The 288,358-nt window shown below is 40.3% G+C and overlaps 9 protein-coding genes, 2 long non-coding RNA genes and 1 other non-coding gene across 24 annotated transcripts; 4 read left to right on the forward strand and 8 right to left on the reverse strand.

Moving 5' to 3' along the window:
* The first annotated feature begins 205 nt into the window (after positions 1-205).
* Positions 206-49,804, forward strand: LYN (LYN proto-oncogene, Src family tyrosine kinase). Of its 6 annotated transcripts, none has more exons than XM_018910196.3 (13): positions 206-343; positions 21,304-21,431; positions 22,624-22,672; positions 22,765-22,870; positions 23,324-23,422; positions 23,528-23,631; positions 25,098-25,247; positions 26,506-26,658; positions 32,504-32,686; positions 34,152-34,228; positions 41,053-41,206; positions 42,576-42,707; positions 48,167-49,804. In XM_018910196.3, the coding sequence occupies exons 2-13, from the start codon at positions 21,309-21,311 to the stop codon at positions 48,367-48,369; spliced, it is 1,533 nt and encodes a 510-aa protein (XP_018765741.1). In that variant the 5' UTR covers positions 206-343; positions 21,304-21,308; the 3' UTR covers positions 48,370-49,804. The 6 variants fall into 6 exon arrangements, with proteins under 6 accessions (XP_018765741.1, XP_018765752.1, XP_018765733.1 ...); XM_018910207.3 differs by having other exon boundaries at positions 21,304-21,368; XM_018910188.3 differs by lacking the exon at positions 206-343 and adding an exon at positions 448-533.
* Positions 49,805-51,082: 1,278 nt separating this feature from the next.
* On the reverse strand, positions 51,083-74,575 carry LOC103816196 (kinesin-like protein KIF20A). The gene is made up of 20 exons (XM_030234919.2): positions 74,088-74,575; positions 72,880-72,954; positions 69,725-69,844; positions 68,735-68,873; positions 68,461-68,645; positions 68,275-68,374; positions 68,117-68,124; positions 65,183-65,279; positions 64,496-64,693; positions 64,303-64,414; positions 62,832-62,903; positions 61,243-61,389; positions 60,472-60,637; positions 58,930-59,100; positions 58,131-58,270; positions 56,509-56,674; positions 54,796-54,913; positions 54,646-54,713; positions 53,269-53,388; positions 51,083-52,080 (listed from the first exon to the last, which is right to left on the reverse strand). The coding sequence occupies exons 1-20, from the start codon at positions 74,217-74,219 to the stop codon at positions 51,835-51,837; spliced, it is 2,580 nt and encodes an 859-aa protein (XP_030090779.2). The 5' UTR covers positions 74,220-74,575; the 3' UTR covers positions 51,083-51,834.
* A 235-nt stretch (positions 74,576-74,810) lies between these two features.
* LOC127059221 (uncharacterized) lies at positions 74,811-76,963 on the forward strand. The gene is made up of 2 exons (XR_007776838.1): positions 74,811-75,317; positions 76,759-76,963. It is a non-coding gene; the product is annotated as an uncharacterized LOC127059221 (long non-coding RNA).
* Positions 76,797-79,793, reverse strand: RPS20 (ribosomal protein S20). Its single transcript, XM_030239111.2, has 4 exons — positions 79,626-79,793; positions 78,256-78,355; positions 77,435-77,508; positions 76,797-77,020 (listed from the first exon to the last, which is right to left on the reverse strand). Exons 1-4 carry the CDS (start codon positions 79,626-79,628, stop codon positions 76,838-76,840), a joined length of 360 nt encoding a protein of 119 aa, XP_030094971.2. The 5' UTR covers positions 79,629-79,793; the 3' UTR covers positions 76,797-76,837.
* On the reverse strand, positions 77,587-77,650 carry LOC115484774 (small nucleolar RNA U54). The gene has a single exon (XR_003945476.1). It is a non-coding gene; the product is annotated as a small nucleolar RNA U54 (small nucleolar RNA).
* Positions 79,794-95,832: 16,039 nt separating the features above from the next.
* Positions 95,833-97,502, reverse strand: MOS (MOS proto-oncogene, serine/threonine kinase). Its single transcript, XM_009085412.4, has one exon. The coding sequence runs from the start codon at positions 97,412-97,414 to the stop codon at positions 96,365-96,367; it is 1,050 nt and encodes a 349-aa protein (XP_009083660.2). The 5' UTR covers positions 97,415-97,502; the 3' UTR covers positions 95,833-96,364.
* An 8,692-nt stretch (positions 97,503-106,194) lies between these two features.
* On the reverse strand, positions 106,195-158,273 carry PLAG1 (PLAG1 zinc finger). Of its 4 annotated transcripts, XM_050970322.1 has the most exons (5): positions 158,073-158,273; positions 130,670-130,733; positions 116,887-116,986; positions 112,743-113,101; positions 106,195-112,147 (listed from the first exon to the last, which is right to left on the reverse strand). In XM_050970322.1, the coding sequence occupies exons 4-5, from the start codon at positions 112,982-112,984 to the stop codon at positions 110,884-110,886; spliced, it is 1,506 nt and encodes a 501-aa protein (XP_050826279.1). In that variant the 5' UTR covers positions 112,985-113,101; positions 116,887-116,986; positions 130,670-130,733; positions 158,073-158,273; the 3' UTR covers positions 106,195-110,883. The 4 variants fall into 4 exon arrangements, with proteins under 4 accessions (XP_050826279.1, XP_050826277.1, XP_050826278.1 ...); XM_050970320.1 differs by lacking the exon at positions 130,670-130,733; XM_050970321.1 differs by lacking the exons at positions 130,670-130,733; positions 158,073-158,273 and adding an exon at positions 119,936-120,601.
* Positions 158,274-158,448: 175 nt separating this feature from the next.
* On the forward strand, positions 158,449-163,777 carry CHCHD7 (coiled-coil-helix-coiled-coil-helix domain containing 7). The gene is made up of 4 exons (XM_050970324.1): positions 158,449-158,622; positions 161,213-161,290; positions 161,858-161,956; positions 162,709-163,777. Exons 2-4 carry the CDS (start codon positions 161,237-161,239, stop codon positions 162,808-162,810), a joined length of 255 nt encoding a protein of 84 aa, XP_050826281.1. The 5' UTR covers positions 158,449-158,622; positions 161,213-161,236; the 3' UTR covers positions 162,811-163,777.
* A 19,784-nt stretch (positions 163,778-183,561) lies between these two features.
* On the reverse strand, positions 183,562-195,455 carry SDR16C5 (short chain dehydrogenase/reductase family 16C member 5). 2 transcript variants are annotated; one of them, XM_009085456.4, is made up of 7 exons: positions 195,313-195,455; positions 191,537-191,880; positions 188,848-188,979; positions 187,741-187,840; positions 186,801-186,945; positions 186,110-186,235; positions 183,562-185,568 (listed from the first exon to the last, which is right to left on the reverse strand). In XM_009085456.4, the coding sequence occupies exons 2-7, from the start codon at positions 191,855-191,857 to the stop codon at positions 185,475-185,477; spliced, it is 918 nt and encodes a 305-aa protein (XP_009083704.2). In that variant the 5' UTR covers positions 191,858-191,880; positions 195,313-195,455; the 3' UTR covers positions 183,562-185,474. The 2 variants fall into 2 exon arrangements, with proteins under 2 accessions (XP_009083704.2, XP_018765820.2); XM_018910275.3 differs by having other exon boundaries at positions 195,228-195,413.
* A 170-nt stretch (positions 195,456-195,625) lies between these two features.
* On the forward strand, positions 195,626-204,719 carry LOC127059225 (uncharacterized). Of its 2 annotated transcripts, none has more exons than XR_007776846.1 (3): positions 195,626-196,183; positions 197,661-197,850; positions 198,259-204,719. It is a non-coding gene; the product is annotated as an uncharacterized LOC127059225 (long non-coding RNA). The 2 variants fall into 2 exon arrangements; XR_007776845.1 differs by having other exon boundaries at positions 195,626-195,873.
* Positions 204,720-236,201: 31,482 nt separating this feature from the next.
* Positions 236,202-247,711, reverse strand: LOC103812400 (epidermal retinol dehydrogenase 2-like). Of its 3 annotated transcripts, none has more exons than XM_030238959.2 (7): positions 247,624-247,711; positions 246,563-246,965; positions 243,169-243,300; positions 241,625-241,724; positions 239,798-239,942; positions 238,747-238,869; positions 236,202-238,236 (listed from the first exon to the last, which is right to left on the reverse strand). In XM_030238959.2, exons 2-7 carry the CDS (start codon positions 246,887-246,889, stop codon positions 238,143-238,145), a joined length of 921 nt encoding a protein of 306 aa, XP_030094819.1. In that variant the 5' UTR covers positions 246,890-246,965; positions 247,624-247,711; the 3' UTR covers positions 236,202-238,142. The 3 variants fall into 3 exon arrangements, with proteins under 3 accessions (XP_030094819.1, XP_030094826.1, XP_030094830.1); XM_030238966.2 differs by having other exon boundaries at positions 247,599-247,680; XM_030238970.2 differs by having other exon boundaries at positions 246,563-247,022; positions 247,624-247,669.
* A 13,624-nt stretch (positions 247,712-261,335) lies between these two features.
* On the reverse strand, positions 261,336-266,138 carry PENK (proenkephalin). Its single transcript, XM_030239219.2, has 3 exons — positions 265,947-266,138; positions 265,310-265,451; positions 261,336-262,382 (listed from the first exon to the last, which is right to left on the reverse strand). The coding sequence occupies exons 2-3, from the start codon at positions 265,445-265,447 to the stop codon at positions 261,717-261,719; spliced, it is 804 nt and encodes a 267-aa protein (XP_030095079.1). The 5' UTR covers positions 265,448-265,451; positions 265,947-266,138; the 3' UTR covers positions 261,336-261,716.
* Positions 266,139-288,358: the final 22,220 nt, after the last annotated feature.

Genomic DNA, 288,358 nt, shown 5'->3' on the forward strand with positions numbered 1-288,358 from the left:
AAAGGCTCATGATGGCTCGCTGCCCTCTGAGCCAGCTCGGCGGGGCTGACCCCCGACACTCCGCTGCAGCCCCTCGTCCCCGGCAGAGCCTCCAGCCGGAGGAGCCGCCGTGCCGTGCCGGGCCGGGCCGGGCCGTGCCGTGCCGCCCCCCGCTCCGCCGCTGGCCCCGCTGGCCACCCCATGCAAATGCTGCCCGGCAGCAGGAAGTAACCGGGCTGCGAACCTCCCGCGGGCCGCGCCCCGCCCGCGCAGCGAGAGCCGCGCTCCGGCCCCGCCGCCGGGACACCGTGCGCACCCTGCGCTCCGCTCCGCTCGCTGCCGCTCCGCCTGCGCCCCCGGCAGAGTAAGTGCCTTCCCCCCGAGCGGCGGGGCCGGCCGTCCCGGCTCGCCCCGCTTCCCCCGCGGGGTGCGGCGGGGGCTGCCCTGCCGCGCTGCTCCGCTCTCCCGCCCCGCCCCGGCGCGGCGGGACCGGGCGCTTCCCGGGCGGCTCTCCCTCCCCCACGAGGAGGTGCCGCTGCCGCCCGACCTGCCCGGTAGGACTGGATGGGGTCTTAAGGGGAATAACGGCGTTTGGGATAAAATGATCATTCTCAAAAGCATGATTTATCTCGTGCCCCTTTGCCTGGTTTCTGCTGAGATGCGGAGGGCTCGGGTGCCTTCTGGCTGTTTCGTGCCGGGGAGCGTGTGAAATTAGCTGGTTTAAGTCCGCAGTCGGAGTTTCGAGCCAAAACGATAGCCTTGACTGAGGTGAGGTGATGTGATCCCTGGGTATCCCTTCTTACACTGCTTTTTTCTAGGAGCGTGTTTTCTAGTGCGTTCTGCAAGTTAAAGCTTCTTCCTCTAGAGTGTATGTTCAAATGTGCTCGGAATTAAAAGGAAGATGAGAAAATGGTATTGTGATGTTTGATGCGCGGTGTTTCTTGCAGACTGCTATTATAGGTACTGCATTCCTGAAGAACGGTCTTTAAGGGTTTTCTCCTTAAAATTGTAGTTTAGGAGCTGATGCTGTACCTTCAGTAAAGAAGTTAAGAGTATCTGTTGAAATTGCATCTTTCAAGGGTTTGCAGTGAATGGGTTGGCACTAACTCCTCTTGCTGCCTTGCTCCCCTTTCCTCTGTTGGCACTAAAGACCAAAGGGATTAACACGTAAAGCTTGTTTAGCCAGGTTATATTCCCGCGGATATACATAGGGAGCACAAAGCTGGTTTCATCTGAAACCCCTGGTCAATATCCCATCTCCTGCCTTTCATTCCCACCTTTAAAGAAAGAGAAACACTGTGACCAATCTTAATGTATTTTAGGACATTGTAGTACAAATTGAAAATTAATATTTTTAAGCTTGATCCTATCAAGTACATGTATGACTTTTGCAATTTAGGAATAGTAATGTTAATTGCAAGTATCTGTGAAGTACAAGTGCCGTGTAGATAAGTCTGCACTCAACACAGTATCACTATAGAGTTAAAACAAAAAGCAGAAGATATGTGTTGAGAAATTGCAAAGCTATGTTGGGAAAACATAGCTCAGTTTTACCAAAAGGAGAGTCAAATTGTGTTTGTGTTGTGTGGATTGCTTCCAACCCAACAATGAGGACAGAATAGGTGTTATCTTTTTAATATGTACTATCAACAGCACTGAAAGTATGGATGAGGAAAAAAATCAAATAGTTTGCTCTGAAAAAGTAGCAACAGGCTAAAAATCAGTTAGATACTGTTAATAGGATGTTCTGAAACCTTGGAGAAGGATTGAAGTTATTGAACTGTGAGATCAGAAGATGTCTCATTTTATGCATCTCCCTTGAGATTTAAGCTTTTTTTCTTTCTCTGCTTCAACTTTGTGAGCTACAGACTGGTTAGGAAAGAATTCTTTACTTAATAACATAAAAATCTCTTGATTGTGTGCTGTTGACATAGATTTTTTAAACCATGATGACATAGAACGATCATTGTACAGTAGCTGGCTGACTTAAAGTTATTCTGCTTTTCTCTATTTTTTAGTAAATAAGAAGCTTTTCCTACAGAAATATGTAGAAGACATGGTAAGGTTTAGACCCTTTTTAAGCCCCTTGAGCAGTGGCGTTGTGCAATGACTCTTTCTGACAAAGCAATCAGTTGTGAAACTTTACAACACAAAGTCCTGTTGTCTTTAAGTTGTTTAATACTATGGGGTTTAATGTTACCCTTTTAAGAGAATTTCCATAAATGTGAAACTATTCCTTGCAGGTATTTATGAATAGATAAGTACTTATGAATGTATAAGTAACTATTTCACAGTACTTTCCCCCCCTCAGTTTATCTGTGTAATTGAAGTCACCTCTCTTCCTATGGCCTTTTTGACTCCTGCAAGCTGAATGGCATCACAGAACAGCAAGTGTTGAGGGGAGCAATTCCTGTGACAGGCAATGAAAACAAGTCCAAGGTCTCCTGCCTCAGCTTAGTTCTGTTCTTCAGTGGGGTGTCTCACCAAATGAGATGCTACTCCTGACCCTTCTTGTGGGGCATGTCAGGTAGCAACACTGACCTCTCTGTAGTTAGTTGGGAAAGATTAAGTGCTGCTGTATTTAATCTCTTATGTTATTCCATTGCTGTCACAGAAAGGAGATGTTTGCCTACTTCTACTCTGCGTGTTATTTTGAATATTAATAGGAATCTTTGAGATTTTGGGATGAAAACATGTTAATCAGGAGACAATTTTTGTTTTTGTCAAAGGGCTAGGTCATCTGGGAAAGGGATGAGATCTTTTCTCCTTTCCATATGTGCATATCCTGAGTAACTGAGTGACATTTTTTTTATTCTGTCCAGGGAATTGTAAAGCCATTTTTACTCCTAGGGTTCAGGGAGCCCTTTTCAAACTGCGTGAACATCAAAGACAAGTACATGGGGACTAACTAACTAACTAACTAAACTAAACTAAACTAAACTAACTAATTAATGGGGTGAGTGTTAGGTATAACCTCAGATTCCTAGCAATCTGCTGTGGTAGCATGGCTGTACACAGAGGTGGATGTCTGCTGCCACAGAGATCTCAGAAGGGTATGAGCCATCATGTGCTGATACAAGGGATGGGAGGAGAATCCGTGGGCTGGGGATCCTGAGGGTTGTGTGAGCTTTATATGCAGGGAATGATACTTCCTTTTGAAGCTATGGAGCCAAGTGTGTAAATAATTACACCAAACCATGTGACTCTGTTAAGCAGCATTTGTTATAATATTGCCTCTGTAGGATTTCTGTCTCTAAGCAAAAAGGCTTCATTCTATAGAAAAACCAGTTGCCCAGCTGAGAATTAGGATTTTTGTCCTGTTGCTCATTTTCCTACTCCCTATTTCTCCCATTTATTTCTCTCCCCTCTTTAATGGGAGTGTAGGAATTCTAGAGATGGTGTAATAAGAAAGGCTTCCAGACTTGCTAAGCCATACCACAGGAAACTGTAGATAAAAATGTAAAATTTCATTTGTATGAAAACAGTCTTTAATGACGCATGCAGGGTGAAGGAGTCTGCCACCCTGTAAACAGCAATGGTGCCTTCTCCAAGAAATCAGCCTGTGCTAATAAAAGACAGATGCAATGTAACTGTCCTCAGTGTGACTGTTCCTAGTTTAAACTTCATTGTCCTTCAGGGAAGGATGGAAAGGTCTGTGCTTTCATATTTATTTTTGCCTGATTCAGATACATTTCCTGTTGACATTGTCATTAAATGCTGTAATTTCCGAGACTGAATTATTCATGTTTGAGTTCAGCATCTTTCCTGAAAAATGTGGGTTCATGGAACAAAATGTGAAGGCAGAACTCATCATGTGCTGGAAGCTTTTCCTCCAAATATTTATGGGATACTTGTATTTGGTTTGTGCCCTAAAGAGCTACTCATAGAGGTAAATGGATTGGTTACTTTTGTCAGGCAAATGTCAGAAGAGAAATGGTATTTCGACAGTAACACTTTGCTGGGGAGAAAAGAAAGCAGGACGCTGGGAAAAGGTGGAGGGAATAATGGGTAGATCTCATTTCTCTGGTGGGTTAAAAGGGTGAACTAGTTCTGTCCAGGCCAGCCTTTGGTCTCCCTTAGGTCAGCATTGCCTATCTTTTCCAAGCTGCTGGCATCTTAAGTATCTACAATTGGTTCCTGTGTTTGCGCAGCACACTTGACTTACGTCTTCAGTTCAAAGGACTCCAATGATAAACAGTCTGAACAAAGTGTCCTTCTTCCTCTATGGTCTCTGCTGCATGTGGCAAAGGGCTTCTTCTTCCTGTGGTTGACATATTGCAGAATTTCTTACTTTAATTTGCAAAGGCCAGCTGTGATAGGAAATAGTGCAATCTTAAAGTGGAACACGTGATAGTTCACCAAAGGTATTGAAGTATGGGATGCAGCTACCCCTCTGCAATGGCACTTTTTGCAGTTTTCTCTGTTTTGGAGGGGTGCTTTAAGTATGGAAATGATAAAATTTTGAAGGGAAAGAACTCCCTCTGGGATGTGCTTTTTACTTCTCCTTTGTTGGTTTAAAAAAAGCTGTTTCAGGAAGTTCATCCAAAAAAAGCATAATCTGTTAAGTGGGCTTTCTGATGTGGTATCTACAGTCTATTGCTTTTTTTCATGTTTCCTTCGTTATTTTGTACAGATAGGTGTATACAAACCTGTTTAATTTTTTTTTTTTTAATGAAATCTTACTCAGGTTTTACCTTAGGTTTAAACTGAAGCAATGTGCTATCACAGGAATTAGTACAAAAGTATATTTGTCTGCTAAGGTTTTGTCTTTTGGTGTACGACTGTATTAGGGGCTTAGAACAAAATTAATACCGAAAGTTAAAGGCCATGTTTGAGTGAATTGCTATGTAGTAGTAACACATTTATAAATCAGTAGGTCTGACCTGTGACTAAATTCTACTTTATTCAGACAAAATAATATTTCCTGGTAGTATCAACTGAGTAGGGAAAGATCTGAACAATAGCACTTCTATTGCATATATTGAAATTGCCTGCTAGAGTGTCCCTTGCCAGAATAATGAAGTTTACATTCATTAAATCTAGTGGACATAAATTGTTTTCTCCAGGGCAGCCCCAGCCTTACCATGTGTTTTGATGTAAGTACTAAATGCCCTGGGGAGCTGTGATTCAGGTGTGAGTGGACAAGGATGGCAGAACCAGGGTTAAGTGATCGCCAGAGCTGGTGTCAGTGTCACTGAGGAAGTGAAAGTTTTTGGTAAACAAACAGGAAGGGGATGGGCAGGAGAAAGAGGAAATCCTATATTGGATGTTCTGTGTTTGACTTGTTCAAAATGCATTGCAAGAGCCATTTGAATGTGCCATTGTGATGTACCAGAATGTGCAAATGGGATCCAAAGTGCATTTTTGTAACTCCAGGCTTGCCATTGCAAAAGATATGCTGAGCTGTGCAAAGGCTGGAGGGAAGCATTGCAGCCCATGAGGGGTGTTGGAAAACCTGCCTTTTAAGCAACTCTTCTGCTGGATTGCTAGTGTGGCGATTTGTCCTCCTTTCTCTGTCCAGCTGTACTTGCTCTGGCTTCAAGAGAGATTGCAGCAGCTGTCATGGCACCAGTGGAGAAGCACCAAGTTATACTGAGGTGAATTCTAAGCCCATTTCTCTTGGGATGTAGATGGCAGGCGGTAGACTGCAGGGCTTCCACTGTGCCTGACCAGGAAAGCTTGCCTCTTCTCAAAATCTCCTGCTAACTTTTCTTGAGGGCAGTTCCCTCCCTCTGCCATAGCACTTACCAGTGTTTCAAAAAAAGTCCTTGGCCCACACTGCTTGAAATGTCTTCATTAGTAATGATGTGCTGTTTGTTTGAGGCTTTTGCTCCCCAATTTCCTGGAAAAATCCATGCTTCAGTCTTTGCCCTGCTGTAGGAGTACTCCCTACCACAGTTTCCTTTTTTTCTTCTCTCATCATTCTTTCTTTTTGCCAACATCATTCTGCTGTTTCCTTCTCTCCAGTCTTCAGGACTGTCAGTGTTATAAACTCTTTATTTCATCTCTTGATTTAGAGATCTGCAGCAAATTTTCTTTTCCCTTTCTGGAAGAGTAAGCCTTATCACCTTTCATAATCCAATTATCATTTGTAAACTACTTATCAGGGAATACTCACCCAGAAATATGTATCCCCAGCCTCTGGAATAGATATGAGTCCAGTGGAATACCAGCCTGGCAGGACTGGCTGTGCCTTGTTTAAGGGCAACTTCATACTTCTGTAGGTGTTCAGCAAGGACTCTTCTGTGTGGAGTACAGTTTATGTGTAGATGTAAGCGATCTCTAGAGACAGCTAACTGCTGTTGGACACATCTGATTTAGAACTGTGACCTCAGACTGACTTAAAACGGGTTTCAGTCTTGAAAATGGTCAGTGTGGATTGTCCCCTGCCACTTTGTCTGCCCTTCTTGTGATGCTGCTTTGACCTTCTCTGGTCAAGTTTCTTTTCTGTTGCATGCAGGTTTTTGTGTGCTGTGTAGTGTTGCATGGAAAAAGTTTTTGAGCCAGCATTGACCCTCCTTGTAAACACTTCTGGTTCAGGGAAGCAGAGCATGGATTTATCAGCATGTGTGCTGGCCTGCAGAGAAGAAATCAAGTCTTGGTATTGTGGGGATGTGGTGCTGAGACAACAGCTCCTGCTCCAGGATTGATGTTCTGTGCTCATTAGTGTTGGTGTGCCCCATGCACTGACCACACAGAAAGTGGAACTTGACAACTTTAGCTTTGAGGAGGCAGTGCAAGTTTAGAAGAACTTAGTTCAATGGAGCTGGCACCAGCAGAAAAGAGTTTTGGTAGAGTGAGAAGCGTGCTTCAGGTAAAATACTTCTGCTTTAATGGTGCATTTAAGCAAGGCTACAAGTGTCAAAAATGCATCTGAGTAGCTTATTGAGATCATATGTATTGGACTAGATTTGGATGAGGGAAAGGTCCTTTTCCCTACTCCTGCAATTAAAGCAGGTGGCTTGTATGGTATGACACAGGAAAGTAATTTCTACTTGGAGCACAGAATACGTAGGTTTGTTACATGTTCTGTATCTTGTCATGCTGATTGAGGGTGTATGCTTTCCTAGGGACTACAATTGTCTCTACCCAATTAGTTATTATCCTTTGCATTCTTATTTGACTTTTTTTTTTCTCTTTTTGTCTTTTTGGTTCTGCAGTCTTCTGCTTAATTTGTTTCTCAGTATCAACCCCAATTCTGATTTCTTAAGGATTTTGGCCTCCTCTCCCACACCTTTTCTCATATGGTTTGTGTTGTCCTGAGGACTTCCCATGGGTAGCCACACAATGAAGAAGTCTTACCAGTCGTTAAAGCATCTTCTTTGCACAGCACTTAGTACTGTGGAATTAAAATGCAAGCTGTGGACTCATTACTGTTCTCCTGAAACAAACTTGGATAACCATTGTGAACGCTGATTTGGTTTTATTTCTTGCTTTGAAAGTTAGCTGCGTGGGCTGGGAGTGCTGGTGTCACATTCAAACACTGGGGCTTGTGCACAATCTAGGGCAGTTTTTCAAAGTATAGCATAATCACATGTCCTGCCTGTGAGCTGTATACTTTTGAATTATGTGGAGTTACAAAGGTGATAAGCTTTACTGAGCAGCCAATAATAGTGCTATGAAATTCTTGCAATCTGCAGTATGAATGTGAAAACAATCATTGTCATGGTCCTCCAGTTGACCACGAGTCTAAATCTGCTGGAATTATTGTGAGTGCTGGCCTATTTTTTTAAGGTCTGTGTGCTGCCCTTTGTGCAGAAGGTCCTGGTATGAGTCTCCTAAAGTCTGTCCAGCTCCTGCAAGCTGTGTGCTGTCACTTGCAGGATCAGAGCCTGGTTCAGTGAAACTTGCTGTGGTTGTAACTGCAAGGTCTTCATCTGCTATCAACTGACCATTAAGGAGCACTAGAAACAACAGAAAATACTAAATGCTGCACAAGCCAGTAGTGACATTTTGTGAATAGAAAAATGTTGGTTGTTTTTAGAGTGAGAAAACAAAAAATTTCAAGGCAAAGTGAAAATAGTAGCAGAGGTGGAATTATTAGTTTTTGAAAATGAAATAAATTAGCATATTGAGCAAATTCAACATGCATCTTGTCCCCAGGTCAGATCTTCTGTTTAGTACAGGATAATTTCTCTCTAATAGAAAAGAACTTTAATCAAGTTAATATAATTGCATAGCTGCTGTCCTGGTGATACAGGAAACTGCTCATTCATGCCCTTGAGAAAGATCATCTGCAAAGACATACTTGTTTTTAAAATTGGAGCACTCCAGTTCTTCCTTAGAACCTTTGAAGCAGGAACAGTCAAGTGAACTGTCTTACCAGGTATTTACAATCTTTCCTTCAAAGAGACCTTTCCAAATTCTCACTCTCACTCCTTTATGAAAATAGAAAGCACATAAAATATTTCTAATTTTGGTTAACTTTAGAGAAACTTCTCATTCATGCACATGTGTTTAATAAATATGAAAAATGTGCTTAGAAACTTGGGTGTGAATTCTTACTAATGTTCATTCAATGACATATGTCCTTCAGTGGGGCATTTGCTTTACACTCTTACTGCCACCCCAGCTGGAGCATGTAGTTTCACTAGACTTCAGTTAGAGTGTGCTTCCCTCTTTACATGACAAACTTTCAGACCCAAATTGGTGAAATTTTGCAGCCCCTCGGGATATGTTTGTTAGACTTAAGAGAAGTGTACTTGTATCTATTAAAAAAACTCTCTGATTTCAAGGATTAATCTAAAAACCTCCCAAAATTGCTAGTCATAGAGCTCTTTTAATTCTACTTACCATGTCTGCAGCAAATTGTTAGTTTAGATGATGCCCTTTGGTGCTGTACCACATGTGACAAATGGCAACACTTGCTTGAAACAGTTTACTAGGCTGGGCCAGAAGCCATTGCTGGTTTAGATTCATGCCCTTGAAGGAATATAATAACACAGAGTTTAAAGTGAGGTAAAATAATTGAGTTATAAATAAGCTCCTGTGAAGTGCCAGAACCTGGAGGATGTCCTTACACCCTTGAAGCTCAGGGAGATTCTGCTACTTGACATCAGTGAGACCAAGACAAGGTGGTTCCTCCTGTGGATACTTTAGCAGTTAGTACTGAATGCTGGGCTAGTATCCCTGCAAAGATTAAACAGCAAAAAAATTCATTTCTGCCATGTAATTTAGTGGCACAAGATTTGATGCTGATTTTTTTTTTTTTTTGAGAACTCTTGCAGTTTCCTCTTGCAACTTGAGCAAACTTGTCCAATGTTTGCAAACTTTCAGGAGGAGCTGTACTTTGAGTGTTAGCTCCTGTCAGCATGAATGATTTAACCCCAAATTTTTATCTGAGCATGGAATTCATTCTTGAATCCATATTACATACCCCAGTACAATGTCCTCTGTTTCAGGAGAGTTCTGTGTTTATCTAGTGCTGTACAGCTAATGAAACACAATACAATCTCCAGGAAGAGTAATTTTTGGTTTTTTTTTACAATTTAAATGTATGATGGTGTTTGAAGGTAGTGAAAAAAATTCTGTTTCTTTTTTGTGAAATTCAGTGCTTTAGACACTCTCAAGACATAATATGATGCTATTATAACAAGAATGCTATGTTTTAGTTGCAAGCTTAGTCATGAGTACATATCAGCATTCAAACATGGAGTTGACAACAGATAAAAAACCCTTCTGACCAGCGAAGCAGAATGGCAAATTCAGCATGTGGCAAAGTAATATGAGTTGCACAATGGCAAGGCTGTTACAGTCAGGACCCATTGACACAGAAGTCATTCTGCCCTGATTTAGCCATAATTGTCATAATCCATGCTGACAGTGGATTGTAGAATGCATGAAGCCAGGTAAGGTTGATAAAAATTGATTTATACCCTGGGAATACAGTTACCCGAATCTGAAAGAACAAAAGCTAATATGCACTCCGGTTCCCCATTTCTCTTTTATTAAACCCACTGAAAATAGAAGATAAACCCAAAGGAGAAGTGGCATGCTTCCTATGAGACCACCCTCAAAACCTTCATCAGGGCTTGCTGGCTGTGAATTTGCTGTCCTCCAGCAAGTTTATATTGATGTGATGGGGGACTTGGACAGGCTGGATTGATGGCTTGAGGTCAGTTGCTTGAGGTTCAACAAGACCAGGTAGTGGGTGCTGCCCTCGGGTCACAGCAAACCCGCAGCAGAGTGGCTGGAAAGTGGCTTGGCAGAACAGGACCTGGGGGTGCTGGTCAGCAGCCAGCTGAGCATGAGACAGCCAGGTGGCCAAGAAGGCCACTGGCATCCTGACCTGGATCAGCAATAGTGTGGCCAGCAGGAGCAGGGCAGGGATTGTCCCCTGTACTCAGCACTGGTGAGGCCACGCCTCAAATCCTATGTCCAGTTTTGGGTCCCTCTTTACAAGAAGGACACTGAGGTTCTGGAATGAGTCCAGAGAAGGGTAGTGGAGCTGGAGAAGGGTCTGGAGCACAAAGTCCTGTGAGGAGTGGCTGAGCTGGGGCTGTTTAGCCTGGAGAAAAAGAGTCTCAGAGGAGACCCTATGGTGGTTATGTGCAGGTAGGCTTTGATCTCTTCTTCCAAGCAGCAAGCAGCAGGAGGGAGGAAATTGCTTCAAGTTGTGCCAGGGGAGATTTAGATTGGATATTAGGAAAAATTTCTTAACTGACAGTGTGGCTGAGTGTTAGAACAGGCTGCCCAGGGCAGTGGTAGGATCTCCACCCCTGAAAGCATTCAAAATACCTCTCTCAATGTGGCAGGTGGGGACATAGTTTGGATGTGATGATCTGAGAGGTCTTTTCCTACCTTAACAATTCTGTGATTTTGTGTTGTAGTGATTTCATGATGATCATGATCTTTACATTCTATTTACAATACAGCAATGGGTTTGAATTACAAGCACACTTCAAAGCAAGAGATCACATCTGCAAAATAGTCTTTATTGCCAGCAATATATTATCTACTTGAAGGTCACCTTCATAAATAACTATCCTCTCCCCTTAGTCATGGTAACTATTACTAATTTGCTTCAACAAGAGTCCCATCCATCCATTTGTCCAGGCATGTGGAGGTTGAGCATTAGGCTGCCTTACTTGAAGGAGACAGAAGTTTCAAGTACCAGCTGCTACCTGCAAATATGCCTTCCTTTGCACCTTCTGGAGAAGGCAGAGTAACAAATTCCAGCTGAAGAGCTCATTAGGGTGCAGCCTGGTGATGATTCCCCAAACTCATAGCAAGTCAGCAAGTTGCTCACTTTGTCCCTTGTTGTCTTCTGAGGCTCAGAAAACAGGGAGAAGCTCTCATTTCTCTTCCATGTGTCACATTGCAAATGCAGGCATGGGGCACTGCACAGTAATACACAGATGATTTGTGTGGCTGTGCCTTTGCTTTCCAATACATCAAAATCACCACCTGAGTAAAGCCACTGTGGGAATGAACCAGGCCTTTGGGACTCACAGAGAAGCTCTGGTTGAACATCTCTCAACTGCACCTTGTTTTGGGAGGCAAAGTGTTTGTCTGTGAAGGAGAAGGGGATAAATAGCTGGGTAAAGAAGAATAGTTGGGAATAAAGAGTAGTTCCCAGATGTGTGTTCTCCAGAGAAACTGTGAAATTTGTCCTATCCTTCCATCATGTCACTTGTTATGAGGATGACGACCTTGGAGCTACTCTTGGACCTCACCCCACCAACTTTTTTTTTTATGGGTAGTTTCTCATTTTCCTATACCACAGTTATTGCTCTAATCATCAAAAAGGAGAGGAGAAGGATCCTTATCCTGGTGGCAGGTATAGAAATACATAGCAACATAGATACATAAAGTGCAGGGCAAAGGTAGACTACTGAAAGTTTAGCACACTGCCATTATTGGCCAAAACCATCAATTTAAAGCTGAAAAAAACAGTATGTGAGTCATAGATACACTCAACTTGGAAAGTAGATGTCGACCTTGGGGTTTGCTAGCTGGATTGGGAAACTTCCTAATAGCTAGGAAGAATGTTGATCCTTTTCAGTGTAGTGGTTTGGCCAAATTTTCATTTGGAAATGGAGATTTGGTTAAATGAAGCTGCTGTTTGTCATTACTGAGAGTTTTTACCAGTCAAGAAAATGACATTTTTACTTATAGCTTGCATTACACTTTAAAGCCTTTAAAGTATTTTGGGAACCTTTGCTTTAAGTTGGTTAATGTGTTGGCACAGCTTTTCTGTTCCATGTCATATGATCCTTTTGAAGAATTTGATAGAAGTACTTATTCTGTTATGTCAAATTAAGATGTTATTCGACCTTTACCCCTATCTTCAAAAGATATAGTACAGTGGAAAAAAGTTGAGGAAATGGAAGATGTGGTTGCCTGAGGGCTGGCAAAGTGAATTAATTCATTGTTGATATTGATTCAAAATTCTGGAGGATGCAGTTGAGGCAAATGATTGTAATAAAATGAAGCAAGTATTACAAGGTCAGAAAACAGATGTTATTTTAATGTAAGACTTGGTTTAAAATTAGTGCCAAAAATACTGACTGAATGAATCTGGAACATTTTCAGAATATGTAAAGTCTGTTATGCAATGTTAGCAAAATTACAATCTTCTTGGATTAACTTTCTTATGTTTTGGTAACTTTTTTTCCTTCAAGTGAATAAACTTGATCAGTAGTTTTTACAAATTCTGCTTTGTTTCAATGTGATGTTTTGTTTCAGTATTTTATTTTTGTCCTTCTGAAAGCATTATAACATCCTTATACCACCACACTGACATTATTTTCAGTATTTCTTGCTGATTTTTATTTACTTTAATGTGTTGGTTTTCTGTTTTTTAACAACTGCCAAAATTCCTTCATGAAACCAAGATTTTAACTAATCTAGACAAAATTGTACTGAATTTACAGAAAAATAGGAGGTATTTTTTTTCTTGGCCAAAGCTTCCCACCCCTGTTAGAGCTACTTTTCATGTCATCAGCTATGATGATATTTATTTTATGTGTAATTTATGAGTTCCAGCCAAGACTGTGCATTTTAGCCCAGCACTGAATAAAGTTACCCTCTCCCTGGACACTTAAAGGCAAGACAGGCAGAGGTTGGAAAATGCCATTTAATATAGAAAAGTGTTTGCTTTGATAGAATTAGTTGTACCAAAGCACTCCTTCCTATTGGAAGTTTGGGATGTGATCACTTAAGTCACTTTTTTGCCATTTAGTACAGCAATGTGTTAGGTCATGTTGGTTAATGCATCACTAAAAGGCTTCAAAAGAAGCCTTTTAGTAAGAAAAAAAAACTAAAATGGGGAGTATAGGGGAAAAAAGATTGATTTGATGTGATATGATGTGATATGATATTGCTGCTCAGAACAGGTCTGCCTTTTCCAGAAATACATCAATAAATACAGCATCAATATGGTAACTCCAGATATTTTATCTCACCAAAAGTTCTCAGTTCTTATGTCAGCTCTTGGGGGATTTTTGCTGTATGACTCCTCCTGTCTTGTGAAGATAGACTTAGAGGTAGGGTTGTTCAGCCTGGAGAAGAGAAGGCTCCAGGGAGCAGCTTTCCCCCCCTGCAGGGGGGACTACAAGAGAGCTGGAGAGGGACTTTTTATAAGGCCATGGAGTGACTGGACATGGGGGAATGGCTTCAAACTGACAGAGAGCAGGTTTGGATTAGATATTAGGAAGGAATTCTGTACTGTGAGGGCAGTGAGGCCCTGGCACAGGTATCCCAGAGAAGTTGTGGCTGCCCCATCCCTGGAAAAGTTCAAAGCCAGGTTGGATTGAGTAACTTGATCTAGTAGAGGGTGTCCTTGCTCTGAGCAGGGGGCTTGGAACTAGATGATCTAGCAGGTCCCTTCCAACCCAAACCATTTTACTGATTCTAATCCACAGTCCACTTCTAGTCTAGTTGTATGGCAGCGCAACTTTTGGCCCTGTTGTAACTTGAATTTCCATTTTAAGGATGTGGACTTGAGGTATGAATATTGTAAAGTCCTTACCCCTCATTTCAATATGAAGGCAAATGTGGGGAAGAAAAACAGGACACCAAACAAAAGAGGAATGGGTGGTGAGAATTTTATTGAGAACAGTAGTTAGCTTGGTAGAGGATTCAGGGAAGGTGTCTGCCAACCCAGACTGGTTTAGTTGGACTGAGATATTTGTGCATTTATGTTGGAAATCAGGTCTTGGATAAGGAGAGACAGAAATACTGGTACAGGGCTCAAAACTGAGCATTGCAGAGGAAGTAGAAATGTGATGATAGATGTATGAGTGTAATAGGAGTGCAGATGTTTGGGAGCATGAAGGGTGATGCTTTCTATAACTGATGTAGGAAAGCATAAAAATTATCTGAGATAGCATGGGCAGAGTAGAATTTGTCTTGGTCTCAATTGCTAAGGAAGGAATTGTGAAAGAAGCAGATCAAGGGGAAGTGCAGCAGACAGGAACCACTACCAGTCTCTTAGCAGGACCACTTTCTGTTTCCTGGTGTTACATTAGCATTACATTGAGACTTTTAAAAAGTACTTTCATTTGCAATGAAAAAATATGAGGTCCCTTGTGATATTAAGATGCATTAGAAACACACAGGTGGCTGAGAATATCATGCACAATGAATAGCCTGGGAAAATAATGGGGAGAAATTGAATATCAGGGTGTAAAATAATGCCACAGGAGATAGGAAAGTCTGCTGTGACAATAGTTTGTCATTATGAAAAGTGATACAAACCCTGATGTCTTATTGGATGGCCATATAATTATGAAAGGCCAGTGTGATGGAAGTGTGAAAATCATAAATTAATTTCTGGGATTTTTTGAGTGATGCATTTCAGTAGATGGAAGAAATAGTAATAATATTTGCTTCAAGGCATTGCTGAAAATCATCTTGAAACATCTGGGCAGCTCCAACCTCCTGTACTTAAGAGGGATGGGTTCAAAGTGAAACAGGTGTGGAGAAGGGTTGCTAGGATAACGAGTAGAAGTGGAAAAAACTGAGAGGGTTTGGTCTTTAAAGTCTGGAAGACAGGCTAAAGAAGATGTGACTTCTTCCTAATCTCCCAAGAGGATGAAGGGCTAAATGCCCTTATTGTCTCCAAAACATTTTTAAGACTGGGACTTACGTGACGGCTTCTAAGCCAAGCAAAGTGAGGTTCTGAAAAATTTCAGCAAAAATATTTTGTTCTTGCCCACCATCACCCATTAATCTCTCTGGAAATGGAGCCTGGAAAACTTGCTTCTGAGCTTGTGCCATGTGATTGTGCTGCCTAGAACACATCTGCCTTTCCCAGAGAGCATTTTGTAGTCCTTTGCTCTAATCATGGTTGATAAATGAGATAGCAATGTTGTCTTGCTGTGACAGACATATACCCTTGGAAAACTTGAGGGATTGACTTAAGTGAGATCAGGTATGAGGAAATTTTAAAGTAACGTGCTTGTTGCATACTTTTTCACCACAGTAATGTTGGTGACACAGAGGATTAACTTATTTCTCTTCTTGACCTGTTTATATAGATATTTATGTCAAAATATTATTTTAACTTTGTCTCACCTTTTCCACAAAGAAGACTGAAGCAGGTAAAAGAATTCCCCTATTATTTTTTCTTTTTTTTTTTTAAATGCTGGCAGCTGGACTATGGCTTCTCACAACTGAGGAGCAGTGGGAGTCCACAGAGGGCAAGTCAGTCACAGCCAAGCACTGAGTAGATTCAGGTTATCCATGCTCCTTTCCATGAGCATTGCAGGGAGCACACGGTGATTTGTGCCCATCTGTGAATGCCCGTGCTTATCATAAAAGGGATGAATTCCATTTGGGGACACAGAGATGGGGTGATCCAGACCTACAGAAATAAGCTAAATTTGACAAAATATTAAAATACATGCAACAAGGATTGACTGAGACAAACAGAACCATTTTAGCAGAAAGGCAATGGAGGAAGAAGCTGCTCAAGTTCCCCTAGTTAGCTGCCAGTGCGAAAACAAGATGTAGGAAGTGAAACAAGCTCAAAATGAAAGCTGACCCCATATTTCTGCATTTGCATGAGTCTAATTTGATGAAAGTTATCAGACAGTCACGACTTACAGTAAAATTGCAATGTGTATCCATAGATAATATTATATATTATTAAGTTAATATATAGCTATAGATAGGTATGGTGAATTGCAGGTATAAGAATAAGGCTGAACAAGCTTAAATCTAACAACTACTGAGACCAGCAAGGGACAGAAAACAACTTCTCTTCAGTTGCTCTCCAGTTGATGTTTTCATATTGCACCCAACCACAGATAATTTATTTTTGTCACTCTTATTCTCACTGTGGTCTAGTGGCAAATCTTCACTGGCACAAATATGTGTAGACCAGTACTGATGAGCCATTACTGAGCTTTACCAACTCCAGTTAAACTCCTGCTCTGTATTCCTTGGCAGTTGCTTTGCCATGTCATGATGGGTCAGAAATGAACTCAAGTTTCCCAGAAATAGTCCTCCTCATAATCCCAATAACAGAGATAAAGGAGATCCTTGCAACACTTGGGTAGCACAGATGATGTGGATGCAGATCAACATAAAGTGAAAGTAAGCACTGAAGATAAGGGTAAATGAAGTTCTTACATTTAAGATTTTTTAAATTTTTTTTTCATAGAAGTATAAATTTGAGCAGTTGATTGAAGTGACATAGAATGTTGGATGAGCTTCTGAGATGGCAGGTGTTTCTGTCTTTGAGCAGAGCAGGCTGATCCTTCCTCCCCAGCAGTTTTAATTTAAGCTGATCACTCTGAGTTTTGAGACACTTCTGCCTTGACCTTGAGGGAAATGCACAGGAGTTCAGGAAATCTGATGAAGGCATCTTCATCTTGTGAAGTAGCAGCAACCAACTGGCATTCAAGGCCAGAATGAAGCATCTAAAACAGAAGAGGGCAATGGTATTGTTTCCAAATTTTGGAAGAGTTATTAAAAATTAAACTATTTATTTCTCTGCTCTCCAAGCCCCCTTTAAAGCTCCAGGTGTGAAACCAGTGGGGATTTTATATATAGATGTAAACAGTTGCTTCCTGTTCTTTGATTCAGAAGTTTAAATATAAAGCAATGTTCCAGACTCAGAGTAAGTTGAGGGTTTTAATTTTTTTTACTTATTCTTAAGCATGAAAAATTTGTGGTTTAAATGAAGAGTTTACTCTTCGTGCTCAGTTGAATTCAAATTTATTTTATTTATGTACCTGTCAAAATGCATTTGTATATATCTGTTAAAACCCTAAGCCACATAGGTGTTTTGATAAGTGATTACTGATCTTTTCAACAACAGATATTTATTGGATAAAATACATACTTTGATAAAATAGAGCTTGTATGCTCATTGTTGTAGTTCTAATTATTTTAAAAGTTAATTTATTATTGGAAAAGCTGAAGTATAATCTATGAAGATTTGAGAACCATTTCCATGAAGACATGACTTTGATCAAGAAAAGACCAGATATGTCAAGTGGGTTTTTAGGAAATAACTTCTAATATTCACCGTATATGTTGTATGTAACAAAATCACAAGGGAGAGAATGTTTATGAACACAAAATGAAAAATGAGATCACCTTTGTAGATGATACAAAGGGTAAGCACTGGGATGAAATGAAGCCCCAAATGCTGCTGATAGGAGATGGACAGGTGATGGTCACATGAAACTTGTCTGCTTGCAGTAGGAAATGTTGTGTCTTTAAACACATTACTTTGCTGGAAGTGTAGAAAAGGGTGGATAAAGGAATTCTATTTTGGGGACAGACAGCAGATATTAACCTTGGAAGAATGCTGCATTAGTTTCTGACTTCCACTCCTCCCAAACCATTTTGGAATGAAGACCCAAGTGCTGTAGACCCAAGATGAGATAGGGGATTCAGAGAGAAAATTCAAGGCAAATGTAGACATCAAAAATTCAAGGCAAATGTAGGCATCAAAATCAGTGTCTTGGAAAAACCTGCTGCAGAGGCTCAGTGTGATAGCTCTTCTGGATACTCCTGCAGCTTTGTGGAGGGTGCCTGAACCTAGATTCTTGTCACCTTGCTGCAGCTGTTAACCTAAGTACTTGTGTTTACCTTTTAGCCATAAACTACAGTATGCTCTTTGTTAAAAGAGAAGCTGTTACTTTTTTGGATATCTATTTACAAAAATTCGCAGCTATGTAAAATAGAATTTCTTTTAATTCTGTGTTAGTCTTTCATGTCTGGAGGTGTGTGTGAACAGGACAATAAATGCAAAGCATGAATAGGAAGTAGTGTCTCCTGTGTTGCAGAACTGTTGGAATGGAAAACATCTGTGTAGGGATGTATAAATTATTTTTATCTCTGATAAAGAATAATGGAGTTTAGTTTGTAATGATGCTGGGCTCTCTCTATTGTTCTCTGCTTACTGTATTCTCTTTTTTTTTTTATCTGCACATAACACTTCCTTGTGACACTGCAACAGAGCACCAGGCAAATAAACATTTACAGCAAGCAAAATGTTTTATTTATTTATATACTCCTCCCTGCACTGCTGTTTTAGTTAGGTCAGGATGCCACTCCTGAAGCAGTTCCACATGTTCAGCTGTAATCTGTGTTCTGGAGCAGAACTGAAGTGCAAGAATGGGGCTGCTTTGGGGGAATGCAGTGTGGGGCTCACCTTTAGGTAAGCCCTTGTTGTCAGCTGGCTCCTCCTACATGTTCAGTCCTTGGGGCTAAACTGGAGTGAAAGGGGCAATAACCCCTTGAACCAGCTGTGGGCTTCAGCACCCACTGTTGGGACTTTTTGCTCGTGTAGAACCAGCTGAGTCCTGTGGGGTCTGTGGACTTTCACCTCTGTGAGGAAAAGAACCCAGAAAAACAGTGCTTCATGATGGCTCAGGATCTTCTCTTTGTTTGAAGCCATCACAAGGGTCATCTCACAAACTGATTTGTGTGATTTCACATGACATCAAGTAAACTTCTGTGCGATTTCAAAGCACCTCTACATAGTTATTACTGACCAGTTCTTACTGTGTGAACAAATGCCAACCTTGAGCTTCACACAGCCTCACAGCAGATTTAACTGACAGCTGTTCATGTGCTTTCAGCTGCAGAAAAAAATCTGAGTAAAAAATGCTTTTCTCTGAGTTTGCACTGACACTGGGCATGCTGCAGTCTGTAAAGATGTGCTCAGCTTTCTTACAGGAATAGGGAAAGGGAGTTTTGGCTGACAACTTAGATCAAATTACTTCATGCCCTCCACTTCAGCTGTTTGTCCTGTACAAGCAGAACTATTCAAGAGCAGAAAGGTTAGCACTTAAGTGGATAAATACCTGATTTTGCAGATACAGCAGGTAATTAAACACTGGCCTTCCTGATGTCTAGGGTGAGTTTGCAAACACCAGTCTGCCTGTGGGTGTACAGAAATTTCCTATGAACCATGAACGACAGAACAAGAGTCATCTACATACCTCAATTATAAATAAATAAAGTAAATTTTAAAATCCTTCTCAGTATTGCAAAACAACTAGTATGCAACCCACATGTAGCTGAGCATTACAAAAATGAAAGCATTAAAATTAAGCATTAAAGATGTTTGCTTCTAAGGGAAGCTCCTGCATGCAGATGTCCTCCAGTACTTTCACATAAGTGTGGGAACACTGAAATATTGACAGTCAAGAAGAGGAAACTTTTATTCTCTGCCTGGTCAGTGCCTGTTGATTTTCAGTAGGATTCCTTTTATTTTTAGTTCCAGGGAAGACGAGAAGGGGAGCAATGGGTTTTAATGCTGCTTGAAGCCAGGATCGCAGATCACTGCTGAGTCTTATGGACATCCAAGATGTGGTGGCAATAGGTGACAGATAATTTGCAGAAATGGTAGGAGAGGAAGTATCCCTCTGTCCAGTTTAGAAGAAAACCCTCTGACTGTGGATAGGACAGTGCATGTGTCATTATGTAGTGCTTCCTCAATGGCAGGATGGGACATTAAATGAAGGTGATGTGGGAAGTTGAGACTTGCCATGTGGGACTTCTTGTTGCCTTGGTTTATTTTTGTAATCAGTTAGGATTGTGATTGTCATAGGTATTGTTACAAAAGTAGGAGTCTTAACATGAACCCAGTCCAGTCTGGTTAATTTTTGTAGCTGAAAGGCTCTGTCCTATTGGTACAGTTGTGTCTGCCAATGGACACTTCTACTACTTTACCTGTTCACTGCCATGAACCTTTTCTATCCCAGAAATGAAGATAAAAGTGGGATGAGAGTCTTATAATCTGCTTTAGCTTCTCCAGCTGTGTTTGTTTACTTGAGCCTATATTTGCACCGAGCTCTTGTTTTAGGTTTAGCATTGTTCTTGAAAGAACTGGCTTTAAACATTAATTAGGGCAGGGGGGAGTGAGACTGTGTGCCTGCAAGGGAAAATGTGACTGTGAACCTAGCATTAGAGCACTGACCTGAAAGGAGGGAGAGAGGAAGGAAGGAGAGGGTTGAAAAGCATTCATAGTGGATTCTTTGAAGAGTAAGTATAATTACCCTCCTTGGAGGGAGGATTGTAGGGATGATATTGTGTATATATTTGCTGGAGTACTATGTAATTGTATCACGGGATTAGCAGTCAGGTTCCAGTCATGCAGATGCTAACAGCTGTATCTCATCTGATTTAGCATGGATGCACATCCTGAGAGAAGAATTAGCCTTCTAAATTATACTGAAGAAGAAATCCTTGTGTGGTGGCTTGCCATTGCTGGCACACACATCGACTATTTTAGGCTGCTCCTGTGTGAGCCAGGAGATGCATTGCTGAAGGTCACAGTAGCAGCATGTCTGCCGTGGAGCTGGGACTGCACAAGTCATCAGCCTCATGTGAGGCAGGGATTTGAATCAAACAGAGCTCCCTGCTAGGCTGGCATCTGCAAAATGAAGTGGGGAGATACAGGCGGTGCTACTTCCAGCTGCAGTTCTCAGAATTTGGACAGGAATTTTTTTCCTATATGTTCCAGAAGAGTCTTTTCTTTAAAATATACAGATAAAAGTTATCCCTGCAATAATTGCATTTTTATTATATCTATTCCAAAGCTCAGAGAGGTATCAGAAAGATACAAGGGATTTGGGCAGGGAAAAGTAGATTGGGGATAAAATATAAGGTATATAAAATATCTGAAGAAATGGTAAATAACTGTTTACTTTTTCTGTGGATTGAGACAATGTAATTTCTTTCCTTTGCAACAGAAAAGAGCTGTCAGTGTGTGGGCCTAACCTTCAGTTGTTTTTCCCATGAACTGTTTCGTATGAGAAGGAAGAACATTTTTACTCTGTAGCTCAGATGATTTCACGGGAAAGGGCTTGGTTTATGGCACAAGGATTTTGTTTAACACCTTTTTTATTTCAACAGGAAATATGGGGTGTATAAAATCAAAAAGGAAAGACAATCTGCACGAAGATTTGAAGAATCAACCAGTACGTAAAACTGAACGAACTATTTATGTGAGGGATCCAACGTCCAATAAACAGCAAAGGCCAGTAAGTAGATAGTCTCAGGAGAGAATTCCTGTAGCAAGAACAAAGCATGACTGGCGTAACTTAAATTTCAATCCAAAGCATATGCATGGAAAAATTCAAATTGTGTGCAGTTCACTCTCAATGAATAAGTACCTAGAGGAATAAAAATTAAAACATGGTGATTTGCTACTTTATGGTTGTCATAGTTTTCTGCATTTAAAAAGTAACTTAGCAATGCTTGAGTAGCTATAACCATGCCTGCAAAAGAATGCTAGATGACATCAGAAAACCTAAAGTAGTTTAGATTCCATTTTTTAAAGCTTTGGTGTTGGGTTTTTAATAGCAATGGGATCCAGGTGTTGGTTATTCCATTTAAAGGCTGAAGTAATTGTGGGTGATTTTTTACCAGCTCTAGTCAGCTTTACTCACTGAAGGCCACTGCTCAGCCTTGCCTGAGGTGTGTGGGTAAGGATGGGAGGGTGCAGTGGTGCAGGGAGCAGCCCTGTGCTGCGGGAGGAACAGGCTAACCTGTCCCGTATGTACTGCCTGGCATTGGAAAGAAGAGTACTACTAGGATGGGGAATTCTGCTGGGTACCTAGTGGGTTTGCTAATTTGCAGCCTGACTGGTACCTTTTTTTTCCTCACCTTCTCTACTGTGCTGAGGAAACTGTGTCCTGACTGCCCTGTTAATGGACCTGCTCTCTGCAGGTGTGAATGGCCCCCTGCTCTCCTCTCTCCCCAGCTGACACAGTGAACTCAGTGTGCTCTCAGTCGATCAGCACACATCACAAACTACCCTTTTTTTAAATCGCTCTGTTTTTTTTTCCTTGCACTGTCTTAGTGGCATAACCATGCTTGTAGTTCTTTAGCATGACAGCTACACGGTAATAACTGTCCTGCTTAAGTGCCCTACCTAAAGCCTCTTCAGCAGAAGTCCCAAAGCTGTGAACTTCTTCCCCACAGCTTGTGCCACACCCTCACAAGGCCTGAGCTGCTCAAGTTAAAATCTAGGGGGACTTACTATATTTTTGTATTGTCATATAAATAATACATGTTTTTATATATAATACATATTTTGAAGAATGGTGAGAAAAAAAAATCTGAGCATTTCCTTTTAAAACATACGAGATTGCAGTAACCCGTTATGTAATTGTAATTTAAGATCATCACAAAGATCTAAAACTGCTTAATTAAAGACATATTTTATTGTAGGCAAATCCAGAAGCACAGCTCTTACCAGGACAGAGGTTTGTCAGTCCAGGTATGTTTCTGTAGAAATCCCACAGCTGTGTGCTGTGCCCATATCAGCCTGCAAAGTGATGTGAATGTGCCTTTCTCTTTCTGCTTTTGTAGATGCAGAGGAGCAGGGAGTCATTGTGGTAGCTTTGTATGCCTATGAAGGCATTCATGAAGAGGACTTGTCCTTCAAAAAAGGAGAAAAACTGAAAGTTATTGAAGAGTAAGTGTGGCAATATTGGTTGTATTGCAGATTTTCTTTGGGCTCATCTAATACCCTTTATAGTGCTTTGATATCCTACTTGTACCACGGGTGTATGAATGATAAGTGAGCTCTCTTACATGTGATAGTACAAATGCTTTATGGAGTTATTCCAGATTGCATAGGATTTTGACAAACCACTGCAGTAGAAGTTGTTCCTGCCCATGACAGGGATGATCTTTTAGGTCCCTTTTAACCCAAGCCATTTTTGAGTCTACAGTTCTCTGGCTTGGCAGCTGGCCTCAGTGACAGTGACCAGACATGGATCTGGTGGAGCCAGTGGCTTCTCAGGGCACTTGGCCTCAGAGGAAAGGTTGTGCTTCTGTCTCCAGCCTGGGCAAAGCTCTCAGCAGACTAGAACCTAACAATTTATCATTTTCCTTTCCTGTGGATACTACTGTTTCTGTTTTTCAGATCTGGAGAATGGTGGAGAGCAAAATCTCTCACCACAAGAAAAGAAGGTTTCATTCCCAGCAACTATGTAGCAAAAGTAAACACCCTGGAAACAGAAGAGTAAGTTCTCCCAGTCTCCAAATTCTGACAAACTTCTTCACCTCGGTGGTGTATCCTTCTTGGGTGGGGAAAGAGGTGGGTCTAACTCCTTGAAATGCTTTCCAGATGGTTCTTCAAAGACATAACCCGAAAAGATGCTGAAAGACAGCTCCTGGCTCCTGGAAATGGTCCTGGAGCTTTCCTTATCAGAGAAAGTGAAACATTAAAAGGTAGGTTTTGGGTGGGTGCTTTGGAATTGATATAGAGAGAAAAACATGCAGTCAGTCTACACAAAAATTGGCATTGTGTGTGGAGTAGTTTCAATGCATCCTATTCTGTGAATTTTCTGCAGTTCTGTAGGAGTGAGAAGAATGAGAAAATTACCAGAAAAAGAGAGAAGAGAGCTGCAGGCTAACACCCAAGCTGAGATAAAAGGAAAAACAAAAAAGCATGTGTGATTACACTGACAAGAAGCAGGAATGAATGAAGTGGCATCTTTTCTTTTCTTAATGTTTGTGACTCCTTTGTTGAAAGGCGTATTACTGTAATAGTAGCTGCTGCATTCTGTAGTCTTCCATTATTGGGTCTGCATCCAGTGCTGCAAGTTTAAAGTTGTATTTAGTGCATCATGAGGGTTTTCACTTCTACAGTGTAGTGGGATTCTTTTCAGAAAGCTTTTTGGTAAAATTTTGTGCTGTAAACAGACTGCTTTGTGCTGAAAATCTTAGTGAAGCCTCCAGGCTGTTCAGCTTTGAGAAGCCCCAGCCTGTGGACTCTGACTGTAAGTCTGGATGGATATTCCAGCTGGATGCTGTAACACTGCATCCTGCAGAAGAAGACACATGAAGCCTTTCAGCAGGTCATGCCTCTCCACAGGGTAGCTTTTCTAGCTCTAATACTGCAGATTCTTGACTCGGTATCATCTGTAATGGGCCTGTGTCATTGTGCTCTCAGCTGAAGACTCCCGAGTGAAGTTCTCAAAGGAAGTTTCCTAAATTCTACATAGGGTACCGAGAGTATGGGAAAGTACTCCCCAGAATCACTGGATATGTGTGTGAGGAGAGATAAGGGGGAGAGATCCTTTTATATCCTTTGAAAATGGGCAAGAATTGTACAAGTATAAGAAACAAAGAGTGCTGTAGCTAAAGGTAGATGCTCTCCTGCCCCAATTTAAATCCCAGATGATGTTAGGCTCCCTAGGGCTGCCTAGGGATTAACAGATCTAGCAGATCAACAGATCTGCTCTCCCTGCTCTGTGCCTGAAGCCATCTCCAAACTATCCTTTTGCTGGTTGGCCCATGACAACCAGCATGTTCCTTTTTCAAAATGCTGATCTCCAGGTTTCAGCTTCTGCCTGAGCAGGGTGACAGCTGCAGTCCTGCTCTCCCAGCCACTTCTACTCGAGCTGGGGGACTTTCTGCAAACCTGGGCACTGACTGTGGAGCTGCCTGCAATATGGAACCAGTGAGTTTGTTGAATAAGATTGAAAAAGAAAGTGTGACCGTAAGCATTTTGGTGACCAGTTCAGGGCTGGTTTTTGCTAACTTCCTCCTGTGGATTGCAAAATGCTTTTTGAGGAAATAAGGGAGCTAAAAGAAAAGCAGACAAATTGGTGATTTTCTTAGGCTCAACTGTGCATGTGTGGACTCTGTAGATTTTTGCTATCTGTTAATGAGGGTTCCTTCTTTATCCACAGGCAGCTATTCTCTCTCCATACGAGACTATGATCCAGAGCATGGTGATGTTATTAAGCACTACAAAATCAGGAGTTTAGACAATGGAGGATTTTATATCTCTCCAAGAATAACTTTTCCTAACATCAATGATATGATCAAACATTATCAAAGTAAGTTAAATCATTTAGTGAAGTATTTATTGGAATGCAGCCATTATTTTCTGTGAAGGAAATAAATTGTTTCTTCTTTTGTTTCAAAGCTTTTCTTATTTCTTTTTTTTCCCCTAAATAAGTTGGGGATACATGTTATTAAAGATAAAGTAAAACTGATTGGAACCCAAGTATTGTTGTTACCATAACTAGATCTAGTGCTGGTTGCTCAGTGGCATACCATTGGGAAATGAAGACTAGCTTTATAACACAATTCATCAAACTTAGGGTGATGTGAAGCTATAGTAAGAATTGCCTACATTGTAAATGAAATTTTATTTGAGAGTAAATTTTTACTCATAATTAGCAGAAATGCATATAGACTTGTGAATGTTGTCTTGTACCTAGTGTTGAGTGTGAAATTAGTTTTATTTTTCCTGTAAATGTGGTTTTTTTAATTATCGGTTTTTAAATAAAGAAATATTCTATATACTTCAAAGAAATAAAATTGCACCCACATAGAATGTATAAATTTATTTAAAAAAAGAAAAGGTGGCTAGAGGAAGGGACAAGTCTATCTATGTTTTAGCTGCAAAACTGACTTCTCATTCTACATAACCTCCTGCTGCATAGCTCCAAAATACAGATTTTTTAATCTTGTACCTTGAAATAAAGACAGGACAATAAAATGTAGGACATAAAATCACATAGTAATTTTTCAAAGCCATTCTGAGTACTTGGCCATGAAATTTTTCTGATTAGTTGGATATGTGTGCTAGCTGTTCAGCACAGCTGGAAAACCTGAGAATTATTCAACATTCATATAAAAGTTATAGCTGGTCAGTGTCTTGAGAAAAAATAATGTTGACCTACTTATGCTTGCATGCACATCTGTCTGAAAATGTGTTGCAAGTAAATTTAATGACAAACTCAAAATACAGATCCCAAACCTGACTCCATTGTACATCTTAATCAACATAGTATCAGGAATAAGATCTGATATTGTATTTACTTGGTGAAAATTGTACTAAGACCCCTTAATAATCTGACAGTAACCAGATGCATGTGATACTTTTTTATTAAATTTGCCTCTGAATGCAGAATTTCAGATCAGAGGCACTTAAACTCTGTGAAAGCACCAGAAAGGCTACATTTTCATCACAGCATCTGGTTATTTTGAACATTATTGTGGGCTGGCTGGTGCAATTAAGCAATGTTTGTCTCAAGTCATGTGGCACAGGAGTGTAATTTTGTACTTTGTTTTTCATTTGAAAACCAGGGCAATCAGATGGCTTATGCAGAAAGTTGGAAAAAGCATGTATTAGTCCCAAACCTCAAAAACCATGGGATAAAGATGCATGGGAAATTCCACGGGAATCGATTAAATTAGTGAAGAAACTTGGAGCTGGTCAGTTTGGAGAAGTCTGGATGGGTAAGTTTATTCTTTTGGAATGAGTATTTAACTCTGAAGGAAGTGTCATTTCAGAGTCATTCAGAAAACACAGTGGACATGAACCTGATCCTGTATGCTTGTAAAACAGCAAAATCAGGCTCAGAATATACCTTCTTGTGAGGAGGGAGGGCTTGTAAAAGAGGATAGATACCTGACAAGGAAGTGGAACAAATCCTTTCAGTGTCTTTTAAAGGGAAAAAATAGTGAATAAGCACTGTAATTTAGAAGGTCAAGGACAATAGAGTTTTTTGTTATGTTTTGAGGCAGAAATACAAGATTATAGTAAGATGTGGCTCCTGAATCTCAAAACCCATGAGCCTCACAGAACTTTGTTTCAAATCAGAAAGTGTTAAGGAACATGAAATAGAAAGAAACAATGTCTTTTAGTGAACTGTGGGTAGAGGTATCATGGTCCATTTGTGAAGAAGGTGCCTCCTGCAATGTGGTGCATGGTACTGCCATACTGGGAGAAGAAGGGAACAGACTTAACCCAAGAGTGTTGTCTGCCAGGGTGCTGCTCAGAAAGTAGGTGATTTATGCAGTAAGAAGACTAGAGGTTGAACAGCCCATACCTTGACTCATCAGGCAATAATAAAACTGTCATAAGACTTACAGGTTGTAAACATTAATATGTGCCCAGCAGAAAATGATAGCATTAATTATTATAGCCTGAATAACCTGCTTTGCTGGCTTACAAGCAGTATTTCCTCAGCCTTAGTGACTTCCTTGGCAAGGGGCTATGCCTAATGTCACATTCTGTGAAAATGGTTTAATCATCTTGCTTTTGAAATGCTGCCTTTTCTGACATCAGATTATTCTTTTGGCTTCCTCATTGCACGTTCTGTGTACTGTTCATTGCTTACACACTTTTTGCCAGTTAGCATCTTATTTGGGGTAAACTGTATCTTTCTCCCAAAGTCTTCATTAAGATGTTTTTTTCAGGCCAAGTCATTCTTAGCCTTTCCCCAAAACTGTTTTTTGGGACGTTATGTTTAAGTAGGAATAAATTTGTTATAGTTATAATAAAAGATCAGATTATGGTGATGATGATCATTATTAATTTCAAGACCTAAGGTTCTGTGGGCAGAGCATTTCTGAGAAACTTAAAAGTGTGTCCCAAAGCTGGCTAGAAGAGCTGTGAAGGGGTCTCTGGTAATCCATGGGAGTCTGACAGGAATGTCACTGCTTTGAAGAAATGCTCTCATTTAGAAAAGCAAAGCACAGACTGGTGCTGTGTGAGTGGAAGATTAAACACACTCAACTACAGTGTCAGTCAGAGAGCTCTGACTGAGTCTTAGGTGCAATGTTTTGGTATAAATCACGTAAAAAGTGCAAGCAGCACATCTCTGATGTAACATAGCCAAATTCAGTCTTTTATCTGCCTTCACAAGAGGAAGCTTGAGGAACCTTCTAACTATGATATACATGAATGACAGTTTAGATACTAGTCAGGACAAGTGCCAACCATTGTGCAGTTATTTCTGCCTAATAAACCAGGGCAACAAATGTTTAACTTGCACTGAAACACTGTGGAAGACTTGGTGGTAGGAGCTAATCACCTGCTTGAAAATGCAGATCATTTTGGGAAGTGACTACTTCTGCACATAGACACAGAAAATAATAAAACTTTAAAAGGGTGTTTCTGCTTCAAGATGCTTCCTCTTGTTTTTGTCATTATTTTAACATCTAAACTGGGCCTGAGCCCTATGTCTGAATTGCTGCACTGTGAGAAAAACTAATGTACTGTGAAAGCAATCGCTGCATTTCCTCTTCTTTGCTTTCTTTCTGAAGTGAAAGAAGATGATTTGCATGGCACAGATCCTCTCAAATCAGGAGCATGGTTAATCTTAGAACCAAGGAAGTTCCAGATGGAAAAGCATCTCAGGTCAGCTGTGTGGTGCAGGGTGTCAGCAAACACTGTGTATTGTAATGGTCACCCAGGGAGTTATGTAGAGGTACTGAGCAATAAGCTGCTTGCTGTGCTCTCCTTATTTGAGAGCTGGTTCTTACACTGCCTCCTCACAGAGAACAAAATTATTTTTCAGCCATTGTATGAATCAGAAATATAGTTCCATGGTTTTGTTAGTAAATAAATTTCTTCTTGATAAAGGATACTTAGAATTGTGCTTTCAGAGGGAACAGTGTCCCACTCAGAGGAATTGTGCTTTTGAGTAAAGAAAGAGGTAGAGCTACTGGGCAAAATCCCACAAAGAGCCACAAAGATGATGGGGGGACTGGAGCACCTCTCTTTTGAGGGAAGGCATAGGGGGATCTTTCAGTGTATGTAAATCACTGAAGGAGGTATGCAAAGTGGAGGGAGCCAGGCTCTTCTCAGTGGTGCCCAGTGACAGGGCCAGGGGCAAGGAGCACACACTGAAACTCAGGAGGTTCCTTCCAAGCACTCACTGTCTCAGTGGCCAGGCACAGGCACAGGCTGCACAGAGAGGTTGGGGTGTCTCCATTCTTGGAGACACCTGGACACAATTCCTGGACAGCCAGCTCGAGCCACCCTGGGGGTGTGGCAGACAGATGCTTTTCACAGGTCCCCTCTGTGTTTCTGAGGGATATGGGAGTATAGAGGTAATGCTGATTCTGCAATGTGAAGATATGCAATTATAGCTTTTATGGTCTTTTCTTTTTAGTATCTCTATAACTACTTTCTGAGCATCCATCAGAAAGTAGTTATAGAGGACATCTTTCTCTTGAACAGTTTGGAGGAAATTGACTTATGTTATGGAAAGAGTAAGAAAATCCTAGGAACAAAAAGCAAGCCTCCATATGCCCCCAGCACTTGGCTGTGTTCTTGTATGACCTGTGCAGAAAATCTGTTTTATGGAACGGGCAGGTGAATTTCCTCCAGCTCTGAAGAGTTACTATTACACAGAGAAAAGTTGCTATCAGTTTTCCATTTTTTTTTCTATCAATACAAGTGCAATTTTATGCATTTTATAGAGATTTTCTGGGTTTAGGCTACCAAGTTAGTGTTTATATGTGCATTTTGGTCATCAGTTGTGCAGCCTGAGCTTTCTGCCTTCACATTTAATGGGCTGTGTTGAGATGAGTGAGAGATGGAGCTGCTGCTGCTGCACTATTCTATTCAGCTGAGTGATGGCTGTAGGAGGTGAAGGAGTGAAGTGCTGTCGTGCAGTTGGATGCAGAGAAGCTGCTGTTCCTCAGACTCTTTCCCAGTACCCCCCTGACAGTAACTGCTCCAGCCATTATCTGCCTTCTAGCAGTGTCACATCTCCATAGCTCCAGCAAGTTGTTCCCAGTGTACCCTGCAGGGAATTACTGGAAAAGCAGAGGAAGGAGAAAGCTGCATATTAGAGGCTTGTTCACAAAGCTCTGCACCTTCAGTCCTGTTCAGAAATGGAAGGCTCAACCTCACTTGTCAATTACAAGTTGATATCACACCTTGGCTTGATTAAGCCCATGCAAGAATCTGGGAACAGCCTGGCTATGCATGACACTACCCTGTCTAAATAATAGTAATCAACTGCAAAATAAATACCTGAAACACTTAATTTTTTTGAGAATTCAATTCTAACAGCTAGAGAAGAACATGGCTCGTTGTGTGAGACATCATCACACGATCCTCAGACTTTCATGCTATTGCTTGCTCCACATTTGATTTTTAACAGTAGCTAAGACTGCCAAGAGACTGACTTCTGCCATGGTATGAAAGCTTTTTAGACTACAGAGTTCAGTGCATCTGGGCAGCTGCTTTAGTGATGTGAAAAACCAGAGCAGGGTCTATGTTTTATGCATTTTTGTTCCTAGTGAGAACTGATATGATGTGAATCATGATGCTCTGTGGTATTAATAATCCATGAAGAGAATTCTCAAGCAGGTCTAAGAGGAAAGTTAACAAGGCAAATGCAGTGATTATAGTGTAGTTTATTAATGAGTCACATCTTGCTTGCATCTCAGGTGTGAAACATTCTCTTATTCAATAAGCTCTGAATGAGAGTATAAGTAATGTGTGCTTTGGAAGTGTGTTTTCTTCTGCAGTTGTTATAAGTATCAGAGTGTGCTCACAGAGCTCATGGCCATCTTGTTTTGGTGTCCCATCACTCCCAATCCATGATGAAATAAATGAACAAGAGAGAAATCCAAGATCAGGTATTTCTAGTGCTCTCACCAGCTATTTCTTATGTACAATCCCACCAGAGGGTGAAGGTAGACTTCTTTACAGAAGAAAACCTCAGTATCACAGGGATGTGTAGTAAAGCAAACTACCTTTTTTAAAACAAAAGACCTGAGCTTGATGGATATCTTTAGTGAATGTAAAATACTGTTGCATAGTTAATGTTAAGTGAGTTGGTCATAATTACTTCACTGAAACAGTTGTATTAATTAGTGTGTTCAGTAGAGAATTCAACAAATTGAGAGTGAAGCTCATGCTCTGTTTTAGGGCATGGAATGGAATAGTAGAAATGATATAAATAGTCTTTCTGCTTCTTAGAGAGAAATATATTTATTTTCTGTTTTTCTGATAGTTGTAAATTATATACCTGGGCTTTAACAGTGGATTTGACCTGTAACTGTAATTTCTTACTATTAGGTAACTTAGAGAAATGTCTTTGGTATGTTTTGACCTGACCATGTTTGGAAAAATAGATTTAATAATCATGCAGGTGAATATTTTGTGATTGTGGCATAGTGGATTTTCTCAGGTGATGATCCTTCTTCAAAAAAGATACAGTGCTCAGAGCAATCACTTAAGATCTGGAAGCTAGGTCCTTGCTTTGCCACTGATTTCTTTTGTTGGATAATAAAGAGCATAAGGAAATGTTGGGTTCCAGTTTAGAGGTGTATCCATCATGGCAATGATCTGGATTGTTGCTGAATAAGGAAATGAGGCTGTTTTGTTGAGTCATGAAGGTTTTCCCTCTTCTGAGAAATATTTCTACAATGTTGCAATGGGTATGGTGAGGGATAAAAGTTGCATTTATATCCCTATTTCTCTCTCTTCTATTTCTTCATTTTTCAAATTATATGACTTTGCAAGATGAGCTTTAGGGTAAAGATAAACTTTAGGATCAGTGCTTGCTACTCTGTATTTTTAATGCTACTTTGACATTTGTTTATTGTTGTAATCTGAAAATAATTCACTGCTTTTCTCTTTACTGATGGTTGCTTTTTATATAACTAGAATGTTACGTTCTAAGGTTTGCTAAACTGAGAAATGAGCCACAGCCACAGTCTCCTCCACTCCTGGCACGGGCTGTGTGATAAGAAGTTATCACATTTTAAATCTTGTGCTGAGCAGTGCAGGATTGCAGTCCTGGCATTGTGTCCTTGTTGGTCACGAGAACCATTTAGCTGCCCTTTCCTGTAATGCTCCATTTTGAGCACTGAGGGTTACAGGAAGGATTGTGAGCTTGAGACTGGCATGTATGAAATAAGTGCAATCATGGGATTTAAGATACTTCAGAAATTTCCAGCCAGCCCTTGGACTCTGTTGTTTTGAGGCAATTTAAGTGGACATTCATTGAAATGTGCCTTGACCAAGTGTTTCAGAGGCTGCTTGTGAATGGAAACTTGGTATGAAATAAGATCATTTGGTGGCTTTATTTTTTTTCAGATAACTGATTTCTAAAAATAGGGAATGGATCATTTTTCTCTGCAGTGCTGTAAAAGTTGCAAAATAAAAAGGAATTCTAGCATAAATATTTGTGCTACATCTGGCACTTGTTTTCAGGCTCTTAGCTATTCCTGGAATCCAGCCTCACCTGCTTTACAAATTCCTGCTGGTCGGGACACCGGGACACCGTGGGCTGCAGAGTGACTTCAGTGCACTGATGGTGTTCCCTCCTTGTAGGTTATTATCACAACAGTACCAAAGTGGCTGTGAAGACCCTGAAGCCTGGAACAATGTCTGTGCAAGCCTTCCTGGAGGAAGCCAACCTCATGAAAACACTTCAGCACGATAAGCTCGTTAGGCTTTATGCTGTAGTGACCAAAGAAGAGCCTATTTATATAATAACAGAGTTCATGGCAAAAGGTGAGAAAAACATGGGATCTGCATGCTGATTTGGGCTGAGCTAGAGGACCAAGGTAGACCTTGGTGTTGGATTTGTGCTGAACACAGAGCTGATAACACAGAGATGTTTTTGTTATCACTGAGCAGGGCTTGCACAGAGCCAGGGCCTTTCCTGCTTTTTGTGCTGCCACACTGGGGAGGGGGCTGGGGCTGCATAGGAGGGTGGGAGGAGACACAGCCAGGACAGGTGACCCCAGCTGACCAAAGGGATATCCCAGACCTTATGGCATCATGTTCAGTACAGAAAGTGGAGGAAGAAGGAGGAAAGAGGGACAGTGTTTGTTTTCCAGAGTAACCATTCCATGTGTGGGGCCCTGCTCTCCTGGAAATGGCTGAATACCTGCCTGCCCTTGGGAAGCACTGAATCAATTCCTTGTTTGGCTTTGCTGGTGTGCACAGCTTTTGCTTTTCTTCTTCCTATTAATCTGTCTTTATCTCAGCCCATGAGTTCTCTACCTTTTACCCTTCTGATTCTCTCCCTGGTCCCACTGGTGGGAAGTGAGGGAGTGGCTGCCTGGGGCCTGGGTTAAACCACGACAATCTGCAAGCAGTAGTTTAGTGAGCTCTTCTGCTTCTCCTAAACTAGTTCCCCTTCTCTGTAAAGAAAGGAATGATAGAGTTATTTTTGAGTGTTCAAATATAAAGGGAAGGAGCACCTATCCTTAAGATGGGCTGAGGCTTTAATTTTATGACTCATGACTGCATTTGTGAGATAAACCATTTCTACAGTTTTCTTAAATGCAGCATTTTCTATTGTTTCTGAATCTGAGGATAACCCCCAGAATAGCTCTGGTTCCTTTGCACTCCATACCTAACTTTTGTTTCTGAATCATAGCAAGGCAATTAAAACAAACCTTAGGAACTGCCCTGTGTGGGACTTGAGTGGATAAAGGTGTGTGTAGTAAGGTGAGTGAGGAATGGTCCTGCAGGGGTGGCTGCACTATGAGGAAAGGACTCTATAGAGCATTACTACACAAAATATGCAAAGTTTCCTTCTCAGATTATCTTGGATAGTAGTTTTTCTTGTTCTGTTATGTTTTCAAGCAGTTTTGCTGGTAATTTAATGAACAAATGTTGAGGCACTTAGTCTGTATGACTTGGAAAGGATTGATGTATGAGATTCTCCTAGACAGCTTTGCTGATGGTCCAGAGTAGGATGCTGATCAAACTCAGCCCCATTGAACTGAGGTATGGTCTCGTGGGAGTTTTCTACAGCCAGGGAAATAGCAAAACTTGAATGTCTGACATGCTGGTTTGGGTGTTCCTGCCATTAAATCATGCAAAGAGACTGTCTTGCTATAGTCAACCTGAAAAAACATCAAAATACTTCACTGCATCAGTTTTGTTTTCCAGAAAATTGGGGAACCAATGTGACATTTATTTTTGTAATAAGATGCACTGATCTAATCTTTCTCTGTTTTAACAGGAAGTTTGCTGGATTTTCTGAAGAGTGATGAAGGAAGTAAATTGTTGCTTCCAAAGCTAATTGACTTCTCTGCTCAGGTAAAACTTAAAAAAATGTGCTCAAAGGTTTTTTTTTGAGGTTACTTCTCTTAGAGTCTGAAGCTCATACTAGGCCATTTTATCCTAAGGATTTTTGCATTACAAAAGTGCAGTTTACTGGGCAATTTTGAGTAAATACAGTTAATTGAAAGGAGGAAGCAGACAGAAGAGTTTTCAAAGGGAATATGTGGTTAAGCTTAACTCTTAGATGCTGCTGGTGACCTGTTCAGATGGCAGCAGTACCCAGCTGCCTTCCTTGGTGAAAAGGCTGCTTTCAATTTGAGCAGCTACAAATTGAAAATGTAAGGACAAGTTTGTGAGTTTTGCTCAGCAAATCCTTTCAGAATTATTGAATATGTCATTTTTTACTTCTTAAGTTAGGTTAACTGGCCAAAGTCCTCTTAACCTCAGTGTGCTTTTCTTGGTTTCAAATTCTTAGGTAAATTATTGTGAAATAATAATTCTGCTTTTGCAGGTTGTACTTCATGTTAGTAGTAGGTAAAGATGGCATTTCTAGTAGGTTATTGTTAACCAACCTTTTTTGGGGTTTTTTTCAATATGCATTAGAGTTTACAGATTGCTGTACCCCAATATGTTAACTTGTTATAACTCATGAGGAAAGATGGGAAAACAGTAATAGGTATAATAAAGCATTAGGAATTTATACCAAAAATTCACAATATTATATGAATTTTTAATGTAATTATTGCTATACAAATAATTATAGGATTAGATATTAGGAAGTATTTCATTATTAAAAAAGTCGTCAAACACAGGAAGAGGCTTCCTAGAGAGGTGATCAATGCCCCAAATCAGTCATATTTTAAAAGTCATTTTGTCAATGTCCTTAATATATGCTTTAATTTCTGGTTAAAGTGGCCTGAAGTGGTAAAGCAGTTGGACTAGATGATCACTGAAGGTCCTTTCCAACTGGAACTATTGTATTCTATAGTATATTATATATCACCTATTGTTATGTATATGTTCAATATATCAAATATAGGTTTTTGTTTCGCATAGACTCAATGGAAGAGCTATTTTTCCTATAGTTATTGGTTTAGTGTGGCTATAGGCTCTTTAAATTTTCTGAACTCTTCGGGAAATTTGTCCTTGAGAATTTATTTTTAGCGGGATAAAAGCTTTGTAGATGTGGAAAACCTGCAGGATCCCAGGTCATGGTCTGAAGAAATGAGTGACAGTGGGCAGAAAAAAGGTAGCTTTGAAAATAATGTGTAAAATTCAAGAGAGAAAAGAATATCTGGGAGTGCTGATGTGAAAGCAGACCTGAGATGTGGAGAGAAAAGCTCATGTGGTTTCACAGCAGACCTTATAACTGGAGTTAGGGACGTTGTGTTCATTTTAAATTAATGCTGTGTTTTCAGAAATGTAAGGCTTGGAAAGGGTAATGAGCTAAAGAGCAGCTCTGTGTACACTGGGTGATTTACTTGGGTAAATCACTTCAAGATAACAAGGGTCAGAGATTGTCATTCTCAGAGCTTTGAAGGTCACTTCCACTTGTCACCCTGAGCTGACAGCAACCCCTCACAGCCAGTTCCTGCACTGGGCCCCAGAGGCCAGGACCTTGTGCTGCTCAGGTGACATGAGAAGTCCCTCTTGTCATATGGGATGTAGACCATCAAGAGAAATTCCTGAGACTGGCTTGCAGTCATCCCAAAGGGATGTTCAGGAATGTCAGAGATACTGGAATTTTTCTTGTGGAAAGAATTTGTAGGGTTTTTGAGCACATTTGTAAAGAGCCCTTAATGCCCCTGTGTGATAACAGGAGTGTGAGGAACAGACTTGCAGGCTGCATGTGTGTGGTTCCAGGCCAGAGGTTTCCTTCTCACCAACACAGACGTTCCACCAAGGTTTCTCTCTCTGTGTCAGTATGAATTAATTGATAGGTCTTTAGGGCAAAAGATGGACAAAAATCTTTTCAGACCTCTGCTAAGGTAACCTGTGGATCACACTTTTCCTGAGTGTAGGCTGTGTGTAAAGGGGAACACAGGATGTGTGTAGTTTTTTGGCGTGACTCTGGTTTGTACCCATGGAACACTAATTTATCTTTACAGAAGTGATGTTAACCTCTCTGCAGAGCAAAGGGGAAAGAAATTTGGAGAGGCATGTTTCAGGAGAGTTTAAAATTAACATGGAGGGAAGCTTGTGGTGAAGAGGTGAAGGTTCTTGTTCTTAGATAAGATCAGGCTTTTTTTTTCCCTTGGTGGACACACACTTGAGCTCTTCATTACTCTCTGATCATACCATTCTGGCAAAGCACTTTGCTTTATCCAGGCTCCTCAGGAACACTGAAAATGAAGGAAATGGTAGCTAAGCATTAGGTATTTTTTTTCCCTCATCCATCTGTGATTTTACAAGACACAGGAGGGACTGGGAATGGTAGAAGGGGAGAGGAGGATGTGGTCTCTGTGACCATTAGCTGGGTAAAGAAGGCAGTTGTACAGGAAACCCCAGCTGAAGCTGATTTTCCAAGTCAAGAGCACTGTGGGATGTTTTTTGCATTGCATTTGCTGCTGTTTAGTGCTCCTGAGCTCATTACACCTTGGCCTTGAAGAGTCTTGAAAACAATGTGTTTGCAAGAGGTGAAACATTCTGACTTTGCAAAATCAGGGCTGCTCCTCTAGGTGAAACAAACAACATTTTGAAAGTAGGCATTTTTTCAAGCAGCTGATGAAATACACTGCTGCTCTGCTGTACTGACTTAGCTGTCTAGTTAGGTGAACTCACCTGCTGATGGACATTTTGGAGAGAGAGCTGTTACTGGGCTACACTTACATCTAGTGCCTACCCCAACTTACAGCTGTGGGTTCTGGACTTGGGTGGTTTACTTTCTGTACTAATGGTCATGATTAATGAAATCAGGTTTGTGGAAAAGATGGCAAGAAAATGCTTGCTGGGAAGGTGGTCCAGCTCAGTTTCTAAAGCAGCCTGCTCTCTGACAGAGCTGAAGGTATCTCTTGTGTTTTAATCAGTGCATATGGATAGGGGCTGGGGGAATTTAGCTATGCCCTGGCAAAGACAATTTTATCCATTGGAGATGAATGTTAGAGGTCTCTGAAATGAAAATGTTTTAAGGGAAACTGAGTTTTGCAAGCATATCTTCAAGCACATTCCATCTACCTTAGTACAGAGTAGAGCTGTGGCATTTCCTGTAGGAGTCAGCACCAGCCTGGCTCCTTCAGTTCCTAAAGCGACTGGAAGTCTCAGTTTTACTAGCTGGTTTCTGTCTTGCCTCAGAGGCAATTTACCAGAAGAGCCTCCAGTTCTTTGTTTCACATTTCCTGAATTCACAGTTGTTCCTGCTTGATGAGATCTGCTGAAAACACATGACACAAATTCAGCAAACCTTTTGTATGTGCAAACTCTTCCTGCTTCTTATGCAAATCCATTACCTTCTGTGTGGGATGCACATGTGTGGTGGCTGTCCTTAGGAAAACTGTGCCTGTTTTTACTAAACAAACTCATCACTTTTGAAAGGGTCAAAGCTTTGTCCTAAAAACAGTCATTTCTTCTTACTCATGCAGTGCTGATAGTTTCATTAATTCTTCTGTGATCTACAGCTTGACTGGCAACTTCTTTCTGTCTTCCAAGGCTACAGTGCCATTGAAATAATGGTAAACTTAGAATAAAATTAATAGAGATTTTTAATGCAGTGTTACCCTCTCTACCCTCGTTTTTAAAGTCATAGTAGAAAGTCATCCCTAGATTACAATTAATTTTAAGTCTTATTTGGCATTGTAATGTTTCCAGTGTGTATTCCTTTTCATGCTTCTTTGAATTTTAATGATACACTCTAATGTCCCAGTGCATAATTATATACATTACTTTTATAATAATTTCTTTTCCCTGTGAATTTCCCTATGCTTTAACTACATAGCTGCTTGACTGGGACAAGAGGAATATGATTTTGCAGCCTTTCCTGACTTCACCTTTAGGATAAGCACTGCTACAAACTGAAAATTGTTGTTACACTGATGTATCATTTGAAGATATGCAAGAGTTTTCAATGGCCAGATACAAAGGGTCTGCACCCTCTTCACAGATGCAGAGTCCCAGGAAGATGAACTGTCTTTTTGAAAACTCTGTGATCAAGAAGTATTTTTTATTTAATTTTATTATGCATCTGGACATTATTGAAAGGTACAGCTTTTGAAAGGTTGATCCCAGACCAAAGACAGCCCTGTCCAGATCAATAACACCTCCACAGTCTCCTGGAGGACTTTTCTTTCATTCTTACCCTGGGTGCACAGTTCCTAATATGTAGAGATTTGTTTGGGGTTTTTTTGAAAGGATTTTATTTGGGTATTTATAGAAGTGTGTGTCAGTACTTCATTAAAGGTGACTGGGAACAACTTCCTTCTTGGCAGTAACACTTGAGCAGTGTAGGCAGAATTTTCTTTTAAAGGCCACAAAAGATATTCCTGAAGCCCAAATTAGCTTTCCCATTCTGCTCCCAAATAGATGTTACATGTAGCTGAGCAGTCTTGACAGGTACTAATGATCATTAAAAGAGAGGGGAGAAGGCTTTAATTTTCTTTTGTTCATATGAATTTCTCTAGCATTAACATTTCATTTGGCAATGAAAACCCAACAATAATCATTAGAAGTTATCACGTGGGTTCTGGCAACCATCTCAATCAAAAAATCTCTTTTTTTTTTTTTTTTTTTTTTTTTTTTTTTTTCCTTCCTTCCTTTCCTATAGGCAAAGGTTTAACATGACCAGATGTGCAAATTCAGTTGTTTGGTCACTGTGTTTCCCCTCCTTCACTGATTCAAAATTCCTTGCTGTTAATTTTTTCCTACTTTGGAATTTTCTGCATTTTTCAGTGAGTCTAGCACAAATGAGAGGAAATAAAATTGTCTTTCCAATGGCTTTTCTTTGTTGGACTTGGAAACTAAATATCACGATCACAAATGTTTCTTTTGTGAAGTGATTCTTCATTCCCTATCCAGCAGTTCACCCAAATGTTGTATCTCTGCAGGGAAGAAGGAGGGAAGCTGATTGCTCTGTGGAGTTTGATGTATTTTTGGTGGCATTACCAGACCTGTCTACATTTTGGGTGTATCTGCCATGCTGGCCAGTCCAAACTCAGCATCGGTCTCACAGCAAAACCTTCCTGTTCATCTCTGCTTCCTCCCCAAACCCATGGAATGGCTTGGGGAGCAGACAGGCAGAGCAGACTCTAAATTAAATACTGCTCTTCTGTCATGTCTGTAAGCCCCTAATAAGAATCTCTGTGGCAATTACTCTCTAGCAGCTGCTTCCTTCATTAGTAAATGTTTGACTTGCTTCTAGAAAATGTGAAATGCAGGTGTGGCTCATTCTCTTCATCAGCGTTTTCTTCTTGGTTTAGTGTGAGAACCCCCCTGCCCTGTACGAGGGCAGTGTCACACTTCTCTGAAGAATGTCTCTGGCTGTAACAAGAGGTTTGCAGTGGAGGAAGTGGGAGGGCAAGTGGCTCTATTTTTCCATTGCTTAAACCGAAAAAGGGGAACAAAGACTGTGCAGTTTTGTGTTGTAAGTGGTGGCAGCGAGTGCCTTGGCAGCACCCCTTGGGGACTTTTTAAAAACGAATAAGCAGAAGTGATGTTCTTGTCCTCTTCAAGTTTGGTCAGCTGCTCTGCCTGCTTTACTGCCCAGCTGAAAGGAGCGCCTCTGCTGCTGGGGAGGGATCCCTGCCTTGTCTGCTCCCCAGGGGGAGAGCAGAGAGCCTGGGGTGCAGGTGCCAGGGACAGGCACTGCTGAAGGACCCTCACTGCTTTACTGCTGCTCCTCTGCAGATCTGAGGGTGTGGGGGCTCCCCAAATCATGTGGCCAAGAGGGGTCTGTGCCACCTCCCACCTGTGCACAGGTGGAACCTTGACTGGCAATGTCCCAGATAGAAGGATAAAAGAAGGATAAAAACTCACAAGAAGGATAAAAACTGATGGCTCCCAAACTGATGGTTTCCTTTTTTCTCTTAGCTCTGCTTAAACTTTTGGACAGGATACAGTCTACACATCAGTTTAACTACTCTGAGTTCAGAAACTATTATCTCATTTTTTTTTTCCCTGAAAACAAAAATGTTCTTCCTCAGGGGAAAAAAAAAAAGCCTGGAAAAAAAATCACCCCCTCTGCATATTTTTGAGGTTATTAATCCTCTTCAATTTGGTTTGGAAATCAATTTGGGCTGCTGAAATGCAGATTGTATTTACTTACGATACTATCTGAGAGCTGGCTGTTGCCAAAAATTCCTTATGTATGAACAGGTAAGTGTTGCAGAAGAAAATAAAGGTGTTTCCCCTATCTTAGTAATTGCTTCCTAATTTTCCAGGCTTTTACTGGATAGATAGAAAGTTGTTAGGTCTTTTAACCTTCTCTGCGCTGTTGCTTTATTCGTACCTGCTTCATCAGAGCACCTGTATCCTAAGTCATTAATTCCTTCTATTTTTCTTAGTATTTGGAAAATAAACTGGTTAATAATGTAGGAAAAAGGATATTTTAATAGAAATCTTAGGAACATTTTATTCAAGATTCTGTTTCAGGAAATGTCTTCCATACGTCTCTAATCCTGCCAGCTGTTATTCACCCAAATAATTCTTTCAGAGCTGCTACTGTAAGCAAGAGTTTTGCAGGACTGGATCTGTGCATAGGTTTTCCATGGCAATCCCCCCTTTCCTGGCTTCTATCTAAAAAATTCTCCAAAGACACCAATAATGAATAAATAGATGTGGCTTTGCTGATACCTTTGAAGAAAGAAGGATCAGACCAGCTAATGGAGCTCTATAGTATTGAAGTATGAAAATGGTTGTTCTTTTGCTTACAGATTGCAGAAGGGATGGCATACATAGAAAGAAAGAATTATATCCATCGAGATTTGAGAGCAGCAAATGTTCTGGTTTCAGACCTACTGATGTGCAAAATTGCTGATTTTGGACTAGCAAGAGTGATTGAAGACAATGAATACACAGCGAGGGAAGGTATGTATTTTTATTTTTGTGTTTAAAGCCTCTGCCTCTGGGAGGCAGTGAGGCTGTATCTAACAGAAATATAGTCACCAAGGATAGGGAGTGCTGTAACAGCTTCCTAGGGGCAGCATTCTCATGCCAACAGCTTCTAAAATGACTAAAGGAAACAAATAACCTTTCTGTGCTGCCCAAGCTTTTTGACTAATTTATTTTAAATAAATATGAAAGACAAGGACAACCTACAGTATTTAACTGCACACAATTTTTTCCTAAATTGAACAAAGTAATTGCATAGTCTCAGCTTCCATCTCACAGAATTAAAGGCCAAGAAACTGGGATCTTATATTCTCTTAACATCCTTAAGTGCCTTATGGACCTCCTTTCAAAGGAAGAAACCCTAGCAGGTGTGGTTGCTGGTAACAAGGAAAGGTTTAGCAGAACTGGTTCCCTTTGGAAGCTGTTTGTGGAGCTGCAGCATTAACTTGCATGTTCAGCAGCAATGCAGGGACTCTGGAAGGCTGGGTCGTGTCCCTGTTCAGCACATGGATGGGAGGTGACAGGGTCAGGACTGGCCAGAGGGAAAACCTGCTGTGAAAGGTGCATGTCTGGGTTTGGCCATGAGTGTTTCACTAATGTTGTCAAGGATCCTTTCAAGAAGTGCATTGTTGGTTGGAGTGAAGTTTTTATTTTTGCTTCCATGCTTAAGGGTAGCTTTTCAGAGCAGTTTGTTGGCTGGCTTTGCCCTCCTCCTTTCAAAGGCACTGCCTCAGGTTTTCACAGTCTGGATGGGTGCTCTGGTAGCATAGGTGAGAGGGGAAGAGCTAAAATAGGAAGAAAGAGAGCAACACACTAGAGCTGAGATTAAAGGAAGATGAGCTATTCAGCAGACACTGAGCTGTAGTAATTCAATAGATCAGCAGGAAGGGTCTGGTTAAGCAGTTTTCAGAGGTACAGACCCATATCTGTGGGTTTTAGCTAGCTCTGGACTTTGTATATTGATTAAATTAACTTCTCAGCTTATAAATTTTTATGTCAAGTTTCTTTGATGTGTTTTCTGCTATCAGAAAAGTTTCCTAGCTCACCTGGTATTTTGTGCCAGAATGTTAGAGCAGGCTAAAATGGGCTTAGAGAGACTCTGCTTGTATTACTCCTCACTGTCAAATGAATTAATGTAGTATTCCCAACAAAGGCTGCCTGAATGGTTTTATTTAATTGTCAGGAGTTTGCTTTTATAAGACAGTTTCTGGAATCTGTTAGTTAGATAACAAAGACAGTAATTTAAGTTATGACTTTTTAAGGTATATCTTACTACTGCTTTTGCATCTATGGCTGAATGTGAAATGGATTAAAGTGACTATTTGAGACTGAACTTTTTTTTTAGGTGCAAAATTCCCTATTAAATGGACAGCACCAGAGGCAATTAACTATGGATCTTTCACTATAAAATCTGATGTGTGGTCTTTTGGGATTCTCCTGTATGAAATTGTTACATATGGAAAGATTCCTTATCCAGGTATGGGCCTGTGGTTTTACTCTGTATTTATACTTTGGTGCTAAAAGGCAAAGAAAATATTCAGGGAAAGAGCTGGCATCTGACAGTAGTGACACTGATGATTGGAAAAATGTCTTACAGGTAATCTTACTGCTTTGAGAACTTAGTCACTGTCTGTGTAATGCACATGCCTCTCCAGGGTAAATTTTAGCAAACAGAGTACTGGGACCATGGATATATAGTAATTCTTATAAGTTCTAAAGGTGTTACAACTGCAGCAGATGCAGATCCTGTGTTTATGCCATCCCTGTTTTGTGGACAGAAGCACAGTCCCATGGTGAGGATGCAGTTCTGCAAGTTCTAACAGTGCTCTGTAAGCTGCTGGGGACTTTATTAACACAACATGTGGAGATACTAAGAAAGTGTGTTTTCACAAGAATTAGGCTGTAGTGATTTGTCAGTGCTAGCCTAGTCTAAACAAATATGGAAGCAAACCCTAAAGCAGTGTTGATGTGCCACCAGGAATGTTTACTGTTTGTTGCTCCCTACAAGTCCACAGAGGTGTGCACATCAGCTGCACTGGGTAGCTGTGAGATGGCCATGTGCTTCATGCTTCATTTTTCATTGTTAAAAAATATATTAATGTTTCCAGCATGCAGAGACATCTTGTATGAAGGGGTTTTTTATGTACATAAAATTGTTACATGTCAGGCAAAGAAGATTGATTAATTCTGGGCAAGAGCATGCATTTGTTTAAGCTTACTGAGGTTATGGGAAATTGCCCTAAATTCCCTTCTCTGCTGGGCAAATGGAGAAAGTACAGCTATGTTCACCTGCACTGCACATCTCATGGGCAGAGTAACTTCTGAGAAGAACCTTGGGATCCTGACAGGAAAGGGAGACCAGATATTTCATCCAAGCAAAGCTTTCCCCGTGCTTCAGTGCTTGCTGTTTAAACAGTGAAAACATTTTCAACTTCATAAGCAGCTGGAATTCTGCATCCTGAACTGCCAGAGATGGTCAAGGGGCAGACCCAAGTCCCTGAAGTGACAGTAGGCTGGACACTCTGGACACAAGGAGATGGGAAATCCCACAAGACTTGGGCAGTGGGAAGGGGGTGGTGGTAGCCAACTTGACACTGCTATGGAAGAGCACAGTGACTTTGACTTTCCATACAGAGGGAGAGCCAAACCAGACATTCTCATGGCACAGTTCTAGGCCAGGAAAAGACTGAAGCTCAAGACTAGCCCCTTCAAACCTCAAGAGGTGATAGGGCTGCTTGCACAGCCATGTGCTCTGGTCACTTTGTAGGTGAGGGCTGTGAAATACTTGACCGCACAGCAGGTCCTCCCAAAGCTCTTCTTAGACTGTTACCCCGTTCAGAGGGGTCTCAGGATGAGGGAAGAGACGACAAAGTTGACTCCATGCATCAGAAGGCTTGATTTATTATTATATGATATATAAGATATAAAAACTATACTAAAAGAATAAAGAGAAGGATTTCACTACAAGGCTATGCTAAGAATAGAAAAGAATCTGTGTCCTCCCAGCCCGAGACGGCCGGACAGGTGATCTGTGATAGGCTCTTAATTGGAAACAGTTTGACGGGGCCAATCACAGACATCCCCCCATTGCATTCCACAGCAGCAGATAAGAATTGTTTACAGTTTGTTCCTGAGGCCTCTCAGCTCTCAGGAGAAGAAAAATCCTAAGTAAAGGATTTTTCATAAAACATGTCGGTGACATTAGACAGTGCTCATGGAAGCACTGTTTAGGGAGGATGGATGAAGGATCAAGGAAGGATCAGAAGGGAGATGTGTGCAGCCAAGTAATGCATGGCTTCTCCCACAGTCAAGATACCTTTTTTTCCCCATTAGCACTTGCCTGTGTGTAAAGACAGCTCCTGCACTGAGCTGGGCTCACAAGGTTATTTCTGAAGAATTTCTGCTTAGGAAATGGTCCTTCTCTGAGCAAACCTACAAGGTCACCTGGAAACCGGCACTACAAAAATGCAAAACCCAATCCATTATTTAATTCTGCAGCTAAATCTGCTCTCTCTATATCTTCATAAGCCATTTCATGGTTTTATTCTAAGAATAAAATCAATCTGTACAGCAGACGTGGTACTGCTGCACTGCTGTGGGAAAATCTCTCTTCTAGGGGAAGTCTGGGCAATATCTTTTTTAAATGTGGGAGCATTTTTGTGAGCACCATAAATACTCCATGCACTGTGGATTCATTTGTCAATCAGCAGTTACATATGGAAGGCTCTTGACTGCATATTAGAAGATTGCAGGTATTTTGTTTTAGTATTTGCAAGTATTGCTTGCATGAAAATAGATGAGAGATATACATCTATTTAAAATAGAAGTATAAATTGAAATAGCCTGTTAGACTGGGAGTTGATTCTGAGCACCAGAATCACAGCAAAGTATGTGGGTGACCAATCTACTTTACACAAAGAGATGTGACAGATTTGGGCAAATTACCCCAGCATGGCAATAGTAACCTGGTGATAACTTGTAACCAGTAGCAACTGGACAGAAACAGGAAACTGATTTTTCACTTCTAGTGGGAATGCTTTAAAATATCATTTTCAATTATTAACCAGCTCTAGCAACCAGAGTATTCAGCACAGAGCTGCATAGGAAACAGCTGGAATTGAAATTGGCAAGTAGCTAATACCTGTGCTCACCTTGGTAGGAAGCATTTCTAGCCAAGAAATTTGGAGCTTTTGTGATCTTTGTTCTTAAATTCCAGCAGCTGTTTCTCCTCCTGAAAAACTCAAAGCCATTAGTGGAACTAGAGTTTCAGGAACCACCTCCGAAATATAAAACAAGGATCTGATTCTCTGGGCACAAAAGTTGAATTGGTAGTTCAAACCTGATTTCTGGGTGATTACATAGTATGTCAGTACTGGCAGCATCCATAGCTGCATTCCAGTTATGCCTGCTACTCTTCACAAGGTGTGACCCTTTCTCTACAGTGGGGTTCTTCCTCCATACCACTCTGTTCACATCATTTCCCAGGCCCTAACATAAAGAAATATGTCTTTGTGAAACCTAACAGGTACCACAGCATAAATTAACAGACATGTACCAAAACTTTAGCATTCAAGAGGGTCTAAGTGTGACAAATACGTACGTGGGATATATTTCTGTCACTGATTAGGATGTAGATATGGTAAGACAGGTGATTCTTTAGCTACTAAAAGAAAAAAAATTGAAGCATTTTTAAAAAGGTAAAGTTAAACAAGTAGCTATTTTGAGAATACTGTTTGGACTGTGGATAGCCCTTTTTGTTTTAAATAAAACCCCAAACACATGGGAGTATGTACGTGACATATTTACTATAAAAATGTTTTCATTTTTTGCTTCTGAACTCAAATGGATATTAAACAGATAGTTTTCCTGCAGGGTAGCTAAAACACAGGATTTGTCCTTAGTATTCCCAATGTAACAATGACTCCTGCAGACAGCAGATCTAAGCACAATCCTATGAAGTACTTAAACCCAAAAAATCATCCCCATTCTGCACAAAAGACCAGTAGCAGCAGTCTTCATATAGCAGCACGATTAACTAAGATTTTGTAGGGTAGGAATAACTGTTTAACTGCATATATTATATGCAATCCCATTTCTTGAGGTTCAGGCAGTCCAATCACTGTTCTCTATAAAATACTTTATTGAGATTCTTCCTGTATTTAATTTGTCTCTATATAGCAGTAATTCCTTATTCTGTGACAACATGCCCTTCCCCTACTTTGAAATACTTCTTTTCTTCATATGGGCAGTGTTAGTTCAGGAAAACTTCCCTTCTCCTTCCAAAGAGGAACTGAAAATACAAAAGATGTGCCCAAAGTAAGCACTTTGATCCAGACTTAGATTACATGGCTGAGGGTATTTTTGGAAAAGCTTAAAGCCAACAAGCTTGAGCTGAGGTCAACTATATGAACTATGGTCATCTTGAATAATCCAAGTAGTTATACTGGATAAAGTTGTCATTTGGTTGTAATTCAAATGTGTCCTTACCTGCCAGGTGGCTCAAGCCACAGCCACAGCAGTCAGATAATAGATGCAAAGCTCTGCAGAGTCTGGAGCAGCAGAGCTGCACCAGGGATTCAGGGGAGCACCACATCTGCATCTCCACTCTTGGCCCTGCTCAGAGCAGGAGCCATCCTCCCTCCTGTCAGCCGAGCAGAGCTGCTCTCCCTGCACCTCAGGGGAGCTGGTGTGTGCAGGACACTCCTGCATGGACCTGAGCAGAGGCTGAATGGCCTGAGAGAACCTGGAGGAGCTGCAGTCTAGGGCAGAACTGCACCACATGGAGCATTTAGCCTGAGGAGTGGCTGAGGTCTGGGACACCCTTGTCACAAGGAAAGCCTTCTCTGGTGAGCATCAATCTCTAGGCTGAAGCACAGCTGCTTCCTGCATGCCCAGCATCAGAACAAACAGCAGCCACTGAGTACAGAAAAGAGTCAGTGCCAGAGAAAGCAGTGCAGCCACTGGGATGATTAGATTTGCAGAGGAAGGGACAAGCCCAAAGGCAGGTTTCTGGGTAGGAAGTGTTGAGCCTAAAATAGCAAAAGCTGTGCCCTAGCATAGCTGACCTTCTGAGAGAAGGTGTTGAAATTGTTCTGAGAACCAGTTTCTCATGGGTTTGATAAAGGGGGTAGGGGTGACAGGAAACTTAAATAAGGGGGAGAAGGATGGACTCTAGGGCAGGACCCTCTCATGTGACATTAGCTGGCATCTGAGATGCAGGATGCACTGCTGGTACTTACAGTTCTTACCCTCTGGAAGAAAACCATAGCAGGGAAAAAAGCAAGGCTCAGCATAGCTGGCAAGATGGCTTTGCATGACAGGAGTAGGGACAAGAGGGGAAATTGCCTGTTACAATTACTCATTTCATGATGACTGTCCAGTATCTTGCAATCAGCAGCATCTCCACAAAAGCAGATGTAGAAGAAATCCTGAAGGTTTGGGCAGGCTGACTGCAGTGTGGTCAAACAGGGGGCTGTGCTCCATCTCAGGATGGATGGGTTTCCAGCAAGCACAGAAGTAGCTCTGCAGCTAGAGATGAAGGCTGGTGCCAGGGCAGGCTTATGCCGGGAAACACACCAGCACAGGAAGCAGAATCAATGGGGACAGGATTGGTCAGACGAACGGAACAGAGATGGTTCTGGAGACAATAACTGTGATTTTTCCCACAGTCTTGTTAGACATAGCACTAAAGAGGTTGTGATGCTCAGCTGCAGAAATGAAAATGTTCCCACCAGGATTTTCAGAGCAAGCCCCTCATTGCTGGTGCACACCTCAACCTCGTTTATTGAACTCATGCTAGGAACCACCTTTAATAAAAGCAGCAAAGGTATTATACTAGTGCATCAAGATCTTTAGAGTGAAGTAAAAAAGAGGAAAAATAATTTCTGTAGGAATGGAGATAATTTAATGAAATCTTTCTTTGTTTTTTTAATGAAGGTATGAGCAATTCTGATGTGATGGTTGCTCTTCAGCGTGGGTACCGAATGCCACGCATGGAAACCTGCCCAGCTGAGCTTTATGATATCATGAAGACATGCTGGAAAGACAAAGCAGAAGAGAGGCCAACCTTTGATTACCTACAGAGTGTGCTTGATGATTTCTACACAGCCACAGAAGGGCAGTATCAACAGCAGCCATAGAACAAAGAACACTTTTTCTATTGCCACAGATCATTGGCACGGACTGTCTTTAGAACAGACTCCTCAAACCAGTTACTTCATGCATTCAGATGTCTTAACTGAGTGTGGAAGCTGAAATGCTGAAGAATAATTCTGCAGAGAAATAATGTTTTTATTTAGTTAAAACAGTTCCTCTAAAGCTTCAAGTTCTCCTTAAAGGCTCTGTGTTTTGCATCTGTAGAAACACCCCAAAGCCAACAGGCTTTTTGGCGTGGGGAGGGAGAAGGAAGGAAAGCAATCATGTCCTGGTACAGTTTGACAAGACCTTCTTAGGATATGTTACTAGGAGACCTTGATAAAAGGGTTGAGAGGATGCATGAACAGCTGTTTTCAAAACAAAAAGTCACAAAGGAGAACTTACAGATTTAAGACATGGTGACATTCTTAAATCATCTTTTTTGAAATACAGCATATTGCAGAACTTATTTTTATATCCTTGTTATTTCACAGTAGTTTCAGGCGTACTGTCACCTCTTGTAAGACTTTCTAAACAGTGTCAAGGTCTCTTTTGAGGAAGAGTTATGTATGTAATTCTTTACACTGGAAAAAGTTCTGATTTTCTGCTGTAAAACCCTAAATTTAAAATAATTTTCAAAGCATTATTAAAGCATCAGATGCAGAAGTGCAAGATGAACACACATGACTGCAGACATGGCAGCACACCTCACTCTGTGTTCAAGCTTCAGCTTCCCACAAGGCCAAAGTCATCATCTGAAGTCCATGGAAAAGCACAGGATTTTGAAGGAAGTTAAAACCTTCATTGCAGTCACTGAAAATGTTACCAGCAAAAACATTTTAATCTTCATTTTTAATCCTCTGTGGTTATTAAAGAATATTCCTTACATTTTTGCTGCTTTAATCAACTAACCTCAAATCTGTTCAAAAGCTAAAACTAGCTCTAGCACTATCAAAAACAATTTGTGGAGACATGCAGTAAGATACCAAGTTATATTGCAGTGACACTGTCATTCATTGCTTAGTATTACAAATCTAATTCTTAAAGTGAAGGCAAGTTGCTGTGCTCTTTACACTGAATTGTTCCATCCAATTCCTTACCCAAACAATGAGCTAGTGCTCTTGCAGTGTAACCACAGCACAGCATAGATTACTTCTTTTTCTAAGTGACACTGCTTCTTACAAGTGAAACCCAGTACACATCTTTGCCCATCCTTCAGCCCAGTTATTTAGGCAAATGGTACTTTGCAGAAGCTTAAAACTTTTCTGAGAAAGCTTCAGTGTGCCTGCAGTTGAAGCTCAGCAGCAGAAGTATTCATGGCTTTTCTTTTCCAGGGGCTTCCTTCAGTCAAACTGTGCAGTTTAAACAGACTATCAGTTAAATATGTAAATAGTTTCTATTGTATGGTGATTTTTAATTTTAATAAACACTTAATCTGAACTAGTAGTATGGTAGTAATTTGAGATAAATGAAATGGCTGATGTTCTATTCCATGGGAGCTTCATGTGGAACAGGGGAATATCTCCGATTATCACCACTACCAGGATTAATGGACTCAGCTTTCCTTACATCTTTGAGAAACTGAAAAGGACCAAACCCACCATTTTTTGCATCCTTCTTGTGGTTTCTTATTGTACTGGAGAGAAGAGAAGAACCAACCCCCAGCTATCTTGAAAACAGCTTCTCCAAAGCATTTAACATAATAGCTACACCGTGCTTTATCAACTTTTGGGAAAACATTAACAGTTCAGCACTGGCCAGTAGATCACTACAGGCTTCATTTTATTTTAAGACTAAAAAAAAAAAAAAAAAAGAGAAAAAAAAAAGCTCTAGATAAAGTAATTTTGTCTTTCAAACCATTTCCTGTAGCCAACCAAAGAGCTCTGGGAAGTGAGAGGGAACATGGAAAGAACAGTTGGCTCAGGGAGTAGGAGGTTATAGTTAGTGTTACATAAAGTTGCTAGACAGGCTGCCAAGGAGTAGCACTAGGTAGTTTGAAATGGTATTATGGACATTCTCCAGTATTAGCCTGTCCTGATGATTTTTTCAACTTCTGTTTTAATTGCTTTTCCTAAACCAATTTGTACATAACAGCTTTCTTATTCAAGAGATCAGCATTCAGCGTCTCATGTAACTGCACCAAAATATTTTTTAATAGCTGGAATAGTTTATGTGGGAGTAGATAAATATTTTAGAAATCCTACCTCACAGGGATTACAGGCCTTCAGAACTACTAAAACCAGATAACCCTGCATTTAACAGAAACAGTTCAAAACATGAGAAAAGCAATGCCTGAAGTACAACCTCTACAGCCTTGTTAAATAGATGTCAGAGTGATTACTGATCACAGACCAGCCCAAACCTCTCAGAGACCTGGCAAGAGGAGTCACAGCAGAGCAGGGCTGTCCTCCTGTCACACGGGAAGGCTGCACCACCTACTGTCTCCCCAGGGAGGGTGAGGTTCTTGCTTTGAGCTTGGTCCCCCTTCCACTGTGAGAAACTCCCTTACAGGGACTGATCAATCCAATTCACTTAGAGATTCCACAGCAAACCTCCAGCAGTTACAGGTATTGTTCTTCCACAGTGGTTAAAAATCCCCTCACCTTCACTGACTGCAAAGGGCTTTAGGAAAACTTCTTCAAATTTTATCATGCTCCAGTCTTCCATCCTTAAGCTGCTAGATAAAAGCTAAGTAATATAATCAAGGATATGATTTTTTCAACTCAAGATCATCCTATATCAATCACTGTCATTATTTGGACTCTAATTTCATGATCTTTTCTTATCTTGGTTTTGCTCATTTCTAAAGTGAGGAGTCAGAGCTGAATTTAGCAATGAAAAATTTTATTAAATATGTTTCAAAGTTTAATACATATTCCTAGTGGAAATTCAAATTTTATTTAAATTTCTTTACAAAGCCAAGTTAGCTTAAAAAATAGCAAGGAGCCAGATCAGATTTCATTTCATCGCCTTCTTTAGCAGTTTGCTTCATTTGGTCCCAAGAAGGGAGTCTCAAGGTCAAAACCAGAATATTAACTGAAGAACCATGCTATTTTAACTACTTAGGATTAAGTTTACAAGCCATCTGACTTCTAGGAATCAAAAATGACATAAAATAACTTAAAAACAGAAGGAACAGCAGATGAGGGACATCCCACTTTGTACAAACAACACATTTATCACTACAGAAGACCATGATAGCAGTTACTTCACAATTAAAATTATATTTAGTTCTCAAATCACATCCCTATATCAACAGTAAAAGCAGATGGCTAGACTTAAACTTTTATAGCTCTAAATTCAACCCTGATTCAATTAAAAGAGTTCTGTATTAATTTTTCTCCGTCAACGTGACAGTGAAGAGGCATCTAAGAGTGAGAAAGAGTTACCAACAGTTTAATAAAGAAGCCTAGTGATTGCACACTTTGATTTATCAAATATTATTCTTTTGCTTTATGAGGCAACATTACTTATTTTCTTGAATAGGGTAAAGTCTCTTCGTACTTCCCCCAGCCTTTACCAAGAGATGTACTAGCAGGGGATGCTACTGTGGATTTCAGGTTAGCCAGCAAACCTCTTCTGTGTTTCTGCTGTTTTGACTCCTCTGCAAAGAAATTCTTTTTCTGTTCTTCAAGCTCTTTCTGCAGGGAAGACACTGTTTCTTCAAGCTCAAGAACACGTTTAGCCCAGTTCTGAAGACTATTCATTTCTTGATCCTATGAGGATAAGGCTGTGTTAAGTATGTGAACACTCCATGGTCTCTCATGCAGTTAATTTTCTGGTTCACATTATTTTATTAAACCCATAAACACCCTTGTTTTTACAGTGTCATGTGGCCATTCAGTACCCATTTCCTCAAATTACATCAAAGTAATGAAAAAGCCAGCAAACTCCAGGGCCATACAATCTAGTTAGAGACCAAGTCTGACTAAGAGGGTGATGCTAAAATGCTTTGCCACACTATATAAAGAATTTATGCTGTTCTAGGAACCAGATAAAGGTGGATTTCCTGCCTTGAAATTTATGGAAGCAAAACTGGACAAATCAAAACTCTCATAGCATAAGTCTGCTAACCAGGACTGAGTAAATGCTCTGAGTGGGCAGAATACAGAGTGTTAAATACACTCTTTAATCTCTGTGGTTAACAAAACCACCTTCCTATTAATAAGGGATAGGAAGATCACTTCCAATTAAAAAGTTCAAGTCAAATAATTTTCAGTATCAGATTTAAACTAAAAAGTATAAAATCTAATGTTCAAAGAAAGACATCACTAAGCAGTTATTATTCCTGCAGATTACAAGTGAGGCATAAATTCAAAGTGCCAAGAGTGCAAAAGTTTTTTTTTTTTTGTTTAGGAATCTAGTTGATATCTGAGGTCAGATGCAATAAACTTTAGGAAGTCCCAGCTTTTGAAGGAAAGATATCTATTTCTGTATTAAACAGTGTATCTGCCCATATCTCTCATCCAGTTTGGCCACTTCTGGCAGGACCATCAGTATAGCTTTGAATCCATAGATCCTTAGGCCTTGTTGCAGTAGCATTTGTGCACTGGCACCTTGCTTGCCTCAGCAACATGCCCCATGATGAGTTCTAAGTAGTATTTTCTTTGCTTGACAAGAATTCATGACATCTTTAAATTAGCAGGCTTTGTCAGCAGAGTTACCCCATTGACAGAGTCTATCACTTAAGATGAAAAATGAGTTTTGTCTTACAAGATTCAGAGTCAAGTAGTGAAACACAAGGGCTCTGAGCTCATAATTCAGGAAGTTAGGCACAGAAAAAATGCTAACATGAAAACAAATTGCTAATTTAACAGTGGTTTTACATGTAAAAATATGCTGAAGCAGCCAGAACAACTATAGATACAAGCCATGTTAAATTCAGTTTTAAATCATTGACCAACCTTGAGCATGATTGTATGCTTCAGTTGACTATTTTCTTCTGCCATTTTTCTGTAGCCTTCATTAGCTTCTAGCAGGGATTCATTTAGTTTCTGTATTTTAAACTTCAGAGATTTTATAAGCTGAAAATAAAGCCCATACACATGTAAGTTCAGAACAGCATGTTTTACATGGATTTTGTTTATGACTAGAACAGTGCAAACCACAAGATCAAAACAAGAAAGTCTGCTTCTCTCAACCTCCTCTGTCCCAGCTCATCCTTTCAGGTGATAAAATGCAGCTGGAGCATTCTAAGGCTGTTGTGTTGAAGCTACTGTGAGTCACACATGCACTGATCTTTGAGGCAAAGCAGCAGAAAGGCACTGATGGAATGAACTGGTTTCAATCCATTCTCACTTCTGTTATCACCAGGAATCAATCTCATCATTCTAAAACTTTATAGCCACACAAAACAATCAGTAACTGTATCCTCATAACAAGCATAAAAGCCAAACTTTCACCAAAACTTGAATGTGACATGGGAAAATGATGTAGAGCTCTCAAAAACAGTGGAAAACAGATCCTACAGCCATTGCACGAGACATTAAACTTGGTAAGGAAAAAGTTATTTTTTGGAGTATTCTTTCTTAATAGAAAGGGATTTAAGTTCACTTTCCATTTACATGGCTTATTAGAACCAGCTGGAACTATTTGTCTAATCCCTACTCATTTTTGATATTAGAGAAAGAAGCAAGACTTATGTCTTCCCTTCTCCCCACATCCTCTTTAAACATGGGAAACAAACTGTATCTTTACAAGAAGATCACTCAAGGAATAGAATAAAAATGCATACTTGAAAATTATTGTTTTCCATAATTCCCACCTCTATATGGTACTCAGAGCACGGAGATCTTTTTTGAAGAACAGAGATATTCACCTTTACTGAATTTTAGGGTGATAGTGGAGTTGAGTACTTCCAGAAAGGACTGCTTTAGGGCACTGTTTTGATTTTAGCTCTAAAACCTAAACTATTACCAGGTTCTGTAACTGTTCCCCAATGCAGCATTTCAGGAAGGAAAGCTCTGAGGTCATGGCAGCAATATTTACCATAAATTCCAGCACAAAGCTAAACATACTTCCTTACTTCCAACTCACACCACATTCACCACAACTTGTTACAGTAGCGAATGGTTTTACAGACCAGAATAAAGCCAGAAGAGTCTCTGGCAGAAGTCATCCACAATTGAGCAAGGGCTTTTTTTTTTGGTTTTTTTTTTTTTTTGATAAGCTCAATGCCCATTTGCAGGAATCTTCATGCATTTGTCTACAGTGCACATCTTTAAGCATTGAACCATGAGTTTACAATCCTTATCCCCAGAAAAATACTAAGCAGGAGCTACCTCTTCCTTCTCTTCACATTGTTTCTGCAGTCCTTCATTGGCTCTCTTCAACGTGCTGTCCATAAGCTCTATAGGCAAAAGAAGAGTTTGTCTGTTTATACACATCCCCAGGAGTAAACTGAGCTTTGAACACCCAGATTAAATTCCTACCTCGTTCCATGTTATTGTCAGAAGTTGGAATATCTGAGCTTGGACCTCCCAGAGCCAACAGCCTCCCTGACTGTTCATCAAGTTGCCTTTCCAATTGCAGTATTTTCCTCTCTCTATCCTGAAAAAGATAAGGGCGTACGGTAGAATTTGTCTGCATTTCTGCTTGATCTGATACATTAGTGCACATCCTTCAATTACACCACACACACACATGTAATTTTAAATTATTTCACAGGTTATGGTTAGGAAATCACAGTAAGGGATAACACTCAGGTCACAAAAACATCTAGAAGGAAGTTTCTTTATGAAGAAGTCAACTCTTCCAGTCTGAGGATTTCCAAACTGTATTAAAAGAAGCCATATGGCAGAAAGGAAACTTTAGCATGTCTGTGCTAAACATTGTTGCAAGTCAGCTTGCTAACTAAGGAAAAAAATACTTCACAGAGCTACATTTTAATCTCAATTAATATACCATGCTGGCATGGTATTTCAGAGTGAGGAATCAAACAAGTGGCATCATCAAGAAAAGTTATTAATCTAATTCTGGTTCTCTGAAGCTGCCCACTCAGATTCATGCTGTTTTCTCTTTTATCAGCTAACCCTTCTACATCTCAGGGATTTCAGTAGTTTCTTATCTGACTTGCTACCAGGAGCATCTTGCTCTTTGAACCTTCCCTTGTGCAGCCTCCTGGCCAGTATAAGAACACTATTAAAACTCTTTTTGTCCACTCTAATATAGTGTACAGCTAGGATTTAACTGAACATAGAAACAGAGTCTAAGGGAGGAAAAGAGACAAATTTGAAGGAGATGGCAAAACACAGGCCATTACATAATATGGTGTTGCTTGTCAGCACCTGAATGGAGAGCTGTAAAAGCAGAAATATTTATATACCACAATCTACAAGAGAAACCCACTTCTCATGTCTTGAAATGAACCTGTCTATAGAGTGTGATAGCTTATCAGTTTCAGAACAGGAGAGGGCAGTGAGAAAGCTCCTCTAGTGGACACCACACAGCTGTTCTATTCTTCCACTAAAAACAGGACCCACAGGGTTGATCTGCTGCCTGGATGCACTCAATCATCCATGCAGAGGTTAGAAAAGTGAGTTGCTCATAGCTAACCTGGCTGCATTGCAAAAGGAGTAGCAACTTACTAATGCCAACTTTGAGCAATTCTATGGTTAAGTACATTCAGGAAATTCAGTTCTCTCCTGCATGAAGTTGGATTTTTCACGAGTTTCTTATCCCACAATCCTCCCACCACCTCTAGACCAGTTATAATTAAAATAGCTATCCTGTAACAAATTCCCCATCACCCTTTCAGAGTAGCATTGTAATCTACATCCTATGGTACCAAAGATCTCTAGAAAGCCAGACTCCTTTATACATCATTCCCCTGGATGTTCCAGTCATTGCACCACAAAGATAAAGATTACTTGGATTTAACTGAACTGTGCCCTCAAAAATCAAGAGGTTTAGGTGTGCACTACAGGTGGTGCCAGAGAAAAGACATCTGTATGCTTATGGTGAGCACTGAACACAGAACAGCAAGGCTGAACTGCTGGTTATTTTCCTTGTTTAGTGTTATATCCAGAATCCCAGAGTGATCCTTGTTTAGTGTTACATCCAGAATCCCAGAGTGATTCTGTTAAAGAAAAGCGAAATTTACAGTTGAGAAGCTAGAGCATACTTTAATGGCAGTCAAGTCATACCTCAACTTTCTCTTGTTCAGCTAGAAATTCCTCTATGGGAACATAATGCTCTTCAATTTGTTCCATTGCACACATATATGCATGTTTCTTAATGGCCTCTTTATACATTTCAAATTTGCTCTCAAGTTTTTCTTCATAGCTGTCTTTCATATCTTCCAAGCGGTTGCTGGAGAGAACATGTTAGTTATGTATGATGTGCTTGCATTCCAGCTAGTATTCAACTGAGAGTACTCAAGTTATTTCTCTAGTCAGAAATAGTGAAACAAAAAGACAAAAAAGCACTTTTTTCCTTTCAATGATCCTACAGACCTGCACCAAAGTGTAACTTCTACTTGGCATATACCAAAGAAATGTTATAGAAGAACACACACTTAATGCCTGTCAGAAAAAAATTATAGAAATTAACAAAATACACCAAAATACAGCAACAGAAGTGACCACACACATTTAGAGGTTATATTTAAAACATGCATCCTGGGGCCATCTTTCACTTTGGGTTTTGTTGGTTTTTCTTTTTTTCCATTTGAGACAAATGCCAAATTCATTTTCATAGAATCATAAAATGGCCTGGGTTGGGAGGGACCTTAAAGATCATCTAATTCTCACATCCCTATCATAGGGAGGGACACTTTTCACTAGACCTTTTCAACATGTCTTTCAAACACTTCCAGGAACGAGGCATCCACAACTTCTCTAGGCAACTTGTTCCAGTGTCTCATCACACTCACAGTAAAGAATTTTTTCATAACAACCAAGCTCAACCAGCTCTCACAGTTTGAATCCACTCCCTTTTGTCACTACATACTCTTGTGAGAAGTCCCTCCCCATCTATTATTTCAATACTTTCCACATTACTGTCAAAATTTAAAAACATGCCCCATCAATGATGCAGAAAATCACCTCAACAGAGAAAAAGCATCAATGCTAATTTGTGTGTTTGGCCAAAGGCAACCAAACAATTTTAAAGCTAGTGCAGGGGCTAAACCCTGCATAGTGTGCTCAGCTGGCAACTTGGTATTGATTTTTTAAACAATTAAAACAGCAGGAAGCTGATTTAAAGAAGAGTTAAGAGGAAGTGAACTCAACTTGAGGAATCTGGACTTGAAAAAAAAAAATTCCTAAATTAACATCAGTGCAGGGTTCATAATTCATAAGGCAATTCATAAAGGCACATGAATTCATAAGATAGTAAATTAACAGTGGCTCATAAGTCATGCAGAGGAGCTCAAAAAAGCCATGATTCAAACTACCTTAAGCACATGCATGCATATTTACATGACAGAGTGTATGTTTTGGAAAAATCACCTCAGTGGGGTACCTCTATCAATCTTCCACATCTGCTAAGTAGTAATAACAAGCCAGGACAGGCTCCAGTAATTACACATTCAGCAGAGGAAAGCTGAACAGAAAACAGCATTACTTTTTCACTGAAAATGGGAAGAGGCTGATCTGAACAAGTTTAATGTTCTTTCTTCCCTTTCCTTCGGAGGTTTTGAAATTATCCAGCCCTGCCTCCTCTAAATATCATAACTAGAAATGCCCTGAATTTGCACCTGTATGTCATACATCCACATGTATGCATTTACACACGTGGAAGCCTTTCAGTCTGCAATGTGACTTGCCTCCAGGCTTCCTCTGTTTCCAGCAGCTGTCGAAACATTGCCTCTGCCATCTCTTTACGGATCTTCACCTCCAGAAGGAGCTTACTTCGCCTCTCTGCAGCCACCTTCTCCTTTAAGTCCTCTGCAGCTTTCAAGAGATCCTAAATTTAAAATATTTCAGTTCAAAAACCAAGACTGAAATACATATTGACATGCATCGCAAACAAAATATTCAGGCAGGCAGACAACCACAGAGGGTACTTTTTACAAGCTTATGTTTTTTGGAGGTCTGCATCAAAGTTTAAATATTCTCAAATACAAATTTCTACTGCAAATACATCTTGTGTCCATCTTGATGGTGTCCACCATCAAAAAGTTCACTTCTGTTCTGGCATTTAAAAATTAGTTTGTACAGCATAACAACATAAAGCCTACATGATTTTTACAGTTTATTGCTATTAGATTGTATATCTCTGTTTTTTAAATGCTCCATTTTAACTTGTTACTGCTGTTTCCAAAAAAAAAAAAAAGGCACAAAAACCTAAATTAAGTTATTTTAAAGATATGTACTGCTTTCTGAGTCTTCTTGTTGGGCAATCAGTTGAATTCCAAATTTAGCACTTGACCTAACTAGAAAGCCACAGGGCATCCTTCCACAGCTACACTGAACTAGGCCACTCTAGGTCTAGTCAGTCTGACACTGAACAGAAACTTAAACTTCCCATTTGATGCAGCTTTCAGCACATCTCTTATGCTAAAACAATATTAGAACTAGCAGAATTGCTCTCTTGGGTGCAGTTCTAAGTAGACATGTATTTACCTCATGACTCAAAATGGTGATGTCAACTTCCTCTTCTGCAGAGGTTTCAGCACGGTCAGCAAAGTCATCTACAGATGTGTTAGCATCAAAGTGCATCATAGGTTTGCCATCACCCCCAGCTAGCTTTGGTGGCAAATAACCAAAATTTTTGGGCAAGATTGTCTGGACAACCTGAAAGATCCAGAGATGATTTACCAATGCTGTAAATATTGAAGGTGTCAGGATACCAGAAAGAACTGGCCTGAATGCATTGTTGTATTTACACAATATTTAATGATTACGTGAATGTCAACACAAGCTTACATGCCTTTTAGCAGAAAAAAAGAAGACTCCATCAATGTACCATAATTCTTACATGAACATAAGACTTAAGTACTCCAAAAAGAGTGGAAATGGAAATGGAAATATCTGCTAGCAAACATGGCATACTTGTCTAGACAGCTGGTTTCTCTTCCCCTAAAATATAAGGGGTTTGGGGTAGTTTCCTGCAAAGTTAATGAAAAGCAGAAAATCCCTGCAACATTTGCTCCTTCCTGAAATTCAAAAATTCATGCTATTTACATAAAGATTTTAAGTAGCTATGTCATAGGACAGCATATCAGAGAAGTTTGTCTCCAAAGAACACACTTATAACAAAACTCACACCTGAAGAGAATAGAAAAATCTTCCTCTCTGAGATCATACTAGACATGCTATTACAGATTTTTAACAACATGACAGAAATAATCTGTGGCTCCAGACTAAAAAAAATTACTGTATTTCTCCCATGAAACACAGCATAGCCCACCATCCCACTCCCTGCAAGAAGCAGCTGCAGGGACTTGAATGAGGTTAAGGACAAACATCAACCCCAAGTCCTGAATTTAGGGGGAGATTGAGACAGGGAGCAGAGGCCTCCATAATCCAGGAGGAAATGGCCATCGACCTGCTACAGCATGTAGACCCACACAAGTCTATGGGGCTGGATGAGATCCACCCAAGGGTACTGAAGGAGATTGAGGAAAAGCTTGCCAAGACACTTCTTTATTGTTAATTACTTGCATTTAGCCAAATGTGAGCAATGCAGTTGCAAAATATCTCATTTAGACTACAAGAGAAGATGATACTCTTTACCACCACCAACTGTCCAAGAAGTTGTGAACAACTCATCCTGTGCAACAGATGCTTAACTGCACCCACATTAAGTGATTCATCACAAGTTTGAATTGAAATCCTGCATTTGCTCAGATATAAGGTATAAATCAGTCATATCTGAAAGTGCCCTGTGCTTTACACAGAACACCAGTGGTGTAGAACTGAACAGTCAGTCAGCTGCAGTTGTTTTAACTTCTTAGCACAAATATGTTTGAAGATGGGGAAGACTACTAGAAGCCTTTTAGAGAGAGGCCAGATGGAGAAGAACTATTATGATGAATCAAGAATCCCAAATCATACTAAAATCCATACCATCTGATAATTTTGCAAATCACTACTAACAAAAAAAAAAAAAAAAAAACCACCAAAAAAAAAGCAGAATAGCAGAGAAAGTAGATTTACTCTTACCTGTCTGGCTAGAGCTGAAAATTTCATTACATGCAGTGTTTCATCATATGTGGAAGTATGCTGATTGATGTTTACAATCATACAGGCTTTGCCTTTCCCACAAAAAAATGGCTGAAACAGACGAGTCAACTTACTCTCTCTGAATGGAATATAGCTTGGCTTCATCCTCAGGGAGGGAAAAAATCAAATTGTGAAACAAAATAAAAATTGTAAACCTGTGGGCTATTGTAGCCTACCCTAATTCTGTTTCTCTCTTGCAGGACAGACATCCAGTAGGATGCTCATATTTAAGCCTAAGTTATTTTACATCAAAGAGCAAGGTCTTTGCTGGATTTCATGGGCTCCCTGACAAACTGAACTATGTAAAAGTAAAAGTGGCATGGTGTCTGCATCACAGTTCCCTGGTGTTCCAAAGCAGATAGTGGAACAAGCCAAAAGCTAAGTGCAGGTGCTCTATCAGCTGCCTGCTGAATATACCTGTGTAATTTGCAGGTGGAAGTGAAGAAGACAAAACTGAAGCTTTGTACACAAAGTGTATTGTTCATATATATACACTAAAAAAATGTTGGCAGCTTACTGCAAATTACTTTTTGCTCTCCACAAACATCAGTTATGGAGAACTCTGCAGGTATTACAGTGACATCTATAATAAAGAAGACTTAAAAGATTTTGTAGATTGCCAATTTTCTCTGTGCAAACTGCTTGCAGAAATATAAAGGGAAACTTAGTGTTTCCACCTAAAACTTGGCATGTAAATAACTTGTCACTTACTTTGGGTTTTGATTTTGCTTCAGTGCTGCAATGCACTTTCCAAGGATGTGAAGAGAATTATTAATATTTCCTGCTTCTTTTAGTCTGTCTCCAAAGACATGTGTTTTATTACACCTCTCTGAACCAGCCAAGTCACAGAAGGACAACCTGCACAAAAGAGTTATCCAGAACACACACATTAGAGTTCTTTGCTTGGCTGTAGAATTATTTGCTGCTACACTCAGGCCACTGAAATGTCCCTCATGGCACAATAGGGTACAATCAGAAAATCATCCTGGATAATCAAGGAATTCAATAAACTTTAGTATATATTAGGAAAGCTGTTGAAACACAGGAAGTTCTGGAAGTTGGATAATTTATGTGACCATACCACTACTCACTTATACAAAAATTTATTTAAATAATTTGTAAGACTATAAACTTTCATACAGCTAAAGTAAGTCCTACACAAACTATTAAGGCACCTATTTCAAATGTATGAAAGCCTTATGTTGTTTATCCTTTCCAGCACAAGATGAAAAGCTTTTTTCTTCCTTAAGCAACATACAAACTCTGTCATTCACCTAACAGCTGCTCTAAGTTTTGCCAGGGGGATACACCATGATAGAAAGCAGCAAAAAAATAAAAAATACAGATGAAGTCATTTTCCCAAGTTATCTTTTCTTAAGGATATTTATCTCTGTAACATCTGACATTTAAAGGTGTTATCTCACAGTGAGGTATATTTATTACCATCCCTGCTCAGCAGAGACAAGAGAGGAAGCAGTAGGAGCTAGGATTGAACTAAAACATTCTGTTACAGGCTGTCTTCATTTTTCTCTATCAAGCTAAATAATTCAGAAGAAAAAAAAGACACATCCATCCCAAAAAATGCTATCCAAATGCCTTCAAGCCAGAAGATAAGGCTGCTTCCTCTAAACCAGAAAAGAGCAGGGACTTGAGTGTAAGGACTTAACACTGCTCTCACAGGGTGCACAGAAATTAGCATTTTACATTAATGGAGAACAGTCTTTAAGCAAATCATTTGATGGTCCCCTCTTAGTGTACATTGGACCACAGAAGGGTCTGAGATCATGTCACCAGAATTCTTCTGGGATGATAGATTTTAATTTACACTCCAGGAGCACACCAAATGTGTTGTCACAAACATTTGACCCATGAAGTCTAGTCTGGTCCCAGAGCAGAAAGATAGATTGGCACAGCTTGCACCCTGGGCCTCCAGCACCAGCTGCTGCCCCCCAGCTGGAGAGATCACCCTCTCTCAGCCAGACACTGCAATTCTGCTTACCAGGACATACAATCTGGTGCTGCATAGTCTTACTCTGCCACCACCTCCCCATTATGTGAGACAAGACACATTTTCCTCAATTTGCACACTACTGACAGAGCTGCTCCAGCAAAATCTCAGAGTAAGAGATAGGAAAACACTTCTGTTCTTGTCCCTGTTGAGCTTCCAGTCAGTTTATGTGCTCAGTGGAGTTCTGAGAATTTGTTTATTATTAGAAAGTTCAGGCGTTTGGCATGCTTACACCTTAATAATTTTTCCAAAATATTTACATTCCTGGTAATCACATGAAGCATTCACTTACTCTGATACTCCAAGAACACGTGGCTGATGCTCATCAGTTAGCTTGAGTAGCCTGATGGAAAATATACTGTGACTGAAATGGAAAGAAGCTCTTTTTAATAGTCAGTTATGAAAATTAGGCAGTCACTGAAGCAAAGTAAAATTGGTATGCTACAGAAAGCTCAGTGGTAAAGAGAGGACAAGAATTAATTCACTAGTTATCTTGGTATACTAGTTACTTTTGCAAGGGATTCATTCAGCAGCAAAAAAGCTGTATTTTATGACTTTCTATTTCTTTCCTCCACATGAAGCCTACATACTGTCTTGGAGAAAAACACCAAGCCAGTTCACTAAAGTCTATTGGTCAAAAGAAGAATAGTCATGTAGCCACTTCATATAGAAAACCTTTGGCAGTATCTGAACTCAGCAAATCTGAAGGATTAACTTAGAAACAAATGGGGAGAAGGGAATAAGTTCAAGTTTTAGAGTCCTGTAATTTTGCCTACTTCAATATGCATAGTTACTTGTTTGGATTTAAAACAGTTCTGTTTTAAAGAAAGGTTGAATTTGTAACACTTGAAAATCCTGTAACCCTGGTTTGGACAGCAATCTACACAGGCAGCAGGCATGCTGTCTGAAACCAAAGAGAAAAGTCACAAAACTAGAAGTGCCCAGTTTCTCTGATTCATCAGGAAGCACAGCACACAAATGTCTTTAGCATATTCCTGAAGCAGTGGGCATTCTAGGCAAAAAACTCTGTAAGAAGAACATGAAATTTAACAGCAGCTGTCTTTAGCTAATACTGAACAAAATAACTCTTGCTTTTTACAGAAAAAAGCAGGCTTAGTAACACTATGATGGTATTAACTAAAAATAAAACTACTCTTAAAGGACAAATTATTAAGAGGTCATTAAAATCAAGAAAAGAGGCACTTTCAATAGAAATGATACAACTGTCTCTATTTCTTCTCACTCCATCAAAATCCAGATTCTCCCTGATCTCTGTCCAGAGCTGGATAAGAAGGTAGGGGTTCAATTCTTGAGATACCAAGTAAGCTCAGCTTGAACACATCAATCTAAAAGTATCCAGAAAATCTAGCAGCACTGGGAGATACAGCGTGACCTGATCCTTCCTATATTCCCCAGTGGCAGGCTCCAGGTTTCCAAGAGCTATAGTGCCAGTGATGAAAAATTAACCAGCTTTTCCTGCACCATCCTCACACTGCCAAGATGCATAGCCCTGTTGGCACTCCAAAATAAACATGATTTAATCTTTTTGGTTGTCCAAAACATGAATAGCAACCCAAGTGCAGCTACTACTAGTCACAGGGTCTCTCCTGGTTTTCTTTCAGAGAGAATCTCATAACAAAACTAGAATAATCAAGTGATGTATTAAACTATAACTGAAAAGTGGTTTATTCCACACAGATTCTCAAGTGCCCTCCCTTCCCCTCAAAAAGGGACAGAGTGTGCTTATAATTAGAGGAACAAACCTTCTACTTGATTGCTCATTCATTCTAGTACAGGCAAAGCTTCGGTTCTTGTTTCCTATTTTTAGTAGTCTGCAGCCTTCTTCAGTGCTCTGAACATTAATCCACTTCAAATCTGCAAAAAGAGATCTTTTACAAACATTTCTGATCAGAGGAATTCTGTGCAACTGCCCAGGTGATAAAACAGTGTAATTACCTTTAATGTAACAATTTCCTCCTTGATCCTCACAGATTCTTAAAACTCTGCGCCTTTGAGGTTTTGATGTAGATAAAACACTTAATAGGTCATACACATATTCATTATAAATTTCACAAAAGGAAATCCACACAGATGCTTGTGTTCTTTGCTGCACATTAGTCTTATGAATGTCAGGTGGAACAAAGTTCTTCTCTGCTAACCCAAAACAGAGGAAGAGTTCAAAGATCAACTCATTGAGAGATTTTAAATCAGTATATAGAATGTTCTAAAAGGACCTACAGAACCTGCTAAAGGAGAAGGCTTTACATCTGTGGTGTACAATTAGATATACATGGATAACTTCAGTTTTATCCAAAAATGTTTGAATTTCTCAGCAGTCATCTGTTACAAAATTATGCCCAAATTCTCAGATGATGGCCTCACTTTATCACAGACTTCCAGCAGTTTATACATTATATTTGCAAAACTAAGTCTCCCTCTTCCCCCCAAAAGGACAATCAAAATACTTTTATATAGTTGCCCTTTCTCCAGAGGAAGAAAAAAATTTGGTAAAAACCTATATATATATATATTTACTTTGCAGTATAGTATAGGGATTTTTTTTTTATTCACTGGTAGTAACCCAGTAAAATTTCTTAATTTATATTTTTTTTTTCCCCCACACACGACAGTTTTCCACTTTACCTAGGGAGTTAGAAGGGTGATGGTCTGAAGTGCAGTGAAAAGAATCCAACTTCACATCACAGAAATTTGTTATAGCATTTGAGATGCTCTCTGTCTCCTTGAGAAAATAAGAGACTATTAAATCCACATAAACAGATGATGAGAAAAGCAGAAGTTAAAAATTACAGCAATTCCAGTACTCAAGATTTTAATACTGAAAGTAGTATTAAGTGCTAGGCCACCCTTACTCTGGCTGAAAATGAAATGTATTTAATAACACTGAACTATAATCAATACATGCTCTTTCCATCACATGAATTATTGCTTGCTGCCACTCCCAGCAGCCAGTCTTGGTGGCCAGTTGCTGCTAACACTGGAGACTTAACTTCAGACTCCTAGGAGAAAAAGGATCCTCTCAGACTGCAACAGCTCAGAGTGCCTATATGAGCTATTGTGCAAATCTGAACAGTGCTTCAGTCATCCAAAACAACTGGAGAGGTTTCCTCCAGGAGGAACTGCCAAAGTGGTTGGACTTAAGTCATGACAAACCAACACTCTATGTTGCTTTAATTCAGACTGAACTAAAAGGCCATGAAAGACAGACAAGAGCACAGTTTCTTTAAATACACACATTTGCTGAATTTCTTTACACCAACAGAACTGTTTTAAATCTGCCAAGATTCACCAAAGCACAGCCTTTAAGTTACCTCTGGAAAAACTATTGTAACAAAGCAGCAACTCCCACTAGAGCCCAGCATCTCTACACACCACCCCTCTCTCCATATTTTATAGGCCCCTATAAATCAGGACATGCACCCTGATTTCTCTTTCCTAAAGGAGGGTCATCATGATGCCATTGTTTCCCACTTGGTGCACTCAAACCAGAATTCTTACAAACAGAGAGGTACAAAGCCACACTTTGAGGTCTTCCAATTCAAAGATAAATAGCATAGAACAGAATTACAATAAAATCATACAAGTGACCATTTTGCAGAAGCTGCACTGTCTATATGATTGTTTCCTGAGTATTAGAAGCCTGACCACAGCAAGGCTCCTCTTCATTGTGAAGTGCCAAGCAGGATATGGGACTGACACACATGGTATCTCATCTATGCATGTCAAAAATGCAGTGGAATTTAGAAATCCCAGTACCACATTGCTTGTGCACATGATAAGTTTTTGTAAAGGTATTGTGAGAAAAGTTAGTGAATTAACTGCTGCCACACTGCTTTTCAAGTGAAATACAGAAAAGTGCTTGAAGATGCTAAAAACAAGTGAGAACAGGAACTGACATTGTTTGCCAACAACAGAAGCTGACATTTAATGGAAAATACAATAAAAGGTGTTTATTTAATGGAAAATACAATAACAGGTGGGAATAGGAATGCATGTAAAGCATCTTTTAGTCCAGTAAAGAACAGTATTTAATCCTATGAAAATAACCAGGAAAAGGAAGGAAGGGAGGGTATGAACCATGCTTAAGCAAGAGTATGCAGCAGTACTGCATACAGAACATAAACAGTGGGACATTAAGTGTTGCAGTAACTCAGAGCACTTAAAATTGGGAGAATGAAAGGAACAGCAAGCTCTTTCTCTGAGATCTGTAAGCTGAGCCTGGGAAATGAGCCTACAGAAATCCATGTCAACCAAAGCCAAGCCCACCAAATCGAATCTGCTCTCAGATTACAGCTGAGGGAGCATCCAAACAGTGATGCTATTTATTCACAAGCTATCAAGAAGCACAGCTTCAGAACTGGGGATCATGGAGCTATCTCTATGGAAGCATTTTACCACACAAACAAGGTTCTGTCGTGCAATAGTTTCCTGATTCATCTTTACCTGTCCTCCTGATGGTGCAGTGCTGCTCTCTTTGCACTGCAGTGCATCAGCATCTAGATCACCTACTGCAACATTCAGTTACTAAGCTACAAGTCAGTCAGACTGTGATTTAACAGAAGGAAATATTTTATAGAGTTATCTTCATCTTCAAAATAAGATATTGACCTTTTGTTCCAGACCCTGAGCTCCTGCTTGTTCTTCTTTTCAAGGCTGTAGCTTCTATAAAATTTTTGAAGGTATTTACTTACTATCCTCCTAACCATCTCAACTTTTCTTTAAGATGCCCTCCTCCTCTAATGTGCATACACATACTCAGAGACACTTTCAGAATAAATATGTAATCTTTCAAATCTTTCAGATTTTTCATCTAAGATGTTTTCTCCAGAGTTAACCAGACTCACACTAAATAAAGTTTTGGGTTGCAGGATTTAAATTAGGCAACAAAACTTAGCGTGGAACTTAACATATGAATTTGAATCATAGAAGGATAAATTTTCAGGGTTAACTGGAGCAATTAACAAGGTTAGTGTTAAAGGCCACAAAAAAAGAAAACCCAATCATTACTTCTGCACATCCCAGAACTGATTTAGAGTTGCTTTGAATGATAACCAGCTGAACCTACTGCATTCTGGGATTAGATGCACAGGATCACAGTTCAGGGGAAAATGTTCTGAGCAAAAGGAATCTGACAGCAAACTGCAACTAGACTTAGAAGTATAAAATAGTCCCACATACATGGATGCCCATTTTCCGGTGAGACAGTTTCTCACCATAGAAACAGAAATTACTAGATAATAAGAACAGGGGGATTGCCACAGTAAAGGTTTCTCTATTCTACCTATAGTCTTCAGAGACCAGCCTTGGTCACATACTATTCCCTAATGCAGACAGGAATCCTTTTGGGACATTCATTTTGTGGCCTCTCCCTTCACTTCCTGCGTCAGAAAGCTTCTTTATGAAGTTACATAAATCACAGTTTATAAACTTTATAATCTGCCTTAAGACTATCTTCCACCAAAAGGGACTCCCCCTGCCTTCTTCACTCCCTCTGCTAAGACAGTGCCATCATCTCTCCTGAGCTAGTACAAGCTTTGAATGACTGCACCAAGAGCCAGCCTGAGAACCTGATGTGCAAGAAGAGCCACTTCACAAGAACCAGGTTTTAGTTAGGTCATGTGGCTCTTCTGTCACCACAGTGTCAGAACTGCTCCTCTAAAGAGGAGACTTCTCACTAGAAATTGAGATTTGGCTTTGTGATGGTTTCTGGTTTGAACTGTGTGCTGCAGAAGGTTCTTCCAGTTTACCCTGAGCTCCACAAACAGCCAATTGTCTTATTATTCCAAAAATCACCAAGTATGCATACTGTAGATTTTTCTAGATATAAAGAATCAATAGTGGAATAAAGACTTCTAAAATTTCCTGTCTTACAGAACAGCTTTAAGAAGGATTTGGTCACTGACCTCTTTCAGTGATGAAAGAATAGCAGTTTTTAAGGCTTCTTCTTGCTTAACTTGTTCATCTTCTAATTTCTTAACATCATTGCTCAAATATGGTTTGAAGTTCATCTTCAGGTAATGTCTTCCTCTTATGTGGTTAAAAATCACACCAAGTGAGCGAGGTAAAATACCAAGATCTTTTGAAGTCCCTTAAAAATATTTAAAAATTAAGTGTAAACATCCATGTAAGCTTGCCATTGGATTTGACTCGGGTTTTATACATGAAAATATTTTATACCTTGGATAGTGAATGTCTTGCCTGCATTTGTAACTCCATAAGTAAATACCAGTCCATTCACTCCATTAATAAATGCTCTTATTATATCTTTCATTGAGCCTTCAAAAAATTCACTCTGAGTAGTTTCAGGTCCAAAGACCTAGGATAAGGGGAAAAAAGGAGTGACAAATGGCACAAAGAAGTTTAATAAACCAAAATATTAAGTACTGATTAGGCATACCTTATTTTCCAGAACAAGCTGGGTAGGAGACACCAGTTAAATTTCCTGTCTTGCCTGAACCCTTCTGATTCAATATTTTCTGCTGGGTTCTCACAGGATGCCTGCTTAATTCTGAGAGGCACTCAGGCTTGCACTAATTTTTTAATATTTTCCTGCTTCTAAAATAAACTGCTCAGAATTCTATTGAGCACATAGCTCTGCTGGTGATGTAAAACTCCCTCCTCACTCTTCACCAGTTACCCACAATTGATGAGAAAATCAGCATTACAATGCTCTAAATAACTCAATCTCTGGAGCTGTGTATCTTTTGGTACTGTAAGAACAGAACTTCTTGCAGTAGGCAAAGCTAAAAAATTTGCTTTCAGTATAGAAGGTTTAAGCAGTTAAGCTGCTATTCTTTCAAAAGGAAGTTACTGACTAAATGCTTACATCAATTCCTACAAACATAAGGTTTCCAAGATAAAAGCATCTGCAGGAACAGCTGCACCACAGTAAGTTTGTGCCTACAAGATGTTTCTGTAGCATCTAATCAAAGAACACCACAGACCTGCCAAAGAGCTTCCTTGTCTCATCTAATAGGCACCTCCATTGTAATACAGATTTCCTGACAGCTTATCAGCAATTAATAAGCAGGTTTATTTTTTAAAAAAAGGCAAGTACCACATGTAATTAAAAGAAAAAAAATCATGTTGCATGACATAATACAAAATTCAGCTTTCATTATAGTGAAAAAAAAAACAAAACAAAAAATTTGAAAGAATTTGGCCTACCTGAGAAAAGGTGAAGCTGTGCACAGCATGACCAATCCCTCTTTCACTGTTTTTCATTGCAGAAGACTCTTTGGGTGCATTAAGAATTACTGTCTGGGCATCTTCAATAGTTACACAACCCTTAAAAAAACAAGACAAGGTAAACCACAGCACAAAGTTATTCAGGAAGAACGCTAATTGAACAAAACAAAAAATGAACACCCCCTCCAACAACTCCCCAAAAGCCAAGTGTCTTCACCCATTTCCCAGAGCTACAAGAACTTCCACAAGTTACCCATATCATCTCGAGGCATGTCACTACAGAGAGATTCACTTCACATGAAAGCCAGAGTACAGACAAAGTCAAGGCAATCCTGTGGGGTTTTCTAAGAGGTAAAAACTTTTACTAGCATTCCCTCCAGCAACTTTTCCTTGGGAACACTTTCTAAACCCTTGTATTTTGTGATTTGTCAATACAAAAACAAAATTACCTTGAAATCTACTATTTTTCCATCAGTCATTTTCAGTGTGAAACAGACTAAGAGCAGAATTAACAAAGTTAAATAAGTTCTCCTTTGATTGATAAATAGTGTTACCAGCAATGAAAGAAACTGAATTAGTTTCAAGTAATTTGATTGCTATTCTCTATTAAGTAAAGGTGAAATACAACTACCAAACACTTCCTAGATAGATAAATGTAGGATGCAGTGTTAAAGAAAAAATTATTTTATACCAGATAGGCTACCAAAGATGCAAAGTGAACTCCCATTATAGCTTGACAGTGTCTTGATGCATCATCTGACAGGATTGATTGTTACTTAATCTGACATTTATGTTCAGAGACTGGCCAGAACTCCTAAGCTCAACAATCCATGTGTGGTATGTACATAGGAAGAATTGCTGTTCCTAGGAACCTCAATTAAATAAGTCTGATTATTAACTGATATAGAAGCTCTGTGCCTGTAATTAACTGGTACAGACCTCATAGCAGCCTACAGCTTGCTCACAGGGAAACAAAAATGGGCAGGCACTGATCTCTTCTCTCTGGTGACCAGTGAGAAGACATGAAGGAATGGCCTGAAGTTGTGCCAGGGGAGGTTTAGGCTGGAAATCAGGAGGAGATTCTTCACCCAGAGGATGGCTCCACACTGAACAGGCTCCCCAGGGAAGTGGTCACAGCCCCAAGCCTGACAGAGTTCAAGAAGCATTTGGACAGCACTCAGGCACATGGTGTGACTCTTGGGGCTCTCCTGTGCCAGAAGGGCAAGAAGTTGGACTTTAAAGATCCTTGCAGGTCTCCTCAAACTCAACTTATTCTGTGGTTCTGAGAAGCTCCAAGAAACTGCTTTCTGAATTCAGACCAATCACCTACCTGCTCTCTGTGCCAGGCTCTGAACCTATACAGTCTTTAACATTTCTCCCACATCAGCAGGGACAGGAGTGCTGGTCAGATGTACTAAACCCTAGAGAGCTACAGAATAATCCAGGATCTGCAGCATGTGCCATCAGCTGCCACCAACCTCACAGAAGGCTGGGAGTAGAGGCCCAAAGCAGTCAGATCTGCAGAGATGGAAACCAGCTGGTAACAATTCACTCCACTTGCCTCCCCCAGCTAACCCTGCAGGTAAGTTGGCAGAAGCTGCACCATTTCTGGCCTTGATCACATCATTTAAATCCAAAAACCACAACTTCCTACTTTCCCACAAGTGACTCTGGAGAATTGCTGACAGGAATGCAGAATTTCACCCAGAGCTCTTAAGCTTTACTTCCATAAATCACATGAATCATTATCTCTTTAAGCATCTACTGATCAGTTAACCTCTTGATTGTCTTTGTTTAAAGCATCAATCTGTAAGAAATAGGTCTTGGGTTCTAGTTTTTCCTTTTGTGCCACATATTTAGAACACAGGTGCTTTCCTGAAAATTATGCATGGTAAGGAGGAATAAAAGACCTAAAAATTAAATTGATCTGTTTGATTTAATGTTTAGGAAGTGAGGCTTACTTGACTGTTTTGTGTGGGTTTCTTCCATTTGTTACCAAACATTTTCTTCTTGGATTCAGGTGATAGTAAAGAAAGTAGAAAACACTAAAAATGTTGAAGATCATTAATTCATTCTGTTTTTGGAGGATGAGAAAAAAGCCTTAACCTCATGCAAAACACATTGTACAGCTAACAGGTTGGAAGTTCAACTATTTCAGCCCGAACTACATGAAAACAAAAAAATTTGGACAAATTTCAATGTTCACATTTTCCTCCCTGCTTTTAAGAAATGTCTCACTCCAAAGAGGAATGTACTAAACAACTCCTGAAACAATTTCATTTTGCAAATCAATTTACCCTTGGAGCTAGCTAAGACTGTGGAATTTACCAAATTGGAAGCACTGTGGAAGTGCACACTATTCAAGCAGAGCTAAGAAAAGGCAAAGGGAAGTTGGGGGCAAGAGGGGGGAAGAATTTTCCCAGTGAAAACAATACAAAGGTTCTAACTCTGGTGATTAAAAGCATTTTAAAAAAACAATTTGCAAGAAGCAAATAATAACTAACATAACATCCTTCTTAGAGCTCTTCAAGCTGACCTCTCCTCAGTCAGACAGCCTGCAAAGACAAGGGCTAAGAGATATGACATAGAGACCTTGTCCTCCAAAGACAGCTAAAGGAATTCTTTGCATCAGTGATCACAATGAGGGGAAGGGGAGCACTTCTACATGTTTGTTTACAGGTATGTGTGTATAAAACACTGAAGCATCTGAATCTGACAGTGTAGAGGTTACAGAAGACTTTTGAGAGGCTGAGCAAGAAGTCACCAGGATGAGGTAGGAGATTATTCAAGCATTTCAAAGAGCCTTAAGGATCTGACGCTCAAATTATGGCTAGAATTGCATAATCTCTTCCATGGAACTCCTTGGTATCTTGAGCACTACAGAGAGTTGACACCAATTTTTAAATAACATACCCAGTGAAACTTTGAAGAGCTACAGGTGTGCATGCCTCTATCATACAAATTATTAAATGTCAAGGGGATGGGGGAAAAAAAAAATCTTGAAATCTACCCAGATGTCCAATAATTCCACATAAGGGCAGTACATGGCTTGTGCAAGAGACAGTTCTGCCTTACAACACTCTGTGTTGTTCAGGGGAGAAAAAACCCAATTATTTCTTAGTTCTACAACAAACCTGGGATTCATGGCTTTCAAGCTCTGCTACAGAAAAGGGCCTCACTCTCAAGAAGACTTTCAAAGGCTCATACACCTATTCATTAAAAAGAAGACACAAAACGCAGTTATAATTGCCACTTTTTAAACAGAATAGCCCCAAATCATATCAGCATGCATTTGATACAGTGTTCCCTATTTTATATTAATGTCTTATGTTTTCCTTTCATGTCAAACTCAGACTCTAAGCTTTTATTTGCCTCTTTTCCTTCTACTGTCCTCAAGTAACCCTTTTTTTTTTTGGGCTCCCCCACTCCCCTCCCTTTAGCATTCTTTCACGACAAAACCAGTATTTTGATTTTACAAGAGCACACCATCAGAGGCACGAACTGCAGTGCTTCCACCTTCTGGTCTCCCGCTGTACTGAATTCAAGCTGCGTTATTCTAACAGCTGCTACCTAGCACTTTGATTTCGTCTGGAGCATTAGCCCGACAGACACATTCCTAGCCTCAAGAGACTTCTTCCTTACCACCAGCCAGGCACCACACCCTCACCTTCCTCACAGTCACAAGCAGGAAACTGCTCGCAGTTGCTCAGGTGGCCTTTTCCATTCCCCAAGAGTCTCCCACCCAGGTAAAGCAATAGTAGCAGGGAGCATTTTAGAGGAATCCCAGCACTCCTCCCTTTCTCAAGGAGTTTCGGTCTTCACTCTGGCAACATTTCATTCAGCAGGTGGATTTACTAGAGTTCTCCACAGTCCTGTCATGACCAGTACTAATCAGACAAAGTGAAGTCACCTAGGAAACAGATGCCTCTAAAATCACATAGCTGGGTATATTATCTTCTGCTCGAGCACAGCAGAGCATTATAGATTTTTATTTCCAAGAACTTAATGAGCTTTCTCACCAAGGATCCCTATATTTTTGAAAGCTTATTAAAGAGAACAGTAGTCTTATTACGTTTAAATTGCAATTACTGAAGCCCTTTACTTTTTTCCCTCAAGTTTAGCACATCAGATCACACGGCATTGACCACGTATCTGCATTTGGTGCAGGTTATGACCCGTGTGTAAGCAACGAGAAATAAGCAGAAGAATCAAACACATCTCAGGGACAGAGGAGTACAGCAGTTCTTACCAAAGAAACATTTATTAAAGCTTTAGAAAGCCCAAAATCCACCAAAAACCAACCCAGCATCACCAGAATACACCTCGTAAAACCAATGCACACCTGCTGTTCCTCTGTGTTAGGCAATACTGTTGACTCCAAGGGTGAAGGTTTACCCTCTACACTCAGAAAAGAAACCGATTCCAACACATCACACACTTCCGTGGGAACATAGTTTTTCCCCTCATCAGCCATCGTTCTCTGCAAAGGAGCTTAAAAGGTGGAAGGAGAATTAAAAAAAAAAAACCAAACAAAAAAAAACCCATCATTTTCTGAGAGAACGGACAAAAATATATACGGAGCATAACAAAGATGGGGCCAGCTCGTATATAAACGAGCGCTTCCGAAGAAAACAGGGCAATCTAGAGAACTTTGGGGAGTACGACCCTTAAAAAAACAAAACACCTGGCAGGGGAAAGCGCTAACAGCCTCAGCTGGGCACTGCTCTCATCCACCTGCAGCCCCCTCCCCGGCAGGCTCAACACCCGCAGGCACCGAGCTAAGGGCCACCCCCGCTCCCGCTCCCCTTCCCCGGAGCGCCGCTACCTCGGCGCGCGCGGGAACCCGGGAGCCGGGCCCGCGTCCGGGTGGGGGGGAATTTTGGGAGGAGGGACGGGCGCTGATTGGCCGAGCGCGGGGGAAGGCGGGCGCTGATTGGCCGGGCGCGGAGGAGCGGAGAAGGCGCGGGAGAGCTCCTTCGGGCCGGCAGGGGGCGCCGCCGCACAGCGCACGGCGCTGGAGCCGCCGGCTCGGCAGGGAAGGAGGGAATTGGGGGAGCGGGATGGAGCGGAGCGGGGCGGAACAGCGTGTGCTCAGTACGCAGGGTTTGCTTATCGGCTTTGTACGGCGTTAAAGAAGAGGTTTGAACCGACAGCCGGGCGGCCAGACGAGAGGGGTGTTCTGCCTGGCCGAGGGGGAGGAGGAGGAGGAGGGGGAGACTGGAGGATGGGTGGGGGAGACGCGGGTACCTAAATGTTTCCATCCGAGCGAGTTATATAAAGTTAGCGTGGGTGTTACGTAACCGTCCCGGCGCTGCCGCGGTGTAGAAGTAGAAAACGAAGCAGAAAATAAATAAAATCGTGAAACGTGCGGGTCACGCGAAAGCTAGGAGGGTGCAGGTCGGGGACGACGGGCCGCGGGTAAGGCGGGATGAGCCTGGGGAAACTCCGCGTCCAGCGCCTTCCACGAGCGAGTCTCCCGGTAGCAAATGTAAAGCCCTCCTGTGTGAGCCGGCCTGTTCACACAGTAGGCTGGCAGCAGTATTTCTGCACGGCGCGGGACCCAGACACAAAGGTAAAGTTGCATCTGTGTTTATGGGTAAGTTGGAGACAAGTGAAGAGGTGACAAAGGAGATTGGTCCTTGAAGTGCCACAGCTGAAAGAAGATCGGTGCGACTTCAGGTCGTTTAGGTGTGTTTAAGAGGCACCTGGCAAGTCAGAGACACAGCCAGATGATAGCGGGTACAAAACTGTTCCACAGTTTTGACCAACAGAAAAAAACAGAGGCAGAAATGGTGCCGAACCTTGCCGGCCGTGCCTAGATCCCTCCAAGTGCTGTCAGTCACAGGGCTACTCTGTTAACCAGAAGGAAGACTACTTGCCTACAAGTAATTTATGTCAGTGAGTGCAAAGCATCTCTCCATGTGCTATCTGTGTGCCAATTATTCCTGTGACGAGTAACCCATATAATACAAGTAATTTTGAAACTACAGCTAGAAGTATTTGTCAGGCAGCTTTTATTTGTGGCGTATTACCGGAAAAAGACTTAAGGGAAGACACAGGTGTTTTGTGTTGGGGGTATTTTCCCCTCTGCTCACAGTTGTTTCTCAAGGAAGTAGGCTTTACACAATCTGTCCCCATTAAGTTGCTCACCTCCCTTCTAGCAAAGCTCTCAATACTACCAAGGGTCAGAATCCTCGTAAGGCTTAAATATAAGGAAATGGAAGGCCTCTAGTATCTCAAGTACAAAAGCTCAAGTTTTGGTCAGTTTTAGGTCTTAGCAAACGTAAACAGGACCTCAACCTGCTTGCAGAAAACCACTACTGCTCGTTTTAATTAGAATTCAAGTTCTCTCCTATGCTTGAAGCAGAAGCAGCAACCCGTTCCTTAACGCATTAAACAAAACTGTTTTCTACAGCTCTGGGCTTTGTTTTGTTAAGGATTTATTGAAGTTCCTCTGAGAGACTTAAAAGCAGCAATAAAAATCGCTATTTTGCTGCTTTACATATGAAGCTTACTCTTAGCATTATCTATGGAAATCTAAACCTGAAAGGACAACTAGGTAGTTCCTAGCTCAGCTTTGTGACTCTACATGTACATCAGAAGAATAAACATAATTTAATGTGTTCACCACAAACTAGGAAGTTTTATAAATACCACCCCTTCATCGCTTCCAGCATCTTTGATTGTGACACATGGGAAGAAAAATCCAAATAAGCTAAGCACAGCAAGAACCAAGAACTGAAAACTTAGTAATTTTACCTAAATATCAATTTTAATGCAAGTTCTGTGTATAAACTAATATTTCAGCCAAAATCAAACCCTAAATTATTGAAAATATATTTTTCTTAAAGTGCTGCATAACTATATAGCTGTTAGCCTCCAATGAAACCAGGACACCCAAGTTAAATTTTCCTGGCATTTACAGCTGGCATTTTCTTCCTTAAATATACAGTCCTCTCACACAGCATTCTGACTGTGGTTTCTGTTGTCCTCCTTTACAAAAACCATCACAGATCTATCTCTTGGCAAACGAAAGAAAAGAAACAAGCAGTGAAAATTTGTAAATCAACTTTATTCATCGACGACCATGGTTTAGGCATCGGCAATAGTAACTTCAACTTCTACGCCTGGTTCGATGCTGATGGAAGTGATCTGCTTCACGATCTCCGAAGGGCTGTGCAGGTCAATGAGCCGCTTATGGATACGCATTTGGAAGCGATCCCAGGTCTTGGAACCCTCACCACAAGGCGTCTTCCTGGTAGTGATGCGCAGGGTCTGAAAAGTCAAACACAGGGTACTGAGCTGATGCACTGAGAGGAGTAATCTACAATCATAAGGGGAAAGGTGATCGCCTACAAATACTGTATGGTATCTATGCCATTAGAAAGTTATAATAGGTCTACTGATGTTAACACTCCTTCCTTACATATTTAATTTCATTTAAAAAATGAGTTCGTTACCAAAATAAAGTGAACAGAAAAGCCTCTTCCAGATTCAACATGTTTTGCACTTAACAGTTACCCTAGGTGTCAAAGCAACTTGTGAAATCATCTTCTTACACTGGCTTACCCTCAGTTTAGTAGCACTGCTTTTTACCTCACCTTTTGCTCTTTTAAAAAAAATACATTTTTAAGCAACACATTGCAAAAAGAAAACCAACTTTTAAGACAGGAAAACAGTGTCAAGTACCTTGGTGGGCATGCGAACAGGTCCCTTCACCTTCAGGTTTTTTTCCTTAGCACCTCTGATCAAGTCAGCACAGACTGAAAAAAGACATGCAACAGCTCAGGTTTGCAACTATTTTACTTGCTTGAATTTTTGAGCAAGCATTTTAAACAAGAGGTTGGCTCAGAATAGCGTATGAGTGATCACTGCCATTCATTTTAAGCATTATCCTCATAGCCAACCACGTACAACTGGAAGTGTTGTGACATTATGAGCAAAGTCATGGTGCAACAATAGGCAAAAGCTTAAACCATAAAGTTTAAACCATATTTAAGCTGTTATCAGCCTGAAGATTTTGCAAATAGTAACTTTTTTTACATTTTTATTATATGATTAAACACTGGCAAAACTAGTTCCTAAACAAGATTAATTTTTTTTTTTAAAGAATGTTGCACTAAACTCTTCATAATACAAATGACAAAATATGGAGAAACCAGTGCCTTTCAGTTCTTACACATTCAAAGCGTGATAACTGCTTCAAAATTCTCCATAAGAACTAAAGGGAAGAAGCTGCACTCGCTTACATTAGTCACTATGACCTAAGTTTTCCACATAATGAAAATCCCCAAAACACTAACTTTCATTAAAAATTAAATCAAAATTTACTTTCTGTGGTGTATGAAGCACTTTGGGTTGGCTTTGCAAGCCAAGGCACGTACAAAAAGGCAAACAGTAACATCTTTAATTACAACTGGTTTCAATACATTGCATTTTGCAATGCCTTGCATGGCACCTATTATTCATTACTTGACAAGCTACCCAAGTAAGCAGAGAAGCACACTCACCCTTCTCCAGTGATTTTACATTGCGACTTGTCAAAGTGATTCTAATGCGATGAATCGCCACCTCTTGTTCCACAGGTGCTTTGCCAGTATCCTTAAACGCCTAAAATGTTGAAGTTACAAGTATCAGACACTGCAGTGAACACCGACTAACACTCTCCACTGCATCTTAGAAACAGATCTCTTAAGTGTAAAAAACAATTTAGCTATGGGACTATTTAACACTATTGACTAGAAGAGCTATCTGAAGGGCATGGCAGAAATAATGGGAGAAGAATGAAAGGGCAAAGTCCTAACTCTAAGGAAAAGCAATTTTTTTCTGTCTAACTACACCCCAGGGTGGGAAGCTGCAAGCACACCCTTCCCTGGCTTGCCTATAAACAGCTGGCACCAACATTCCTTTTCCTCAAAAAAAAAAAAAAAAAAAAAATCAGTCTTTATGTATCTTAACTTCACCACAAATGAAGCAGCAAAGACTTGATCAACAAACCTGCAACAACTCACACCACGAGAACAAAAAGGGACACCTGCCTAGAAAGACTAATTCGGCCACTCAGCAAACTGATTTGAGGTGCTTAAGCAATTAAACACTTGCAAATAATAGGGTATTAATGTGAGTTAAGTGAGCTGATGAAATAGAAGCAAAAATATATACCAAAGAAGGTCTTAAGAGAAGAGAAATGAAATATATATTTACATTTGCCTCTATAAAAATATAAACAAGGGGGTTGCCCAGAGGATGGAGCCAGGCTCTTCTCGGTGGCGCCAACCAGTAAGACAAGAGACAACGGGCAGAAACTGATGCACAGAAGTTCCACCTGAACACGAAGGACTTTTTTACTGTGCAAGTGACTTAGCACAGGAACAGACTGCCCAGAGAGGCTGTGTATGGCGTATCCCTCACTGGAGATAGTCAAGAGCCGTCTGGACTCAATCCTGTGCCATGTGCTCTAGGACGACCCACTGCGGTCCCTTCCAACGTAACCTATTCTGCGGCTCTGTGAAACGCGGGACGTCCGCACTGACGATGAGGTGCTACCAGCCACATTAAGTGACCGCGTTCCCTAACAAGGACCGCCCGTGAGGGCAGACACACGAGGCCCGATCAGCGCCGCTTACGCCGGGCTGCGGCCGCCTCCCCTCCCCGAAAGGAACGGCGCTGCCGGGCCCCTAGGCCGCCCTGCCTGCCCGCCGGCTCGGGGTGAGCTCCGGGAGCCGCCCCGGCAGCCGAGGACCCTCCGCGCACGGCCGGGAAGCGTAGCGCTCTCCCGGGACAGAGGGCCTGCACCGCCCGGGCCGGCGCGGCGCCCATGCGGCAAGGCCGGCGCGGCGGCCCCGCTCCCTCTCCCGTCCCTGGCGCTCCCCCGCCTCACCATGGCGGCAGCGGAGCCTTCCTGACCGACTTATTCCCGGGCTCGGGCGGCGCGGGGCCCAGCGAACAGCGGTGAGCCAGGAGGCGGCGGCGGAGGCGCGGGAGAGGCAGGCGCGGCGGCGGCGGGCGCTTATATAGCGGAGCGGCGCCGCCTCCATCCGGGCGCCGCGGGACCTTTCACCCGCCCGCCGGGCGCGGAAGCCGCTGTGGCTCCGCTTCCTGCGGGGATGGTGGCCCTGCAGTCCCGGATCATGGCGAGCGCAGCGGGACCTGGGGCCGGCATCTCCTCTGCCCCCTCCTCGGGCTTGGCCCTTCCCGCTCGGGTCCCGCGGGCATCTCGGGCTCCTGTTTGCCTTTTCCGGGAGATTTCGGCGTTCTGCTGGCGGGAGGGCCGGGATTTGGCACACAGGCGGGGCTTCATCGCTTCCAGTGATAGGGAGCCCGTTCCCGTCTGAGCCTTTGGGTCATTTTATCTTCTCTCATTCCTGAAAGCGACAGGACGAGAGGACATGGTCTTAAGCTGTGCCAGGAGAGGTTTATTTCGGACGTTAGTAGGGATTTATTTATTCACAGAAGGGGTGATTAGATATTGGAATGGGCTGCCTAGGGAGATGGTGGACACTGTTCCTGGAGGTGTTCAAGGAACGACTGGATGTGCCATGGCCTAGTTGGATGTGGTGGTGTTCGGTCACAGGTTGGACTCGATGGCCCCAGAGGTCTGTTCCAGCCCAGTGTGAATCCGTCAAGTGGAGGTGCGAGAGCAGAATTGAATGTTTTAAGTAAAAGTGCTCGTTTTATTCATGCTTAGATTTAAGAACTTAAATTAATTTTATTTATGGAAGTTCCATTATCTGTTCAGGTTGGGCATTGGAGGGATATTTCTTACTGAGCATTGTCTTTGATTTGGCCTGGATGACGGTAATTGTTAGTCCCAAACCAAGCGTTTTGCTGAAAATATGTTGCTTTCAAGTTACCTCACTGGAGACCCTGAGAAACATGTATAAAAATGATGGCCTATAGTAGGGTCACTATGAGTGTCTTTTAAAATCAATAATTAAATTCCATTTTGGAGTTCTGTTCAGAAATCATAGACATGTATAATGTTTGCATAACTACTGCACCTCTGGAAGCTTATTTATTACTACATTTTTCAAGAAAGTTTGCTTGGTATTTTAAGATGAGCTTACTTTCAGCTGTCACACTCTGCTTTAACGTTTTTGGGGTTTTTTTTCCTGTCAGTTGCCTTAGATGTCTTCATTTGGTCCTTAAACCTCATGTGATGCAGTTAACTTTTATATGCCAACTATTCCATTGTTTAGGCTTGTTTGCCTAAATTTGGATTATTTGTACTCCTTGAAATCTCTGATTTACTAATACTTTCTTTGAAAGTACTAGAGGCTGTATTCTGATAAAGTAGCTCCAAAAAATGTGGATAAAGAAGTTGTCATCCTGTTGCTGTTTCCTGAAATGCAGCAATGTCTTTTGCCAATAGAGATCAGTATGTGAAAAATCTATTTTGATGATCCTCACCTTTCTCTGGTCTCTTGCTCCCTGCAATGAAAACATAATTTTGTTCTAGTGGTTTGTTTTGGAAACTTTTAAAAATTACATATATACTATTTTTGAACTCATACCCATGTTTATTCTGTTACCAGCTACTTCCTGAGGAAGTTTTCCATCTATAAGTGTTTTAAATTCATCACTCTTAAGTACATGACCTCACGCTGATCATGCTGAAGCACTTAGTTTGTCAGTGATCCAGATGGTTCCCAATCAGCAGCCTTGCTGCCCTATTTACTTAGAACTTTTATGAATGTTCTTAGTAAACTTTATTTCCAGATAAAATACTGAGTGATTTCCTGCCAAGAACTAATTCCTGTGGGATTCAATTAGAAAGATGTCTGACTGAGACAGACCTGTAGCCTTGGTTTTGATTTGCTTGCTATGAAGTGTAGGTGCACAACTGTGCCAGTTTCTCTGTGTCCTACTGAAAAAGTCAATGTGCAAATGTGTTATATCAACACTGTTCCTATTGTCTACCAAACAAGTGCTGTAATTGCATGAGAAAAAAAAAAGTTACTCTGAAAATATGTTTTACACACATTTAAGCTGTGTCATTTAAGTAGAATTTGATCATTTATTTCTTATTCCTCTATTAAGAAGTTGGTTTGGGTTTATTTTTTTTTCCCTGGGATTAAGGCAAGGTTGACTGTAAGTGCCTGAATTTGTTCCTTTCGTACTTATTTTCCTAGTATTGGCATTACCTCAGCTTTCTTTGAGATTTTTCCTTTTTTTCTGAGCTTCCCCAGATTTCTCAGAGCTTATGGAAAATCCACATTTAACAGCATACAAGTCTCCTTTGCCAGCTCTTAAAATTCTTGGATGCAGGCTATCTGGAGCTGCTGATTTAAAAACCGCCTCACTTCTGTGCCTATGTTTAAAGCTTACCATGGCTATTGTTGGAATCTTCTGATATATGTTGTTTTTCTCCACAAATGTGCAACAGAAATTTATCTAAGCTTTCTGTTTTCTCTGAAATATGCTATATATTGAAAAATGCTCCTTCTTGCCATTCATGTGAGTAAAAAGCCATTATAAATACTTTTTGTTTATCTTGTATTTTGTCATTTGTAGCTTCTAATTCATTTTTTGTATTCTGCCTGGTTTTCCTTTGATTATATACTGCTTTTTGTGTAGGTTTTACTCCCCAGACAATGCTAACTTTAGGTAAGAGATTGTGATTCTGTGACTTAAATTAATACCAAACAGCCTGTGCTTTTTAAGTGAAGCTTCCAGGAACGTTCCCCTCATGTCAAGTAATTAAGAGGATAAACGATTATGAAGCAAGACATGCTTTGGACATGATTTAGTAGTCTGTAGCAAAAAGAACTTGATACTCTGATAAATCACTAAATTAGGTATCAGTCCATGTGCATTCATGATACTTTCTGACTTTTGGGTTGGGGCTTACAAATTACTGGGGATTTTTTTTCTCTCTTCCTTTGACTAGTTTGTCCTTCAGAAGAGTAAATCCTGGGATGAGTCTTGTCTATGTGACAGAAGGAGCATGTGCTTTAGTCGGTCAGGTCTTTTGTAGTAACTTAGTGACATGCAGATTTTTGTTGTCTTTTGGTGAATGTTGAACCTTTTTTGATGCACTTTTGATTGGGTCAAAGGACAGACATACTCCCCAGGCTTTGCAGCTTGGGTTGTGAACACCATCCATTTTTTGGAGTAGATTTATTCTGCTTGTTTCATCCTGGTGGCCTGTGGATGGTTTTGGCAGAGCTCACAGTAGCTTCCTGTAATCTGCTGTGTCACTTTTCATAGTGGTTATTTCATGTGGGCAGCTCCCTGGAAGCTGTCTTGGTTATGCCAGCCTAATACCTCTAGTATTTGCTTTCAGTGGTGATGAACATATTACTATTTACTTGTAAATCACTTCCTTCTCCAAGGTCATTGGCATCTGAACATACTTTTAAGGGTTTTGTTTGAGCTTCTGGTCTTCAATACCTGTGAAGCAGGATCACTGGAAGCAGGCTTCCATGAAGGTCATCAATATATGGTTGAGTCTCTAAACCACTCAGGAGAAATCCAAAATCCAATGAAATCTATTTTCAACCCTTTTAAGAAGGGTTACAGCATCTGTTTGGTCTTAATTGTAGTTACCTGCTGATCCTCTTGTGTTAAGTTTCTCAGTTGTAGCATGTTGCAGAACTTTCATCCAAGTTCTTTGCTCAGCAATTAGCTTTTCCTACAAGTGCCTGAGCTACTGGAACTTCAGGAAAAAAAAATCTAAAAAATACCTAAACTAAAAAATATCCTCCTTTAAAAGATTGATTTGTGTAGATGGGTAGCTGCTAACAGGTATTGCTCTCTGCAGGTAGCAGACAGAATACACAGCTGGAGTTCTCATATTGCACCTAGCCTGTCCATTTTACATTTTCTAAATTTTCATGCCAGTTCCAGCATAAAGCCCAGCATATAAAAATGCAACCGCCCCCCAAAATACTAGGCTGTCTTTACCTTAAAAAGTCCTCATGTAAGCGTGGAAAACATGAACTAGGTCTGTGATTCAGAAAAAGAGCAACTGTGCCTTGATGGAGTCCTTTACAAACATTGCCACAAATATTGATTGTTAGGAGATGTTTTCAAGTGGGCAACTTGAACTTCATCAAGCTCTTTCTAAATGTGTGCTTTTTGCCTGGCAGATAGTACACTTGGCTTCTAATATCATTTATGTGATTAGAACAAAACTTCTCCCTTGTCAGCCTGTTTTGACTTGTTTTTCTGACACAGGTCTCCGTGACAAAAAATACAAAGCTGCTGATATGCTACAGCATTTCTAGTGACGTTGAATCTGTGATACATCATTACAATATGTCTTCAAACACTTGGGGCTGAAACTGCATTGTCCATCTGGGAGGCTTTCAGGAGGATATTTGAATTCATAATGTTCAAGTTCAATCTTAATTTTTTTTCAAATTGGTGAATTACTTGTTCTCTGCTTTCTTAGAAGAATGTTTTCTCCACTCCTTGCTCTGTCGATGTGATGCTTCTGTCAAATTCATAATAATGAAAAAAATACCTTTGGCAGAAAATGACTCTGTAACTCACATAGCCTTGATAGCAACTAATGTGGTTGATTATCAACCTATAATTTGCTGGTAATCAATGAACTATATATTGTGGGTCAGTATCAGCACTACAACAGAAATCAGAATACAAGAGGCTTACAAACTGTTGGTAAGCACCTACGAGTTTCATACCCTCACATACATGACTTCATACCCTTACTTACATGACACTTAGATAGTCACACATTCTTACATGCACTTCCACTCTCTGGCAAGAAGTGTGCATTGACATACACAGTCCCACTTTTGGAAGCTGTGCAGCCATTCCACAAACCAGCAGGGGTGTGGGTCCCTAATATTCCTTCATCCTGTCACTCCCTCCTGTCTGTACCAGCAGTGGGGTGGCAGATACTTACCATGTCTGATGAGGAGGGCCTTTGAAATATTAGCACCTGTTGCAAGTTTTCTTCTAATAATCACCAATTCTCATGCTGCTTTTCAAGCTTCCCCCCCACACACCCTTAAAAGGCTCTTGTTAATCCAATTCCCTGATTACCGTTTAATCTGGGTGGTCATTGTTTTAAGCAAGCTTTGTTAGTGTTAATTTCCTCTTAGTGTTATCAAGTTTTGGGCAGGCATCGTCTCATTCTGTTCACACACACTATTTATACTTGCATTCCTACCCTATCACCTGTTATCCAGGCCAGGTTACCAAGAGTGGGGGCATGCAATTCCTGTACAAAAAATCCCCAGCATCAGCCCAGTGAAAGCAGAACTAGTGGGCATACAAACAGAACTGTGGGATTTTTGCATCCAGTTTTCATTTTGGAAATCACCTCAGACGACTTCATGGGGGTAAAAGTTAATCGAGTACAAAAAATAATAAACTACACAAATCTCTCCAGTCTGGATTTGGCCACTTGAGGCAGCACCACGTGGCACTGTTTGTTGTGGTCTTTTCACTTTGTGAAAATAGTTCAAGAAGTCTGCATTAATTTGTAGAAGACATTGAAGACTTGCACCTGCTCAATACCTACGTGACTCATTGAACAGAACAAGCTGTTTTAACACCAGAATTGGAATTAGCTTCCAGGACACAGGTTTTTTTGCTGTTCTTGCCTCATTGGCTTCTCTATGGATACTTTGTACTGAGAGCCTTTAGGAACTAGTGGCACATACTGGTGCATGCAAACTCTCACAAGACCTTGCTGTGAAAGACTTTGGAGTTGTCTTTCCTCTTTGTCTGCCTCCTGCAAAGACTTTGTGGGAAGCTGCCAGCGTCAGGGTATTAGCGTGGTTGGATGTCTGTCCTGGGAGGAAAAAATGGTGTTTCATTTTACAGCAATTCTGTTTACTAGTATATGTAGCCCATATACATGTTTGTCCATGTGTTTTAGAGCCCAGATAGGAAGTTGCTGATCGTGGCTTTTTTTCGTCCAAAGACCAGTTTAATCTAATGTAATTCTTTGGCGAGACAGAGTAGTAGGGAATTGTTTCACGGGGCTTGTGCTGCTTCTCTGTCATGGAACAGGGATAATTTAAGGAATGGTTCTGGCCTCACACTGCCTTATGACTAGAAGAAAAATTTCTCTTGCTATGGAATGCATCACTCCCCATGTTTGCAGTTTTTTGTTTGTGAGAAGTTTTTCCTCATCTCTTTAAGGACTGATGTCCTTTTGTGATATTCTTGATCCAATGAGTTTACAGATGGTGAATGTTTGCAAGCACAAAATTCAGCAAATGCCTGCCACAGATGATGAAGAGACTTAAAGCAAGGGGTGATTTCCACCTTCATGTTACAGGACTATTAGAGCCGGATATTAGTTGCAACTTGCAATTTTATCTAGATTACATCCAGGTGTCGGCCTTCTCTGGGACTTGAGGTGCCCGCCCCAACCCTGGCATCTGGAAAGAAAGATTAAAGCTCATTCAGCAATGCTTCTCCTGTTGTGACCTGACCCTCTGTGAACTAGCCAAGCTAAATTACTCAAAACCTGACAGAAACAGAAATAGTAACATAGAACTTAGGACCTGGAACTAAAGGAGATACTGTGGTGTTAGAGATGTGCTTTAGAAACCGGAGTTAGTAGCCACCGAGGAAATCATCATGCTGTGATTGCTCAGAACAGCTGGTCAGATCCACAACAGAACATGAAAGTGATCCAAGAGGCATCAAATATGAAGAAGTTTTGGTTTCAAAGGGTTTACTAACTTCTCCACAAAGCTAACGTGGCAAAGTGGCAGCTGCAGTTTACTGCATGGGAGTTACGAGGTTGCAGTAGCAGGGCTGGAGCAACAACCATAGAGTTTGTTATATCATTCATAGAAAGCCCAGAAGTTTTGTTTTAGAGAGCATCTTAGTAGGAGATTACAGCAAGTCTATTAAACTTATCTTTCACCTAAATGCATGCCTGAAGTTCCTACTTCATGAAAATGGGGCTTGTGCATGGCCTTTTATACCAGTCTACAAAATGTGGAATATAGTTTGCTCTATTTTTCCCCTAGGAAATGATATAAAACTGAAAAGTATTTTTTCCCCTGCAGCAATCACTTAAATAATAGCAACTATAGGTAAACTAATGTGCACTAATGTGAAATGATTGCATATCCAACATTCCTGCCTCTGTGCACAGTGAAATCCCCAGCAACAGGTCTTCCAGATCAAGGGAAGCAGTATTTCCTACAGGGTAAAAACTGAGGAGGAGATAATATTAACATTTATTAGGGTTGTGGTCAAGCATCCAATTTTTAGGCAAATAAAATTAAGTATTGTGGTAAACACAGAAGGTGTGTTTGAGTATGGTATTATATCCCCTGAAAAAAATTAATAAATTTTGATACTTGTCATTTTTTCAGCATTATGACCTCAGGTTTTTAGTTTATGTATGAAACACACATGTTTAAAAATACTATTTCAATAGTTATGACTGTTGGAAGCTGTTTCTGAGAGCGTCCAGCAGTCACTCCATCCTACCAATAGCCCCTTACCACACTGCCACAGGTGTATTTCCTTTTTGAGTATCCCTTACCTGTTCAGAGAAATAACTGATTGTCATACACTCTTCTGAAATGTTCCTGGTGTGAGGGAGAGCCAATCCCTTTGTTCTGGCAGGAACAAATGCTTATGCTAATACCTAGGAATTATTTCTCATTTTTCCTTGGAGAAAAAAAGGCAAAAGCAGCAGCACACCTTTGATACAGAAAATGGTGGTTTTTACTCTTAAAAATCTTCCATATATAAAAGAAATTTCTTTTCTAATGAAAAATCTACCATTACTTGTGTACTAGCATACATTGCTAAGTCATTGGTGCTACTTATATAGAGCACTAACTAATCATAATGAGTAATAGTGTAATCATAAAGAAAAGGAAAATTTAAAGCCCTCTCAGGCAGCCTCAGGACTGCAGACGAATTAAAATTAAACAAGTTTTCAAGATCAGTTGGGGTTTTTTTAATGGCTTGCAGAGCAATTAAAATTAAACAAGTTTTCAAGATCAGTTGGGGTTTTTGAGGGCTGGGAGCGAGAGGAAGTTTACGCTTCATTCAACAAACCAAGAGACTACTTGGACCTGGTGGAAAGAGGTGACCACTCTGAACTGAATCAGTGGCCTTGTCTGATGTTAAGCACTAGTTCAAGACTTTAATTAAGTCATGCAGGACCCTGACAGTTCAGTGGGCAGGTGTCTCCAGCATACAACACAGAAAGTCACACACCAGTATAAACTCACTTTTCAGTGGGAGCTTCACTGATAGAAATGGTTTTAGCAAATAGGTACAAATAGCAATAGATAGTAGCAAATAGGAATTTTGGGGTGTCTCCTCTCTCCCTGTCTCTGGCTTATCTATCTGCCTCCTCCAGCCCCCTCCCTTATCTCCCTGAGCAAATGGCTCTTTTGCTGTGATCAGTCAGGTAGTGCTGATTCTTTATGATCCTGACACTTTTTCAAATGCTGTTTGCAATTCAATATTTTAAACAACCAGTGCAATCATGAAAACGTTTTAAAAATGTACTACTAACTACATTTGTTTCCTCTGAAAGTCAGCTGTTGGCAGGAATGATTTATTACACTTTAGGAATATCTAATTTTCCCCTTTCAATCAGAAAACATTTAATAGAAATCATTTCACTCCCAAAAGCTGTACAAGGATTGACAACTTTATGGGAGGTCTGGAGTTCTGTAACCTTCTCAGCAAAGAGAAATCAGTGTGACATTCATCTGTTGGCATGTTAGAGCAGTGATACATTCCTTCAAAGGTTCTGCACATAGCTTTTGTGTTATCTGTAAACCATTTTATTGGAACTGTTAATTAAGAGAAAAACAAGGATGTAGAAAAGGTGTATGGTATCTCTCTAAATTAACTGTCCTATGTAATATATACTATTAACTGCTATTAAAAAAGAAATACAGCCTCCCCAGCCTATCAAATCCCTTATTTACATTCAGCTTTTTTACAGTCTCTGTTCAGGTGCAACTTTGTATACTTGTCTCTGGTAGAAGCTTCATTTGTGCCATATCTGAACCAAAACCCTTTCACCATTTTTAAGTGGTTGAGAAAAATACGTGGCTTGAAAATAAAACTGGTTTTCCTTCTGCCCTTGTGGAGGGAGTGACTTGAAAAGAACTGGACATTTACATTTCCAATTTGCAGCCTACTTTGCTCTTTGTAGCCTGGCACATGTGCAGTAGAATATTTATTAAGTTATGAATTGCCCTATTATCCCAGGTGCCCTGCAAAGGCAAATGCAATCACCTCCCTGCTCTGCTGAACACTTGGGCTATTGAACTTCAGGCTGGGTCAACAGCAGAACTCAGCCTCGTGCTCAGAGAAGTCCAGGGGTGGGTGGCGGTGCCTCTACTGTCAAATTGTCCCATGGCATCCCTAGCTACTGGCAGACTGGGATTGATGCCAGTAAACTTTTTTTGTTCCATTAGCCTTCTTTAACTGGTTTTAAGGCTTTTCTTTGACAGGCAGACAAATATTTGGCAGCTGGGTTAAGTGAAGCATAGAAAGAGCCTCTTTGAGCACTGCATGAAGGTATTTGCAGCAGATAAATAGCTAGAACAAAGTAAAACTAGAATATTCCACACACAGTTAATTTTAAAAATAACCATTTTCTATCCTATTTTCATCTTAGTTGTAGCTGATGAAATTATGTACACAGATACTAACACTGCAAAAAATTGATACACTAGTCAAATACTAAGTATCTACTTAAGTCCCATTGAATTTACAAATGTTTGTAGTATATTGTGTGAAACAGTTTTTGTTTGGTTTTTTTGCTGTGGTATATCATACCACAGAGTACAGAAGCAACCCATATTTCTACAGACTTGTGTTTTCATGCTTTTCATCCTACCTTCTGAATTGACTATGTGTCCCCTTCCAAGTTACGCAGTATTTTTATTGTTTGAAAATAGTGATGTTATCACTTTCTTTCTGGATTGAGATAAAGCATAATACAAAAACTAACAAAAAAGAAAACAAACAAACAAACAAACAAAAACAACCAAAAAAAAACCCAACAAAAACCACCAAAGTAGAAGGAGGAGCAAACAGAACAAGCCAAATAAAGAGCATAGCATCAAGCATTGTATCTTATGCTAACTTCTTTTAAAACCTGTCATGAAATGTCTCTTGATATTTCTACTTGGAATCCAAAGACACTTAGCCTTCAATAATAGCTATAGTAATTGAATATTAATATGGAATGATAGGCTTCCATGCCTTTTCTTTTCCTTATTTCTCACTTTTCCTAGAAACTGTTTATTATAATTGCATTGTTCCCATGCTTCTAGCCATCTTTTCTTGTCTTTCTTGTAATCACTTGACTACTAAAATAAGTGTTGCACTTCACAGAACTCAGCATAACATAGAAATTGCTTTTCATTGTAAAGCATGAAAAAAAATTAATTTTGACCTAAAACCTTTCCAACACTAATTAGTATTGGCTCTTATCTGGAGATGCAGTTTGAATTACGTAAAATCACATAAAATCATTTATACATTAAGTGCATCCTGTCAAGCTGAGCCCATTTGAGGAAGGAGACGTGTCAGAGGAGATTGGGTGGTGAATGGCATTTTTTATAAATAAAAGAAAAAAAAGGCCAGAATCAGACCTTTTAACTCATGCTTTCCCTTAGTGGACAATACTGTCTGTAGAATCAAGAAAGCACAAAATACAACACTAATATGGATAATAAGTCCAGGGCTACTGCTGTTGGTTAGTACCCATGAGAATGCAAGCACTTTCCAATATCTTCTTTATATGTAGTTTCCAAAATTAGGAAATGCAACCAGGTTTGGTAGTTAGGTACTGGGAGATTAATGAGAAAGAGCTGAGGCTTCCATGCAGGCTGTGGTTACCCCAGACTGCTATGAGGCAGGAGCTAACACACCCAGTTTTGAATAGCTAGCTCTAAGTGCTGCAGAGCTGAAAGTTTGAAAGACACGTTGTGCTGCTTAGGGACAGAGAATATAAAACAAAACAAAAAGCAGCTCACCTTGAGAAGCTGGCTACTGTGACATGGCATCCCAGGGTCCCAGAAACAGCACTTGGCACACTAAAAACAAAACCCAAAACAAACAAATAAACAAACTAAACTAAACACCAGAATAGTTGAGTTTCCAAGGAAAATAATTATATCAAGCTTTGAAACTCGGTTAATAGTAAGACAGATCTGACCTGATCTTAAGATCTGATCTGATCTTAATAGAAATAGCTGACCTTTACATTTACCAGCTGGGAGAAATGTGGCTTTGTTCCTTCCCCAGAACACAGTCAAGATGAGCGGTGATTCTTATTTGAGGAGGAGATTCTATTTGATGTCCTTAGCATCAGATAGCCCGTGCCTTGAATAGAGCACACCTGGCTGTCAAAGACATTTCAATACCACCAATTCCCAGACTTACCCTTGCATTATCTGAATCTGTGCAATACTTCAATAAATCTTCTGTTTAGGCTGATCAAGCTACTGGCAATCAGTTCTAGAAACAAAGAGGATAAATAAACTAAGTACAAGGAGCCCTTAAGGTTTATAACTTAGAGTCATGTCTTGCTATCCATCTGGAGCTGTATTGCATACATATGCAAGGGCAAGGAGAGAGAAAGGACAAAACCAGTTTATAGAAAGGGAAAAATCTGGATGAACAGAATCCCCTTAGAGTTGTGACACAGTTGTCTGAAACTACTCTGCTAGCATCATGTGCCTTCTACTGACAGTTTTTTGGGGGTATACAAGTGTGACAAAGTTAATAGCAAAGTGCAGCGACACTCATTAGCTCATTCCAGCTTTAGAAGCAGGCAAGAATAGTTTAAAAACCTGAAGCTGGATCCAGATGAAGAAAACAAAAAGGAAAAAAGGTCTGGTGGATTACATATAAAAATAGAGGGGAAAAATCTTCAAGGAACTAACATAAACTCCATAATTTTTTGTTTTCAGAATATCAAGGACAAGAAATCTGCCAAGACTCACTGGCAGATCTATTTATGTCAGGTTTTTAAAGAAAAACAAAACAAACCCAAAAAGCCCCCAAAACAAGATCAAGATTACCCCCACCTAAACATTTTAACCTGTTTCCCCCTCAAGACAACAAAGCCATTGTAAAGAAGCAGAGTGATCCTTGCATGTACATTTTCCTGAAGGAAACACAAAATAGGCTCAAGCTAGAAGGAATTTTGTAGAACTCAGATGTCTGAAATTCAAATATCTATGAATGGTATTATAATTGGAGAACTTCTGTGGTTAGAAGTGACCTCTGGAGACTGTCTAGCCCAACCCCCTCCAAAACAGGGCCAACTAGAGCAGCTTGTTGAGTACCATGTCAAGCTGAGGATGAAGACTCCTTAAGCCTTCTGAACAACCTGCTCCAGTGTTTGACCATTTTCACAGTGAAAATGTTTTCTCTTGCATTTATATGGGGTTTCCTGCCCTTCTCTTTGTGTCCATTACATCTAGTCCTGCCACTGAGCAGCCCTGAGAAGACACTGGCTCCATCTTTATTGGATGATAAATACTGCCTCCTATCAGTATGTCTACAAACTGGCAAGATCCCCCCGAGCCTTCTTTTCTGAGACTGAACGTTCCCATCTCTCATTTCTCCTCACATGCAGAGGTTCCAATCCTGTGATCAAATAATGCCCCTTTGCTGCGCTCCTGGTCCAGCACAGCCGTCACTTTCTTGTTCTGGCAGAGCCCTGACACATTGCCCCGCATGTGTCTCACCGGGGCTGAGTGAGCAGCAGGGAATTTCTCCTCTAGCCGTGCTGGAAGAGCTGGCAGCAGCCTTTGGAGCGCACCCCAGGTGCTGTTGGCCGCCTTTGCCGCAAGGGTGCATTGCTCGCTCATGTTCTACTCGGTGTCTGCCGCAGCTCCAGCTCCTTCCTGCAAAACTCCTGCCCAGCCCCTGGCCCCGGGAGCGTCCCGGTGCACGGGCCAGACGCTGCAGCTCCCGGCACTGGTTGCCATCGGCAGATTTCTCCAGCTTGGTAATGTCTCTGAACACCAGCACAAGCACCCAAGGTATTGCCTGCTCCGTCCGATTCTGTCTCACCTTCAAACTTGCAGAGGGTGCTCCATCCCATCATCCAAGCCCCCAGTGCAGATGTTAGCCAGCCCAGTGCCGATCTGTGGGATACACCACTAATGACTGGTCTCCCACTGGACTTCATGTCACTGACCAGAAGCCTTTGATCCCAGTAGCTCAGCTAATTTTCAGTTTTCACAATTTTGTCAGCACTTCATCAGCTTCTCTGTGAGGATGTAAGAGCAAACAATGCTAAAAACCTCCCTAAGGTCAAGATGAGTAACCACCACTGCCCTCCAGCAGCCAGTAATCTTATGGCAAAAGGCTACTAAGTTGGTCAAGCATGATTTCCTCTTCATAAATCCCTGATGACTACTCCAAATCACTTTTTGCCCTTCATATGTTTGGAAATAATTTCCAGAGTTATTTGTTCCATCAATTTTCCAGGGATTTAGATGAGGCTGACTAGCTCTAAGTTTTCCAGATCCTCCTTCTTGGCCATCTTGCAGACAGGAGTTACATTTGTTTTCTTTCAGACCTCAGAGTTCTCTCCTGAGCACCATGACCTTCCAAAGACAGCCTAGTGTTGCCTAGCAATGACATTGGTAAGCTCCCTCAGCATTTGTGAATGCATCCCATCAGGGCCAATGAACTTCTGTACACCTTGTTTGTTTCAGTGTTCCCTAACCTGATCTTTCTTTATCAATAGTAAATCTTCTTTGCTTCAGACCCCATACTGGTCTCTCAACTCTTACATATTTATTTATGCTTGAGTTTAATCAGGAGCTCCTTGTTTATCCTTGGAGGCATCCTGTCACCTTTACCTGATTACCTGCTCGTGGGGATGGACCAGTCTTGAGCTTGGAGAAGGCAATCCTTGAAAATCAACCAGGTGTTGTTGGCCTTCTCTCCAGGTTCATATCTCGGGGAAGTCTTTAAAAAAATCAATTTCCTAATTCCATGAGTGACATCTCTACAAGATTAGCAGAATCTATGTTAAAGGAAATAACAGATACATAGAGAGGATTTGTTTAGAAGGAGCCAATATTGCTTTCATTGGAAGAATTGCCCATCACAGTTGTGTTGGATTGTATTGAAATTCTTTAGGAGCAGTGACAGCATGATGATAAGGCACTGATTGATATGGTCCCTTAGGGTTTCCAAAGGTATTTGAAAAATCCGTCACTACAAACTTTTGAAAGGTACTAAGCAGCCACATTTAGGAGAGAAAACCCGGGGCTGGATAAGTCAAAAGACAGGCACAGGGGGTAAAACTGTCAGTTCTCCCAGCAGGAGAAAGTACCCACTGGTGATTCAGGGGATCTTCTGCTGCCCAGCACATCCACAAATGAAGTGCAAGATGGAGATCCAGAGTATAAACAAATTTGCTGATGGTGGAGTTATTTAATTGCAAGGGCCATCTACAAATTGGCAGAAAGAAACTCAAGGTATATTAGTGTAAAGTGAGGCAAACAGGCAAACTTACCATCTCACATAGAACCAAGGATTCTGAGCTGTTAGGCTAGAGAGATTTCTTGGTAAGTATTAACTCAGAGCTCATTAGCAATCAAAAAACAAAACAAACCTTTGAGGTTAATAAGAGACCATCATTATGGCAACAGAGTATGGTGTGCCTACATCTTGAGTGCTGTGCACAGTTCTCTCTCACACTATCAAAAGAGAACCCCATAAAATTGACAGAAACATCTGCAGAGCTGATTGTACTTCAAGAGTAGACCTTGGCCATTCAGTATCCTTCTGTCAAGTACAACAGAGAATTTGAAGGGTGCTTGATTTTTCACAGAGGCTCAAGTAGCACTTGTTGATGCTAAAGTATCATTAAGTAAAAAAATCACAGGTTTCTAGCAGTATAAGCAGCAAGCTTCCTGGACTGGTAAAATAAATCCAACACAAGCATTTAGGAACTACTAGAAAAATTAATTCAATCTTTTATTCCTTTTAAAGTTGCAGAAACATTTTTATTGCTTGATGTTAAGGTAAGGCATGTCAGTGGCTTTATCTAAAAATTTAGCTTGCATGCCCTCAGCTAATCATTTCAAAAGGTAACTGACTTATTATCATAACTTCTGTAAAACAACTTCTTTATTAAATAAGTTATACAATACACACACACACAAAGTTCTGGTTCTATAGCATAATTATTTTGACAGAGAAACACAGGAAACTTTTCCCAGAATTTACTTCAGGGTTTTTTATTCCAGCCAGCATTTTCTATTTCCACTTAAGGGAGACAGAAGACCAAGAAATAGTTAAGCTTAGATATCCTTTATAAACCATTAATTTCAATTACCAACCCAAATACCATAAAGACCTACAGAATCATCTCAAATTCACATAGTTGCTCATTTCCAGGATTTCACGGGGCTAAGAACAGATGTGTGTCAGAAATCAGGAAACTGGCTCAATTCCTTTGGGATTTTTTTTTTTTCCAGAATGGAAGAAAGGGGGAGGGAGGGTAAAGAAGAAAAACAATTTGACTGAAACATCACTCTTTTTCCTGTCTTAAAAAGAAGCAGAGGCTTTGAGCAGGATGGCATATCAGCTACAGCAGGCAGCTCCAGATAAGGGTGCAGATGTACAATTATCAGTTCTGATAAGTCAGGGATCAGAGCTTTTTGTCTTCAGCGTTGCCTACAGCACTTCCTTTCCCAGACACACTACAACCAGATTAGGAAAGATAGCAGATAAGACATAAGCAGTGCACAGGATAGTTCAATAGTGTATGCTTGAAGCACCAGCAGAGGAACATTATTACTGAAAAACTTCCTTTTCAGTACTTCCAGTATCTTGTCCAATAGTGAGCCATGCATTATGAAGCACAATAATCCTCACTTGACCATTCTTTCCCCTCCCTTTTTTTTTTAACTCTTTTCTGCACAAAATCTTATAATGCTTCAAAATTTACAGTGTTCCAACTAGCAAGTTGCTACTGACACACCTGGTAGCAGGGAAGTCTTATAAAAAGGACAGGTTGTTAGTGTAAACTTCTTACTCTTAGTAGCCTTAGACTGACAAAAAGGTTCTTTATTTCAAGGAGCAAGTAGTTCACATTTTCCATATCAGAAGCAGCATAGTTAGTGAAATTAAGTACATCTAAGAACAAGTTAAATAGACCACTGACACTCTGTATTTATTTTTCTGCATTTGCAATACATACTCATTCCTTGGTAAGTGAACAGGAAAAGCTCAAATGCACTATCCTAGCTGGTGTCAAGAACTACTCATATTTGACATTTTAAAAATACCAAAAGGTACTGTGTATAAAGAACCTTCCAAAAAGCAGACCCTTGTTTTTACTTCACTTACTTACAACCAACAATTTTTCTGCACATCACATTTCCTAGTGAGCAAGGCAGAACACAACACATCAACCAGAAAAAATCATGTCTGCCAACATCATCTTCGCCGCTATCCCCTTCCAGGGTAAAACCCCGCAGTGTCATTAAATCTCTTTATTTTTAATTTTCCTATATCAAATCAGTTTGGGGTATTTTTTTCCAGTGTAAAAAACAGCAACAAAACCTTTAGATCACAGAGTGGCTGAATTAATTAAATTCAGAGGAAGGAGAGAGAAAGAAAAGTTGGCAAAAGGAATATAAAGAATCCTGAGTTTTCCTAGAGGCTCTGCTTGAGGGCCCTGAGGCTGGGGAGCAGCTGGTCTGCATGCAGACGCTCCTCTGCATTGGCCTTCCAGCAGCAGCTGATGATGCTGTGCAGAGCCTGGCCCACGGGTGACTCGTGGAACTCCTCGGCAGCCAGTGAAGGGCGCAAGTTGTAGGCGACCACGGCATAGAGCACGTGCTGCCGCTCGCCCAGGTACGGCTGCTCCCGCGTCACCATCTGCCAGAGGGTGATGGCAAACGAGTAGATGTCTGCTTTGGCAGTGACCCTCTCCCCCTTGAGGAGCTCAGGGGCACGGTGTGTGTACGTGCCCCCTTGCTGGCAAACGCGGGCGCTCTGGGACGAGCCCTTCTCCAGTTTCTGGGAGCACCCAAAGTCTCCAATCTTGCACACTCCCTGCTCAGTGATGAAAACGTTTGCAGGCTTCAGGTCCAAGTGCACAATGTCCTGTGAGTGCAGAAAGGCTAAGCCTGTTATGATGTCACAAGAATAGCACACAGTCTCTTCCATGCTCAGGGCCTTCCTTCTACATCCTTCTTCATCATCCTCTCCCTGTCTCCATGCATGCCCAGTGCCATAAATTACATGGTGCAGAGTGATGTTACCCACATACTCCATGATGATGGTGCCCAGGCTGTTCTCGCTGGCTGGGGCACAGGTGCTGGCAGCCACCACGCGTACCACATTGTCGTGTTGGAGCTGGGCCACGTTCAGCTCAGCCCAGAAGCTCTGCCGCGATGCCAGCCGGTTTTTGCTGCTCTTCTTCACCTGCTTCACAGCCACCGTTGCACCGTGGTAGGTGGCTTTGTAGACAGAGCCAAAGCCTCCAGATCCTAAGGGCTGCAGGAGGCAGAGCTGCTCCCAGTCAATGGAGCACCAGGACAGGCGTGAGGGCAAGCGGCGAGCCCTGGCTGAGGAAGCTTCCCCCAAAAAGCATTTGCTGTCTTTGCCAGGGATAACTAAAGGGCTGCTGCAGGGGCGCAAGTTTGCAGAGGGGGAATACTCAAAAGAAAGAAAACAATTAAGAGGAATAGGTGATGGCATAATATGGAGGCAAAAACAACAGGCAGCTATCAAGACAGAAGACAAGAAAGCTTCCCTGACAGAAACATCTCTAAACCCCCTTCCAAAGTCTTTTATCCTCCCTTCACCATTTTCCCTCCCTCCCCCAAATGAACTGCATCTGTCCCACTGTCAGAACTAAATCAGGTTCACCTGGAAACATTCTACTCCAGCCCTGAAGCAACTCTCTAGAAAAGTCAAGGCAAACGGATTAAAAGCTAAAAAATTATTTACTCAAAAGTATTTCACATCATTTCTAATCTCAGAAGAAAAATAAATATGTTCTGCCTATTGAATGCCTCTAGCAAAATGCCCCAGGAGTAAATAAAGCAGTGACCGGTGATTGAATTTCACTGTGGCTCCAGGCAGGAATGATCAGCATCAGGTGCATTAAACAGCTCAAAGTCTTTGTCAGTGGAAGCAGATGAAGAGGTGAGTGCTAACGTTTGATGATGCTATGGCAGGCATAAATATACAATTGTGTGTGTAGGACCTTGCCACTGAAACATAACTGGGACAAGGGGACTGGTTTGGGTGCTCAGCTTTGCCCATGCAGTACTGCAACCTAAATAGCAGCATAAAGAAAAATTATTGTTGTGCATCATCCTTTGGATACAGTAACTAAAATTACACATAAGTATTTGGTCTTCCTATCACACCCCATGCAGTACTACAGGTGTGTATTATTTTTCTTGATCCTTCTTAGAAAAATTATTGCTGAATTTACAGAGCTGTTCTGGCAGAAATCAAAGAAACAGTATTTTGTGTTAGTGGTCCATGTAGTTTTTAAGGAGCTTTTTTAAATTTTGTCCTTCACACATATTTGCAGTGCTCTTGCTAACTGCTATAGTGTTTGGCACCAACTGTACTACCTAGACAGCAGAGCACCCTTATGGGACCTATACAGTTAAGGATTTTTGAATATTCCTGTATCTTTCTGTACATGTTGACAAATATCTTGGAAAACTTGGAAGCCATTTCCTGCCTCCTCAATTTTCAGAACTTTCCTCTGGATGTCAGATTTTTCAGTAGATATTCTGCCATGGGATTTCAGACTGACAGTGCCTCTTTCTCCAGGGTTTACCTCTGGGCAGCACCAACTCTGCAGGGAGTCCTGGTGTTTTCTTTTTATTTTTGTTGGGTTTTTTTTTTGTTTGTTTGTTTTTAAATCTGGATGTGTATAATGTAGACCACTGCTGAGAGGGGGTTTCAAGGGTACCCAGACCATGTGCAAGCAGAACTAGAGTGTTCTCCTCCTTGAAATGAGTTCAGTTTTTCACCCTAACACATGAAGCTGATGTCCCAAAAAAATCTCCTGATCTTCCCTGAACTCTAGATCAGCTGGACTATGGGGTCTCAAAAACATCTCTCCTCAGTGAATCATGATTGTACTGAGATTCAGGACAATCAGGAGAAATTTGCCACAGCATGATTCACAGGGAAACAAACTTGGACCACAGATGAGTGGGAATGGAGAATCTAGGTTATCATCTGGCAGTATGAAACAGGCTGGGAAGATCTAGATAAACAGGTGCTAACAGGACTTGCTAACAAGTGAGAGCACAAAGACTAAGGGATGCCAAGAGGCCTTGCAAGGGCCGTGGGTGGGACAGTTCCTGCAGATGGGGCTGCCTGACAACACAAGGCTCCTCTTTCCTGGCCCCTCCCAGAAGGGACTGTGGCAGTGCAAGAGGCCCCAGGACCCGTCAGGTGGCCCGTTGGCCAGCATGAGCCAGTCAAGTAATATCTACTGCTACCCCTGCTTCGGGGCATTTTTCTGGCTCATCATCAGTTAGACAGGCATGTTTTGGGGGTGGGGGAGGACCAGGGGATCTTCAGTGTGGTATTAAATACACAGTGAAATAAGTCATGGACACCATAGGTATTAACTTTCCTTTCTTGAGCAGCACTGCCATGTTAAGCCTGTATGTAGCAGTTTGCAATTCCAATCTTTGCAGAGAAGCTCTTCTAGGCAGCTGAGTTGTGGTGGAAATGAAAAGCTGCAGAGAGTGGATGAAGCTACATAGGAGAGGGAAGATTTTTATGCCTGTTTTCTGAGTGCTAGTAGGGCTCCAATTCTTCAGAGGGCTTCTATGCCATACAGCACATAAAAGCACCAGAATGACATTCCTGCTCTGAATTCTCCAAGCCTGTTTTCACCATGTTATGGTGGCAGTGAAGTTCAAAGGGAAAGCTGAGTGTGAAGAGGCACAGGTAGAAGGATGTGTGGATGAAAAGACTGAGCATAGACCTGTTAAGCTGACAACTACAGCAGCCTTTCTGATGATTGAGAATGGTATAAAACAGCAATAAAATCTATATTCATAAAATAGACAGGATTGGGGCTGTTTCCAAATTTCTTTGATTGAAGTCTCATTCAGAAGGCTGTATCAGACCTTCCATATTATTAATTCCAAATTCCATGTCCACACTGTCAGCTGTCCTTTTGCTGCCATTCAGGTAATTTTCTTCTTACCCTGTTCTGTCAGAAATCTTTCTGTTTTGCTCTGCCATTATAGACATTGTTGTATTGTTCTTGGGGAATACACTGAATTTTTGAGATTCTTTGGGATGTAAAGTGTCTCAATGTAACCTACTGTCCTGCCTCAATCTTATGGCTGAGGACTGAAGGAAGGGAACATCCAGAGTCTTTCAGTGTAAATATGATTAAATATGATTAATGCAAGCAGACTTTTATTCTTAATGAACACCATTTTCCTGTAATCCATTGATGATTTGCCCAGGGACTTCCCAGGAGCCACAATTGCTGTAGGATGTCCATGTTAAGCTTCATGGCCCCATTTAGCTCTGGCTTTACTGTAAGCTCCCAGTGAGGCTGGGGAGCCACCTGCAGAGGGGAGCAGGGCTGCTGGGGACACGTTGGCCCTTCCCTCCCAGCCACCCTTCCCCAGGGCAATGCTCAGCAGCCTCCAACCACACTGTTCCCATTGCACTGCCTTTTCCATGGGGGAAAAGGAAGCTGTAGGAGCCAGGAGTCGTCAGTACAGAGTGCAACAGGGGCTTTTACAAGTGACAGGAGGGAAGCACAATCTGTGTCCCATGGGCTTCAATATGTCACAGCTACAATAAACTGCAGCATCAATGGGTTTGTTCCAAGCTTGTGTGTTGCATTTCTGCAAGTAAAACGTACCTGTGTACCCAGTGCTGCACCAGCTGCACCAGCTAGTCTGTACTTCTGGATGAGAAGGAATACAGAATCTCCCTTGGTTCACCATTCATATTTCACTTGCATATGAGGAACATAGAAACCCTTTGTTTGCCATTGTTCTCAGTTACTGCTGCTGTTTGGTCACTGCACAGGAGGAATCAGCCCCAATACCAAGGGCCTTAAAGGGCTGGCGTGGATGTAACCTAGCACAACACAAGGCATGTACCAAACAGCAGTTTTGTTTTTGTCAAGGTGCATCACTCTTGTGCTTAATAGCCAGTTTTGCCTAAAAGAGGAGAAGGACAGGACTGGGGATCAGAACTGACTTAGAGAGTTTAGGAGTGTATAGTTATATACATCTCCTCAATGATTTATTTATTTGTACATTTGGTGGTTGTACTATGTAACAATCCCTTGAAGGCTTGGCTATCCAGAGGCTGCTACAAACTGCCTTACAATACAGAGGTAGCATTGTGTTTCTAATAGGTTACTTTGTAACCTTGCTAAAGGAGCCAAGTGTAGCTCTTCAGTACTTAAATTACAGTCCTGCTCAAAGCAAGACAGTTCCATAGCCTGTGGCTGAGTGACTTCTGAGAGATTTTCTTCTCTGTTTGAAACCAAGAGTTTTCTTTTTTCTTCTTCTACTGTTAGTCCCTCTGATCTCAGTTTAGGATTTGATGATGAACCTACATTCTCCTTATGCACAGAGTTTCATAGTCCAAGTGTTTCTTCCGGCCACACCTCATAGACCTCAAATGATATTCAGAGCTGCCTGAAAGGAATTCTGATATGATCAATTGCACAGGTGTAAGTGATAGCATTGTCTGGAGCCAGTCCCTACAGAGGCTTGCTCTGAAGATAGGCCACTGATTAACAACTTGTTTTTTTTCTTTTTTTTCTTTTTTTTCTTTTTTTTCTTTTTTTTTTTTCCCCCTACAAGAAAAAGCCAGAAAATAATCCAGTTCATGTTTCAGAGTTTGGCTGTTTTGGTGAGACAAATGACACCTTGGAACTGCAAATACAAGCAAGTTTTCATTAAAGCAGTGAAAGGTAAACCCAAATGCAAGGGAAAAGTACATCTGCAAGAATTGTGATGCTGTTTTACTGCTGAGACATAATAATAATAAACATTTTAAAAGGTTAAACCCTAGTTTATAAATAATAAGATCAAGTTTCAAACACACATTGCCAAACAGCTGTTTGATGCTTTTTTCACTTCACACTAAGGTTACTCCCTGTGTTCAAGAGCATGATGCAAAGGCTCTTCTTACCTGAACACACTTAGGTTTTAACTGGAGCCATTGGAAAGGCAGGTGAGGTTTCACAGCTAATTTACAGGGGGCTCAGTGACCAAAGTGGACCAGGGATAACAATCTGAGACCTGCTGCTGTAGATTAATACTACAATTTCGAACGAGCACCTTGTGACAAACTAAAGGAATCCAAACTTAGGGATAAAGACAATGAAGTGTAAACTGCAGGCTCTCACCCACAGCAGTATTTTCTGTCCAGGCAAAGACCAATACCCATCCCGGCAGGTTGTCTGCTGTCACATTCACATGGCAGGGACCTTGTGCAGTATTTTCAGCCAAATTGTCCAAGACTTGTTTTGACCCTGGAGCAAAGCTGACTTTGCTGGATACAGGGAGATGCCAAATATAGTGGTGGTATTTAACACTTGTAGCTTAAGGACTAGGAAACAGCTTCAATGCTTAATGAGTAAAATTAATCATGTACAGCAAAGGACCCAGGGGGGTAATGTTAGTGCTAATATGAGCACTGGGAACCTGCTGCTTTGCCAGGTACATGGATTTAAGGCTGATGCCTAGACTGATGCCTAAAGGGGTGAGTCTCTCCCAGCAGCTTGCACAATCCCATTAACACAGATCACACCCAGCTCTGGGATGTGTATTAAATATACTGCCACAGCAAATGTGGTGGCTTCCTGCAAACACCACCTCTTTGGAGGGTTGTAGTGGGGAAGAGGGCAAGAGAATCAGCTATATTTGGTGGCTCTGAAGTGGTGGCCTGGGTATTCTGGTGGGGCACAGCAAATTCTCAGAGGTTGCCTTAAGTCAAAAGGTTTTAAGCCCAACATTAAAATGGGTCACACAATTCAAATACATTATTGCAAGGCTTTCAGTGAGTAAGCAGGAGCTTCTTGTAAAAACACTGCTGAATTCAGCCCAAGCGAACAGAGCATATAAACTATAGGGCAACCCTGCAAGATTTCACTGGTCTAAGGAGTCAAACACTGACAAAATAAAAGGAGACAATTTTCAGGTGAGACTTCAGAAAGTTTGGGACTTTAGTCTGTGTTTATTTGTCATGAATGCTTGATATTTGATAGTCTTACGTTACAGCTCAGCTGTTGCCCACTTATGGTATGCCCCTAAACCATAACCAAAGCCTGTATTTTATTTTTATTTTCAGTATAAGTACTTGTGAAGGAACTTTAAGGATTTACTCATGACCATGTGTGTGTAACAATTTAACACAAATGCCAATAAGACAGAGTTGAGCCTAATTTCAGAGGCACAGCCTATAGAGCTTTTCTGCTGAAGTTGTATCTAGGACTACACAAGGACAGCTGACAAACACCTTCCTCACTGGAGTCTGTGCACCCTTTAGATAAACTGCTGTCCCTCATAGATTAATCAAGTACTTGGTAGAAGCTCTGCCAGCTTGCCTGGGAAACCACACACTGTGTTAACATGGGGATACCTTAATAAACAATATGATTCACTTTGGATTTGTAAAACACAAGCACTTTAGACTTAAACATTTTGGAGGAAACCAAAATGAAAAACACCTGAAACTAATTTAGCAACTTTTCCAGCTTGGATTACTTTGCCATGCATACATGCATGCACACATACATGTGCACACAAAACATTCACCAGAGTTTAAACAATGTACTGATTTTTAGGAACTGTGACTCTTCAGGTTTTCTGCACTACTTAACACACATCAGAGATGTGACACATGAAAGTGACACTAAACCATTCTTTGTACGTGGCAGTTCAGTGCAACAGTGAGAATCAGACCCACGGGTAAAATATCAAGGGATCAATTCAAATGATTTCCAGCTCAGCCACAGCAGGCATTAACATAGTCTTCTTTTCAGCGAGCTCAGCTGGCAGCTGATGTTCCTTCAGTCCCCTCTCAGGCAAACTAGCTTTGTAGCTGGTGATCTTGTGATACAAACACCCCCAAATGAGAAAAGGCTGAGTGATGACAATGACAATGAAGAACAGAATTGTTCATTATATTTTTTTACAAATACTTATTTCTCTGAAAATGTTCATTACTCGAGGACATGCAGACCAATAAATAAATAAATAAATAAATGTATAGAAAGATAAAAATACCAGGCAAAATGTTACATCTTTATTAGGAGTAGAGAAAGTTCATACTGAATTACCTGGGGTATAGCACATGAGCAGGAACTTGGAACTTTCACACTACTGCTGGGTCTGTCATTTTCAACACCATTATCTCCGGTGTTGTTCAAAACAGAAATACAGTGTTGCTGTTTATTTCCTAAAGGCACCAGCTTACACTGATAAGCACCAGTTAATCTGCCAAAATGCTTCTTGAACTATTAAGTACAGACTAAATTTTGTAACAGAGTTTATCTTGCTGTCCCGCTTGCTGCCTGTGTGTGATCGCCAATCCTTGCTGTGCCAACTACAGCAGCTGCCACTTTGGAAAACTTAATTTCTATCCAATTTTATAGAATGTTTTGATTTGCAAAGCAGGGAAGCCAACAGCATGTAGCTGCTCAGTTCTTGCTCATCCAGCAGTAGCTCTGCATCAGTTCTGGATTTCTCTATCAAACACCAGTTTTCACCCTAGGACATGCTTGTATGTGGAAAGGAAAAAAAGGTGTAAAGAATGAGGGAAAGTGAAGGGGAAAACCAAATGAACCTTCCTCTTCCATTCCTGGAGGACAGCGAGACCAGCCACAGAAGATGGTCTGTGAAGATACTACAGAACCATTTTTCTGTACTTTCTTATGCAATTTTTGGAAAGAAGTGGTTACAGGAGAGACAGAAGGGAAGAGGTCTGTGGCTCTGAATTTAACAAGGAAATTCTGGAGGGACTGCATCAAGAGATGTCTGTATAACACACAGATGCCATCTGTGCAATCCCATTCCAATTATTGCAGAGGCTGATGGAATTTCTAGAGGCTATCTGCTTGGAAGGAGGGCACATTAAATCAGTAACAGTGGGTGAGACCAGCTAGGACAGCAACACAGTGAATGGGGTGGTTTTCTCTCGAGGGTGTGTGTGGGGGGTATGGGTCAGTGGGTGGTTATAAATCATTTTGCAGAGTATTTCATATCATAGAGCATGTGTTGAGCTTTTGACTCTCAAAATAACAAGGCCAACCCTCTCAAACAAGTTAGAAACATGTAGCACAGAAGTGATATGTCAGCTCAGAGGAGTGGGGTAGGGACCACAAGAAAGGAAAGATGTCTGCATGTGGAGAAGGTGAAAGCTACCAACTCTCTCTAACAATCATTTCTCTCCAACTGGGTTACAGCAAGGAACCTAAAAAGCCAAGATTAAGAAAAGAGAGGAATTCAAAAGCAGGGAAACCCAGACAGTGCTAAAAGTGTTAACAAAATGTGTTCCAAAAAGTAATGAAATGTGAAATGCTACTCTTTTACTTTCCTGGCAAACAGTCTATGCTAGGGAACACCTGAGTGGAATGAGCAGAGGTAACCTTCTGCAGTTGTGTGCAGGCTGCTTGTCTGGCTGCAAGGCACCTCTTCCCCAGGTATTAGACTGGCTTCTTCAGAAGTCAGTGCCAGGACAGACAGACATCTATGGGATCAAAGCAACTGAGTTTCTCCTGGAAATACTGCAGAGAGACATCCCACATACTGTGTCTAGCACACGGCACACCCTCAAAGTTTGTCCTGCAAACTACAACAAATGATGTATGAGACTTGCATTGATCTGAAATGATGGGGAATCACCTATGTGTCCCAAAGGAATGGTCCCACTATGGACACCCCATACTTACCTTCCAGTGTCTCACAGTAAGTGGAATTTGATGGCAAACTCAGTTGCTTCCTTCAGTTCAGATCTGTTCTGTCACAGACACAGTAGCATCATCACATTTGTTCCTTGGTGAAATCATGAAACACAGATATTTATGCCTTAAGATTTTCTGAAAAACTAACATTTTACCAGCCATAAATTATAAAGACAGTTTTGCCTTTGCAAACTACTCCCAGCAAAATTGGATGGATTCTGTAATTACATCTTGCAATCCCAAACATGCAGATCAAGATTATCTATTGAAATGCCAGGCATAAGTTATTCATTAACTAAAACCATTCTGTAATTTTATTGATATATTTTGTGGAGTTCACATATTTTTGTACAGCAAACATAACACTGTAGGCCACAAGAAGCTGCAGCACTATTGTTTAATAGCAGCAAGGTATATTTTATAATCAGGGTATGTGGACAATAAATAGTCTGTTTCTTTGGATGTGAATGTTTAAAATGAAGTTCTGCTGCAGCTTCATAACGTGATTGCTATTTTACAGAGCTTATACACAAAAATATATATGCAATCTTTTTGTCTATATTTTATACAAATACAACAGTAGTTTGTGAATACATTTTAAAGTACATATACATGATAAGCAACTCAATTTCCCATATCACAGGATAGCAAATTTTAAATGCAAGAAACATATACAAATTCAGTCTGGAATGCAGGGTTTTCTGTGTTCTTTTTTTTTCTCTATTTTCTTTTCTGACTCAAAATTTTTATCATTAAAAACATTTTAGCATACAAGTCCAAACAATTTTTCCACTAGCTAAAAATATAATTTCAACAATCCGAGTCAGGTTTGGGTGTGACATCATTCACCAATATACTCTTCCCAGTTTTTGTCTAAGGCTTTAAGTAACATATAGTATGTTCTTCACTCCACACCATATAAAAAGCCCACATTTAACATTTACTAGCAGTCACCTATTTTTGTGAACAAGAGCTGGGCTTGTCAGCGTTTAAATTTGCATGTCCAAAATTTTACTTTTGCAAGTGCATATGAATACATTGTGGTGTTGCACAAAAGTTCATTAATGACAAATTAAGTCACAGTATAAAAATATATCATACAACTATAGGTCTAGTATAGTCCTTTTTTTTCTATGGGTAAAAATACATCTGAATGAGACAGGGAGGTTTGTAGCACCATGAGAGGAGTTGTATCCCAAGTTACATTAGCAGCATGATCCAATATAACAATATTGCAGGAGTGTTTCTGAGGAGATAAACATTCACTCTGGTTCAACTGTACCACTGAAGCTTATACTGAAAAGTGTTTACATATGATTAGCAATAGTTCTGTGTCACTTCCAGGGCTAGATAACTGTTATCAAAAGACACTGCCTTCCAACAAAAGTAAGACACCCTTATTGCATAAAAGCTTTGGGACTACCCAAACACATTTTGAACTACTGTGGCATTACTTGTAAGTTGAGCATGATGCTAAGTAAGCTGTGGTTTAAACTGTACACTGGGGGGAAGCAGGACGGGCAGCTAAGCCTATAATGGTTTACTGCATACCAGATAAGTACATATATTTCAGAGGCTTATCTACAGACTGAGAAGAATACAGGAGAAGCTGCTAAACCAGTGTATGAGACAGACATAACAAAGGATGCAGGATCCCCATAGCATTTACGGATGCAGGATCAGGCCCAAAGTTAACTTCAGACAGCAGCATAGCGATGATAGGATGTGATAAAAAAAATCTGTATCAAATACTGCATGTTAAATATTTTTGACAAAGTTTACCATCAAGAACTCCAGAAGACAGTTTGCAAACGGTGAGGACAAACTCCTAATTGTTTTTGACTGGTATTCAAAATGGCAGTAGAAGACAGTGTAGTTTGAAACATGTAAACCTAGTAAAAACCATTGTAAAACCCTTAAGAAAGACACACTGGTTCTGTGCAATATAGCAAATTGATAAGAAAACACTGTAAAAATGTACCTGTTTAAAATTACAATGTCTACCATTTTGTACACAAAGCATTATACCAAAGGCCTACATATATGTAATCTAATGGCACTTGAAACAAATTATAATAAAAGGTTTTATAATAAAAAGCATAACCTGTAAGAAATTTTCTTAAAAGGTTTAGGTTTTCTTTTTGAAAGTGCTATATCTTGTAATATGTGTAACATAGAGGTTGACCAAGCTTTATTTTAAAAAATATTGGCCTATAATACAAGTTTAGCTCACTAGGCAAATGATCCTGAAAATATGTACTCTTAACATTCATTATTAGCTTAATAAAGCAATCAGCTCTGGCTCATGTTTCAGTCAGTATATGGTTTTTAAAAACCGCTACTGCCAAATTAACAATAAATCACTCTATTCCACAATTTACTACTAAATAAAGCACAAGCAACAAGTACACAAAAATATATATATTTAAAAAAAAAAAAAAAAAAAAACAACAACAAAACAACCTTACTAGAAATTTAGAAGTTGCACAAAGAGTGGTGCATGATCAGCCAGCCCTCCCCCCTCCCACCGAGAATCCATGGGAAATAAAAAAAACGGGGTTTAAAACCTGGTGGTTTAGTAGTGGCCAATAGTGACTCTGCCTAAGTGATGCTCAAAAGCACTCTGGTGGTGCTGGTATTGCTTAAAGGGTCAGTCTGCTTCCATGTTACCCTACATCCTAGTTCAGCTGCAAACACTCTGGGTGCAGCCACCCACTGAAACCCTGACTGAATGAGGTTCAATATCTTGTCGGAGGTCTCTATTTCTCAAGTGAAATGTATATCTAACTCCAAGTGAAATGTCAATCCCTTTTCAGGAAGCTAAGGCACAAACAAGGTAGTAAGGGTTCTGGCTACGCACTGAGAAACGGGTGTTGGCAAAGTGTGTGTGGGTTTTGGTTTTCACAAAATCTTTCAGCAGCTGGGGCCAATAACAAGTGGCTCCAGACTGGAAATTTGTGTGCCACAGGCTGCCCAGGGAGGGCAGCGCTGCCCGGCCACACTGCTGGGCCAGCTGCAGGATACCAAGCACCTGCAGCTTTCCTCTGTGGCAAGGAGAGTTGCAGATGCTCGGCTCCACACGGGACATAACCCACTGGAGGAATTAAGTCCATTTATCTTCATCTCAGATTAAAAGGATTAAGAATAAATCCAAGTTTTTCTTAGATGCCTTACGGTCGTTTATGTAAACTAGAGCTACATTCGGTTGCATTCAGCTTGTGCTCTGTTCATCTGTGTTTTTATTTCCTTTAGAAAGGTGAATGGAAAAAAAGCAATATTGAACAAATCATTCAACTAAAGAAGTAAGCAAGCGAGCAATCTGTTTCACAGAAACCAGAGGAAGCAGTCGTGAAGCAGAGCTAAACGCCCACTGAGATAACGTGCTCCTAAAACCAAAATCTAGGAGTAGTTTGCAGAATTTCAAAGGGTATTTTCCTTATTAATACATCCTTATTTTAATGCCTTTGGAACACAAACACATTTATAAAAATGTTATTTTTCAGTAATAAAATTTAAATACACATATGTATAAAATAGTAAAACTACACCTGCATATTGCTCCTAGCATTAAAAAAACCAGTAGGAGCTACTGATAAAACATCCGGAGCATGAGCTCCTTAAATGGGAGCAACTTTTGTTTCTGTGAAGTATATTTAGTTTAACCACTTAAAACCTTGTATGAATTCTCCTTATTCATAATTTGAGAGATACTAATGTACTTGATTTCCATTTTTTAATTCCTTGTACAAAAATGACAAGGAAAATAATGTTATTGTTGAATTACAGCAAATCTCGTTTGCTTTTATGCATCACAGGGTTGGTTGTTTTTTTAGGTTTTTTTTTTTCCTCTTTTGGTTATTAGGGGATGGGGAATAGAATATATATTGCATTAGGTAAAAGTGGTGTAAGCAATATGCTTTTACTTCACTCCTAAGAGTCCTGTCTTTAAATCTTGGCAATGGGCAAAAAGTCCCTAACCAAGTACCCAGGTGTAGAAAGTGTGATTAACATCTAACTTGTTGCTTAGGAGGACATAACACACCATGTAACACAACTGAAAAGATCACTCCAATAAAAACAAAACAAAACAAACTGGTGGTTGCAAATTTACATTCACTTTCTGACTGCACACTGGTTTTGAACTGAAAATAGGTACACACTTTCTGGCTGGACTTGATCCACCCTTTGGTGGTGGCAGCGGGGAGAAGACTGATGCCTACAAAGGTGAACACACTACTGGAAGGTTCCTATGCAGTACTCTTTCTATGCTACTAAAGAGAAAAAAACAGCAAGTTAAGAATTAAAACAAAAACTGCGACAAAATATTCTGCATTACTACGTTACAACACTTTTATATTTCAAGATCAGTCATTAATTTTGCCTGTTTCCCTATACCAGAGTCACAAAAGCACAACAGTTTCAAATTCAACTTGAAACATCTGTCATTTAGGCAAGCAGAGATTCTCTGTCGAAATTCTGTTCAGCCCTAATTTTAGAGAATTACACTAATTTTTTTTTCTTCTGTTATCCATAACAGGCCACCAAAATTTAAGCCAGAAAATGGCAAAATTCTTAACAATTTTTATAATGACTTCAATACAAGTCAAAATGCTATATATATGTACATGTGTATATATGGACTTCTATATATACACACACAAGTTTTCAGGAAAATCTGAATTCTATATTAATTTTAAAAATTTAGATTTGTCATTATAGAACAGGTCAGATGTGTCACCATTTGGGAAGAAGATTTGTTTGGAAACAGACTGGAGAATTTTTTTCCCAAATCTCAGGAATCCTTGTGATACATATTTTAAATGGATTATTTGCAAATAATAGAATATATTAAAAGGTAAAAGTGGCAGTTCTACCACTGACATCAATAAAACAGAATAGCTGGTATGGTTGAAAAAGTTTTAAAAACGGGATGAGTGTTGTGAGTTTGCTTGGGATGACTTTCTACTGAACATTTTAAATGTGTAAATTGGCAGTGAAAATGAAAACAATACAATGAGACTGTTTAAAAAAAACCAACAAACCAAAGTAAACACAGCTGAGAATAAACACTTTCAAAACATTTTAAAAAAGTTAATTTAAATTTCTTACTGGCTTCATGAGATTGGTACTGTACAAAAGCAGAGAATTTATAATGTCTTATAGTAGGCACTAAGTTAAAAATGGTCACCTAAGGCATTTCTACAAATAGACAGTTAACAAGCCAGCTTTGTACATCCTATTGGAAAGCTTGATGAAATCGTGGTAGGGTGGTGGTTGTGCTTAGACTGCTTGTGAAAGCTGCTGACAATGAGTGCAGAGACCCAAGACCTATACTATTGCTAGGATCTTGTGGATCCTGGGTTTGTGGTGGGAGTTGAGTCATAGAAGAATGTGCCTCCTCTTGCGTATAACTCATCCCGAGGTTTCCTACTGAAACAGAAGGATTATAGGGAGGGCCATTTACAGGTATGAAGTTGAACAGCTGAGAAAAGTCCAATGATGGGGCATTTAGAGGTTCACTAATAGGAACGGAGCCCTTAGAAAGGGAAACTTCCCCAGACCCATCATCTAGTGGCCCTACTTGTGGATCCAGCCCTAGTTTCGATGAAGATGCTTGAGAATCCTGGGATGAAGAAGGCATACCACTTTGCAACTCCATTAGGTAACTTTCAATTTCCCCTTTCAATGGCTGTTCTTTTTCAGGCATAGAAATTGAGTATGAGGTAGTACCGAGTGGGTATTTCAACGATAGCTGGTGAGAAGGGTGGACAGACTCCATATCTATTGGACAAGGCATTCCCAATGGTAACGACGTGGCAACCATTTGGTGTGCAGATGCAGAACTCTGCATGGACTGAATCTGAGTGTTGTAGAGATTTAATTGCAAAGTGTTTGTAAATGGCTTTGATGTCAGTTCACTGGAAGGTAAAGACATCACTGGAAGCAGCTCATCCTTAATAGGCACAGAAACATTGCAGGTAAAGGGATCTAGAAGGTCCATTGGCTCTGTTTTGACCTTCAGAAGTTCTTGGTTGTGACTTTTCTTCATGTGGCGCGTGAGGTGATCCTTCCGCCCAAATCTCTGTGCACAGTACTGACAGAGGAAGTCCTTTCTTCCAGTGTGCACTACCATGTGTCTGCGGACATCCTTTCGGGTGTAGAACCGACGGTCACAGTGTTCACACTGGTGCTTTTTCTCCTTCACTCCACCCGATGACTTGCCTGCATGAGTTTTTAGGTGCTCCAGCAGCACTCCTGTGCTTTCAAAAGTCTGCAAACATACCTTACAGGTGAGGTCACCACTTGTTGCAGCATGCAAAGCCAGGTGACGTTTGAACCCAAGCTTGGTATTGTAGTTCTTTCCACATTCTTCACACTTAAAGGCCTCTTTGTTGGGATTGTGTGTATGTAGGTGATTCTTTAGGTGATCTTTTCGGTGAAACATTTTCTCACAATAATTACACTTGTGGGTTTTCTCAGGAGAATGAGTAGCCATATGCCTTTAAACACAGATATATTCTGTAAGTAATTATTTTGATCAAAAAACACACGTGCTCATTTTTTAATGGCAGCTAAATACTACACTAAGGGCTGCTTTGCAACAGAACCTTTTAACTGAAAGCATGACACTACAAAGACAGTTTGACAAATTTAAATATAGCAAAACGCGAGCCATTTCTCTTAAATTGACACTTTAGTTTTGGTGGGTCTTAGCTACGGTAACAGGGGTATATGGGCAAGTATGAAAGTACTTGTGTAAAAGTCCATAGCCAAAGAACTTTCAGTCCATACTCTTTTTCTTGTGGCAATTCCTTATACAAATGAAAATTCTACGCTCATTAAAAACGAAACAAAACAAAACAAAAACAAACAAACAGAAAACAAAAGCAGAAAACAAATTAAGAAACAAAATCAAAGACATTAGCTTGCAAACTTAGGTAATTTAGAATTCTAGAAACAATCCAATAGCTACTTTAATTAACACATCCTCTCTGCAATCAGCTGAAGGCGTACAGAAATATATACTTTTACACGGCTTAACACGGCCAACATAAAATAGATAATATAATCTGAAAGATAAATAGAGTTTAATACCTTAGTAATTTGTACTTAGAAACAAAGGCCTTGGTGCAGTCTTGTTGTGTGCACTTGTAGGGCCTCTCTCCTGTGTGAGAGTATGAGTGAACCTTTAATTTCTCAACACTGTTAAAGGCCTTGTCACACAGTTGGCAAGGAAAGTTTTTTCTTGGTTTGGTTTCACCACGCTTACGTTTCCCTGAAGGGACTTTCTGGGTATCTCTTACTTCTGACAAATCACCAGGAATGACAGTGGCCATCGCAGCCTAAACCAGGCCTTCTTGTTGGACACTTGGGAATTGCCCAACTCCACTAAATGATTTAGCTTTAGATGGCTTCTCAAGTTTCATGTGGTCGTAAAAGAAAGCAAAAGGGGACTGGAAAAAAAAAATAAGAAACAACTAGTTTGTAACTAAACTTAGATTTTGAAGTTTACTTGCTATGTGATGCTTCTGAATAAAACTTAAAAGTAAAGTTAGGTTCAGCTGGTCTAACGTAATACCTACAGGTTTCTTTATACTATTTGCTGCAACTCTTAAAATGCATTGCTCAGGATGAACAGATCCACATATGCCCTGAAATCACACCTCACAACTTTCCCCCAAGCACTGATGGAGAACAGCAGAGTTTCTGTCAGATTAGGGGATGCATCAGGCAAAGAGCCTACCTACCCAGGCACCTTTTGGCAGCTTCCGATTTCAAAGGAATTACAGCCGCGCCTGTGGTGTTTGCACAGACATCCCCATCCCCCCACTCCCCCCCCCCCCCCCAAAACTATCAGAGCCTGTAAGCCTCAAAATGTTTGAAAACCTGCACAAAACATAGCAGTACCCATGCAAACACTATGGAGGGCAAAGCTCATGTTCCCTTTTGGATATACTTCCCTCCCCGTGATTACTGCACATCTATGCATCTACTCTGGGAAAATGCAGGCACTGCCAATGATGCCTAACACCAGGTGAAATTCTCCTGTAAACTCACCCTCTGCTAACAGAGACTTGATCTATGAATGGCAGAAGTCCCACAGATTAGGGTTAGATTAGACAGATCAGGGTTGTATCAGCCCAGTGCTGGAGACCCCCACCCTTCTCATGCTATCCTGTGAGACATGAAGGCTGTAAGCATTCAGACTCAGGCTAGCTCAGGATGGAGGCTCCAAGTCCTTCCCCTGTGGCACAGCAAAATGTCAACTAAACCAGAGGCTTTCATTGTCAGGAAGTGTGTGACGTGATCCTTGTGTCTGACTGGTGGATGAGACGTCTGAAATTTGTCATCTGGTATCATATAGTGGCAACTGGGCACCTGCCACCACAGGGCACTCAACAGCCCTCCTTTGTCAGGGCTTGCTGACAGCTTTGCTTCATCCTTGGAGCACAACTGCTACTATAGATACCAAAATCCTGTGCTACCCAGAGTGGGAAGGGTGGAGCGTGAGGTCTGCAGCAGCAGGGACAAGGAGAACAGCAGGACAGCACTCAATGCAAGCATTTTTGAGGGCTGGAAAGCCCCAAAATTTAGCCTTTCTCCCTTGAAAGTGCCACCACCCACCCCCAGCCCCGGTGTCATGGCCTGTCCCCTCCGGTCTCTGCCGGGGCAGCTGCGCAGGAGGCGGCCGGGCCGGGCCGGGCCGGGCGGCACCGGGGCTGGGCAGCGGCCGGGCCAGGGCTCGGCGGCCGGGCAGCGCCACAGCCCTGGCAGCAGGGCCGGGGAGGCCGCAGCTGCTGGGACAGGTGGAGCTGGGCAGCTGGAGCCCGGCAGGCACCACCAGGCTGCAGCTGCTCCAGCCCAACGCCACCTCCCTGGAAAACAAACCGGGCTCTTCCCTGCTGGCAGTGAGGGAGGCCGGGCAGCTGGGAGGGAGCCCCGGCCTTAGCTGTCCTCTCACCCCTGCTGGGGCTCAGCAGAGATGGAGGCAACCAACTGCTCCAGAGAGGAGTGGAGAGCAGTGCCCAGGTGTGCCAGGGGAAAACTACACGGTCCTTGCAAGTGCCCCAGCATGGTGGTGGAAGAAAGCGAGACGGAAGGAAAGCCTGTGTTTTCCTCAATGCATGGCAGGACAGGAGAAGCAGGGAGAGGAAGGGGAAGTGCCTCTTTAATGTCTGCATTTTAGGAAATCCTCAGACTTGAGACCTCCATTTGATATGTGTATACAGAATATGTCTTTGTCTAAGGCTTTTCCTCCCCATTTTCCCTTGCCTTTAGAGGAGGAGAAAAGTACTGGTACACCAAGATGGAAATCCACTTCCTTTCAACCCTGAAGTCCTTGAATGACAGGTTAAATTATGCTACCTCCTCTAAACTAGCAGTTTTGCAGGACCACCTTATTCCCTTAAATTTCATAAGGAAACACTAACGTCTTTTAAAGATATCTAGTGAGAGAAAAGGCATTTCTTTAAGGACTCTCTTGATTTCAGATTTGTCTCAAACTCATTCCCACTCGTGGGATGAAGCCTGGGGACATCAGTTCCATGAGTGGGAAAATGCACAGGTCTTCAAAGTATCAGCTTAATCTTATTTTCTGTCTCATAATCAACAATCTAGTTCACTAAGTCTAATTCATAAGAAACAGTTGTTTGGAGACCTAAGAGCAATAATTTTCTTCAGTATAAGTAAATAAAGACCAATTCCAAAGACTTCAATGAAGCCACCAATGTAATCAAAAGGAGAGTCTGATTCACATCAAAGCTGTGACTATCTGTGGATTTAAAGGTAGTTTTTTAATATAGGCTTTAATCAGAATCTGGTAATAAAATTAATTTTGTTCTTCTGTTAATGAACACACTGGTCTTCAGTGCATACTGGCCTGAATGTAGAACGAAATTTTGTTTTAGTCTAATTTCTCCTCACAAATGAAGTTCATGGGGGAGAAGAAAAATCCAACACTTCAGGGTAGTTTTATACCACACAAGCACCTGCATGAGACCCACCACACAGAGCTGAGAGCACAGCAATCACAGCCCTCACTGCATGGCCAGGGCACACTTACAGCCCCAATGGGGTACAAGGGATCCAGCCCCTCTGGCCCCCCTGCCAAATCCATACCTAGCCTGAGACATGGAAGGCAGGATTAGCAGAAAGGGCAAGGGACCACCCTCCACAGTCTGCTGCATGACAGTGGCCCTACTTCAGCTCAGCAGTGAGGGGAGTCTGTGCCCAGACAGTGACAAGAGAAGTGGGGATAGAAGGAATCATACAGGGAAGGAGAATGAGCCACCACAGGGAGGGAGAGTGGACAGAACCAGGATGGGGGTGTGGGGCTAGGGAGGCTCAGGGAGTGCTGTATAGGAGTTGGGAATATCTAAGGACATGAGGATAGGGGTAAGCTGGAAACACTGGGGTGGGTAGGAAGGAACTGAACATGCATCAAGCTGGGGAGATGCAGGATATGAGGCCATGCAGAAGGCTGAATCTGACGTGATGTCAATAGCAGCCTTTGTTATGAAACAGCATATTAAGCTTAACAAACTAACATCTGACAACTTCTCACTCCTTTTCTCAATGCAAAGATCACACCTCAGGCTGGAGACCATCCTATATTCAGGCCAATATAAGATCACTGTTGTCTTCTCCAAAATTTCAGGTTACCTAGCTGCTGTACTAGTCAGAATATTCACAGGGACAAAAAATTTGGGTTTTGTTCCTCAACAATCAAAACTAATTAAGCTGACTTTGAACTGTGTTTAAGTGTCCTTAAAAATGCATCACTAGAACAAATATAGTGTGGATCCAATCTTTGACAATGACAGAGTTTTATTAAAAAACACGTATGCACTATTATCTCAGTATCACTTCTCAATAGGTGAGGCAATTAAGAATGTCAGTATTGATCTCTGAATAGCAAATAACCACTTTTTTTCCTTTTTTTGGGTGTGGATATATAGACTGAGCAATGGAGATAAAACTTTAAAAAACCACTGATCCTCAAATATTAAATTTTCCAAAGACCAGCTGAAAGAATTTTATGAGTAATATTGCCTGCTTGAGTCTCAACATATTATCATTTAAAATCCACATTCTTACTGGTGCTTTCACAACTGCAGGATGAATGATTATATGCAGTATCAAATATAACAAACACATTACACAAAAGCTTATATATAATACTATTTTTAAAGAAGCATATACTTAAAGAGAATTAAAGCAGCCTCTGTTCAATGCACACCTGATGTTTGCCCACTAAAGTCCTCAGATTTTGGTCTTAACCAGTTCCGCTGACTCTTCTTGGAGGAAACCAGAATCCAGTACTTCCCATTTTTACTGGTCTGAAAAACAAAAGGAACAATGGACTAGACTCCAGCGAAACCAGCGCATTCGTAAAGGCTGTGATGCGGCAAGACCAGGGATTGGAAAGAATTGGAAAGGAAAAGTTAAAAGGGACAGATCCAACCCATGCACAGAACATTATATACTGTTAATTATAAACTGTAGGAATCATTCTTGCATTATCAGTAGCAATTATGCACTTCAATTTGCAGTATACTTACATAATTTCAACTAATGCTATGCTGGACAGTGACACATAAAGAGATAAAATTAGACAAAAGCAAAGGAGTTTTCATATAGTTAAAAAAAATGAAAATCCACAGACCACAAATAATTTAGATGTAACAGCAAAACATGTGAAATGCTGGGCCCAGACTTGAGTTTCTTACTCAGAAAGGACTGAATAAGAGAAGATTCTGGATTAGGCCCAACTTTACTAGAACCTAATGCCTTCATTCTGCTTAATTATACAGGAAATAGCAGCTTAAAAGGTGACCTGCAAAGGAAAATAAAATTATTTTTAAAAAAATAATAAAAGCTCTTAATGATGAACATGCTACAGGTAAATCTCAAAGGAGGGCAAGTCTAGGTATGCCTGAGCAAACTGAGAGGGCCTTTTTGGAATTTCCCTTGTATCTCCCTTTCCCTTGCCATCATCCTTTTGTAAATTTGCAGCAGGTCTTCCTTGTCTTGCTAGAAGGCCTCCTGGATGACACAGATATACACAGAAAACGTGTTCAGTGCCTCATGTAATGGGAAGGTTTATCCTGTCCAATTCTTCCAGATGTGTAAGGGCAAAGCCCTATACATACCCCACAGCAGGCTGAAGCTGTTTGGCAGGAGCCCTGTAGTAATGTAAAGTTTCCCCCACACACAAAACATTTTCCCTTCTGGCTTCCCTTTCATTCCAGAAATCATTTTTCCTTTTGATGCTGAGTTCAGTTCTACACAGCACCAGCATCCTCTGTTGGTCAGTGTGAACGTGAGCAAACAGGTGTCCCTAAACACCTACTGATATCAGAAGTGCTTCAGAACAACCGACTGAAGCTCTCTGATGGCTGAGGAACATTTATGTGGGGCTTTGTACACAGAGGCAGGAGGCAGAAACAGCTCCAGTACTCAAAGAAAAAGTCCTCTTTTCAACTAATGAGCACAACCCTCACCTCCACTTTTTGGGGTTCCCAAATCATCTTGTTTAAGGGAGAAAATTATGATGACTCCTTACTTCCTCTCCCAGCAAGATCCTTATAAATCCATTTCCCTGCAATGCTCATCTCAACATCTTCCACTATCACAAAGGAAGAGTTTCATTCCCCCAGATGTTTCTACTGAGGTACTACTATTGTTAGGTAGACAATATTAAAGACAGACACGTAGATGTAATAGACTAAGTCCTTATGGACTTAGCTCCTTCACTATTCACAATAACAGACTATTTCCTGTTTGGAAAAAAGACCCCAACAAATCCTGTTAAAATATTATCAAGTTCTCTCAGTGGCATTTAACATTCTCTCTTAAATGTTTATAGTCCTCAATGCTCAGAACACATCTAAAGTCACTCTAGCAAAAAGCAGATGACCTCAGGGACAGGCCACTAGAGACATGGAAGGACTATGGAATCAGGGGAAAATGAAGCAACTGGAACAAGTAAATAAACAAGATAAATATGTGATGTAGCTAAAATGCTGAGGAGAATGAAGGAGGACAGTCAGGTACTCTCATTCATTCATTACCTTATGAATACAGCAAAATCACAATGCAGTGGATCCAGGTGAGGGCAATGCTACACCTACAATTAGTGGGATCTCAATTTCTACAGGGCCTTTATTATGTAAAGAGCTCAACAATGTACACACAAAAGGGGCTACATTTGTATGAATAATGAAAACATTTACTTCGTTTGACAGGATTAAGTGAAAAGATAAAATAATTCCTATTCTTTGCAACAATAAGCATGCTATTGGTTAAAAGACTTTTCCTTATGCACAGAAGACAAAAGCTGTCCATGATAATGCCGATTTCTAGACCACCTTTCTCAGAAGCTTTTGGTGTTAGAAAATGTCTGAAGCATAATACTGGACAAAGATGTATCCTTCTCCTTGTAACTGCTTATAATCATAGTGTTACCAAGCTTTTCACCTAGAGGAGGTATGAAGAATTTTTAATGAATAACCAAGTTCAAAGTATTCTCTACATGAAGCAGAGAAGCATCACACTGCAAAATGCATTGTCACATGCATATGCCCAAGGCCCACTTGGGTATAACAAAACACAACTTCTCTAATCCATCAGAATTCTTACAATTCTTACAATTTACTAGATCTTCCATAATTTGTGAAGCACTAATTTTGCTAAGTCTCCAAACACCCTGATAATTCCAGGTTAGATAATGTTTCAATTTCAACTAAAAAAAAAGTGCCCCAAAACCCTTAGGTGGATGATAAATAATATAAAATATAAAATAATCTATTCCTTTTTATTATTAAAGAGAGTAACACTTTTTTCCCCAAATTCACAGTTCCTATTCAAAAATCTGATAAAATAGTTACATTTGAAAATATTTTAAAACATTTGATATCCCATCTAAAAGAATAATGAAGACAATATAGAAATATAACCAATAATCCTCCTCCTAACTTGCATTTCATACCTAAGAGGGTTCAAGCACAGTAAAGGAAAACAACAGTTTCATGGTTATTTTCATTCAAAACAAAAGAGCAGTAATGAGAACACAGTACTGAGAACACAGTATTTGTCATTTCGCCTTTTATATAAAACAGCAAATCTAGCTTCAATTCCTGAAATCAATCAGTTTTAAACCAAAGGAAGGGTCCTAGAAATATCAGAATCGTAATAATGGCAGAACTCAGTAAGGAGTTAACAGCATTAGAGTTATGGTGGCTTTCAAATATTTCTTTAAGGAAACAAAATGGAAAGCGGTTACTTACCCTACGGAAACTGTGATTCTTTAAGAAGTGCTGTCCGCACAGATCCCAGGTGAGCACGTACTCACACGGACAGGACCAAGTCCTCTGAAGTCAGTTATGTCCATCCAGGCTGTGCCTGTGAACCACCCCAGCTCTGCACAAGGCAAAGGACTCCCCAGCAGTGCCACGCTCTGCCACCACTGCCCCACCTAGCACGGCCAGCAGCAGTGGCAGCTCCCACCTCTGCCCTTCACTCACACCGTGGCACAAACCCAATCACCTGCACCACTGCCAGCAACGCACTGCTCTGGCAACCTCCCTCTCCCCTGCTGCTCTCCAACCACTGCTCCCACCTCAGGGGTTTGGGTGCTGATGTGACTTGAGCTGGCAAGGTTTGCTGTGGTTCATGATGGGGAGCAGGGGCATGGGAGAGCAATACATGGGCAAGAGTTAATGTCCTAGCTGGAATTATGGTGTGAGGTTTGGAAAGCTACAATACCAACTGGCATCCTAGTTGAGGAAGAAAAGAGGATGAACAAATGCAACCCAGGAATCAAGGAGGTGCTGCTGCTTAGGGTGGTAATGGAGCAAACTAATCTCAGGATGCCCCAGTCCAACCTCTCTCAGGTCTGCCAACAGTAAAGACCCATTCAGAGTAAAGGACAATAGATGACTTTTGGTGCCTCTATTCAGAGTAAAGGACAATAGATGACTTTTTGGTGCCCATGTACCAGAAGAGCCACCATTACCATAGCATAAGTAATGATTTTTCCTCTTTTCTGTGCCAGATGACTAATAATCTAAAAAGCACTGACAAGCAGTCACCTGACTAAAAAGTACTGACAAATGAAATCTGATCTGTTGGAGCAATCAGGGACAGCTGGGGGAGCTGAGTTGGTGAAATCATCAGCAGGAGACAGCTGATCTCATCATTGTGGCTCAGAGGAGCCAAAATGACTATCAGACAGCACCTCCCACCTGTGGCTTTCAGAGGAACAGGCTTCCCAAAGAAGCTGTGGGTGCCTCATCCTTGGAAATGTTCAAGGGGACAGGCTGGATGGAGCTTTGAGCAGTTTGGTCTACTGGAAGATGTAGATGATGCCCCATGGCATAAGGGCTGGAACTAGATGATCTTTAAAGTCCCTTCCTACCCAAATTGTTCTATGACTCCAGCTACAAACCCCACACCCTTCAGATGGAGCTCTTAAAATGGCACAAATATTGCCAGAGCTCCTGAAGATGAAGGAATCTAACCCCACATTAAGGTGACAAAAGAAGGAGCACCATGTAGCCTTCTCTGGCTTTCCCTGTGCTGTGAGCTTACACACAAGCCTCTCACCAGGCAGTTCCATTTTGTGGAGGAGCAGATTTAATCCTCCTGCTGATTTAGCTGCTGGAAGGGGCTGAGGCCAAAGTGGCAAAGTGCCTGCACTGCTCCAGGACAGCATGCTGGGACCTGCTGCCCTGCAAGGCTCAGACACCCTTCCTGGATCAACAAGGATCAACGTGCCTACTGCACACTTGTACAGGCCTCAGAGAGAGAGCAGGAGGTCTGAGTGGCTCTGTAGAAAAACTCAATTTTTTGCAGCAGACGCTTCAACTCAGAGTAGCTGCTGGCAGCAGAAGATGCAACTTCCCACCTGTGGCTTTCAGAGGCCCCTCTTAGAGAGAAATAACTTTCCATAAGGGAGGATGGAGAAGCTGATCCCACCAAAGGAAACAGTCAAGCAGGTAAGAAAAATCCAGGCAAAGATGTTGAAGTATTGATGCTTCAACCTATTTAGGGGTGCCTTTCTCCACCCTGAATTAAAATCCAGTCTTCTGACTGATTCAGGGGTCTACATCCCTGCTTGTGCTTGGCAGGCCATTTGATCTGCATTTATTTGAACAGCATGTCACTTTTTAAAAGAGACAGCTGAGGGAGCCTGCTCACCACCTTTGCTCATACTTAGAAAGAGAATCCTGGCTTTGGTAGGAAGATGCTGATCCTCCCCCATCTGTTCTTGGCTGAATAGTGGTGGAAAGGGAAAGGGACAACGAAGGTCTCTCTGTGGTTCTACATCTGGAAACTCAAGCTGAGGCACTGATGCTGGAGGGCAGAAAGGAAGAATGGGCATTGCTTGGGTGAGACAACAGAAAGTGAATTTGGCCATGAAGTCTTAATAGGCCAGGAGAGGCTCGCACCTGCATTTTCACAAAGTGAAATTTAATTTTCTGTCTGTTTTTTGTGTAATTTGGAAGAGATTTGAACAGCAAGCAACATGTGCAGACACCTGGCACAATTATTCAAAAATAAGGCACTGCCAAATGGCAGGAGGGACTAATCTTGGCCCCCAGAGCCCTGTCACTGTGGCCTTTTGTATGGCAGGCCGTGAGAGTGGAGAGCTGGCAGGTACCCTACCTGAGAGCATCTGGAAATCAGCCATGCTTTTACAGCTCCTCTTCTCTCCTAAGCTGACAGACAGATGTGAAAAGACAAAGGGGTCTAACACTGAGGCCCCAGTGGGACAAGATGGCATTGAGAGGTGGGTGATGCCACCTGGCCATCTGCATTTTCAGACAACAGTTACTGCAAAGAACCATTCAAAGATGCAGGCACTGGCCCTGTGGTACAGCGGGGCTTCATGTAAAGGCAGCACGACACATTTGCAAACTAATCACAAAAGAACTGATAAAAAACTGATAAAAACCCTCACTGCTGTGTGGGTTTTTAAAAATATATACAAGGCTGTATTTATTTTATCTTGAATTTCAGGACCTGCTTATAGCACACAGCTCAATTCAGGGAAATCCTGCTCCAAGGATTCAAGCTCTAGCCTACAGTGCAGAGGGGTGGCTGAGGGAGCATGGTAGGAGAGCGGTGAGATCATGCACAGGCTGCAGGAAGACACAACCAAATCCTCAAATCCAGGCATGCAGCAGGAGAACTGCTTGCAAAAGCTGCTGCAGGAAAATGGAATGATGTGGGCAAAACAGTGAAAATATCTCTCCAGCAATCTTAGATATAAACATAAGAACGACTTAAGAGATAATAACACCTAAGAGTTCAGCCCTCAGGGAAACAGCCTAACATCTAGAACACAATGAAATAACATAACCACTGAAACTAAAACCAGGCAACCATTGTAGTCTGCTGTTAGTGACAGCACATTACTAATATCTACTGTGCGCAGAATGATGATTATGCTGCAAAGGATATAATAGAGAAGACAGAAAAATACAAGATTCATCAATACTAGATTTTATTTAAGGCTTTGCTGGTTTGGATTTTTTAAAACATCCAGAGAACAGAAAAACCTACAGAAACTGCAGGCAGTTGAGCAGGAAAAAAAATCCTAATCCCTTCAAACCAGTCTGAAATTTGGGTAGCAATGGAAACAAATGCACTAAAATTATTAAACATATTTCTTTTCTTGTGGGTAGTCAATACTTGGATTTCAGTAGCAGACATCTGTTAAATATACATATCTTTTATTAATTAATAAAGCAAGCACTTGGAGGAAAAAACCCACTAGATTCCTGTGGGACAGCAACCATCATGCAAAAATAGGTATTTATATAGATATGACTATTAAGCTTAATGGTTTTTTTCATTGTCATAATTCTATGTAATTCTGAGAGCTGTATTACACTAATGAAATTTGGACAATTAGCTTTTTAATTTTAGAAAGTAACTCATTCTTATAATATGCTACACTAGGAAGAAGATTACATGACTTTTTTTTCAAAATATAAAATAAAAAATTCTATCATGCTTGCCTTTTTTTCCACCTTAGGTTTCTGGAAAAGTAGAACATGAACTTACTAATGTTTATTTTAGCATGACCTAATAGTCTGTAATTTAAAGAAAAAAAAAATCCCAATGCCATCCAGCATCTCTTTGTGGGCTTTCCATGTTTCAGATTACTTAGGTCCACTTTAAATCTTGAGAGCTCAGTTTTGGTTACTAAATGTTCCAAAGGATTCCTGGTTATATACTAAATTAAAGGAAACAAGAGCTGCCTAGAGCTAACCCATCTGATGACTGTGGTTTTATGGACTTTTTAAGAATCTCTGTGGCACAGCATAGATGTTTTTCTAAAAACTTCAGAAAGACTGTGATACAAACAGCACTGTTAGTGTAATTACTGTTAGAATTTTTAAAACCTGCAGAAGTGTTTTTGTGTGTTTTGGAATCACACCACCACCAGCACCACCAGTACTAGCACCAGCGCCATCCCCCCTCCTCCTCATGAATAATCTGCACCCATTTTTAAAGTGATGATGCTTTTGTGAAAACAAACCAGTTTGGTGACTGTTCAATCTGAATACAGGCCTATACTATTTTTATTATAAAATGCAAAGGAAATCCTGTAGATGCACATGCAAGCATGAACATACAACCTAAAGGTGCATGAAATGATACACTAATACGGTCAGGAACTAATTTGATATTTTTAAGGAAAAGTGTTCTCCTTTGCCACAAGACACCTTCAAATGAGCGTGGGTATGAGGGCAAGAGTAGTGCTACATCTAAGCCAGTATTCTATCTTAGTAATAGCCAAAACTACAGGACAGGTCACAGATGTGTGATATTTCTCTGATTCTCTTCAGACCACCCACTCCTTTGATGTTAGGGACTTTCTGAACCATATGTGGTTTCTGTTTAGCAACTTTGAGCACATCACCCTTTCAAGCAATAGTCCCTGATTCTCCTGGAAACCATATAATTTTTAATAATATCTACAACATATGTTCAACAAGTCATCCCACAGGTCTCTCCACCACTGATTTCATGGAGAATCTCTTATTTTTGAAGGATCTGAATGTGCCTTCCCTCCTAACTGTGCATGCTTTTGTTTTGAAAGGCAGTGGTTAGTATTCATCTTCCTTCCTCTGCATATGTCCACAACATTGCCCTCAATTAATTACTTCCCCAGACCAAAGTTCCAATTAACAGAAAAGTTCTTTAATGGAAGCCACCTATGTAGCTCATCATCTTTACTGACCTTCTCTAAGCTTCTTCTAGTTCTAATATACCTTCAAAGGCTCCAGAAATACACACAACACTTGGGAGCAACTCGAACATACACTATTATAATGACACTCTCAAAATTTATTCTGTACATTTTTATTCTAAAATTTGGATTGTGTTTTAGTGACCAATGAGTTCATGATCTCACAGGATCACCAATCACAATTCCCAAATTTTACTCCTCAGTGGTAATACTCAGCTCAAACTCTTAACCCAATATATAAAAGGGATTGTTCTGCCCAGTTATCCTTCTTAGTTATCATCATAATTTATCTACACTGAATCTTATCACCCATTTTGTTACATAGTCCTCAGCACTTTAATGTCCTTCCATTGTTCTCCACAGCTAGCTCTCTTCTTCACAACAAAGTTGCTCACCCAACTGCTCAACCCCTTTCTGATCCCATTCATGAACTCGCTCCACAGATCTCTGTGGAAATTAACTGGGACCCTCCTTTAACTGAGAACTGGCCTCCTACTTTCAGCCTTTGACAGTACCTCTTAAACTGTTATTTACTTGTGCAAAGACCTTCGCTCTTATATCATCTTAGTTTCCTTGAAAAGTCTTTTTGATAAAGTTCACTTTGATTTTTGAACCAGAACATCTTTACTTCTTGCTGATCCTCCCAAGAACTCTAATTACCCAAGACAGGACTTCCTCACAAATGCTTCTTTGACTCTTCTCAAATTATCATTCCTATGGAGCTGGCCACCAATGCTATGCTTTATTACACCATCTACCAACCAAATACAGATTTCAGATTTGCCTGGTACAGGCCTGCCTGGCCAAGACTACCCCTGAAACCACGATTTTCCATATTTGCATTTCAGAAGATTTTTCTGAACCTGAATCCTCAAGCATGTACCATTTAAACAATGTAATTAAGATGCAGAGCGCAAATAGATTGGATAGGCGTTAAAACTTTTGCTTTTTGAGTCACCTAACAAATCATAACTAAAGATGTTTTTAACAGTTTCAGCTATCATTCAAGTTAAAGGGTTGCTGTTGCCCTAGTCCAGCTAGTTAACACAACAAGAGGGGCAAGTTGGTGGTTGAAAAAAAATCTCAATAGGTCATAGAAGCTGCAAGGACTGTGCTAGGACAAGGCTTTCCACAGGAGCTGATTTCTCTCATGATGCTACACTAGAGAAGATCAATTCTGGAACAAAACCACAACTCATGCAGGACAGATATAAAGTGACTGAGAGACAGGGTAGTCTTCCCACTACATAACAACACATCCTGGGTATAGGTGGCAACCATGCAGTAGTGCAAAGCCTGTAGCAGAAGCCCTGTCCTGCCTAGCGTCACACTGCGGAAACAACATTGCCTGGGGGCAAAACCTGTGACAGGGTTTAGCACTGCTTTTTTGTAACCTTGGATTTCTTTTAACCATATTATTTATAGGAGCTATTCCAACTGAAATGCTGATGATCCTGGTTGCCCTGTTTCCGCTGCCTCGTATCCCAGCCCCCAAAGAAAGGCAACAAGTAAGAAAGAGTGACCCATTTCCAAGCAGTCACTTCCAATACAACCTACAGTCAAGGAACTGCTGTTCTATCTGAAAAGAAAATACTTCACAGATGATTGTAGCTTTAGAGTAAATAGGAAGTGTTACACCTAGCCATTACTGCTTTTGCCACTACTGCTTCAACTGTGATGATGGTATCAATGACCTTATGAGCGAAAACACAAAAGCCTTAGGGAAGGCTAGCTGAAAATGCAGAATACTGCATTTTGGTATTACCTGCAAAGGTAATACCAAAGCCAATGCCTCTTCAAAGCTGCAACCAGTGAGCCTTTCTGAAGCTGCCCAGCACAGACGCTGAATGTATTTCTGACTCTGATCATGTACCAGCTTCGTGCAATGCTGTTAGTACACCCCTAAATAGCTTACTCTGACTAGAGTGACTACTCAGAGCCCCCGCAAGCCCTGCTGCTACCAGAGTGACCTTGTGAACAAGGTAAGTACATAGCTCCGCATTTGTTCCCATTTCCCATTTTGGCATGTTGAGCATTCTGCTCCAGAGCACTGTGATGCCATGCAAAGCAATTTGGGATGCACATCTCAATGCATAAGAATTCTGAGATTTGATGCCAAATTAGTGAACAACTAAAAGCAGTTATGCATAATTTAGAGCTACACAACTGAACACTGCAGTGGGAGATAAAGCAGGCAGTTAGTATCCAGAATAGGCACCTGGATTACAATACTTGGATTCAGGTGACCAGAAGCAATGACTGGATCAGTTTCAGGCAGCAAAGCCAGAATCTGCTAGAAGTCCACACAGATTTTGTCCTGGAGCTACAGCAACAGAAAACCATTTTGGGAGCTCCTGTCAGCCTGATGAAATGTCATAACAACATGGTCACCAAACAACTTTACCATTAAATCAAAAGATAATCATCATGTTATTGGCAGGACAAGCAAGCCAGGAAGGCTGACAGTACCACAAGATTTCTCCATGTCATGTCAAGGGACAGGGTTCCCTGTCACAGAAGCAGGTTGTGAAATGCATATGTGTTCCTCTACTCTCTCCCAGCTCCACCTCCAAACACACTGGCTTAAGACTTTCTCAGTCTTGCTGGACACAATTTATCACAGTAAGCATTCACCAACGCTGGCTGATCTATGACAAAAGAACTGGATTTCCTGAAATTTAAATTTTATTCTCCACAGTCTAAGACACCAGGCCACTTACAAGCTCTCTTTTTTTAAAGCAACTTAGTAGACTCTGCTTCCGTGATTTCAAGCCTACATTAAGTGATGTGAGAAAAACACATGCAAGACTTTGCCTTGAACAGCTGCAAACTGCTAGTAGGGCAGGCTTCCAGAAAGGTGGAAGGAAGATGGTGACAAAAAAGATGGAATAAAAATAGTCTTATGACTGTATGGTATGCATCAATATTTCATGCACGTTATGGGAAAAAATCCTGGAGGGCAGATGGAAACATGAAATAGAGATGCTTTTGTGAATCCCGGAGAATGTCTTCCTCTAAAGTGCTCTCCAACAAGACGCTTGAGCTCCTTTCACGCTGTGGGAAAGTAGCTCTAGGCTAGCAAAAAAATTTGCAATCTAAAAGGTATGTTTAGTTTAATTTTATTTTTAAAAAGTTGTGAAGAGATGAATGTTACAATAATTGTGTGTTCAATTAATTTTTCAAACAGGTGTTTAGACAAATAGATTTATTTACTGATTTAGCTGATGGTGAATTTTTTTCAGTGAAAAATAATGACCTTAAAAACAAAGCAAGTCTTGCACAGAGTGCTCCTCTAGATGGTATACACAAGAATCAGAGTAGTCAAGAAACATTTCAGCTCAATTGATGTAGTGGTCTCAATCTGAAATACCTTCTATATTTTGCAGGGTGTTGGAGATCAAATGCTTGTGTTTCATGATAAAATGCAGTGTTTTATTTAGGTTTAGCACCTTTGCACTGCCTGTTTCTTGTCCCCTTCCAGAAATGCATAATCCATCACAATCTTCTGGGGGTTTTCCAGGAAACCCTCCTTTCACCATTCTGCCTTTGCTGAGCTGACAATTTCAAGGTTCAGATCCACCTTTTGTTAATCTTCTGAAATATGATGGCTATCTTTTAGCTACTGATTCCCTCTTCATATGGGCTGCAGCTTTTTTATGTGCTAAGAGAAATCAGAAAAAATAAAGATGTTACTAGTCACCCCACTCAATACAAAGTCTATTTTAATACTGCTAACTAGCTTCTTCCTTCATGACCACATAGATTCTTTTCTTCCAGTCTCTCTTTTCACCGTGTGCCCTTCAGAACTGCAAGATGCTTTCCAAATTACTTCCACATACTACATATGCTGTTGTAGGTTTTTCTGAGACATACGTAATGGGGTAAGTTGGTTGCTATTGTTTCAAAACTTGAAATAGTCAGACACTGTTGGACAGGGAATTTGAGTATAAAGGGTTCTGCTTTTGGGGTTTTTTTTGTTTGTTTTTTTGTTTGCTTTTTAAAGAAAAAACTAATACGTATTACATATTTAACTGCACACATGGGAAACTCACTGTCGTTATACTGAAGGACAAATTCCTGAGAGACATAAGGACCTCATTTATAAAGACAACACGCAAACTGCAAAAATGCACTGCAAGGTAACCTATCAACAAGCTTCATCCAGGAGTGTTAGAGGGGATAAAAACAGACCCCAAACCAAACAACCCAACACCTCCTTTACCTGCACTTTTTGTGTCAAGCCCCCCCTTACACACTATTTTCACTCCTTTTATGGCTCCTGAAAATTACTGTAAAATACACTGTGAAGGTAAGAAATTTCTGTTGCAGCATTTAGATCTACACAAGGTCATTCTACTAAACAGAAAATTCAGAATAGCAACAGAGTTCAAAATTCTTTGTGTACTTCACCCTGAGTGAAGACTGGGCACAGAAATGAAACTCCGCAACAGCACAGCTTTGTATTTGAGACTGCTCTAGGATGAATAAACACTCTGAGCATGACTAAGGTCTGGAGCAGGGGGGCAGCATAACCAAAGCTGGGGAAGGCTGTGATTAGCAAGGAGGAAATGACAGATCAAATCAGTAGAGAAAGGAGGCAGAAAAGTGTGAATCATGTTGGGACTTGGCACAGCAAAGAAATACATCGTTAAAGCTTTGAAGTAAGACTGATGAGAAGATGACATTTCACTGAGGGGAACAGGAGTGAAGAAAAAAGCATGCAAAAGTATCAAAAAGTGTGATAGAGAGCTCTTGCAATTGCGGAGTCAGGTACTGGACAAACTACAAAACATGAGTCAGCAGCACAGATGTGACAGTCACTGTCTGGGAGGAAGGCAAACCAACACTTGCTAAGCTGAAGGATGTCACACGGGCAGGGGTGCAGGCAACAGCAGGAGGAAGCAGTCCCATACAAGACTATCCATTCTCTATGTCTGTGCACACCCCCTGAACACATCACTCCCTCCAGCCTTCAAACTATCTCCCCTTGCACCCAACCTGAGGAGCAGAGCTCCAGGGAGCATGGAGATGAGTATGCCATGGCTTCAGCTCAGCTGGGACAGGCAGCTCCTTGCTGTGTCTAACTGGGCTGGGCTGCTTTCTGCCTTCCCTACAGCCTCAGGGCCCCAAGGCACAGAGCAGGCAGTGAGCTCCATGGTGAAATCAACACCAAGAGCAGGGTCAGCACTCTCCTTCTGGAGATCTCCAGGCTTTCCAAATAGGGCAAGGTAGGTACAGGACAGAGTTGCAAAGATTTGGACAGTGAGGATGACTGATCTGGGCAGCTAAGATAATTTGATGCTATTCCTCATGAAATGGGTCTTTTACACAGAAGGTACAGAGCACAGAGAACAAGAGGAAGGAGAAGACATGAGAGGTATCAGGGAGCTGGTACAGCAAAGTTTCTGAGAAGTCCTTTCATACAGCTGGACTGGTAAAAAGGCATAGCTAGCTGAGCAAAGACCAGGGAGAGGGGTAGGGGACAGTAAAGGTTGATACTGGGGATGACAGAGTAAGAGAAATGAAAGGATGGAGGGACAGTAGCTGGAGTGTAGTTTAGACATGGTCAGTAAGTAACAGCACATCTGTGTGGATGAGGAGCTCACAGAAAATAAAACAGGAGTCTGACACAAGTTTGAGAATGGCTAAGTTAAATTGCAAGGGAAAGGCTGCTACCTGAGTGATGGAGCGATGCTCCAGAAAAAGCAGTTTAAACCCTCCTGTGAAGTTATTTTGCAATTGGGCATGCAATACTTACTGGATCAGTTTCCTCCTCCAGCCTCCACAGGATCCTGAAGCTGTTTCTTGGGTATTGTTCACAGCTGAGGAGACACAGTGCATTGCAGCAGACACAGGCCAGGAGGACAGTATGGTATGGGTGGGGCTACTGACTTATTTTTTGCTGGTTTGTTTTTGGTTTTTTTTTAATTCATTTACCTCAGGCCTCTCTTGTGGCACTGTGTACCATCTGAGAGAAAAAAAAAAATTCACTCCTGGATTTGGTGGCAATGTCACTTGCAAAACCGCAGCCCCGAGCACGTATGAGGGCACTGATCAAGAATCCTGCTGAGTTTCTTTGTCTTCTGCTATATCCTTTGTGGTGTCTTGTGCTGATTCATTCCCAAGACCAGGTCCAGGTGTGTTTTTTCTCTTTCATTTATGTGTGTACCTGTACCTGTCCATCCCATAACGATTTATATCCGAGTAGGCTCAGCCATATATGAACTGGAGGCCCACAGAGCCTCAGCAGACCCTTTGAAACTAATATATTATTATAACCAACTTTCTTACAACCTCCACCACAAAAAGCAGCACTCTTGCCTACCTGCCAACATGTATGAAGCATCTACCTATACTAAGAATGATCCTGGACTAAAGCACGACATGGGTAATGAGCCAGGTGGGAAGAAATAAGAACTCCGGTACATTATAAACAATCAATCCAAAGAAGCCTTGAGTGGAACCCAGCTCACCACAAGCATTTACTACAGTAAATACTCCTTTGTGATGCAACATTGAGAATTCAGTTCAGCACAGACACATGATGCTGTAAGAGGAACTGCACTGTATTCAAGGTAACATCCTACTGTGGACTAAGCCATAGTGAATTGGATTTGTTAATTATTTCTCAGTAATCATTAGCCTAGAAATTCTTTCTCACTTCATCCATTTTGAAGTTCACAAAGGGACAATCCTACCTATTGACTGCTTGAGTGAATTCTATGTTTCCGTACTTACAAAAGGAAAATAGAAGTAAAGAATGGAAAATGCAGTGAATTTTACATGCACTTTCTGTTTGTTAGAGAAAAATATTTTTCAGCATATAGGAAGAATATCATATTGTAAAAAAAACCCAAAAAAACCCCCCACACAACAAAAACCCTACAATGGGTTATTCCTCATCCTCTACCTTTAAGAGGTTACTCTAACAGATAACACACACAGATTTGTAATTACTGTATTCAAGTATCTTCTATAAGCCACTAAGACACTGAAGGAATGGGTCAGATGGATATGTACATTTTAGATCTGCTAAGTCCTGGTCCCATCTCTCTCACATACCCTTCTTCAACTTTGAGAAAAGCAGCTAAGGCATATCAGCTAAGACAAGAAGCTAAGGCATATCAGCTTACACATTTTTATCAACATCCAGTCCTTGCTTAAAGAAAGAAACAAAACTACTTAACAAATTCCAGCCTACCCCTTTGTCAAGTTTTCCCTCCTCTCACAACAAGACCCATCCATTCCTCGTTTCTAAAGTGCAGCCCCAACCACTGTGCTCTTTCAGAGCCTCCACTGCCCATAAGCAGCTGCAGAGCCACACTCCTCCTTCCAAGGCTTCCCTGCTCTGGTGGCAAAACCCAAGGAATCACTTCATCTCCTTGCTGCCAAAGCAGGTAGGTCACTGTGCATTGCATACTGAGTCTTGGAGATTGCTATCAGATGCATAGGCTGCTCTTTATTTACAAAGGCTTGGATATTAAGAAGACACCACTACAAAGAGGAGGAGTATTTATTTATAGATATCATTAGCCATTTACAAGAAAATGAAATAAATAAGTCACATAGGAATAGCTGAAGCACTGAGCAGCTAACTGGATGTTTCAGCTATCTAAAATTCAGTATTGCATCAAATGTTGTAAGACAGCGACAGATCACAAATGCCAAGTTAGTCATTTTCAGTAACAGTTCTCATGGAATTTTTTCCTTCTAAATAATCAAAACAATTGGTCATTGGTCCTTATAAGGAAAACTGCCATACCAAACAGAATTTCATAAAATACAGCTGTTTTAACTTCACAGTTCCCTCCAGCACATCCGCGGCACCTGAATTTTGAGGTTGCATTTTTATGCTTGTGTCTTTGTTGTTTTGGTTTTTTCTTTTCTTTTTTTTCTTAACAAGATAACAAGATAAAACTATTAAAATTATTGGCAGTGGAGTAACTTATTCAGATTCAAAATAACAGGTTTCATCTGTTCTTATGACAGAGGGACTCAATAAAGCCACAACATAGCAAATTTTAAACAAATAAACAGCCACAACTTGTTTTTTAACAGCAAAGTATTAGCCTGTGAGATTAATTGCCAGAAGGTAGCTTACAGTCAAGACAGACAAGATTTACATAGATAACTGGGATCATCCAAAATTATAATATGATTTCAAGAGGGCTTCAGGAAAAATTAATAGCAACCCTCTTTTTCCAGGACAAAACACAAATCAGCAGAGAGTTAAATAAGAGAGGATCTTCTCCTCTGTATCTTACACTTATACCACCCCTTGAGGCATCTGATAGCATCTAATATCAAGACAAAATACAGGACTAAACAGAATAGTAGTCAGAATTCCTGTGTTGTACCAGATCTAGAGAGGATAACACCTTTGTGGACTTCAAACAGCAGCTTCCCGTCTCCCCAGAGCATCTTTTAAAACATGCAGTTGAGCTTGCCTCGAGTATAGCAAAGTATAAGTTTTAAGACCTCGGGCACTGGGAGACCCGCCAAGTCACAACAAATATGTATACATAATCTAATCTACTTAAATTCGGAGTGGAAACTCAGTGCCCTTCAGGTATCTCGCCCAAGGCTACGAATAGTATGCTTGTCAGACAGGATGAGGTTTCCCTGTGTAAGTAATAACTGAGTGCTTCTGGCATCTAACCACGCCTCCCAGCTTCATCCAAACCCCAAGATCAGGGAGGGAGGAGTCATCATCATGAAGGGAGAGGAGGTTTGGAAACAGGGGCAAAATGAGATTAAGGAGGAGGAAACCAAAACAAATTACAGTGGATTAGGAACAACAAGGCTGTCTTAATAAAATAGTTATAAGAAAGCCCTCTTTTTCCGTCAGCTGTCCCTTTATGTGGCAGATAACAAGGAGGTAAAAAAAAAATCCCCAAAACAGTGATTCCCATGAAGAGAGGGGAGCCTAAAAAGTGAAATGAAGCCAAGCAGAGGCAGAGCAGCAGAGTTCATTAATTGCAAGGCAATGCTGCAGACAGGATTTTTCACATCATTGGTAAGGTCACCTTTTCTTAGGAAAAAGTGGCTAGAAATAAAGCCAATGAAATCCTTTGGAGCCTGTAAAGGCTTCTACTGCTAAAAATAAAAATAACAAAACAAAAAGCAAAACAGTTCAGGATACAGACAAATGTAAACACACAGGGGCAAATGTTGACATCAAAAGCAGTAACCGTTCTGAAATGATGGAATACAAGTATTTTTCTTTAAAAGCAGGTGACTATTGAGTATGAAATTTCATACTGCACTTGTTTCTGTGACCTATGAACCCTCTGTTAATAAAAGCTAAACAACTAGATAAATTTTAATAAGAGATCTTTGCATTTGGGCTCTAGAATAAAGATTTCACTGGCAGCCTTACTTCCTACCACTAACCAATCTCTTAAAATATAGTATCTACTAATCCTTTAAAACACTTGGTTTAATAGCACATGCTAATAACATCTTTATCTGAAGCAGATCTAGCATGTTCTACGCTACTTATTTTAGCAGGTTTTTTTTTCCTTTACTTCTGGCAGATAATATTATAATCACAAATTTCAAACTGCAAATGTCCTACTTACTGAAATCTGAGTATCAGAGGGAGGAAAGAGAGATGTGGAGACTCATGCTCATTCCATCAGTGTTTGTAACTGCCCACATGAGCAGTCTTTAAGAACAAAAGCAATACCTGTGACACGAAGCATGGATTCATGACCAGCTGACGCTGGGTAATAGTCTGACAGTGGGGCAGCCACCCAAGCCTTCTATCAGTAAGAACACATGAAAAAGTAACTCCCAGAAACTTGGCTGTAAAAATTACATTTCTTTCCTGCCTCCTATCACCTCACAGAAATGTGTCAGAGAAAAGGAAGGTGTGCAACCCCTTACGCAGGAAGAGCTGGAAGCTCATCTTACTAAGCCACACTTGCTACATACCATCAACCACACACAGTACACTTATTTATGACCTGTAGCTTCCATCCCTCTCCCCAAACTCACCCAGTCCTGCCACCCTGCACAAGCTGCCACCATGACTAGTGCTGGGGGGAAACATCTGCTAAAGAAAAGGGTACAAAACGGTCAAAAAGAGCTAGGGTTATGCAAATGAATGGCTAAGAAAAAAGACTCACTACCAAAACAGGTACAATGAATGGCCTGATGATTTCAACATGTTTCTTTCTAAAACCATTTGCTTCCTTACCAAAGCAGGGGTGTGCTTTTGGAGGAGCCTTTCCCAAATGAAAACACAAGAATGTTTTAAACACTAACATTTTAATTTCTCACTGCTGCCCTACTTGTCACCACAACTTTGAGGTTTGTACCCAAAAGGCTGTACTTGCCAAGATGAGGGCTGATATTTCCCTTGAATTATACAGAAACCAGCACTCTGAGGCATCAACTTTTCAAAACAAAACAAAACTCAACACAAAACAAAACAAACCCCTGAAAAAAATCACTCAGAATAGATATAGCTACAGTAAAGGTAATTGCTGTTAGTTAACCTCAAGGCCTGATCCGTCATCAGATCTGATAGCTGCCTTGGCAAGCAACTTCAGCAGTTACCTTCTCATCTCTGGATCTAATCCCAAAAGCAAAGCAGCCATCTCCAGAATTAGATAGCTCCACCTAAGCAAGCACCTTGTTTACCGGGTCAAGCATAGGCAGAGGCAACCATGCCCAGCCAAGATGCCAAGCTGGCCAGACACAAGCCACCTCCTTGCTGGAAGCCAGATCGTGCAGCAAAAGCAGCTGAGCTTTTCAGCTTTTCATCCATGTGCAGCTCAGAGGCAGGGGTAACAGCTCTGGCACAGCATCTTGGCTAATGCTCTGGGATCAGAGATGGACACATCTGTCCAGCTGTCACGCTGAAGACAGCACACGTCAGCACTCTGTTAGTCTGCCCAGAACTTAGTTATTTTCAGCATGCCTCCACACTGAAGTTCAGTACTTCTTCCTCCTTCCCTTTCCCCTTCCTTTCCTTTTTCCTTTCCTTTCCTTTCCACACTCTGTGCCAGGTCAGAGACCTAAAACATTCAAGTTAACCAAAGAGAGCTAAAACAGTCAAATTTCTCTACAGAAAGAATTCCAACCATTTCCATGCAGTCTAAGTCTTTGGAGTGGTTTTGTGCTAGCATAAGAAGAGGCAGAGAAGAGCCACCACATGAACAGGGATGAGCAGTTTGGGATTCCCACATCTCTAGCTCCAAGAGCATGCACAGATTTCCTGTGGTCTTTTGGTACTAACTGTGTTCAGCAGCCATTCAGAGACAGGAACAGCAGCAATTGCAGCACCCTGCTGAACACGGGGATTTGGCACCAGCTCTATCCTGCAGACCCAACATCCAAGAGGAACCAAGCTGATGGAACAGACTGAGCACAGCTGACTAATGGAGCATCATGGCACTGTGAGATGCTCTCAGCAGGGGTGACGAAAGGTGCTAAATGACCAAGCTCATATTATTATTGGCAGTGCATAGATCTCCTTGAATGAACTTGGTGCGATCTAAGTCTGCCTAACATCTACAATTACAACAGGGAGAGCACTGGGCAACTGTTTGAACTCACTACTCCTACTAGAGTGAAAATAATGTAGAAGTTTACAGCCCTCTGCACCATAGATGGCTGTCAACCACAGAGACCAACACAGGGCCTTCTGAAAGGTGAATAAAAAAAAAAAAAAGCATCTACCACACTTGTATAATTTTCCCTTTCATATTGAAATACTATCTTCTGATTTAACAGGAGGCAAGGCTGTGATGAGATAGAACAGTCTCACAGCAGCATCAAATCCAAGTACACACTTTTTGCCTCATTTCAATATTGAGAAAGGTGGAGAAAAGTTATCTGGATATACAACTAATGATGATAACATGGCCTCTTGCTTGGAGCACATTTTCAATGAAACAATGAAAACATGAAGGTAAAGAAAAAAAGTCAAACAAAATTTCACATGATTTTTAAAACCATGAACCATGTCTAACACCCACCTTTTTTTTCAACATTACAAACAGTCTTTATACAAAGGAAGCACAACACTTGTAGTCTCACTCCATAAGGAATATTTTATACTACCAACTGAGCAGTAATTTGCTGAGCTGAGAACAGAGGACTTAATTCAAGAATAGTATGACAGGAAAAGCAGCCGATCAAGAGGAGATGACAACAGATTTCTTTCAGAAAAAGGTGGAAGGATGTTAGCTAGGGACTTCTGCCAATATTGGTCTTTAATCTTTTTTGTTTCAACACTTCCATTTAGGATTTTTTTATGCCTTTAAGTGAGCACTACAAAAACCATACAGAAAATATGAAACTAGGAGGTAGCACAAGTACAGTGCAGACTGAAACAACATACAAGAAAAATTGTAAGAAATCTTAAGGACAGAAACAGGATGAAAAGGAACAACAAACAACAGAGTAATGCTCTCAGAGACAGTGGTTTCTGCTGAGAAGTGATGAACTGTTAGTTGGAAGCAGCAAAGAAGGAAAAAATTTGAGTATAACCCTCCTATAAGCAGCTAGTAAAAGTCACTATAGAAAGCTGTTTCAGAAGAAATAAAATATAATGATTCAAAAAAAGCAGCTGTATTTTCAGTGCAGGAAGGGATATAAAGACACCACCATAGTGGACTACCAAGATCTTGCTGGGAACACCATGTATAAATCTGGTAATACATATTAAAAAAATGTATCTGGTATAGCACAAAAAAAAATATGACCAAGGGGTAAAAAAAAAGACTAAAGTTCTTAATAAGTAAACCAAAGAGACAGTCAGTAGGGCTGGAACAAAGAAGTGGAAGTGTAAGCTTATCAAAATAAGTTTAGGCTGGAAATTAAAATGCTTTCTAGACAACACAACACTGGCTTTAAGTTTACATGGAAAAAACGTCACTAGTTTGCAAGTGGCTCTATACAGGTTCACAGAGACAGACGTGGTTTCTGTGACAGCGAGGCATCTGGCTCAGCCAGGGTGATTTGTTCCAGTTCTGGGTGATTTGTTCCGGTTCGGGGTCTCTGAATACTCATCACAACACAACGATGGTCCTTGCAGGCCAGAGCAGAAGTCCATCAGCCCAGCAGACTGGCTCCAGGAAAAGCCAACATCACATCATGAGGAAGAGAAATGCACAGTATTTTGGGGAAGTATCACCACCTGTGATTTAGGGACTTAGATATCTAGACAGATTTAATACCCCCCTCTTCCACTATTTTGGCAACCCTCTCTCATGCCCATGTAATCTTTTGTACCAACAACATCCCATGGCACGAGTGCCACAGCTTTCACATTTTATTAACAACAGCTTTCTATTAGCTTGTTCTGAGACCATTTCCCACTATTTCTTTTTCCTCTTAGCTAATGATTTTGCTCACCATTTACCCCATCAATATCACTCTATCTTTTTGTCTGTGATACGAAATCTCTGTTTTCAGTACTCTCCCTTTTGTAGCCTCTTACAGAGCTGAAAAGTCTAAACCAACTTAGGCTTTCTGTGCATGAAAACTTTCACTACCTTTTTCATTCATCACCTTACCCTGTATCTCTGCCATGGTACATACTATATTGTAGCTCTTCTACTGTATTGAGGAGATGCACCACAGATTGCTGCCTGTCTGATTTCTTTCCTGACAATTAATTCCCAATATGCAGTGAAGTGCTATACTGACATCTACACCAGGCAAGAAAGCATAAACATCAATGAACAACTGGGGTGTGGGTAGGAGGACACAAGAATAAACATATCAGTGAAGAAGTAACATAGTTTAGAAAAGGATGTCAAGCTCCAAGAAGCAAGTGGAGTTTCTGGAGAAATCAATACACATACAGAAAAGGGAGATGCAAATGAATAGCATGCAAGTACACCTGAACTGAAGTGGCTGGAGAGACAGAAAGCTGAACAGACTGACAGCTCTTCCAACGAAAGAGCTGGAGATGTGAAATTAAACAAAAGGACACAGGTTTGAGAAGGCAATGTACCTGCCTTTTAAACATATCTGCAGTTTAACTCCTTGCAACAGCATGTTTAGACACTTTGTAAAAGCTCAAGAGGTAACACAAAAATGTTATGGAAAAAGTCCAGTAAAGGTTTGTAAATATAAACTCATTTTGTTTAGCTCAGGAAGTCTTTGACAAGTGGACTACTGAAGATCAGGAGAATACTCTTGGAATATCATCCCTATTCCTCTTAACTTTTCATGACAAAGCTACTTTGGTTCTGCCAGTGCCAGAAACAGAGCACCAGATTTTAATATTCACACAAGTATAATTATTATTATATTATTATTATTATTAATAATAATAATAAATAAAATGCAAGCATAGAATTTGATCAGCATTTATCAGGTTAAATAAAAGTTCTGTCATCTCAGGCCTTGATCAGGCTGCAAAACCCTCCTGTAACAGTTCTTTAGTCACCCTCGATTTCAAAGCAGGACAATTCCTCTGTTAATTTGCACAAGAACCAACACTGCTGTCAGTAAGTACCTGTCACTAAGTACCGATGTGAACTCAAATCCAGTATATTTGACTATTTGCAGAATGAGTGGGATCACATTTCACTACGCTGCCAAACACTTGCCATTATATGATAAACGCCTCTATTTAAGCCAACCTACAACTTTGCCAAACTGCCATTGTTTGGGCTGAAATTTTACAAATTAGTGTCTGCTTCCCTGTTTTGTTTCTTCAGTTTTTATTCATTTCTAAAACATGCAGGTTAATAGAAAAAAAAGTTTTGTTTGTGTCAAAAAATTCTGGCACATATTTCCTACTTTTCCTTTTCCTTTGAACACCTTTCTTTGAGATGGAGATTTGAAATTAGACAGGGACAGTGGTATAGCTGTCATTACTGTGAACTCTACCCAAATTCAGCTAGTTTTCTAATTACTTATTCCACAATCCTATTAGTAACTCAGAAATCAATGTTTTGAGTCAGGTAATTGAACGCTGTCCTAGAGGTCTCAGATTCTACTAGAGATCTCTGTGTCATTTAAACTAAATGCTACAGAGAAGGTCATTAATTTTCCCAGTCCTTGGCATGTGTCTACAAGGAGTGATTTGCAGAAATACTTAGTGCCTGAAGCTGAAGTGAAAGGCAGTGAAAGCTGCATTCTCAACAGATTATGAAGACAATGGTTTTGAAAAACTCTGCCTAGCAATCTCAGAACAGGTTCTTCCAAAAATTCCACAGAAATTTGATTCTTAAATAAACAACTAAAAAAAAAAAAGAAAACCTCACAGGACTTCATTTACTTTACATTTCATTTACTTCATTCTCACTGCATTTTATCCTATGCATGCACTGCAGGCTCTCCTCCTTTGGAATCAAGGTGCTTTACAGTGTAAGCATCATAATGCAAGTTGGGCAAGAGGTGTCTCTCCATCACAAGAGTCAGCAACTACGTACAAGCAGCTCGGCATTTCACCGGGGCAGGCACTGTGGCTGTAAGGCAGGTTTTCTCAAAGTATCCAGAGCCTGAAGCAAAACATCCAACGTGCTAGAGAGCATACCAGAACTCTGTATAAATATGTTCCATTGTTAAGATCCATGTGTAAGTTTCCAGCCAGAAAACTGGCTTGTGAACTCCCATCTGTGGGATAATACTGCTCTGAGAACCAGCATCCCACTGGGTATTTGCCTTCAATGATCCACGGCCTGAAAAACAGGATAGCATAGGAGTGCCCACGGTGATGACTGAGAGGAACATAATTTGGCTTTGTGAGCCTCTGTTGTGCCATATTGTTAAATTAACAGACAAAATTAAACAGTGTGCACACATGTAACTCCAAGTACTCTGCTTTTTTCCCTTTCCTTTCCACATGTCTCAGTTCTTCTCTTTCAAGCAACACTGTTAGCTTGTCAGGAGAAGGACAGATGCCTGCTGTGTGTTTTCTTTTTCAGCCTCTAGTACACTGAATCCTAAAAATGGATGCTATTTTTTTTTTTTTTAAGACATTAACAAAGCAACACAACTCCTAAAGCCTCCTTTAGTTCTATTTATTCTTCTCCGGTCACCGGTGCTTGGAAACAAACATTCTTCCTGTCCACTGCTCTCCTGTGAAAGACCACAGTATCTATAGTTACTGGAGAAGAGTGTTTCAGTTATCTAGGCTTCAAACCTTCCCATGCTTTGCTTTTCAGCTTGCCCCAGAGGGCTTACTCTCTTCAACATCAGAACCAAGATTTCTCTCTTTCCAAAGGTACCTACTAAAATTCTCTCTCCTCACCAGAAAGCTTGTCAACTCTTTAGAGAATCAAATACCACGATCACATCTGAAACTGAAGAGCTGAAGAGTCTCTTCTGATCAACTCACAGCTTCCAGACTACTTGCCAGCCCCCGCCCCCCCCCCCACTCCCCAGTGCAAGAAAGAAAGAAGTGAGACAGCAACTCTAGCCCTAAGAAATGCTGTCAGAGAGCACAGGTTGAGGTTTAAAAAAAAAAAAAAGAATTACCAACTTCCCCAAAACCTTTTTTTCTTCATATTTGTAGGCTTTCCTGCTGAAGAAAAGCATATTGGGCAGGTGGCACACACTACCACAAGTTGACATTGCGAAACTCTCACCGGAAGGATACAAATAGCATCAGAAACAGCATCTCAACTTCCTTCAAAATATCCATGATTTTTTAACAGCCCCAAGAAGCAAACACCAGGATAATTCATGATCCTAAGAATGGAATGGCAAGATTGAGCAGGGGGAAGAGGACTGTATCAAGAAAGAATCTTTCCTACTCCTTTCTTAAAGCACAACTGCTTATAAGAGGCAATCTCATACAAATACAAGATATTTTTGTTTGATCTTGTTCAGCTGTTTCTCCTTGGACATTTGAATACCACATTTATTAAAAATAATACTGTATTTTTGGTTAGAGGTGGATTAAGAATTTTCCTTTTTAGAATCTATGAGAAGATACTTCCCTCTTTAGTTCAGTGGAGCAGCACAAACTTGTGGCTAAGAAATTTTGGGTGTAATTCTGAAAGGTACAAACAAACAACCTGAAGTCCAAGTTCATGCAAAAATCCTCTCAGGACAGCTGTTTATTTTATATAATTCTTCCAGCTGTGAAAAGGTGCTCTAACAAAACAAAGCACACTGCAGAAGAAAGGATAAGAGCTCAACAAAATTGCAGTATGGCAGAGCTGCTCCCTGGGGAGGGGCGGCACAGGAGGGTGATTGGGGCGGGGGTAGGAAGTCCAAGCCTGAGAAGCTGCTGTGGCACACAACACAGGGGGAGCTGAAACCCTGCTGGCAGATGGATATTTCAGATGGTTCATCTCAAGGAATGTGTTAAGAACAGCACGCAAGAATCCACTGCAGCATTCAAATAGTCAGAGGATCGGTACATTTTGCAGGTACGTAGATCCTTGGTCACAACCTGCTAGTGCTTTATCTATAAACTACTTGTCAATACACAAACATTCCTGTTTCCTAGTGATCCTAAGTCACAGACCATCATCAGACTAAGAAGTGCAGAAACATTTTTCTTTTGCAACTGATGAGTAATTTGGGAGTGAAAACTGAAAGCAGAATACAAAAGAAATCTGGTACCGAAAAATGGTACATTAAAAAAAGTAGTAATGAACATTCAGAAAGAATGAACCAAAACAAAACCTAAAGCGAACTTTTCCTATAAATCAAAGATTTCAGAACACTAAAGAATATGGGACCTGATTAGGAAGTAATCTAAGTGTGCAAAAATAAAAAGGTCAGATGAAAGTGTTTGGAAGCATTATTAAAATGATTATCCACCCAGAGGAGGTAGTTTACAGATGCACTGACTACTCTGGACAATCTTATTTTATGCTCTCTCCATCTTTTCTTAGACATATAACTGAAAACCATTGTTGAGGAAAGCTGCAGAAACTTGGAAAGAACAGGAAAGAACAACAAGAGGAGAAACAAGTCATTGCTACACAGAAAAACAGAGAAAGGAGAAATCCAGAAAACCAGGAGCAAAATAACAAACAAACAGTTTAACCTTGTTAAGGACACTGGGACACAGTGATGATAACTAGGAACATGCATTCTTCTGGTCCTCTTTTACTATAAGGAATTTATAATGAGCTCTTGTTTGATTTGGTTTTTTAAATATAAAAGCTCCTCTTCAGTAAATACATTCTCATCTTTAAAACATAATTGCGGTCTGAAAGTTGACACTAAAAATAGCACTAAGGAGCTTCATATTTACATCTTCTTGATTTCTGTATCAATTTACTCGATTGCAACAGTCAAGTGCATGTCCTCTGGTCCTCAAGTCTAAAAGGAGTTCTCCTGAGGGTTAATCCTGAAGATAAGTTTGACAGGGTGACAGTTTTTAGTTTGCATCCATAAATTATAGTTGAAATTCAATATGTAACTGTAAACACATTATGTCTAAAGAACAAAGCATTTACAAATGCTTAGCAACTCTCTCAAGAAAAGCAAGTATCTGAGCAAAAGAAAAAAACAACTAAAATTAGATTAGGGAAACATAAGAAAAAATAAAAAGAATACATATTCCACTAATCCATACTGGCATGCCAGGAAAACTTAAAGACAATTTGGAACAAACTTCACAAATTCTTACAATTAGGAAATACATGAGGAATAACATCATGAATAAGTCTTCAAATTAGCAAGTGACCAAGAAGTACACACGTTGCCAATTTCAGTTCAAATCAAAATACTTCATGATACAAGCATATTTTTAGTACTTTTACAAATAAATGAGTTCTTTGGAATAAGATCCTTCACTCACTAACATTCTCATTTTTTTTCCCTGCAGTGTCAGAAACAGCCATTTCAAGTTGACTTTTCCAAATCTCAAAATTGAAAGGGACACTTCACATGTAATCTCATATGAAGTTAGAGTCTGAAAAAAGGACAAACATCTTTTAAATATGCATCTCGGAAAAGCTGCATTCGGGGTTTTTTTCCCCTTCACTTTAATGACTATCTGAAATAACTACTGCACTAACCTGATGACACACTTATTTATTATATTTTCTTATGCCTGTTATTCACTTTCTGGCAGTAATACAACTTCATTTAGCAATAGTTTGGACCCCTCAGTAAGGGAATGTGTACATAGTAGCTCTCTAATCTTGCTGCCCAGCTGCTAAGACAGTCACATGAGTCACTTGCTGCCTTTAGAGCAACACACACCACTTGCTGAATTTAGAGACATTCTCTGTTCCTGAAGTGGCAATATATATAAATTGAGTAATACCCTATCCTAACTACATACAAAACTCTCTAAGTATTTATTTTTAGTTTTTTTATATTTAAATCAGTGAGTCAAAGAACATATTTTTTTTACTAATGCAGTTAACAACGCAGCTCTACAAAGTGATTTATGTACCAATTTTCAATGTTATCACTCTCATGCCTGTTGGGATAACTTCAGCAGTCAGTTCAAATGTAGGTAACTGCACCTAATTGTTCAGTGAAAATCCAGCCCTGGAAGAATGAAGAACTCTGTCTGCCAGGACAATTCAGTATACAGCTTTGGAACAAAATACTTTACAACAATTCCTTCCTTATCAGTATTTTAAACTGTGACTGTTTGGAACACCACCATATTCAACAGTCTATTTAAAAACAATGTACGTAAAGACTGGCATAGCTGCTTCCATGCAGCACCTGCTAATACATATAACTCCTAGTGGAAAATACTTTATTTACTAACATAATCCCTAAATGTTATGGAGAAAGTACTATCTCATGCTATTTGGTGCAGTGCCTTACAGGAAAGCACCGTGAGGAGACAGTTCTTTGAACTATTGCTACATCGCCAGTGTAGGCCTGATGATGTTTCATTTTTCTCTGCATCACATAATACCTTTTTTCCCATATTCTCCCTGTGTCTCTTTACAGCACTGCTCTTTGCAGATGGTTATACAGGGACCAGATCAAAGCCATGATGATTGTGCTCTGGCCATACATGTTTACTGACTACCAGACTAACAAAACCCCCACAGAATCATGTCAAGGTAAAGGGCTCATGCCACAAAACCCAAGGAGTCTTACATTGTATGAAACAAACTTCTACATTCTACCATTCTACACACATTGCACATTCTACAGTCCAAAACCACACTGGCACAAATTCCTAAAGATGTTTCAGCAGGCCTAAAGAAGAAAGCAGCGTATCAAACCTTAGCTAACTCTGTGAGTTTCAAGTATGGCCAAGCTTGCCTTAAAACAGACTTCTTGCCAGTAGGAAATCACAGTAGGCAATGTCCCAACTTGCCAGTCAGGCAATAGCACATTTTCAAGTTAAATATTCTAATCTGTCAGGTAACATTAAATAGACCTCCATAACTAGCCAAAATAGAGTATCACAAAGTAGCAACTAACTAAACTCTTCACTGATGTTGTACCATTCTGAATTAGCATTTAAAAAATAAATGAAAATGGTTACTTCTATGCTCTTTCAGCAAATGCTGCACAATAATTTAAGTAAATACAAACAAATTCCTTGTATTGGTATTTAATACCTAAAAATTCTAGTCATTGGTGTACACAGAGCCAGTCAACATACAGGTAAATTTCAGATTACCACACATCTATGTACTGTCCTTGAAAGCAACACTTAAGATTTCTGAAGTCAAAAGATAAGACAGAACTCTATTTTTCTGTTGCATTTTTTCCACTTCACCGAGTTTTCTGCCAAGTCAGTATTGCTGTTTCCCACGTCTGTGTGACTCTTTACTCAGCAACAGTATACAGTTACAAACACTGAAAAGACAACTTCAGAAAACAAAGTGGCAGAGGAACATGCGGCAAGATTAGCAATTGAAACAACTAATCCAGATGAATTTTAGAGTCTCCAATCCAGCTGGCATAAATTCTCATACTCTTTTGTCTTTTCCCTAATCAGTACAGTATTCTATTCAGGTATTTGGTTATCACAATATGATATTCTCCATCAAAATGAGGAATTACTACCCCTTCCCAATGAAAAAAAAAAAAAAACAAAACCAAAAAAAAAGTGTATATGCCAGTTTTAATCATCAATTTGTCCCCAACAGCCAGAACTCCTCAGAGAAGGCCAAAACATGTTGTCAGTTCTTGGCAAAAAATATCTTCAGTTTGATAATGAAGGTATTATGCATTCTATTGAGGACGTTTCTCTCCTTAAGAACTCAAGTTCATGGGTATATTTCTGGGCTATCCTGAAATCTCTCAGATGGGCTCTTACAAGAGGTAGCTGCTTAAAATAAAAACATTTCCTACAGAGTGATGTATGATGGCTTAGTGGATTAGCATGCTAAAAACATAATCTCTTTTGACACAGCTGTTTTTAAGTGTTCTTAAAAAAAATTACAAAATGTTAATTCTGTTTTCCAGTAAACATAACTTTTGATCTGCTGAGTCAGAGATGTTATGCATAATAATCACAGCAGGAATACAATACTATTTGTATTTTTTTGGAGGAAAAAGCACGAGCACAATTTTGTGCAAATAATCAGAAAAAGAAAAATGACAGAGCAGAATTCAATTAAAGGCAAATCCACCAGAGGGAAACTGTAGTTCTAACAAAACAAAATACTTGTTTTCCTAGGTAATTTCCATACTTATAGAATGTTGATTCCAGAGCCATGTAACACTCACATGCAGGCTTTATAATATGTACTTTCAACACTGGACTAAAATACTTTGTGTTACTAAGTCAACACAGTACCATTTTCCTATGTATCACTTTTAAATCTACATTCAAACCCCCAAATCAACACTCACTAACTTTAGAAAGCACTTTATCATGCACTATCTGAATGTAGCAGAAGAGCTTTGTGTTTGTACAGCTTCCAGAAATCGTCATGGAAGTTTCTGAATACCTAGGCATATCTAGGTTATGGATGCGTGTAGAAACAATGTAATTTTTTCTGTGATTGAGTTATGATGGTTTTGTTATCAAACACTATATTCCTCTAAATTATGCACATTATGTATTATATTAACAAATATACTAATATACCAACATTCTTTTATTGAGGGATTAAAGCTATTGCTAAATTAATGTCTCATGACACATAAGTATTATTTACTTCACTGAAAAATATTACCAGATTAGTACAGTAGTTATTTTTCTTTGCTTTCAAGACAGTTACGTATTTCTGAACATTTTAACTTCATTTGTGGTTACATTAATTGCCCTTTCAAGTTGACAGGCTTGTAAAATCATCCTGAAGTGTCTGTTTCTGATACTGCAGGAAAAATTGAAATGCCAGTAAGTAAAGGAAGCATCTTATTCCAAATAATTAATTTATTTGTAAAAGCCAGAATTAAGCAGTTCCCTGTTCACAATTTAGAAAGCAACCAATTCTTCACTGCTGGTCTGATCCTTCCACATTCAGGACACTGTAGTTCCATCATTAAGAGCATCCCCTGCCGAGAAGCACATGACTCTACTGTTCCATGATGTACCCTCAATGACCACCAGCTTCTCAATGAAGCTACAAAAATACTGGTTTTTACTTACTAGAAAAAACCCTGAACAGCTTGCTTCTTGCCAACTTGAAAGACCACCCCTTTCAATGAGTGCCACCTGAATCGATCTCAAATGCATATTACAGCATTAAAAAAAAAAAAGATCATGGGGAAATACCACTTGCTCCCCGAGAAGCACTTCAGTTTTAACACAGATCTCTCACTCTGAGACGGGTTCATTATGCTGGCACTACAGACCATACAGTTATTACCATGCATTTACTAATGACCTACCTAGAATCTGACAGATGGAAATGGTGATGTTTGGAAAGCATGAAATAAAGGCTTCATATCTCGAAGGTCCACAGTGAAAAGAATTGTTAGCATTCAACTAGATTCATATAAGCTTTGCAAGAGGAACCTGGGTCATGCATTTTTACTAACTGTTTGTTTAATTTAATTTGTTTTCATTTATAGCAAAGCACTGTTGAAAAGAACAGGAAACTTTCAAATAATCTAGTCAAGATCAGATGGGAAAACATCTCTCTATTCCACTTAGAAATTCTATAGTTCAGATCATTCAGTAACTTTGCCAGCCACTGCAACATACTAAAAAAACAAAAAAAATCAAGAAATAAACTTCCTAACTAAGTGACAAATGCAGAAAGTAGAGGTTAAAAACAGGATTAATTTTTTTACCCCCTTATAACAGTCTAAAAGTACTCAAAGCAAGAAGACATAACACGTACTCTGGGGGTCAGAACTTTGCCATGCACAGGGAGTGAAGTAATTTTGACTACATTCTCTCTCAGAGGTACCCCCAAACGAAAAATCACATCACAAAATTACAAAGTTGCTAAGTAACAGTTAATTCATAAATTAACTCACAAAGGCAATATAATCTTTGTCCAGGAGACCTCATAACATTCCTACAAAGGCCTAAGTTAAAAAAAATTTGGATATATTACAGAATTGCAAAATGGTTTGAGTTGAAAGGTATCTTAAAGACCATCCAGCTCCATGGGCAGGGACACCTTTCACTAGACCAGGTTACTCAAAGCCCCACCAAACCTGACCCAGGACACTTCCAGGGATGGGACACCCAGAGTTTTTGGGCAACCTGTTCTGGTGCCTTACTGCCCTCACAGTAAAGAATTTCTTCCTAATGCCAAATCCAAACCTACCTTCTGTCAGTTTTACTCCTTGTCTTATCACTACACACCCTTATGAAAAGTCCCTCTTTGTCAGCCAAAATGGTGGCAAATTTTATATATATTTGGGAAGGAAGAACTAACAGTTAAGCTCTTTCTTAACTGTTCTTAACTGCTCTAAGTTAAGCTCTTTCTTCTTCAAACTATGAGTCTTACAGTCCCAAAGTAAGAAATGGGATTTAAGTATACTTCACAGGACAGTTACAAAGCACTTGCAACTTGACAGATAATTTCTGCCTGCCTTTTAGCTTTTTTTGTTAAGGTGCCTACATGAAACTTTCACGCTAAAACTACCTTCAAATACCAAAGTACCTCCTTTATCATGAAATTTGGATGCTTAGCAGAAGGGATTATTTGACCTTCAACCACAGTTTAACACCAAAAACTACGACAAGAACAGTCAGTTAGAGCATCCATTAAATCTTGGAGGCTTTGCTCAGAGTTGAGAGACTTTTTATTGCTTGATGAAAAATGGAACAAGCAGCACAACACTCAAGTTCTTATTCAGACAATACCTTTAGGAAATTTAATCTGCTAATGAAGAATTACGGAGTTCATTTCAAGATAACAGAATATATTATCAGTTTCAAGGTTGCAACACAACTGTGTGACTGATATCACAAATTCATATGATTAAAGTATTTTGAGAAGACTGAGGGGCAGTGATTTAAGTCACCAGAGCACCTTTTTGACCACATCTGTCTTCTCACTTGAGGACTGAAGAAAGATCCAGTCTCTTTTTATGTTCATATGTTTTATTAGTCAAACTACAGAAAAACTGAAAATAATAACACATATCCAACCTCCCCAAACTAAATTATCCTGCTTCTCCAGTCAAACTGATAAGCAATCAATGTAGTTAAAAACTGTAGTTAACTGCTTAAATGAACTTTCCTTTCAGTACAAATATTTAAGTATAATAAACAGCAAGAAGTTTGTTTTACATGATACATAGATAAAAACCACTAGAAATTGAAATGTATTTTTCAATATGGACTTACACTAACTTGTTCTCAAATATTCTGAAGTGGCCAAGTTTTCAAAGGTGAAATAATACAGGGGAGACCTTTAAAACCTTTTTTTTTCCCCAAGAAACTTGTTTCACAGTTTAACATTTCTGAAAGTATAATCTAGATTTCTGTTTGCCTTCTACAGCAATTGACACTAGAAGTTTGTTTGAGTGTTTCTTATGAGAAACAATGATAGCACATATTTGACAAGACCTGACATCTTTTCCTCATAGGTAAATTTAATATTCATCCAGTTAGAGACTATTCCCATCACCCAAACACCATCATGATTAGGTTTCCTGTACTACTCTCCACTCAGTTTTTCTATCTGCAGCATCACCAGCTCAAGTTGATTTTGCACTACTCCTTGGCACAATTTTTGTCATACAAAAATTATCAATAGCTAATCTTAAAGGGACACAAATAGATTCTGAGAGAATAAAAGAGTTTTAAACAAGCTAAAGAAGTGCTGAGTTCAGAAAAGAGTGTATCCAAAAGAAAAGGATACACTCAGGCAGCTAAGACAAAAAACCCTTTAAAATTGTAACTGGGAAAACATTACATTTTACAAGTAATGAGAAATTAAACAAGTTTGATATAAATATTTCAAGTATACTTTTTAAAGCAATTTCAACACATACTAAAACCAGCCTGAATAATTAGGATAATTAACATATTAGGATTCTTGGTTAACTTTTTAAGTAAAAAATAATGTAACTTTGTTGTTTAGGAATAGAGCTGATTTCATTGTACTGGTATGCTTATAACTGTATTTAAACACCATTTAAAATAGCAAGTAGCAACACCATCCTTTGACAGATGCAATAATATTTTTATTACTTTTTCTGAAACTGATTAAAATATAGCCATAAGCAATATGTTTGTGCTGGGGCATTATTAGGAGTGGTTTAGTCTGAGCACAATCCTAGTATTCAAAAGAATAAAAGAAAATTTCAAATCACAGATGAAAAAAAAGCCTAAAGAGTTAAAGAACTGGCATTTATGTCTAAGCTCTTCTCTAAGCTAGGTGGTTCAGTATTTCCTAGTGTCTAGGTGAAACAAATTATGTAAGTATTGATCACAGTAACTTCCAGTGAACAAAATAAGCTGAAACAATATTGTGTTTAGCTTTTAAACAGAACACAAAACTCTGACACTATTTTATGTTTGTTTTATTTTACTTTAATACTCTTCTTAAAGTACTTGTGAGGAGAAGAGCACGAGTAACTGATAGCAGGTAGCTAACACCATAAATTTACACCTTTGTAATGTATCGTCTTATGAAAACATAAGAACAGCTGCAGGCAATTTCTACTTTTATATATTTATATTTTATCTGTACTTGCATGTGATAAATGCAGTATTACTAAGCCCAGCATGTAGGCAGCTGCAGTAAATGCAAAATAGTATAAATGAAAATTCTACACGTGACAGTAGGAGTTTGAAAAAACTTAACATTTACAAACTTGTAAATGTTTTATTACTAACTATATTGGCTTGATTGAAATTTAATAGCAAGCTGCCATAATCTCTCATTCTGCCCTTCCTTCAAAAAGATCTCTTTAAAAAAAAATTCCTATACCACAACTGTTTCAAAAGACATGCTATTGTACCCTAAATGTCTCCTAAAAATGTGTGCATGTCTGTATCTACCCCACATATAAATGTAACATTCATGATAAATACATACACCACACAGTAAACAGTTTTATTACAAGTGACAAGCACTTGAGACAGTAAAATCTGATTTGCGTACACAGGGTCTTTCTGCTGCTCAAACACGTAGTAGAGTGAGATCTCATTAACTCAGAATCGGATGGTTTGCAGGGTTTTTTAGAAAACACATGCACTACCAAAACAACTACACACTCAATACATGTAGAGGGAAGCTTTTCTGACAGCCTCACTCCTTTCTGGTTATTTGGCAATTCACAGTAAATGTGCATAAGGCAAAATCAGCAATCTACATCTTATTTCCTAAGAAATCCTTTACTAATTTCCTAAGAAATACTTGCAGACTGCCAAATCTGATGTGACTCACAACCATAAAGAAAAGCTTTTAGGGTTAGAGATACACAGTGTCAGGCTACTGGTGAATTACCTGTAGAATACATAAGTAAATCTACATGCAATCTGTATTGCTAAATTGTATCAAATAAAGTATTACTACAGCAATATGGAAGAGATTATTATTAGTTATCCTAACTTCAGTGTAAAAACAACTTTGACAAATAATTCCCTTTAAACACTTTCTAATCTGATTTCTAGGGATATTTTCCTTGAGAGAGGAATTTAGCACATTAGGTGCAAAAGAAGATTATAGCAATTCAGTTTACTGTAACAGACACTTTTTGCATTTTTCCAAGTTTCTTTACATAGTTATTTCTTAATTGCATCTGATGGCAATTCTTAGGTTTTACTTTCCTGACTCCCACTTGACTTTCTCAAATCTGATTTGAGGTATTTTACTTCAGAGTTCTGAGTAACTGTTGTATGCATTATAGCCAAACTTGTCTGCATTCGTTTTTTTAATCTCACTTTTTGGTTTTATAATAGTTCAGACCTGTGGGGTTTTTTTCCCTCTCTTTCCTTTCCCCTAAACAGATACTCATTGGGCCACATTTTATTTTCTTTGTGCCCCCTGTAAGTCTATAGAAACCACCAGATTTGGTCATGAACAGAACAGCTCATCACTCTGGCCATGTATTTTAATGCATTTGACAAGGTATCACTACACTTGGACAGGCAATGAATCAGGAAGGAGAGAGAAGAAGGCTACAGAGAAGGCTATAATAGAAACTGATTTACTCCTTCAACATGAGAATAACTATATATCCTTTCCCACTCTTCACAGCCAGGTATGTACTTAGACAGTCACCTCAAACCCCTGACATACATGGTGGCTAATTTCAATGCCATGATCCTACAGAAACCGTTTGCTAGACATGCAGGGTCCATTTAAATATTAAAAATTTTAATACATCCTATGAGAAGGCCCCATCCTTTAAAACTGTGAGCACACAACTACTCTGAAAAGCATGCTGTATCTTTTCAAAAGTCAAAAAACTCCCTCTAGTTCTATGAATTTCTGCTATTTGTCCTAAGATGAGACAATAACAGGTGAACAGTGATATAGATGTAGATAGAAAACACTTTAACAACACAAACAAAATAAAAATAAAACTGAATCTGCAATAATGGTGACCAGTTCTGTTTAATATTAGGTTTTCTGAACTTGCATACAATTAGGTTTTTTTGCATTTGATATTTGGTGGACAACTGTTTATTTAAAATGCATTAGTAACTGCAATCCATGCAATTTCAGATAAATGTTCATTACATTCCTTGGCAACTAAAAAAAAAAAAAAATCTGTGTAAGTGATTATATTCAGCGTTAATCAGTGTTTTACATTCAAGTTACAAGATCACACAATTTAAAAATCAATATAAATTTAATTAAATTCTAGATGTGGGGTTTTTTTAGATTGGAGGAAAATACACAATTGTCTATTATCAAATGCCCAGATAACTGAAAAAAAACCCACTCCAGTGCTTCAGAAATTTAAACATTTTATGTTTGATCAATACAAGTGTTACTTTGTTCTAATATTTGAATTATTTTTAAATAGTTTTTTAAGGCTACCTAAACATTTGGTAATCAGTTAAAGATGCTTAGCAGTTTAGTGGATAAATGCTGCATATTTCTTTCAAAAGCTCTGCAAGCTAAATCCTTACTAGTAGCAGATATTTGGAGAATAACTCCTTGAAAGCAAGTTCTCTATCACTTCAGTGGTGGGCACTGCTGGCTCCTTTTAAGTCTATACTGATTTGAGAATGGTCTCAGTAGTTGAAGAGATTTCATGTTTTCCAGAATATTTCTGTTTGGTAAACATATAAATTTGTTCAAGAACCCTACCAAAAAGTATTTATTCACAAAAACTGGTTTTAACAACATAAGGGGTTATAGACAGAAAATTTAAAAACTTATGGTTTAGACTCTGAAGTAAAAACATCTATTTTACAAAATAACCTTGAACAGCTACAAACAGTGGTTTATTTAGAACATGAGTAGTGCCCTCCTTAACCCATTAATTTTAAAACATATGCAATACCCTGAAAGGAGGAGACTTTAGGGCACCATTTTGACTAACCAGCTGCAGAGATGGACAACCATTAGAAGCGGCTGCACTTTGTGCGCAGTGCCTTTTGGAACTACACAAACTTTTTAAAGGTTTCTTAATTTAAATCTCAAAAGTTCTACATTGAAAACTAATTTTTCAGGATAATTACTAAATTAAAAGTACACACCAAGAGACACATTTGAGCTAAGCATTCAAGGAAAGCCGAATGCATGTCACTTTAGATTCCTGTATTTGCTGGTACTGTTGTATAATACTGTAGTTAATAATTTTTAAATAGGATTGGTAAATCTCTAAAAAGGATTTTAATAAATTTACACCTCTCCTGTTTACCTAGAAAAAGTAGGTTAACTTTACCAACAGACCATAGTATTTGTTTCCTCAGGTGTTTTAATTTTAGAAAATCTTGAAAAAAATCAAACTGTATCATGTATGGAATCAGACCAATACATAATAAAGAAGATTACATCAACTCTTAGAACAAGGAAGCTTTGAAAGTCACTTTGTATTTTTATTTTTAAAAAACACTTCAACACTGTAAGAACTCTGTTTTCTACAAAAGAGTAAGTTTGTAAAAAATAATCCTAAACAACATTTTTTTTCCTGCTATTATTATCTCCATCTGGATTATACCTTAAAATTAAATCCAGTTTAGAAGAGTATCAAATTCTGAAAAAACACCCTTGCCTCTTTCTCTACCCTAAATCCTGAATTTTTTACTATGCTTGGATACACTAAATTTACTTTATAATACAAAGCTGTAAGTCAAGAAAGATACTCCACAACACTGCTTCTTTCACATTATTATTACTAGTGTCTATACCTATTTTCAGCATTAAAATATTAATAATTAAAAAGCTCCAAAGTAGGTAAAAATGTAGAGAAATGTTAAGCACTTCATACTGATAGTCACAGAAACAGCATTTGAAGAGTTCTCAGTGCCATTAACTAGCTTATTTAAGTTAGTTCTGCACATCAAGTACCATCTGTCTATCTACCCTGGTACATTAAAACTACCAACATATGGTGAACTGCTATTAATTTATCAAATTTCTACGCATGCCAGGGTAATGTTACTTCAGTCAATAAAAATAATAGATCAGATTAAGAAATAATCAGAAAGGAACTTTCAAGTCTGAATTCTTACTAACTATAAAAGAGATCTCTAAACCATAAAAGGCACTTTTGGAAAAACATTCAATATCATTCTTTTATACAAAATGATTAATCTTTCTTCCTTAATGACCCTTTTTTCTAACCTAAAAGTAGTTAATGTGCTTTAATTTTCACAACTGTGAGTCACTGGAAAACTCTGAGATTTCTGCCCAAATCTTTAACCACAAGGTTATCCTAGGCAACAAGTTTCTTGGGTCACACTTGCAGAAAGGGTACAGATCATTAGCAAGCACATGGTATTCAACACAGAGGGCTATCACAAGCCCTGCTCAACTTCCACAAATTCACAGAAAACATGTGCTGCAGTAGTCTCCATCCAACTAAAGTACCCCATCTCCCCTCTCAAGAACCACATACCTGCAACTCAGTTTTCAATCTAGAACTAAGTACAAAGACTCCAAAAACAAAGCAAGTGTAAAGGCAACATTGCAACTCCTCATAAAGGTATCAAATGCCATATTAAGAGGTGACACTAATTTTTTCAAATAGGACATTCAAAAATAAAATTAAAATACACAGGAGATAATAGGGACAAGCAGAGTATTTCACATCATCACAGTTAAACGTTTACAAGTTAAAAATTAAGGAAAAAAAACAGTATCAGCCAGAACCCATGCTAAAAGCATGCATGCATATGCACATGCACACATATACATGACACCAGACCACAGTTAGGATGACTTTTCTTTCTTCAAATAAAGCCAGAGGCAATTCTTCCAAGTGATGTTTTAACTACACACCTAAGGTGTACTTGTAAAGAGCCCCTACTTTGGCCAATTAAAACCTACAGTTATTTTCCAGTATTTTCAAAACCTTTGGGGACGGTTTAGGAGATTTAAGCATAAAATAAACTTTTGAACAAATTCACGTGTTCCCAACAAAACTGAATGTATTCAAAGTAAAAATAACGCACTTCACAACTTTCACAAAATGTCTGTGAAATTGCCCTACACACAGGGAATTCATCTCCTCCCACAGAATTCACAGCTAGCAGAACAGCACTAGATCTTAATATTAAACAACCTGAGACTATTTCATTTCTGCAACATATAATCCAAAAAACACTCTCCAAAACACAGCATTTTAATTAACACACCAAGAAAACTCCCCTGAAGACATGCTACACACAAAAGAATTGCTTTGATCCCAACGATTCTGCACGTTTCCCCCTGCTATCCTTCCCTAATTTATCAGACTAGGGCTGATTTGATACCTTTCCATTAAAAAAAAAAACAACGAACTACCCCTCTGCTAGAGGCAGAGGTGCTGCAGAGGTGATGATAAACCCCAGGAAAAGAGAAGCTGTCTCTTTAAAATGCCCTGCTATGTCCCTGATCCCACGTGGAACCAACATCAGCAGCACTTTCGCATTAACTTCAATGTGAGGCGAGATGAGGCATCATTATTTCATATAAATAAAACGAGGAGACTGCAGAATACATTCTTTGTAGGAGACAAACAGGTGAACTGAACGTGCCAGGGAAATCAGCAACCACCCGCAGAAGAGGTGCCCTGCCCCTGAGCCCTCTCTGCTCTCCCTATGGAGCATTAGCTCAACCCCACACTACTCTCAAGAATCCAGTTCAAATAGAGGAGTGAGCCACCAAGAAAACTTGAAATTCAAAGGCAACGAAAATGCACTTTATAAACCGGAAAGGTTTACTCTTTGCCTCACACATCCTAATTAGATCAGGAAAGTGACACTACAAAAGCATTACATTCCGGTCCGAAAAAAAAAAAAAAAAAAAAAAAAAAGGAAAGAAAAAGACAGAGGAAAAGAAAAGAGCCCCCATCTCCCCAAATCCCCCAAAAACACACACACACAAAAAGCATTAAAAAAGGAAGTTATAAAGCACCACATCCAGCATTTATCTTATCTAGGATCACTCCACATTACCCCCAAGTTATACACTTTCTGCACCATCATCTCCCCCTACCTCTCTGTCCTGAAAGGGATTTTCACGTTTTCTCATTGTCGGTGGCGAGTTATAAGAGGCTTTTGCCTTTCCAAAGAATTCATCAACAAAAAAAATAATAAATATTAACTCCTTGCTCCCTGAAACCTTAAAACGGTCTCGGGAAGACACGGGTTTTATACTGTTACCTTGAGGAAGAAAAGGGGGAGCAGCCCCGATTTTTAGGTATTTTTTGGCATTTTTTTCTGATTTTTATTTTGTTATATGCCTCAGTTCTCCCTCCATTTTGGTTGTTTATGATACTGACAACAAGCTGTCCCTGCTCTCTCTCTCTCTCTCTCTCCGGATCTCTCCTGCTTTCAGTTAGCAAACCCCCCTCCCCAATGCAACACGACTCAGCACTTACTTGGGTTCACACTTTTCTCTAAACACACACCGATGGGGAAGGGAAAAGCTCCTGGGCTACTCGGAGGGGGAGAGCAGGCAAATTCGTTTCTTTATTACGAAAAAAAAAACTTTTGTCCAAAAAACGACGGGAAAGGGGGGTCGAGTGCCCCAAAGTCACTCCGGATCCCCCCAAAGACGCGGCCGCCAGGTCCGGGGGACACCCCACGGGTAGCCGGGTCCACGGGGGAAATTTCTGTGCAAAATTTGTCCGGTTTGAGGCGGTGGGCGAATTTATATTAATTTTTTCCCTCATTTTTCGGCACCGCGGTCTCTAATGTCTTCCGCTCCCTCTCTCGCCGCTCTCGCCGCTGTCACTGCATTCACAGCACAGGCTCCGGAGAGGCGAGGAGGGGAGGGGGCGGCCGCGCCGCTCCTGCCCCTGCCCCTGCCCCGCGGCCCCGGGCCCGGGCCGCCGCGGGGGTCGGCGGCGGGCACCCCGCGCCCTCCTGCCGTCCCCCGGGCAGCCCCGCCGCCTCGCCCGCTCCTCGCGAACCAGCAGAGCGCCGCGGGGAGGGAGGGGAGGAGTGGAGGAAACTCCTGAGAGAGGTTTTTCTGAAAATCATCTCTTTCTCCCTCCGAGGGAGGGGAAGGGGGGTGGGGGGGGGCACCGCTCGCCTCGGCTCCCCTCCCCTGCTTTTCCCCCCGGGGGGGTCCGACGCGGGGCGGCGGGGGGCTGCGGGAGATGGGGGGAGAGGGATGGAAGGGAGGGATGGTTAACACAAACTTTTCCTCACTGCTCGCTGCTCCTCTCTCCTCTCCCCCCTCCTTCTCCTCCTCCCCCTTCATAATTTAAATAACCCTGATATTTCCCTGCTAAACCCCGGCGCCTGCCCCCCAAACCCGCAGCAGACTCACCGCGGGAGCCTCAGCATCCCCTCTGCGCCCCGTTTCCACCCTTTACAGTGTTCTCCGATTTTTCTGTAATTTTTTCCCCATATTTCGGGCTGGACGCGGCGGGCCTGGAAATTGTTTGCTTTCCCGTCTTTCCAGCAGCCATTGTAGTGTATGCGCTGCGGTGCAGCCCAGCCTGCCGCACACGCCGCGCCCACACCGCCCGCCGCCCACACGCACCGCGGGTTGGACGCCTCCCCCAGTCAGTCAGGGCCGCGGCCGCGCCCCGCCGCCGGCGCCTGCGGCCCGCGCCGCCCGCCCCGTTGGTGGAAGGAGGCGCCGCTCACGGCCGGGGCGGGCGCGGCGCCGCCGCCATTGGCGGCCCGGCCGTGCCACTCAGAGCCGCCGGGGCGTGGGCGGCGGCGGCGCGGGGCCGGGGGGAGCCGCGGGGCCGGGAGCGGGGTAGGCTGCGCCCGTACTTAAGCGCGCTGCCCGAGCCGCTGACGTCTTTCGAATTGGAGACGGGCTGCCCCGCTCCCGCCCCGGGCTCCAGCGGACACGGCCGGGGACGGAGGTGAGTGCTGCCGGCGGCGACCCGCGCTGTGCCCGCCCGCCGCTTCTCTTTCCCGGCCGGCGCAGAAAAGTCTCGTTCGACCTTCGCCGCCCGCGGGCCGGGGCAGCTCCGCTCGGGCCCGGCGGCGGCGCGGCCCGGGCCCCGCTCCCTGGCGGCAGGTGGTGCCGAGGGGAGGCGGCGGGAGCGGCCGCGGGGAACGACCCGGGGCGGGGGAAGGGGTCGCCGGGCGCCTCCTGCCGCTCCGCTGCCGGCGGAAGGCAGGGACCGGGCGGGGGGCGCCGGCCTCGCCTCCGCACCTGGACGGCCCCCGGCCTTCCCCGGGAAGCTGAGCCGGGCGAGGAGGCAGCTCCGCGGTGCTGAGCGTCAGGCACCGCAGGCTGCCTCCTGCCTCCGACGCCGTAACAGCCCAAAATGTCGTAGGAATTTTAGTAGGGCCTTGGCTCCAGGGTTCAAAGTTTAATTGAGCTGATCTACATTGCAGCGTAATTAGCGAATTTGTATCTATATGTGTGCATTTTAAACAGACCAAACGCTTTTCAATGGGCGGGAGCCTGTAGCGAAGTGCCCTGATGGTTTATGAACTGAAAAAGCCCTAGGGTTAAAGAGTGTCAGCAACAGCCCTGGTTCTCTGTGGTACAGTTTACAACTGTTAATGTGTTAAAGCATAATTAAGAACTGTGGCATAGACAAGCTTTCGGTTGTGGTTGGGCTCTGACCTGTAATCTGAAAGCAGGAAGGGAAGCCCGTACATGTGCAGAACCTGGGAGGAGGGGGAAAGCTCGCTTCCTGCCCAGCTGCTCATTCAGTCACACAGCAGCATTTCGGCGTGACCCGCCTGCCCTTCCAGCTGATAATGTTTCAAGTCTGAAGTACTTCGGAGAGGGGGAGAGAGCAACACACGCAGGAGCTGTCAGACCTTTTGGGTAGTGCTAAGAATGTTTAAGCATTTGCCTACTCCGAGCTGTGAATCTTCATTAGAACCTGAACTGCTTATTCGTTAAATAGGTGTTTAATGGATTGTGTGCATTGTTCCTTAGATCGGGCACGGTTGCAGACTCTGGTAGTGTAATCAAACTGAAAGTGTCAAGTGCAGTTTGTATAAGGAACACTGATTATGACGGCCCATCCTTTGACTCCCAAGTATTCTCTTGGAGAGTAAGTCTAAAGTCAGAGTGACAATGTACACCTTGAGGCATGTCTGCTTAGGCAGCAATAGCAATGAAATGTAGAGTTATAAAACAGACACATGTAAACAGCTAAAAGTCTTGTATCTGTTGTAGTGACTTAGGTGAGGCGTTGTGGTATGCTGCTTTTGTTTCCTACTTCTCCCTTCTCTCCTCCTTTATTGAAGTCTGTGATGATGCTAGTATACGTGCTTGTGTTGCCATTTGAGCTGGAAGTGCCTGATCAAAAATGCACTTCCACCCATCAAAAAGGAGAACATTTGCCTGGCTTGTGAAATTAACTTAAGCACTGGATAGTTCTCAAAGGAAAGTGAAAGTATCCCCCCCCCCCCCATGCTGTTAATTAAAAGGCCCATTTGCAGAAGATGATCATATGGAAAGCACAGAGTACTCCAAGCACCAGGAAAGCATACATGCACAGCTTGTAAAACCTAAGGCTTGTTTACTGGGAGTAGTTTACTCTTCCCCAAAGAAGAAACCCCATCTAAAACGTGATTTTCTATGCAATACAAAGAGCAGTAATTGAATTTTTTGATTGTGTCCTTCATTAGCAGTACTTTAATTTACTCCCTCTGTCCTGTGTTTCTGATTGCATTGATTCAAGTCATCTGGTCAACATTAATTTACTTTTTGTTAGATTTAGTATTTGTTTGGAACACATTCCTGTATTGCCTTGTCTGCCAGAGGCAATGTATAGGAAGCTGTAAAGGGAAAGAGGGTCTGCTGTTCATCTTGATTCCATCATCTTGGATCAGTGTAAAGTCTTGGCACTGAACTCTGTGTCTCTCAAGCTTACAGAGTCAGTGTCAAAGTACAAAATGATAAAAAATGTGATTCAGGCTGTCATACACTCTGTAAGAGGGTCTGGTCCCACCTTGCGGTGAAACCAGTTCTTTTTCTATTAAATATTTCCTATAGTAACACAGGAGATAGTTGGGCAGTTGTTGTACCTGGAAAAGCTCAATGATGATGGAGATGTGATCCAGCTAAGGAGTAGGAACAAATCTAGAAAAGCTTACTTGTACATTCCTCCCACACACTATTAATTGAAGTGTCTACAGTGTGTTGGCTGTGAACAGCTTCTATGGAGCAGTTTATCCTACACGTGGTTACTTCCTCCATGATACACAGGCTGGTGTGAGAGCTGCTGCAGTGGCTCCATTCTCTGCAGGAATTTATAAGGGAGCGAGCAGTCTTGGTGATGGGCTAAACTTGCCAGTGTTATCTTGTTGTTACTGCTTTTGAAATAACACTTTGCAAAAGAAGATTGGGTTTTGTTTAGTTTTTTTTTTAAAGGTACTAAAACTGTGTGTTGCTAGAAGGCCTTTATTACATCCTGAAATTCATACTTAACCCTGGGTCACTGTTAAAAGTAGATACTTAACCTGTTTATTTTCTCTTTCTAGCCAAGGTACGAGTGTCTGTGTAGAATGTCCAGGCATGCAAAAAAGCTTAGAGATCACGATATAAATCCATGTTTAGCGGTAAGATGCTCAAATTGAGATTTCTGTCTGTACATTTCAATGTTTAATAATGCACTTTCTTGAGGACTGTTTTGTGGATAGAACACTGGCATTATAGCACTTTGCATTAGAAGTTTCTTAAGAGTCTGAAATGGGAAGGGCTGAAAATCTGCCATTATAATAAGCATGAAATAACAAGTTAATTCCCTATAAATAGGAGTAATAGAACTGCTGGCAATCTCTTAAATTTTCTGTCCCTAAAACCAGAGCCTGAAATTATGGTTAGAGAAGCTTGGTTATTTTTTCAAAGTCTTTTGTGAGTTGTACCAAGCATCATTGTAAACAAATATTCTGTGGACTCTGCACTTACTGTCTGAAGAGTACTATTCTCTGTCATTTCCAAATTAAATCACTGCTTGGAAGTACTGGTGATCCTTTGTAATAGGTGTTACTTTGCTCTCTTTGATAGTGTTCTTTCATCTGAAGAACTCACTCCTATCTTCATAGATATTCTGGACTTGTTAAAATATTTAAACACTGAGTACAGTAACTTCCCTCAGCTCTGAAGTATATTTTCCCCTATTAAAGGAAACAGATGCCACTACAAAATGTATGAATGACAACAACTATAACAAGGATATGTGTACTGATTATTTTTTGAAGTACAAAAACTGCAGAAGATTCTGGGTAAGCAGAGTAAACTTTCTAAATTTTACTCCCTGCTTTGCTTTATGTATGTTACTTCTGACATGCTCATTTCTGAACCCTTCAAACTTGGTTAATGGTGTTTTTATGGTAATTTACCAGCCCAGGTAGTATCAGTATGCTTGCTGTAAGACCTAAGCACATGGACATCAAAGTACTTCACTTGATTGTTCTGGGTTTACTCTCTTAGATTGTGAGTCAGTGTTCTTGCAGTACCTGATGTTTTCCTCTGAACTTGAGTCACATATTTCTAGTAATAAGTTCTCTTTTAAACTGATGCAGTGAAAAAATTCTGAGGCAAGGTAAGGTTATCTGGTTTCACACTGGCTTGGATCATGTTTACTTTAACCTGATATAAAGCTTATTTGGTGGTGGAGAAATACCATGAGGATCTATGTGCAGTTAAATTGTTTTCTGCTGCTTCCTGATACCATTGAAGTAAAGAGGTTGTAGCTTAGCCTTTATATACTTGTGCAAATTACAAAAAAACCTATTTACAGACAGTTGTGCATTGGTCTGGCATAGAGTAATGGGAATACTGATTGTACTGTATTCTGAAGCAGCAAGATAAACTATCAGGTATGTTGAACTAACTACTAGTACATTTAGTTATCAGGTAATCAGGCTTTTAGAGTACCTGGGTCTTTATAAATAAAGCATTTTTCTATTAAAAAATCTTGTTCATTCAGAGCTCAGGAAAATCTGTTCTCATGGTCACTTTGTTCTATTTTCAGCATGGCATTATGATGCAAAGGAAGAGAAATGGTGTGAAACCAGAGATGCCCTCAGCAGAAGAAAGAAAGAAAATCTTGGAATCAATGGGGAAGCCCTACTGACTAGAAATCTGAATTGATTGACTGTTGTCGCTGTACATATGAAGACTTAGCAGCAGCAAGTTACCATTTTTTGAACTGGATTTTACAGTTGCCATATGTTGGATTAAAATAAGATCTTAAATTTTGAAATGTGTGAGCTTTCTAGGATAGAACTTCCTGGGTTTGTTCCTACTTCCTGCTGTAGGAACCTGGCCTCTTTTTATTGGAAGATCTGGGTCTCTGCAACTTGTGCAGAAACTTTTGGAAGTAGAAACTACCTTGCTGTACCTTGCTGAAATGCTAAATATAAAATCAATGGGACTTGAAGAAAGCCTGTTTGAAAAGATGGGTTGGTGAGCATTGCAGTGTGGTTCTAAGTTCTAAGACTGGAGCAGGTTGAGAAGCTGGTACATGCCACATGTTTCTTGCACTCAGCTGTTCTGCTCAATAGTATGGATTTACCATGTGTGATTTTATCACTATTTTCACATGTTGAATTCTGTGTCCCCAGTTGAAATAACTGAATTCAGTTAATAACTGAAAATAACTGATTTCAGTGTCATGAACTGAAATCCTAAATCCAACAAGCTTGTCATTGGGTCTGCCTCTGCACTTGTCAGTGACAGCAGATGCTTGTAGTAGTCAGATCTGCAAGCTCTGCTAGTTAGAAGGTTAGAGAGACGGGTGAAGATAAAACTGAACTCCTCAGGTCTGGGCTGCATAGTAATTTCTGTGGATAGTAAATAGATACTTTGGTGGCGGGCAGGCAGGGGGGGACTTGCAGACATGTAAACAGATCCTCTGAGTGACATGGCAGGTTTAACTATAGTACATCTATCTAAGACTCTGGACAGCTGAAACCTGGGGTTTGGAAATGCTTACTCATACGAGATTACAAAGCTCAGTTTAAACAGGTACTCTAATCTTAAATAAGGTTGATTCTTTAGCTAAATTGAACAACTAATAAATGTAAACATGTTGCTGTCTAGTGGAAACTGTTTTTTACCTTTTATCTTCTGGTGTCCTGGCTTAAAAGTTTATATGCTGTGATAAAACAGAAGAACTACTGTCATGAGCTCAGGTTCCATGTGAAATCCTTTAGTTCTTACTGGGATCAACTTGGCAGAACTCTGGCTGACCTCATGAAGGATGGTGTAAAAGTGTTGTCTCTCTATTTAGACTGTTTTGGAAAGGCTTCATGGCTTTCTGTTTCTCCTGTCTGGCTTGTCTTGTTTCTTTCCACTGTAGGCCTATTTCTCTGCTTGCTGTGATTTTAGACTTTTCTCATTCTTTGATCTGACTAGTAACCCTACAAAATCTGCTTTTGCTCTTCCTTTCTGCTCTCTGTTTACATCTGAGTTTTGAAATTGATTGATCCCACCCTCTCTGTTGGAATGAGTGTGTAACTCTATGCCTTTTGAGCATGCAGTTCTCTAAGCAAAGCTGTACAGCCTTCAAACATGTTACAAGTTCTCTTGTCAGTTCCTGGCAAGAAAAATGTACTTTCTTCCATCAAGACTATAAGATTCTTTATTTCAAATTACTTTCTCTTCACCTAAAGTGCAAACTTTGACACTTTCCTCTTTTTGTAGTTGGGTTTTTTGGTTTGTTGTTGTTATTGTCTTTGGTTGGTTGGTTTTTGGTGGGGTTTTTTGGGGGGTATTTTGTTAGATTGTTTTTGTTTTGGGGATTTTTATTGTTGTTTGTTTTTGTTCCCCTGTGTGTGGAGCTGAATATATTTTCATTCTAGATTCAAGGGCTTGCTCTTTTCTGCCACGTCCTTGCTATCTTTTAATACACTTCTACATACCAATCTTTCCTCATTTTTTTTGCCATTTTGACAGCAGTTCTTGTTTGAGGTTTTTAACATTTTGGTCTCTTCTCATTGCAGTTTTTTCTAGTACCTTTGTTTCATCTCTAATGGCGTAGTCTTGCAGTGACTTTCTAATAGAGCTCCTTTTGAAGGTCATGTGTTCTCTCTTCTCTGTAATAGTGAGAGAACTTCTTGCTTTCATTAAACTTAGCCATAATGCTTCCTCATTAACCATGCCTCTCTTTGATCTTCTTGTTCATCTGCAGATTTTGGGGAGCTGTTGTTCTCTTCCTTAGGGCTGTGTCTCTTCAGACTCTTCTGTGTTTGCTGCCTTTTTGGCTCTTTGCCTCCCTTGGTGTGTCTAAGGGCACCTTCTCTCCTACTTGGCACAGGTTTGTCATTTGCCACCTCTGCTGTATCTTTGGACATGCTCTTTGCTCCTATGGCTTTAACTACTATTCTAGTGCTTGCTGGTTTTCTGTTGCTGTGCTCTTAAATTCTGGGCTTATGTTAAAATTAACAGTATATTTTACGTGCAAGGAAAACACCATCTTGTTCTTGACGTGGGTATGCCCATTCTTTGCCTAAGCCCAAGTTCCTTAAGGTTATCTCATTTATCCTTTCAGGTCTTCTTTGCATGTAGAAATGCTCTTTCTCTTAGGTTAACTGTTGCACTTATAAGTTGGTTTTAGTTTTTTTTCCCTGACAATATTTGCTCGGGAAGCTTCCACTAATGTTATTTTCTTTTAAAGGATGACTGGCCTATCTTTTGGCATTGATAGGTACCCTGTGCTGCTTCGTAAAGTGTTTGTTTGTAAAGAACTAGTACTGGCCTTCAAAAAATCAGAGGAGGAGATGTGTTACTGCTTTCAGGTGTCAGTGCCAGAATGTGGGATCACAGGATGGGCTAAGGCACATGTAATGCAGGAATAGTAGTCTAACATTAGACTTCTGATCATCAGTGGATGTACATGGTAAGCTCCCTGGAGATGTTACAACAAAAATTAGTTTAGTGTAGAACTGAGGGCAATGTAAGCAGTGACCTTGTTGATTTAATTCAGGTAATCAGTCATCTGTTGTACGGAATGTAATTTATTTCCATTGCATATTCCTTACTGTTAAATAACACAAGTTTATGAAAAATCTTGGGGGAGCAAGGAGTTTTCTTCATGTCATGATGTTCCTCAGGAGTGATCTGTTACTTGAGTATGAGTTTTTATTATTTTTATCCCTCACTTGACGTTGCTGTTCTTGCTTTCACTGCTGAAGCTCGAGTGGTAAAGTGTGATAGCTTAAACATAGGCTCTTACGAGTTGAGATTATTCCATTAATTTTTGTAGTGTGATTAACTACCTTTGATTGTAAGCCAAAGATAATGGTCTTTTCCTCATACCTGAGAGCTTACATTCCATACTTCATGAAACAGAGGTAAGCTGCAGCCTGCCACTCTTAATGGACAAAAAACCCTCAAGCCTGGGCTGGATTATTAATTTCCCTAAAGCACACTCTTGTATGTTAACCCAGAAAATGTAACACAGTGGATCATTACAATTCATTAAGAAACAGGGAAGGACCTGTGGGTTTGGTTTTGGTTTTGGTTTTTTTTTTTTTTTTTTTAATATGTGTAATTACTCCTTTTGCCTATGATACAGGGACCAAATCTGGATAGTGGCATTAATGTTTGATAATTTTTTGTTTGACAGCTGGATGGTGCTGTTGTACAACAGACTGAAAACAGAAGCACTCCACCCACTACTAGCTCTTTCAAGCTTTTATGGTCTCTTCCCACAGAGGTAGCAGAACGCACCCAATAGAAGGGAAAGACTGGTCCTGTCTGTACACTATAAACAGAAAAGAAGGACAGGAGTCTAAATCATTGCTGGGAAATAGGAAATTTCTGTGCAGCCTGAGAAGCCTTGGAATATAGTCCTTGATAGATTTTTTTCGTTGTGGTTGTTTGATCACAGCTAGGCACTGAACAGCAGCTGTAGGCTTTCTCCCAGGTCTAGGTGAATATCCTGATTCCCGTCTGTATGTTTCCCTCCTCATTTTTTCTGTTACCCTACAGTGCAAGACCTTGTCTGGCTCAGAGTGTTCTGCTACCACAATTGGGATGAGTCTGTGTTCTTGAAGATATTCAAAGGAAGTTTGCAGAATTGCAGAGTATGCTGATTTGGAAAGGACCCGCAAGGATCATTGAATCCAAGTTGTCTAGCTCTAGAGTCCTGAAAATTTCTTTGGATTTAGCTGAAGCTTTTGAAAGGCAGGAAGTTGAATCTGCTGCTGCTCCAAGTCTCTTTCATGGTCTTGTAATGAAACTTTTGCACTCAAGTGATGAAGAACACGTGCATAGATGATCTTTTGTAAAACTTTTGCAGAACAGATAAGATTAATTTGGAGTACAATGTTATGCTGCTCTAATGCATTTGGAGACAGCCCTTAACTCATATTAAAAGTGTCTACATCTTTAAAGTCAGTCTTCCAAAATAGCCATGAAAGTAGTAATTATTGTGTGGAAAAACACCATTGCAGGCTTTTGTTTTCTTGGAAGAATCTCAGGCAACTGGAAGAAATAGTTCTGTAAGTATTAAAGTAGTTAAAAGTAAAACAAGCTGGCTATTTCAGAATATTTTAACTTTTATTGCAACCTGCTTGATATGAAGGAGAAAATGGGAGTACTGCATTTATATTAACTAAATGCAGTGGATCGTTTAAACTTAATTGCTTTATGACATATATGATACCATATGGAATAACTCAAACCATCAGATTGTGAAAAAGTAATTTTTCTCTATCCTTTAGCTTTCTGCCTTGATGACTCCTATCTCAAAATCCTTTTTTGGAAGAATGGTTCTGAAGATCCTCAATTATTACTTGCTCTTAGAAGTCCCACGACCCTTGAGCTATGTCTTTATCTATTTTACTTCAATAAACTGCTATGCACTGCAAACACTTCCTGATATCAAGTGACTGGCAGAATACAACAGAATTATGCATAGAACAAAATTGAGCTAGTGTCTGTCAAAATGGAAAGCAATTGTAACAAGGTGATATGTAGTGACAGAGAAGATTATGCTCAAGATAATTCAGTCAATACCTCATTTCTAAAAGCAATTCACAGCTCTTAAGACAAATTTACTAATAGAAATAGTGTAGGGACAATAGGGGCCATCAGCTCATGCCTGACTTTGAAGAATCTAAAAATTTTTAATTGATGATAAAAGATTGCAATTGTTTTGGCAAAAAAAGATTTTGCAGTGTTTTTGTGGAAATAGCCTGCTGGTAATATTTTGGTTACTGTGTCACGTGTCGATCTCGAATTTTTGTTTCCCTGAAATATGTTCCCTGAGCAGTTCTTGTCTGCAGTTCGCCTGCAGCTGTTGAAATTGTCAGCAAATGTGGTTGCATATTACAAGTCGGGTGGCATTTTCTCCAATTTTTATTAAACAGCAGAATTGAATGAAGTTGCTGCATTGGAATATGTCAGTCATACAGTGCTTGCTTCAATCTACAAGTTACAAAAGGATGGAATGAAACTAACAAGATAAATCCTTAGGTAGGAGGTACACTGTGAATTTACCATATCCTGCAATATCAGTTTTGAGTACTTTCTGGCTGTATTTTTCCTAGTGCTGAATGAATTTGAATGGATGTTACTGATAATCCAAGAAATGCTGTGGTTTGGTATTTATCTACGTGACAGGTAAACTAAAGTGGTTCTTAAGTTAAAGGTGACAGGTCAAGATGTTGGAAAAACCCCTTTGACTTTCAGATTGAAAATGAACAGGTCTTGAGGGTTCTGTACCTTTGACTGTTGGAGTTAGACATCAAAAGCCTATGGATGACAGCAACTTTGATCCAAGAAGTCTCTGGTGCTTCATGTTCTACCTTTGGTGCTGACAGTGCTGATGGACTGCTTGTTCCTACCTCAGCACTGCTGGGATGTATAGAAAAAATATTTCATCAGCCTTAGGATTGACTGTGAAGTCTGCTAGGGTGTAGGTGAACAGAAGGAAATTTATTTTTCTGCAAGACACTGTTTGAATGGCCATCTTTACAGTCATTCCCTTCAGCAACTGCTGTTCCATGTCCTTTCTTCCTCCCTGCAGCAGGTGCCTCTGTGTGATCCCAGCATCAGTGCTGACACAGATGTCCACTCTGGGCCATGTATCCAGCTGCCCAATAGCAGAGGGAAAAGGGGATAAGCATTCTTCTTCAGCCCAGCTGGACCTCTGAGCGCCTGTCTTCTATCCCTTGGCTGGAAGGGACAGTGTAGGGTGTCTGAGTAAGCAGCAAAATACAGGAAGCAAATGCTGAAGTCACAGCTGCTCTCACAAGTCAGAAGAGGCTTTCTGTGCTTGAAAAAAGGCTTAACTATTCAAAGCTGTGAGCACTCAGGGGCCTGTGATTCTTAAACTCAGAGCTGCAAGATTGAGTCCAACTGTACCCTGGCATTAGCCAGTCCACCATGAAACCCTGTTCCTGAGCACATCTACACATCCTTCCAATAGCTCCAGGAATGGTGACTCCACCACTCCCCTGGGCAGCCTCTTCCAATGGTTCACAACCCTTTTGGTGAACAAGATTTTCCAAGTCTCCAATCTAAAGCTCCCCTGGCAAAACACGAGGCCTTTTGCTCTTGTTTGTTACTTGGTAGAAGAGACTGACTCTCACCTCATTACAAGCTGCTTTCAGGTTGTTGCAGAGAGCAATAAAGTCCCCCACTGAGCCTCCTTTTCTCCTGGCTCAACAACCCCAGTTCCATTAGCTGCTTCTCATAAAATTTGTGCTCTAGACCCTTGAAGAATGCCTAGCCTTCCTGGACTTTGTTTGTCCTTCAGGACTACTTCCAAAGCAGTGGTGTCAACCAGGCTCCTAAACAGCCCAAAATCTGTCCAGTGGGTGTCCAATGTGGAAGTTCTGCTGGACACATCTGCCTCCTACCCCTCTGCCTGCTCCCTTCTCTGAGAATCAAAAACTCATTTCATGATTGCATGCCCAGATGGTTTCCAACAGTTCTTTTCTGTTCACAAACAACTAGGCTGTCTTCCCTAGTTGGCTCCTTCATCAGCTGTGTTAGGAAGTTTTCTTCCACACTCCAGGAATGTCCTGGGCTATTTTCTCTCTGCTGTGCTTTATGAGGTGGCAAGCACCTAGAAGTAGATAGAACCTAGAAGGAACCATGGTCTCCTAGCACCTTCAGCCAGGCAGTCTAAATAGTCTTTGCAGAGTGCTCAAGTATTTTGTCGTGGATGTGCTCACACTGCAACTGGGTGCTGCAAGCATACGTGTATGAGGAGCAGAAAACCACTGTAAAGGCTCACTGGTAGGTCTTTACTTACATCTGCATCAAAAGCAGCTTTCAGGTTTCTGTCCTTTAAATTTTAATGTTCAAAACCCTGAGAATCAATTACAATAATAAATAACACTTCAGTTCTTTTAATGTCGCTGTGAGACAAGAGTTCACGAAATGCTTTGGTTTTCTGTGGTGTAGGAAAATTTCCAGCCAGGAGTTGGTAGAAAGCATCAGTATCTTTCTCCTCCAGTTTGGCAGCTGCAGGAAATCAGCCTGCCAGAAAAGCTGCTATAAAGCTGGATGTTAGCAAACAGGCAGCTGCTCCTTGAGTCAGAGAAATCTCTTTCTCTGACCCAAATGGGTACAGATCAGCCCAGTTTTGTACAGGTCTGGAAATGTAGGCTGGTCATTTTTGATTGTGCTAGTGAGGTCATTTCTTGCTGATTATTGCTACCAATTAGCCTCTGTAAAGCGCCAAGAAGCTGACACTGTTTCTAAAATCAGAGCAATTTGCTAACTTAAAATATTGGTTAATTTGATTAATTTAGTTTTGTTCACATTCTTTTTTGGGTATAGAATTGCTGTTTACTTGTAGAAAAAGATTCTTTGGGCAAGCTTTTCATCATGATTTATTTCCAGTTCAGCTTTCACATTGCTAGACTCTGCACCAACCCAAGAGAAAATACATTTGCTCTTCAGTAAGGGATTAATGTCATTGATGAGATGTGCCTGACACAGGAGGTTCACACATGTTCTTGCACAAGCCTTTAGAAGGACATTCAACATGTGGCATTGCAGGAACATACTCAGCAAATCCATAGGTAAGGACAATGACTTAATAAACCTCTTTTCATCAAACTAAATGGAACCAAATCCAAGGTACTTTGCAGAGAAATTTTTATTTATTAGTGCAGTATAATTTGCTGCTTACCAAGCTCTCTGTTTCAGGCAGTGTTTATGAGGGGAAGGCATGGGGGTGTTGGGAGCTTTCCTGCTGGAAGAGGGCAGTTCTGCTGGGAGCACAGCGGTGCTTGCTGCAGAGATGCTCCTCCTCTGGGTCCTTAAGGAAGGGACACAACACCTTGCTACACAACCCATCCCAAAAGAAATCACTTGACATGAAAACCAAAGAAAGCTGAGCTGTTTGGTAGCCTGTTTGCTGCTTTTCATTATTTCATCAGTGATAAAAACCAGAGAGAGGGTAAAGTAGGAAATTGTCAGAATACCAGAAGGCATCCTAGGACTCTGCTTCCAATCTCATAATTATTTCTGGGGTTTCTAACAAGGGGTACCCTTCACTGTGCTACCTGCACATGCATAAACCCTTTTGTGGGTAGTGAATGTGTTGGCATATGCAGAGTTCTTTCAAAAGTACATATTCAATACAGATTTCAACATCTGGACAACAAGTTATCTCTCTGTATCCCCAAGCAGCACAGAAGTTTGCCATGTTTTATAATTAAGTGTGATTTCTCCAAAGAGAGATGATTGCAGGAAAAAGACATTTTCTTCTGTCAGAAGTTGCCTCCCTGTATCTTTGCTGAAAGATATGTGTGGTATTTGGGATATGCTTTTCTTCACAGTGGATCTTGGATTAAGGATCATGTGCTTTGGATTTTGCCTAACAGGTGGCCTGTCAGGTAGCTCACAGATAGTGGTGACTCCCACAGTATTTTTCCAAATGACCTTAAAATGACTTATTCAAAGAAACAAAATAAGGGTCATAGCCTTTCCCACCTCAACCCCCTATTCCAATAGCTGAAGTAGTGACATCTAATATTGGTTTGCCAGATTATTTCACTTAAGAGACCCTACCTGTCTCACAGGAGACCCTACCAAACAAAACAGTAGCCAGCATGTGCTGGATAATGTAACAAGTGTAGAAGTAATAAAGTGGTACCATGGGTGGTGAAACACAGGGCTTTTGGATGCCTTACTCTGAGAAAAGCCATGATAAGGACCTGCTTTCATAATAAGATATGAAACTGTCATTCTGGCAGCCTAGTAAGCTCAGTTTGACACTGAGAGAATGATACCTACCCAGGAACAGCAGGACATAGTAAAGAGTTCCTGTACTACAAATAAGGGTAATACAAACAAAGTTTTCCTCCTATACATTTCTTAAACTGTTTATGGTATTTATGCAGATCATATTACTAGTACCTTTTTTCCTCAGGTACTAAAAATCCCTAATTCTTGAAAGAAAAAATAAAGGTGTTTGTCAGTAGCTTGGTGCTTCTTATGCATCTGCCTTGAATTTTCCCCTGCTATGGAGGACAGCTAAGATTTAAATAACTACAAGCAGAAAAAGAACTTCTGAATTCCTCATAAAGACCATATTCTGACAGCTGGGCTGAAAAAAACCTAAACCAAAAGATATGCAAGTAGTGGCAGCTAATGGCATTTCCAAATAGGCCATCTCTAACCCTGTTATCAAGACGGGTAGTTTGTACCTATCCCAATAGTTTAATCCCACTCCTCATGTTCTTACACCTTCATGCAAGCTCCTCAAGGAGTTGCACCACATGGTAAATTCAAGTCCCTCCTCCCATCTGGAGAAGTTGTTGCAAAAAAAAGAAGGTATAGGAATATTTTGCCTCTACTCGTGTTCTCTTAGAGAAACAGCTTTTCTTGGGAAGCTGGAGCCTAGTTCTAGTCCAGTTTTCTTGTGCTGGGGTAAACCCAAAGTTTGCCTTTGAGAAGACAAGTGTGTTCACTTTATTCACCTCTACCCTTGATGGCAGAAATTGTTTTCAACCCAGGCTGGGTGGTCAGAGTAGAAGTGCAGTAAATGCTCCTGTTCTTTGGAAACTACAGATCAAAATGATTATTGGGATTTATTTTGACTGTAGCCAAGTGTTCTAAAGCATTACACAGTCTGTGAATTTGTTTTTTCTGCGCTGTTAATGAATAATCCACTGTGTACCTTTATGTTGCAAAGTTTGGTGTTTCAATTATTCATTGCAGAACATGGAAAGCAACTAATTATTACTAGTTTGTTTGGGTTTGGTTTTTTTTTTAGGTGGTGCCCATGATTAGTAGACAAAACATTGTAAGGAGAGATAAAATGAAGGTCTGAGCTGTCTAACAGCTCACCAATGTCAAACGAGGAGACCCTGTTCCCTTTACCCTGTCCCATTGCCTAGGAAAAAGCTCATCCTCAACCTTCCACCAGTTTTTACACTTGCTGGGTCCTTCACTGGACTGCTCACATTTGCTAACAAAGCTACTTAAAGGGAAGAGCTTCTTTGTGGGCACTGACTTGTCTTCTATAGTTTCATACTTAAAGTGATTGTGCAAGCACCGAGACAGGTGAGCCTCAGGCACAAAGCAGTATCTGCTTACAGATAACCATTTGTGATTGCTGCTCTTCTGTTCAGTTGTGGACATTTAAGCCGAGTGACCTCCCATGTAAGCCTGGGTTACCACCAACCAAAGTGATGAGTCAAGACTGCAACAGCTCACATCCTCTGTGGTTCACCAGAGAGACCTCTAACACCAAAAGACTCTAGTTTTATGTCAGTGACTTCAATTCCAATTTTCCCATCTAATTGTTTAACAACAAAAGCCTGCAAAAAAAAAAAAAAAAAGAAGTCTGACTAACTAATCATGAGTATTGCTTCCTGTTTTCTGAAGCTAAACCCAGAACAACGGTTTGTGTAATGATGATGAACTGTTAAATGAAATTAAGTCTCCTTCCCTATGGACTTCATAATAAAAATTGTAAACAATGTTTGGCAAACAAAGCTGCAGGCCTATGGGCTGTCATTCACAGATGACATGAATTAGTGGAGAAAGGTTCGTTGTGCTTCCCTTCCTCAGCCACCCACCCCTCCCTGGGTTTTGCATGTGCTAGTTTTGGACAGGGATGACTCAGCAGCTGGTGAATCACCTGCTGAAGTGCTGAAAGTGCTGGCTTGGCTGCAGTTCCTCAAGCAACAGTGAACTGTCAAGGCAGACTGGCAAGAGAATAATCCTCTGCAGCTGGGAGAAATTTTGTGCTTGCACATCTTGATTTGCTGCTATTAGAGGTTGCACAGATACTACTGTGATTTCAAAAATGCCTATTGAAATCTTGCTTGCTAAAAAATTCTTTGTGCAACTGTTTATTCGTGATAGGGATTTTCATAGGCATTGCTCAAAAGCTGTCTTCATGAGACACCGGCTGGTGAATGGCTCATGTAAATGTAACTGGAGAAATGCTCCTAAGGGATGTTTCACTGTTTTCCTAATGGTGACCTGAAAAGTAAGGGAATATTCCAACCAGGGAGATTGTTCCAGAAAAAGTTATGAGGTCTACTAAATCCTTCTGAAATTTTGCTATTTGAAATTACTGTTTTCTGCATTGGTGGTGGTGGAGAAAGACAGAAGGAAAACTAAAAACCACATGGAAAGCTGCCAGGCTCTACATCCCTACATGTCAAACCAGCTGCTTGGGAGAAAAACATGGAAAACTTATTGTCACTATGTGGCAAGTCTAAATGTCTTTTACAAACAGCGACTGTTTGAGAGATATAAACCAAAGTTAGTTTATTACAATAATTTTTAACTTATGTGATCAATGTGTCTTTTTGACTATTTTATTCAGCGTTGGTATCCTTCACCTTACTAGTCAAAGAATCACAGAATCTTTTAGCTTGGAAAAGACCTCTGAGGTCATTGAGTCCAACCTGTGACCAAACACCACCATGTCAATGAGACCATGGTACTGTCATATACAGTCTTTCTTTAAACACTGCCAGGGATGGTGACTCTATCCCCTCCCTGGGCATTCAGTGCTTAACAACCCTTTCTATGAAAAAGTTCCCCCTCATGTTCAGCCTGAACCTCCCCTGGCACAGCTTAAGGCTGTGTGCTCTCAACCTGACATTTGTTACCTGGGAGAAGAGGCCAACCCTCCACCTTGCTCCTTTCAGGTAATTGCAGAGTGATAAGGCCCCACCAGAGCCTCCTTTGCTCCAGGCTAAACAGCCCCAGCTCCCTCAGCCTCTCCTCACCAGACTTGTGCTCCAGACCTTTCACCAGCTTTGTTGCCTTTCTCTGGAAATGCTCCAGAACCAAAATGTCCCTCCTGATCTGAGGGGCCAAGAACTGAACAGGATGCAAGGCATGGCCTCACTAATGCTGAGTACAGGGGGACAATCACTGCCCTGTTCCTGCTGGCCACACTATCACTGACACAGGCCAGGATGCCACTGGCCTTCTTGGCCACTTTGGCACACGCTGGCTCATGGTCAGATGCTGTTGCCCAGCACCTCCAAGTTGTCATCCACCAGGCTGCTTTCCAGCCACTCTGCCCCAGCCTGTACAGGCAGTAGTAGTGTACAGTGTATTGTAGTAGTGCATATGCCAGCAGCCTGTTCTCAGCAACAGTAGCACCAACTGCCCCTGCTGATGAGCAGACATTGTGAGGAGAACATCCCCAAGTCTCTCTTGTGGCCCTAAGGAAGAATCAGCATGTGGAGAACAGCAGCATCATGGCTCCTGTTACGCTGGTTATCCTGGTCACTCTTTCCCAGCAGGTATTTCATAATCTTTGTCAGCATCTTCTGAGCCAAAACCCTCTTTCAAACCAACGAGTGCACAATGATGGTTAAACTCCCTGTCATGTAGGGTGGAGAAAACAGAGCCAAAAAGGGTTATTTGAAGTTACATATCTGTGTAACATCTCTTTGTGGCAAAGCCAGAGGGTTCATCACCTGCAGGACAAAGGTAAACAAACAAGTCAATCTCTATAAATTCTTATTTTTGGAACAAGTCTGATGTTATTAATATTTTTGTGGGGGAAGATCCAAGGATGTGGCAGAATCCCAATATAAACCAGGTTTGCTCATATAATCTCTCAATCAGCCTTCAAACTAGTCTTATGACAAGCATATTGTTTGAAAAACAGATGAGGGATTTACTCACAGGCATTCCTTCACAAATTTTCCCATGAGGATTTCTCATTAGTAATATTAAAAAATAGTCTATTGTCTGGAATAGCAGACACTGGACTTGGTGCTATTTGAGGTTGTTACACAGAGAACTAGTGATCCAAAACATCACCTCCTGCAGAATGCAAATATCCATATATGTGCAGAAAAGCAAATGCAAGGGTGCACACACCTCTCCAAGTGCTGCCTACTCTAATCCCATTCCAGCCTCAATAGAAAGCCACTGCTAAGTTGTGTGTGCTTAGTTGCATCACAGCATACATAAATCTTAAATACAAATAATTATTATCAGCATTGTACTGACTGTGATTTGCCTTTGTTTTGTCTTTCTACCTCAATTTCTTTTCAAACCATCAGCCACTTTAATGCTGAAAGTCTCCATACCACTGAAGCTATTTACCATTATGTTAACTGTAATCTAAAGTTAAGCATAACATATGTGTGTGCAAGTTTATAGGTATTTATGTTTTTCTTCTAAGACAATTACTTTAAGAGACTATAGTCCAGTTCCAATAAATCCATTTTGCTAATCTCTAAAAATATCCAAGGTAACAGTAGTCAATTTATAGCAGTTCTTTCTCCATGCATGCAAAATACAAAGGTTCTTAAAATTTTCCATCCAAGTCTCATTACAGTCCAGCTAGGGAGTGGCAATAGGATGAAAGCCAAGGAATTTCCAGAAATCTTGAAGTGCTACTAAGTCACTACTGACACAGTGCCCTGACTATTTGCTTGATGAAAGATGCAGGGCCATTCTGCCCCTAATTAGCAGATATTATCAATGCGTCCCAAAAAAAGTAAAAAATTCTTGCCTGCTTACAGTGGGGAAAGAAAAAGGATACCTACTTCCCCAGTTAGGAAAAAACACAAGCTTTTAGCACTCTTTGACTCCAGTCTCTAGAAAATACTATTTTAGTTAACACATTTTCTAAGTCCCTTCCTCAGTTCAAGTAATTCTTTATTTAAATTATATCTGGATTACAGTTTAAAAGATTAATGCATCTATTGATGTGAAAATATCCTAAAAAATATTATTAGGTGTATAAAATCTGGAGACCAGTCCTGTGGCAGAATGTCTCTCAAAACAGGTTTAATTGAATATACAGGGGTGAAGCCCTAATGAATCCTGAACTTCATTAGCCACCACAGAAGCTCTAATGATTTACATGCAGGAAGGTAAGAATGGACATTGTAGATTTCCTTGGGGTGATTTCCTGGATTTCAGAGTGGAAAGCTCACATGCTTCAACATAGTTATGAGAATTTGCATTTGGTTGCAAAGGCATAATTTATTGCACTATTCTGCCTCCTTCAAAACCCTCAGAAAAAAAATTGGTGTGAACACTGAACTTATCCCTTTGCTTGTTCTCTTGATCTCCTTGGACTTCTACGGCTTCTTTCTAGATTTTAAGACAACTATTAAAAAAAAAAAAAAACACCAAAAAACCAAACAAATCAATCTATAACTCAGCTGGAGAACATGGGTAGATATTCCTGGTATGTCTTTGTGGCTTTTTCTGCTGTAATACGACAAAACAAAAAAGCATATATATAGAAGAGAGTAATACAGGACAGGCCTTCACACTGGAAATAATGCAACAGCTCTTCCTGTGGATGTGAAAAATCCATTGTTTATATGCCATGTTCTGAAAAATAATGTTAAAATGGCTAGGCTTGTAGCTGGCTGAATAAAAACAAATGCTGTGAACATGCCACTGTCTCCTTATTCTAGGTTCCTAGAAGTCAGGGGTGCTTCCCCATAAAGTGCTTGTGATAAGAGATTATTTAATCTGACAGACAAGTCACTACCTGGCTTCAGCTGTAAATCTCAAACCTGATACAGTATACTATATTGCAAAAACTAGTTGAAAATACTTTTAAAAGGGGATAGGCTTGGAAACCTTCCTGTCTGCCTTTTTATACCTTTGTGCATGCAGAATCAAAACAAAATCTAAACATTATACTTCATATATGTATAACTGAAGTGTGAAAAAAATATATATGTATGTATGTATGTTTATATATTTCCTATATTCCACTCTCCCAAGTGCTTATCCTTTTTACAAAATACCTTGTTTGTGAGATACAATGCAAACCTGCCCCTATTTTAGGTCTGGAAATTCTCTAGAAGAGTAGAAACTGATCCAGCCTTCAAGAAGTCCATGGACCAAAAGGAAGTCTTCTGATACATCCCACAAGGAAACCATATACCAACTAATTACTCATCAACAATATCACCCTTCCCTCTTTTCTTGTATTTTCCAATATTTAGTGGATTCCCATTTGAACTGGTGAATTAAAGTCCCTAACTTTTTTTATCTCTCCTCCAGTTTTCTTTCCTAAGCGGGTTTTCTACTTTGGATATTATAGTTCTTTTCCAGCAAATGTAGTTGCCTCATTCCAAATCTAGGAAAAAGCAGATGTCAGGACATTATTTCTTGAATGCGAAGCGATTGTTTAAGTGCTCTCTCCCCTTTGAATGGGAGCTGAAAACCTGACCCATTTAGACAGGCAGAGTTACACACAAATTAAAAGCAAAGATACTTTGTTTTTTCAGTTCTCTGAATGCTAAGGACCAATCCATAATCCCTAAAATGTTGTAATAAATGTCATTGCAGATAAAATTATCTGGATCTAAAAGCATGAAAGAGGGCAGTCAGACATTTCATTGTCAACGTGGAAAAAATAAAGGTTGAATAAACTAGTTTCATAGCTGTCTTCCAAGCCCTTGGCTCAGGAGCAAGGCTGGAAACAGACTTCTGCCTCTTGCTGCCAGGGGAGATAATTGCTACAGCAGGCTCTAACTGCTTCAAGTACTTTTATTTTCTTTTTGGTGGATTTAACTTTGTATTCCATTCTTTAGGAAATTTTAACACAGAAATTTCAACTAGGCATGTTGTCAATTACTCCCATCTTCTGTTAGATACTGATTAAATACCAGAGGGTAGGAATTACATACTTCCGAAGGAAAAACTGCAAACAAGCACCCCACCTGGCTATTCTCATATTTGCTCCTTCTGGATACAACACCCTTGACAGATGTGATTACTTGGAATTGACAGCTTTCTCTTAATTGGTTAGAAGCTCCCCAGAACACAGGTAGTACATTCTGCAATAACTGTAGCATGATTCAAATCAGTTTTGTAACTTCATTAGCTGTGCATGGTGCATTGTGTGTGTGTGCTTCAGGGTTAATCATTACTATGACAGATATACACAGTCAATAAATAATGCAAAGTGTGTTTTCTACTATTAATATAGAGAAGACCTTCCATGTTACCTTCCAACAAGAATTCCCATTTCAGGGGAACTATCATTAAAGACCATGTGCTCAACAGATTCCTCAGCTGTCATACAGGACCTTGGATTAATCTCTGAGCAAGCTGCCTTTACAGCAACAGTTAATAGAGGTGATGCAGATACCTGCCCAGGGGGACTGCACCATCACCCAGGTAGCCTAGACCATGGTACCTTCTAGGCATGAAGTTTATGGTACCAACAGGCCAAACTTGTTCAGCAAGAACCTCTTTAATTGTTGTTGGCTGCATGTGCTGACAGGGTTGCTGCTGCTGTTCATGCTCTGGCTCTGTTGATTTTTCTTTCTGTGCCAAAGCCAGGGTTGCTACCTCTGGACCCCAAGACACGGAGAGGCAAAAGTGTAACAATATATCTTAGGGTTCTGCCTTCCTGGGCAGGGATTGTGGAAGACTACTCCACTACAAGTACTACAGAACAATGTTTCCTTAGAAGTAGTTTTGCCTGACTCAGATAAGGTGTGAAATTTCTCAACACAGCTGAACCAAGGTTTGTTTTAATCAAGCAGTAACTACTCAGCAGATGCAACAACACAGAGCACCTTGGCATAGAACTTCTGTCCTTGTCACATCTGTCTTGAACATCTCTGTGGCAATCCTGAGAGCACTCATCGCCCTAGCATGATATTGCCAAGGGCAAAGGAAGAAGGTGCGATTTTTTCCCACTTCTTTTCCCTAGGCAGAGCTGTTTTCTCCAGCCACAGGCCACAGGCTATCTGTGAAGTTCTCACAGAGCTTCAGGCTTTTAGCTTGGAGGCTTTGAAAGGCAGAGAAAATATCATCTGATCAAATATCATCAGAGAAAACATCCTCATCATTGATATATCATCAATGATATCAAAATATCATCTTAGGTGGAGACACCTAAGACTAGAGAGAAAGGGTGTAATGCAGTGAGTGGACAAAAGTCCCTGCTTGTAGTGCTACTCCACCTACTGAGGCACTGATAACACATTTTAAAGTGTCACCTGAGAGACCGTAATCCTGCATTTTCCTAGAATATCTGGTAACTGTGGATCCAAAATAATTTCTCTTGATTGTCACAGCAAAAAAAAAGTCAGTGAGAGAAGTCAACTTATTTTGTTGAAATGCTTATTTTATGAAGCCTGTGGCTTTGAACAGCTGCCTAGCAAACTATGCAGTCCACATTAGTGTCTTTGGAAGATCAACTGTCCTGAGGAAAGTTACCAGAGAAGAGGTACCTGCTTGGCTCCTTCCTAAAATGAAACCAGACCACCGTGAACACTGGATTCCAAGCCGTGCACATAGATCCTGGGTATGAATTCCAAATTCATAAAATAATAATGGAGTTTGTATCTCAGCTGCTGGTTTTTTGTTTGCCTTCCTTCTCACTCTTGTTCAGAGGACTTAATCAAGTTAATTTTTATTGGTACTATGTTCTCCATGTTTTGAAGCATGAGGGGACAGCAAGATTTCTGCTACCACAGGAATATGATCTCACATGGAAAAGAAATACAGCAGGCAATAAATTAGCAAGGATTGCTTTTGAATCACCATAAACATTATTAATAGGCTAATGCAGCCATCCTAGTCAAATTTGGGACAGTCATTTTTGGGGAGAGACTACTTAAAATTTCAGGCAATGGCCATGAAACCAACAATTCTTTTGTGGGAGCTGCCTGATCTATTGTCCAGTGGTCAGACATTATGCTGTCATGAATGAAATGCTCTTCCTTTTCAAGTTTTATCTTCTTGTTTGGCTGTCACAGTGATCCTTCCATGAGTTTTCCTGCCGAGAGCAGAAGGAAAGACTCTTTTTTGGCATCAGAAAAGTAATCAGTCAAGATCATTGTTATGCTGGAAGTAGAGCCACCTTTTATCTTAAGACACTTATATCTCAGTTGAAGATCCAAACACTCACTCCAAGCAACCTCCTGAACACAGGGGAAGGATGTGTGTTGTTTGACCTCCAGGATACAACAAACCTGATACCTCCAGGTTTTCATCTCCTATGGTGGCACATCTCTCATGCCACCATAGGAGATGAAAACCACCACAGGATAGGCTGTTATCCTCCAGGTACCTGATTGTCCTAGGGTGACTGTTATCCCCATTCATGTGTATGTAATTTATGCTGGGTATTATGTTTTGTGCCTTTAAGACTGGCAGAATGAGAGTTTTGTTTTGGGCCTCTTATCAGACACTCGGCGGGACATACAGATAGCACCAGTGCATGTGGCGGCTTTTTTGCTTTTTGCCCTGCTTTTTGCTTTCACTCTGGCTTCTGCTTCGCTTCTGCTCTGCTTGCTCTTGCTTTTTTTCCCCCCTTCTCATTAGTTACTTTAGCTAAACAGTCCAAATTCCTTTCTGGACTGTTCCCCCCACCCCGTTGGACCTGCTGACTGCTCCGGACTGGGATTCAGAACACCGAGAGAGAGGTTACACCTTGTGACTGCAGCAGCTGCCTCAGCGCCGGAGGGACTGATAACAGCCAACCCCCAGGAGAGACTTTTCTGAATTTGTCATCTTTCTCAGAGCAGTGGAAGAGTGGTGTCATCTGGTAGTGTTCATTGTGTGTGCTGGGGGGTGCTGTGCTTGTCAAATAAACAGGTTCTTTCCACCTCTCTCCGAGGAATTCTTCCCGAACCGGTTGGGGAGGGGGCCGTGTGGGTTTGCTTTTGGAGAAGCCCTTTTTGGGGATTCTCTCCCAAATTTGCCCTAAACCGGGACAATGATGTAATTTACCAGTGACCACAATATTTAATGTGGTAGCAGCACATTTATATAAAAGGCATTATTTGTGTACTCCTACTAGTACAGCTAGAAAGCAGAGATTTTCTAGTAAAGCTCTGTATGACATATTATGCATGCTCAGTCCAGTACAGAAATTGGTCTCTAAGAGATATGAATATGCTCATAACTAGTTTTTGCATATACTCAGTGAGTCCAGTGAAGGGCTACAAAGATAATTAAGATACTGGAGATACTGCCATACAAGGAGAGGTTGAGATTTCTGGGACTGCTTAGTCTTGAGAAAAGGCAGAGCCCCAATGCGTGTAAGTACCGAAAAGAAAGGTGTGAAACAAACTCAGACTCTAAGTGGTATCCTCTGAAAGAACATGAAATAAAGTACATTCAATTTAAACATAATTTTCATTTATCTGTTTTTTTAAACAGAGCATGAACAAACACTAGAACAGGTTACCCAGAGAGGCTGTAGAGCTTCCAACCTTAGAGATATAAAGAACTTAATTGAGCACAGGTCCTTTCCACTGATTCTGTAGTAAAATTCCTTGGAGATGTATTTATCCAGCACAGATTTTCAGGTAAAATCCTCCTAGGGCTGTGACAAGCATGAATCTGCTGAAAATCCCCAAAACCTACTGCCAGACTTACTGATTCTAATTTTCCTCAACAGAAGGTGTTCACAAAGACCCTAAAATTGAAAAGCTACTTGCTCTCACTAGAGCTGGAGTTTGATACTCATAGTGCTCATATGCAGAGTTCACTTTTCCCCTTTGGTCTAGAACTCTACATATCTAGTATTTCATAGCCAGAAGGGAAAAAAGTATGTTTTGTTAGTATAAAAAGGTGAGGAGGTTGAAGACACAAATACACCACATAAATATTAGTAGTAGAATTTGTGATCACTGCAATGTGTGTATGTCTCAATGTGCAGTCCAATCTCTTTTTTACTTCGTTAACTTCTGTTTCCTGAGGTGTACTGTAAAATGAGTAATTATTTTGAGGAAGAAAAGCTGAAGATCTGAAAGGAGATTGAAACAAATCTCTTCTTCATCAGTCTAAATTCTAGCTCTCATCAATCCATTGTAAAGGTAAGGTGATTTTTAACACACTTGTTTTATTCAGTGTTTCTTGCTCATCAGTAGTAAAGTAGTTCTATGTGAACCTTTCCCTGCTAGTAAACCTTATTATTTGGACAGACAAGGCAAATGAAGGTAGTTTCTAGGCCATCACTGAAAGAAAAAAAAACTCCCCATTAAAAAAGTCCCCCTTTCATCCATACTGTTTCAATTGCTATACCAATTGCTAGCAGAGAACTGTGAGATGAAATGGACTTAGCATGTAGAGAAGTGATGTACACATAAGCTTCCTTTTTCTTGTTTTAGATTACAAAAAGTCAAAGCAGCTTTCTAAGCATCCATTGTCAAAAAAGGCAACGCCGCCTCAGCATATGCTCAAAATAAATTGACAGTCCTAAGAGTAAAGGGAAAGTAAAACAAGTCTCTATAGACACAAGGCAACCTGTCACCCAACTCAGAGAAGCAAAACATTATGCTGTTACTCAAAGGATGGCTGTAATGATACCATTCAGTTCTGTCAACATCATTCCTTTCTGAAATAATCCCAAGAGAAACCCCTGTTATACAACACAACACCCTTGCTTTTAGTAGTTCATTGTCTCTTCAGATGAGACATTGAAAAGCCCACCTAGACTGGCAGTCTCATGCTTTATTCTTTTTAGGAGATGACAATTTAAAATAGTTCTTAAAATACTGTACTTAAAAGATACAAAGACTTCTGTTACGAAGTTGCAGTCATAGTATTAACTTTTAAAATAAATTAGGCACAAAGATTAGCAACACAAATGCTTAGTTTTGTAGGGGGATACAATATAAAAAATTAAAGGTAGTATAGAAAGTAATCTTACCCCTAAGGAGTTGCAGCTGAGCCAATTATTAGAGATTAGGAACAGGCCTGGCTCTAACAGGCCACAGCTGTAGCCAATAAGAAGAGTGTTATAAAAGAGTGGGTTGGTTGGTTGAGGGGGAACTGGAATCAGTTGGCTACTGCAAGAAGAAGGAAGAGTCAGTGCTTAGAGGAGCAGCCTACAAGAAACATCAAGGAGCTACAAAACTCCAGCAATATGGAACCTTTGCAATATAATGACAATGGAACCTTTCCGATATAATAACAACAAGTGGTGACCCCGACATGATTTCGGGAGAAAAAAAGACTCAAATACTAAACTTTATGACGCCGTGGATTTGGGGAAAAGGACTCAAATACTAAACTATATGACCCCGTGATTTTGGGAAAAAAGGACCAGGGGAGAATTTACTAAAGTAACTGTAAGAACTGGAACAAGAATAGTTCTATTATTTAGTACAATGTGTTTATTGATTAACGGAGCTATTAACGTCTATTAAGCATCAGTATAAAAGATTTTTGAAGATAAGTACTTTGTCAACTGAGAAAAGCTGCAAAACTGAACCAACACTTAGAAATATATATATATATTTGTACTGTAATATGTTGTCTGAACATTTGTATAACTATTAGTTAAAAATGAAATATATGAATGTGTCATAATGTCAATTTATTTGAACATGTCCTTCTAGAAATGCTGCAACTCTGTAATAAAAAGAAAAAGGGGGAATTTTAGTGGGATACAATATAAGAAATTAAAGGTAGTATAGAAAGTAATCTTACCCCTAAGGAGTTGCAGCTGAGCCAATTATTAGAGATTAAGAACAGGCCTGGCTCTAACAGGCCACAGCTGTAGCCAATAAGAAGAAGAGTGTTATAAAAGAGTGGGTTGATTGGTTGAGGAGGAGTCAGTTTGCTACTGCAAGAAGGAAGTCAGTGCTTAGAGGAGTAGCCTATGAGAAACATCAAGGAGGTATAAAACTCTTGCAATATGGAACCTTAGCAATATAATGACAACAGAACCTTTCTGATATAACAACATAGTTTACCTTAATTTACATATCCTTCCCTATCCCTGTCCCAACATCCATTGTCATCTGAGAGTTGAGAGATCACACCTCCAAAAATTATTAAAAATTATTACATGTAATTGTTTTTTTCACCAACACAGTGTATATTTTTATTTCCCAAAACTTTTATTTGGAAGAGTTAGAATCTGTTGTTTGAAGAAATTCTTGAATTTCTCAGCTTACCAGGGAGTGGTAATGGCACCAGCAGTACAGCCCATCCTCATGGTTCACTGAATGGCAGCAAGAAGTCAGATCCACTACAGGCTTTTCTGGCTGCCTGCTAAATACATATGGGTTCTTGGTCTTTTCTTCCCCTCAAAGTTGCCAGTTATTGGTTTGTGATGCAGGATCCCATTTAAGGCATTATAAACCAAAGCAACTAAATTCAATTATTTATCAAATATTTTCATAATGAGGTGAAAAGAAAACAATTCAAAACCACTATTTTAGATGAAAGCTGTTGATTAGGAGCCAATTAAAAAGCAACTTTTAAAAATCTTGTTACTATTGAGAAATGAGGCACTCAAAGTTCACAGCTGCTAGTGAAGCAAACTTTTCCCACCACCACCTTTAACTAACTTCAGCACCCACTTTAGAGCTGCTGGTCTCTGAATTTTGTGCTTTTTCACTCCTTCTTTGGTCGACCTTTGAAGGTACTCATGAGATCAAGGAGACCAAGGTAGTCTAAAAGGAGAATGAATGCTTTCACTGGTAGGAAGCTGTAAGGTAGGGACATAGAAAAAGAAGACAAAAAGAAAGAGATATCAGAAGAGTTGTGCAGTTTTATCACAGAATTAGTTTAACCTGGCTAATACTGGCAAAGGCAGTATATTCTTTAGAATACAGACCCACTGGTCTTCTCAAAATATACTTCGCACTCATTTGGCAACCTGAGTTGTAGATAGATCAGTATTCCAACCTGGCTTGCAACAGAGTCAAAAGTGCCCAAATGCTAGATGGGTTTACAGTTGAACTCAGTGACCTTAGAGATCTTTTCCAACCAATAATTCTCTGACACACAGTTATGGAGAAGCAGGCGGTCTCTACAGCCCCCAGTAAAACTGCACCCCAGTGGAGTCAGCAAGGCACAGATAGACATTTCGGCCATTGCTCTATGGCCCAAGGGTAGACTGGACCCATAGAAACAAACAAAACTCTTCCAAAAATTTAATGAAAATTCAAACCAGCAAGTAGAAGCTTCTTTTGTACTTTAGGCATCCCCAGACAGAAAAGAGAGCAGGGAAAAGAAACATAACTTACCTTTTCATAAAAGGACAAAGATAAGCGACGCGTGGCAAACACAGGACTTCTTGGTTCTGACGAACAGCACTGATTATCCTCTCGGCCACATACTCTGGATCCAGAGCAGGAACCACACGTGGCCACCTGAAAAAGAGAATATTTATTGCTATAATATAAATTGCTTTGGAGTCACATTTTCTCCAAAAAGTCTCAATTTTACAGTTATTCAACTAAACAAAGAAATAAATACCACAAGTCCTATGAGCAACAGAATCTTCAGTATGTTAGAGTGAGTGGACATTGTTATTTTCCCCCTGTATGACCTCTCATAAGACAAAACCAGAGACCTCACATTAAGGCACGCCAGACTGTTATTTGGCTCCTAAAGTTTGTCCTTATACATGCATACTGAGCAAAGCTATATCATCAATTTCAGGAGGAGAATGGGGGTTTAGAAACCAGAGAGGACAAATCTAGCATTTGGCTTCTGCAAAGGAAAGGACACCAATTATGTTTCATACTTCAGCTTAAATGAATACTAAAGTACTTAGGCCTTTTGAGTTGCCCAGTCACTGGATAACACCCATCTGAAGCCTTAAAAATAATACAAGCAGAAAAAAGCCTGGCTCATGATTTTCATAAAGGAAATAGGAATTTATAACATGCTAAAAATGCAACTTTCATAAAAACCTCACGAGAGTTTACTCACTTGGATTTAACACCATCAAACATTCCCGTGTTCATGACATAAGGACACACAATTGTGGTTTTAACACCAGTCTTTCTCAGAGTTCTCATCTCTATATCAATTGACTCTGCAAAACCAACTGCTGCAAATTTACTTGCACAGTAATCTGTAAAATAAAACATTAATTGCAGTTAAATATTTAAATATTAAATTTACTGTCTAATACTAAACCAATTCACATCAGAATAGAAATGGTTTTCAGGATTAGGTTAACATTTGCTTTTGATTTGATTCATTCCTTTTCTTTCCTCTCCTAAATCAATTGTTGTTCAAGACCGGCAGACAGAGTTTCTCATGAGATCCCTGCCACCACTTTTCCACTCTCTAACAAACAATTGTAAATGAAATTATTTTTTCATACCATTTTTTCTTTAAATCCATGGACTCACTATGCCTCAAACTTCCATTTTCAAGACTCTCTAATGTGGTTTCAACTAGAAATTCAGTGTGTACTCATGATCATTCTCTTGGAGCTAGATTTCTTTTACTGCTATGTCACCTTATTTCATATCCTGCCCTCTTTGTATACATATTCCAGAAATGCCTTCTGAGCTTCCTCTAAATCTAAAGTGACCTCTCCCCTATCAGAAACCTGCAAGTAAATTTTAACAACATTGAGATTCTCAGCTTCCAAAGTTCTATATGGCTTCTAGATCCTTCTGCCTTGGCAGAAAAACCTGTTTCACAGCACTGCTGAGCTTCTGGAAAACACTTTGTAAAGAAATGATCTGTTTAAGGTCAGCTGTTTTGAAAGTCTGACTACGTGCTTTAACTATATGGAAAGATCCAAAAATTCAAAAAAAGTTAGGTTTTTTTTTTTCCCATTGATATTGATTGCACAGTTTAAAATCAAACTAATTACTTCAATTTATATTAGCTTTAATCCACTTTAATACACTACCTGAAGCCTGACTGGTTCCACACAGTCCTGCACAGCTTGCTATGCTAACCAAGTGTCCATGGTTAGCGGCAACCATTGCTGGGAGGAAGGCTTTGTAAGTCTGTAAAGTAAATCGGAGTTGCAATGTAACATTTTACTAAGTAAGCTACACACCGTAATATTTTGAAGGTGTTTGATGGTTTTAGAGAAAGTCTCTCAACAATTTAAATAAGCTTTCCCCCTTCCATTATGGAAAGGATGTGTGTATGTATGTATGTGCAACTTGAATCACATGTTGTTTGAACTCTAACCTTCAGCTATTTAAATGGTGAGTTCCTACCCTACCAGTACTACCCAAGACAGATGATAACTTGATGAAAGCTGAATATATGGCTTAATCTAGTCATGAAGTTTCTTTCAAATGAGAATTAAGTGCTCACTGCAAATTTTGTGAAATGGTTAAGATTTTAATTTCATGTTTTCCTTCCATTAAATTCATTAAATCTTTGTGATTAAATTTATTTCTAAATAAACTGAAACATGATTGAATATTTTCCATACAATTCTTTATGAAAGAAACGCCATATAAGTGACCCGCTTTCACTGAAAGGAAGAAAAAGCACACCAGGCTACTCATTCTGGACAAAAACTTCACTTATTATCAAGAGGATTATCAGAACATGTGGTGTTTCTTACTGAAATTATCACAGCCACAGAACGACTAAAACACTAACAGTACAGAAGAACTGAAGGAGAATTGAACACTTCTCTGTTACTAGGGGCAGCAACTATTAATGTGGGCCTGCTTCATGTAAGTTAATAATGAGACTGTAACTTATGACTAGCCTCAGAATTTAGCAAATGGTAGACTTCAGTTCTTAAGAGAATTTCTAAACGTGAAGTGCTTTCACCTGCCTACACTAGAGATTCCCAAAGAATCCATTCTTCCATTCTTTTAAAAAAATTTACCCACTCCAGAAAAAATAAATAACTTTTTGTATAATTTTGACTGAACTTCCAAAGAGGTCTATATCCTCACACGTTTTCCTCAATTCTAAAAGGCAAAATTAACATTGCAAACATGTTAAAAGGATGTCTTCGTATGTATATGCAAAATACAGGTTTTACCCAGAAGTGTGCCATTGTGTTCACTTCCATGGTTTTTTCTACAAGTGAATCTGGAGAATCAAGAAATCTCTTCCCAATTACAATACCAGCATTGTTGATCAAGATGCTGACATCGCCAACTTCTTTTTTAACCTAAACCAAAAAGCATCAAGAGAGTGTGCAATAAATACAAAACATTCTTTCCAAGTATTATATATGAAAACTTAACAAACAGAAATATTACATATTTCAATAAGTTGAATTTATGCTTGTTATGGATCCAAACATCTCAGGTTCTTGCAGTCACACCTGATGTCTTTTTAAAGGTGAGCTCTCAAATACATTTTCTTCAGATTTGTGGAGCCCAACAGCTGCACACAAGCTTCTGCTTTCAGCACCTCTGTTTCTGAGGAAAAATGTTCCAGGTAAGTCTTTAATGCAGAAAGCTTAACTAATACAAGTATTTTTCTACACTAAACACATCTTAAAACTAAAGAGCAATTCTGGACTAGAATCTGGTACACTCTACCCCAGAAATTAGGTTGGCTAAAAAATAATACCTGTACATATAATTCAGTAAGAGGAAGTATAGTTTTCATTTTAGCTCCAGACTGAGAACCTTCATGAACAGACTCATTTGAGAGAACAACTGTAGGCCAGGTGATTGCAAGATACTGTGTCAGCTCTCAAAAGAGAATCATAATATTTATTATAGAACTTGAAATACAAGCTCTGAGCTACCCAGGAAAAATGAAATGGGCAACACAATGAAGAATTAAAGAATAATTTATCACCTATGCTTTATTCTAGCTTAACTTCCTCATATTCTTTAAACTTGCTCTAATCTTGTCTATTTTTTTAACTAAGCTTTAGGGGTTGGGTACTTCTGGAACAGAGATATTAGAAAAAAAATGTAAGCTATAGGTTTTAATAGCCAAAAGGCTGTCCTTCATCATGTTGGTACAGGAAAGAAACAATGACCTGATACATGCAGAGCCTTCTGATTTCCTTCTAACTGAAGTAACTTTTTCATGCTGTCTCTGTGTGGCTGAGGAAGCACATATTAAATATCCACATACGTTTCATTTTGGCTATAAAACTTTTTTATTGGGAGTAAAATTTTCAAACATATCCTGCCCTACCAGCATAAATTTAGTTCACCATAGTCTTGCAGAACTCCAAGCCTGCATAAATCACCAGAAGAGGAAAAAGGACCTGGAGCCATGCTGTCGTATCTTCCAAAGGCTGATGCTGAACACTAAGAGCCAAAGTCTACTAAGCTGCATGAATTAATGAGCAGCACCAAGCACCACCTATACTACAAGTCTTTTTGTAACTGGTAAGATTGGATGATACATAATCAGCAGGAGATGACACTTCTGAAATAATGGTAGTAAGGTGTTTTTTTCTCTGCAGATCAGCATGAAGATTGTTAGTGAATCTGACAGTTACTGAACTGCTGACAGAAGGTTTTAAGTGAAGGACCACACACTGGACCCTACTGCAACTTGTTTGCTCCTGCAAGCTCTGCTTGCATTATCCTGAACCTATGTCACAGATCTACACCCAGATCTCTTTCAAATTTCACAAGCATGGCTCAGGCACTGCTTTTCTCCATGGGCCCAGAGTGCTAGCCCTCAATTCAAGTCCTCAAACCTAAAGATTAATTTTCATCTGCTTCATTCCAGTATCCTTCACACTACAATATTCCTCCTCCAGCTCTCCCAGTTTAGCAGGAATCACAGCTACAGGCCTGTGGAGAGACATGCAACTTCTCTGCAAGGACAGCAGATGTCCAGCTCAGCTGGTGTAACAGCTGCAAGGGGGACCAAGGCTGATCAGCATTACTGGTATACAAAACCAATAGCACCAGCCTCTAACAAGCTGCAATTCATGCACAAGTTTCATGCACCAGAAAGCCTGCCATAGTCATCTTTTGCACAGATAGAAAAAGACAGAAGGCTAGAGCTTCTTAAAGAGCACCAAAACATTATTTCAACCACAAGATGTTTCTGAGACAGCTGAACTTTTTGTTAAAAAAACATCATCCCCAGGCAAGACTCACTGTGGAAATCTCTTAGTTCAACAGTTATGTTTAGCAAATTTTAAGTGAATGAGAACAAGTTCTTAGACTTCAAACTGTTTAACAATTTTAGCTTTTGGCAATACTGCTAGTCTGCCCAAATTATCTAACCACATGCTATGTTTACCAAGCTCTTCAAAAATGAAAGAAAGAAATATTTAAGACATCAAGATACATTTAATAATTCAGATAAAGTAATTCTGCCAAGATCTCTTCACAGCAATGGAATTATTTGAAAATTGCCTAAGCAGTTAATCCTTTTTACAATGTATGGTCTTTTGGTAAAAGGCTGCCAGAACTTTAAATACTGCTTTAGCTTCAATAAATAGATTTTCCGCACTTCACGATTAAGTGCCTGCTCAGTAATTGAATGAATGAATAAGAAGCTACCCAGTTAAAATGAGCTACAGAAAAAGTGAACCAGCTCTTTTTATTTTTTAAGGAATAGAGATAACACAAGTCAACTCTAAAAACCAGAATTCTTGAAATAGATAGGTAGCAATATATTCAGAATGAATTAACTTTAATCTCTTGCTTTGAATCCACTAGAAAACTTACTCATGCATCTTACACCCACATTTGCACTCATCTTGGAATAATGTCAAAGCTACAAATAAGATACTTTACCTGGTCAGCTACTCTGTAGATATCCTGTCTTTTGCTACAGTCACAGACATAAGAGTGTACTCTTCCGGCTCCTTTTTCCTTAGCCAGTCTAACTGTGCCATTGAGCCCCTCTTGATTAATATCCCAGAGGACCACCGTGGCTCCAAGGTTGGCAAACTTCACTGCTAAGAGTCTTCCAATGCCACTTCCCGCTCCTGTTATTAATACGATTTCACCACTAACATTCTTCTTCCGTCGAGGAATAACAAAGAACACCAGTGACTCCAGTAAGTAGTAAACTAAAAGTACAATCACTTTTAATGTTTCCAGGAAGAAGTTCATTTTCAGGCTATTTCTTCAGATACCTGATTAAAAAAACCCAAAACATTAACCAGATAGGGTAAACCATAGAGAAAATACAAACATCAACATTGCAAAAACATTTTCAGATCCATTCTAAATATTTTCTGCTTTTGAGTATTGTTTCAAAGAAATATACATGCATACACCTGCATATCTAATCTATCTGTCCTGTTTGTGTCTCTTCAGGTTGCTTCCCTTTTCCTCCAGGATGCAGTACACAATTCATTTATCATTCAGCAGCAATAGGAAACACCTGCTCTTACCTGATTTAGAAATTCCCCATCCCTCATGCCATGGGTTTCATTCTCTGCTCTGAGAGAATGTGGACAAAAATCTAAAATAAATAAATACATACTACTACTAATAAAAATCTGCCCATTGAGCATCTCAAACAGAAACACATGACAGTTACAAATCAAAACTTATGGTTTGATCAAAGAACTTCAGTTCTCACACAGTAGCACTATAGGTCAGGAAAAATTCTCCTTTTAGGACTTTTTGCTTTGTAGGCATTCCCTGTGACCATGAAATCACATGCAGAACAAGTTCCAGTCCCAATTGTGCTGAAAAAGCATGAGCATAAGGAGCTTCAGTAGACAATATGCTTATAAATCTCCAAAGCACATTAGGTAAATACCTGTGTGTGACTACTGACTTTTCAGCTACCTGTACTGCCTTTATTGAGGAGAGCCTGCTACTGCAGTTGAACACTCTTTGAGAATGCACTGCAAAGCTGCTGAGTCTCTTCTCTTCACCTCCCTGCATTAAGCAAACATCATAGGCATGAATCATACCATCTCAGGTACGTGTTTAACCTCACAATCTGTACACATCCCAGTAAAGCCGACACCAAGCAGACCTTTAAGTCCTTGGAGGAATATTATTTCATTTTCCAGTATACAAAAGCTGTGCAAGAAATTAATCCTCGGTTAAAACAGGTTTTAATCTTTGACTAACGACATTATGAAACAATAACATCTTCTTTCTCAGCTAAAGGTAGAGCATGCTGGCACCTACACTTCAACCTTTAGCACTTTTAGACATTCAGCACCGTTAGCAACCTTTAGACAAATCCAGCCTGATTACATCTCTTAGTTAACTTTGCTATCTATGTGTCTAGGTAATCGTGTTTGATAAGTGCCAGGAGATAAGTAACTTAGGTCTCTGCTACTCTGAGCAAAGTTCATGGAATTGAGCATGTGAACATACACATGTTACTACAAATCTCAGGTTTTCTACATGGGAAACTAGGCCAGTCTTGAAAAGAAATAAGCCTCTCCTAGAGCAGAGCTAGTTACTTCAGAAAGTTTTCTGGCAGAAACATTGGGACATCTTAAAACTGTTCTGATAACAGTAAAAACACTTGCCACCGACATAGTGGGTAGGAAAACAAGTTCTTTCTGGCAAAGGCATGGGGTGAATGCTTTCTATTTAGTACTTTCTATTCGTCATTCTCATTAAAATGTGACAAAATGTGCGCAGAGGCATTAACTCCAGTAAGAAGTGAATCAAATATCAAAACAGCAACAAAACATTTTTTCTAGAGCCAATTTTAGCATTTCCTGTAATAGGCTCTCTTATCTATACAGATATTACAGTTCTAAACAAAAACAGATTTATAAAGGAAAAACGTTATTAAATTTCACACACATTAAAAAGTGCAAGTTTTTGGAAGCCCAAATTCTTTGTTGAGTCTAAAACAGAAGAAACAAGTCTTTAAAATAAATTCAGCTTCTGAATTTAACCTGATTGTACTAATTTAATTCACTTAACATAAAACCCTCCACTTGCATGAAAGGAGACTGGTATCTCTGGCATAGATAAAGATGTTAAAGTTAATCCCTATGGAAAACCAAGTGAGGCAATTGCCTTCAGAGGCAATACACAATTTGAACTCAGTTTAAAATTTACGACAGTAATTCTTTAAGAATTAGGCTTATATAGGTCAGAGGCACACTAGATCTTTCAGAAAAGTATACCTTTCACTTAATGAAGCAGAGTTGTTTATGCATGCAAACCACAGGAGACTTCCTATTAGAAGACCAACTCTACATCCTTCAAAAAGATGCTTAATTTCCACGGACACATCTCTCCCTTAACCCAGATTTGATGGGGCCTCCAATCTAGCTCAATGCATCAGTATTGCTAATTAAACCAGCTACTGTAACCAAGCATATCCATACAGGCAATTAAATTTGCCACTCACCTGGCTGATTTTGGCTTGTCAACTAAAGTGATTTACAGGCATGGATTTACAAGTGAATTAACCAAGGGGGCCTTTGGCACATATAAAATCTCAAATCACTTCTGATGCCTTGTATTGTTTTTTAGTATGCCTATGTCCACACAGACATAAGTGTGGAAGGCTTTTATGCAGTAGAGAAGTATCAGATGTTCTACAATGTTTTATTGTTGTTGCAGGTCCCCAGCCAGGTAATAATTAGCATTGACTCCATGATACTCAGAAGGCTGATCAATCTCTTTATTTTACATATATATATATATATGTGTGTGTGTGTGTGTGTGTATATATACACACACACACATATATATATACACACACATATATATACACACACACGCACATATATATATATATATGTATAATTATTAAGAAACCCATTGCTTTTATAGACAGTTACGATATACCACCATCACCATTGGCTAATTAACAAACCACTCTTTGGTAAACAAATCTCCACAACACATGTTCACAACAACAGGTGCAGCAAGTGAATATCAGAATTGTTTCTCATTCTTTTCTCTGATCTTCTCACAGACTTTTCCCCAGGACAATGCCGGGGAAAGTTGTTTCTCTCTGTAGCCAGAGAGCTGCTGCCACATTTCATCAGATTTGAAGTGCAGGTAACTTGGCCAGCAAAGGCTTGTTGGTACATGGCAACGCTCACCACCGACAGGCTCCTGCAGACCTGACAGTGTCTTAAAGACCATCACTGCTCAGGAATCACAGGGCCAGGATTGAGGCTGGCAGCTGAACGGCACACCACCCTTGCTAGTCGAAGGACTAAAGGCTGATCACGCAATCACCGGAGCAGCGTTTGGCAAGGATGCATTTTTCTCACTGTACAGGGAGAGCTGCGACCCCACAAAAGTACAGCTAAGGCTGCCCAAGTGCAGCAGTAAATTCCTCAGTCCCCGGGGGATGCTGGATAACCTTACTCTCACTTGGCACAGCGCGCCTACCAACCCAACCAGCACCGTAAGAAACCCCCGAAGCAGCGCTCAGCTGCAGTGACCAGCTCGCCGCCTCCTCAGGACGCTCTGCTGCCCCGCAGCGCCCGGCGGCCCACGACCCTCGGTCCTCCCACCGAGTGCCCGCACACCCTACCCTGTCGTGTCGTGTCCTGTCCTGTCCTGTCCCGGCCCGTCCCGCAACGTCCGCCCGGCCCACAACGCCCCAGCACCGGAGGTACCTTCGCCTGCCGGCCTGAACTCCAGGCAGAGAACCTCCGCCTCCCGCCGTGGCGCAGCGGCTTTGGGGCGAGCGGTGCTAAGGGAGCAGAAAGCACAGCGGGGCGGAGCTAAGCAGCCCGGCCCTTACAGGCAGCCCTGCCTTTATGAGGCAGCCCGCCCCGGCACGGGGCTGAGCAGATGTCCGGGGCTGGGCTGGTGTCCGCTCCGCGGCGGCAGAACGGTGGGCAGGGGGCGCGGCTGCCGCGGCGCTCTCCGCGCTCTCCGCGCTCTCCGCGCTCTCCGCGCTCTCCGCGCTCTCCGCGCTCTCCGCGCTCTCCGCGCTCCGCCCAGGGCTGCCGGCCGCTGGGATGGGATTCAGCCGGGCGGGGGGAGCGGGCCCGGCACGGAGCTGTAGGGTCGTCCCCGGGAAGGAGAGCTGCGGCCCCGGGCGGCCGTGTGAATGCTTATTCCCCGTGGCTCTTCGCTGAGAACGGAGCAGGGTCAAAAGCTCAAAGGACGGAATAGTTTGTTGGGTGGAGGCCCTCGGGACAACGCCCTAACTCCCACGCGCTTTTCCTGGGGTTTGTTGTTGTTTTTAGTTGGGGTTGTGTTCTTTGTTTGTTTTTAAAAAAGTATTTCTACGCATCAGGTGGTTATCACTCCATGCTGAAGCCTGCAGCTAAAGGCGTGGTTGATGTAAAGAGGTCACCTGGCCTGTGTGAAGCCATGCTGCATGGAAGTGGCTTCACCGGGTGCGTGTGGCCCTTTCAGGGTGGTGTCCTTTTGAGGGAATGAACGACACTTCAGTTCAAAACATGAGTTCTGGCTGTACCCAGAGTATTTGGTTTGCTAATTCAGTGAAATGCTCTTCGTTTACTGCTATATATTCACGTAAGTCCCTTAGGGCAGCATTGTTTTGGAGGGGTTTTTTAATCATATGCTCATCCTTAGGCAGCAAAACTCTGAATTGTAACTTGCTGAACATTCACAACTTCAAGGAAAGTTTGTATGATGACAAAATGCTTAGTACCACCAGAAAAAATATGACTGAAGACATTTGCCTGGCAAATCATTATCATGATTGTTCATATGCCTACTTTCCAGCATTATTGTATTAAAGCAGTATATTTAGGAGGCTAATGATAGTCAAACATTGACACTGGCTACTGCCTCTTTTTAGAAAAAATTCTTTATAAAGTAGCTCACTTAAAACAAGAAAGTGTAAAAAAACCACCCCAGTTATTTAATTTTAAAGAGGTTTAAATATGAGCTTTGCATTAATACTTGGAAGTTAATAGTATTTAACATTGAAAGTGACCTTATAAATGGAGTTGGAGGCTAGAAGATGGAAGACACATCCTCTTTCCTCACCTTGTGTTAAGATTTTGGGCGTGTAAGAAACTTTCTAAATAAAACTTGCTGAAACAAAATTCACCAGATAGCTTCACTTTACTAGTCTACATTATTGAAGACTAAAACTAGTTTGTAGAGAAACTATTTTTAAGACTGTCAGATATCATCTTTCAGTCTTGTGTCCAAGAAGACACAAATGGAATCATTACTCTTGATTCTAGTCTAGAAATGGAACTATGCTAATTTGTATCAGATGAGGATGTCTCCCTCTTGCCACATGTTACTTTTGGACTGATTTTTGAGTGCTGTCAGAATTTCAGGAGTGTAGAATTGGGACTGGCGTTGTTTGTTTGTTTTGTGTAATGTCCCACTGGATGTCTTCAAAGGAAACCAAGGTCATTCAAGTCATAAGAACTTGTTTGAGGCACTTTAAAAGTGCTGTCAATTCTGCTTGTCTACAGTACTTACGCTGTATAAATGTACTGCTAGTCTGTAGCATTTTTACTGAGGGCTGTACTGTATTTTGGCCTACCTTAACTTCAAGAAAGCACTTGGCATCTGTTGTTGGGTAGATATTGGCACCTCTGCTGGAACAGTGTACCCAGTAGCACTCTACAGTGCTGTTTATGCTTCATGTGAATCTGTGGTAGATGTTCTATTATGTTCACCTGACTTCACCACCACTTAATCTTGATTATAGATGCGTCACAAGAAGCATGGATAAAGCAAATAGAGAGTTAAGGTTGGTCTAAGCTGGATAAATGCAATTATATGGTGATTGGAATAGTCATCCTCACTTTAGAGTAAAAAACAAGAATATCCTGTCATGCTGTTGGAACCATATTCTCTTAAAACCACTCATATTATTTCTTTTCCATCAGAACACTCAAAATGCAATAAATATTTTGATATTAAAGCTCAGTTATCCCCCATGTACCCCAGCTGTTGAAGTGGAATAGTGTAATATGCTTGTTAACAGTCTGATCTTTCTGCTTTCTTTCAATGCTTACTGTAGGACCTCTAAAGGACCTCACTGTGCTTTTCAGCATCTTCACAAGGGGAAGTGGAGGGGCAGGTACTGATCTCTTCACTCTCATCAGGATTCAAGGAAACAGCATCAGTCTGAGTTGGGAGAGTTTTAGGTTTGATATCAGGAAAAGATTTTTCACCCAGATGGTGGCTGAACACTGGAACAAGCTCCCCAGGTAAGTGGTCCCAGCACAAAGCTCAAGAAGCTTGATGCAATCAAGTTTGGACAGCGCTCTCAGGCACATGGTGTGACTCTTGAGGTGTCCTGTGCAGGGCCAAGAGTTGGACTTAATGATCCTGATAGGTCCCTTCCAACTCAGTGTATTCTGTAATTCTATGGTTAAGTTTTCATTGGCAGTATCAGCTGCTTTAGCAATTGTAGGTATGTCACTGCAATTGCAGCCTACACAAACTTGTCCTTAGTCACACATTGCAACTTTTAGGAGGGGAGTGGGTCTTCATAAGAACCCTAGTGCCTTGCTCATAGAAGTCATATGTGTCCTGTGTTGCCTTTGAAGGAAACAGGGCAAACACCACTTAGCCAGAGTTCCTCAAAATTGACTTTTTCTTTTTTATTCCTGCAGAAGACAAACATCTGGGGCAAAGGAGATTCCAGCCAAGAGGAAGGATTATCATCCTGAACACAGAAGACTAAATGATTCTGAATTTTCATATACTATGTGCATTTCCTTTGAGTGACTTTTACTATCTAATGGAGGTTTAAGGAATTCTAGTATTAGCAGATTTAAAAACAGAGAAATTGTAAAAGTGACAAACCATTACCCGCTGGTGCCCTATTCATTTCATCTGGGAAAAGTGCCAAGTCCTGTTTTGTGAGGGTTAGGGGCTGGGATGTGCTGCATTAAGATCTGTTCAAAGTATTTACAAACTGCTCAGCAAATACAACCAGCAGCTTTGGTGTTCCTCAAACATTAGGAGAGGGACAAATTCTCATTGGAATAGGAATACACCAGCACTAAGTATCACCATGACTTAGACACTGCATGCTCAGGTCCCATAGTTCAGTGCCTGTTAAGATGTGTTTCCAATGTCAGGCAGAACCTGATAGATTGTTTTTAATTCCCTGAGCATTTTTGGCGGTGAACCTCATCAGAACAAGAAAATGTGTTGGTATGGGCCAGCTCTGTGATGAAATTTATTGTATGCTCATACAGTGCAGAGGATTGTGTGGCAAGAGGAGTGAAAGCTTGCAAAACATGACTACTTAATTGGGGTTCCCATGCCATAAGAAAGTGTGGTATGGGTGCTCTTGCCTCTAACCATGGCAACAAGTATTGAACACAGGGTGTGTGTGAAATTATGTTCTTTATCCATACACGAATGCCTGTTAAATGAGTCTGATAATCAAGCAGCATTGGCTGACCTCCCATCTCCAAGAGTTAACCCACTTTATTCAGAACCATGATATGAATGAAAAGAAAAAGGGTGCAATCTAGTCTGATGCAGAAATGTTACAGCATATGCTCAAATATTAAGTATCAAATATTATTATGTGTCCAAGAGCTGTTATAAATCAGCTTTGTTTAGCACCGTGTGTTTTCTGGTCCTGCACTAGGATTTTATTTGCCAATGTATAAACTGTTAACTTTATGCCCAATGAACACAGGAAATCTGTTGGCTGACACAATCAGCTGCATAAAGACTGTTGCTATGTAGCTGTTTGCTCAGAGCTTTTGCATGCTCTCCTGTGTACCCATGGTATGTTCTTATTAGCATCCTTACTTACTAGAGTACCTGCCTGTACTGAAGGAGGAAGCGTCCCACAAGAGATTTTTCTCCTTTCTCCATGAAAAAAATTTGTGAATAGTTACTGGGAGAGTCTGGGCTAAAACATAACTTATGATGTATAAGCTGTCAGGATGGATTTAAAGGGAGAAGTTGGAAGAAAAAAGGTAATTAATAATTCCCTCTGAATAGTAAAGAGAGTGAGGCAGTTTCCTGCCATTTGGGACTTGGAAAAAAATGCTTCCTAATAAAGAGTAATGCAAGGTTTCTGATGTGGAAAAGTTAGAGACACAGCGGGGAAGCAAAACCACCAAAAAAGGTTTGATGTCTGGGAAATGAAGCAGCAAGGCTCATATCCAGTTAACAGGAAGAAAAGTTAGCAAAGTTTTAACTTCTTAATTGAATATATAGGAAAGCAGTGGGTTGGAAAGTATGTTCTAGTACAGAAATCAGTAGGGATTGGAGAACACAGAATGGAAACAGCAAGGTATAACCAAATAACTAATGTAAACCTCCATGTGCTGGAGGGAGGGACTCCAAGTGTGGCAGTCATGAATATCTCACCTGGGCGGAGATCTGTGCCCTGATAGAAAGCCAGGGCAGCCTTACATGCAGGTAGGGGCTAGAAGTGAACATAAATGATAGGGGGAGAAGGAAATGAATAATGGTTCTGTGCCAGACCTAATCTTCATTTCTCTGCTTTTCCTTCTTTTCAAACTCTGTTGCTTTTTGTCTTGTTTTAGATATTTAACAGCCTGGGGAGAATGAGGTACAGAGTTTCTAGTGTATTCTAATGCACTCTGTAACATGTGGCCGCTAATTCTGAGTGTTCATCTTCATTCCATACCTGTATCACTGTAAGCTACCATGGAAAAAAAAAAATTCTCCTTTGCTCCTCTGTTACTTTGTTTTTTGTAGGCCTAAAAAAGATGGGGGTTTCCAGCTCTGCACCATACTTTCTAGGGTATCAACTGATGTGATTATTAAATATCAGGATTTTTGCCTATTCTCCTGTAAGTGCCTCTCAATAAGACAGAAAGTACCCTCTGTCCCTCAGTAAAACTTTGTAACTGCCAGAATATACTTGCCATGTCTTGTGAGGGTTGATTTTGGCTTACAGTGTATTTCTCAAAAGCTGAGATAATGCTGCTAATGTCTGTGAAGAAAATAAAGGGTGATACATTCCTCTGCATTGTTGGCCTGTAAATTGGAAAAAAATGCTATGAAAGGAAAAATTGATTATATTTTTATGCTTTTATGTCCATGATATCATACTTAGCTGCTAGCTGCAATGACATTAACCCTGGTGTCTCTCTCTGCTACATGCAAGGTCACAGCACTGTTTTGCTTTTGCATTTTAACTTGACCTTTTCTCTAGAATTTCTAAGTTATTAGGGTCTTCAGCTACAGAGGAAATCCACACATAAGCATGCTGGTGAAATTATTTTCTCAGAGAACATATAAATTAATGAACATTGAGCATGAAGTATTTACATTTACAGGAGTGTACTGGCTTGGACAATGTTTCACTGTGTTCCCCTGGTTACTTCAAAAGAGTTATTTCAAACCTGCTACTTTTGGAGTGATCCAGCTGATTTCTGAGGGACCAGAGATTAAATCACCTCTGCCTTACCAGGTTTGATTCAAACTTAAATGTCACACTCTCTCATCTGCAAATCTGGATTTCAATGATCCACTTAATAGTCCACTTAACATTTAAGTTGAACAACTCCCCAGAAGAAGCTAAGAGTGGACAGGCCTGATTTCCACAGGTTCTAGACGTGCCTCAGGGCTACACACTTGTACTGCATGGTACACATGACACAACATGCAGTGCAAACAGCAGTAAAATTCTGATCTAAACTAGGGAGATGATTTGTATTCGGTGCTTTGAGGTCTTGAGTACTAATGAGTCTATTGACCTATGCAGTACTCTGTAGGTTAGAAAGTTAAAGAGTATAAGGAAAGACATTTCAAATCCTAAAGCAGATAGAAAAATCCTGTCCAGCTCTTTTAGTCACACTCCACAACCCCTTCTTAAGTTGTACCACATTTTGTCATATTTTATTACTATATTTATGCTTTGAGGATTTTGTTACATCTGTTTGCCAACACACTTGTTTGAAATGCATCCAATGCATTTGTTTATGCATTTTTCCTACAATAAACTGTTGTATCTTTGAGTATTATATGTAAGATTGTTATTTTAAAATTCACTGTTGTCTCATTTCAGCTCTGATTGTAATGCATGTAGTGTATCTGGCTATTGATGGATTAAACTGAGCATCATGTTGGTGGAAAAAGGCTAATACATGTGATGCCAGAGCAGCACAAAGTGATATGATGAAAAAGTCTCAAGTAAGTTTGTGAAGAAAGGAAACCTGTCCAGGAGATCTTTACTCTCAGCTAACCTAAGGAAAAAAAAAAAAAATCACTGTGTTTGTAGTCCTTTATTTGTCACTGTATTTTATACTAGAAATGGAGAAATTAAAACTTTTGTTCACAGCTGACTTTCAATAGCTATGGGAGATTTTGATTTAGTGATTCCCCCCCACCCCAAGACATCACTTGCTAAGTGTGAAATCTCACCCAGAAATCCAGTGACATCATCTCAATATTACAGAGACAGAACTTTTTTGCCCATTTTTGTTCCATTTGAATGCAGGATATTATTTGAGCACTCACAGTGTCATTCTCATATATCTGAATATAAAGTAAGTCCCTTACATTTCCTGAAAGGTCTGTATTCCTCACTATTGCTCACTTAATTTCTGAAACTGAAATTTCTGAAGTTTCTGAAACTGAATTTCTGAAATTTTCTGTACTAGACTTGAAATCTGAAACATGTTAATTCCATAGCTGAAAGCCATTTTTAAAATGCTTTACTGTTGCCCATTTGATTTCCTGTGGTTGAAGGAGAGTTCCACCAACGTTATCTTCCTCAGCCTCTTTCCTGTTCCCTGAAAATTACACTTGGAGAAAACAAGACCACAAGACCACCTAGTTTTTTGATTGGATTTTGTTTCAAAATATGTCAGGCTGAAAACTGCTTCCTTTTTAAACCAAAATCAATGGTCTCTAAAAAAGGGAAAGAGTTTGGAAAACATTGGAAAGTATATCAGAATAACATGCAAAGTGACGTAATACTTTTTCAGGGAAGAAAGGATAAGGAAATATAAAGCAATAAACACATCCCTATGAGTCCATCATGCAGCCACATCTTCCATGCTAAGGGAGAACTAATTCCTCTGCTTTCTACTCCCATTTCAGAAAAGAGGTGTGATAAAGGAATATAACATCCCAACTGGTGTGGATGAACTGAATGCATATTCAGTTTCTCACAATAAGCAAGCAGGTGATAAAAAGTGACTGGCATCCTCAAGGTGTAAATGAAAGAGACTGCCCTTCCCCTCTACACCCTTAGTCCTGAACAGCAGACTGATTTTCATGGCAAAAATTGAAATTATTTTATGCAGGTTGATTATAAAATGAATACATACACAAGAAAAAGTGTATTAAAACCCAGTGTTTTTAATGATTGCCTACTGGAAGTCCCATTTCAGAGATTCAACAGTCTTTTATGTAAGTAAGTAAGTATTGGGCACTTTGCAAAGTGATTGTGGAGAACAGACTTATTGCTCAGAGCAGGAGTTTCAAGAAAGAAGTGTTTCATTTCAGAAAGCTAAATTACACGGCTGATACCTATACAGCACTGGCAGCAACACTGTTCATTGCAGAAGAGCCATACTGCGTTAGTCAAAACATCTATTTAACCTTCATCTATTTTACTCCTCATGCAGCCAGCAGCAGTACTTAGGCAAACAGTGTAAGAATAGGGAAAGCAAGTAAGTGTTCCCTCAGTGCATATGGACACATTCAGTCAGAGACTTCCTAAGCCACAGAAAAGAGTTTTGCATTTAATGCTCCCGATGGATAAATGGAGAAAATATAATTGACATGTTTGTGCATTACAGCAGCTTCTGAATAATTATGGGAATGTTGCTTTATGCCTAGAAAATGTCTGTGAACTTTCCCTTAGGAAAAAGACCTTTTATATGTAAGGTGCATGTTTTTGGTTTGTCCATGTTAGTGTGTCACACACATAATTAAAGTCTTGGGGTTTTATCTCACTTACCTGCCCTTGTAGGTATTAGAGAATAAGCACATAATATTTACACTGTGCAATTAGAAGAACTTTAAATTATTGAACTATAAATTATTGAAGGTACCACTGAATTGGTAAACAATATACATCTGCCTACCTGTTGCATTTTAATAATCCATGATCCATGGATTATTTTATCTGTGGATCATGCCCAACATATAACAACAGTAACTAAAAAAGTTTACTTCTTCCCACTGGGCTTAAATTTGCCATACGGGGACATGTAGCTCCACTGGAAAATTTCTAGACATCTGAAAACTGAGATTGAAAAATATATTAGGAAGGGAAGTTAGTAAGGAAGGTGGGAAAATACTTCCCATCATGTTCAACAAAGACCTAATTTTTTTTTTTAAGTGAAAGGTGACTCATAGTTCTTGAAGAAAAACAGTGATCTGTCAACCTTCTGAGCAAAAAAAATGCATAGGCCAGCTCAGACAGCAGTTTTCACTTAGAAGCAACCAAAACCAAACCTGAACTTCAACAATTCTGTTCTTATTTTCACATTGTCTGCATTTGTTTGTGTGCACTCCCAAATACTGGTGGGTAGAGTTTTGTTTTGTATGTTTATGTAGCTTCATATGTAACTTCATCTGGCATAACACTGGGAAAAAAACATTGGTCAGGAAGGTACGGCCAAAGAGATAGCCCAGATGGCAACCTGACATTCCTGGTCTTTCCTAGCAAGGTGAACACTGGTGTACAGCCACAGCCTCACAGGGCCTGACTTTGCCTTTGGAACCAACACCCACCAACAGTCCCAGCCCGGAGCCACCACGATCCCCCCACAGCTGTTAGTCTCCAGGATGCCTGCGAAGTGATTACAGAAACTATAAATTAAATAAATGATTTCCAAACCCGACCTCTGAAGCGCCACAGCCCTCCGGAGGAAGGAACCGCTTCCCCCTTAGAACCACCTGGGAAGCGGCTGGAGCCCGCTCCCCGCCGCCCCCACTGACCGGCGCTGCCGTTACCGGTCCCACTGCGAACTGAGGAAGCGGTGATGCTTTTTTTAGGCTGTGGAGCTTTCCCCTTTCGGCTTGCACCTACAATAAAAAAAACCCCAAACAACGCTTCCCTTTCTGACACTCCGGAAAGCCAGCAGGCGAGGCGCCGGGCCTCCCAGCAGCCCCAGCCAGGCCCGGCCGGTCCCCGCCCCGCGCTGCCGGGAAATGTAGTGCGGGCGGGGGCGGCTCGGCCTGCGGGGCCCGGGGCCGGCCGTGGCGGGGCCGGAGTGCCGGTCCTCCCCGTGCCTCCGCTCGCAGCCTCCTGCGCTGGGGGGTGGCGGCGGCGGCGGCGGAGCCCCGTGGGGGCCGCGGGAGCGGATCGGGCCTGAGGTGACACAAAATGGCACCTGCCGGATGGAACGGGCGGGCGCCGCGCACGGCTCGGCCCCGTCCCTCAGGGCCACGGGCCCCGTTGCCGCAATGGTGGCACTTAAGCAACGAGGGTTGATAGAGCAATAGGCACCTGATACAACAGCGTGGGTCCCGAAATGTTTTCTCTGAGCCTCGAGCTTAGGCGTGCCCCTGTGACGACGTTTCCATGAGTGGGAAACATACCTGGGCGCTTGCATGTGAGCGGGTTTGTACCCTGTGCTCATGTTTTAGTTGTGCCAGGTTTCAGTGTTGCAGGCTGTGTTTCAACCAGACATGCTTCTCCGTGTCACCAGGTCTGGAATCTCTTTTTTTTTACATGTCCGTGATGCGAAAAGCTCGAGTCATCCACAATTACTGGCTTGCCTTGTCTTCCCCACAGCCTTTCTTTTGGTGGTGGTGGGCTCTCCTCAGCTCTTTTGGGATCAGAAGCAGATCACGTGCTCTCCTTTACGAGAATCTTATATATTTCCCCTGAGGAGGACCTTAGGCAATCCATATTTACTACATGTTGTAATCCTATCAGTCTCCCAAGTATCACTTCTTTGACATTTGTATGTGTGTCATACACACACCTTTTTATGGCCAGATTCTCAGCTTTTCTCACCGCTCCCTTTTTCTGTACTACTAACTTCAACCCTCCTAAAACTATACAGCGCTTCCTAGCCAGCCAGCTGACCACTGTTTTGTTCCTTCTACCCTTCACTAGTCTCTTCAATTTTGTTTTTATCTCTTTAAATCTTAAAAATCAATCCTTTACTTACAAGCTGCAACATTAAAATAATATCCATGTTTCAGTCATTCCCCATTGACCTCAGAAATCTAAGGAAAGACTTCCCACAGGGGAACTTGCCCACCCACTTGACTATCAGGACACAGAAATGTGCAAAAGATTATGGGAGGCTGCGAGCAGATCAGTTCCCCATGCAGCAAAGCCAGAGACCCTCGTAAGCATAAGGGATGTAAGAATGGAGAATGAATTGTTAATTACCCAAGGGGTCTGTTTCTTTCTTCATTCTGTGTTTGTTAGGTCTGGAAAACAGGGACAGGGGAAGCTCTGATGTACACACCAGCTGCTCTCTCAGAGATGCCTCATCTCTGAGGTGAAACAACAGTAGTTAAAGGCAGGATAGTGCAGCACATGGGAATGTGATTTGCCAGCCAGGCTTACACAGGTTAGAACTGCAGTATAAGAGAGGTTCTTCTGAATGGACTGGGACTGGAGCTAGTGGGGAGCAGTGGTGTTTTACTGGCACCTGTGCTCCTTGACTTCTTTTCCTTGGCGTTGGGAAGGTGCTGGCCTGAATAATGGCAACCATGAACTACGCTATCCATTGTAACTTACTTAAAGACTGCTGTAAAGTGCAGAGTTTCTCTCACAAGAAATTATGGAAGTACCTTGGCCACAGGCAGAACTCTTCCAAATCCAGGCAAATAATGTCTGACTTAATTACTTTCTATGTCTTGCTAAATGTTCAACTATTTAGGTGTTCTCCACAATTTGCTGATGTTTGTTGTCCACTTCTTCATCAGTTCAGTTTTTGCTGTATCTAACTACCATAGAACTATTTCTGCATGTAATGAATTGTGAATGAAATTTGGTTGGGAGGCTTAAGAACAATTCACTCAGTGGCTTGCTGGTTTTCTTTGGGTGTTTTGTTGTTAGGTTTTGTATCTTTTACAGAAGAGATCTGTGTTTCTTTGTCTGCCAGATATTTATTCTGCCATCACAGTGGTAAGGTGAGATAGAAAATGAAACCTGCTGGGATTTATTTAATATACTTTCCTGTAAACCTCCTTCATGTCTGGCTAACTTGCTTCACATGTGGAAAATTGAACTGTAACCACTTTGAAACTAGATCATCTTTCTAATTTTTCCTCTGAATTATTTAATGTGCTCCATAGAAAATTTTATGATTCTCAATATTATTTCCTGACGGCCCTATAATTAAAAAAATAAAAAGCTTCCTGAATGTCATAATTAAGACCTAGTAGATGTTTGAAGAGGTGATGGCCATTAGATGTTTCTGGATATTACCGGACTATTGCATGTACAAAGTTTGGTGCAGGACAGAGGTTTCAGGTTTCTTAGATTAATATGATTCTCAAAACAATCTCATTTTAAAGTAGATCTATTTACGCTCGTGTGCAGAAATTTCTTCTGTGTGTAATTTTAATATTACTACTAAATCTCTATGACCATGGAATCTTAAGTGAAAAATGTGTGCATCGGAGGACATGTGACTCCTTAAACAGTTGAGCCAAGAGTTGTCTGTCCTGAACAGCTGAGTTCAAACTAGTGGTCCTGGTTTTCAGATCTAATGTCTGCCCTAGTCAGTCCTTCCAGTGGAGCCATTCTTTTTCTCAATGTTCTAATCTTCTTTTCGCTGGTGTTCCTTTGTAGAAAGTCCTTGAAGCAAATTTCCACTTTCATTCTACTTCATGTCTCCCGTTCCTTCTTTATCACTGTATCCTGTGAACTTTTTAATTTCTTCTTGTGTGTCCTGCCAGCTCCTGTGAAGATGTAATGATGCATTCCTTCATTTGTTTAGGACATGTAGCAACCACAGTAAAAGGGACACACCAAGATATTTGATACATAATAAAATGACACCTTAATTTGATTTGTTACCAAGAAAAATAGGACAACTGTAATAAGGAAGTCCTGGACTTTCATATTTGAGCAATTACACACATGTGGAATGGAGCAGGAATGATTGTCATCCTGCTGAGTGAGGTTAGGTAAGACCTCACTCCAGTTCCAGTTGTTGATGACCATCTCTCAAGGCCTGAAAGATCTGGAGCTGAATGAACATCAGAGATGAGAAGGCTCAAAAGTGGAATAGGAGCTCACTATAGGAAGAAGTCAAAAGGCCATCTTAGATTTTAAACAGTCAGTATGTTGCCTCATACAGATATGATAATTTTGTATCATCAGTAGATAGATTTATTTACCTCATGACCTTTTCAAGTTGGTCTGTGTCTGTTCAGATTTTGCTTTGTCTGTTTTGCAACACTTAAAAAGAGTTGCAGGTCAAAACTAAAATGAACACAATCTTTGCAGGATGTTATTTTCCACTATTCCACATAAGTTTCACATATTTTTAAATCATAAATAATCATAATCATATTTCTTTTTATGGAAAGAAAATATACATTGTTTGTGCTCTACAGAATAGTTTGCATAGGTAAAATGCAAGCTTCTTAGGCTTATGACTAGGTTTATAGCTCACTATAACACCATTCATAATCTCTTAAACCAGAAAAACAGGGCCAACACTGCATCAAAGACTCATGAGAGATAAGCTGTCTTTAATTTTTCTGAACCTGATTACCACATGACAAAAGAGAGGATTGCATACAGAGGGGTGAGGAAGAAGTGGTCAGCCTTGTGATTTAAAAAGCTTGGCCATTAGCTCAATAGTCCTGCAGGTTTCACTGCAGAAAAATGTGTTACCACATTGTCAAAATTGTTTTGTAATGTCTCATGCTCTTTTAGGATGTGCAGTTCAATAACATTCTGATCCCTGAAAACCAGAATGTTGAATCAAGGTAGATGCTAATGTAACCTTAGCTCTTCCTCATTGAACGGATGATAATCACTTGGAGTTGCCTGATGCTGTCCCCATCTTTAGAAGATGCTGATTTGAGGGATTAGGGGATCAGCTGGAACAGTTTGAGAAAGCTGTTAATTGGACGTGAGATGATTCATCCTTCAGTACAGGATGGAGGATGAAAGCTCTTTTCAGGAGGCTGTCCAATAGATGATCACAAAGTTGATTAGAAGGAAGGAGCACCTCTCCTATGAGGAAAGGCTGAGAGAGTTGGGGTTGTTCAACCTGGAGAAGAGAAGGTTCCAAGGAGACCTTACTGCAGACTTTGAATACTTAAGTAGCACTTGTAAAATAAATAGGGACAAAGTTCTTAGCAGGGCCTGTTATGTTAGAAAGAGGTACAAAAATTTTAAACAGAAGGAGGGTACATTAAAAGTAGATATAAGGAAGAAATTTTTAAAAATGAGAATGGTGAGAGGTTGCCAAGAGAGGTGGTGGATGCCCAGTCCCTGGAAACATTCAGGTAGGATGGGGCTCTGAGAACCTGATCTAGTTGAAGATATCCCTGCTCATTGCAGGGGAGCTGGACTAGGTGACTTTTAAAAGCCCCTACCAACCCGAACTATTTTATGATTCTATGATCCACCCCACTTATATGATCAAAAGAAGACAAGAAAGATTCCCAAGATTCCCTAAGCGATCCAGAATGGCCAGAGCCAAGTTTTATAGCATGTATCAGTGGTGAACTCCTGTGTTCTTGTCAGGGCTTCTGATATACAGGGGTCCGTATGTGTTGTAGGGGTCCATGGTAGGCCTGTGAAAGGATAAAATTGTGTATGGGTTGGTGTGGCTGAGAACAAATTAACAGTTTATAAAATTTTACAGGGTTAATTCTGGACACAACTAAAAATCTGAGTGCACAGCCGTATGGGATGCTTTGTTTAATATGTCTCATGTAGACATGTGCTTAGATTTAGCAATGGGATGGAACCAGTATTATCAAAGCCTCAATTCTAGAATGGTATCTTCACAGGCAAAATATGTTAACGTTAATTAAACTACAGATGCTCAAAGAGAGCAGAATTTAGGTAATTTTGGCATACATCTTAACTCATTATTGCTTATCTTCAAAAGTCTGAGTGATAATGAGTATGGTGCATGGTTGACGTATGACCTTATTCTTAGCTTTCCTCTTCCTGTACACCACTCCATAGAAGAAGAGAGCTAATGCTCATACTTCAAAATAGCTAAAATATCTTAGGGCCATTGAGAGAAACAAAAAAAATTGTTTAATTGTCAAATCCCTGCATCGTGTTGGGTAATCCTCCTCCTTTCCACTTACATGCTCACTTTTCCCCCAAAGACACCAGCTTTATGCCAGACAGCATTTCCAGCTCACCCTCTTTAATTCCTGTTGAAGTCTTGTAGGTGGCAATGCAAGCAAGTAAAAAGCTGGTGCTTTCCATCTCACATTTTATGTTGCTGGATACACCATAAATGACAGTTTACTTTGGGGTTCAGGAGTTCTGGGTTACCTGAGATATCTGATGTGCCTGCAGGTGCCTCTTTATAATGGTGTGATAACTTCATTATTTTTCTTTGAAAAGAAAAGGCTGAGACTCTTCTTATAGCCTAGTGAATTTATACCAAGATCTGATTGAAGTAGTGAATGCATTGTAGCAGTTAAATCACTTTGTTGATCTGGATAGATCAGTGCCTTGGGTGGAAGATGAGCCTAGGTCATTGAGTCCTCAGTAGTTTATGCACAGTGCTGGTATGTTAAAAAAGAGCTTGTGATTGCTATAGTCACCCAAATAATGTATAAGCTCATGGTTAAAAGAAATAAGAGGTCAAGATTTTCTGGCAGCAGCTTCTGGAAGGAGCAGAGATGAGATCTGTGATTTGCTTGTAAGAGCTTTGTTTGTCTCTAGTGAAGAGACTTATTTAAGTCTCGTGAAAGTGGAATGTAATGCAGTTTTGCCCTTCCCAGTCTGAGGGTTAAATTTGCATTTCCTACAATGTCTCTCCAGCTAACAGGAAAATAACTTCCATGTGTCACTTCTCTCCTTAAAAATAGCTGGATTTCCTTCAAAATTATGTTTGGTATTCACAATATACCCCCAAACTACAATTATCCCCAAGCACTTGAATGTAGTTTTATTTTATTTCAGTGTTTTCTTGGAACTACAAGACCTATTCTGTTCTTTATTCAGTGCTAAAAACACCGGTATGTTGATATACAGCCATTGTCTTTAACTCCCAACACCTTTCTTAATTTTAGATTTAATAAACTCTTTCTTGTTTCAGTTAATAGACTAAGAAACGAGGAGTGAGGTTCCTTTGTAGAGAGCACAGTGAAACTTGGTTTTTAGTATGTGTTGAGACCCCAGGACCTTTGTGTTATGAGTGTGATTTCTGACCACAATGACACATTACTAACCAAGATGTCTCTGCCGGTGATATCATCAGGAACATTTGGCAGAATGGCATAGAAGTTGCATTTCCATACTTTTTGTGAAGAGTTGTAGGAGAGAAGAGATTTGAACAGAGAGAAATGTAGGAGGAATTGAGTCACTGCCTGCTCAGAGGCAGCCAACACTTGGCCAGTCCTCCAGTGCTGTCTGAGCAGGGTGATCTCAGTCCCCAGCCAAACTGGCAGGAGCTATGGAGAGGAGACTGAGCTATGGAGAGGAGACATCAAGGGTATGAACCAAGTAGTCTCAGCTAGACATGCAAGGGTTGACTGATGGAGTGGCAGGGTCCTGCCTTGATGGGGAAGAACTGGAAGGGTTAGGAAGGGTTATGAGAGATTGGTCAGGGGTGCTGTGATGGTGTTGTTGGGGTCATGTAGGGTGTTGTGCAGGGCCAATTAGTAGTCCTGCCCATGGAACAATTTGGGAGCTTTGATTACAACTGAGAGAAAGAGATGAGAAGAAAACAAGGGTGGCAGAGAATAGTTCTGTTTTCTTTTGTGATGAAGTGGGATTTCAGTGAAGGGTGCAAGATCACATTTAGGACTAATAATATAGCTTTGCAGGCTCTTTCACCAAGAATGTTTTTGTTTCTTTGAAGATGAGATTACTAGATGTGACAGAGCTGTCTGTCTCCATGGTAGCAGAGCAGGCTGTGGAGGGAACAAATGCAAACCCAAGTTTTCATTTTGGCTAATGTTGTTTTCTCAGGGCTTGCCTACACTTGGACACTTTGGAATGTTAAAATGAAATAAATTACTGCACATGTGCTAAGTTGCACTAAACTTCTGTGTGGATGTTCTCAGTCATTGTAACATAGGTCACCATACTTAGCCTACTAAAGAAATTAAACCACCCTTCTTCTAAATGAAAATGTAATAAAGCCTTGCTTACATACATCATCTGGTTATTTGTCTTGAGCAGACATTTTCCTTAGTGCCCCATATGAATGAAGCCTTAAGTGAAGACAGTACTGGAGTCACATTGTTGGGCAACAAAGGTCACTAGCTTAGCTGAAAGTGGTGTTAGGGTATGATAGGACCATCAGCTTCTCCATAGGAAGCTCTTGTTAACACAAATCTAAAAATATCTCCTTCTTGATGCAGACAGACACATCTATTATAGGACATTTCAATCTGCCTTTTTGAAAAAGTTTATAGTGAGGCAATTCCGGAAATATTTGGAGGCTTCATATTTCCTTGATCCCCGCCAAATTGGTTTCAGGCCTCATTATGGTAAGGAAACTATAAGACTGTCTGTCTTATTAGCTTACTAGCAATTGCCAAAGACTGAGTTTACACATCAATTCACTACAAAAATCAGGTCAAAAAATTTGGGGACTTCATCATACACAAATATACTTAATTGATAAATTTTTTTCACAAAGGCATGGGCACTTTTTTCAGTGTAGGAAGTTACAGCTGGTCTTTGTAGGATGCATTACATGATGTTTAGCAAGGCAGACTGAATACAGAAACTTGTCAAAGTAAAATACTATAGAAGTGGCCCCTCTAACTGTCAGAGCTCAGTATTTCCTATTTTGTGATAATGGACAGATACATGAATTTAAATATGTCTTAAATACTTAAATGCAATAAATAAGATAATTAAGATGTTCAATCAGGTTAAGAATTCATTTCACACTTTTTGTATCAGAAGAACTTCCCTTTCTTTACCTGAAAGGGTATTCCCATAGGATGGCATATGTAGGTGATACCGTTGTTCATAGTCGGGGGGTGACTGATTCCCAGAAGTCAATTATGTTCTGAAGGTGGAGGTGCAGGAGAACCACAAGACTCAGCAATTGTTCTTTGAAAGATCCAGAGCTGAAGACTCCAAAGATTGCTGTATTTTTCAGGCCATATGTCTGTCCAGACCTGGATAATAGTCATATTCCCTAAAGTAAATGTTTCTCTAAGCCCCGAGGAAAATAAAGGATAAACACAGGAGATTCTAACTAAGATAAAGTTGTTGCAATGAAAAAAGCAGGCAGAATCACTGAAAGAAGAGAAAAGAAATAGACTATACACTGAGGCCACCTACTGGGTATTGTTGAATTAGCAGAACGAATGGTAGAAAAGCTGCAGATTCGGTTGGCAGGAGTCCAAAGCAAAACAGGAAAACTATCTTGCTCTTAAAACCAAAAATAAACAAACAAACCAAAACAAAACAAAAAAAAAAAAAAAAAAAGGGAAGGGGGAGGAAGGAGTGGAAGACCAATCAAAAAACCCTTACAAAACCAAAACCAAACTTCCCCCTCCCGCCCCCCAAAAAAAGAGGAAAAAAATTAATAACATTTTTATTCATAACATTTATATATTTTTGAAGATCTGACTTCTTTTTTCCTCTCTAAGAAGTTTAAGAAAAGGAAACAACTGGTAATGGGATGGCAGACTGCTGGGGCTCGTCGCTGCGCTCGCTTCTCGTCTCGTCTCCTTAGAGCGAGAGGCGAGGACAGAGGGACGAGCGGGAGCGGAGCATGCGCGGGAGAGAGAGGAGACAGGAGAGGAGCGGCGGGAGGCGCAGAGAGGAGAGGAGAGCGAGAGGAGAGGAGAGGAGGGCAGAGGAGGGCGACGGCAGAGAGGGAGGAGGAGCGGAGAGGCCGAGAGAGGAGAGGAGCGGCGCGGCGAGGCGAGGAGCAGGAAGCGAGGAGAGGCGAGGAGGAGCGGAGAGGAGAGGTGAGGAGAGGCGAGGAAGGAGCGAGGAGGAGAGGAGAGGAGAGGCGCGGAGTGGCGAGGAGAGGAGAGGAGGCGCGGAAGGAGGAGGAGAGGCGAGGCGAGGAGGGGCGGAGCGAGGAGGTGGAGGCGAGGCGGGAGAGGAGCGGAGAGGAGAGGAGAGGGCGAGGAGCGGAGGAGGCGAGGAGAGGAGAGAGCGCGGAGAGGAGAGGAGAGGGGAGGAGAGAGCGCGGGGACGCGGAGAGGAGAGGAGAGGAGACGGAGGGAGGGAGAGGAGAGGGAGAGGAGAGGACGAGGAGGAAGGCGAGGAGAGGAGAGGAGAAGGCGAAGAGGAGCTCCGTCTCCGTCTCCCCCTAGTCTTCTTCCTCTCCCTTTTCTCTCTCCTCCCTCCTCAATGGCTACCCGTACCCTCTCCCCACTTCCTTGCTCTACTCAGGGAGCAGAAGAGAAAGAGTAAAGTGAGACGAAGGAGAAGAGCAGAGAAGCAGGAAGACGCAGAGCAGGAGCCGAGGAGAGTAGGAGAAGAGAGAAGAGACGAGAAGAGAAGAAGAAAGGTGTTGAGCCGAAGAATGATGGGACATGACCCACTTCCGCTACGTCACACCATCGACATGTCACCTACCTCACATGGTGCATTGTCCACTTAAGCCCCTCTACGGTAATCTGCAGAAATTGCCCTAATTCATCCTAAGATGAGAAGAGAGAAGGGAAGAGAAGAGAAAGATACGCAAGCTACCGACGCCGATAACCAGAAGCTGGATGGGAAGAAGAACGAAGAGTAGAACGAGACCACGAAGAAGAAAAGAAGGGGAGGAAGCCGAGAAGAAGGAAGGAGGACAGCCTTGTTCTCTCTCCCTCTCTCCATCCACATCGTACTCATCACGTTCCCTCCTTCCACCTTTCCTTTCTACCCGTCCCCACTCTCCTTTTCCACACCTCTTGTAGTACTGACTTTCACTGTAGGATAGAGGCAAGGAGAAGGAAGAAGCAAGTTAGATAGCTAGCGCTCGAGATGAGCTAGTATTCGTTGCCCTGGGAGAAGGAGCCGTAGAGAAGAGCAGAGCAGAGAACGAGAAGGAGAAGAGAAAGAGCAGCGCAGAGACGAAGCAGCGTCTTAGCCGACAGTCAGAAGTAGAAGCCGCAGAGCATCGAGGCAGCGAAGCCGAAGGAAGCAGAAGAAGATAGAAGAGCAGGCGACGGAGACGAAGCAGAAAGATGACGAGAAGAGCACGAGAAGAGCAAGCAGACGAGAAGAGAAAGCGACGAGAAGAGATAGCGAAGAGCAGTAAGACGAAGAGCAGGAGAAGAGAAGGAGAAGAGACGACGAAGCACGAGGAAGAGAAGAGCGGCGGACGAGAAGAGCCGAGAAGCAGCAGAGAAGCGAAGGTAGGAGCAAGAGACGGAAGAGAGCGAAGGAGACGTGAGTAAGAGAAGAGCGAGCGATGAGCGGAAGAGACGAAAGCGCTGAGCCGAGCAGAAGAAGAGCTGCGCCGAGCTGCGCAGAAGAAGCAGGCCAGCGAAGCGCAGGAAGCCGCGAGCAGGAGAAGCTAGCAGCGCGCGCGAAGAGCCTACCGACAAGATAGCCGCTCCTTCCTGCTCCTATCCGTCGCCTTACGCTACTATCCTCTCTCTCCTCTATATCATGAGCTTTACCGCTCCTCTCTATTTTCCTTTTCTTTTTCTTCTTTTTCTGTCTTTTGTTTCCATCCTAAGCTCTCATCAATCTTCATATTTCTCTTTTGTAAAATCATCAAGGAATCCAGAAGACCATTTGTAAAATTATTCATTCTGATGCTTTAAATTAGTCCTGTTCAAACAAATAGTAGAGGATATCTATGAAGATATGTTAGAAAAAGTGCATTTTTATCTCTTGAAGTGTGATGTTAGAAATTATGAGCATTAAATACCCATTTAACTTATTCATTACAATGCTTAGTATCTGGATAAAATTGGCATGCTAGTGCTTCTTAGGCTTTGTAAAAAGGCATTGCTCTTATCTAATTCTGTTAAAATGAAATTGGTTTCTCAAATTTAGTATTTATTCTTTGGCTTTCAGGTACCACTGTTTGTAAGCAAGTTCATCAGTCCAGGATAGTCATTGCACCCTAGAAATATCCTTGCAGTCAAGGCAGTATGAATAACTTGACACACTTTCAGCAATGCCTTCAGCAGAACTTTTATAAGTGTAGCCTGATGGTAAGACTGAAAGATTTGTACAAGCTGAAGGTTCTTGATGTTTGATTTTTTTCTGCACTTGCAAAAATCTGTCTAAAAAGTGAACTGTTCTTGGAAGATGGAATGCCATTACCAGAAGATCCATATCTTTTAGGCACATCTTCATTTCTTTTACTTTCCACAGCCCTTTCCTCTGTTAGTATGGAAAAGTGTGAATGACTAAAGAATGTATAGAAATTTGGCCACTGATTTCAATGCAAAATTCACAGTGCAACTTAACCTAAGCAGGAAACTTTTTCTACCACCTATATCAATACAATCTATAGCAACTAATTATTATAAATGTCATATGGTAACACCAGCTTTTAAAGGAATCAGGAGTGTGAGAGATGAGCTTTGGTATGTCAGAGGGTGAAGCAGAAGCAGGCCTGTGTAGGTTTTGATAAAAATGGTTTTGAGTGGGATGAAAAGGAAGCTAACTTCCAGGCTGCCCAATTGCTGAACACATCAAGACAAAAGAGGGGATGGAATTTAGAAAAGAAATAGAGCTGAACTTTGTGGAAAATGAGAAATTCCAGCCTTCTTGACAGGGCTGGCCAAGGCCTACCTGGTGAGATTGCCGCAGGTAATGGCACTGGAGGGAGCACAGTGCATCCCCTCCTTTCAGCCTGTATGCACAGGTCAGTCAGACATGAAAAACTCGATTCAGCAAGAGGACTTTCCAGTGGGACGAGGCAAGAGACCAACCTGGTTTTCCAGTAAGAACCTGGACAGTTTTGACCCCAGTTGTTATGTTTTCTGCTTCTGGTTGTTTTGTAACTAAATAGAAGTGAAGAATACAGAACTCAAGAGCTTATTTCACAACTTAAATACAGCAACACAGGCATGTTACAGACATGACTATATAGATGAGGAGAGAAGGCTGAGTAAAAGACATACTGTCGGGACAAATGATAAGGGAGAGACTTCAATGCCACTCAGAGTATAAGAGCAATGTCCTGTGCTTGCTGATGCTGAAACATCAGAATCAGGGACAAGCACTGTCAAGGCTGAAAGTCTGCTGTGTGGTTTTCCAGGCATTTCTCTTCAGATTTATGATCAGTAAGTTTGGCTTCTGAATTGCAGGGATGTATTCAATTTTTTTCCTGGCTTCAGTATGTTGCTGATCTTTTGTGCACTATTTTTTCTTCAGAAAAGTTTCCAGTTTTTAGTGAATGGATTATGTATTCAAGTTCTTCTGTTTTCTTCCCTGCTGAAAGCAATATGCTGGTCTTTGGTCTGCAAAGAGCAAGTCTAGCTTTCATCATATGTGTTATATGTTGGTATTTTCTGGAACCAATTATCAGTGTGATAATGTAGTCATAGCCTCATACAGTATAATCAAATATACTCACAATATCAACTGAGTAGCTTTTGTCTGTTTGAATTAGGTAAAGCACACATTGTCATGTCAATATATTCCATAGAAAATCTTCTGAAACTTGGGGTCTGCACCTTGAAACTGCAAGTAGTATTGAATAAAAGTAATGCAGACACTTATGGGGGAAGGTTTACCATCTAAATTATCTTAAATTATTGTTGCAGGTAAGAACTCCAGTCATGGCAGTTTTCTTCTACTTTTAGTGTTTGCATTTGATTAATTGTATCTCAAAATTGTTCATGTTTTAGTTGTGATATAATTTTCAGCACTGAAATATAGCATTTGCATGTCAAACATGAAGCCTTTTCATGAAATAAGATTTTTTTGTTGAATATTGTTTGATCTCACCTGTAATGTGTTGGCTCTGATATGCAGTCAGTTTTACAAAAAAAAAATAAAGGGTTGATGGAATCAAAAGCTTTTCCCTGATATGAACTTCCCAAAATTTACTTAGCAAAAACAAGCCTTTATTTAATTAGGATTACTCTTTTTCCTTATGTCATTGTCATAATTATTTTTTCATAAAACTAGTATTTATTTGGCCAACTTTCATGTGTAAACCACAGAAACTCATTCCAAAACAGGATGTGCATTTAAAAGATGAATGTCGAGGTTGAAGTATTGTTTTCTTAATTTAAGGAAGAATGCCATGCATAAATAAACTCTAATTGATTTATAACACACATTATAATAATGTGTATTTTTGGATTAACCATCTTAAAATTCTTAAAATAGAAATAAAACTGTTAAATATATCTGATGTTATTCTATCTTGCCATGCACTCTGGTGTGCATGGCACACACATATCTATATGTGGCCTAAAATAGCATATTACTGGTCTTATCTTCTCAAGAAAATTAAATTCAAAGGTTCTGGTTTTAGTGATGCTGTTGAAGACCACTGCTGGATCCCATTCATTGTTTGAATATGTGGTGGAAAAAGCAGGCTGTCCTTTTTTATGGACAGAAAGACATGCTCCTCTCTCAGCAAAGGGATGCTTAAAGGTTGACTAGCAGTCCTGTTGCAAATTATGTGGGTATTACAGTGGTCAAATAGAAGTCAAAGTTGGACCAAGACTGTGTTCTGGTGCACAATGAAGCCAGTTGCATAGTAGGCTACAGTGGGAGGATCATTGCCAGCAAACTGTGGGAAGTTATTTTGCTTATCTAATAATAAGGTACAATGACCACAAGACTTTGGCCTGGGATGTTCAGGATGGACACTAGAGAAAACTTTACTACACTGGTAGTGTAGCACTAGAGAGTGAGTCCAGGGAGATGGAGAAATGTCTTTCCAGTTTTCAAATAGAAACTGCCCTGTAGTGTTGAGTGGAAAGTTGGGTTAGAAACCCCCAGAGAAACCTTCCAGTTGATGTGCTTATGATTCTGTGATAAGTCTTATGAAAAAGAAAATTCTGCCTGCCTGAAATGAAATCTGGCAAAGTTCAACTGTGCTTAGTACAGCCCATGAGTATTTTTCATGTGATTTAGGAATTATTCCAAACACAGTGACATCATTCACACAGCTCTGGATTGTACAATAGTTACACAGAATCTCTACTATCATTCTTTGGCTGTTGATATATGTCTATATGGCACAAATTTATAACAGAAATATCTATGATGCCCCTACAGTCCTCATTCCAGGTTATTTGCAGATGTGTGCTCCATAGGAATAGCGAGCACCTCTGTACTGTGAGTTTTTAAAAAGGTTCTGCAGCAAGTGGCCCATGAGTCACAAGAAAGAAGTGATCAGTCACTACAGACTTCCCTGGCTCCCTTGGGATTGTGAGAAGATGCATCATATGCTTGGTTTTTGTCTTCATCCATTGTTAGTGGGTTTTGTCCTTATCAGTCAGCCCTCCCCAAAACTGTGCATGGTCATGGTTTTGAGGACAGTACAGGCCAGGGATTATTCACTGAGGCCAACCCACATTTGAGAAAATAATTTAGGTTTGTAGACTTCAGTGAGTAGACATCCTACTTATTATTTGTTGCAACATAAAAATGTCAAAGATTTTATGTATCTGTGAGGAGTCAAATAAGAGATTGAGGTTTCTCAGGTGTTTCACTAGACATAAAGAAGATTCAGTCAGATGTTCAATCATGGAAGTGTTGCTAGTAAATTCAAGTACCATAAAAACTGCTCATCTAGTGTCTAAGATTATTTAAGAGCTTGCAGCTGTTCTTCTGATGAAAAGAAATGGTAACAGTTTACACATTTGTATCTACAGTGGATTTTGTTGCTAGTGATTTGATGTTTCCCAGATGTTTCTGAAGAACAGATTCTCTAGTTACTGTTTTCATGCCACCCTTGATTCTTGACCTCTTATATTCTTAGCTGTCTACTCACAAGGTTTATTAATCCTACTCTTTTTTACCTCTTCCTTATAGGAAGGCCACTTTGCAGGTCAAAATTACCCTTGCTAGGTTTTTCTCTACCTTTTCATTTCTGCTATGCCCTTTCAGTCATGGTCTTGGTCTTCAGTCATAATGCATATAATTGATTTTATCCAGGAGCAAAATGACATTTTTTTTCTTTTTGAGTATTAATTTCCTAATAATTCATAGCATTTTCCTGAGTTTTCATTAAAAAAACTTTATTTTTAAATAAAGATTAAAACAGTCTTTATTGTTTTCATCTTTATTAAAAAAAAGGGGCATCTGGTGTTTGTATTTGTGATATTTTTACACAAATATGTATTATATCTATAAAACCTCTCTAGCAGTAATAGTCAAGTTGGGGCCATAATTAGATTTGTTTGCAAAGTTAGGATTGTGTTTTCATGTGTCATTTTACATTTGTTTACATAAAAGTGATTTCCTCTGGTATTTTTTTACTTAGTCACTCAATCTCCTGAGGCTTTTCTGTGGTTCATTTTCAGGCCTCATGATGCTGAATAACCACATCAGCAGCACACCATGTCTCCTTCTGAGTCACACCTTTTTGTGGTCATTTCGGATATGATGAACACTTTGGATCAGAACACCATGCAGTTTGTGGCACTTGGCATTTGCTCCTATTTTTTTTTTTGATCAACTGTAATAGCACAAGGGGTTTTCCTGCTAGCCCTTGTCAGTATAATTTTTTAAAATCTTGTCAAATGTCTTTTTGAATCTGTATACACTGGTAAATTGTTCTCCCTTGTCTGTAGGCTTCTTGTTTACTTCAGAGATAGATCTGTGAAGAATTGCAGTAGCTTTCCTAAAGTATATTAAATTCTACATTTATTCTCTATTTCTGGTATCAGTCATTTGCAGATATACTAAGTATAGATAGAGATACATTGAATGATATGAGTGGAAATGGACACCTGAAACCATTCAGAAAAAAAGATATTTCTGGAATATATAATTGACTTGGGTTGTTTGCACTGCTTTAATGATCTTCTGATAGAGTTGCAGCAATGTAGACATTGCACATCTACCATTCACAATTTCCTCCATCAAGAAATATTGCTGATGGAACTTGTATTTTACCATCAAAAATTTCCCGAGTCCTCATGTAGAGGCAACTACCCATTAATAAAGAGATATTATTACTTTTTTCCTACTCCATTGCAATGAAGATGTGAAACATATAAAGTGATTCTACAGAAAGTCTGTTTTGACTCTGCACTAGTTTGTTCTGTGGTGTGAAGAAGAAAGTAAAGCACTGTCACGACTGGAAAAGAATTAGAAAAAGGAAATACTGACAGACTCATTGTATTTAAATACTAAACCTTCAGTCTTCATTGTGAACAATTAACTAAAGAAAATGAAGTGTCAGGCATTACCGAGCTAAGGTGTGGATGACATGTCAGCCCCCAGTGAGTTCCCACAAGCAAGTACTTATTCTGCAGAAGAAATAAGGTTACTTGATCTCAGGTCTGGACACTGACCTGCAGAGTCATTGAGCTTGAGTGGATAAATGTCACGAACATGAAGAGAAAGGACTACTTAGAGAGAGCTAGCATATTCACACCTCTCATATCCTTTCCATATCCACAGCACTCAAGATGGTCAGCCATAAAAATGAGTTGTTTCCTCTGAAAGGGAAGGATGCTAGAGAATGTATTAAGTTGCTTTGAGTCCTTTCTGCAGGCTTGCACTGATGAATAATTGCTAGATACTATCAGACTGCTCACATGTGGTGTTCAAGAAGGATGTCTCTTGGGTATTTTTTATCATCAAGTGAAACTCATCAGGTGACATAAACTCAAGTACTAGAAAAAGGTAGATGAGATACTGCTCTGTTACTTACTCCATACAACGGTGCTGCTGTTTCTGCCTTGTCGGCTCTGTAGTTGGACAAAGTTAGCCCAAGGATGAAAAACATCTGTGTGAAACTGAACCCATGCAAGAATCATGATGTGAGGAAAGCCGTTCCAAAGAGTGCAGTCTACTTTGGAGTTAGTCGTTGCACATCTGTGATTGATCAGCTGAATCTATAATTTAGAAGTCCTTTTGCATTCCTTGATTGTGCTAAGTTTGGACATAGCATTACTCATGAGTAATGCTTTCTATAAGCTTTGATTGGCTAGAAGATCCCATCCCATGCTGGCAGACGATGACACGTTACTCAGTTATTCATGCTTCACTTGCTTCCTGGCTGGACTACAGGAGTCTGATGTGTTTGGTCACCAGGCTTTCAGCACTTAGAACAATTCACCTACAATAAAAAGCCCTCAGCCATTCTGTTTACTTTGAGTGTATCATCAGACCTGTCCTCAGCTGTCTACAATCTCTCCCCACAAGAAGATGGTTCTTCTCATCGCTGTGGGGTTTTACCACAATGGCCAAAAAAGTTTCTAGAGCTTGGTGTTGACAACTGCATTCATCTGTCCACGCAGACTGTTCCCTTCGCTCCCTATCTCCACCTCAGTAGGGGTAAATGCTGTCATAGAAGTTGTCTGTCTAGGAGACAGAATGTTCTTGGAGACCACTCTGAGACAGTGAAATTAATATCCTGGGATATAAGGACAGTCACAAACCTGACCTTCCAATTAAAGTTCAAGGAATATTTATTTGACTTCTAGCAAAAACACTGAGGCAACATGATTGTTTATAATCAAACCAACTCTACCAAATAGACGAGACTTCACTGCCCAAGCATCTTCCCTTGGGAAGAAGAGGAGAGAACAAACAGCATGCAGCAAGCAGGAAGTCATGCTGCTTAATGTATTTTGGAATGACTTTCCAATGCCAGGCTAGTGGGGTATAAAGAACTCTTGCCAAACTGAACAGAAAGTTGCTCACAGCCTAGTTCCCATGCTGTAAGTTTTTTATTTTGGTGCAACTTTGATACCTGCTTTTTTGGGCAACATGTAAATGGCATTGAGGAAGTAAGCACACCCTTTTCTTCAAATGCATTTGGTTCTGCTACTTGAACATTTGCAATACTGTCATGCAAAACTGGTATTTTTATCTTATTTAAGTTTTAGTGATTGAGGCCCAGACCCTGCAAAAACACCCTGAGTTCTCTGTGCTCAGCCCCAGACTCGTAACCCCTGAACTCTACCTTTTATTCCCTCTGCCAGCTACCAAAAGTTTTGTAAAGCTTACAGATTTCCTATTTGTGATGAGAGCTCTTAGGCTAACTTTACAAACACATAAACACACCAGCTAAGAACCTGATTATCATACGGATAGGAAAGTGCAAAACCAAATACTGATAGAGGAATAAAAATTAAGGTAGTGCCAATGTATTTGTGTTCTGCCTTTATAAGAATTCATCTTCCTTCATCATCTACATCTTGAGAATTCAGCAGAAACCTAAAAATACTTAACACTTCAATTGTAAGACATTTTAGTGTCATACACTAAAATGCATTCAAAAGAAATACTTGCAGTGGAACCCACATCTTGGAAACCTGTGGAAGAGGTTAGTGTCAAAGTTTCATGGAAGACATGAGGGTAAATTAATTCCCATGTCTCATTTTCCATAACATATAAATAAATATGAACTTTACCTCTACAGGGACACTTTTTAGAGTTCATGGGTAATTTTGACCACTGCAGACAATGTTGAGCAAAGACCAATTATAAATGACACCGCATTTTCTCTAAAAAATTATATATTTAAGTCTATCCAATATTAATGGAAGCTTATTTTCATTTAGACTCCTCGTAGCTTCCAGAGTCACTACTGAATCTTTTTTATACTTTGTATGTTCTTGTTCTTCCTCAGCAGGTCTCATTATGAAGCCTTCAGTTGCCTGATGTGCTTGGAGCTCCCATCCCATGCTGACCCAATCCACTGTGTTTGCATGTTTGTCTTGGCTTCCCAACCTCTTCAGGTGTGGGACTAAGTTTGGGATGGAGCAGCTGAGAGGCATGTTAGCAAAAGGCAGGTACAGGTGAAAGCATGTCTGCTGCCCTTCACAGAGGCAAGATTTTGCTTTTACAAGGGCCAGTTTCTCTAGACATTCACTGCTACTTGTTTTAGAGATCAATAAAATACCAAGAAACTGCAAATATATGTCAGAAGTTATCTGGGACACTGGTTCTTTATTCTGTGGTGAACTGTGCATTGGATTGGGATTGTGTTCAGTTACTTTTATGCATCCAGAATGCTCTGTGAGAGGAATTATCATTCTATGGATTTGAATTTAATTCAGTGTATTTGTTATTTGACTGTGTGCTTAAACTTGTACATATCTCCACACAATGATACAGAATTTGCAGCTGAATACCATAATGCAAGGAATTCTTTTTGTGATTTGTTTGTGCCACACTGTAATTCAAAAATTACAAGTAATTAGAGAAAAAAAGACATTTTTAGAATACTCGTTCAAAATTAAAAAACTATGGCTAAAGCCAGGAAACTTCAAGGCAATAATTTTTTTTTATGACATTTAAAAAAAAAATCATTTTACACTTGAATCTGTTGAGAAAAGTAGATTTTAGAGAGGAAAGAAATTAGGCTTGCTCCATAATAGCATATCCCCTTTTTTAAAAAAAATAAAATTAATTACTCATTTAATTATAATCTTGTTTGTATTCAAATATTTTCATGGTCTGTTGTTTGAAGGCAGTTATCTAACACTCTTCACAGCCCCATATATCATCAAATTGAAGGTTAGAAATTACAAACAACAAATTCCCAACAATCTACTGATGAATAAAACACAGTTTTTGAAGTTTACACCAGATATTAATGAAAAATAAGTTTTTGTGAAAGTACTTCCTTTCCTGCTTTACCTGTAACGTATAAATAGATGCTAAAATATCTTCTTCTCTTTTACTGTTTTATAAGAAAGAGACAGCTAGATTTATTGTGAAACTCAATGTGTTATGTACTTTAAGAAAAATAATTAACAGAACTGTATGTGTGAAAGAATAAAGAGAAATTTTCACATCATCTTTTTGTTTAAGCAGATATTAAAAATAACAACCTGAAAAATCTTCAGTGTCAAACAGAAAATATGACCTAAAGAAAGATTAAACATTTGTAACTTATTATTTCTGCAAGTGACTAAAGAAGACATTTATTCACCAGTAGCAATATTTAAAATATGTCTAGTTTCAGTCTTTCCTTTTCTGAACAATGGTCTTATTTAGGCAGTTGAAAATCCCAAAGTAATTAAAAAGAAATATTATCATTTTCTTGGGGCAAAATTGAGGTGGCAAATACAGACTTCCTCTTAGCCCAAGATACTGTCAAAGTCACCTTCTTCTTCCTCATCCCAAACAAACCAATCTAAAATGAATGTGGTTAAGTCATGGTCCATGGTATTTTTTTAAGTTAAAAAATACAACATTTTTTATTAATGTTGTATTTGCAAAGTTGCTCAAGAGACAACAAAAGTAGAAGAACCCATATGGCCAAGGACACAGGGCAATTGCAGTAATAGAAATTGCTAAATTGTTGGCATTTAAGATCTTCAGAGCCATTTTTTTCATAATTTCTTTTTCATCACATGATTCTTCAACAAACTGAGTAATTTTACTCAGTGAAACTTTGTAAGGTAAATGAACAACGTGAGCATCAGTTTTGGAGGTGCCAAACGGAGGACACATTTCTAGTTAGGCCTGAAAATATCGTATTTTGCCTCCACTAATGATATCTGAAAACCCTTCATTATATCTACAACCCTACCCCCATTAAATTTCACAACACTTATGTTTATATCTAGTTATTGCAAACTTTGTTTAAACTATTATGGAAATACCATCTTGCATTTACATTTCCAACACTTTTTCATGACCTAGCTGACCTCCTCAGGCAGCAGATGAAGAAGGACCCTTGCTTAAATTATCCTCTGTAGTTGAGAGAACTGTCAGTAATAGAGGCTTCAGAAACTGGGAATTGTTTATTCCTCCTGCAGAGGGCATTTTGCCAGAGCATTTTGCTTTAGACTAATGGAGATTCTTGGACTAAATATATGCATGCATAGGACTGGAAAAATATATCTGGAGCATGTGTCTCTATAGGAATATGATTCATCTAAAGCATAAAATTTGAAAACACATTTTCTTTGTGACTCAGATTGAAAATGACCATGAGCACGACAATCTATTTTATTTCATGGTTTTATCATGTTTGTAGTGGTGGATATTTGCTAATCAATATTTGGCAAAGAGAAGAAAGACATTATAAGGAGGAAAGACACATCCTTAAGTGCTTAAGTAGGAATGTGCTTGAGTTTTTCCACTTGAACTTCAAGCCTGATCTTTCTGATGGCATACCCTATGTCTAAGTAGAAAATGAAAACGTGCACCTGATAAAATAAGAAATAGGGATTTAAAAAAGTGTAAAGTTTCACTTTCAGCTTTTCTTGTTTTAAAGCAAATTATTCCAGTAACCATTCTCCAGTCTCACAGAGTTACCTCAATAAAACCTGTAAGAACAGCTGCAGACATTGTGAGATTTTAACAATGAATAAATAACACTTCTTCCAGAGCCTGGTGAAATTTATAGGACTTTTTCCCACAGTAACAGACTTGTTCAAATGTTTACTAACGCATGCTATGTGTAAATATTCAGGGTCCTGTGCCTGTAAATGCATGCCTAACTGGGGCCAGCTGAAGGCAACTGCAGTTTCCTGCAGCAATGCTGACCCTTTTCTGGGAAAGCAGACCTAATTTTCACACTCATATGCACAAAGTGGGCTCAAAATCTCTGTGGTACTTCAGGCTACTTACCTGCCTTCAGTCTCCTTTTCTTGGTCTTTTCACTGCCTGCAAGGGGAATTCGTGCCAGCAATTCTGGTTACAGTTCTCAGCAAATTCATTAAATAGGATGTATTAAAAGCTGAAGCTCATGGCTGATGATCTGTACTGCTGGAACAAACCCTATCAACATTTCTTGGGATATCATCTGTCTAGGCAACTGAAAAGTATTTTTTTCTTTTTTGTGCCCTGTTACACTTCAGAAAAAATACTTGTGCTTTCCAGTGAAGGAAAACTGAAGGAAAAGCATGAAAAATTGCAATGTTATTTGATGGGGTGTTCAAACCAAATCTAAATTTGATGCGGAGAAAGCCTTTATTTTTCAGAGATGAAGCATACTGGGAGCATGCAAAGATTTTATCACAAATGGGTATTGCCATGCAGTGGGTGTCTGTGCCTCAGAGAGCTACAGATTATCTTCATGATCACTCTGGTTTGATGTGCCAGTGAAATGTATCCACATGATATGCAGGCTTTGCAGAGCCAGCAAGTGAGAGATATTGTAGGTTTCACAAAGTTTTACATAGTTTGATTGCACTAGGACAAATTTTTTTTTGTTTGTTTCTGAGGATACTTGCTGAGTACCTGATCTTCATGGAGAACTTCATCTGCTTCATGAGAAGAAGGACTGGGTCTTCCTGAGTGCCAGACCTGTACAACAGGGCTATCACTCTTTTTTGACACTGCTCTTCATCCTGGATATCCTCGTGTTTACAGCAAGTGACAAACCTCTGTTAAGGACATCTCAGCCAGAGGATGAAATGCCAGAGGAAGTCTTCATTGGCATGTGAATGAGGACAACTGTCTCCTGCAGTAACCTGCAAATACATGACTTTTCATTGTAAATTAGACCAGTGATTTATTTGCCTCTTTATCAGGGCCTAGAGGACAGTATTGCTGTTCCATGCTCATAACTGTATCTTCACTACCCTTAGAGTACCAAATGTGCAGGGAGCTATGGCTCTCCATCCCCAGCTCTTTGGCATTTTTCAGAGTTCATCCTTCCCTTTCCTCATAAACATTGGGCAACTTTTGCTATTTCATGTTACCAAGGGCTTCCAAATTCGGCTCTGTCTCATGTCTTGTCTTTTGGATTCACATCCTTTTGGATCTACACCTCTCTTTTTAAATAGTTTTCTTACTTCCAAAAAAATTTGCTGCACGAATTTCATTCTTGTGCCCTGCCTTGCTAGTTGCCAGGCTTTCAGTTATTAAGGTGTTATAAATGCTCTTGTCAAAATCAAAAAGAAGTGCCCCTGGCATATGAATATATGAACATAATGTAGTTTATATGAATATAAACTACAAGATGTTTTAGAAGGTGTATATGGATTTTCTCATACAGGGGACATTTTTCTAAAGAAAAGGCAAAAAACTACTTGCAGTTCAAAACCGTGACAATTTCTCCTAACTCCGAAATGTTCACGGCAAAATGTTGCTTTCAATATACAGATATTGTTATTCACTAGAGGGCACTCCTGTGTGCGCAAAGCTTGTGCGGCGCAGTACAGTCAGGCAAGAACGGCCGGGTTTAGGATCTTGCGCTTTTATAACAGTGTTATGTGAGGATGTTTCCTTCACGTTTCTTTCTTGATGTACAATTCTATTGTATCACTGAAAGCCGATCTTCTCATTCTGGGGGCTTGTGAAGGCCGGGGGTGGAAGAAGGGAATGAAAAGGGGTACTGACTCCTCAGCCTTCTCCAGTGGTGAATGCTCTCGCCGTAAATCACACATCCGAGTGTGAGCGGTAAATAGAAATCGCCACCATCTGGAAAAAGGTGAAGAATTAAGCACAAGTACCCCTCTGCCTCTCAAGTTTTGCCGACAGGATTGGAGGTGCAAGAGTCTGTGAAACTGCCTCTTAGAGATGCTCTTCCCTCGCCTACGGGTTCCCGTCGGAGCGGCGACCGCGGCCACCCCCGGCAGCGGAGCCTTCGTCCCGCCTGCCGCCCTCTGCTCTCACGGGACGAGCCCTCATCTTCCTCCAGGGAGTCAGTGCTGCACTTGTGGTTTGGCGACCCTCGAAGGTGTTTCTCCTTTCCAGACAGTTGATGCGTATTAAAAATTCGAGGGAAAAAAAAAAAGAAAAAAAAAAAGAAAGAAAGAAAAAAAAAAAAGAGAGATGAAGTGCTTATATGGTGTTTCATCAATAGATGAGGTTCCTGGTGTGGAAGATACTAGTTTAATAGGATTAAGTAGCCGTGGATATACCATGAGTATAGCCATAAGTGCGTAGGTCGGTAATAGGAAGCGACGGCAGATGCTGGAAGCAGGGAGGGCCGGCTCGGCAGCCGGATGCCGAGGCGCACAGGGCAGGTCGCCCCCAGCAGCAGGCGCGGATTGGGGGGTGCCGGCGGTGCCGGTGCCCCGCAGTGCCCGATGCCGCCTGCTGCCGGCAGCGCCAGCGCCGCAAGCCCGGCGGGCGAGGGGCACCGGCGGGCACCCAGTCTGGGGTCCCGTCCCCCTAGGAACCGGGGAAGGGAGCAGGTTTAGGGCAGGTTTATTTTCGTGCAGGACTGTGGTCTCTCCTATCCTCCGTAAATTCGGGAGCAGCTGATGAGCTGCAGGAAAATTCCTCGAGAACTGTACTTGTATGTGTGGGAAACCAGGGAGAAGAGGAAACTGGAAAGTGGAGGGCTGCAGATTGTACCAGCAGAGGCTTAGACTGGAGATTAAGAAAAAAGTCTTCTCTGAATAAGTAGTCAAGCATTGGTTCAGGTATTCCAGAGAAGTGGTGGAATCCTCATCACTGGAGATATTTAAAGACATGTACATGTGGCCCTTGAGGACATGGTTTAGTGGTGGACTTGGCAGTGCTGGGCTAACAGTTGGACTCAATGATCTGATAGGTCTTTTCCAACATATAGGAAGCTACAGGTGTGTGATGGAATGTCATTGTGCCAGGGTGTTTTCTGAAGTTTAGGGTAGCTATTGGTATGTAAAGCTGAGTTACATCTGTGTCTAAGTGCCAGGCTCACAGGCACCATGATACTTTCCCCCCTTGCTCATGTACCTCAAACTTATAATGGGCCATTTGGTTCCTCTTTTCTCCTCTATTCTAGCCATAGTGCAGTTCATCATTCCCACAGAGTCATGCCTTCCATCAATTAACCTGAAAATGTTAACCAGTGTTCATTTGGGGAGAAAAATGAAACCAAGGTTTGCCTTAGTTTAGCTGGTAGCTAGCTATTACATCTGCTCTAGGAATACCTGGGACATCAAGGACATAGGTGGACATACCTGGACAAAGGTGCCAAATGAGGAAGGGAGTGAAATAAATAATTCAAGTGTCCTTAATATTGTCAGATGATTTTGCTACTTCATCCTCTATTCCAGATCTGTAACAAAAACATGAAATGAGCACAGCACTGGGGTTTCCCAAATAGCCCACCTCCACTCTGGAAATCAACTCTTCACTCTTCCTAGTTGTTTTTCCATATTAAGCCTACCTTGTTTACCTATATAAGGGCCTTAATTTTCTGGTTTATAGCAGCTTAGTTTTCATAAGTGAAATCCAGCATTTCTAATTAACATAAAATCTTAAAAGGCACACTGGAAATTTGCATGATAATAAAGAGATTAAAAAAAAATCAGAAGTTGAACTTAAACTTCATGTCTACATCAGTGCATTTCAGGACCTGCTTTCCTTTCTGAATCTGTGGATAAGAAAGGGCAGGCAAACCTTTTAGCCAAGACCCCATTCACCAAAGCAGCTTTAGAAATGGGAAGTAACCTCATTCCTAATCACAGCAGCATTTTTGAGGATAACATCCTCCAAAGTGTAAAAACCTTTCACTCCACATTGATCTCCATGAGTGATGTGAGCCAGGTTTTTCCAGAAGAAGGTTTTTACCTAAAACACCACTTGGAACACCTATTGCTAATTCAGCAGCCATAGGGAAGACGTCTGGTATTTCAATTGCCTGCTGCACTCAACTCAGAATCCATTGTTTCCAGCTTGCCCAATCAGTGCAAGTTTATTAGTTATAAGTAATTGCTAATCTTTGAAGTGAGGAAAGAAGGAATAATCCAACATATCGACAGCATGGTGATGACTTGGCATTATATGTAGTTACAATATACATGTTATTTTTAAGATGTTTAAACTTGGATATAAATTAGCTATATCTTTCCTGTCTGTTTTGTGATGCATAATAAATGTCCAAATATTTGAGCTGATATCAATAGGAGTATAGGTTGAAACTCCTTTATCCTATTTTTAAACAATAAAGTGGACATCTCAGGATAGGAAATCCATCCAAACTTCCTCATCTGCTGGTAGAAATAAATTACTGCTCTGAGAAAGAAATCAGGCAGTGAAATGAGTAGTTTGGGTCTGCCACCTCACCTCCAGATAACTAAAATTAAATGAGGCAGATCACTTGCTTACTTCTGCAGGATCATTTAGGTGAACAAATACATTTTAACTTAAATAACCAAGTACTGCACAGTTCAATCTTCAGCTTGTGCTGCAGTTCTATGTAATGCACTTTGAATTCAAACCAGCACCATCAGGAATATTCATTCTGCTGTTTAGGCTCTGCAGGGTCCTTACACGATAGCTGGTGATTAAAAGGAAGGTGTTAATGGGTAAGCAAAGCAAATGCTATCATGTTATTATAAAGTGAAAATTTGGAAAGAATTCAAATAGATTTCATTAGCATTGTATATTCTGTGGTTTTTATGTGAGAAAAATAGGACATCTAGAAAAATGCTGTAAATACATTTGAAATTTATTAATCAAATCTGTTTCACAATGATTGGTTAAAAAAAAATAACTCTCTCTGTATTTTTAGTTTAGTTAGAGAATTTTACTGTCAGGGAAGACAGCTTTTCTGCCTTTCTTATATTGTGAAGTAGTATTTTTCAGAGAAATTGTCCTTACTTACAAGCACAAGCCTCTCTTGTTTGTGCTAAGAACAGTGGCAGCCAATTTTTAACACACTTTTCCTTTTTCTCACTCACCTACTCTTTCCTTGGTTCCTTTTTTCAGGACGAGAAAATTTTAGCTGTGGACCAGCAGTCAGCTAGGCATTTGTCAGACTTATAGGGACAGTTTCTGCTTAAATGGAAATGTGTGTTACTAGTGAAATAGCCATTATTTTACAGAATTTCTGGGGAGCATTACATTGTTTGTTGGAGACACATTGTTATCCAGTACTTTTCTGATACATGTTTCTCAAAATGACTGCAAACTTCTGTGTTTTTGTCCCCGCACATTTGTGTGGAATCTGGTATCACATATGTAATTTGTTCTGCCAATATCTACTCAGGATAAATCCCTTTTCTGCCAAATTGTTGGCTCTTTATACCAAAACTGTGATTCATGTCAGTAATTCCTGTCCTTTGCTTAAAAGCATATTCTAGGGAGGCAAACCAAAATGCTCTTCCATACCTGAGAGTTTGCACACTGATTTGGCAAAATATTTTTCCATTTAGCTTTCTATTTTGTTGTTTTTCATCAGTCTTGTTGTGACTTAGGGTTGTAGGCAGGGTGGTTAGTTCTTTCTGGCTATGACAGGCTGAAATAAATGTCTGGGGATAAGTATTCCTTAGAAGAAAGAGTCTTTGAAGTCTTTGTCTCTTGCAAATGGGTATTATTTACAAGCCATGAGATTTTGAAAATGTTTTTTTTCGTATTTGCAATCAGTGGAATATTGTTTGGCTGTTAGATTTTAGTAACATTTAGGTGCCAGACAGCAAAGCTGATGAGAGGTGTGGTAGAAGAGCCAAGTGAAGGCAGAGCATGGTGGGTCTTTGTGCTGTAGCTCTGGTGAACATCACAAGCAGAGCTTTCCTCTTGTTGTGCCACCCAGGCAGAAGGCAGCAGCGAGGCTGAGGCTCTGTGAGAAGCTAACACTGTCCTGGATCACACTCTGAATCCACAGTGTACCAGGCACTGCTGCTCATACACATTTGACTAAACATAAAGGGCAAAACCAGAAGTTTCCTGCTCCTTTTTCTTTCTTGATACCCTTTGGAAACTCTGAGTCTGATCCAGACAAAGGGAAAAACTTCAATTTTTACAGCTAATTATGATGTTTGACCAAAGCAGGTAATATGTGTTATGGGAAAGCTTAAAGTGAATAATGTTCCAAGGCTGTTTATTACAGACATAGTTTAAATGTCTTTTTACAACTTCCTTGTTGAATTAGAAAAAGATCACAGACTTGTTTGTTTACTCCTCTTTCCCAAATGTCACAATTTAATAAACGTGATTTTGGAAGATTTACTCCTTTAATGAATATCAACAATAATAACAAACAAGAAATCCCGACCTTCCTCTGTGGGCCTTCCTCCTTACTCCTGCAGCCCTGTTAGTAGGCAAGCATTCCTTACACATCATTTTGTCCAGATAACCTAATGTTCTTTTTTGCATTCTCTGTCAGTGACCTAGAGCACTAGGGTAGGTCCAGCTGTGTCTCAGTTTAAAGCAAACTGCCTTTCTTACAACCTGAAGTTCTGATTTTATTGTTTTGGGGGAAATAGGAATGATACAAAAGCTTCAGAGAAGATTGCCAGTGACTGAACTGTCTCTGAGAAAATTGTAAATTTGCACACAAAAAATACTAAGGATAATTTTCTAAAAAGAAAGCAAAGAAACCAGAATCAAAAAGCTGGAAACATAAAAATACTAGGACAAGAAAAAAAAAGGCTTGTGCACTTAAGAATTAAACACAACCTCTCTCCTGCATGAAGTACTACCTAATGTTAAATGCTTCTTTTTCATATTTCCCCAGAAAGACGACATTTCCCATGAATGTTACAAAAGCAACACAATGCTGCAAGTGTAGTATCATCAAATTCTTCTAATAGCAGCCTTCTGCACTTCCCTTTTAGATATTTTATCAGGTTAAGAAGTATCTGAATGCATCTCTGTTGCAATAGTATTGAAGGAGCTATTTTAAAGACATTTTGCTTGTGGTGGAATACAGACCACTATAACTAATTGTTATCATCAGTGTCACTAGATATGATGCCATCTCCAAGATGGAAACACCTTTCATTTACAGAGTGATGAGAATTTATCCCAACAATGCATCAAGTTGCCATTTTGAGTGGTTGAATTAATTTAAGTTTTCCATTGTGACATCTCTACCAGGATTCTCTAATTGTGGGGGTTGTTCTTGAGGAGGAATTCTGTGTGTTGCCTCTGCTGATATATAAAAAACTTTTTCCATATTTAAAAAAAAAGTGGTATTTATTTTTCTGATTCTTTAGTTATTGCAGTGGCTTCTGACTTTTTTGTAGAAGTATGTTCCTTGCTCGGAAAGCAGATTGTAAAAATGCAAATGGAAGGAAATAATTGATTAGAAAGTCATTGTAAAACCCTTGCAAAACAGGAAACCAGCTGCTATGAAATGAAATGATATATTAAAGAATTATGTATATTAAATAAACACCACCAGTTTACCAAGTGGTAAATAGATGTGTGTTAGGCAAGCAGAGTCCTATGTAACATGGCTTAAATATTGAAAAGGAAGAATTTTCTTTCTAATTTCCATTCCTGCACGGTCCCACAGTGTGGTCTCTTGTCTCCTGCTTTGGCAGACATGGTTAGAATCATGGGTCTTCTCTTAGTTTGTATGGGGACTCTTAGATCTGCCAGTTTGGCAGTTAAGGCACTCATATTCCTTCAGCTTCCTTCAGGGAAATTCAAGCTATAGATAATTAAGGGCTTTAGACAACAAAGTAGACATCAGGTCTAGCCTGATTTCTTACTTTTAATTTATTTGCTGTCACACTCTAAGTAGCTTTCAAAGATCTTCTCAGGACTATCACACTCTCTGGCTTATTTTCCTGTTCTGTAGGAGTATCCAATTCCTTATCTCCTGTTACCTGCTAACATATCCTCCCAGGCAGACAGGCAACACGACAGACTCTTGAGGCCAGCTCTACTCAGCCCATTCAGCTGCAGAAAAGAAAATATCTTTGAGTCCAATATTCAGTTGGACTTTAAATCCAATATCCATCCAAAATGGATATTGGAACTATTAACATTTAATTTGTTAACTACATTTCTGAGGAAGAAGATATAGAGGAAGCAACAGAGCAACTGCTAGAATACCTCTTCCACCACCACAGTGCACCTGATCAGTGAGCACTGCAGAAGTGTGGAGTTTATGAAAGCATTGAGCAATGCCTCCTGACTCTTTAGATCACTGCTACTTCAGGCATGGCTGCCAAGCTGAGGTTAGTTAATGAAGGCCACCTGACCATTTATTTGGCTTCAGCAACAGTTCTGTGCCATGGTAGAAGGTAGTTAGAGCTGTATTAATTCTTTCTTCAATTACACAGTCATTCTTTATTAGCAGTCTGTAGCATCCTGAAGAATCTGAAGTATTGAACAGAGGCATTGTATTGACTGCAGAAAGAAACTAGAAAAATCCATAATAGTAATCAATGTAGAATTTTGATCCATCAATAATTGGGCTCTTTGGATTGATTCAGATCTTTCTTCCTCATTAAATTATATGAAGTATAGAAAATCATCAGGCAATATATAAAGTAATAACATTTCTCTAGGTGTAAAAGTAAATAGATGAAAATTCTTTTTCTAGTTACCATGAAAAAAGCATGAAGCCTCTTTTTCCCAGGGCAGGGATGAAAGACAGGGACAGTACAGCTATACATAGTTTATGCAGCTTTCACTATTTTTGGTGTTTCTCAGGGTACAAATAAGGTCAAAGACAAAGGTAAGTGACAGAGAAACAGGGAATTTCCTGACTTCCAGTGCCAAATCCATCCCTCCACAATTGTCCCATAACCTGTGGGAACTGTGAACTAAACATCTTTCCAAAGCAAGGCTGAGAAAATACAAGTTACTAATGAAAAAATCTCCAAATACTGCAGGATTTGGAAAAAAAAATTTCATTTTAGTAAATGAAACTAGCCTCAACTCAGCTTTGAGTATTCTTAGAGTGTCTTCCATCAAAGCCATCCTTCTAAAATAATAGAGGGTGATCAGACCTTCAGAAAGATGGAGGCTTTTATGGAAATATTTTCTAATTTAATGGGGCAATGCCAATTCAGGTGATAAAGCAGAACAGGCTATCAGAATTTTTGGGAAAGCCCAGTTGTTTCCTTGATTTCCTGCAAGTTGCATCTCAGTGTCTCTGGGCTTTTATTACATACTTAGGTATATAAATGAAGAACTTGAGCACCTATGAAAACTGCAATAATGACTTTCAGGGAACTCATAATGAATCTGGGTGGAAACATTAAACTCTGAAGTAAAAGAGGAACTAAGTAATGCAGAAGAATGAAATTAATGAGAAATCAAAGTTGCATATCATTGCCTCTAAGGTTTATTCAAAGATTTAGATTACAAAGGGACCCAGAATAATTCAGATGTTTCTTTCTCAAAATGCTTATAATTTGAATATGATTAATGCTCTTCATAAGATACTCAATACTACAACTTCCTTTATATGAAAAATGTGCTCTGAAGGGCCATGCTGTGCCAATGGGCATAAAACAAGAGCAAGAAACCGACATCACAGATTATCTCACTATTGGTGCAGCAACACAGGCCTTTCTTCATCACTTTTGCAGAGAACACGGAGTGAGAAAAAATTAACATAAACTGTATTTCAGTCTCATTTGCAGCTTCTCTAGTAACAGAATTTCTCCTGTAAAAATGTTTTTGTCATGGAGGAATTAAAAATAAGATGAAAGCCTCAGAAAAAGGACACAATTCTCAGGAGTTGTTGATAAGTCTGAGATACTTCTTAAGTGGCACACTAAAAATATGAAGATAATTTTCTATTAAAAAACATGAACACCATTCAAATGCATTGTCTGAACTTTAATAAGAAGATTTTGTCTTACAGTTTCGGAATTGTATTACTGGATCTATCACACTTCTTTTCTTTATGAAAAAGAAACTACTTCCCCCCAAACACCACCGCCATCAACCAACCCCAAACTCCAAATTTTTTCCTGGCATTTTCATGGAAAAGAGTGAATTACTGATTTCTAGGACTGATAAGAAGATCTGACAGATCACTGTGAGACTTAGAAAGCATAAGCTTTACAAATTCCTTCTTGAGACAAGCAGATTAGCCTGAGAAGAAGTTGGAGCCAAAAGTGCCCTTGGCTGAGGTTGCAGCAATACAGAATAAGGTTCTGCAGGGTGGCTGTGCAGAATAGGTGAAACATAGCTTAGAAAATAGGGTATTATTTTCTTTGAACTATTCTAAACCTACTCATGTCCTGCCTATATGGTTGTGAACTTACAACTGCAGATGTAAGTGGTAAGATAGATACACTTTAGTTAAGAAAATTGAAAACAAGAAAGGTATCCTTAAAAGTGAGCCCTCACAATGAGCTCCTAGCCTGCAAATATTTCATCCTGAAACCTTTAACATTTAAATGATGGATAGTCCACCATATATTAATGTCACTAGCATGTGACACGACTTCAAGCGGGAGTCTCTTTTCACAAATCACTTTTAAAAATATTTTTCTCACCTCATGAGCCCTGCTCTTAAGCTCTGCAGCACCAGCAATGAAATTATGCATTAAGATGCTCAGGCTCTCAACATATTCCCAAACATAATGTCATGTCAATTTGCACTGACTCCTGTAATCATACTTAAAAATGATCATAGATCTAGGGCCAAATAGTGACATTCATGCAGAGCAAGGGAATCCCAATACTCAACATATTTGCCTGCAATTGAGAAAATTATTGGTATTTGCAGGAAGCAATTTAGACTTTGCTGTCTCATTAATAAGGGAAAATAATATTTAATTACTCATCACCTAGAGAGTTTTCAACAATATAAATCAATATTTTGCTTTCCAAAGAGCCGAACTTCAGACAGCTTTTTCCTTCACTCAGAGAAAAGTTTCCCTGTAATATTTACTGGTACATGAAAATTTATTGAATGCACACATGCTTTGGAAACACAGGAATTTCACTAGTGTGTACTCTAATAACTATTTGTATCTGGGAGCTTGTGAGAATGAGTTTAGTTAAGCACAACTGAATTATGAATTCAACTTAACTAAATTGAATTATGTTGGCAAACGTGGTCAATAGATGACTGTTAAATGTTTTCTGTAATTCCTTAAGGTTTTATGAACTAGGCTTTGTAGATTCACTATTCAGCTATGCAGTTTGTTAGTTTTTAAATTAAGCCAATTATGAACATTTTATGTTAGCATTTTCTGAAAATTTACATGAGGATTGATTTTTATCAATCAAGTATCAGCACATATTTTGTGTAACTAAGCTCTAAACTTCTGCCATTGAGGAATTTTTTTGTTCTTTAGGACCTTTACGTTCTAATTTCATTTAAAGACAATTGAAGAACATGGTTGTGACTTCTACCCAGATACAAGGAGAGATTTCACCCATAACTTTCCAGGTATTCCTCCTGTCTTCATTTTCCCATGATTTCCAACAGAATTGTGTTCCACTCTAATAGGATACCTCATTGAATCTTTAGTCTAAAAACAGTACAGTCTATGCAAAGCTGTTGCTTGGTCATTCAACATAATACCTAATTTATTTTCGATTTTAGTGATTTTTTCAAAAGTTTTTCAGAAAACTGCCAAACATAAAGGCTTAAAAGACAGTTGTGAAGAATTAAATGGCATGCTGGCCAATGTAAAATAACATAAAAGAAGTGATTTTTTTGTCAAGGAATAAATAGGGTTTAAAATTATTTTTTTACTGAAAATGTTCAATTAGATAGCACTTGAGATTTTCATGATACTTTTTGTTTCAATCCTTTTTCTTCTGACCAAAGGCTTCTTCCATGCTCTCAGGGAACTTGATGTAAGACTCGAGGAACCGCACTGCTTTTCTAGGAAGGAAACTGAGGAGACAAACATTGAGTTAGCCTATTTTTTTTTTTTTAGATAAAGGTCCTCTGTAAATAAAGAAATGACAAATGCAAATACATTATATGTGCTCAATTCTTCTAATGTCTGCTAGTAACACATTTGGCACTTCAATGTTATAAACTGGGAAAATGAATGACAGAGCAAGACATTTTGTGAAAGCCCAGCCTGCAGTGGCAGCAGGGACTGGAAGCAGACAGTGCAGGACCAGGCATTGCTCCCTGTGTGCCATCTCAGGAAAATTTTTGAAGTTTCTATACCCAACTGCAACTTAAAACATTTTTTCTTATAGACAGAAGAGGTCAGAGGAATGTTATTCACCTAGATTATTAAAAAATCAAACCCACTCTTTCTTTAAAATTGGGTATCTGGACTGACTGCAGGAATATTAAATAAAGGACTGTTTGGACTAAACTATCCTGCTGATTTTACAGACAAATGGCAAAGGAAAGAAGGTAATGCTAGAAGACAAGTCACATGCTTACATTTTGAGACCAAATAAGTATACAGCTGGAGGCATGATCAGATAAAATTTCTCCTTTTTAATTGCATCCACGATCCTGCTGGCTGCATACTCTGGATCATAAACAGGAAACAAACAGGGTTTTCTGTAAAACAAGAAAAAAGGGTTACAAAGTTATAAAACTTTACTTTCATGATAAATGCACACACATACATAATTGAATAATTTATGCGTTTCCCCCTTCCCCTCACATAGGGATCTTGAAAAGGGATCCCCAAACCTTTTTGTTCCCACTATCATCAAAATTGAAAACACTTTGATGATATTGTGAATTTAATGACTTTTTTGTAAGCTGACCACAATGAAGTTGATACCCACACTGATTGCAGCTTTGGAAACTTCCAAGCTCAGCCACACTATGTGCTGTTCTATGCATCACTGTTCTTCAGCAGTCCCTTTCTGCTGTAAAAGCTGAGGTGACAGCTGAATAGACCAGGACCAGGCTTGTCACCAGCCAGGAGGAGGGCTCTGCTCTGCATACATATGCTGCTGCACAGTGATGAATGGTGCAAGCAGGAGTAGAGCACTGAAAAACCAAGATCACTGGTACTGCACTCCTGCAATGGCTCATTCAGTGCTTGCAGCCTCTCCCATCAGTGCAGCCACAGAGCCACCCACCAGATACCATCACCACAGATGCTCTCACTCAGAAGTACAGTGCCTACCAGCACAGACTGTTAATAAGGACAGGTCATGGGTATCCTGACAGCCATAACTGTAATTATATTCCCAAAATTACTTGGGGCAGAGAACATCAGCACTCTCCTGACAAATAAGGTTCCCTTAACCCTTAAATACTGCTGTGTATCCCCAGCTGTTCCTTGACTGTGAGGTTACTGCACAGTTCTTGCTGTTCACTGCATGCAAGACTTGCATTTCTTTATGTCTGTGCCAATAGGACAAAAATACTGAATTGAAAATCAAATCAACCAACCAAAAACTGAATATGATATGCCCAGTGAGTGGCAATAATTTTTTATATATGAAATAGTACAAATCTAAGCTTTACTTACGCGCTTTTGAAGCCTTTGCTTAACCTAGTACTAATAAAATAAGGGCAAATGATTGTGATTTTAATGCCCCGTTTTCCTCCATGATGCAGTTCTGAATTTATGGCTTCCATCATCGCAATGATTGCAGACTTACTTGCTGAATAATCTAGAAAAGAGAAATATCCAAAATCTTAAAAGCACCACAGTAAAAGCCATATACAGAACGGAATTCTTTGTAATACCATTTAAGCCACAATATTATTTGGTCCTATTATTGGCAGTCTTGTAATTAGTATTTAAAGCATATTGGTGATCCATCTCTGGAGATTAATGGTTCTTCCCATATATGATGCACAGAAGCCTAAGGATAAACTGAATCCTTTTCAGAGGAGTTTTTTTTTTTTTTTTCAGTGCTCTATAGAAAGATATAGGCAAATGAGCTTATTCAGCATTTTCTGTAAATTTCCAGATACTCCTATAACAACCAGGCATTCTTTCAGTTCAGAATTTCTTCAACTTTTAATATCACAGGCTACATTTCAGAAAGAACTATTTCTAGTGGTAAAATAAAAATATCTTACTTAAATGTTGCTTCAGCCTATTACTTCTGATTTGCCCTGCAACTACAATACCATTTTGTCTGCTCAGGAAGACTGAAGATTCATCTGATTTTTACTGTTTGATGAATGTATGGAACCCCATCCTTGGAGATAATCAAAACTTGCTCTCACACAGCCCTGTGCAACCTAACCTGAGCTGAGCCTGTTTTTATCTGGGGATATGGAGCAAGTGACCTTCACAGATTTCTTCCCACACAAATTATTCTACAGTTTTCCAATGGTTAGAAATTAATTTAATACAGTGCCTTACATGTAATTTCCTAAAACCTTTTCAAATGTGTGTGAAAATAGTTGCTAGATATAAAGAAATCCAATTTTGCTAAAAGGCTGACTCCAAGGACTGGCATCAGAAGTAGTTTGCTATTCTTCAGGAGTTCACTCACAGTGAATGATGGGACCACACAGCCTAGAAATATATACCTAAGGTGTAAAAGGTAATATTGCATGGATGGGAAGGCCCCCTCCCATGAGTTATATGATGAAAGTTACAGATATATGATGAAAGCTGAATGTGACTTGTATTATCAATACCAAATACTGACAATATACCAAGGTAACCCCTAGGTAACAGGTGGCAAGTAAACACTACAGTAACACCATCAATCAGCAGAAGAAACAAGAGATCCTATTTACACTGAAGTTCAAGTTCTCATAGGGTGATCTCAGAGATACAATCAATATGTAAGAGAGGCTTGAGGAGAGACTGGGAAGCAGACTCAGACTGATGAAATAGGCTAGACTAGCAGACTGCTCTCCTGAGGGAAACAGCTGAGAATACTGAGCTTTAAATCGCTTAAAGCATACATCATTCCAATTAACTTTATTGAAAAGTCTGCCAGAATGCCTTCTGCACTTGATAAACCACCTGGATGTGTAGCTCCAGGTTACAACCCTTGTGTGTCTCAGGTCTCTGAACATTCACTTGTAGAAAAGCTGTCATGGGAAAGCACTGCACAACCTGTATGCAGGGCTCCCTCTCACTGCACGTGTAAGAGCTGAATTGTCCTTCTTGTGTGGAGAAAGGAGAGTCTGTGACCAGACAGTAAAACCTGCAGAGAGCTCCCTGTGTCACACAGGCATGGGACACCATCACACTCCAGCACACCATCACCTCTGGCACCCACAGGCTCTGGTCAGTACAGGCTGCTAAAGCCAAGCATTTATGAGGCATCCAAGAAAAGTGATTAGCATGTAGATCTATTTTGTAATGGCAGTTGACAATAATTACCTGACTGCCTGTAGAGTCCCAGTAATCCAGCTCCACTGGCTGTGCTAACCAGGTGCCCACGGTTACAGGCCACCATGGCTGGAAGAAAGGCCTTGCAAGTCTAAAAGAATAGAAATACATTTATTTTAAAATCCCCTTTATAAATAGGCATAACAAAAATGTTTCTTTCCAAAATTAGGTGGTACAACCTGACTTGCTTTCTGGGTCTTCAATATACAAAAAGCCCAAACGACATTTTATTTCTGTAACAATTTTTAAATGAGAGACAGCATTTCCTTGAATGACTGCTCTCTGTCTGAAGATCTAGCACCACTAAAAACATCTTATTAAAAGCAGCAAAACTTGTATTTTCTCTGCTTTCCTGGCTCCTCACAATTTGTCTATTGCTAAAGGTTTGGCACACAAGAGGGAGCTAGAAGCCAACACATTAAGGAGAGTTCAGCTGTCCATGGGTCCTTTTTGTTACCAGCCGAGCTGCCTGACAATTCCAGCGCTCCAGGACACCTCTGTGGGTGATGCTAGCTGGGAAGAATGCTAGTGTTTTCAAAGGGGGAGATAAGAAAAAGAGACAAGAGCAGTAACGTTTTTTTTTCAATAGCTGAGGAATCCTATTAGGCTCCAGATGTGAGGGCTTAGCACATTGCTATCCTCCTGCCCTGGGTTTGTTCAGCCCTTTCAGGGGGAACACCTCTCCCAGTCCATATTCCTCAAGTATTTGGAAGAACAATACAGTGTGACTGGGGAATACTCAGAGAACTTCTGTCTGCAATGATTTTCCATTGAGAAATGCCTTTTAACAAAGGGGTTGCAATGCTGTATTTTTCCCTGGTGCAGGCTGTTCACTCAGGCATATAAACAAAAAATGCAAGAGGGGGCAATAGTAACACTCTCTCACAAAAAAACTCTCCTGAATCTACTGAGACCCCCAAAAACTGCAAATTTCTCCATAGGTAAAAAAACAAAACAAAACAAATTCTTACTAGCTGGATTAGTTTTCTATGTATTTCAATCAGATGGTGACTAGAAATGAAAACACAGCCTGAAGGGCAACATGTGCAGCATAAAATCATGGAATTATTTAGGCTGGGAGAGGTCTTTAAAATCACTGAGTCCAACCCTAAGTGTACCACTGCTAAGTCTGCCAGTAAACCATGCTTGTGTCTCCCTGAATGCTGCAAGTCTCTTAGGCAAAGCCTTCAGATGCTTTGGAAACATCAGGAGCAGGGAAGTCACATGCCATCATGTCAGCACTCTCCTTTCAACCACAGCTCTTGCAGGTAGGGTGTGTTTCATGATACAGCTGCACAAACTTTAATTTACCAGAGTGCCCAGGCAGGTTTGTGTCAACATTGCTGAGACATACTGGGGAAACTGTCTCAAATTACAGGATGATAATGAAAACATTTATTCCCCCAATCAAGGTCCTTGACATCCCTATTCCCAGCTGAGTTTTTAAGGTAGATGCCACCACTGTGGTTGTCACACTAAAACACTTGTCTGTACCTTTTGGTCACTCAGGAGTAAAAAACCCACAAAAACTTTACCCAGACTTGAGAAAAGAAGTTGATTCTGAAGGTCTTTTCAAAGTCTTCATCTGTAAGATCACAGAACTTTTTCCCAATCAGTATGCCAGCATTATTGATTAGAATAGTAACATCCCCAACTTCTTTTCTAACCTAAATTAAAAGAAATAGAAAAAGGATAAAAAGAAAGCTTTAGAAGTTATCCTTACATCTTGTGCTTCATTTATGAAAACCTTTAGTAACATTTGCAATAATTGATATGTATGAAAACATAAGTATGCAAGAACTGTTGTATTGCATCAGATCAAATTCATATGAAAAAAGGACCCAGGCTCTAAGGTTTCCTGTGTGCTCACTTTTTCACCTGCTGCAATTTAGGGTCTTTTGAGAGCTATAAGATACCTATATCATTGTCTTTATATCCCAGTGATTCCTCACCCTGCCCTCCTCCCCAGATTTGTCTAATTACTTCCTGAACTTCAGAATACTTTTGGCTTCCACAGAAACCAAAGGTAAAACATTATGCAGCTTTAATGTGCACTGTGAGCCTAACTGCAGTCAGAACACTTCCAGTCCCCTATTTTTGGTATTGTGAGAACCTGAATTTCTCTGCTAACCCTGCTCAACCCCTTCTCCATAGAATTTCTACTGAACTGGAAAGAATTCATCTCAGATAACTGAAAGAATTCATCTCAGATAACTGGGGGATAACATCATCTGAGCACAACAGCATCTACCATGAAACAGACAGATAAAATCATCATTAGCTCCATTTGGGTTTGTTTTCAAAAGACTTTGTGCCATGATTTGGATTTGTATCAAAGCAGCTGGCCAAGATTTACTTATTGTATGAAGAATAAATCTCACAGATTTCTCTGCTAAAGGTGGATGATTATCTGCGGTCTCAGAAATTATGTTATGACCACAAAAACATTAAAATCCTACAGGTGCTGCTCTCTGGCAATTTGGAAACAGGTGATTGGATCTGGTGCCCCAACATTTGACCTTCCTTTGTCTCTCTCGGAGAACCTTAGCATTCAGTGAAGAAGATTTGTTTGACATTTCTCCAGCTGTGTCAGTTTTAGGCCTTCTCACTGACAAGTAGGGTTCAGATAGTTGCACCTTTCCACCTGCATAAATGAATGCAAATCCAGACATTGTTCAGTATGGCAGGATTACTCAATTCTTCCTTTGAGGAACACGTCTGTGCCTTCTCCCCACTCTTTTAACTGCTGTGTCAGTCCATATGATGATCTTTTTCTTAACATGACAACATAACCTCACCAATGGCAGCATTTTATTTGCCATGGCATGGGTCATCCTGTTTACTCACTACTACAAAGTATGCGTGAAGCTTGGCTTTCATTTAGAAAAAGTCAAGATGATTATTCTACATTATGTATATTTTTAGGTGTCTATTCTTCTGTTAACATAATTTCTACTAGTTTTCTGTAAGACAGGTTCATAGTGTGTTTTTGTCCTCTCAAGTGCCTTTTAAGACTGGCATATTTACTATGCTTTGTTCCTTGATCATCTGTTGTAGCAAAATACACATTCTGCATTTCTAGCCCACCAAATCCATGTCTGATTTCCTTCAGAATTCCCAGGTGGACACCTCTTGTTCCTGAAAATTAATTGCTGTTCACTTGACCAGTTTGTTCTAAAACCTCTTCTTTAAAGACTTCAATGGTCTCTTTTGCTTCCTAGAAGCAAAAGTTACTTTATGGGAAAATACTTATGCTTTGCAGCAGTGAGTATACCAAATAAAACCAATCAATTTAACTTCCTTGCTATTGTTTTCTCTTCTGTGTCCAAGCTCAAGTCTTTGCATATTACCAATCAAAAATTTGCAGGTATTTCCAAGAGTAGAGAAGGCCCATATTTGAAAAGCTCTTCATCTAAGAAAATTTTTATCTCCACCAGGACTGAACAATACGTGCAAATATCTGCGAATATGTTGGTTTTGTTAACAATAATCTGACACCTTAACAGCAATTTTTAAATTTTGAGCTGCTCTTTAAGCTTCTGTTGGCAGGTCAATCTGTGCACTTCAGAATAGTGTTTGCTGATTTGGGCACAGCAAATTCCACAGGCTGGAGTCCTGTGGCTGATTTGGTTAATGTGTTTGGAGATTGAAAATTACTGGAGGGCACAAAACAAACCTTTTGAGACTCTGCTAAAGTAAGAGCAAATGAATAATTTCTAAATGTTCTTTTTTTTTTGTCTACAGTGTGAGTGAGCTGTGGCCCCCGTGCTACTTATGAGTATGGGTAAAAGAAACACTTGCTGATTTGAAAGCATGAGAATTGCAGTTCCAGACACTTACAGATCCTGAAATCAACTTACCTTTTAAAAGTGCTTTTCCTCAAGAGCAGTTCTTGAGAAAAAAGGTGTTTCAAACTTTCATTATCTTGCTCAGAAAGACTTAATCTGATTTGGTTAAAATTAAAAACAACAACCACAAAACAGAGAGCTGAGCCCTCCCCTGTCCCCACCTTTCCACCCACAAATAAAAAATTTGAAATAGAAAATTAATGTTACATTTTAAGTCTATTCTGAAACAATCTATCAACATTCACATCATAAAATAAATTAACTAATTTCTCTGATGTATGCCCTCAAACACAGAGTGTCAAAGATGTGGCTTGAGTCATGTATATAAGCACAGACATTGAGAATTTAACAGAAATTTACACTTGGATGAAGTTTGCAGAGTGGCCAACTGGATTATAAGTGAAGTTACACCAAGAAGCATTTTCAGGCAATTTAAGGAAAAGTAAAAATTAATCATGTTAACTCAATGTCCAATTTCTGAACTCTGACAATAATATTAATAAGATAATGGTTTACAAAGCAGAGGTCAGCACATCAGAGAAGTTTCATTGAAAATGGAGCTTTTTACCTTATTTTCCACCTGTACTGATCAAAAAAAGAACTGAAGCTCAATCATTGATTTGACTGGAGACTAGCCCCATCCCAATGACATGTCTGAAAAAAGACATGTCATTCCACATCACCTTTAAAGAACAAGTTTCCTTTCTAAACAATTAGGCAAAGAAATAATCCCCCTTTTACAATATGCACTGATAGTTCTTTTAAAATTATTTATTGATTTCTTAGAGAAACTATAAAGCTATATGGGTTAATATATGAAGAAAACCTCTGCTGCAGGTTTTACCACACTCTTAATCTAAACATTACCATCCCACAATGAAGAATAGAAATGGATAAATCTCAACAAACCTGATTAAACCCAGTTACTTTGTTGCAACCACAGCTTAATTTCCATCTAGAAACTATTCAAAAGTAGGAAGACATTGCCCCACATGATTACTTCCCTCTAGGGATGGTTTCTAAAAAGCCAATGGATTCAATAGGATATTCTATTAGAAAGAAGCAAAAACGCAGATCTTACCTTGTCTGCCTGTTCATAGACATCCTCCCTCCTGCTGCAGTCACAGTGGTAGACAAACACCCTGTTGGCTCCATTCTGTTGGGCCAGCCTGCTCGTTTCTTTGTTACCTTCATCATTGATGTCCCAAAGAACCAAGGTTACTCCCAAAGGAGCCAATTTTAAGGCAACCTGCCTTCCAATCCCATTTGCAGAGCCAGTAATAAGTACTATTTCACCAGCAAAATATTTTTTGCGGAGAGAAAATATACAGAAGGCATTCTCGATAATTAAAAAAATAAAAAATTTCAGGTACTGTAGTAACTTCTGGATGCATCTGAAGTTGAACATGATTTCTCAGGTACAAGCACCACTCTTCTGTTGTGCAAACCCAGAAACACAATACATTACAATAGTGGGATATTGACTGAAAAAAAAAAGAAGAGGTCGACCTTCAAACAGCAAGCTCTTTTGCAGCGTTCTTCTGTTCAGATACAAAATATAATATTATAGACTTTGTGAAAGCTACCTTACTAGTAAAGCAACTGTCTTCCTCTAGATCCTACAGACCTGTTTCCTCCCCTTCCAACTCTAGCTTTGAGACGGTTTAGAAACATATATTTTAGGCAGGTGTATTACAGCGATAGCACTTTTTTTTTTTTCGCAGCAAGCTGATGCTAGCTGACAAAAAAAGTACTGAACACACGGGTGTGATATCAACCTTCGGAAGGAAGGTGTCCTTCTTAGCAGGAGACCTGACCTCTTTCGGAAGCCAGGCAATTGGAACCTTCCCACACCCTGTGTCTTTTCCAGCGAATTCCCGTTTGCCAGCACTTGGCCAGCCACAGGGAAAAGCCTGGCCCTGGCACTTACGAGCCTCGGTTTTCATCCTGCTTCAGGCAGCACCACCCCCTTTACAGTGTTTGGCACGGGACAGGAGAGGCTCAGGAGAAGAAGAGCCCGCACAGTCCCATCGGATCGGATCGGATCGGATCGGATCGGATCGGATCGTCCCGTCTCGTCCCGGCCCGGCCCCAGCAGTCACATCTTCGCCCCCTACCTGAGCCCGGTCCCCCCGCACTCACCGCCGGCTCCCGACCGTCCCGCAGCCGCCTGCCCGCCGGACCAGGGCTGGCCCGGCCCGCCCCGAGGGCTTGGCTCCGTGCGGGGGCGGCCCGGGAGTGCGGGGTGCGGGCAGGCGGCGCTTCCCGCCTGGGCGGGTGCGGGATGCCGGATGCCGGGGGGCTCTGCGGCTCGGGGTACCTGGGTGCCTTCCCGAGGGCACCTGTTGGGCGGCAGCGCCCTCGCCCACCTCGGGACATCCCGCTGCTGCTGCTGCCACGTCGGTGGCCCTCCTGCGCCCGGCCGGCCAGGCCAGGCTCCCCTGGCTCCGCTGGCTCCATCCCGCCCGGCTGCTCCATCCCACCCGGCCGAGGGCTCGGAGAGCAGGGGCTCTCTCCTCCCTCTGCTGCTGCTTCGCTGGAGTTACCAAGTTAAACAATTTATACTATAAATTACTGTTCTCCAGCTTGCCATGCTGGGAGCAAAAAGGCAGATGATGATCGTAAGTGTGGCCCCTAAACCAGTGAAACCCCTGATTATAATTTTACAACTTTAAAATTACTTTTGTGGGTCCTCAGTTTCCCATACATGAATTATCCAACTAGAAAAGTACAGCCCCACACCACTGTATCATCAATATTTTTGAATAGAAAGCCACACACATACTTAGGTCCATAAGAATGTGCCTCTCCTGTGGCATCAGTTTATATCAATCACCATGATGTCTTCCACATATTGTTTATGTAAAAGGCAATGAAGAGAACACTACTGAGTTGGTGTTTGCATTTCAAATGAGTTACATTAGAGGCCTTGTTTATTGGCAGGTCATAAAAGGAAATATTAGGGAATAAATTCACAGTGTGCTTTGATGTACCCATCTGTGGTGTATACACCATTCAGATTACAGTATATGGGAATTCATAAGATATTTTTCTGCTAAGCTGAGATAAAATGATAGCTCACATGATGTCATTTACACCAAGAAATATGGTGTAAAACTGTACACTGTCAGTGTAGTCAGTTGTATGGAAGGGATGTTTCCATGCACAGTTAACTGTTGAATATTCTATTTAGGTGCCAGCAAAAGGGAAGTTGAAATACTCCCACTGAGGGTGAAGGAAGATCTCAAAGCTCCAGTGTGCTGTGGTTCCAAACAAGGTGCCAAGAAATGGAAAATAAGTGGGTACCCTAACTCCGAGTGCCCCGTGCTGTAAGCAGTAATTGCATGGCAAAAGCAGCAGATTACGGTGAGAGGAAGCTGAGATGATTCAGCAATGAATTCCTGGTTATGAAACAATTCAGGGAAGATGCTTGTTTATTATGATGACATTTCAAGGTAAACAACATCGGTGAGGAATGGTGTTGCAACCAGAACTTCGTAAGCTGGAAGTTAACAGGAGGAGCTGGTTTCCAAAGCATGTGCTTATGCAAGAATGAAAACACATGACCTCCTTGCTCTTATGCTGAACTGACCTAAGGAGTAGCCAGTTATCATTCTATAAGTGATGAAAAGTACAATGATGATTAATAATTTATATACCTAAATTAGTTTTGGTGTGGTAATGGAATGTTACAGCTCATTGCTATCTTGAGGTAAAGAGTGGATGTGGTAAGTGACAAGGGTCTTGGGGAACACAGAGTGACTTAGGATAGCTTGCATTCCACTCGCTGCCATCTAGATCTGATGATTCCTTTAGAGAATTGTTTAGCATTTTGAAATTAAGGATTTGTGTGGCTTTTTGTCTCAGTTTTGTTCCAGTGCTTCAAAACATTGAATTTTGTTGTCAAACAGAAACTTATTCTCCTGACTGATGGACAAATGTATGCACTGTAACTGATCTCTAGCCCCAAACTTGCCTTTCTCTGCAATTAACTTTGAATTTGTACCAGAAGCTCCATTTCCTAAGAGATAGTTCCTAAGAACACAGAAATGAAATTGTCCACATTTGGCTGCACTGAAAAAAAAAAAAAAAGCAAAAATACCACTGCAGCTAGAGAAGCCATGGAAATAGTTCTGTGAGTGATATTTTTATTATTGATCTTCCAGTAGCAAACCTTCACATGTCTGTCATTTGTTTTAATCATAACAAATCTATTAAATGTAGGAAACAGGGCAAATGCACAAATAGATCAATCTAAAAGTTAAAAGTACATCACTAATGATATCGAGAGCATGGATAACAGCACAACCAAGAGTACCTTAAAATGACAGTTCACCAGCATGTTTATTCACCTCTGTACACTTTGTATATACTCCATGCTGTGAGAAGTTAAGAGACGTCACAAGAGGCTTTTGTGGTTTAACCCCAGATATCAACCAAGCCCCATGCAGCCGTTTGCTCACTCCCCATCAGTGGGATCAGGGAGAGAACTTGGAGTGAAAAAACCAGAAAACTAGTGAGAGAAAGACAGTTTAATATGGTAAGCAAAAGCTGTGCACACAAGCAAAGCAAAAGAAGGGATTAATTCGCTGTTTCCCATGGGCAAGCAGGTGTTTGGCCATCTCCAGGAGAGCAGGGCTCCTTCACATGTAATGGTTACTTGGGAAAACAAATGCCATCCCTCCAAACATCCCCCTTCCTCCTTTTTCCCCCCACATTGTTTGCTGGACATGATGCCATAAGGTCTGGAGTATCTCCTTGGTCAGTTTGGGCTGCCTGTCCTAGCTGTGTCTTCTCCCAGCCTCCCATGCACCCCCATACTCCCATGGCAGCAGGAGAAGCAGAAAAGGCCTTGGCTCTGTGCAAGTCCTGCTACAACAAAAGCATCTTTACATTATCAACCCTGTGTTCAGCACAAAAATCCAAAACCAAGCCCCAAATCAGCCACTGTGAAGAAAATTACTCCAGCCAAGACCAGCACAGAGGCATGTCAAATTTATATCATTATCTAGTCTACCAAGCAAGTCTATTAAAATAATTCACTCTCCTTTTTTTATGTGTGTAAGAATCAGTCAAACACATATGCTAAAATCTACCCATGTAATGAGGGATTTGGCTGAGGTTTGCTCATGGTGTTAATCTTCTGGCACACTTGAAATTGTCAAGGTGATAAAGTTGACGGTATTTTAGTATGTTAATGAATATACTTGTTTGATGTCTGAAATTGTCATGGCTGCTAATGACCATGCATAGTAATTGTAAGTATAATTCATTTTATTGGCTGGCCTTTTGATTGGTAGTAAAGATTAGGGTTAGATAATTACTCTTGTCCTCAAGCCAGCTGGACCTTTTTGAATATTTCTGGTGGATTATACATTGATCAGTACTTTTTGTTGCCAAAAATGTGAAGATGCTTACTTGCAAAGTGCTGAGATGAATGGTGTTGAAAAGTATTTTCACTGCTGGGTTGCAATAGATGCTTTAAATATATGTTGTTATTAATTACTGGTAATTATATCCACACAGCTTTTAATAAATGGTTATTAAGTATTTTTCAATATATTAATAAATCATTCATATATTTTCAGCATGTAAAGCTTAAAACTTTAGTGCCAAAAAGAAAAATATGGATTTAGTAGAATAGGATTACTTTATTAAAGTGCTTGATAAATAACTACCTTACTGGGAAGCTGAATGACTTGGGTCTTTTAAAATCTTAATATAAGCCATTAGAATACTGAAAACAGATGTGATAAATTCTTTGATAAATACAGACAAGAGATACTTTAACACTTTCTGACAAAACCCATTTCTGCAGGGTCTAACAGTTCTTTAGGTCTCTGTTGAATTTATGGAAGAATTTTATTTGACATTCAAAATGGTTTGATATCATATGAGTGCTAACAATTAATGTAGTTGTTTAAATCATGTGGTGATTTGCATTCATGCTTTTGGAGGAACAAAAAACCTCCCAAATATACATAATTCCTCAAAAGGTGAACTGTTCAGCACTGGTAAAGACTGGTGAGGAAAAGAACCTCTCTGTAGGTCACTAGTATTTGCAGAAGTTGGTGAATTGATATCATAAAAACAAAATGTATATAAGGACCCAGAAAGGAGCACCCAGTGTCTGTCTGTGATAGTGAATTAAGTCATGTGATTGATTTTTTAGAGTAATCCAATATTAAATACAAGATGACAAGTGGGAATCCCTTACTACACAGTGTATGTGACAACCTTAACTCTCCAGTTTTAATACTTTTAACTTTCAGAATGGCAGGAAAATTTCCAGTTGTTTCCTGGGTCAAAACATGCTTCTGATCCATAAAGGCCTGAAATTTCACCATATAGCTATGTCTTCAATCTAAGTAATACTTTCATTAATTCATCAGAGGGAAATCCTTAGTACAAGTTCAATGAATCTCTTGGATCTGTGCATATTCTTTCTAACATCTTTGGCCAAAACTCAGGGCTACAGTGAAGCAATAGGCAATGCCCTCTGCAGCAAACCTGTCATCCTACCTCAAGATGAAGTTGATTAGAGATATGCAAAAAGTGGCTGTACACCCTACAAATGAAGAAGAAATGGAGTTCCAGCTCACAAAACTTGGATCTTGTATCCTGAATCAAAGCATGAGTGGCTTGCTTTCCAAGGAATAGCATGGAGCACAGAAAACCTTGTTTCCTATGTTTTTTTTTTTTTTTTTTTCTTTTAGTTAGTTCAATGTACTTCATCACACAGTCAGCCAAACTAATTTAATCTCCACTGAACTAAAGATTAGTAGCTGCTCTATGAGATAGCTGTTGTAATACTGCTGAGGCACGATCCAGGGGATAACTATAGGCTACTGCATCTGTGGGAGGGGATGTAAGAATTCTTACAGGCATGTAAGAAAAACTTTCAATACTCTAAAGAAAATCCTTACCTAATGAATTAAAGCCATCCTACAGTGAGCCTACAGAGACACTGCAGATGTTGAGATGGGCAGGGATCCCTCTGCAGGCCTGTGCATGCTTCATCCATCTTCTAAGATGTTGCTTATCTGGATCCACATCTAACCCTGCAGCTGCTTAATGTTCTGCCAGTTGGTGACTACCATGTCAGTCAAAGGGCAACTCCACCCTGTGACTGAGAAGGTGCTTGGAGTATGTGCCTTGGCAGCTCCAGGTGTGACCTGGCAGTATCCAGGTGTGGTATCTGTGAGGCTGCAGTCATATCTGGTGTAAGGGCACCAGCTGCAGGGCACCAGTGCTTGTCTGCTGCTTCATTCCTGTGAAAACACACAGCTGATGCTGCATTCCCTGGGAAGAGGGCACAGAGCACAGAACCTGTCATTACTGAGTGTAAAGACAATTGAGAATTTAAGCTGCAGAGCCTCGCATCCCTGGAAATGTGAAACATTTGGGGAAAAGCTGCTGTTGACTGTGCTCTTCACAAGGGAAAATACAGCTATCTTGGGGACAATATTAGGCAAATGAGGAGAGGACAAAATGATAAAGTTTTCTGTCACAGGTAGAAAACTGGCTTTGCTTTGCAGAAATAACATATTCCCCAAAAAAGCCAGGGAGGAGAAGGATGTTTTCTTTAAGTTAGTCAGACACACAAAGTCATTTTTTGTGCAGTCTGACCAGTTCTTCCTGTCAAATGGTATTCCCTTCCTCCCAATTAATTGAAAGGCTGAAATCCTCCCAATTAATTGAAAGGCTGAAATAACCCCCTTTAACTCTTTTCAACTTGAATGACAAATATTTAGACTATTTTACTAGGATGGGTTGTTTATTTACATGTAGGTATAATGGCACTTGAATGTAGTCATAAATAATTTACATATTTTCTTGTGTACTGAAAAAAATGAGTTCTTATTTAAGTGATGGTAGTACTGAGGACTACAAAAATGGGTAACCTGTTCTCTTTTAGCCTGATGAAAAAACATTCACTATCACTGTGCGGCTGTAGAGCCTAATAGTGATGGGACAGCAGTAGTAGTTAGGGGGAGACTGATAGGGGAAGGAAAAATATATTCCTGCTCAGAAAGTATCCCTTATTCTGAAACCAGTTTCTGAGATCAGGGACTGGGTTAGCTTTGGGACTTTGAACTCCAACAATACAGGACAGAAGACAAAGGGGATGTGCTGATGGATGTCTGGGTACTTAGGCTGACAACCTGCTGTTTTGTAAAAGCTGAAGCTTCCTCAAGGTGCGACTCAATGCAGCTGCTGAAATGGAATTATCAAATAGTCTGAAAATCACTAACCAAAGAATAATTACCCCAGGAAGAAGTGCAACCAGGAGAGCAGAAGAGCTGGAGTATACTAACAGTGCCAGCAAACCACAAAAGACCTCAAAGCAGTGCAAGAACTGGAGGGGATGTCTTCAGTAGTGATGGATATTATTCGGAAAAGGATTTTCTCTAAGAATTTATCTTTATCACTGCTGTGCCTATTTTTTTTGCCTCAGGTTAAGGTCATTTTGTAATTGAATTGCTTTTCTCGTTCAGATACTGAGGAACTGGATGACGATGGTATTCACATTTACACAAAGAGTGTAGAGCAGATTTGTTGTCATGCTGTCACCATTTCGGTCATGCCTCACCAGTGACCTCAGCCTTTCGAGGGTCCACAAGGTTTGGTGCTGGGACAGTGAGGTTGGTGAGTTTAAAAGGCATTAGCAGGCACCACATGTTCTGAATGGTCATGATGCTGGGAACAGATTTGTTTTATGCAGTGATGGTGAAACTGCTGGGATCTAAAAGATCTCAGAAAAATCCACAGGGAGAAGATATTACTTCTCATCTAGCCTGAGAACCCTGCTTCAGACTTTTTGTCTCAGTTACTACAGAGAAATTCAGTATGATGGATACCTGGGAGTGAAACATATCTCCTATCTTCAGTCTGCTGATCAACAGCTTGGTTAGCAAAGTTTAAGCATGCAACGGCTCCCATAGAAGTTATGCTTTGATCAATTTCCACTGCGTCTGTGCAGATGAAAGCTGACAGCTTTTCTTCTGGTTGATGGGCAAAGAATCAGTTAATCATGTTCTGAGAATGACTTTGTCACATTAACTGTGTCAATTGCTGTCACAGCATGACAGCTGTGCTGTATTAACAAAAATGAAAATTAAAAAAAGGTATAATTCCACATAATATTTTTCTAGATAGAGAAATGTGGTGCAGTTGGAACTTCAGCCCTTTTCATCTAGTTATTTTGCAGAGATGAAAATGTAGAGAAATGTGAAACTCCCACTGTAAAACCCATTTATACTGCAGGTCATGATTGAAAAACACTGGTTTATATGTACTAAGAGAGGATTATGTGGCTTATCTGCTTCAACTGCTCTTATGAGAGAAAATTGCCTGTCATTTGTGCTGTTGCTGCCATTTTCTCCTGCTCAAGAAAAAAGCATTGCCTGAAGAAGGGCTTTAGAGTATTTTGCAGGGCAATAAGTCTAAAAGTTAAGTTGCAGATTCTCATAGGACTGTAGGAGTGCTTTTCCTAAGCTGGTATCCTGTAGTTTTTTATGGATCGGAACTGTGGTGAGCTCAGACCAGATGAACACACAAAGATCTCACTGCAATTGGAGTGCAAGTCAGTGCACACATTTAACAGTGCAAACATTTAAAAAGTAGGAAAATACAGGGTCTCTTGTAAGCAGCCACATGGGCTGGGGAAGACTGTGTTGAGAAACAGAGTAATGCCAGAGAGGCAAGAGGCAAAGGTCATGTATGTCCTGGCAGACACGGACAGCTCTGAAAAGGTTTAGCACTCATGATCTGTGCATAAGGAAATGCCATCTTTCTCCTTGAGGAAGCAGTACAGCACAGCACAGAGCTTTTATGCAATCTTTTAGCAGAGTGATGTGCTTCTGTGACAACTATTTAACCTTGAGAGATTTCATTCCATGGTTTCAGCAAGGATTACAGTAAATGATCAATTTAGGTAAAGTCACAATCTAATTAAACAAATTCAGTCTAAATCCCTGCTGGGCCAGTAAAGATTTGTCTGTCAAATACCTCTAAGCATTTTCATTTTCTATAGCAACAATTAATTGGATATGCAACTGTCAGTTTAAATGCTTTAAATGAGGCTGATGGGATTAGTAATTGAATGCTCGGATTAATGATTTACAGCTGGTTTTTCTGCCCTGTTTCTTGCTTACAGCTATGCTCATGCTCACTCCCTATCCTTCTCAGATGGATGGAATAGTGTAGTAGTGTAACTGCAATCTAGTTGTGATAAAATGAAACACAGGTATGATACAGGTTTGATGTAGCCAGTGTATTCCTGTTGATATAGAGAACAATTTTAAATACAGCAGGGAGCAAAGAATTATGATCAAAATGCTAAAAGCAAGAAGTCTAAGAGCAGCTGCCTAACTTCCACAGCTAGCAGTTGGAACTGAAGGTCTCAGTCACTCTCCAATTAAAGCAGTCTTTTATGGTTTGAGTCAGAAAGCAAACCTCAGTGTGGTGAAATTAAATCCAAGGCTGTGAGTGGAGGCTGACAAAGGGATTTCTGCAAGAGGTAGTAGGATTTCAAAAGGGGTGGAAGAGATGAAGTCTGTGCACTGCCAGAGCGTCTGCTGTCGGAGAAAGACCTGACTGCAGTGTAGTCTTGTAGAGGAGCCTCATTGGTGATGCTTGAATCTCTCATCTTGTTGGGAACTGAAAAGAAGGATGGAAGCATTATGACTCTGATAGGGAAGTGGTTACACTGTTCTCTGTGTGACTTTTAAGATCCCTCTTTGCTGCTTTAAAAGACCAGAAATACAGTGTGCTCCTTGGGGTGTCACAGCTTTCAGGGCCAGCTAACCTGTTCCAGGAATTTCTTCATTCTCACAGCAACCCAGAGTCAGAAAACTTGACAATTTTTTTGCCTTTTAAGCTGAAAATTCTAGCATGCTCTTATTGGTATAAAAAGGAATTTTGCTTTTTGTGTCCAGCACTGTAGTGCTTGAGGAAGAAAGCTATAAGGAAAACCTTCTGAGGCACTGAGATGTATACATAAATTACAGAGCTGTGCTATGAATTTGTCATTTTGCCTTACATGTAGGCCTCCAAAACCATTCTTAATGTCAGAGTGACCCTTATACACCATAAACTGAAAATTTAGGTTCTTCTTTTTAATTAAGTTCCCTTCAGAATTAAAATGAGTTAGTGTATATTTAGAGTCTCCTTTGAACAGAGTATAATAATACTTATTTCAGTATATTAAATTAGAACATGTTTCTGTTCTAAAGATTCTATCTTGGGAGACATTATCTGAAAGAGCTAACAACATTAGATGTTATAATTACTTGTATTTATGATATAGTTATAAACAATTATAAAGTAAATTATTGTAACTATTTAGAAATAATTACAAAATAATTATTGTAATAATAAACTTATAGTAATTTATATTTATTATATATCATACTATATTTTAATTTACCAGAAATAAGCAAACAGGAAATTCAAAGTTATACTGTGCATATTTCAGCTCATATTTCAGAATATGCCGAGTCCAGGTGAAATGTGGAAATAGATTTATGGCCTTTGCTCATTATCCCAAGATTAAGATTAGGTTTTCAGGCAGAGCTTCAGCTGCAAGCAGTTTGGTATTCAGAAATCACTGTATTCATTAGCTTCTGTCTCTCTCCTGTATGTGAACTCCATTTAGTTCAGGAAATACTTTTTTTGTTGTTGTTCCTTCCTGTAATTAGTTCCTATTGAAAAGCCCAACTCATCCTTGCCTAACTTCAATCAGACTATCTTTTTTTCCCCTTTTGTTCCTTATGCAGAGGCATTAATCTCTTTGACTGGTCTGGGCCCTTCCAACATTTTTCATATTAATTTTTTAAAATATATATACTTACTCAGTATGCAGACCAAAGATTCTATTCTGGAACAATGATAAAAGCCAGGAAAAGGAAATATATAATCCTGTTTTTGGTCTGAGAATGACCTTTATTTCTTCAAAATACGCTTGCAATTAATTTTCTTTCTAGACATCAGGCTTTCCTCCTTTCTGCTTTTATTTATGTAAAGCAATACAGCTATTTCAATAATCTTCTGATGAAGTGATAGTTCTAGGAATGTATTGTAAGGAGAAAAATTAATGGAGCCTTTCAGAACTTGGAATGAGAGGGACATGCCTTTTTTCATCTCCCAGCTCAGTAGATCCTGTCTTCAGCCTTATTTTTGATTTGTGATTCAGGAAACCTTGATTGATTCACTGGCACATTTTGAGCTGATTTAATTTGAAATGTTAATTAATGGAAATATTAGAACATTTTAGAGTTGAAAAGGGCCTGAATGATGGCATAACTGAAAGTCATAAAATAAGAAACTCCACATCAACAGAAGAAAATAGATCTTATTCTAATTTCCCATCTTTAAAATTGTAATTATTGAAGCAAGAAAAAGTGTGACTGGAGATATTTTCAGTTATAATGGAAGGAATGGGGACTGTTCATTCTGAGAATCAAAGTCACATCTGCATTCCACGTACATCGTTCAGCCTTGGAAGAGACTCACTGTGCTTTGGATGGCCTTACTCCAGTTTTGGGTTGCATGCATATATCCCAGTTAGATGTTTGGACCAAGTGCTTTAGTTTCTCTGTATAAATTCACAGAATCAATTGGGTTGGACAAGATCTCTGAGACCATTGAGTCCAACCTGTGACGCAACACTACCACTTCAGCTAGAGCATGGCACAGAGTGCCACATCCAGTCCTTCCTTAAACACCTCTGGGGAGGGAGGGTGACTCCCCCGCCTTCCTGGGCAGTCCAAATCCCGTTTTTGTAAAGAAATTCTTCCTAACATCCAACCTAAACCTCCCCTGGTGCACCTTAAGACTATGTTCTTGTGTCCTGTTGCTGGCTGCCTTGGAGAAGGGGCTGAACCCCACAACTTTCCTATTAGGGTGTTATAGAAAGCAATAAAGTTCCCCCTGAGACTCCTTTTCTTCAGGCTAAACACCCCTATCTCTCTCAGATGCTCCTCAGACTTGTACTCTGGACTCTTCACCTGCTTTGTTGTACTTTGGACACACCAGCACCTCAAAGTCCTCCCTGAACTCAGAGGCTCAGAACAAGACACAGGACTGAGGTGTGGCCTGCCCATTGCCAAGTACAGAGGGACAATCACTGCCCTGCTCCTGCTGGCCACACTATTCCTGATACAGGCCAGGATGCCATTGACCTTCTTGGCCATGTGGGCACACTGCTGGCTCATGTTCAGAAGCTGACAACCAGAGCTTCCAGGTCCTTTTCTGCCAGGCCACTGTCCAGCCACTCTGTCCCCACCCAGCAATGCAGGGTGTTGTGGCCAAAGTGCAGGACCTGGCACTTGGAATTGTCAAACCTCATGTTGTTGGATTCTGCCCATCTATCCAGCCTGTCCAGGTCCCTCTGCAGAGCCCTCCTATCTTCCAGCAGATTGACACTTGCACCCAGCTCAGTGTTGTCCATGAATTTGCTGATTCAATCCCCTCATCCAGATCATCAGTGAAGATATTACACAGGACTGGCCCCAGCACTGATCCCTGGGGGACACCATTAATGGCCAGATGCCAACTGGATGCAGCACCATCACTCTCTGGCCCTGGCCAATCAGACAGTTCTTAACCCAGAGAAGAGTGCACCTGTCCAAGATGTGGGCTGCCAGCTTTTGCAGGAGAATGCCATGGAAGATGATGCCAAAATGATTGCTCCTTTTATATACATTGTTCATATATATTCATAGCTCTGTAGACCGTTATTATATAGTTGTAGAGTTACTTAACTTCAGTACTTTTCCAATTAGATAAAAAAAATCCTGAGGGCCTGTTCTAATCTCACTTATGGGAATGAAGATCAAGAAACCTTTCCAAGACACTTTCCCATTAACAATTACCAAAGAAGGTGGCTTTAAAAGGGGTCGAACCAAGAGGGGGAATTCATCTCCTGTGTTTCTAATTAAGGACCCTTGTCAATTGTACAAATTTGCTAAACTTATAAAACTCTACGTGCCCTATATCATGTGTGCATCTTTGGCACATTTTTGGTGTGCATTGCAGCGTGTTGTGCACCTGGAGGGATCTTCATTTAAATCATAACCACATTTTATCACCTAACCTTGTCTGGCTCTTGATTTTAGGGCTCAAAAGTGACAAATATGGTGGCAAAGGTGTCATATTGATATAAATTTAAAGGTTTAGTTGATTAAACCACTTCATTCTTCAATATACATACTAGATCTCTTGAGGTCTGGGAGTTTTATTCCTTTTTAAATAACTGAGTTTTTGGATGGGTAAAAACAGCTGGTCAACTGTTTGCATCAACAGGTACAGCAATGCTTGTTTTAGTTTGAAGGCCAGCAAGGGTCCTTTGGCTAAATTGCAGGTGAGTAATTATTTGGGAAAAGAAGCGACTAAATGTTGAAGTGAAATATTAAGGATGTCATTTATTTATTCCCTGAGTGTACGCTTAAAGCAAACCTGTTGCTGATGGCTGCATCCCATGTGTGGGTTTGTGCTCCAGAACAGCCCTAGTGCACACAGCCCAAGGTTCTTGTGGATGAAACCACTCAGGTGATGCATTGTTCTCCAGCCTACTATGGGCAGGTACAATGGAGGAAAGAATAGGAAGACTTTTCCTGTGGCTGGTGGCATCTTGAAGATCTCTATAGAAAGCTGATAGGGAACACAACTAAATCCTGAAGAGGCCATGGACTTCTCCAGGCACCTGTACTTTCTGGATTTACAAATTTTGTACTATCAGTTCTGTACAGCAGTAAGAGAAAAATAGGTGCCCTGATTTTTTATTGAAGAAAAAGGAAAGCCTTACACTTTAGCCAGCCTTCAGCAGGATTTTGACCACTTCAGACCACCTATACCATCCTCTAAGGGCCAAGCCTAAAATCATCATAACTAATTGTATATGATGAGGCCTTCAGGTGCATTTTAAAATACATCTTAATTTTTATAAGCCATGAGCACCTAGGCAATCTCATTGCCTTGAAATTAAAGAAAAGTCAGACTATTAATTTTCCCTTTTTGTAATTAGCTAGTACTGTGCAAAACTGAGATACAGATATTGAAAACAGAGTCACTGAGGGGTTTAGGCAGTGCCATGGTCAAGGTAATTTTCATCATGTTAGTTAGGTGGGAAGGGACCAGTAACCAATAGTAGTAGGTGGGGGAAAACTGCTCACAGACTAGGAATAGAGGGGGACAGTCAGAATTATGGAAGGAGTTGTACACTGGGATGGGATCTGGCCTTTGACGTAAGCGCCACGTGTGTAAATTGCAAAGGATCTACAGTGTTAGTGTTAGCTTTTCTGCTTGTTCTCAGATTTACTTACACTGCCTTTGTTTGAAACAGAGAGGTAGGACCAGCACTTTCCTATATTTCAGTTGTGCCAAAGTGATTTATAGCAGCTGAGGAATCAAACACAAAACTATTCCATGGAAAAACATTTGTCAGGTGCCCTGCAAAAGCAGGTATTTTTATGCAGTTTTGGAACACATTTATTTTGCACAAACTACCTTACCACTTTTTAAATTAGTATTTATTATTTTAAGGCCAAGTATACAACCCTATAGTGGATGTATATCAAAGATGTAACTAATCAGGCATATAACTGTGTTGTACACTGGAGAAATTATTTTAGCGCTTAAAGTCAAATACACTTGTGATTTTTCTTTTTTTTAATGTCAATTGTTTAACACTGAATTATAAATTTAGGCTTTAAATATTTATTCTGTTAACTGATTAAAATTATTTATTATTTTAGTGTTCTAAGAAACAGAAAACTAAAGACAAAATTATATTTAAAGTGTTTGTGCACTACTAATTCTGTAATTACGGAAAAAAAGGTAGGCATTGTTCTGATGGCTTAAAGAAAATTTGAGATGATATTTGATTAAATGACAGAGAAAAAATAGCACTTCAGAATTTTTGCAGTTAGGATGAAGAATTATTGTATGTACAGTTAAGCAACTCTACTGTAGATGTAGTTCCTCTTTAAAGAAAACGAACACAGTAATCAAAATAGTTCTAGCATGGAAATTACAATACAGACTGAAACTTGACTAAACCAGAAAGTAGTTATTTGACTTGAAAGAACACAGAACCTGAAACAACAAATCGCAGTTTGCATCATTAACCAAGGACAGTAAAAAACTGTACAGTACAAGCAACACGTTACAATAAGTTATGACAAATAAGGCAGTCTTTCTCATTTAGGACAAAAGGGATAAAGGGAAAGGTATTAAAATCTCATAAAACCACCGTATCTCTTTTCCATCTCTGGGACTTCTTTGGAATAAGTTTCCCCATCTTCTTCTGAAGGGAGAATGGAGTCGGCAAAGCGCTTAAGGAACCCACCATATCGTTTCTGGTAATCCAGCCACCACTCCGGCCTGCCCACTCTTCTCATGAAGCCACCATATCTCTTTTGCAGCTCTTTGGCCTCCTCTTCCAATTCAGGGCTGCGCTTTGTGCTTCTCATGAAGCCTCCGTACCTTTTGCTGACATCGCCGTCATTTTCATTTACCTCTCGATAGTGCGCTGCTTCGGGGTTATCCCCTGTTCCTAGAAGCTCCTTCAGCAGATCAGAGGAGTTGGCAAGGGCATCATCATCTGAGTCTTTCTTCATAAACCCTCCATACCTCTTAGCCAGGATTTCTCCTCCATTAGCTTCATCCTCTGGTTCTGCCCGATAGAGCTCATCCATTTTCTTCATGAAACCCCCGTATCTTTTCATGAAGCCTCCGTACTTCTTCGCAAGCAAATGGTTCTCATCCAGCTCTTTCTTGTCTCCTGGAGCAATGTTGCCATCCTCAGAAAGATCCACCTTTGCCAGTTGCAAGAGCTCCTTGCAGGTCTCCCAGGCTTTGGCAGAAGGCAGTTTTCCTTCACATTCTAGTGTACATGCCTGAAAAATGGATGTGGTTTGCTGAGAATTATTTGATAGCAACTATCACCTCACTACGACCTTATCTTAGATTTACTTGTTTATAAAAGAGCACGAGCAAGCCTCTCTTTGTGAGTGGCTTGGAAGAAATGCTCTTTGGGAACAACTTGTTTGGTACCTGTCTGTTTTGAAGTTCTTTATGTCCCTCTCTGAAGGACAAGGTAGTCTCCACTATAAGAGACAGTCTACCAGGTAATATGAATTGTGGGTCCTCGATGTCAAGGTTGCCACTAGGCTTCTGTTTCAAAGGAACCCAGAAGTACAGTTCCTCTATCTCCCTTACGCTCGTGTGAGTTATGATTTATTTTTTAAAATTTACTACTGGGAAGCTAAAAACCAATTGTGGTTTGCTTCATAATGCAAGTGTAGAAACGTATTCAATCTTCATAATTATAAGTATCATACAGAAACTTTAGAAAAGCTGCACAGCATGGTCATTGCAAAGAAGCCAGCTGTACTGCACTGTTCAGTATCTTCAATACACTGCATAGCTTTAAAGGCTGTGTGTTGCCCTTGTCTCTCGTTGTGGAACAGATCATTCCAACATGTACCAACAGAAATGTGGAAATACAGGCTCTCTTAGGGCAGGATGAAAGCTCCATGTTTGCTAGCTGGAAAGCAGTAACCATCAAAGAGACAGAAAAAAAATCCTAAGCTGTGTTGTTTCTGACTGTATTGAAAAATTGCCAGGCTATAGCATGAAAAAAGCTTTCAGTACCTTATGCATATCTCATAACCTGTCTTGTGATGACAATAACATGGATATTAGCTACTATAATCTCTTTTGTGTCAGGGGAATTGAGTTCTCATGCAGCCATACCCTTGAGTTGTAAAACAAGGTGATTCCAGTGTTTTTTCTTCTTGCCTGTGGTTTTCATACCACAATAGGTAAAGAAAAACCATCAATATTTTCAATAAGAGAAATAAGTTCATTCTGACTATAGATGATGTGTTCTAAGGATCCTAACATACTTTAAAACATGAAATTAAACTCCAGCACAGCTCTGATAGCTTATTGCCCACTGCACAGTCTGTCTCTTCAGCCTTACTTTACTCTAAGAAATTTAAATATGCCTTTTTTGGTATGATCACAAGAAAATTAAAGGGATTTATATATTTTGTAATACAATAATTTAACTGGTACTACATGCTTATTACTAAATATTATAGTCATGCTGTAATGAGAGTAAGATTTCAGCTTCAGTCTGACTTTGGAATTGCTCTAAATCAAAGCAAGAATAGGTCTGTCCCTTTCTCGGTTAGTTTTAATAACCTCCTGTTGTCAGATGAACATACTTCATAAGTGTAAGTGACGAGGTACAGTGTGAATGTCTCATATCTAACAAATACAGTGTAATAAATTCAGTTATTATGTTACTAGATACTAATACCTAGAAACAATAGTTTCCAAGAATTGTTCATACATGTTTGACAAATACAAGCTATGCTGCATTGCTTCTTTACCTATTTAGTTAATAAACATTCTTACAGAACTTAAATTCTTTCTTTAATGACTGCTGAAGGTGTGCAAGACAGACTGTCAAAATAGACATGCAGAATATATACTCTGAAAAGCCCTCCCTCCATAAGGGCAAACTACCACTTTTTTTACCCTAGTTGACATTAAAGCTAAAGTTTGATTGAAAGCTAATGTAGGCAGAGAGGAAAAAAAAAAAAAAAAGAGAGAACTGTTTGGCCAGCTGTCCAAATAATATTGCCCTTCTGAGGCTGCTATGGTTAGGAGCTCTTGAGCTTTAGGAGTAAGTAGAAGTACTCAGTGGTTCCTAATTCTGTGTAAGGCTAGAGAGCCAAGTCCTTCCTTTTGCATGAGCCCAAGTAACCAGTGACATAAGAGGAACAAATTTTTAAGATCATTTATATGTGCCGAGACCATGATGCCTCAATGTGTGTGTGTTTGAAGTCAGGAACAACTGATGCCACTGGCAAAGTACTTGGTAGCCAGAGTTCCCACCTTCTTCAGGAAGGGCTGAGGGACCCCAGACTTTCACCGACCCCCTATCTTTAAACTTCAAGTTGAATTGCCTCTATGACTATTCTTTAAAATTATTTCTACATCATAAAAATTACAGATAACCCCCACCCGCCAGTCCCCCTCATTCCGGACTTAGCACGATTTGTCTAAGAAGCCAGCATCTTCCAAGGGCATATTCCTAACGCTGTGCAGCACCGTGCAGAGAGGAGAAACAGCGAAGGTACTGCTACTCTAATAGGCTTTAAACCCACTTTTTTTTTTTTTTTTTTTTTTTTTTTTTTTTAGCAAGATTTCAGGCAGATCTTTTCAGCTCGGCAGCAGTCCTGCCCGGAGAGAGCTCATCTTACCATGGAGCCGGTGGACAAGGGTCGGGACCGGGTCGGGACCCTCCCTCCCGTTCTGCTCGGCTTCCTCCCGTCCTGTCGGTGCTGGAATGCCCTGGAGGGGCAGCGACCCCTCCTTCCCTTGCAGAGATGCCCTCTGGGGTCGGATTTCCCTTCCTCCTTACGTTTTCATTGGGCCTTTTCCTGGCTCCCCGCGAGGCTGCTCGGCGGTGCCGTTTGTCCCCGTCCCTGTCCCCCAAGGCCGCCGCTCGCCGTCGGGCAGCGGGAGGGACGGGCGGTCCGAGGGCGCTCCTCGGGGCGCTCTGGGTTTGTATCAGCGCTCTCCGCTCGCTGCTCGCCCTCTGCCCAGCGCCCCTAAATCCGCTTCTCCCTCTCTCCCCTCTTCAGAAAAAGGGTCTTCCAAGCGACCCCGGTCACTTCCCCCACTACTTACTTTTCTTATTTCACTGTTTTTCCCCGCTCCCCTTTCCTCCCTTCAAAGTTAGCGGAGAAGCGGCCCGGCCGCGGGGATTCCGGGGCGCGGAGGCGTTCCCGGCCCCGGTGCCGCTTACCAGGGGGTGGATGCCGGCGCGGGGTCCCAGGTGGTAGGCGCAGGCGGCGCAGTCGCGGCCGCAGTCGGCCCGCGCACTCGGGAGCAGGCAGGTGCTGAGGGCCAGCAGCGAGCAGCCGAGTCTCAGGAGCAACGCCATGGGGCTGCGAGAAGGAGAGGTCAGCCGGCAGCCGCCTCCTCCCGCTCCCGCCCCCGGCACGGCCTCCCCCCAGCCTCGGAGAAGGGAAAGGCGGCGTGAAAGGGTTCAAACCAACTCCGCCAAACTCACGCTTATTAGAGCCCGGGTGGTTGCACTTGCGAGGTAAGCGGGAGCTTTAACTAAGCGGGCGCTTGGCAGCTGCAAGGCAACTGTCCTGCGTTCGGAACGGGAGCGGACCCGGAGGATGGAGCCCAGAAGATCCCGTTTGGTGACAGTGTTCGTCCCCAAACACTTTATCCCTCCCTGCCTGCAAAAGCCGGCACCACAGGGGGAGAAGGGACGCACCGCGGAGCGGCACGGACGGGATCCCGGCCCCTCCCGGGATGAGTTTCCCACCGGGACAACCCGAGCAGCCTCCCCGACACCGGCACCAGCCCCGGCAGAGCCGCCCCGGCCCTCCCTCGGTCCCGGCCGCGGGCAGAGCAGCTCCCTCACTCACACACACGCTGCCCTCGGGGCTCCCGGGAGTTGCCGAGAAAGAAGCCGCTCCTTGTTGAAGCCTCGGCGTCGAAGCCACTAATATTTGTAGCGAGACCGAGCAGCCTCCGGAGAAGCCCCAGGGGAGGCAGGCACAGGCGGGCCTGCTGGCAGCTCCAGCGAGGGCGGCTCGGGGGGCGCCGAGCCGAGCCCGCTGCCGGGGCCGGGCGCGCCGCTGCGGAGCGTGTGCGGGTGGCGGCGGCGGCACTTTATAATTCGTGACCGCGGGGAGAAGGCGGCCTCCCCCAATCGCCGTCGGGCTCCCGCTGACGCGGCGACTACGACATCCCCCCCGGCGCCACCGCCCCGCCGTCCGTGACTCCAGCGGGGCTTGGGATGAGGGGGTGTGTGTGCCCCTGCCATCGAGGAGGGGGGAGCGGGGAACCGGCCCCGTGAAAGTTACCGGGAGAAGTTTTCACCGGGGGCGGGCGGGGAATGAGAAAGCGTGTGAGTCATGCGGGGGTGGGCGTGAGGGACCGGGAAAGGCGCCCCGAGGCTGCGGCAGCCCCTCGGGGGTAACCCCACTCCCCAGGGCAGCGGAGGCAGGCTCCCGAAAGAGCTTCGCACATCGCGGAGAGTGGGACTGGGTTTGAGAATTTTTGGTTTTTTTTTTTTTTTTTTGGCTTGTTTTTAATTCTTTCCTTCTTTGTTTCCTCCCTCTCTGCTACTCCGCCAAACCCCAAACCCCCAAGCTGCTGGTGCTGAGCGTTCTTTCTGCATGTCTTCTGCCTCTCTCCCTGAGCCTCAGGTGTAAAACCGTTTGGGGGAAGCAGAATTTATTAGATCAAGGAAGAAGACAAGGGTTTTCATTTGAAACTATTGGAATTCGCTAGTGTGGGTAGATTTGCATTGTTGTTACAATTTTGGCGCTCAGGAAAACACAAATAGGAATGAACCAGAGACAAGCAAACCTTACAAGCACTCCTACAAGGCTCTCAAGCACAGCAGCAAGGACTGCTCCCTGTTGTGCTCTGACTGACATCTTGGGGAACAGGCATAAAACAATGACACTGATCCCTGACACCTCTTATTTGTAGAGGGCTCTGCCCCACCTATGCTCAGCTGCATTTCTTTGACTGTCAGATGCCAATTTCTACTTCAAGCCCCAAATTATTTGTAGCTGGTCTATATTAACTTGGTTTTTTTCCTGTATGGTTTTTCAGTAAAAAGAGCATTTTCCCTCATGCTAGTGTGTTTCTGGAGTGGGATTATTCTCTATTGCTCTCATTTTGCAGAAGTGAACGAGCTGTGCTCTTCATCAGTCTAAGATGTCATGTGAATGTTCTGCTCTGCATTTGCTTTGGTTGGAGTTCATAATTTCTGTGCATGAGTGATGGGAACAGAACACAGTATGTCAGTTGAAATTTCATTAGGACAATAATGCGTAATTATGTTCCCTGGAGGAAGAAGACACCTCAATTTATACCTCCCCAGGTCTCATTTGCCTTTCCTGATGCTTCAGTACATTGATGCCACACACTCACTGAGATACAGCCAGATCTTTATCCTTTAGAAGTAAGAGGAAATCCAGTACTATTACTGTATGAAAACTGTGATTTTTTTGCTGCCTTGTCTTTACATCAACTATTAGACTCAAGTTAAGGATGCTCAAATGAATGTGTGGATTTTCAGAAATACATCCATTCAAGCCAAAGGCATTGCTCTTGCCTATAATCAGTGTGTGTGAGAAGAGAATCAGGCTCTCTGTTTATGCAGTAATATCAGCCAACTTTGTGAGTGAACCCTCAAGAGAAGAGATAGACATTTAAAAAATCATCCCAGTGGGTATATTTATATTAGCATGTGAGGGATGTACATTTGGAACAATGAGCAAATTGCTATGCCACTGAATCAGCAGGATTGCTTTCAAGTTTGTTCCTGAGTTGGTTAGGGAAGCACTGACTAATTCCAGAAGTGACACATTTGATGTCTCCTTTGCTGTAAAGTTGCTCAGTACAAGTAGAGCTTTTTGAGATGGACATCATCAGAGCAGTCCTCTGGGTCACTTACTGACTCTCAGCTCTGCCATCATTTACTGACTGACAGTCAGCATAGTGTGACAGGACAGACAGTCCAGTAGTGTCATGACTGTCCCTCCAGCAGCGCACACGCCATGTGCCTGGGCTGAGAGGCTGCTGCTTTCATCCACAAGAGCATCTGTGCTCAGCCAGCTCACTCAGCTCCTCAGCCTGCCATAGCCTTCATTACTCTGTTTGATGTCACTCATTGTGCTTAATCTGCTCATGATGAAAACCAGCCAGTGTTAGAATCTCACTGTGTACAGAGGTGCAGATAATCCCTGTGGGTAAAATACAGATTATAACAGGAAAAGATAAAGGATGAAGTAAAGCATATAAAAGGACCAAATAAAAAGGCTTCTTGTAAATTCTGTGTAGAAGTGAACTAGTGAAGAGGGTTATTTTACTGTGCATGAGCCTTTTGCCTGATGATGGGAAGCAGGGAGAAGATGGACGAGATCTAGTGCGAAATGCACATCTGCAAGGACATTTCCAGCAAGTGAGAGAGAGAGAGCAGAGGTATCTGTGTACAGCCAGCACTGGGTAGAAGAAATCCAGCTGTGGCTGTTGCACGTACTACAGATATCCCTGAATCTTTGATCTGTCTGCTTTTTCCTATCTGTCATTTGCGTCTTTACCTCCTTCCTCTTTGTCATTGGTCCTCAGCCTACATCCTTGTGGAGGTTGTAAAGGGGTCCCCAAGGACTGGCAGAGTTGAGAGTGGGAAGAAGGTCCCAGCTGGACTCTTGTTTTACCCTTTCCTACAGTGCCTGCTACACAGAGTCCTTTCCTTCCTCCTGAAAGATGCTAATATTCATGGAGGATGTGATACAAGAAAGGAATGATGTAGAGGATTTTTCTTGAAGAGCTCACTTTTCCCAGTGTCAGCAGATGAAAGCTCTGTAATTCCCTGCCTGAGTTCAGTTTTGTGCAGGGAAAGTATTCTTTGCACAGAGAGGATGAAACAAAGAGAGAATTTAGCAAATTTTGCCAAAATACTACAGAGCAAAAACTACATAAGGAAAATTACTCACTGTAGGCATGGAGGGTTATATTTCCTCTGCAATGGTGAACTAAGAAACAAAGAAATAGGGAGGCAGAAAGAGAAAGAGAACACTTTTCACAGCAGTAAAGACAATAGCTTGTTGTTTGTTACTAATGTTATAATAAAAATATCCTGGTATTGATAAAAACTTCAGCATTTGTATAATCCAGAATTACCACAGACACCGACTACTTTTTATCTGCCATCAAAATATACCAGCCAAAAGTAAATTGTTTTCACAACAGTAGTGCTTGCAGTGCCAAGGGCCGTGTTGCCCTATGGTTTGTCTAACTCCCAAACTAGAGGTAGAATGAGGTGAAGCCAAGATGAAATTGTCTTCATTTTACTCATCAAGAACACAATCTGAGTGAATTTCTGAACTGTAGCAAAAAATGAGCGACTGAGTTAGAAATGGAATCTCTCTTAGAATTCGCATTGGTATCTTTTCTGCAGGACCAGCTTTCCTTTCCAAATTCTACTCATCATGCTAATCAAGCTGCTACAACGTCATTAAATGAAGATGAATTAATATAAATATGAAATAAACATGCTTTTAGCATCTCAAGCAATCCTCCTCACAACATAGAGCCTTTTTGATAGACTTGAAGAGCAGCATGTTGATGATTTTCTTCAGCTCAGTGTAAAAGGTCACAGTATTTCTTAAGAATAAACAGTCGGGTTCCATTTATCTCAGCGTAAATGGGCTTAATTTTTAATGGGAAAATACATAACTGGTATCAGAGCCAAGAAAGACATTGCAGGTCAATTCTCTTATACCAAATATAATCGAAGTAATTAAAAAACATGAGTTATTAATCTGTGTATACAAGACAGGCATTATTACTTTTTAAATATCTTTATTAAGTTATGTCTAATGTAAGCAGAGAGGAGCTGTAGTGCAGAGAGGTAGTCAATTACAGTTGATATGCGTTGCCTAAAATGTACCTTTACAGGACAGAGGTGTTCCAGTGCTTCCCAGATATCTGTATATTCCTTAATAAATGTCTAGGTGTATCATTTAAGATGTGAAAAAATAAGAAAGATCTCAATGATGCAGGCATTCCTGCTCGGAGCTGCTAAAGGCAATCTTGTATGAAGAACTGGAATCCTAAACTTTGCATCTTAGATGAAGCTGGCTCTTATTAATAATATTTTTGTCCTTGAACAATTTACACCTCTTTTAGAAGGCAAAGCTGTGAACAGATCTGGTGGCAATAAGGTGATATTTTCACGGACAGGGCACTGACAGCTACTGTCCCCGCCTAGTGGTTGAAAGCTTTGTAAGGGGAGAGGAGCCTTCATGCTACTTTATCTGAGTGAAATAAAGGGTGTGACATGCATTCAGAATAGGCATGCAGCAAATGCAATTATTAGTGCATTTATTTATCTGGAATTGAATCAGACAAAGTAACAATGAAGCAAAGGATTTTATACTGTTCTATAGAAATACACAGAGATTCAGTTTATTACATTCTTCTCTGTTTCTCAGAGACTGATGAAGATTTCTGAGATAAGGATTTCTGAGATCAGGCCCAAACGGCAGTAAATAGAATGTGATGAATAGAATAAATTGTAAAAAAACTTCCCTAAACGTATTTGTTATAGAAGCACTGTTTTTCTCATTTGCACAGAGGCAATGGGAGAGGTATTTCCAATAAAACAAGAAGAAAACCGGGTGCTCGGTAGCAGAATAAATTGTGATGGAATCCAGACACAGTGATTATTATTTAAGACAATAACTACTCTACATAAGTGGAGCGATTTATCCTAATTTTTTCCATTAAGAAAACTCATCCATGAATTACAAAGGAAGTATTAGACTCCATCTATGAAAAGGATTTCAGTGTCTAATGCATATGTGGAAGGATTAGCTGAAAATTGTAAATGAGAGATTTTGATCACTTCACTCATACTAAGAAAAGCAAACAATCAGAATCTAAATAATGTATTTGGAGTGTGAGTTTCAATTATTTTCTCATTATTCACACTGAGGCAGCAGAATTTTGGAGCTTTTTCTCCAGTTCCAGCCCTACATTTTCACTGCTAGTATTTTATTGCCCAGTTGGGGAGTGCTGTGTTCACACTTTAGCACAATATGCAAAACAAGTTGTTTTTGCAGGCTGGAGCTGAGAGGAGAGCCTGGTGGGCTACATGCAGGCAGGGTAAGGGCTGGCTGGGTTCCTCCTTGTGGGGCACAGCATGGTGCTGCAGGGCAGGCAGAGGTGACTTGAAACTCCCATATTTTGGGTGCTTCAGAAATGTAGCTTGAAACGGTGTTGGTGTTGCTGTGATTTCCAGCAGCTCCACACCGAGTGTTTTCCAGGTGATCACTGAGCTCCCTCCTTCCCACTCCCACCAGGGCCTGAGCACCAACTCTCTCCTGCCTTCTCTGGGCCATGAAGGGAGCAGCAAAGGGCTGTGTGTACTCTTTCTCTTCTGCTGGAGGGATCCCCCAGAGGTGATGGGGATAGCAATAAGGGACACACTTCATTTTGTTACATCTCTGCTGGAAGTACCCTTGCTAATGCCTGGGGGTCTTCCTGCCTCACAGCTTGCATTGAGCCTCTTGTGCTCTTACAACATATCTTGGTCCAACACTGGGCTGAATTCCTCACCTGCAAAAGCAACTTTTTGCTCGTTGAAGGTAGAGTCCACTCCAGATTAGCTACTGTCACAGTTGTAATCCCTGTGGAAATGCAAATACTAAGTGGATGATGTTCATGTAAAAACTGGAGTGGGAAAGGTACAAAAACACAGGGTTCTCGCAGGTACCTTATCAAAGGTCCATAATTTTTCTTTCAGGATAAAAAATTTTAGCTGTTTTACTCAAATTGGGTCCCCAGTTGTGTTCCATAAACTGTTTTCCACAGGGAAGGAAAGGTTCAACTTATCAAGTAACCTAGCTAGGAAGTGGAAGAAGATGTTGACATAAAAAGAATCATAAGAGCATTTGAAAATGAAATAAGAAACATTATCATCACATTCCCTCATTTTACACATATTTGACCTGTTCTGCTGGCCATTGTTTGCACCTCTTTGTGCTTTGCATTTCTGTTAAAAACCTGGAAATTCAACTCTGACCTTTCCCTTCTCAGATTATTTTCCTTTCCTTACAAGCTGCTTGCTTTATACTCTAAAGTCATTTCATTTCTCCTGCTGCATAATTGAACACTTCAGAAAAGTAAAAAGCGATCTCAGCCAGCTGAGTCCTTACTGCTTTTGCTGTGGCTAACTGGTGAAAATATTACATGAAGGTTGAAGGATTGAATTTGACTGGGGTCTAGGTTTGATCTGAGGATTGAAGAATTTAAGGAGAAGTTGGGAAGATCCCGAATGGCTTTGGAAGCAGAAGAGCTACCATGTTGAGTGAAAATGGAGGTGCAGGGACAGTGCACAAGAAGGGAAAACGGCAGGTGTGATGTTTTGATTATTTTGAGATAACATAAATGTATTGGAGACGATTGCCTTGTGGTTGACTCCTTTCCAAAGTTGCAAAGGGGTGTCTGCATTTTGATTGTTACATGTCCTTGTTATTATGATATCTAGTTTTTCCTTTGTCAGTTTGAATGCTTGAAAAATTAAGGTGGCAACCACTGCTAAAGTGGAGGTACAATACAAGGATACTTGTAATATAAAAATGCTCAATGGCATTTCCATGCAGTTAACCAGCACTGTCTATCTTGTCAAAAGCTTTCTGTGCCACCTCAAAGTGGTGAATTCACCTCTTCCTTCTAATGTAAAGAAACTCCTATCAGTTAGACCTGATAATAACTAGCTTGGCAGCATTTTGCTAGACAAAGTAACTGATGCCATTTTATAGCCTCTGACTGTGTTAATTCAAATATAGGGTAAAGTATTTATACTTCTAAGACAGGACTAAAAAATCAGGTATTTCAGACTTTTAGCTTAGGGATTTGAACTTCCTTTGGAGTATCCCTTGCCTACAGTGGTACCCTAGAATTTAATCAGCTGTTGTGTTCAGACACATAAGGTAAAGAGACTGGTGTGTGTGCTAAGATCTCAGGAAAAAAAAAAGAAAATAAAATAATGCAACTCTCAGAGTATTAAAATACTGATGTATTTTAAGCAGTAATAAGTTGTACTTCAGCTTGCTCAAGTGCATCAACACCTTAAGTATAGATAATAACTACTTCAAGTCACAGTTTTGAAGTTTTTTGGGATTAGGCTAGTTTATGTCATTAAGTATTTCTCAAGCTAATAATATTTCTCTGTCATTCTGCTGTTTCCTGCTGTGCATTTGCCACTTCTCTGCAGGCAGCAGTGCTGATCAGTGCCTGAGGCAGACACTGTGCCTGGTTCTGAGAGCATCCTGGTAACTGCCTTTCCACCTCACCCATATCTTCTGGATGAGGTGGAGTTTTATCATGGCACACTGTAGCTAGACATAAAGCATTTACTGAAGTGAGGACTACTCTCTAAAAATGCAGCACTATACTGCTGGTCAGCTGATCAAAAATATTGTCAGGGAGCTTCTAGGCAAGGCTGACCACTGTCACCAACCTGTTTGTGCAGCTCCTGGCTTCAGCCTTGGGCACAGAGCTGTGTATTATCTCACAGCTGCTTGCTTCCCTTTGGAGATGGAATGTATATTGTCCATGGAAGAACTGACTGTTGTTTTGAGCCTTAGCCCATTGATTTTACTTATTTTGGCAGTGCAGAAACATGTAGAATTACCTGAAAGTGTAGGGGTTCCTGACAGAGGAACAGATTTTCTCACTGACAGAAAATGCAGGCCAGATGCCTTCTAAACATGTGTGAGATGTTAAATTTTTTTCTCCATGGTACATTTCAGTTTTTGTTAGGAGAATGGTGGAGTCTCTGACAGCACTCAGAGGCTGTTTCTGGTTCTTCTGTTAAGACCACAAATGAACTCAGAACAGAGCTGCAGATGGGATGCTCAACATGACTTCCATGCATGTAAGCCTAGTGAAGTAAAATAACTATAAATCAGCAAACCATAATTATGAATCAGTGAAATGTAGAAAAGATAGAGCTCATGAGGAAAAATGTCAGAGAAAATGCTTAATTTATGTAATTTCCAAGTCTTTCAAAGTGTAGTTTTTGTGCAGGTCTGCTAGACACATACAGTTCCAGTGATTTCTGCTTTATCTTGTCTGCTGTTTCCTTTAGTCTTTTGGATGTCTGATGACCTCCAGGTTCTCTGTGTCCCAGGTGGAGCTCCCTGTCTCCAGGGAGCATGGTGTGCCATGACCAAATGAAAATGTCCTCCAAACACTTCTAATTAAAAATATAGCTGTAGCAATAGAAAAAAGAGATTGGAGAAACTCTAAGGCTCATAATATTTTTAAATTTTGCTAGTTATTTAATCTTATGGTGAAAATCTTCCACATATTATGATATTATAATTTGTGTTATCCTTTTCACGGGCTGTTGAAAGGTACTTTGGGGGAAAGAACTGATTCTATAGTCTAAATATGCACTTGAGGCCAAGAAAATAATTACCAGTCCCTTTTAATAAAAATGTTCTCTGTGTGTAGATAACCAAAGTTTGAAATTCAAGGTTGGTGCTTTGAGCCTGGCTTGACTGTTTAACTGTGATGAACTGCACTTGTTTCTGAGTCTCAGTGTTTTGACTTCAAATCACACTTTCCTCTGTCCCACAAGCTACCTGCCTGCTCTGCTAGGATTCACAGGAGTGTGCACTTTCTATTTTACACCTGCAAAGCTTTTCATCAAAAAATGAGGCAAGAGAATTCTAATTGAAAACTTATGATTTAGGGACCCTTTACAGGCTATTATGATCAGTAAGATAATAAGGAAAAAATTGAATGCAAAAGGCAGGGCAATTCAGTGTTAATTTATTTGACATCCATGTATGATTTATGAGAATATTTCATAGTACAATACAGTAATCTTATTGCATATCTTCAAAGAAGGAAACTGTAATCTGAGGCATTCCAAATACTCTACAAAAATGGGTTGAGAATACTGAAGAGGGAAGTAAGTTTTAATTCTTTTAAAGGGTAAGTACATTTTAAATTAATCAGATATGGATTAATTAGTTTTTGTTTATGGCAGTAAAATGCTGAATTAAATGTAAGTAATATGGAGTGATATGAAGTTCAAAGAAAGGTGGTGACTTTACCTCTCAGTAATGTTTTCAGTAAAGAGTTTAATTAAATTATAACTTGGAATTTCTCACAAGGCTACCACTATGAATATGCAGAGTCCAGTAATGTCCACGATGCACACACAGAAGTGAGTAACACATACATTTTTCCAGGATGAGAATATTCTTGTAAACAGTTTCATCTGAAGGAAAACTGTAATCAAACTGAATCTGGTATTTTCTAAAGCATTTTGCAAAGACAATTAATGTCATTCTGTAAAACTCTCCATTTATTTTTTGCAGAGGTTTATGCCTGTTTTCTGTGTGGCTGTATGATATTTAGTTCCAGGAGGCTGATTAAAAAGAGAGGTTTGGTTTAAATCATGTGCTCCTTCTTTGATCTCGTGCAAAAAAATTCTTCACTTGGTTTGAGTTATGATTAATGTCTTTTGTGCAGTTACCTGAGTTACAAATCAGAACATGAGGAAGCTGTGGGGGAATAGTGTCTGAAGCGCAGTGATCTAAGTATGAAATAATTGCTACTTTTATGGATCATTGCTTCTCAAACATCATATTGAAATAGATAGAAACTACAGTACAGAAAAGAAACCCATGGAAATAATACTCCTGCTAATATTTACTGTTTACTCTCCAGGTTGCTCCTTTTTGTTCTACTGTTTTTTTTTTTTAGTGTAAGGGAAGGGTTACAGGTAATCTACTGGCTATCTCGAGTGGACCCCAAATATCAGCATTTAACTCACTCTTTAATAAAAAAATCCATGAAACAATGAGAGATTTTCAGTATTCCACCCTTCCCTGCCTGTTCATACCAATCTCCTTGGCTAATTTTACTTAATCTCTACCTAACAATTAAGATCTGTTGTCTCAGTCCCATGAGGAATCTTTCATGGCTGAGGAGTACAAAGTGTCACCCTTTAGAGAAATTACTGCCAATATCTTGGCTGGTCCAAATTCATGTAGCTACAGTGATGCCATATTTTGTATTCTTGATGAAGTTTGAAACTACTTTTTCTTGTCTATGTGTCATGTACTCATGTTAATATTTTTCCAGTCTGCCAGTTTTTATGGCACTGATCTTCTTACTTGTTATGCATCATTTGATTTAATTCCATTGCAGACAATGATTTATAACTGCTTTATTATAAAGAAAAAAACACCAGAAAAGAAGAAGAGAGATGTGGGATGGTGAGCACTGACATTAAACTGAGCTAACATCTGATGTACTTTTCAGGAAAACCTTTTAAGATAATGATTGTTCCCCCAAATCTAACTGCATATAAGGTAAGTGGAGGCACCCCTATGGCTTGATTTAGTTTCATCCAGTTGATTTGATTATGCAGTGGGGAACAGTATCAGAGCAGTATGGATGTTTAGGAAAGGCCACTTTGATTCTTATTTTGATGCTTTGATACACAGTTTATTTCAATGAGAATGTACCCATAAACCCATAAATAACTATACATTGAAGAGAGGCCTCAAAAAACTTCTTAATTCTGTTAATATTGGCAAGGGCAAGCCTAACAGAATAAAAAAATATTTATTTTCAAATTCAGTACAATTTTGATAATTTTTTTAAAGTCTGTACTCTTCCCATCCAAGAATCTCAAAGCCCTTGATTTAGTCAATCTCATTCTTGCAACGGCATTGCTCTCTATGTGGTTTAGGGATGAATGTAATTCCTGTTGATGCTATGAACCTGAATTGCTTCCTTCTGAATCGACTATTTGGAATTGTCTTTATATAGCATTAATTTCTTCTGTGTGCTCCTATATGCTTTGAACTTTTCTGATGTTACTTTGTCAATTTTCTCTAATGTCCTTAAAAATATGGGGGAGGTGAAGCCTTTACCTGAAGAGTGACTACAGATTACTAAACCTTTCAAGGGTGACATTTGCAAAAATTTGACATTTCTTTGTTATCTCAGGTTTGTGCCTTCATGAGTAGTGAGAAGATCAGAACTTTGTGATTCCTATTTCTGTATCCTCTTGAATGACATTTCCCATTTAACATTCACATTGCTGCATCTCAGACAGCATAACAGAATAGACAACGATTTCCTTTGCTGACAGAACGCAGTTTATGTGGCCACATTTCTGACTGTTGATGTGCATAGATTTCAAGGACTTGTATTGTCTTGTACACAAAATACATGCGCTACGAATTCTGCTGAATTTTAATTCAGCTAAATTGCAGTTGCATTTTTTTATAAATATATATAAATAAGCAAAGCAATTTCTTCATATTCAAATAGGTACTTACATTTATTATAAAGCCATCTATAGCCCTCATCTGCTTGAGTTTTACTCTGTCACGCTTCAGCTTTACTGCTTCTCTTACAGATGACTCCTCATGCTTTGTGTTGATAGGGAAAAAACTTATTTCAATTTCTTGAAGTTTCAAGAGCAATTCTGTAAACAAGTTTCAAAAATGTAGGTAATGGCAGATAATGATCAGAGGAAGTTAACTGTCTGTCACTGGAATTGTTTATGAATAAAAGAGAGCTATGTTTAAGAAAATGTTGGTAGCATCATGGATATAAAATTTTATTTCCATTGATTAGACAATAATGTCTTTTACTATTCAGGCACAGGAGACAGAAAATATAAACTTTCCATAACACAATTTTTAAACTTTTCCATTTTAGCAGAAGCAGCAGAGAGGCAGCAGGATGCAAAACAAATGAAGCACAAAATAAGTATATGTGATTACAGATTTCAATTATAGTATTTAGACCTTTGCCTAATGTGTCAAATCCAAGACAAACTCTGTAAAGTCTGATAAATAATTTGAAGCTGCAGTTTGCAAGGCTCAGTCGGGCTAAGGTTATCTGGGCAGTAAATTATTTCTCATCCATCACTCTCTGCATCTTGGTTTATTGCAAGACAGATTTGATAAGGTACGATCACTTGCACAAGGGATAGATTTCCTCCATTTCAGACTGCACATCACAGCCTGTTGTATGTACTCCTTAAACTGAAAAGCAAATTTTGTATAGTAAATTGGTCAATATATGAAGCAGACTTTGGGAAGTAGCCTAGATCTATGCAGCACATTATCTTGCTAAGTCTTGCCTAACAATAAAAATCTCAGTCTCAGAAATATGTTGATTATTCTTATTTTGAAGTTGACTTTCAAGGTATAAAAATCTATGTTTATTCATCATGTGTGGGTCTTCAAACAAAATGCAGTCCTGGAGTCTGCAACATAGCATTGCTTGTCTCATCTAAAGATGTAGGAAAGAGCAGCTCTTTAGTCCTCCTGGCATGGAGAAGTGCTGGAATAAATGGGCCACTGACAAAGTTACAAGAACCCCAGCTTGCTCAGACTGTTTAGTGAAACAAGCCACTTTTGAGCAGAGAACCTTCTCGTAAGTTTAAGGGCTGAAATGGCAGAGGATTCTCTCCATGGCTTAGTAGGCAGCTCAGAAGGAAAAGGTAGCCAAACAATGTTGATCTATGCACAGCAGCTTGCAGGCACAAAAGAAGTGCAGAAACAGCCAGAGATTAAAGCATTTTGAATGGTCATTATTACATTTTTGAGGAGTTCTGTGGCTGAGGAACATCTTTATTGTCTCTAATACATAAGGACTTAGGTTTCATCCAACTTTTGCTCAGTTTTCATAGATTTTAGTAGTTTATGACAAACATGCCAGAAATTCCAGTCCAGTTCTGTGCTGTGTGGTGTTGCAGACATTGCAATTACTTCCTCTCTCTGAAATGCAGTCTGTGGGTGAAGTGGTGCTTTTGTGTGTGAGCAGTTTGTGTCTGTCTGTCCTGTACTGCTCCCTGAGGATGCAGTGCACATGTCCCTGTGTTCTGCTAATGCTTTTTGCCCTCATTATCATTGTTCAATATACATAAAGTATTTAACATTACTTTTTAATGCAAGGGGTGTTAAACCAAGGACTTAGTGCTTACATTTTTATTTGAATCCCATGTACCCAAGAATGAGTTCATACTAGCTGGCTTTTAAAGAGACAAAGCAATTGCAGCTGCTAAACAAATGGGGCTAAAACCGTTCTCAGTTAGTCCTTTTCATTTTGAAATACCAGATAGAAATGTTAGCTTCTCTTTTAAGTCCATCCCTCATTCTTCTGCCCTGACAAGCAAAGGCATCCTATTTTTTTTTTTGCCAGATGATGAAGTGTGATACTTTTTTAAAATGAAGTATGATAGCAATAAAAGAAGAAAAGCACCCCATGTCCTCTAATCATAGATATCAGGAAGGATTAATTTTAACAATAATAAAAAGGTCCATTTATGACATTTAAAGCTATCACAAGCATAGAAATTATTATTTTCAGATAATCATGTAAATCAATGGTAAGCTCTAATAAGTATCTTCTTGAATCACTTCCCTCCAATAAATTCCATGAAGATAGTGCATGTTAGTTGCCAAGTTAAAATGAAATTGGACACAACTTCATTAAAGTTAGACTGTTAAATCTGGGATTTGTGAAATGACTTTCCATACCATTTCCTTTTGCATCTTGTCACACGAGGTCCATGCTGTCTATTTAAATTTCCTCTTTCAATTCCCTGAGTTTTAGAAAGACTCAGATTCCATTTGAAGTACTTTCCATTCCTGTGTGCATCCATCAAGAACCATCAGCTGGATGCATCAATTCATTGAAAGGACTTTAAGATGCAAGTTATTTAATTTTTTAATTTGTTATTCTCTTATTCTGAACATGAGCACTGCAAAATATCTGGGAGCTTGTTTACATTTTTTTCAAGCATAAGGACAACCAAAACATTTTTTTTTTTGTTTTTTTCTGCCTTGCATTACTACAGCAGATTGCCCTTTAGGCTGTGACTTTGCACCTAAGTGCTGTGGTGTTTCAGGAGCAGTACTTGTGCAGGTGGGTGGGGATTCCATGAAGTCTGCAGAGTAATTATTAAGCACATTTTTCAGCTTTCTAAATTTTTATTCTTGTTATTTACTGCTGATTTTAAGACCAAAATTGACTAGTAAGGCAAATCCTACCTTCTTGTAGTCCTAGGTCAGTTGACTCCATCCAGTTACCCTTTTACAAGGCAGCAGCTTGGCTTTAGAAGAAGCATGTTGCTGTAATGGTATCCAGTGGGGTAGAGTGCCCAGATTATTGTCAAAGTATTTTTCCAGTAATTAACCTCTTTTCCCATAGTTAAGTAGTGATGCCTAGTCTTTAATTTAGATTAATTTTGCTTAGGGTTCAGCTCTTGATCCTTGTAATCTTCCTTCTGCGTATCATGCAGCCTTTCCTGTCTGATGTTTTCTTTCCAGTGTTTATGCACTATAATCTGATCTTTTCTAAATGTGCTTTTTCAAATGAGTTATTAAAGTCTGCCTTGTCTGGTCTGTCACAGTAAAGGATTTTGTCCAAGTCTCAAATAGTTTTGCAGTGTCTCTGTTTTCCTAATGCCTTTAGAAAATATTGATCCCAGAAGTGGACACATCATTCCAGCACAGATCTTTATCAATGCTGTTATCTTAAAGAAGGAAATCAGACCTTTTTGACATAATTTTTTTGTCACATTGACAAATGCTAGCTACTTTTCTTTTGGTAAATGCTCCTTAGTTTTCTATTGAATCTGCACTTATTTTAGCTCATACCTGAAGAGTCTTCCTGTCTCTAGCACAAACAGGAATGTCAACAAATATTTATGCTAAATCAAATAACCAAGGATTTATTTTTTTTCTCCCTCTAACATCCTTGGGAATTGCAAATGCTTAACAGATTCCAAGCTTCCCTTAAAAAGTGGTTAGCTTCCCCCTTCAACACTTCACCTCTCCCAAAATGTCTTAAAATCAAGTGTGTCAAAGCCTCTTTCTTAGGGCAGGAGGAGGGATTGCTCATTGTGAAAGATGATCTAAATCATGTGAAAACTTGGGAGATAATCTGCAAGTTTAGAAAGCAAGAACAAAGATAGGAATGAGATATGAGCCCTCTATGATGTCAGGAGATGACACTGGAAAGAGAAAAGGTTTCTGTCCATGCCATGGTCTATTTATTCATCCCAAACTCATTTCAAAATTCACTCTCAAACTCTACAGGCCAGCTGCAGGTATTCTGATTAATGCTGAATAATATTTGATGAGAATTGCATTGATTTCTACGGAGCCACACATGCAGAATGGTATTGCTCAACGTGACTCAAAATTAGAAAAATTTGGCCCCAAAGAAAATGACTCATGCTCATCTCCCTTTGCAGTTATTTTAATACTGAAGCAATTAGAACAGAGCCTGACTATTTCTCTTGTTTCTTTCTCCCCAGCCCATTGAATGCTCTCTTTTATACCAATCCACTGGCACCATGTCCAGGTAGCTGATGGCTATCTTGTTAACAAGACAATTAATGATTTTTTTCCCAGTAGTTAATATTCTACACAATCATTTTACACAATTGGCAGACTGAAAGATGCTAAGCACAGTTTTTGCTACTTAAATACTACAAAAAAAAAATCTTTATAACATTTATCGAGAGCTGAAAAAGGCAGAAAGCTTATCAATGCTTCTTTATATTGAACAAAACCCTCTCAGGAAATAAACATCACTGATCTGAGCACTGGATCTGTCTTGTGGCTTGGGACCTGCAGAGTCCTGTGTGCTCCCTAGTCACCCCTCTGACAGAAAGGAAACAATCCTGGAGAATGGTTTGAGAACAGCTCTCAAAGGGCAAGTTCACAGCATACTCTTTGAAGGAGGGTAGCCAGAAAACACTTGAAGTTTGTAGAGATTCATGATGAAATAACTCCTATTTTGTGACAGGCTTTATGATTATTCTTTTTCTAGCACATTTGTAGAAAATCACTTGATTGCCTCCCTACCTCTGCAGTCCTGTAGTCAGAATTTTAAAACTGCTGATCCCTTGAAATCAAGAGGAGCTAAAGATAAGATGTGAATGTGAAATGGTGGTTTTCTGAACTAGAAGTGTGTCTAACCTGAATACTGGTGATATTTTGATGGAAAAAAGAAATTAAAAAAAGAGCAGGAGTCTGGATAGATACTGATGCATTTTCTCTTCATTAAAGCAGAGCACAAGAATTCATGATCATAAATCAAGCTAATTTTTTGGGTATTTTTTTCCTGTTGAAAAAAATCATTTTTTCTTTTCTCATCCTAATAAAATGAGCCATCCTGGCTTAGACCAAAAGCCCATGTAGTTCAAAATCCAGTATTCCATTGTGTCCATAAGTACTCAGCTACATCACTGTCAGGGAAAGTGCAAAAGCAGGCCAAGCATTTGTAATACTTCCCTCTTATATTTTCTTAGCATTTAGTTATTTCAGCATGGGCACCTCCTGAGCTGGATTGGTGCCTGTGTGTCCCATAGCAAATGACTCCTCTCACATGAGCAGCTTCCCTGGCAACTTAATCAGTTTTTAGTGTTCACAGGGCCATCTCTCAGGAGCTCTGCAGATCTGCTGTTCCATACATGAGGGACCATCAGTTTCCCCTAATCCAAATCCTTTTTTAAGATGATTCCTTGTAGCTTCATTTTCGGTTTTGATATGAGAAGAGGCAGTGAACAGTTGAATCTATCCACTCTTCCCAGATCACTGGTGATTTTAGAGCTTTTTTTTGTATCTCCATCAATATTTCCTTTCCCAGATGGAAACACATTGGTTTACCCAGCAGTTCCTCACAGAGAAACTGGTCTTAAACCTGATTCGCCTTCCTGCCCTGCTCTGAAAGTTTTCTACTTCTGTATATTTCTTAAAGATGAGGGGATCAGAACTGTGTTTTGTTCATGATGTGGATGGACCATGGATTTATACAGTAAAGGTTTCCTCCTACAACATTTATAAGCATGTCTTCATTAGTTTTGGCTTTCTTATTTGCCTTAAGAAATCATGGGTGTGAACATTGGGAGGATATACAATTGCTGTTTCAGGAATCCAGGGGGAATTGCAGGGCATGTGTCTAACAGCATATACTCATGCAACTGTTTACCCACTTTCTGAAGTACTTGGTTATATGCTTGGAAAGAAGATGAAGACATCTTTTTCTTCTTTTAGGCTGAGATATTTTTAAAGACTGCTGAGCACATTTGATGTGTACAAGAAAGTATCACTCAGGCTCAGTAAGGTTCCCTCTGCTCTATATTACTGTCACCATCACCCCCATTGCTTGCAGCCACGAGGGGAGGCGTACAAGCAGTGCTCCTGCTCCATACATATGCACAAATTAATATTGTTAACAAGTTTGCAAATTAATGCAAACTTGTTTTTTGTATCAGCTCAGATTTTTGCCTGCTTTACAAAGACATTCTATGGTAACAGTAAAATGCATACTAAAATGTGCAGAATAGACTTTCTGCTGTATTAAATAGAGCAGATGGGTTGATTTTCTTTGCATTACTGTAGCTGTCCTTGACAGACAATGTAGCACAACTAGCAACAACAGCACAATATAGCACAACTAATAGTGTAGTTTTACACTAGACACTAGTCCTGCACAAGCTTTATAGTAATAAGCTTTTACCTTATTGTTCTCTGGTAGGCAAAGTGACATGTCAAAGCATTACTGATTCTTCAATATCTCTGTCAGTATGATGATGCTCTGAACATATTTCTCAAGAGGATAATGAACAGCAGTGTGTTCACATCAGCTTGCTTGCTCTTTTTTTTTTTTTTTTGGATTTACTTTATCCTTGCAACACAACAGAATTTCTTTGCTGCTCTTTGTCAGCAGCAGCAGTTCTGCTTTACATTGATGCTCCATTCCACTTGATGGCCTCTGAAAGACATGGTGGTGGCCCATTTATTTTTCTCACTGTAGAAAGATGTAAGCTCAAATCCAGGTTCAATTCTATTCTATAGTTCCACTCTGAGGACATGGGATCTCTCTATCTCTTGCTCTAACTTCCAAAGAATTTGGTGTAAATGTAAAAGGTTCCCCAAAAAACACAACTGCTACAATTTCCAGAAGGCAAATGAGGTTATATTTAGCTTGCTTTGTATTTCCATGAGCTAACTCAGTAAAGCTTTTCCAGTGAAATAATGCTAGGGGACTTGCTTGTAAGTGTTACTCCCAAGAGATGCTAGGATGAAGCAATTTTTAACTAGAAAGGGTCTATATTACGTTATTATCTGCAGAGTTCTGGTTGTTTTGGAATTCATTTAGTACACAAATGCACAGAGTTTAACTCATGGGAAGGTACATGTATTTCCCCTAATGTGCAGCAGTGTTCCCCAAAGGCCTCCTCTCCTGCTTTTATCTGTTTTCTTCTGCATTACAGCAGGGATTATTTGCCTACAGTCATGCAGAATTTAGCTGAACTTGAGAACAGTTCTGCAGTTAAAAAAATCAAATAACAGTTAGCAAAATATTTCCTCTGAATCAGTAAAAAACAGTATCCCGCTCGAAAAACTCAAAAGTACTGAGTTTTTAGGTAAATTTCAATAAAACCCTGCTGATGTTCTTTACAACCTGATTGGCTGAATCCTTTTAAAGATTATTAGTAGTCTGAATTTTCCACAAAGAAAAAGTTGTTTTCCATGGTGCTGGTCAATAATTTTTAAGTTTATCTAAGTCTGTCCTACATTTCCTACTAACTAATGTCTTATCTGAAAAGTCATAAAATGCTTCTTGGGAACCTCAACTAAATAGAAAGAAAAATCAGTTCACAGCATTTCTTTGATGTTTTGCCAAAAACCAATGAAGAAGTCTTAGTTGGAATGCTGATGCCATTCCATATTGAATTATTCTTTTGATGAAAAATATCAGCACTGAAGTGATGCTTATTTTATCACTTGGTATGCCCTATGCACATAAAATCATAGATACTATTGCAGGAGTCTTTTGCCTTAATTTAGTATAAAAGCAGGATTTTTTAATACTTTTCTTGTTGCTGGGATTAAAAGCCATTTAAAACAAGGTGATGACCCTTTTTGCTTAAAGAATGGCATGCTCTTGTACAAACCAATAGAACCACATAACCTTGCTTCTTTCTGAGGGTAAAATGACAATAGTTTCAGGCATTATTTAAAAGGATGGTATCCACAGGAGCATTAACAGCTGTAAAACTGCCAAGTGAGTGAAACCATGCATAGGAAAACTGCTGAATACTTGATTGAAAGAGGTTGTGAGCTACTCATCCCTGAACAAACACTGTGGAGAAAGGTGAGGGTAGTGGGGAGGATGAGAGAATGAGGATTTCTTTTTTCTCAAGGTGATAAAATTTAGAGCAAGGGGTGCTCTGTACTTTTGCATGGAGGCTACCTGATGGTTTTGGATTCTCCAAATGTAGAGGAGAGAACTGAGTGAAGGATTGGTGTCAGCTCTTTCAGGAGCAGTATAGGACAGAGTTATGGAGCTGCAGGTCAGCAGTTTTAAAATTGACAACTTCCACATGAGAGGCACATTGCTGCTCCTTCCGTGGATTTTGGTGCACAGTCAGTCCTCCCCTCCCCTGTATGTGGAAAAAAGGAATCTCACTAACCAGGCCCATGCAGCTGAGACAATCTCAGTTAATCAAATTTCCTCTCTATTCTTGGGGAAATGAACAGCAAAATGAGCTGATGTGTCTCATGAGTGAGTTTCATCTTATTAATTAAAAAAAAAAATCAAAGTGAGACTTTTTATCTTTACATTTGTGTGTTCAAGCAAAAGTTTCTGAAGTGATACCTGCATTATTGGGATAGAAAGCCACATGTTATCTCTGCCCACGCTCCAGGGCAGCAGAGAACAGAACTAGAGCAAGTCTCAAAAGTAGAAAAGTAGGCAGACAGGGCAGGATTTACCAACTGCACTGAGCTGTTCCTGTGTCAGCCACTGCTGGCTTCTCCATGAGACCCCCTACATGTAATCCTAGAGACCTGTGGCAAGGTGCTAATTTGTTTGTGAGTCATTAAATTTTTGCTTTAGATGATGACAAGTTCTGTATTTTGACTCTACATTTTTTTTTCCTCCAGAAAGTGCATGTGAACAAAAGGGAAAAGAAAAATTATAGGATTAAGCATAAAAGAAATGCTAAATTTGAAATTAAATGAAGTTCAGATAATAATCTGTCACTCAGTTTCCCAGTATTATCCCTTAATAACCTTATTTTCTCTTTGCCTATTTGCTTCTTATCTATTTAAAACAGTTGTTTATCATTCACAGCCTGATTGGTTCATCCTCTATTTCCAAAAGAAAGTGAAGATGATATTCCTAGGACCCAGATAGTTTTTCCTTCTTTTTGTTCCATCAGTTGATGAGAAAGCAGGGAATTGGAATAACCCCCCCTAACTCTTTGCTAGCTCTAGATTAAAGATGGCCTTGAACTGCAGGGCTTGGAGCCAGATACATCTTTCCCAAAGTTTGGATGAGATCAGATTTGGGCTTTAGGGGCTGGCAAAAAGCAAATTCCAGGCTAGCAAAGCATAAAGCCCAGGAAAAGCACAGCCTTTTGTTCCAAGTGAATAACTGAGAGACACTGAGGGCACCAGCTCTCACTTGCTCAACATATTTAGTATGTGGAATATTCTAAGCTCCTACAAATCCAGGATTAATCTGTATAATGTGCTAAAGCACATGCTGAATTTGAAGTGGCTAAAGAACCTTGAGCCTGGCACGGTGGACCCCAGGAAGATACTGCTCTCTATGCCCACAACCATATTCCTCTTCACTCATGTTGTAATTCAAATCTAGTTAGTAGGTCTGGTTTTAATAGGCAGCAAGTGGATGCTTGTGTGCTCAAAGAATGAGAAGGTCAGGTTGGAAGTAGCACTCCAGGGAGCAGTTAAGTAAGGGATATTTTAGTTTGTCTCAGAGTTCTCCCACAGCCTGTTTCTAGACAGGTTGCTGCTGTGAGGACTGGCAGCAGAGCTCTGTGTTAACCCACATGCATGAGCTGAAGCCTGTCCCAGCTGTTTGCGTAAGGATGCTCCCAGCAGAGCCAGCAGTAAATTGGTGCTGGGCTGTTGGAGGTCATGATGGATGCCAGCAGCACGACTCTGTGGCATGCTGTTGGCCACAGAAATACACTTGCTGCACCAAATGGATTCAGGAAGGCAGCAGGCTGCAGGTGGTTCCCCATGTGTGTCAGTCTCTCTTGTGCAGAAGAGAGCAAACATCATGTACCAACTCCACAAACACCCAAATCTTGCGTTTTCCAGCAGCTCTTGCCTATATCTCTTTGGCATGGTGCACAGAAACTCTTTGAGGTGTTTTGGCACACATTGAAATGGGAAATGTCACTGAGTTAAATGTGAGTAAAATCTGACAACAGATCCACTGCCACACCCATCTTTTCTTCGGGACTCTTAGGGGAAATTAAATATTGATTGGTTAAGATATTCTTGCATGCTCAGTTTCCAGCCTGACCTGTAGTGACAATATTGTGTACAGAGCCTGGAGGCTGCTGGCTGATGGCAGGAGGGGCTCAAGGATCTGTGAGACAGAGTGGGATTGCATGATTGCTTTCAGGATTTCAGTCAGATTTCAGTGTGAAAGCTGAAGAAGTTACTCTGTCAGATCATCTGCTGGGGATGGGGCATGCAAAGGCCTGAGTGATTTTGAAGCAAACCAGAAGTGATGGCCCAGTGAGTCACACGCTGGGCTGTGAGTGAGGGGGCTGGAGAGCACGTTCAGCTGTGGTGTGGGTGGGATTGGGAGCCTTGGGCAGGTGGGATTAGGGGATGAGGGGACAGAAACTACAGCTGCTGTGGCCACACCGTGGCCTGTCAGAATCAGGAGTAGATACTTGGCAAAGTCACCTTGTGCGTGGGGTCAGAGTGAACTGGAATGACTGAAATGCACCACTAATTCCTCATTTCCAGGAGTGTAATCTGTAGCAATCACTGAACTACGTCAGTTTAACAGATTGAAGCAAACAAAAATGATGTTTGGTACCCCAGGCTGTAAACTGTGCAAATGGGAGAGCTGTCACAAGACTGCTCAGCTGTGGTCTGGGCTGGTGCTTCGGCTGCAGGACCAGATGAGCAGCTGAGGGGGAAGCAACTGATCCAGCCTATTCAAGGGAAGCAGCTCCTTCTTCCCTAAAGTGCTGGATATTTCTGTGGAAGCAATCAGCAGTGACCCAGTTAATGGTGTGACCCTTGAATGTGGGCCCTGAGTTTCTGAAGGAGCACCTCACAGCCCATGCTGCACGTTCTGGCAGGGATCTGGGTGCACAAAGCTCTCCCTGAGAAAGGCAAAGCTTCTCTCTGAGGTTTTTCCCTATGTAACTCACAATTGTATAACATCCCTTTGGCAGTTAAAGCAATTGTTT

Source organism: Serinus canaria, chromosome 2 (assembly GCF_022539315.1).
Source record: "Serinus canaria isolate serCan28SL12 chromosome 2, serCan2020, whole genome shotgun sequence".
In the NCBI taxonomy this organism is placed as follows: domain Eukaryota; kingdom Metazoa; phylum Chordata; class Aves; order Passeriformes; family Fringillidae; genus Serinus; species Serinus canaria.

Excerpts from the sequence above, each read along its gene's own strand:
- LOC103816196 (XM_030234919.2), bottom strand. The coding sequence starts at position 74,219 with ATGGCTGATGAGGGGAAAAACTATGTTCCCACGGAAGTGTGTGATGTG. Across the intron at positions 64,694-65,182 it reads TCACCCTTCTAACTCCCTAG|CAGAGAAGAACTTTGTTCCA; the intron begins GTAAAGTGGAAA and ends GTTTTGGGTTAG. Across the intron at positions 56,675-58,130 it reads GAAACAGAGGAAGCCTGGAG|CAACCGCTTGGAAGATATGA; the intron begins GCAAGTCACATT and ends TGTTCTCTCCAG.
- PLAG1 (XM_050970320.1), bottom strand. The coding sequence starts at position 112,984 with ATGGCCACTGTCATTCCTGGTGATTTGTCAGAAGTAAGAGATACCCAG. Across the intron at positions 112,148-112,742 it reads TCTAAGTACAAATTACTAAG|GCATATGGCTACTCATTCTC; the intron begins GTATTAAACTCT and ends CTGTGTTTAAAG.
- MOS (XM_009085412.4), bottom strand. The coding sequence starts at position 97,414 with ATGCCATCACCTATTCCTCTTAATTGTTTTCTTTCTTTTGAGTATTCC.
- LYN (XM_018910196.3), top strand. The coding sequence starts at position 21,309 with ATGGGGTGTATAAAATCAAAAAGGAAAGACAATCTGCACGAAGATTTG. Across the intron at positions 25,248-26,505 it reads TATGATCAAACATTATCAAA|GGCAATCAGATGGCTTATGC; the intron begins GTAAGTTAAATC and ends TTTGAAAACCAG. Across the intron at positions 26,659-32,503 it reads GTTTGGAGAAGTCTGGATGG|GTTATTATCACAACAGTACC; the intron begins GTAAGTTTATTC and ends CCCTCCTTGTAG.
- PENK (XM_030239219.2), bottom strand. The coding sequence starts at position 265,447 with ATGGCGTTGCTCCTGAGACTCGGCTGCTCGCTGCTGGCCCTCAGCACC. Across the intron at positions 262,383-265,309 it reads GCGCCGGCATCCACCCCCTG|GCATGTACACTAGAATGTGA; the intron begins GTAAGCGGCACC and ends TCCATTTTTCAG.
- SDR16C5 (XM_009085456.4), bottom strand. The coding sequence starts at position 191,857 with ATGAACTTCTTCCTGGAAACATTAAAAGTGATTGTACTTTTAGTTTAC. Across the intron at positions 188,980-191,536 it reads TCTACAGAGTAGCTGACCAG|GTTAAAAAAGAAGTTGGCGA; the intron begins GTAAAGTATCTT and ends TTTTTGGTTTAG. Across the intron at positions 187,841-188,847 it reads ACACAATGGCACACTTCTGG|ACTTACAAAGCCTTCCTCCC; the intron begins GTAAAACCTGTA and ends TTTACTTTACAG.
- RPS20 (XM_030239111.2), bottom strand. Across the intron at positions 77,509-78,255 it reads TGTAAAATCACTGGAGAAGG|TCTGTGCTGACTTGATCAGA; the intron begins GTGAGTGTGCTT and ends GTCTTTTTTCAG. Across the intron at positions 77,021-77,434 it reads CTGTTCGCATGCCCACCAAG|ACCCTGCGCATCACTACCAG; the intron begins GTACTTGACACT and ends TTGACTTTTCAG.
- CHCHD7 (XM_050970324.1), top strand. The coding sequence starts at position 161,237 with ATGTCCAGGCATGCAAAAAAGCTTAGAGATCACGATATAAATCCATGT. Across the intron at positions 161,291-161,857 it reads ATATAAATCCATGTTTAGCG|GAAACAGATGCCACTACAAA; the intron begins GTAAGATGCTCA and ends CCCCTATTAAAG. Across the intron at positions 161,957-162,708 it reads AAAACTGCAGAAGATTCTGG|CATGGCATTATGATGCAAAG; the intron begins GTAAGCAGAGTA and ends TTCTATTTTCAG.
- LOC103812400 (XM_030238959.2), bottom strand. The coding sequence starts at position 246,889 with ATGTTCAACTTCAGATGCATCCAGAAGTTACTACAGTACCTGAAATTT. Across the intron at positions 243,301-246,562 it reads TCTATGAACAGGCAGACAAG|GTTAGAAAAGAAGTTGGGGA; the intron begins GTAAGATCTGCG and ends CTTTTAATTTAG. Across the intron at positions 239,943-241,624 it reads GGGACTCTACAGGCAGTCAG|ATTATTCAGCAAGTAAGTCT; the intron begins GTAATTATTGTC and ends TCTCTTTTCTAG.